This window comes from Pleurodeles waltl, chromosome 10 (assembly GCF_031143425.1).
Source record: "Pleurodeles waltl isolate 20211129_DDA chromosome 10, aPleWal1.hap1.20221129, whole genome shotgun sequence".
Taxonomy (NCBI): domain Eukaryota; kingdom Metazoa; phylum Chordata; class Amphibia; order Caudata; family Salamandridae; genus Pleurodeles; species Pleurodeles waltl.
This window is the reverse complement of record NC_090449.1, coordinates 946,011,015-946,299,372: the sequence shown is the minus strand read 5'-3', so window position 1 is coordinate 946,299,372 and position 288,358 is coordinate 946,011,015. Positions and strand designations below refer to the sequence as shown.

The 288,358-nt window shown below is 44.7% G+C and overlaps 1 protein-coding gene across 1 annotated transcript; it reads right to left on the bottom strand.

Moving 5' to 3' along the window:
* Positions 1-63,012: 63,012 nt before the first annotated feature.
* Positions 63,013-260,785, bottom strand: LOC138262057 (serum paraoxonase/arylesterase 2-like). Its single transcript, XM_069211746.1, has 9 exons — positions 260,413-260,785; positions 221,479-221,549; positions 186,409-186,464; positions 170,117-170,285; positions 147,581-147,707; positions 122,141-122,341; positions 113,073-113,154; positions 103,463-103,591; positions 63,013-63,950 (listed from the first exon to the last, which is right to left on the bottom strand). The coding sequence occupies exons 1-9, from the start codon at positions 260,484-260,486 to the stop codon at positions 63,789-63,791; spliced, it is 1,071 nt and encodes a 356-aa protein (XP_069067847.1). The 5' UTR covers positions 260,487-260,785; the 3' UTR covers positions 63,013-63,788.
* Positions 260,786-288,358: the final 27,573 nt, after the last annotated feature.

The following is a 288,358-nucleotide window of genomic DNA, read 5'->3' as shown; positions in this document are numbered from 1 at the left end:
AACGCCTCTGTCATGATTAAAAACAATAATTCAGGGGAAAATAGGATAATGTCTGTTCTACTCTATTCACATACGGTGTCTAGTATAGTACAAACCCTATCTTCTGGGGAAATGGGGAAGGCAGGATCGGGAATCCCTATACTGTTGCAAAGTAGATCAATATGTTTCTCTACATGTTTTGACTATTTGAGCGAGAAACATATCTGACTTATTGTTTTTAATCATGACAGAGGCTTTTCCTTTTTTCAATAAATTGTTCCATTGTGATGATTCCCTCCAGTCATTTTTAACAGCATCTGCTTTTACCAATCCCGCATAGGGTGTGTGGTTTGAAGAATGTTGTCTTTCTTTTAAATATATATGGGAAGTGTTTACATATTGTTTGCGATGAGCACGTGTGGCAATTTGTTGAATGAAGAACTGTGAAAGAAAAATACACAGTTTTGTGGTCTCTTTCGGCTGATAGCTTTGAAAACCTTGGAGGTCCCTTTATAGTATTCCATATGATATAGTCTACTTAGCAGGTTCATGTGCTGAGTTGTCTAATCTGAGATTTTGTGTATTGTTGTAGTCTTGAGCTGGGATGGGTGGAGGGAGAGCTATGTGGTAGGATGAGCATTTTTATTATCATCCCATATCTGAGCGTCTTTGTGAGATATCAAGAAGTGGTTGGATTGTAAAGATAGTTGGGACCTACATTAGTGGACTATATTAAAATCATCAGAATTGTCTAGCAATGTGTGAATAAGCTCTTCAGTTATTCCATGCCTGTTTATTTTGGGATGGCTGTTTTTTAGGCTCTACAGTACTGGTGATGGACAACTCTCATCGCTGATATTTCTTATGTGAATTTAACAGCTATAGGTTATAATTTGTTGCTCACCAATGTATATTATGGTTTAAGTATTATTGTGGGCATAACTGTTATACATTCAAGTACAAGAATATATAATGCAAGAGCGAACCATAGTTAGCCCTTGTTCACTTCCATCCATATCCAAAGCTGCTGTTGAATTTGGCTAGCAACACTGCACAATTCTATCATGACATTTCTATGGCCTAAAATCTCTGTCATTCCACCCCCATCTCCATGATAGAGGAGGGTACTATTTAGCCTAGGCACACCCTCACAAAGCTGTCGGTTCAAGATCAATAAAGCCCTGTGTAGTGCTTGGTGTGAGGCGGCTGTTCAGTCATGAGGAGCATGTGTGGGGCAAGATACAGTCCCACCCTCACACAGTAGTAGGTGGGGATGGAGGCACATTCCAGTTCTGTGAAGAGCTTAAGGCTGTCACTCTTGACATGATGTATCCATCCTCTTTTGATTTCAGACCTTGCTTTGCAATGCTTTGAAGGGACTATGGGCCAGATGTAGCAAAGGTTTTTACCCATTCTGTGTCTATGGGAAAAAGTGTTCGTACATATGGCCCTATTTTCTCTTCTTATCTCTCTCTGCTTTCCTTCCTTCTTTTGTCCCCCATTTCCCAGTCCAGCAGCTTCTTGCCCCTGATATCCCTTGTTTTTTTGCTTCCTTCACACATTTGAACACTTGCTGCACTATCCATGGGCAGCCATTTTAAAATGTATTTTTTGCCATTTCTAGATGGCAATACTCAAGTATGTATGTGTAAACAGACATGGAAGGCTCGCATGAATGGTGTTATTTAAACAAATCTCATTCAAAGGCAGCTATCGCAGATGCACTCGCATTTGTGTTGCCTATATTTTAACAGGACTTGTTAAAATAAACAAAAATGCATTCAAAGATGGCTGCTGCCTGTGTGCTTTTATCCGCAGTGGCTACATTAGAACAGCATTTGTTAAAACATTACAAATGCACTGCTTTGGATGCATGCGCCTATGTAGTTGTCATCATTGAATGTATTTTCCTGTATTTCAATAAATTCTATTCAAAGATGGCCAACACAAATGTATATGCATAGCAATGTTAAGACTTTCTCAGGGCACAATTGTGCATGCTGATAAATTTTTAATTTGTCATGTGAAAAGGGATATATATATAGCAATAGCTTTCAAATTTAAAATGTGTGCAGATTGCTTCTGCACTTATTGCACATGAACAACATTTGAATTTTCACTTATCTTGTGGACTGAAAGACATTTTGCAAGGCCTCATCTACTTAACATCTATATTATAACTTTGCAACTATGTCCCTGGGCCAGACTGAGGGATCACTGGACCTCATGACCACCTTATGAGTTTTGATGATGGCATTCTCAGTCTCCTGAGTGTTCTCCATTATTTCCTAAAGATCTTCTCTAGGCATTTGTGAAGTTTGAGTCCTTCTGACCCTTCTTTTGGACTACACACCTGAATGTTATCCCTCTGAAATCTATTCTTGAGATCTTCAAATTTGTTTTTGAGCAGTTTTTTCAGCTCTTCCAGTGTGTAATGGAACTGTGAAAAACTTGCTTTGTTGCCATATTGGATTTACTGGACCTGGCCTTTCCGCAGGGTCATCCCAAAACTTTCTGAGATCCTCCTCCAACTTTCTGCTTAATATGCTTTTGTTGGCTTTAGGACACAGTGCACTCTACCACTACTAACCAGGGCTCCTTAAAACATTGTAGAATTGGCTTTTACCCAAATAGCATATTTAGTTTACTCGAAAGTCCCTATTAATGTGGCACTACATATGCCCAGGGTCTCTAAATTAAATGCTACTAGTGGGCCTGCAGCTCTGATTGTGGCACCCACTTAAGTAGCCCTTTAAACATGCCTCAGGCCTGCCATTGCAGAGCCTGTGTGTACAGTTTTAAACTACCAATTCAACCTGGCAAAAAAACCTTTTGCCAGGCCCATCCTTCCTTTTAATACATAGAAGTCACCCCAAGGTAGTCCCTGGACAGCTCAAAGGGCAAGATGCAGTGTATTTAAAAAGTTGGACGTGTACTTTTAAGTTTTACATGCCCTGGTAGTGACAAACTCCTAAATGTGTTTTTCCCTACTGCAAGGCCTATTTCCCCCACAGAATAACATTGGAGTTGTTTAGGAGGCTATCCTGGTGTGTGGTGGGTACCTATGGTACTTATACTTTATACCAGGTCCAGGTATCCCTCATTAGTGTAGTGTAGTCAGTGTCTAAAAGCCAGGCTTTCTATAGTGAGCTGTGGATGAGCAGCCAAACTAGGAGACATGCAAGGCTCATGCAATACCACTGTAGTCACACTTAGTACTTATACACATGAAAGAAAACACTCAGGCCCATATTTATACTTTTTGACGCAAAACTGCGCCGGCGCAGTTTTGCGTCAAAAATATTACCGCCGGCTAAAGCCATTTTGGTGCGCTGTGCGGGCGACATATTTATACTTTGACGCACGGCGGCGCAAACAACAGGTGGGAGTCATTATTTTTGACGCACACCGCGCCATCAAGTCGTAAAGGAAAACAACGTTAACGCGGCCGAAATGACTGTGGGTCGATTTACGACACTACAAACCGGATATGCGCCGTTTTTTTTTACGCAATAGCGTCAAAAAACACAGCGAACACAGCCATTTCACCAGAGGAGAGCCAAAATGGATGACAGTAGACCAGGAACCAGCCAGGAGGACCCACACACGAATCAGGACACTTTTAAGAAGAAAAGAAAGTGTCGCTTTAGTGCAGAGGAACAGGAAATCCTGGTTAAAGAGGTGACGGAACACCAGCACTAACTGTTTGTCACATCAAAGTTGCCAATCAGTAGGAGAGAGGCTATATGGCAACAAATTGTCGACAAGATTAACAGTGTGGCTGAAGTACACAGAACAGTCATCGAGTGCAAGAAACGCTGGCATGACTGCAAACGTAGGACAAAGGAAAAGATGGCCAGGAACAGGAAGGCAGCACTACAGACTGGAGTGGGAGTCCAGCACAACAGGAGGCCCTGGACCACATGGAGGAGATGGTCGCAGCCGTCATCCCTGAGGAGATCGTCACAGGGATTCAAGGACAGGACAGCGCAGACTACCAGGAGGCAACGCACATGCAGGGTAAGTCGCATGGGGAATTAAAATGCACTAATGTTAACTGCAAGCGGGGGGGATACCGACCACAAAATGCATGGAAGTCAACATATACATGGAGTGGCATGGGTAAAGGGGCAGGGCATTTGGGTATGGCCTGCACAGACAGAAGCTGGGGCACACCATTACACTACACCAACAACAGTCCCATGGGGGCAAGCTGTCATGCCAACGATGGAGCAAAGGGAAAGCCACGACAGGAGGGAAGGCCACTACGTCAAACTTACATCCTGGCACTCGTCAGCCAACATACCTCCTACATTAACTAGGGCCCTATTAGCAATCCTCTAGCCAAACCGACAACTGCAATGTAACTGCGACAACAGTTGCCACTACCACCTCTGATCTGTGTGCAGCTCAAGTAGTCAATGGCAGTAACCTCCCCATGGATCATACACACCTAAATTAGGGGGTGAGGATGACATCTGCAACAATCCCCAGAAACAAGACAAAGGCCCCAGTACACTCAAATGTCAATGCCCATAGTTCTCACAAACATCAGCCAAAGTAAACAACAATAGGAACGACACAGCACTAAGGACACACCCATGCTGCATATGTCAGGGTCCATCCTGCGCCTGGGTAACAAGGCAACATCCCAAATGTCATACTGCTCAGACAACAGCATAGAGGAGGGGACACATGTAACTGGTCACTGAAATACACCTGCACAGTCAGAGGAGGAAATAGGACACTGATACGACTATCAGGGCAATCCAATGTAACACACATTACCCAACATCAGCAGGACCCATTAACAATGTCAACATCCATATCAGATCATAACATTGCCATGCATAGGATATGCCACATGTCAATTACATTTAAGTCGATGTGAACGATCAGGGATTGGGGCACATCCAGATTGGGGCAGGTCCAGATTGTTAAGTGTGCTGCCAGGCCCATCAGAACACCCACAGCCAGTGAAATGTCTCACCATGAGAATGGATGTACACGGAGGGTCGAGTAGGAAAAGAAGGTGGCAATTCTCTATTTGGCTAAAATCAACACCTAGAGGATGTGATCCTGACAAGTCTAATAACTCAATAAAATACATGTTACACACAGGTGGGCCATAGGCCTGAAACAATGCCCATCTGAAGGACTGCAGATATTAACACAAAAGAAGATCACAAAGTGAATTCATCAAAAGGCAGGCATGTCACATCAAAATTGCCACAACACAGACACACTAATTGTACCCTGTTTCATTGCAGAGGAAGATTGATCTCCTGCCAATATGCCTGTCCCAGATTTCCCTGATGACATGGATGACGAGCCGATAAACATTCCCCAGGAGACTATCCAAAAGGTCCTTGAAACCCTCCAGACCCCACCTTCTGTCACAAGGAGGAGCACAGAACAAGCAGCCATCGCAGAGGAACCACCCACCACCCCAATTGTAAGACCTGCCAGCTCCAATACAGCTGAGGACTCAGACGACACTGGCACCAGCTTTGAGAGAACTGTAGTTGGAGTACAGCTGGAGCTGGCCAAGGAGGTGCGGGTGGGGATGCAAAATATGGCAGCCAGCTTTGAGGGGGTACGTTCGTGCATGATGTCATTTGCAGATCACGCAGCAGCTATGCAAGCCCTAACATCTATCTTGCAGGAACTGCAGAAAACCCAGAAGGAAATCAGCACAGCTGTAATACAGTTGACCCAACACCTACAACAGCAATCCTGTCAACGCGTGCACGAATGCAACATTGAACCCCTCAGGGCTGACCTGGTTGCCTACCATCGTGATGTGGCTGCTATTCTCAAGAACCAGCAGGCGCTCCTTGCTGCAGTACTGCCCTTAAGACCTTCACAGGGAGCAGCGACCGGGATCTCTGACTCCACGTCTTCTAACACTGAGGTGTGTGTTGCCCCTTCACAACCACCACCACCAAGAACAGAGGAGGCAACACACACATCAGAAGAAGAAGACATGGAACAGATCACTTTCACACTGAAAAGTACCCGGAAGCACTAGTCCCTGCCACATGGCCAACTATTACCAAAGTCCTGCATTTTGAAACATGACAGTCTTACAACAACTGTACTCAAGCACTGTTCTGCTAACCACTGTATATCTTGTCACCCAGCCCAGTGATTGTCTCTCTCCTACTCATTGGCTAAGTCTGTCCCTCTGCACTGTCTGAAACACCAACCCCAGCATGACAAAAGCATTTTGGTAAACCCTTGTGTTGGATCACATTGGAAGATATCACTATAATGGACTCACAATCATGGACAATGTACATATAGCACTACAGCACTTTTCAATAAATAGCACTTACACAACAAATCTGTCTCTGGGTATGTGACATATCAACTGTGCAGTAGATAACTGAAATGTGCCTACTGTCAAATTACGTAGCTTGTCAAAACAACTGTCCACATATAATGTAGTTAGAGAAATCTGCACTGTGACCATGATTGCATCATACTCTGCCCATCCTGAGGGAATAATCTGATGAAGTGAGAAACCATACACCACCATGCTGTGTAGGACAGAAGAATGCTTCCTCTGGGGATAAGTAAGTCATCAAATAGTGCCCGCTAAATGTTGTCAACATGCACAAATAACACAATAAACATGCCACACTAATCTAAGTAAATAAAATAAAACTTCACAAATGAAGGTGTCTGAGTTAACATACAAATAGGTAATCATGCCAAACTGTGTCACAAATGATGTATGAGGGTCATGAAGACAAGAATACAAGATTGCCAATGAGAACTCATCTTATAAGGGTGTGCATGATCATCACACTGCAGTCAGACCTAAAACTGTTTCCCCAATATCAAGTCTGGAAGCACTGTTAATGACTTTGAAAACAAACTTATCAACAGAAACACATTGGGAACCATATTAACTGTGATTGGTGGTTGCAACAAAGGGTAGGCACTTTGCAAGGTAGCTCTGGGATAGCTGCCAATCGTACAGCTCAGTTGGGATTTGTTTGTAGCATAGGACACAGATGTTATAGTACAAAATTGATGTACACTGAATCCAAACCCACGATCAAGTATCATTCAACACATACTATTAAGGGGTAACCAAATATTTATTAAAAGCTAACCATAGATGAGGAAACTGAAGGAAAAATCTTACCTAGCCTAATCTACCCTGACAACTCATTACCCACAACTGTCCCTAACTAACCTCAGCTACACTTACTAATCACATGTAATGAAACGTTCTAAACATCTACTCCCCACCCCCATTATGAGACGGGACACATTGAGGACAACACATACTAACCTAAACACATACTATACTATCCTAAACAAATCTATATATATATATTTTTTTTTTTTGGGGTATTTGTTTTTTTTTTAACACACAAGAACCCCAACATAGCAATACACATGCACCCACCCACACATGTAATAAGTAAAAAAAGAAACAAGCATCACCCCCCACCCCCGCCCACTAACACTTACTAAACTAACAGCCTATACTAACCTAAAACTAAGCCCCCTAAGCCCACTAACTGTAAGAATAAGGAAAGAGGAGGGAGGCGAGGGTATCATGTCCATCAAATCAACTGTCTAGAGGTTGGCCCTCCGGAGGGTCCTCTTTATATCCTTGACCTGCCGTTTAATGTGCTGCACGTCCCGGCTCAGGTGGCTCACCTTGCGCAGCACTTTGTCCATCTTATGTTCAAGTCTATTGAAGGCTGCAGGGTCAACAGCTGGAGCAGTGGCAGTCTGGGTACCGGTGGAGGAGGTCTGTGTGGGCTGTCCTGCACCGGTGGCAATGCTGGGGCCAGGAAGTCCAGCAGATGTTGGATCAACAGTGACAGCTGTGGGTGGGGCCAACTGGCTCTGATTGGTGGTTGTTTCTGTGGTGGCTGTGGTGGGCAAAGTAGGCCCACCCTTTGGGAAGGCTCGCCATGCCCCGGAGGCACGTTCATGGCGATATCGCCGGGCCATCCTCCGGAACCCCGACTCCACCAGCAGGATGTGCTGGTATCGCATGGCCCGACGCTAAAATTCACGGACCTGGTCTGGAGTCATGTTAGCTGCTGTGAAGACAAATGCAGATATGCTACATTAGTAACTGCATTGTGTGAAACGGCACAGTAAGTTAATCAGACATTACATCTACTGTACTTGTAGCAGGTCATATCACGATACAGAGCATTGAATGTCCCTGAGGAAGTATATGGCAGGCCAGACAACAAAGGTGACATCACACAAAGCACATCCATAACCCACAAGATGAGTAACAACTGGCTTTGACTTGCAATCTGAGTTCTGCCAGTTAACATCTAAGAATCATGCTGCATATCCTCCACCAAGAGCTGGCCTACAAATGTCAGTGTACGGAAAGCAAAACTAAAGCCACATGGTCTGCAAGTTGTAACTGGACTTTCCAGTATGGTACCAAGTGCCAAACCTGATTGTGTATACTAGTATGCAACCAAACCGTCACTTTTTCACAGGTATGTGTAACATACTGGTAGCATCAATACTAGGTACCCCATTCACAAACCCATGGCCATGTTTGAGGGGGGGCGGTGGATAAACAACTATAATTTGCCAACAACATGTACACCGAGGAGTGTATAGGCAACTCCACACATGTTTGTCTCTACAGACACACCACAGGTAAGGTCTATCTACAATTTGGAGTCAGCAAACCCTAGAGCACTCATAGGGTCAGACATGTCAGGAAATTCAGAACTTAGTACACAACATATACTTCCAGTGAGGCCTGACTTACATCAGACACAAAGTTGCTAGAACACCCATGATCATGAATTGCATGCACACCTAGGCCATTACACTCAGGTTCCACATACTTGATGCACTACATGTGGAAGTACATGCTGCTGGGAGGTTCTACCTACTGTTTCAAACTTACGTAGGTAAATAGTGAAGCAGATGTCTATTGTAAAGCTATTAGCTCTACCAATCTTAGAGAATGTGGGTCTGACAGGCTGACTAAATTGGGGCTGACTTCCATTGCGACTCTTGGTGATACAAGTGTCATATACATTACTATCCCCTGTACTCACAGTGGGGCCTACAGGGATGTCCTACAATCCCTACATGATACCATTGGATACGCACTGGCAAACTCAAAACATGTGAGAACTGCATTCCCACTCATGGAACAAGTGAAAAGCTTGGCCAACGCATCACACCTTGCTATGCGTCTAACTCACACGAGTCCATAACCAGCAAACACAACACATAACAGATATATCAACACTTACTGGAGTGGTTGGGGTCCTCAAATGTCGCCACCTCTCCCACAGTGTAGGGTGCCGGTCCACCTGTAAGGTATGGAAGGAAGAAATGTGCTCAAAATCTGTGCACAGTGCAACAATTTCATAATCATTTACAATGTGCAGGCTGAATAAGGACATGGCAGCCATTCAGACATGATGGTACTGCATCTGATATTTCACGGCCAACTTGTACATAGCATGGGTCTCCTGTGACAGTTACACACATATCTGCACACATACATTGGCCCTAACTATCATGTGGTTGCAAACTTGCCCCATAATTGGCGAGTACTAAAAAATATGGAGTGTAATTGTCTCATCATGTGCATCCAAGAGAAACATCCAACGTCTGGTTACTTGAGGACTGCATTACCAGTCAAACATGCCTTGTGGCCATTACACATTTATTGCACATAGGCCCAATGTACAGAGGGAGGGGCAGGGACTCCTGTAAGCCATCCTGTTGTTACAGTATAGTCAATTGATGTGGCCCAGCTCGGGTGATTTGCACCAACCATGGAGATGTGAAGCCATGTGCATACACTTGGACTGCCATCCATATTTGGATTGTGGCTCAACTAATTCCAACAAACATCTTAAGATGTTAGCTGAGGGCACCTTACACCTTTTCACGATGTTTTCAAATCATGAACTGACATGTATCCAAAAAGATCAAGAAACCAAATAATCCCACACATTCATATTACTTCTGTGAACGCTTTCCTTCCACACTCACCAGACTAACATGAGACCAATGTTTGAGCCACTTTGCTATTATCAATTGACGTGAAGGCAGCACTCATTTTCAGCATCATGTAGTGATTCTAAAGTCAGTCTAGCAATTGCGTCAACATAGTTGGCCTAAATGTTGGTACATCTGTACTTCTCTGTCAATAATACCCTATATAGACATGATTGGCTCCTATTTTATTAGCTGTGCTGACAAAAAGGCCGCACCAATTTCCTTCATGGCAAAGTAACCTGTAAGTTTGCTGAGCACGTGCTACCTGACAGCTAGCAATTGTGATCCTTGCTATAGTGCATCAATGATCCACTTATATTTCCCCAGCATTACACACAGTCATCAAGTTAGCTGGCAGACATTGCACTAATCCCCTGATGTCACTACAGAGCATTTAATTGTGCACATTAACAATAGTCGTACTCACCAACAGTGCCACCAATCATGATTTCCAGGTGGTTCAAGAGATCCTGCTCCCTGGTGATGAGGTCAGCCCACCAGTGCTTCAGCTGGTGGTCACTCCTCTGGCTGGCATACACATGCTGCAGGTGATGCAGCACCTTTCCCCACCGGATTCTGCGCGCCTCTGTCGGGTACCCCTGTATGACCCTGCCCCCTGCCTGGATCATGAGCGGCAAGAAATGTGTCACCAGCCAGATGAAGCCCCCCAACTCCTCTTCCCCCATCCTGCCAAGACGTGGCCTACCAGACATACTTATAGTTGCAGATAAGGAATAGGGGTAAAAGAAATAGAAAGGGGAAATGGGTGAAAGTAGGGGTAAAAAGACAGAAAAAGTAAACCTAAACACTAAAAGAGCCCAACTATCCCCAAACTAACACTACCCACAACAGACTCCCACAAACAAGAAATACACAAGATAAATGGACAAATGTAGACAAAACACAGTACTACAGTATACACAAACAATATTTATTTCACAAAAGGACTTTACAGATAGCACACAGGACAAATACAGCACAAAATCTCAGGACAACACTCTCTACACAGCCAAACAGTCTAGAAGGATCATAGACTGCAAAGTGAAAGGGAAAGTACACCCACTGTACATGATCTGTAAACAGGATATCCTATTACATCACTTCCTGTATGAAAAGTCCCGCCTTTTTCGCATTATGCGTCATTTTTTGTTGCACAAAACTGTATTTGCGTCATTTTTTTGGACGCACAGACGTGAATATTAACCCGCATCCACATAATGATACATGGACTGTACAAATATCTGGATGCGGGCTAAATTTCACTCCTGTGCGTCAAAAAAAATGATGCAAATACAGTTTTGGTAAACAAACAATGACGCACACCGCTAGGGATGTCAAAATTACAGTGCATTAACTGGTTTGCGGCATTTTTACTTGTTTGTTGGTTATTTTACATTTGGAACACATCAGAGATTGGCTAATTGAAGACAGTATGATGTTGATGGTGTATGTTCACATGTGTGACATCATACTGCAGCGGAACATCATCCACTACACCTTTCAAAGTATGTTTACAGTTGGCTGACGTCATAGATGGTCATAGGTGTGGCCTACATATATGTGTGGCACAAATTGTGCATGTTTGTCATAAGGAGAGGATAGCAATGTGGCGCACATATGTACAATACCTAAATGCCTTTGGCTCATAGTGTGTGCTTTGACAACTAATGTGTTGGTTGACCAAGTGTGTGTGTATATCACATGAAGCATTATTGTACATACGGTTGTATGAATGTGACGTCCATGTGTCCAAACCTAAGATGCAAGCCAAATTTGGAATGAGCAAGGGCATGTGTTAGTCATACATGTAACAACATCCGTAAAGTATACTTCCAAGTTTTAGGGTCACGTAGACACCACATGTGACATAGCATGCACCAGATGGATGGCAGACGCATGTTCATGTCGATGGTCCACATTTTCTACATCCTATGTCCTAGAGTATTGGTAAGAGCTTCCTAGGCACTAGTTGATGAATCCCACAGTGAGTCATACACATGCATTGAGGAAGTGGGTGCCATGTTGTTTGCACAGACAGACAAGGGTCAATCTCATATGTATGATGACACCACAGTTGAGGCCATAGAAGTAAGCCCCAACTATCAAGTGGCTGTGGTGGACCAGCATACAAGACAGCACATGTCCACATATTTCCAGTGATCAATTGCACATAGGTGTCTTGTTCATGTGTGGTCCAATGATGATCCTGTAGATTGTTTGGGGTGTAATTTGTCACAGTTCGGACCAGGACTCATCATGAGTCAGTGGCAGCTATTCCTGTAACTACTGAGTATCTTTTGTTGATCAATGTGAGTAAAGTAGATGTGGACATGTGAACCAACATGTGGATGGTCCCACCCTGTCACTAAAGACGTGAAATGAGACAGTCAACAGGGCAACCGTGGTGTGCTGTGTGAGATAATGTCTCTATTGTCATGTTCCGGCAGGTGTCATTACATTTGTACACAGGTTGGCCTCTGCACTTCCCACTGCATCTGGGAACATCATAGCCTCTGTGCTGTTTATTCTCGCAGCTATTCACCACACACGGCCCATCACTATGTTGTGCGCACTGTGATGCTGTGTGTGAACTGTCATGGTTCTGACATTTGTGTATTATTCATGTACATTATCAGAGGTTGCTGGTTGTGCTGAAAGCCCTGTACCCAATCCCTGCCTATGACCCTGGGACACTGTCACACTTTGTCATTCATGCATATATGCAACCCAGACAAGGGATGGGCCATGAATTTTGCATTTCCAAGAGGATGTAACTCAAATGTTACAGTTAAAAGGTAGATGATGCTACACAATGTATTTGGGTATGCATGGAAGAAGCCCATGCCCAATGCCCCCTGATGAATGGGAGGTTTTCTTAAGCACGTGTGGTACATATGTAGACACAGGGATACTTTAGTGTGACGCACAGACAGTTGCCAGTCAGGCTGACAGAATGCAAGGTGATTCAGGAGCCAGCTACTGGACAAGTTACATAATCAGTGGTCTGACTGAGACTGTTTGGAGGACAAACTAGACAGTTGACATGTCAAACTGTGTATGTCCTGTGTTTTTGAAGGTGACAAATTAACCCAAGGGTTGTGTTACATGGCTTAATTAGTATCAATGGTTGACGGTGTATTTGACAAAATGGCAACTCCTATGCTGTTCCAGGCATCATCAGGGGCAGTGCTTTTTTAAATGGGTGGTGTGCATGGAGGTGATCACAGGTGTGGGCTGCATCTGTTTCTCACCAGTCCTGTAGGTGAGACTTGCATTCTAAGGGCAAACAGACATTTTCACAAGGGGAAGCAATCTACATGTGCTAACAGGGCTTTGAAACTAGAAGACAGTGTATAAATTGACCTGATGTCTATAGCAGTCAGATGTTATATGACAATGTAGATGTTAGGAAAGGGTGTAGCACACTGGTTTGCTAATGTTGGTCTGTGTGTGTAGAGGAGGTATTATCAGGGTACACATCTTAGTATTCCAGGGACCTCTTCCGACAGGTGGGTTGTGACCAGGTGCATGGGTGTGTCATGAGTTAGGAAATGGCCTGACATGTGCATGGAATGTCATGTGCGCAATGCATGTCATATGTGTGGCACTTGTGCTGTCTAAGTTCTGCTTCTATGGAACTCTGGTCACAGATATTCCTTGCAAATATTGGATGTAGTTGGACTAACTGGTGTCAAGGGTCTTGTCAGACATTCCTGTTAGTTATGCCAAAGCACATTGACTGCCTCATGTATGAGGCTTGTTTTCCCCTTATTGAGTGAACGTGTTGTTGTGTGCCATATGCTGCGTTGGACCTTGATTTCAACATGTATGTGTGAAATAGTTGTGGTCCTCTGCTATTGGCCTTCAAAGGAGATATGTACATGATATATGTCATTAACAGTGTGTGTGTATGTGACCATTGTATGTTAGGCATCACATTAGCTCTGGGATGTTCCGTGTCCTACTCAGTATCTCAGCAATGCTCCATGAGGCAACACTCTTATTCTGATAAGTAGAGATGAAGGTGTGCAAAAAGGAATAGCCAGACCATGATATGGTGATTAGAATAGGTGTTTATTTAAATTCGTTAACTAAAGTGGTGAAGGTGATCATATTCAGAAGAAATTATTTACAATCTGTTGCCGCCTGTGTATACCAGCGGCTGTGTTCTGTAGTTCCCCCTCCTGTTGCAGGCCAGCATCCTCATCTTCCTCCTCTTCAGGCATGTGTGGCTCTGGTTCCAGGAGGGGAATGTTTCTTCTGATACAAATGTTGTGCAATATTGCACATTTGAGGATGATCCTACAGACCATCTCGGGGGAATATAGGAGGCTACCACCAGTGATGTCGAGGCAGCGGAACCTTGACTTGAGGATGCCGAAGGTCCGCTCGACAATGCTGCGTGTCCTCCTATGGGCCTCGTTGTATGCACGCTCTGCAGCTGTACTCGGGTTGCCGAATGGTGTCATAATCCATGGCTGGATGCCATACCCCTGATCAGCTGCAAGAGAAAATGAATGGGATCATGTTGATGTAGCTGGCACTATTGAAAAGACCTTTCATGGCAGTAGTTGTCTTTTTTTTTCTTCTTTTTTGTCCTCATCTCACTAACCCGTGCCAATAGTGAGAGGATCCATTACTGTTTGCCCCACGTATCTAGCCCCCTAATATCAACGGGCCATTCCACCTGGCGTTTTATTTCCATGGATCCCCTTATAACCTTGGCAAATCCTTCCCATCTCCGCCCAATATCCTAGATGGACAGTAGGACTAGATGTACCAAAGGTGGGATCAGATATAATCATCGGACTTCGTGACCAAACTAAACACCAATCAAGTAAAAATTTTACAAATATTTTCCCATCCCACCCAAAAAACATCTCTTTTACTAATAGGCCCGGCTCTGTCCAATTTATATAATTGATCTATCGAGTTCAGCCACTCCTGCACTGTAGGGGGTTGTGAACATATCCAGTTATGACAAATTTGCCGCCGGGCAATAAGCATCAAAACAAACAAAAGTCGTTGCTGTGATTGGTCTCTCAGCTCACAGACTCCAAATAACACTAAAGCAGAATTCAATGTTATTTCTTCACCAAATATCCTATTTAAGACATTCTGCACAGCTTCCCAAAAATTTGCTAAACCAGAATAATCCCAAAACATATGAATATCGTCCGCATTAGTGCCTTCACATCGTGGACATTTTTTCTGGATTCTACTTATACGGGATAGCCTTACTGGAGTCCAATACACTGTGCAATGTAAACAAATGATTCCTCCTCATTGCCCCTGATTTAACCGTGGTCCAAAGAATTGACCATGATTTTTGCCACATCGATATTATATCCATATTTGGGAACACCTCTCCCCATTTCTGGAGGGGGGATCCTCCTCAACTGCCTCCATCAAGGCTTGATACCAGAACGCAATTTCCTTAGGTAGAGGTCTCTGAATTAATTTCTCTTCCCAACAAGATCTACCAATTTCTCCTTCTTGTAACGATTTAATCCAGCTGGCCAACTGATAGTACTTAAATTTAGAGATGGACCCCCCCGCTCTCTCCAGAAATGTGGCCCATGGTATCAAGTTCGCACCCTCTATAATCTGTCCCCATCGTAGTACCCCACTCACTTTCAGTGGATTTGATAGTTTATCATTAAGACATACCGGGGTACCAGGTGAATCCCAAATTGGAGCTGAACCAGAATAGTAAGCTATCCGCAGTAGGTTGCGAATCTGTAGCCAGATCTTACAGGCCTGCCGTAAAATCTTAAGTCTGACTTTTTTGAAAAACCTTGGGTGGCCAAATTTATTTTAAAAAAAACTCATCCCCTTCCTCCACATATGCAGTCAACGCTTCCCACATTGGGGTATATTCTGACTTATTATTTAAAATAATTCTACTATTCTTAAATTGAAGAGCCAAATAATACTTATAAAAATCAGGTGTTGCTAACCCCCCACATTCCTTCCTGTTACATAACTTTTTCCAGGATATCCTTATTCCCTTTTGTGCCCAGACAAACGAAGACAAGTCTCCCTGCAATTTTGTGAACCAATTGCCCTTAAATTCCAACGGGATGGTATTAAATAAGAAGGTGAATTTTGGCAAAATTATAATTTTCAAAATGTTGGATCTGCCTATTAAAGACAGCGGAAGAGCAGCCCATGTTCTAAGGAGTTTCTTGGTCTCAAAATATATTTTCTCAAAATTTGTCCTTGACAAGTCCCCCAAATCTTTTGTGATCTGAACTCCTAAATATCTAATTTCCTGTTTAACTAGGGGGGATTCATATGACATATTCCAACACATAATCTCTGTCTTCTCAATATTAACGTTATAACCTGACATTCTACAAAAACCTTCTATCACCAACTTTATTGAGGGAAGTGAAAAAGAAAGATCCCTAGTGTAAATCATGAGATCGTCTGCATACAATGCAACCTTCTTCTCCCAGCTCTTACTCTGAAAGGGAAGAATTTCCCTGTTATTTCTAAGCAGTATTGCTAGCGGCTCAATATATAAATCGAATAACAAAGGGGACAAGTGACAACCCTGACGCGTCCCTCTAAAAATGGCTACTTCTTGTGAAAGCACATCATTAATCAGAATTCTCGCTGTTGGTGACCTATATAGTTCATTAACTGCTCTAATAAAAGTGGTCCCTAATCCAAACCTTTCCATAACAAGCTGCAAAAATAGCCAGTTTACCTGATCAAATGCCTTGGGTGCGTCAAAAGTTATTATTGCCAGAGGGAGCCTCTCTGCTAAGGACAAATCCATTGCCGCCAACAAATCATGAACTAATTCCTGTAGCTGTCTACCTTTAATGAACCCTTTCTGATCTGGATGGACTGATCCCGGGATAACCTTCCCCAGCCTTTTAGATAACAGACTTGTATAGATTTTATAATCTGAGTTCAGTAGTGCAATAGGCCGATAAGAAGAGCACTGTGTTGGATCCTTACGGGGCTTCAAAATCAAACAGATTACCGCCTCCGTCCAAGAGCTCGGTGCATGCCCCCCTTCCAAGAGCATATGGTTAAACAATTTCAATAAAACCGGAATTAATTCTTCCCTCAGTACCAAGTACAACTCGTTCGGGAGGTCATCTGGGCCTGATGCCTTTCCTCTCTTCAAACCATTAAAAACTTCAATTAATTCAGACCCGGTTAGCTCTCCTTCTAAGAGATGTAATGCTGAGCTCTCCAGACACGGCAACCTAACCGTAGCCAAGAAATCCCTAACCTGCTCTTCAGAATTCCGCAACTCATCTGAGTACAATTTTGAAAAAAAGAAACAAAAGCAGCCTCTCTTTCTGATCTTTCTACGCAAATCTGCCCGGTAACCTTAGACCTAATTGAAGAGATATGTTTCTTTGAATGGTCAGATTTTACTTTCCAAGCTAGTAATTTACTGCACCCTTCCCCGTATTCATAATGCACATACTGACTAGCTTTCCATTTCTTTCTTTCTTGAGCTTCTAATAAACACTCTAAATTCAAGTAGGCTTTCTCATATTGTTGTTCAAGTGACATTAATTGGTCCTTATTCTCCATTTCCTGTGCGGCCTGTATAGAATCCTGCAAAATCGCTATTCTGGTCTCAACATTACATAATTTCTCTCTTTCCTTCCTGCGCCTAAATGCAGCCAAGCTAATCAACCTCCCCCTTATATAGGCTTTATATGCATCCCTAACTATTTGCAAACTGGCAGACCCCTGATTCACCTCAAAAAACTCTCTAGTATCTTTTCTTAATGTCTCGATGATCAGGTCATCCAATAATAGTGAACGGCTTATTGTACATCGGAGCCTAGGAACTTGCGCTGTGAAGGAGAGGCACAACTTAACAGCCGCATGATCTGATAGATGTGCCAGGGCATGCGCAAAAGAGGAAACATTCCCTATCAGGCTATTTTGCAATAAAAAAAGTATATTCTGGACTTATGCCCATATTTCATATTATGAAAAGTAAATCTGGGTCCTACAAACCCCCTTAACCTGCCACACATCCACCAGTCCCAGGTCGATTATCGCCTGTTTAACCAATAACCTACATCTAGGGGAATTAGCCGTCGCCCGGGTAGTGGATTTGTCCAAAACCGGATTCAACAATATATTAAAGTCCCCGCCTAATACAACCGGGTACTTAGTTTTCAAAAGAAGGTTATACAGTTCTATAAATGAAGTAGAATCGTCCGTATTGGGACCATAATAACCTGCAATCGTAAGCCATAAACCAAAAAAACGAACCTCAGCCACCACCCATCTACCCTTTGAGTCAACGTGCACATCACCTATGCATAATCCCTTTGTTATTTTCTCCTTAAAAAGAATAGCGACACCTTTGATCGTAGCACGACTGATTGGTCACTATCCCCCGCGATATCTACCGTGTATTTTTAAACACATTTTCCCATTCTTCTCGTGAGAGATGCGTCTCTTGTAATATAATCACATCTTCATACGCCTGCCTGAGAAACTCCAAAATCTTCCTTCTTCTACGCTCGACCCTTAGCCCGTTGATATTCCACGAGCTTATTTTTAATAGTAAGACCTCCTGCTTACCCATCCCCTAAAAAGAAAAAAAAGAAAGTTTCTTGGATCCTCCCCTTCTTTATTCGTGAAAAAACAATTTTGAGGACTTTTTTTTTTTTTTTTTACTTTTTCCCCCCATGCTCCCACACCCAAAACACCACATTCCCCAAGCCCCACCAGATCCCCTTATACTCCTACCCCTGCCACCCATGGGAACCCTCCCTACTTTTAATAGGACAACCATAGTTATCCCATAGAGCCCTCCGCACACCGGGCAATCTTCAATCATACCAATACAATAACATTATTGCGACAACTTTATCCGTTCTATAAAGGCCCTAACCTCCTCTGGCTCTCTTATGTTATGAGTTTTATTCTGACACATAATCCGCAGGGCCGCGGGAAACCTCAACTGCACCGTTGCCCCCAAAGAGCGAAGCTCTTGCATTCATTTCCCCAGCTCCCACTGTCTGTCCAAAGTCGCTCTGGAGACATCTGACTGTATTCTGAAGGACCAGTCATCCTTAACAACATTTCCCACCTTCAAAGCCTTAGACAAAATCTTCTCTTTTATTGAATAAGTGGCAAAATTCACTAGGATTCTTCTAGGGGATTTCCTACCCGCGTTCTTTGTATCCTTTGAATATCATCCTCCAATTTCAGGTGTGCTAAACCCGGCATTGTATCTTTTATCAGTGAAACCAAATATCCCTTGAGGTCCGCTCCTTCCGCCCCCTCCGGTACTCCAAGAACTCTAATATTGTTTCTTCTCATGTTGTTCTCCAAAAACTCTAGTTTATCCTGTAGAGCCTTCTCCCTACGCTTAAGATACAAAATATCTTGAGAGTTGGCCAGCACCTGGTTTTTCTGCTGCTCCATGGCCTCCTCCACCTTGCCAACCCGATCTGTTAACTGATTAATCTTAGTCTCCAAAACCATACACGTTTCTTGTATCTTAGCCTGATTGCTTTCAGAAATCTCAAACTTCTCCCGAATCTCCTTCGTGAGGGAAAGAAAAAGCTCATACACTCCCCCATCACTGGGCTCCACAAGGGCTGAGGCATTAAACTCAGAAAGGGGGCCCTGTACGGACAAGGATTCTTCCTTGCCCCTTAAAGAGCTACCCCCTATTGTGGATAGCTGGGCCATCTGTGCCTCCCACTTCTCCAGGGAGTCCCGTTCCAGTACCGCCGACCCCCCTGAGGCCGATTGTGCTTCCATAGGGGCAGGAGAAATCTCACTTACTTCCTCCACGCCTGGCTGGAAGTATTTAGTTATTGACCCTGGGGCACTTTTTCCCCCAGAGTCACCTCCCGTATAGTTCTCCAACTCCCCCAGACTCCCCTTTACCCGAGATTGACCTCTCCTTTTAGTTAGGCATACATTGTCCGTGGTTATATTACACTCCGGCCCCCGGGATCCAGGCCTCCCTTTCTGTATTGCCCCAAGCTTACCAGTACCAACCTGAGAACCTTTCAAATAATGCTTGACCAGTGACATTAATGCTGGAGCAGTTGTCTCTCCTCCTTGCTTCTTTACTTCTGTTAAGTCCACTCCAGAGAGTGTTCTCGGACCTCGAAGACTGCACCTAGAGGTGTAGCGTCTCCCCTGACGCATGCCCCTTACCGCCTCACTCCACACACCTGAGGTAGAATAAGACCTCCTACGCCTCTCTCCACAGAAGCCATCATTTACGCCTTTTCCTGCCGCGACCACGGCCCGAACAAAGGTATGCCCGGCAAGCCCCTCCTCTTCCTCCGTTCGTCGCGTCAGCTCTCCCGGTGCGGAGGACTCGCGGCTCAGCTACCAAGCTGGCCGCCATGTTCCCAGCTGCCTGATCGGCAGTAGTTGTCTTGTGTTGTCTGTGACTCTTTTGTGTACTAATGTGACATCCTATGCTTGTAGGCTGTACCATCTGCATTGTGTTGTTTCCTTGGCTGAACGAGTGTTTGTCTGTTAACCGTTTGTCAGCAGTATGTTTTGGGATTTGCAGTACAGTGTGCCCTCCCTAACATTGTGACTTGTGATACAGGTATCTGTGTGTCTTCACTGGGGGTGAGATGATAGTTCCATGCACAGTTAAAATTGAAAGTGTTGTTAACACGTTCATATCAAATTACCCTGGACATCCCATACATTGACACTTATGCAATGTATTAATGTAAAGGTCATTGGGACACTTACAATTTGCAAGGTGACATTTAGGCAACCACACTCATTGACGTCTTCACATTAGGCTGTACAGTAATTTCCTATGTGTGACAGGTTTAATGGTGACTTAAGAAACATGATTAGTGATGTCACGACCTCAGTGTGTTCCTGTTGACATGTTGCTGTTGTGGTGTATGTGTTGTGTGTCCTAGAGGGTTGCTGTGCAGTGTGTATATAAGTAGGTTTTTGTACTTACCAACAAGTAGTCCATTGCCATACTGTCCATCCTGGAAGTGTTAATTTATGGTGCAGTGACGGAAGATGTATGAGTCATGTACACTCCCAGGATATTTAGCCACGATGTTGGTGATCAATCCCTGGTGATCGACAATGGCCTGCACGTTGATGGAATGTGTGTGCTTCCTGTTGCGGTAGAGGTGTTCAGTTGCAGCAGGTGGCCCAAGGCGTACATGTGTGCAGTCGATTGCACCAAGGACGTGTGGGAAGCCACTGATTGCGTAAAACCCCTGTTTTGTTTCCTGCTGCTTCTGCAGTGTGTTAGGGAAGCAGATGTGGTGGGGTGTCAGTCGAATGATGGCGTCCAGTACTTTGGGCAAAAAGGCGGAGAATGATGGTTGTGATATTCCGCCAACCAGGGCACCAGTTGTTTGGAAAGAGCCACTTGCCAGCATGTGAAGTACGGCAAGCAGCTTTGTTTCTGTTGGGATGGTGCGGGGTGTCACCAAAGTGGGGGCCAACTGCTGTTCAATGTTTCGCAGCGGTTGCTGAATGGCATGCCAGTTCAACCGGTACCTCTGTATGATGTCGTGTTCCCTGAGGCCCTGAAGGGTTGTTCTTGGGCGGTATATCCTCTCCTGCCTTCTGCGCTGAATATGGGGACCCTGCTGGTGTTGTTGTAGCTGCTGTTGTTGCTGCTGGGCTCTGCGTCTGCGTGCACGCTGGATTAGAATCACCTCCATGGCTCCCTGTTGCTGCTCTGCTGCTCTGCTGTTTGTTCTGTGTGTTCTGATTAAATACAGGTGTGTTTGCCCCATTTTAACGCCTGCCCTGACCCGGGCGTTAATTTTTGACGCAAATCGGGCTGTGCGTCATTTTCTAGGCGTGTTGACGCATCCAAAAAATGATGCAGACGGTGGAATTTTGTCATCCGCGGGCGTCAAAGTTTAAATACGGGGCAACGTTTGCGCTGATTGTGCGTCAAAAGCTTTGACGCACAATCGGCGCAGACGGAGTATAAATATGCCCCTCAGTGTTACAAAAATAAAGGTATTTTATTTTGGTGACACAAATACCAAAAATACCATAGAGGCTATACTCCCTTAGGAGATAAGTAATACACAAATTATATACAATAGTATGCAGAAATAGGTATACAAACAGTTAAAAAACTGTGCAATTAGTGAAAATCACAATACAGAAATAGACCTGGGATGGCACAAACCATATACTAAACAAGTGGAATGCGAAAGTCGGTCCCCCACCTAGGTAAGTGTAGTGTGTGGAGGGGAGCTGGGAGTACTAGGAAAGCTCAAAGGTACGTGCCACAACCCACACAAGCGACCAGGAAAGCAGGAATAAATCACTGTAAATTCCCCAGAATACCCACTTGGAAGAAAAGAAGAAGAATGCAAAGCCCAGAAGAAACTGCAAGACACCAACAGTGGATTCCTGGACAAGAGGACCTGTGGAAGAAGGGGAACAAGTCCATAAAGCACAGCAGAGTCCAGGAAGGGCAGGAGCCCCTACCCACCAGACAGAAGGTGCAAGAAGTGAGTCGATGGTGAAGAAGGAGAGTCAGCACTGCACCCAAGAAGACGAAGTTGAGTTCCTAGAGGATGCAGGTGATGTCCCATGCCAGAAGGAGAATTGCAGTCAGGTTTGCGTCTTTGGGTTCCGCCAACAAGCCTTGGTACACACAAAACTCATGGTTAGCGGTAAGTGGAGCTGCTGGGGACGAGGAAGGACCAGGTGGAATCTACCCAGAAGGGGTCCTCAGCAACACAGAGAGCCCAGGCAGCACCAACAGGAGTCCCACTGGACAGGGACACGAAATCGAGGAAGAGGCCCACGCAGCACTAGGAAAAAGGCTCCCATGCTGCAGGGGAACCACTCAGGGAGCTGTGCATCGCAGGATGGAGTGCTGGGGGCTGGAGCTTCAAGATGCCTTAAGATCCCATGGAAAAAATGGCAACAAGATTTGGCAGCTGCAAAGGACACAGAGCATGGGGGTACTGTCCTACGTGGCCAGGCAAGGGCTTACCTCCACCCAAGTTAGACAGCTGAAAGAGAGAACGGTTGGGACCACTTCAGTCCACCATCCGTGATGAAGGATCAATGCAGCTCAGCAGGAGAGGGGAACCATGCAGCCGGTCATTCTTGCAGTTGGTGCCTGCAGAAGCAGGGGAGTGACTCCTTTACTCCTTCTGGTCCAGGCTGAAGATGGGCTGTCCTCAAAGGAGGCACTACCGGGGAAATGTTGCAGTTGCTGGAAGGAGCCATGGATACAATGTGGCAGGAGGCATCTTGCTTCTTCGTAGCAGCTTGTCGGGTCCTGGAGCATCCAGATACAGTTTTTTCGATCAGAAGTCGAAGTGGAGGTTGCAGAGGAATCCTGTTGGAGTCGTGCAATTCGAATCTGAGGAACCACCAAAGAGAGAAACCCTAAATAGTCCTGAAAGGGGAATTAGTCACCTAAATGGGTGACCACCAATCAGGAGGGGCTCTGACGTCAACTGCTGGCACTGGGCACTCAGATGCTCCCAGAGTTCCCTGCCAACCTCGAATCCAAGATGGCAAAACCCAGGGACCCTCTGGAGGAGCTCTGAGCACCACCACTGGGGTGGTGATAAATATGGTAGTGGCCACTGCCCTTTCCTTTGTCCAGTTTCGTTCCAGAGAAGGGACTGTGGGTGCCTGAACTGGTGTGGACTGGTTTCTGCAAGGAGGACACCAAATGTGTCCTTCAAAGAATTGCCAGTGGCCTTGGGAGGCTACCCCTCCCAAGCATGTAACACCTATTTCCAAAGGGAGAGGGTGTAACACCCCTCTCCCAAAGGAAATGCTTTGTTCTGCCTTCCTGGGCTTGAGCTTCTCAAGCAGCAGGAGGGCAGAAACCTATCTGGGAGGCGGCAGCAGCTTGTGCTGCCCGGAAATCCTCAGAAGGCTGTAATGGCAATACTGGGGGTCCTCTAAGGAACACCAGGGTGCATGGGATCATACAACCAATGCTTGCAAAAGCATTGGGGTATGATTCCAGCCTTTTGATACCAAACATGCCTATGTTCGGAGTTAAAATTATGTAGCTGGACATAGGTATTGACCTATGTCCAGCACACGCATAAAATGGTATCCCAGCACTTACAAAGTCTGGGTAAATGGGCCTGGAGTTCATGGGGGCACCTCTGCTAGTGTAGGGGTGCCCTCACATACAGGTACTTTGCACCCTGCCCTCTGGACTAGAAGGCCTGCCATAGGGGTGACTTATCAGTGACCTGGTGCAGTGAAAAGTGGCAGTGAAAAAGTGCTTGCACCCTTTCACGCAGGCTGCAATGGCAGTCCTGCAGAACCCTTTGCTTGGGCTCCCTATGGATGGAAAATATGTGCTGCAGCCCATAGGGATCCCCCAGAACCCCAATGCCCTGGGTACCTAGGTACCATATACTAGGGACTTATAATGGGGCACCAGTGTGCCAATTGTGGGATGAAATCGTTTTTGGAGAGAGAGCATAATCACTGGGGTCCTGGTTAGCAGGATCCCAGTGAACAGTCAAACACACTGACATCAGGCAGAAAAAGGGGGTAACTATGCCACGAAAGAGGGTACTTTCCTACAAGCTGCCTTATTACGTGCTATAAGTCTAATTTCTAAATGGGATAAGGGAAGATGGAGATCCTCATATTCAGCTCCATCTGCTCTGTCTGGGATGGCTCCTGGTGGCCAGCCACCCTGGGAAATGCCCCAACACCCACCAACCATGCTCGCAACCTAGGCATCATCCTAGACTCAACACTTTCCATGACCCGTAAAATCAATGTCGCCTCCTCAGCCTGCTTCCACACCTTGTGGCTCCTTTGAAAGATCTTCAAGTGGATCCCCACTGAGACTAGAAGGGCGGTCATCCACACCTTGGTCAGCAGCAAAGATGACTATGGCAACGCACTCTACACTGGCATCACAAAGAAGCTACAAGCAAGACTACAGAGAATCCAAAACGCAGCAGCCAGGCTCATTCTGGACATCCCCGCCACAACCACATCGCTGTCCACCTCAGAGACCTCCACTGGCTCCCTGTCGACACTAGCATCACCCTCAAGCTTCTGACTCACACTTAAAAGGCACTTCACAACATCAGACCAGACTACCTCAACCACCGTCTGACATTCTACACCCCCCACCAGGCAACTCTGAACCTCCCATCTCACCCTCACCACCATCCCCAGAATGAAAAAAAGCACAGCTGGAGGCAGAACCTTCTCCCACCTCGCTAACCGGACATAGAACACACTCCCTCTAAAAGTCAGACAGGCCATATCACTGAATCAATTCAGTAGAAATCTCAAGAACTGGCTTTGAATGATCAGCATGGCCACTACAGCACCTTGATTGATTGATTGATGAGATAACTGGTTAATGTCTGCTATTTTTGGAATCCTAATTTAAAATCCTAACCTATGGTGAAGTTGAATTTTAAATTACAATTCTGAAATGGCATTTAAAGAAAGGTGACATTTTCTTGCCCTAGCCACTTGGTGCCTATGGCCTGTCTCTAGTTACATGATTGGGTGTTCTTGGCATTTGGGCCTTGCGTATTCCTCATAGACAGCCACACACAATGATAGCTTAGGTGTGACTGAATGGACTATCACTGACAGGATGGAAGTGGAGGAGCTGGGGCCAGCCCCACTTACACCTGAATAGAATGTGTCCTTCTCCACACAAAGGGCTTAACGATCCTGCATTGTCACTTCAGCCAGTTCCAAGCCAGGGGAGGTAGGGAATTCCATGCACTTCAAAGACACTGTCTAGAAGCTTCTCCCAACTTCCAGAACCAGATCACCAGTGCATAAAAGAAGGACCTCAGACACAGCCACTTCAATGCACTTCTGGGCCTATGGATACTATGCCAGTAAGGATTGCTGTGCTGCTACAAGGACTGTTGCTTTGCTGGACTGCTACTCTGAAGGAGATGCCACCTTGCTGTGCTGACCTGTTTCCTGCTGTCCTCTTGCCAGGGAAAGAAGAACTGGACCTGCAACCCCATCTTGAATCTAGGGCCCCAGAGTGACTCAAAGGGCTAGACTGCTGGCCTCCTGATTTGAGGCTCAGGGACATAACAGGCTCCCCAACAGCTCATGGACCCATCTTCACTGAGTTCCTGACCCCAAGAAAAGCCCCTCAGGTCCCATACCCTTAGTGCGGCTCTTGAAATCAAGCTTTTGGTCTCTGCAAAAGAGCCAGTGTGCACCAGAACCACACTGCTTGCACCAACAATCAGTGCAAGCCACTGCTAGCCCATCTCTTTCCACAGCAGCATCGACTGCTGACAGGGGACCACCAGCGCAAAGCACCAGCCTGCCCATCTGTGATACCTAGCCTGCTACACACACCACACTGAACACCACCTGCAATGCTAACTTTGCATCTCATGCCCACATCCAACAGGAATGGGACTCTAGGCACAAAACTTCAGAAGGTAAAACTTTAGCATAACTAATCTAGGACTGTATCCAAACTGCGCTCCATCGCAGTCGGCTTAAACTTTTGACTTTGACCCTGACCCAGTGTGACCAGATAGCCTTGGTTGCTGCTTTATGCTTGTAGGCACTATACTGAAGTTTAAAATTTCATAAGCCCGGTTCTACTGATAGGATTTTTGTCAATTTGGTCTTGTTTGATTAATTAAGGTTTGCTCTATTTTTCTAACCCATTGAATCCTTTTGGGTGGAGTTTTCACTGTTTTACTGTTTGAAGCGTTGCACAAATTCTTTACACATTGCCTGTAAGTTAAGACTGGCTGCTGTATCCCAAGCTATGAGGGGTTAAGCACAGGTTAATTTGGGGTTTGCTTGTGCTTTACCCTGACTAGGAGTGTGGTTGCTGCTTGACCAGGTCTCACACCCCAGTAAACCAGTAACCCAATTTCTAACAGGATTTTAGTTCCCTCACCACTGAGTCAAGTTACTTGTATATTAAATGCATGTCTAGTATCATGTCCGTCTCGTCTTTCTCCAGTTTACCTCTTACTGGCACTACCACAAACTGTGAGAATAATGGAGCAAAAGAAGGAAAACTGTTTTTCTCTAAGGAGTAGTTAGGAAGTAATGGATCAATGCCAATCGCGTTGACCTTTCCATATTAAAAATAACCACTGGCAAATACAATTGGTCTTTCTGATTCCAGTGCTTGTGCACAGGTGCTCAACATAGGGGTGCTGCAGCATCCTCAAAAGAATTTGGATTTCCGAAAGTGAATGAACAATAAAGATGCTTTTAAATTGCTTTTTTTATCTTTGTCACATTTGTTGGGCATTCAAAGACGGAGGTTAAATGTCAGGCTTTGTCTTCTGACAAATTGCTGCTTATTATTGTAACATACTTTTGTGTTTACTTTTTTTCTCAGACAGCAAAGTTCGAGGATTTTGTAAAGTGAACTGTCTGACAATCGTGCTGGGACGGAGACAGTGTAGGATGTCTGTTTTTTCTTACAACAAAATGTAAACATCTAAATTAACTGTACAAACATTTCAAAATATATCAGCAGTTGGAAAAGCACAAATGAAGCCCATTTTGTTTTTAATTCTGAAGTGTGGTGGAAACAAAGATTTTAATAGGATCACAACAAATTAAGACACTTTGCTTGGCGTTGTGCAAATGATAACTATTTACTGAAACCCGGTTTCCACATATTTTCATTTGTGAGCTATTTTATCAGTATAACTGCATGTCAGTGTGAATTTTGTGGCCATTTTATTGGAGAATCTGCTGTCTGTAAATGATTGTGCACTATCACATCATCCTTTATTAATATATTTGTGACAGTGTGCTCCAAAATGCACCACGCCTTCATACCACATCCTTACCACTCTCCTGCTGAACTAGGGTGCGGCTCATTTGCTATACTTATTCTTCTTGGGACTCTTGGCTTTTATTACAGTTGCTATGAATTTATTGATGTATATGATGGCAGCACCCCCAGTCTAAAAATTGTTTCATCACCACAATGCTTATATGTACCTGTTTTACTGATACACTTAGGAAGATGGCTCAATTCATCGCATGCCTGAAAAATCAATAGGAGACAGCGTCAATGCAACCAGAGTTGCACAATGTTAAAACACCGTCAGGAAAAGGCAAGGTTAGGGACACGTTTTCCAGTAGAATAATGGAAATGTGCCAGACTTCATACCTCAATACCACCTATTTGAATTTCACATAGAATATACAAAGCTTCTTTAATTTTACATATTCATATCACATGGAATTTTAGAACAGAGAGACTTTTTGTTTCAGAAAATGCAAACTAGAACCTGTATTACATATATGGCGCACTTTCCCTATTTTCAGCATGTCGCTTCTTTATGTAAGTGTGCCTTGTGGAATCAGGGAAAGTGTGCAGTATTTACATGAATGCTTTACCCCAAGGGCAGCCTTGAACTTGTGCTGCCCTGGATGCAATGGATTCAGGGAAAATACAGAGGAACTGCTTCAATGCTGCCCCGTGTTTCACTGTACAGGCGGCACCTGCCTGCACTTTAAAAAAGGGGAGAGCGGTATCCTTGCAGGTAGTGGAGTGAGTGACTGCACCTGCCTGCAAGTGGATGTCTGGGGGGTCCATAGGAACTCCCTTTCTCCCCTCCAGAGGCCCACTGAAAGTGCACCACCTTTTCGTGGCACACTTTCAGTATACCTGCTAAAGACATGTTTACCTCTCCGATTGCGTCCATAATACAGCGCAAGAGCAGAGGCAAAGTGATTCCCTCATTTGCATGGGACCACACCACCATACAAACGAGGAAACATCCTCTAATGAAAGCGCTGGAACTGTGCTCTAGTGCTATCTATATTACAGAAAGGGCCGCACAAGTGTCTGTGGCCCCTTCTGTAATACCAAAGTGCCCTGTGCCCGCACAAAGCGGGGCCACATGCCCATCACACCCCCGGGGCACTCTTTGTAATACAGCCCCTGGAGTTACATATCATCTGACAGTGAATGTAGCATGAGAGAGACTGGTGGAAGGTAGAGAAGTGAGCAAAAGAGAAGTTGGGCCGGAGGAGGGAAAGAGAAAGCGGAGGGAATCAAGGTGAAACAGAGGAGAGGAAAAGCGAGAGAAAAATCAACAAAGGGCGAGTCCAAAAGAAACACAGAGAGAAGTGGGGGGTTGAGGGAGCAGAAGGGGAGAGAAGGTGGGACAGACAGGCAGGGGCGTAGCTCGGTCACTAAGTTTAGGGGGTGCTGACTTCTCATGGTAAAATACATCGCTAGAGAAGCAGGGCAGAAGGGGAGTTTAAGGGGCAGTGTAAAAGAGGAGGCGTGCAGGTGCAAAGGGGTACCTAAAAACGATCTTTTGTAAAATAACCAACATTTGTAAGACCTATAAAACATAAAAGAGAGACAGAGAGAGTGAGAGAGAGAAACAGAGAGAGAGGGGGTGAGAGAGAGAAAGTGTGTGTGTGTGTGTGTAAAAATCATAGGTGAAATGCGACAGACTCCCCACCACACCGACTGGAAACACCTGTACCCAACCACTATGCCCCTGCAGACAGGAAGACTACGGAGAGGAGAAGGGGAGACGGGGGCGGAGAAAGGTAGTGGGAGGGAGAGAAACAGATAGAAAGAGAATGGAAGGGAGAAAGAGTCAAGGTAAAGAAAAAATAGGAAGGAGAGAAAAAGCTGTACTGACCTAGATATATACCTATGGCTACGTTTTTTTTGTAGAAGGCAGGCATTTTTAAGTTGTTTCCGGTTTCACTTTATTTTGCAGTTTCTCTTGCATGTTAAATCCGAGTGCTTTGAAATGTGATTGTCCCTGACCGTTTGTGGAGCAGCTGGCCTTGTAAATTCTGTGAATGCAGCCTCTTGTTTGAAAACGTCGGAATAAAACTACTTGTATATTACCTTCGGAGAAGGGGTCACTAACCTGGTAGCTGAAACCGTTTTGAGTGGCGACAGAAACCAATGTGTTAAAGAGACTGGCCAGCAGATGGAGGCAGAGGACGTTTCATAAATATAATAATAATATATGAGAAATGCATTAAATGTCCTCCGGCCCTCCGTATTTCAGCAATGGAGGTTCTCCTTTTGTACTGTACAGCATACTACTATCGGCTGCTGTCATTTAATAATGCTTATTAATGTCCCTTAATGCACCGAGGTTCATAATGCACTGCTAACAGGACACAATACATGACACACGCAAAACATGTAAAACTAAAGGAACTACTAGACAAGAGCAAAAATCCATCCAAGCCCCTTTCTGTATATTGTATGGTATACTAGATGTTGCATAGTCTGTGATGTGCTGTTTGCAGTTGTGTTCTCTGTGTAATGGTGACATCTCCGATGCATTCGGTCCATGTCCGCGCTATATCAAATTGAAAACAAATAATTAAATCTTGGCCTCGCCACACAGCCAAAGCAGTCTGAAGCCAGACCCTACAAGGGTGTCTGCAATATAAACAGGATTGTTTTTGTGCATGAAGGGACAATTTCTTGCACAAAAACAATCCTCTGAGGGATTTCTCTTTCTATGTGTGCTGCAGAATGCCTTGTTGTCCCCTTCCATCCCTGAAGCCCCCACCCCCATCTAATGACGTCAGCATGCAATTGTATGCTGACATCATTAGAGACCGCCCGACGTGCTGGAAGCCATTTGCTTCCAGCACATCGAGGGAGAAAGAGAAAAGTTTCTCTTCCGGCCGGGGGTGGGATTGCAATAAAATAGGCATCAGGGGAAAGGAAAGGGTTTTCCTTTCCCTCTATGTCTCTTTCAGCATTCTTGCTGCCCGTTCGCAATGCGAACGGGCAGCAGGAATGCCCACTAGACACCAGGGATTATTGTTTATTTTTCTGTTTTGTGTGTCGGGGAGTGGCCGCTTAGGCAAGGGTCGCTCCCCTAAGGGAGCCTGATGTTTTTCACCTTATTTTTAGACCGAAGGGGGGCAGAAGCCACCATGACGCCAGGGTTTTATTTTTCTCCTTGGTGTTATTTTTGTGTTGGGGGTGCCCCCTTTGGAAAGGATCACCCCCCCCACCCCAAAGGGGGCAAAGAGCTGTTGGGCAGTTCTGCCCCCCTTGGGGGCAGATCGGCCTATTTTTTTTTAGGCCGGGCAGAATCCATTTAGCGCCAGGGATCTTGTGTGTGTGCTTTGTGTGGAGTGTGGCCCTTTGGGCAAGGTTCGCTCCATAAGGGGGGGGGGCAATATTATTTACAGATCGGCATATTATTTTTAGGCCTATCTGCCCCCAAGGCAGAAGCCACTATGGCGCCAGGGACAGTTTTTTTTTTTTTTGTTTTGTGTTGGGAACGCCTCCTTTGGCATGGGTCACCCCCCCAAAGGGGACAAAGCACTGTTGAGCAGTTCTCCTCCCCTTGGGGGCAGATCGGCCTATTTTTTTTTTCAGTCCCCTCTGCCCCCAAGGGGGACGGAATCCACTTAGCGGCAGGGATTTTGTGCGTGTGTGTGCACTTTGTGGGGGTGGGGTGGCCCCTTGGGCAAGGGTCACTCTGCAAGGGTGGGCAATATTATTTACACCATTTCTGCCTCCCTTGGGGCAGATTGGCCTATTATTTTTAGGATCATCTGCCCCAAGGGGGGCAGAAGCCACTAAGGCACCAGGGATTTTTTTTTTTTTTTTTTTTTTGTGTGGGGGTGCCCCTTGCGCAAGGGATTCAGCACAGTACTGGTGGCCATTTCTGCCCCCCTTGGTGGCCGATTGGCTTAGTTTTTTAGGCCCATTTGGTGGCGGGTGTTTGTCAACTGGCGAAGTATTTGCATTTGTGATTATAACAGTTTATTTCTTCTTTTTGTTCTAGTTCAAAGCTTTTGCTTCCTTTGCTGTGGCTCGTTGCGGTTTTGGCAGTGGTTGACCTCCGGTTTGCGCAGTTGCATGTTTTAGGTAAGTAAAAAGAATTTACTCCAAAAGAGTATTGTTCCATGCATGAATGACATGTTTGTAGGTGGTGTACTAAATGCAGGATTGTGTGTGAAATTGTCCTTAAATTTGTGCAGAATGATATTTGTGTTGTCATGTCTAATTTGCTTTTCTTTTTAGTGGGATATCATTGATGATTGCTGTGCAGAGTAGTTGCTGGTGAGTCTAGCTTTTTCAGGCAAGTGAGTGGTATAGTTTTTTGAGTACATAACTCTCTGTAATAAAGCCACACTTTGTTTATTACTTATTTTAGACAGTGCTGGTTGTTGTTGGTGCATTTGTCAAGTTATACTTCTTAGAAAGGATCATGGCTAGCCGCAGAATGACCGCTCAGCAGGTTGTTAGCATGTTTTTTTAGTTGTCTTCTGACCATGATTATGAGACTGACTCTGCATCTGAGGCAGAGGAGGAAGTGACAGATTCTGGCAGTGAGTTTTCTGTCCGAGAGGAATCTTCTGATGAGGAAGCCACACTCAGTGCATATAAAAGGCCTGTTTTAGAGGAGGACACTGATGTGCCAATAGTGCAGCAGCCTGTGGCTGAAAGGTTTCCCATTGGAAGACCGGACACCTGGGTTGCTCCAACATGGAGCAGCCACAGTTGCCTGCCTTTACTGGTCTCCCAGGGTGTAGAGTGAATATGGACGATGTATTTTTGGAAGAGATTGTTGAGCCGACTAATTTGTATGCAGACCAGTATTTGAGGGACAACATTGCCAGACTTAGGCCTCAGTCAAGAGCTACCCAGTGGATTCCCACAAATCTGGAAGAGATGAAAAAGTTCTTGGGCTTGACTTTTTTGATGGGGTTGATAAGGAAGCCGTCACTGGCTTCTTATTGGTCTACTAGTCTCTTGATGGCAATGGCTATATTTCCTGCAACCATGACTCGTAATCTGTGTTTGCTTCTCCTTCGGATGCTGTATTTTGTTGACAATGCTTTAGACTTGCCACAAGATCACTCTGATTGTGACTGTCTTTCTAAGATTAGGCCTATCCTTGATCACTTTGTAGATCGGTTTTCAGAGGTCTATGTTCCAGGCTAAGAAATGTGTGGACAAGTCTTTGGTCCTCTTTAAGGGTTGTTTGGTTTTTAGGCAGTACATTCCTAGAAAGAGGGCAGTGTATGGAAATAAATTGTATATGCTGCCTGAAAGTAGTAGAGGATATGTTTATAATTTCTGGATCTACACTGGTAGGGATTCCAGTATTGACCCCCCTGGTTGTCGGTCCACTTTTGGAGTTAGTGAGAAAATGGTGTGGGTACTTGGTAGATGAGTGTTTAACAAAGGTCACCATTTGTATGTAGATAACTTCTACACTGGAGTGCAGTTGGTCAAGGAATTGTTCAGAGTGGACACAGTTGCTTGTGGCACAATCCGCTCTAACCGGAAAGGCTGTCCAAGGGAGCTTGTCTGTAAAAAAAAAAAAAAAAACGTGTGAGGGGACAGTGCAGTGCCTTGCGGAATGATGAGCTGCTAGCTCTGACATTTGCAGACAGGAGGGATGTATACATGCTAACTACCATCCATGATGAGAGTACTTCACCTGTGACTGTTTGGGGTCAAGTTGCTGAAGTGCGCTATTGTGTGCATTTTTGGCTACAATAAGCACATGGGTGGTGTTGATAGAGTAGATCAGAGGTTGGAACCTTACACGGCTGTTCAAAAGTCTTTCGTTTGTTAAAAAAAGTTGGTGATTCATTTGTTTTATCTAGCAACTTTTAATGCTGTTATTGCGATCAAGGATTGTTCCCCTGAGTCAAGGATGAAATTTGTACATTTCAGGAGTCAGTGATAGAAAGCCTTGTTGAGGTGGATCATGCAGGAGTTCCTAGAGTAGCAGTGGTGGGGGATGTGGCTAGATTGAAAGATCGCCACTTTCCTGATCAGATTCCTCCCACTCGCAAATAAGACTTTCCGGCTAAGAAATGCAGAGTCTGTGCCCGAAGAGGTATCCGGAGGGAGACCTGGATGTACTACCCCAAGAAAATGTTGGGGGATCTACGCAAGTCACACCTCCCTGGACTCCTCCAGGTGTCTAGTTTTAAAAAATGTCTGGGTTTGGTAGGATTCCCTAGATGACCACCGCACCTGGGACCAAAGACACAGGTGCCCCCTTCCCCCTGCAAAAACCGGTTGTTTTGTAATAGATTATTTTGATGTGTCCACGTTGTGTTTTGGGGCATTTCCTGTAGATGGCACTAGGCCTACCCACACAAGTGAGGTACCATTTTTATCGGGAGTCTTGGGGGAATGCTGGGTGGCAGGAAATTTGTGGCTCCTCTCAGATTCCAGAACTTTCCATCACCGAAATGTGAGGAAAAAGTGTTTTTTTTGCCAAATTTTGAGATTTGCAAAGGATTCTGGGTAACAGAACCTGGCGAGAGCCCCACAAGTGACCCCATTCTGAATTCCCCTAGGTGTCTAGCTTTTTAGAAATGTCCATGTTTGATAGGTTTTCCTAGGTGCCGGCTGAGCTAGAGGACAAAATCCACAGCTATGCACTTTGCAAAAAACAGATCAGTTTTCTTTAGGAAAATGTGATGTGTCCACGTTGTGTTTTGTGACATTTCCTGTCTCGGGCACTAGGCCTACCCACACAGGCGAGAAACCATTTTTATCGGGAGACTTGAGGGAACGTTGGGTGGAAGGAATTTGTGGCTCCTTTTAGATTCCAGAACTTTCCATCACCGAAATGTGAAGTAAAAGTGTTTTTTTGGTAGAATTTTGAGGTTTGCAAGTGATTCTGGGTAATAGAACCTGGAGAGAGACCCACAAGTCACCCCTCCCATTCTGAATTTCCCTAGGTGTCTAGTTTGAAAAAAATGCACAGGTTTGGTAGGTTTCCCTAGGTGAGCTAGACACCAAAATCCACAGCTAGGCACTTTGCAAAAAACAGGTCAGTTTTCTTTGGGAAAATGTGATGTGTCCATGTTGCGTTTCCTGTCGCGGGCATTAGGCCTACCCATAAAAGTGAGGTGCCATTTTTATTGGGAGATCTGTGGAACACAGAATAAAAGAACAAGTTTTATTGCCCCATGTCTTTCTCTACATTTGTTCCTTCCAAATGTAAGACAGTGTGTAAAAAATACATCTGTTTGAGAAATGCCCTGTAATTCACATGCTAGTATGGGGACCCTGTAAATCAGAGATGTGCAAATAACCACTGCTTCTCAACACCTTATCAAGTGCCCATTTTAGAAATACAAAGGTTTCTTTGATACTTATTTTTGACTCTCTAACCTTTACCAAATAAATTGCTGTATACCCAGTATAAAATGAAAACCCATTGCAATGTGCACCTCATTTATTGGCTCTGGGTACCTAGGGATTTGGATGAACCTATAAGCCCTATATATCCCTGCAACCAGAAGAGTCCAGCAGATGTAATGGTATATTGCTTTTGAAAAATCTGGCATGACAGGATAAAGTTACAGAGTAAAACGTGGAGAGAAATGGCTGTTTTTTGGCATCAATTTTAATATTTTTGTATTTCAGCTGTTATTTTCTGGAGGAAAACCTTGTAGGATCTACACAAATGACCTCTTGCTACATTCGCAATTTTGTCTACTTTTCAGAAATGTTTAGCTGTCCGGGATTCAGCATTGGTTTCACACCCATTTCTGTCACTAACTGGAAGGAGACTGAAAGCACAAAAAATAGTAAACATTGGGTATTTCCCAGTAAAATACCAAAATTGTGTTGAAAAATTTGGTTTTCTGATCCAAGTCTGCCTGTTCCGGAAAGCTGGGAAGATGGTGATTTTAGCACCACAAACCCTTTGTTGATGCCATTTTCAGGGAAAAAAACACAAGCTTTCTTCTGCAACCCTTTTTTCTTATTTTCTTTTTTTTTTAATAAATGAAATGTTTGCTGTATTTTGGCTAATTTCTTGGTCTCCTTCAAGGGAACCCACAAACTCTGGGCACCTCTAGAATCCCTAGGATGCTGGGAAAATAAAGATAAAAATTTGCAGTAGGTAGCTTATGTGGAAAAAAAGTTATGAGGGCTTAACCGTGAACTCCCCTAAATAGCCAAAAAAAAGGCCTGGCACCTGAGGGGGAAAAGGCCTGTCAGCGAAGGAGTTAAAGGAAGTTGTTACACGCACACAACCTGAAAAGAGCAAGCTTGCCAAGCTACCCCACCTTCATGCTTTGGAGCGCAGTTTCTGAGATGATGCCGACCACTTTCTCACATTAAAATAAATCACAGACAAGTGTTGTTTCTAAGTGAGATTGCCAATAAACTGTCTGGGCATCGCCTTCAGTAGCTCTGACACATAAGGAGGAAATGCAGTGGACACATTGTTGGCCTTGCATAGACATAAAAGAAGTGCTACCTTTGAGCATTCAGATGTTTTGGCAGCTGGGAGCATGAGAAACTTAAAAAGAGGGGAGAGGACAGCAAGGGAGGAATGGGAGAAGAATACATTCATATTTAATGGGCTAAGACATCACTAATTGCAAAGGAGAGACATGTGGATGCCCCATTACAATAAGCTGGCCCACTATCAGTTACAGACTGATGTCATTGAATTGTGAGGGATATCTCAACATGTAAAATGGCAGTTAAGTCTCTACTTTCAAATGGCAGCAACTTTAGCTCAAGGGGTTCTCACCAAGACCCAATGTGATAAGCCTGCTGGGCCACTTCTGCAATCAGTGGTCTAGGTTTTTTCCCCTCTTTTCTCTTAACAGACTGACACGTGGATTGGTGGCAAGAGAAGGATTCACAACCTTGACAGATACCCAGCTTCTTGGAGAGCAGAGAACTATGTTCGCAGATTAACTCACCTAAATACTCCTCTGTCTGGATCCACAATGCAAATGGCTGTTTCTTCAAGCAATGGCTAAAGGACGATGACACAATCAAGGCATTGACTGAAGCTGTCTGTCAAAATACCTTCTCAGTATATATACTGATAACATACGTTCTTGCAAGCGGTAATTGCTGTCAAAGGCTTGACCTAAAAAGTAGTGGTTGATTTGTAACCATACAAAGAGCAAGCTATACAGTACTGAACTTCCTCAACTGTGATGACCTGAGAAGGAATGGCCTTCAGACTGTGACTTCCACATGGTGGACATGTGCAGAAAAACAACTTAGATCAGTGGTTCTTATGGTGTGGTCTGGGGGCCTATGGAGTCCTCGAAGCCTACTGAGGGGTTCTGTAACTGCTTAAATAGTTAAATAATGTTAACAGTGTAATAAAGGGTATATAACTGAAGAACCTAAATTTAAAGTTGACAATTTAAAACATTCCATAAATGTGAAAGAATTTACAATTGGAGACTAAAAATGAAGTTAGTGTCCTTAGGTTAATTTGTGGGAGCAGAGCAAGTACATCAAACCGTATATAGTATATTATACAGTATATACTATATACATTATGTAATATAGCATGGGCGTTGACTGGCCTAAATTGAATTCAGAATATCTCAAACCTTCTCATTAAAATTATGATTTGTTATAACATTTATCGAGAATTAAATAAAATATTTATGTATTTGGTTAATTAATGCATGTTTCTGTATTTTTTGTGCATTTGTATGCGATTGAAATATTAAAAAATGCGTATGCTGCAGTCCCTGGCTTTCAGTAGTGAAACAGTGGGGGTCCACAGATTCCAAGAGAGATTCAATGGGGTCCAGTAATTATAGGGGTTAATAGGAGTAAAAGATTAAGGACCACTGATCTAGATGATTTGAATTAAAGAGGTGGAAAAAAGGCATCATCAGTCCCAGGACTGACCTGACGAAGAATTTTGTGCACTGCATAGAATGTCCAAAGCATAATATAATAGTTCCAAGCAGCAAGTGTAGAGATTGCAAGGAAGATGAAAATTAATTTTTTCAGATCATCATTTGAGACGCGCTGGGATAGGTCGGCTAGTGAGAAGGGTCGCGCACGGATTTGGCAGCCGTCCGTGAGAGGCAATTGGTTGTGAAACGCAGGTGAAAAGAATCTTGGGAGTAAAAGTCATTTCCTGATTTGATTTTTTAAAATAAAATAAAAGTAGAAAGATGAAGTTTTTCAAGGCCTTGAAGAGTTTCCTAAGGTGAGATACATGCATTAGGGTGAATGTAGGGGAGCCTACGCCACCGGAGAATTCACCGGCTTATATTGTAATGGAAGAGCAAGGTGTCGCGCCATGTCTTTGGATGAAGCAATGGTGCAAGTTAACAAAGAAAATGGGAACTAAGCATTTCCTGAGAATGGGACGTTCAATTTGAGAATTTTGGAGCAAATGAGGATAGCGTTATATGATTCAAAACCCCTTCTGAGACCAGCACAGTTTGAGGCTTTAGCAGTTTGGGAGTTGGTAGCAAGACAATAACAGCAAATGAAATTCAAGAGAAGAGTGAGAAAGGTAGAAAAGATAGTGGAAGCTAAATGGGACTGGGAAAAGAAAAGGTGGAGATCATAAACTTTGCAGGGAGTTAAGTTGTTTCCTGCTATTACCAAAGAAGATGAATTGGAGGGAAGGAAGGTGACCAGGAAAACTTATAGAAGTTCGTCCGAAAGTGAGGGAGATAAAAGAATTTCCATAGTGGAGGAAGAGTCAGATATGGAGGATCTCATTACACAGATATTGAGAGACCGACCCCCACTATTTGCGGTGCATGAGGGTGGTCCAAGTACGAGCGCAGTTCCAATAGCCCCAGTACAGGTGACAAGAACAGTGAATCCGGTACGGATTAATAGTGACCAGGCACAGGGTGTGGTGCAAGGTAATCCAACTGAATTGTCTACTGCGATGGTTCAGGCACAGATGCATCCACCACTGATACAGAGAATTTACACCGAGGTGCCTATTATGGAGACATCATCTAACCAAACGATACAGACGGAGCAAGTGGTACAGCTGCAGGGAATGCCAAACCTTACATCAATGATCGGGGTGCAGTCAGATATGACACTAATAATGAATCAGAGTATGGGAATGACTCTCCCACAATGTACAGGTGATAGAACAGCTCCAAATGCGATATCGCTACCAATTAGTATTGGTCCAGCGGTACCATTATTTGCGCAGACGAAATCAATACCGAACGAACAAGGAACAACGAATCAGAGTTTAATGAGGAGAGGGCTAAATGAGAAAGTCCAAGTAGTCTTGTCTATGGGTCAGACCTTTGATGGCTCAAGGTCATTGTTAGATCTCAGTCCACTTGTTGCAATTCCATAAGCTGTGAACGGGCCTAGTGTAGGACAGAATTTGAGGTTATTGACATCGCAGTCACCAAATACAGTGATACAACAGGGGCCACCAGTGCATGCAAATAATATTTCATTGCAGGAATTGACAGCACAGCAGTTAACTGAGTGGTTAGACAAATTGAATACCCCACAGAATGCTTCTAAAGGTGAGGAACAGATCAATTGTGTTAGATTAAGCATGGAAACGAGTGAATTAGTTGAAGGGATATTGGGGGTAAATAGGTTAGAATCCTACACAGAGGTGGAATTGAGGTACCTATGTCCAAGAATTACAAAAGAAGTGAGCAAAGTGCATCAGAGATTGGCAGAAAAACATGATAAAGAAATCAAGAAAACTAGCCTTTCAAGAGAAGTTACAGATTAGATTTTGATACAAAAGATTGTGAACACATGAGGTCAACCGGAATGAAGGTGCACCTTACGGAAATACTGCAGAGTGCTCAGTTTTGGGGAGCATTAGACAAATGGGAAGGCAGATGGGCAAAGAAAAGAGACAAAAGGAAACAAGATTCACTAGAAGCGACTGAAGTTGTTCGACAGGATAAGGATCCGGTAAATATTTTGCCAATGAGAGAAATCTCAGGGGGAAATTTTATTCATGTACCCTGTAATAGGCGTGATATTATTTCATTTACAAATGAGTATCAAAAACTGAGAGAAAAACCAGTAGAACGACGGTACCAGCAGACAGACAGGTTTGTGACACTTGCAAAGTGTTTGTGGGAAGACTTGAATACTCTATTGGAGATAGTGGTTCCAGCTGATTTGTGGGTTGAATGCAAGAGGGCAGTTGATTGGCCGACAAGTGAACCTGCAAGGGATAGAGTTACAGGTGCACCATCACCCAAGTTATGAAACATTATTATAAAGTGATTGAGTTCCTGAAGATGAGAATTTCACCCAAAAACATCGATTGGCAGAGGATTGATAAAACAGTACAGGAAGTAAAGGAGTCGATACATGCGTACTATGAGAGGATGTTGAAGGCGTTCAAGGAGTACAGTGGTAAGAAAGCAAATGAGCCGAAGGACATGCTGCATCTTGTATTTAGATTCGTGGAAAGACTGAGACCTGAGATAGGTCAGATGATTAAGAGCCATTTGATTTTCAGGCAGGCAAAGCCGATTGATGAGGTGTTGCAGTATGCAAAATACTGAAGTGATGTGATTGAGTCGAAGCAGAAAAAGTTGAAGGAAAAGGCGATGGTAATGCAGATTAAGGCAGCCCAGACAGGGGTTCAGGGAAAATTTGTGTCACAAATGCTGCAGCAGCAGGGAAATGTTATGTTTCAGCCTAACATGTTTCAGTCCCAGATGAGAGGTAGAGGTCGTGGAGGTTACATGAATTGTGGTCCAGATCTGAATACTGTTGTGGTTCAGAATGATGTGAATAGAGCAAAGAAGCTGTTACCGTGTCACATTTGCAGAGCCATGGGACACTGGAAGCGGGACTGCCCGATGATGGTGCAGGAGGGTGTCGTTCAGCAAAGTAGTGATATCAACACCTTTCAAGGCATGAGAGGACTGAGATTGAGGGGTCCTAATCCAAATTTGCACAAGTGCTACAATTGCAGCCAATGCAGCAGCAGGTTCCCATGGTACCTAGACAGCAAATGCAGATACCTCAAGCCCCGATGGAGCAGCAGCAGATGATGCTTCCTCAACAGGTCAAAGACAAAATAAAAGTGGCAAGACAGTGCACCAATTCCCCTTACACAGTGAGAATGAAATAAATGATGAATGGATGAGTAACAATGTGGTTAAAGAGCAATATATGCTTGCTGTATCTTTAGAAGTAGATCAGACAGGACCATATGTGAAGGGGAAGGTAATGGGCCAACAAGTCTCATTTTTGGTGGACATCGGAGCTACACGGTCTACTGTAAGGAGTGCAGAGGTTCCGAATCTGCCCCTTTCAGGCAGAACAGTTCAGGTTGTGGGGGTAGCAAACAGACAGTTGACAAATCAGATCACTGATACAGTACAGGTTGAGACTGACAACTTCCAGGGACTGCATAAGTTTGTAGTCTGTGACTCAAGTCCAGTATCTCTACTGGGAAGGGATTTGTTGTGCAAGACAAAATGTTGTTCGAATTCAGGAACAGAGTTCCAAACTAATAGCGATGATGAGGAAGAACAGACATCTGAAACTGTAAACGAAACTGTTAATGAAGAATATCCATTGATTGAATTTTTCCTGATGTTCAAAGTGAAAGAGCTTCATCTGATTTGCAGGGAACCGTACAGGAGAACATGTGGGATCTGACAGGGAAGAGTGGGTTTGATTAAGGGAGTGGAACCAATTAAGGTTACTCTGAAACCGAATGCATTTTTGCCACAGCTTCCCCAGTACAACATGCCACAAGATGTCCTGATGAAAGTGGCTCAGATAATTGCAGATATTGTGAAGCAGGGAGTTCTGAAAGAGGTGCTGAGCAGCCAATGTAATTCACCAATAATGGGACTGAAGAAACCATGTGGGAAGGTCCAAATTGTTCAGGATTTGAGAAAAGTAAATGGCAGTGTGGTTAAGTGTTGTCCCATAGTGCCCAACCCAGCTGTAATATTGTTCCAGATTCCATGTGATGCAGAATGGTTCATGGTGGTTGATTTGTCTCAAGCATTCTTTTCTGTGCCCCAACATAAGGATAGCCAATTTCTCTTCTGTTTCAAATTCCTGGATTGAGTTTATTGCAGGTGTAGACTTCCTCAAGGATACACCGAGTCACCATCCTTGTTTACTCAGATCTTGAAAAAGAATCTAGAGTCATTGGAGTTGCCTTACCAATCGACTTTGGTACAATACATTGATTGATTTATTGATTGCTTCCAAAATACAGGACGAGTGTAAGTATGACTCGATTGCCCTGTTGAATCATTTGGGAAAATTTGGCCATAAAGTGTCACCACTGACATTGCAGTACTGTCAAAAAGTGGTGAAATATTTGGGTCACCAGATTGAAAATGGATCAAGGAAAATAACTAGGGAGAGGATCACGATGATACTGCAGATAAATCCCCCGACTACACAGAGAGTTGTTAGGATGTTCCTGGGTATGGTGGGATATTGTCACCAATGGATTCAAAATTTTTCTGAAATTTCAAAACCTTTGCAGAAGCTGACACATAAAGATGTTACTAGTCCCATAGTGTTAGATCAGGATGAAATGAAAGCGTTCACTGAGTTGAGAGAGAGCTTGTGTAGAGCTCCAGCTTTGGGTATGCCTGACTACACGGATCCCTTCATATTGTTTTGTCTTGAGCATGATGCATGTTTATTGTCTGTCTTGACTAAGGTCCATGGAGGTGCTTGTCGCCCAGTAGCATATTTTCCAGCTACTTTGGACCCAGTTGCAGCAGCCTTACCAGGTTGTTTGTGTGCAGTTGCCACAGTTGGTCAGTGTCTTTCACAGTGCGAAGGAATGGTGATGGGATATTCCCTGACTGTAATGGTCCCCCACTCAATTGAGATACTACTGACAAGAACAAAGACGCAATACATGACTGGTGAGAGGTTACAGAGATACAAAACAAGCATTTTGGGGTCACCTAATGTGACAATGAAAAGATATACAGTGCTGAACCCGGAAAGTTTGCTTCCAAGTGATACTACTGGAATTGAGAAAGAGGAAGACGTCAAGCATGATTGTCTTGAAGTAACTGAGTTGTGCATAAAACCGAGACCTGACATTAGAGATACCAGATTGGAAGAAAATTATAAAATTGTTTTTGTTGATGGCTCTTGTCTAAGAGATAATACAGGGACACTGAGAGTGGGATATGCTGTGTGCACAATTACAGGTACCTTAGAAGCTTCCTGGCTTCCAGGAGTATATTCTGCTCAAGTAGCTGAATTGGTTGTGCTTAATAGGAATGCTGTGTTTCTGCACAATTGAGAGTCACTATCTACACAGATAGTAAATATGGATTTGGAATAGTCCTTAGATTTGGTCAATTGTGGTCGCAGAGAGCTTTCCTGACCTCTTCTGGATCACCAGTGAGAAATGGAGAACGAAAAAGAGAATTGTTATATGCAAGTCAATTACCTGAAGAAATTGCCGTGGTGAGATGCAGTGCACATCTAAAGTCACAGGACTATGTGTCCTTGGGAAATGGATATGCGGATCAAGTCGCACGATTTTGCCCATTGAACTGTATATCATTCAAAGCAAGTGGGAATTATTACTAGAAGAAGACACAACATGTACAAGTTTTGCATTAAGAGTTGTTGACACTTTGATAGAGCTGAAATCATTGCAGAATAATGTGGACAGGGAGGAAAAGAGTCTATGGAATAAGATGAAATGTGTACAGAGAAGATGAGTTGTGGGTATCTGAGCAGGGTCAAATGGTCTTACCAGAAAGCCTATTATCTCAGATGGCAAGGTACTACCATCGCCAGGCACACATTGGGAGGGATGCCATGGTACGCCTTAACAAAATAGACTGGTTCAATCCCAAGTTGAGACAAGCAGCTGAAGCCGTATGTCATCGCTGTATCATCTGTCAGCAGTTAAACACGGGGAAAAGGACTGTGGTTAATTTGAGCCACATTGGAAGAGCAGGAGGTCCATTCAGTAGAATGCAATTGGATTTTATTGAAATGCCTGTGTGTGGAGGTTTGAGATATGTGTTGGTGATTGTGTGTATTTTTAGTCATTTGATTGAAGCGTACCCTACAAGGAGAAATTATAGCCTTACTGTGGCAAAGTTGTTTCTTAGAGAACTGATACCACGTTTCGTATTTCCGATCTCTTTAGAATCAGATAGCGGAATGCACTTCATTAATAAAGTGATTAAATTGTTGTGTGCAGCATTGAACATTGAGCAGAAATTGCATTGTAGTTGCCACCCTGAAGCATCAGGACTGGTGGAACAGATGAACGGTACCCTGAAATCATACATTGCAAAAATGTGTGCAGCTACAAATTTGAAATGGCCTGATGTATTGCCTTTAGTGTTGATGTCAATGAGAAATACACCTGACAGGAAGACAGGATTATCACCCCATGAGATCCTCATGGGCAGAGCAATGAGTTTGCCAGCAGTTCCAGCGAATGCACCTGTCAACATTACAGATGATATGGTGTTGGATTACTGCAAGGGTCTGGCTGATGTAGTCCGCTCTTACTCTCAGCAGGTGGAGGCCACCACACTGCCACCAATCCACAATCCAGGGCACAACTTGAGAGCTGGTGACTGGGTTGTTGTCAAGAAACACGTGAGCAAGATGTGTTTGGAGCCTTGTTGGAAGGGACCGTATCAAGTGGTCCTAACGACTACGACAGCTGTTAAGTGTGCTGGGACTCCGAACTGGATTCACGCCAGTCACACGAAGAAAGTGGCACAACCACTGGATCATGAAGAAGCGTTGCTGAAAGAACCAACAGCAATGAAACAAATCACAGCACCAGAAAAAGAGCAAAGGAGAACTGGGATTAGTTCTGAGCTTGTCGATGACCGACCTGTCACTCCTGTGAGAAACGAAGTAGAAGACCTCCAGGAAAGTGATATTTCAATTGAAACGGCAGGAGAGCCTAGTCAGAGGAGGGATTTCCCAGAAGCAGACGATTACGAGAGTCAAAAGGAGCAAGTGCCAGACCTAGAAGGTGAAGGAATTGGGTTGGATCAAAGTCAAAGCGATCTGACCTGTTGCAGGTCCATCAAGAGAAGACACCACAGAAAAAGAAAGGGATTCCAACCAAAAATCTCAAGAAGAACACCATGATCTGTATTGATGCTTTAGAACAGTAGTTGTGATTTCCAGTTTTGATTGATTCATGTATCTTACCTTTATGCGATTAATATATATCTAATATATGTGGTTTTGGATTATGAAGTTCAAGGACTAATTGAGTGACTTAGTATTGTAACTCTTAGGGAAATAAAATTACTAATAATAAAATAAAAGGTGCGGTCATTCATGGCTGTAAGGTCATGGTGTGTGATAATCTATTGACTATATTGATTTATGATTCTGATTACTAATTTACTTTGTGGTTTTGAATATAATATTAATGTGTTCCATAGTTGCGGCAATAACATCTAAAATGTGAGTCAAAAGGTTCATCAACCTCATAGTGCATACCTTTGGAGAAACTAATTATTAGGGTTTTCGCTAGGGAAATTTTGAGCTGACAGGAACACTCCCTGTTTTCATTGCAATTTATGTTTCTGTCTGCACAAGTGCATTTGGCTCTCTGTCCTGATGTCACTGCATTCCCTGTCTAGGACTGAAGGGGGTATTTACAGGTTGGCAGAGCGGAGGCACTACTTTCAATTGGCAGTGCTCTTACTCCAACAAACCTACAGTTCCTCCTTGTAGTTGTTGAAAAGTGCAATGTTTACAGTGGAAGAGCATCTGCTGGCTCTGCCGCATAAACCTTTGATCTGGTGGCACATTTGGCACAGATCTGCATGGCCACAGTGTCACTCACCAACCATATTTAGGACTCCCAGGAGATGAATGGTGGTCCGAGGACGGGCCCACATGCAATGGCCATGACACTTGAGTAGCAAACTCCCTGTGCATCAACACCATGGTTACTTTTGTTTTCTAAAAAAGCTCCTGCTTTGAGAGTTTGTGGTCAGAAAAAAAAAACATTGCAGAGTGGACGCAGCAAACAAATAGTAGCGCTGAGCGAAGGGCCAAAGTCTTCAACGGAATAGCTGCACTGAAACCTCCACCTACATGGTGATGGGGATCTCCAAATAATGCCGTCACATGACTTCTGCTGACATGGTGGGTCAGTCTCCAGACTAAATGAACCTGTGGGAGCATGCCCTGTTCTTTAGACAGTGTGTTGACTATTGGAGAGTATGTTTGAAACTGAGAATGTGCCTTTCCTTCACAATATGATTGTCTTCATGTGCTAGCGCAGGTGCCTGAATAAAAATATTAATTAGTGTTTATGTATTTTGAATAATACATTTGTGTAGAAGATAAAATAATGTAGAAAGAAATACACGCATTTGAAAATGTGATTACGAAGAATGGTCACCGATGTTAACAAAATGCCCTAATCAATGATTTAATAATATGAAATGTTGAATATATGTTATATTAATGCAGTAATATGTCATATTAAGGGTTACAAATTAAGAATTAGCTTTATAAATTGTAGGCCTTAACTTAGCGAGTATCTTGGCCTACTTGAAAGGCCTCATATAAAAGCTGCATTTCTTAGCATCTAATAAAAATGCTGACCAAGTGAGTTAAACTGTGAATTTCTATTGTATTGCTTAAATGTACTCATAATGGAAGCTTCTCATGAGAACCGACTGCTAGGAGATGATGTTCTTGCTAATGCAACATTTTATGTGTAATGTGTGAGAGACTAACTTTCCCAGGACAAGAACAATGAAGACACTGACTAGAGTAGAAATTGCAACAATATTGTTACCCGACAAGCCGGATGATGAGGACATCGCAGGAGGGACCAATCAACAACATGAGAAAGGAGAAATAATAGAATTCATAGATTTGGAGTTTTAATTTTATTGGACAGAGTGTGAACATACGATTAACTGACCAATAGGGATTTGGGGGGTAGTTTAGGTGATTTTGACTTAATGATATTGCACAGATGAAAGAGAGCCATTTTCTATTCTTTTCATTCTGAGAGAAGACAGCCCAATATTACCCATTTTCCTTGCTGATCAACTGATTTCCTGAGGGCGAAGACTGACTCTGCTTTGCTGAGCCACCCGAGGATAGGTACATTCTGAAATGTGATTACTATGCATATTTGCTTTTTCTTTCTAGGTACCAAGTGTGTTGTTTTGTCTATAGCTCTACCATAGTTAGATGTTTTCCAAATTTGTGTTACTAAATTGTTTTGCATGAAGCCCAACATGTTAGCCCACTAATTTGATGTTAGTTAAGGATTCTCACTAATGACTTATGATAACAGGGACAAAATTCTTGGTGAATTTCTCTGCTACACTTCATGTATTTGACTTTGTTGATGCAACTGACTTTGCTAATGATTTGCACCGTAACCATAAAATGTGTTGTAGTTCAAGCTTTGATTAGATTGAGTTTTCCGCTGCTTTGGACAACCAGTATAGTTTCTGTATGTGTTTGATTTGATATTGAGATTAATCTACAGGATCTTAGCATTGTTAATAGAGGGAAATAAATATTCTCACTTCTACTAACAGGTGTGGTTATTCATGACTGAAAGGTCATGGTGCGTGACAATGACTGACTCCAATGATTATTGATATTGATTATTGACTACTGTGCATTGATTATTATGTACTGGAGCTATGGTAAGAACATCTTAATTGCGAGTCAAAAGGTTCATCCACCTGTACACGTCCCCTTGTAAGTATACTTATTAAGGTCAGACGCGCTAACAGAAGATGGTAGCAGAGAATGGTTCGTCACCTTAAGAGCTTACCATGGACGTCCGGTATAACAAACAAATTTGGTAAGAGAGGTGAAGGTTTGTCTCCCTAAGAGCTTGGCACGAGTGGTCCCAGAGATGGTAGTAGCATGAGGAGGTTGTCCTTTGAGAGTTTATTATTATTGAGATTTGGATTTTATTTTTCAATGATAATTGGAGAGAAAATGACGTTCCCTTAAGTCCAGAAATGACTTTCCCAGATCCTGGATCCTGCGAATGTTTGTTTGAGCATATTCCCGGCATTCTAGTGATAATGTGAGTGAAATAGATTGCGCTTGCACAGCTTATGCAAATCGCAGATGAATTGTGAGGTTTGTGAGGGTTTTAGGGAGTTTACGTACTCCAAATGAAAAGGTAGAAGGAGTGTGCGTACTCCGCAGTATGAGAGTAGAGAAGAAGTCGAACTTCATATGTGTGTGGCGCTTCGTGCTCAAAAATTGTCCCATGGTTGTTGATGTACGGACCCTGCGTGGTCTAATACTCCGGAGTATATTGAAAAGTGTATGAGACACTTAGTTTTATGTTGTAATTTATCTGGTTCAGTAGGCGCATCGGCGTGGTCAATAGGTCGGAGTGTGAGTTAAAGTGAGTGAGAGGAAATTTCGACTGAGATTTGGCGAGTCCTATGTGCAACCAGGACAGACCCATTGATCAGTTGAGAGTAAAATTTGCAGGTCAAATTTTGCTTGTGAAACTGGGAGACCGAGAAAGAAGAAGTAGCTATAAGTGCGGGAAGAGCGATCAGTAAAAAATCCATAAGGTTTCTGAAGCGATTGTGTTACCTTTTCCTGTAGTAAACCAGCAGATTTGTTTTGGGTTTTTGTTTTTTGATTAGTGCTCGCAACATTTGCATTAGTTTTGTGTGAATTGAAGTGAAGGGAGGGCAAACTGCAAGACTTTGTCAGCCGCAGTACGTGTGAGTAGAACGTCATATGCGCTGTGCTGGGATACGACGGTTAGTGAGAAGGGTCGCGCACGGATTGGCAGCCGTGCGTGAGAGGCAATTGGTTGAGAACATAGGTGAAAATTAAAAGTCACTTCCTGATTTGATTTTGAATAATAAAAAGGTCAAAAAGATGAAATTTTTCAAATCATTAAAAAGTGCCCTAAGGGGAGATACGTATATTACAAGGAGTATTTGAATTATACTAGGCTAGGCATGGAGGCGGGTGAACTCATTGAAGGAACTATGGGGATGAGGCAAGGCTACACCGCCAGAATGTACACCGGCTTACATTGTGATGGAAGAGAAGGGTGTCGCGCCATGTCTTTGGCTAAAGCAATGGTGCAAAGTGACAGAGAAAGATGGGAACTTAGCGTTTCCTACAAATGGGATGTATAATAGAGAGTTTTGGAGCATTTACCGATGGTGCTACATGAATCGAAGCCCCTTCCGAGACCAGCACAGTGTGAGGTATTAGCGATTTGGGAGCTAGTAGCCAGACAGCAACAGCAACAGAAATTTGAGAGGAGAATGACAAAGGCAGAAAAAATTCTAGTGGAGGCTAGATGGGATTGTGATCAGAGAGCGTGGAGAATGGAGACTTTGCAGGGAATTAAGTTTTTTCCGGCAATTACACAGGACAATGAGAAGGAAGAAAGGAAAGCTATCAGGAAGACTAACAAGTCCATCCGAAAGTAGGGAGGTTAGAAATTCTTCGACAGTGGAGGCGGAATCAGACGGTGATGGGTTTATTACTCAGTTGTTGAGAGAACGACCACCACCATATGCAGTACATGAGAGTGGTCCAAGTACAAGTGCTGATCCAACAGCCCCAACACAGGTTAATGGGACAGTGAGTCCAATGCAGGTTAATGCTAATCTGACACAGAATGCGGTTCAAAGTGGTCTTAATGTGCTTACCACTCCTGTAGTGCCGACACTGATGCAACCACCACAGGTTGAGAGAATTTATCCTGATGTGCCCCTTATGGAAACGACTTCAAACTTAAGGGTGCCAACGGAGCAGGTGAATCCGAGACTGATATTGGCTCAGACTGAACTGACTCAGATTTTATTGCCCCAAGTGCAGCCGCAGGTAATGCCAAGATTTACGCCAGTGACAGGGACACAGTCAGATATGACTCCCATGATGAATCAGAATATGGGAGTTTTTTTCCCACAGAGCGTAGGAGCCAGAGCAGCCCCGGATGCTATATTGCTACCTATTACTGTTGGTCCAGCGGTACCACTAGCTGCACAAAAGAAACCAACTGTGGGTGAACAGGGAGCAATGTCCCAGACCCTAATGAGGGGAGGACATAATGAACATGTACAGGTAGTCTCTCCTTTGGGACAGCATTTTGATGGATCGAGATCATTGTTAGACCTTAGTCCATTTGTTGCCCTTCGAGATACGGTGACAGGGCCAAACGGTAGCCAGAGTTTGAAATTATTGAAACCGCAGACCCGAATGCTGATGCACAGCAGGTGACCACAGTCCAAGTAAGTAACATTTAGTTACAAGGTTTGACAGCTCAGCAATTAACTGAATGTTTAGACAAGCTGAATACCCCACAGAGTGCCCCTAAAGGAGACGAGTATTTGAATTATACTAGGCTAGGCATGGAAGCAGGTGAACTCATTGAAGGAACTATGGGGGTGAATATGTTGGATTTCTAAACAGAGGCATAATTGAGATATCTGTGCCCAAAGATTATGAGAGAGGTGAACAATGTACATCAGAGAATAGCAGACTTGGCAGAGAAGTACAGCATAGACAAAGAGAAAATTGTCAACACCAGAGCAGTACGCGCTCTTTTGGCGACTAGAATGCAAAAACCCAGCACTCTCAAAACAACGTAATTTATGCATTGTGCTGATATGTTGTGGTTTAAGCTTTTGCATTGCAGAGCTCAATCCTGAAAACTTATTTTTAATATGCTTACAAATACTGTTCCTTTGCAATGTATTGCTACAGGTTTTCAGAGTGAGCTAGGGTGTGGCCCCTTTCCAGGGCCTTCCAGAGACCTTCCCTGCAACATGCCTGGGCGTGGTTGTGAGCTGGGCCAAGACTCTATAAAAGAGAGCCAGTCCAACTCCCAGTGCTCACTATTCAGAGGTCCCGGTGCAGAGCAGCAGCTTCTTCCTGAGCTCCTGTCCTGGTGGCCTATTGGATCTTCCAGGCTTCTGCCCTTCATCCTTCATTGGTGATCATAGTTCCAGGCAGTAAGACGGTGGTTGGAGTGTTCCGACACCGTTATCGAGAATTTTCATATTCTTGGTTTAATTTTTTTAATGATTAACAGATTACGTGCGCTACCATTTCTTGACATTTATATGGTGGTTTACAAATCGGCAAGATGCGCAATTTGTTTCATAAAGGTTTGACTTTGTTATTCATTGCGCGCTACCATTTCTTGACATTTGTATGATGGCTTACGAATCGGCAAGACGCGCGATTCGTTTCATTGTACTTTGATCTTGTTATTCATTGTGAGCTGTCATTTCTTGGCATTTACATTGTGGTTTACGAATCGGCAAGATGCGCGATTCGTTTAATGATGATTTGACTTTTATATTCATTGCGTGCTACCATTTCTTGCCATTTTACATGGTGACACTCGAATCGGCAAAACGCACGAATCTCTCCTCGAGTTTAATTCATGTTGTTTATTGTATGCCACTATTCTAAGATATTTATTATGTAATATTCGAGTTGACAAGTTATGTGATTTGTTTCCCGAATCCATATTGTGTAATTCATGGTGCACAATCCTTTTATGGTGTTTACTATATATATATATATATCTGCAATATGCGCAATTTGTGTTGAAACATTTTAGTTTCTAGATGCAATATTGTATGGTCCTAGTATGCATTCTCAAAAAAGGATTTATATGACTGGTTTAAAATTTAGTCAGAATGTTTTTCTGATTCTCATGTAAAGGAAAGTACTTGAATAAGAAAGTTTTCATTTAATCCATCTTGATTCCCTTACAGGTATCCGGCCATCTTGAAACTTGGTCATTTTAAGCTTAATTCTTAGATTGCTCATGTTTTCAGAATGACTAGGCTTAGAATCAGTCTAGTATTGAATTCAGGAGATATACTTTTCATATTGTGTATTCTAACCTTTTTCTTACTACAGGTCTCCTTCCCAGCTGTTCCATTCCTAATCCCCTCTTCCCCTCTCTTAGCCTCTGTGATTTATCTATCAGAGTCTTGGAGCTGTTCAGTGGTGGACGTGTTGGGAACGTGCGCAGACCCTGAGGATATGGTGACTGACAAAAATGAAGCATTTGAAAAGGAGTTACAGATTAGATTGTGAGACCAAAGATTTTGAACACATGAGATCTGCCGGAATGAAGGCACACCTGAAGGAATTGCTTCAAAGTGCTCAAACCTGGGGAGCATTAGACAAATGGGAAGGCAGATGGGTGAAGAAAAGTGACAAGAGAAAAAGAGATTCCATAGAGCTGACTGTAAATGTGCAGCAGGATAAAGATCCAGTTAAAGTTTTACCAATGAGAGAATTTTGTCCACGTCCCATGGAGTAGAAGTGACATTCTGTCCTTTACAAACGTTTATCCAAAGTCGAGAGAAAAACCAGTAGAGTGGTATTAGCAGACAAACAGGTTTGTGAAACTCGCAAAATGGCTGTGGGAAGACTTGAACACGTTACTAGAGATAGTAGTTCCAGCTGATCTGTGGATCAAGTGTAAAAGGAGTGTAGATTGGCCAACACGTAAACCGGAGAGAGACAGAAATACAGGTGCATCGTCTCCTGAAGTAATGAAATATTATTATAAGGTGGTTGAATTTCTGAAATCTAGAATTTTGCCCAAGAATATTGATTGGCAGAGGACTGACAGGACAGCTCAGGAAGTAAAGGAGTCCATACATGCGTATTATGAGAGATTGTTTCAGGCGTTCAAACATTACAGTGGTACCGAAACAATTGAGGCAAAAGACATGTTGCATTTTGTATTCAGATTTGTGGAAGAATTGAGACCGGAAATTAGCCAGAAGATTAATAGCTATTTGACTTGCTGGCAAGCAAAGCCAATTGATGAGGTGTTGCTGTAGAGAATGAGATTGAGTTGAAGCAGAAAAAGTTGAAAAAGAAGGCGATGGTGATGCAGATTAAAGCAGCTCACACAGGAGTGCAAGGGACTTTTTCGCAGCAGTTACCGCAGCAACAGCATGGAAACATCATGTTTCAGCCACAGATGAGAGGTAGAGGTCATGGAGGAAATATGAATGGCGGTCCAGACTTGAATACTGTAGTGGTTCAGAATGATGTGCAGGGAATGAAGAAGCTATTGCCATGTCACATTTGCGGAGCCGTTGGACATTGGAAACAGGAGTGTCAAATGATGGTGCAGGAAAGTGTTGTTCGGCAGAGTAATGACATCAATTCATTCCAGAATGTGAGAGGAGGGAGAGATTCCAATACAAATCTTCAGAAAAATGTGAATCAAGTGCAAAATTTTATGTCCATGCAGCAGGTGCAAATGCCCCATGCACAAATGTCACAGTTGCAGCCAATGCAAATGTAGGTTCTCATGGAACCTAGACAGCAAATTCAAATACCTCAAGCCCCGATGGAACAGCAACAGATGATGCTTTCTCAACAGGTCAAAGGCATAATGGAAATAGTAACAGTGCACCAACTCCCGTTACACAGTGAGAATGGAATAAATGATGAATGGATGAGTGAGAGTTCAGATGAAGAGCCATGTGTGTGCTTCCGACTTCCTTAGAAGTAGATCAAACGGGTCCCTATGTGAAGGTAAAGGTTATGGGTCACAAGGTTTCATTCTTGGTTGACACAGGAGCTACACGTTCTACAGTGAGAAGTGCAGAAGTACCAAATTTGCCCCTTTCAGGAAGAACAGTTCAAGATGTGGGAGTAGCAAACTAGTATTTGAAAACCCGATTACAAATCCAGTTCAAGTTGAGATCGGCAGTTTCCAGGGATTGCATAAATTTGTAGTCTGCGATTCAAGTCTGGTATCCCTACTGTGAGGAGACGTGTTGTTTAAAACTAGGTGTTCGATTACTTGTTCAAATGATGGAATTGAGATTCAGACGAATAGTGATGATGAAGAAGAACAAGCCCCAGAGATAGAGTGTGAAACTACAAATGAGGAGTACCCTTTGATTGATTTTTTCTCGATGTTCACAGGGAAAGTGCTCCATCCTGATTTGCAGGAAACGGTTAAGGAGAAAGTGTGGGATTTGAAAGGAAAAGAAGTAGGTTTGATAAAGGGAGTTCAGCCAATCAAAGTTACTGTGAAGCTGAATGCAGTTTTTCCTCAACTTCTGCAGTACCATATGCCACAAGATGTCCTGATGAAAGTGGCTCAGATAATTGCAGACTTTGAAAAGCAAGGTGTTTTGAAAGAAGTATTGAGCAGTCCATGTAATTCACAGATAATGGGTTTGAAACAGCTCTGTGGGAAAGTTCGAACTGTTCAGGATTTGAGAAAAATAAATGAGACTGTGGTCAAATGTTGTCCCGTGGTGCCAAATCCAGCTGTGATAATGTTCCAGATTCCATGTAATGCAGAGTGGTTCACTGTCATCGATTTGTCACAAGCATTCTTTTCAGTGCCTCTTCATGAGGATAGTCAATTTCTCTTTTGTTTCGAATTCCTAGATCGAGTTTATTGCTGGTGCACAATTTCTCAAGAGTTTTCAGAGTCACCATCTATATTCAATCAGATCTTGAATAAGAATTTGGAGTTCTTGGAATGGCCTTTCCAATCGACCTTGGTGCAGTACATTGATGACTTGCTGATTGCGTCCAAAACAAGAGACGAGTGTAAGTATGATACGATTGCCCTGTTGAAACATTTGGGAAAAAGTGGTCACAACGTTTCTCTGCTGAAATTGCAGTACTGTCAGAAAGTAGTGAAATATTTGGGCCACCAGATTGAGAAAGGCTCAAAAAAAGATATCCAGAGAAAGGATTGCAACCATATTGCAGATAAATCCCCGACTACACAGTGAGATGTCAGGATGTTTCTAGGGATGGTAGGTTATTGTCACCAATGGATTCCAAATTTTTCGGTCATTTTAAACCATTGCAGAAGCTGACTCATAAGGAAGTCACTGATCCCATAGTGTTAGACCGTGATGAAATAAAACCGTTCACTGAATTGAGAGAGAGTTTGTGCACAGCTCCAGCGTTGGGTATGCCTGACTACACAAAACCTTCCACATTGTTTTGTCATGACCGTGATGCATGTTCTTTGTCTTGACACAGGTCCATAGTGGTGTAAACCGCCCAGCAGCATATTTTTCAGCTATTCTAGACCCAGTTGCCGCAGTTGGTCAAAGCCTTACACAGTGTGAGGGCATTGTGATGGGCCATCCCGACTGTAACGGTCCCTCACTCTATCGAGATTCTACTGACAAGGATGAAAATACAATATTTGACTGGTGCGAGGTTGACTAGATATGAAACAAGTATTCTAGGGTCACCAAATGTATCATTGAAAAGATGTACAGTGCTGAACCCGGCAACCTTACTTCCAAGTGAAAATGTTGAAATTGAAAAAGATGTTGAGCATGATTGTCCTGAAGTAATTGATTTGTGCACAAAACGGAGACCTGACATTAGAGGTACCCAATTGGGAGAAAATTACCAAATTATTTTTGTCGATGGTTCTTGTCTGAGGCACAATACAGGGACACTGAGAGCAGGATATGCCATGTGCACAATATCTGGTACCTTGGAAGCTTCTTGGCTTCGAGGAGTGTATTCTGCTCAGGTAGCTGAACTGGTAGCCCTTACTAGAGCATGCCATGTTTCTGCACAGCTGAAAGTTACAATCTATACGGATAGCCAGTATGGATTTGGAATAGTTCATGATTTTGGTAAGTTGTGGTCCCAGAGAGGTTTCCTGACCTTTTCTGGTTCACCAGTGAGAAATGGTGAAAGAATTATAGAACTGTCACATGCTATTGAAATACCTAAAAAGATTGCTGTGGTGAAATGCACTGCACATCTGAAGTCACAGGACTTTGTGTCATTGGGAAATGGATATGCAGATCAAGTCGCAAGGTTTTGCGCAGTGAACTGTATATCGTTCAAAGTCAAGTGGGAACTGTTACCTGAGGAAGATGAAACTTGTACAAGCTATTATAATTGAAAGTAATTGATACTTGGAGGAATTGAAAATGTTGCAGAATAATGTTGACAGGGAGGAAAAGCGTTCATTGAGCAAAATGAAATGTGCGCAAAGACAAGATGACTTGTGGTTTTCAGAAGAAGTTCAGTTGGTTTTGCCAAATAGTCCGTTGCCTCAAATGGCGAAGTACTATCATGCCCAAGCACATACTGGGAGGGATGCAATGATTTGACTGTTCAAACATGATTGGTTTAACCCAAAGTTTAGACAAGTTGCTGAAGCAGTTTGCCCTCGATGTGTCATTTGCCAACAATTAAACGCAGGAAAATGGACATTGGTTAATTTGAGCCACATTGGAAGAGTGGGAAGTCCATTCAGCAGAATGCAGATGGATTTTGAGAAGCTTGTGTGTGGAGGTTTGAGATATGTGTTGGTGATTGTTTGCATCTTTAGTCAATGGATTGAAGCTTACCCTACACGTAGAAATGATACTCACAGTAGTAAAATTAATGCTCATGGAACTGATACCATGTTTCGGATTTCTGATCTCTTTAGAATCAGATAGGGGAAGTCACCTCAACAATAAAGTAAATAAATTACTGTGTGCAGCATTGAACATTGAGCAGAAGATGCATTGAAGTTACCGCCCTGAAGCATCAGGACTAGTTGAAAAGAAAAAGAGTAGAAAGTTGAAGATACGCAGGTCCTGAATGGGCGTATGCATCTACGAATGAATGGTAGCAAGAATGTATGTCTTTTTGTTTTGATAGAGAAGTTACGGGTCAGTATTTTGGCACTTGAAGGAAGCTAATGAACTGAACTGTTAGAAACAATTTGAGAGACATTTTTAAGAAAAGAGACTATTGAAAGTAACCGGAAGAGACATTGATAACCTGATTTGACTTTTAGAAACCTGATTTTGACGAAGCTGCTAACCGATTTTGACAAAGGGATCCTGGAAGTGAAACTAAAATGCCGACAGAAGAGTTGTTTATTTTTTATTTTTGCTGCAAGTTTTTCTAAACTTATTCTGCTTTCTGATTCTTTACAGATCATTAGTAACATTAGTCAACAAGGTAGACATGCTAGGCGCTGTAAATACATGAGCATTTATTTTGGTGTGATGTGTGGGATATTGTTTGTGGTGTTGAGTGTGGGTATGTCTGTTCTTGATATGAGAAAAGCCAACCATACTTCTGCTTTTGAGATGTCTACCTCACTAACGGCATCAGAGACATTTAGGTTAGATGAGAAATATTTGCACCAGGATACTAATGCGCAGGGAGAACTTTCTTCTAATGTTTTCCATTGCTTATTGAGTGAGTATGTTGAGATGATGGATGCGAAGAATTGCTTTGTGTGTACGCAGATACCTTCATCAGTCGAGGAAGGAGTCACTTATCATAGCTTGCCTTTAAACTACGGCATAAGTTGTAGTCTGCTACTAACAAGGTTTTATAACCAGGAGTACATACAGTATTTCAGTATTTCTATTCTAACTATGATGTTGTGTTTTCATTTGTTCCTATAATTAAATATTGGAGTAGAGTAGCTAAGGATAATGACATAGTAATTGTTAGAGGATTCCTTGAGCCTATATTGATGTTTGGCACAGCTTATGCGCACAGGAATAATTTGACATGTTTGCTTACACTTTTAGAGAAAAGCTTCTTAGATCACACAGATGACAGGAGGAAGGCATAAAAGGAGAAGTTAGAAAAAGGCTTAGAGAAAAGAACTTACAGTAATGACTATGCTTATAGTGCAATTAAAACGCAAGGGAAATTAGTTTTAGATGCGCAACACGTAGGAAAACATAGTCTATATAGGCCTAAATCACGTACTGACACTATTTGTGGGAACGAGTGAATGTAGACGTGTTTTTGTTTCAGAGTAAATGGAGGTTTATGTTCAATGGTCAGGACCTTGTGATTCCTGGGACTTACTATATTTATGGGCTGAATGCTTATTACCGTCTTCCAAGAGGATGGTATGGGACATGTTATTTGGGGAAAGTTTTCCCAAAGATTTATCAAATGGAGGATCTGAAAAAAAGTTTCCGAAAGTGACTGAATAACATGCTGACAATTTTTTCAGGAGCCTGATTAGATACTGAATTACCTGCTGATAGAGCTAGGACTCTACACAATTGTCTTGCTTTAGACATTTTTAGCAAAGGATGGCAGAGTCTGTAGAATGATTAGTTCTAGGCATTGTTGTTCGTATATACCAGATAATAGTTAAGAGATAAGAGACTTACTTACTAATCTGACTAATGCAAGTGATGATTTGAAAGAACCAGGTGTCTGGGAAAAGGTTGGTAGGGGATTTACTTCAGTGGGGAATTGGCTCAGCAACAATTCGAATGGGATACTATTGAAAATATTTCAAGGGATGCTAATTGCTGTGATTTGTCCAACTCGAATATGGAGATTATGTAAATTATGCAAAGGATTAAAATGAAAAGGTCAAAGAATAATCAGAGGAGGGAAGAAAGGAAAAGAGAAAAATTGCATAGGGAAAATTCAAAGGGAAACAAAAAGTATGAACTGATTGAATTGATAGAATTTGAGCTGACGTGAAAACTTGTAGGTGGTAGTTAGTGTGATGACATATTTAGTCATCAGAGGAGGGATTGCTAGCACAGGTATCTTAATAAAAAAATAATGTGTTTATGTATTTTGAATAAGTTTGAGTGGAAAATAAAATAATGTAGAAAAGTAATGCACGCATTTGAAAATGTGATTACGAAGAATGATCACCAATGTTAACAAAATGTACTAATCAACGATTTAATAGTATTAATTGTTAAATACATGTTCGATTAATGCAGTAATATGTCATATTAAGGGTTATGAATTAAGAATTAGCTTTATAAATTGTAGGCCTTAATTTAGCGAGTGTCTTGACCTACTTGGCAGGCCTAATGCAAAAGCTGTATTTCTTAGCATCTAATAAAAATGCTGACCAAGTGAGTTAAACTGTGAATTTCTATTGTATTGTTTGAATGTGCTCATAATGGAAGCTGCTCATGAGAACCGACAGATGATGTTCTTGCTAATGCAACATTTTATGTGTAATGTGTGTGAGACTAAATTTCCCAGGACAAGAACAATGAAGACACTGACTAGAGTAGAAGCTGCAGCAATATTGTTACTTGACAAGCCGGATGATGAGGACATCGCAAGACAGACCAATCAATGACATGAGAAAGGAGAAATATTAGAATTCATAGATTTAGGGTTTTATTTTTAATTGGACAGAATACGAACATATGATTAACTGACCAATAGGGACTTGGGGGGGGGGGTAGTTTAGGTGATTTTGACTTAATGATATTGCACAGAGGAAAGGGAGGCATTTTCCATTATTGCACATTTTCCTTGCTGATCGACTGATGTCCTGAGGACGCCGGACTGACTCTGCTTTGCTGATCCACCTAAGGATAGGTATATTCTGAAATGTGATTACTATGCATATTTGCTTTTTCTTTCTAGGTACCAAGTGCGTTGTTTTGCCTATAGCTATACCATAGATAGATGTTTTCCAAATTTGTGTTACTAAATTGTTTTGCTTGAAGCCCAACATGCTGATACTAATTTGATGTTAGTTAAGGATTCTCACTAATGACTTATGATAACAGGGACAAAATGCTTGGTGAATTTCTCTGCTAAACTTCATGTATTTGACTTTGTCAACGCAATTGACTTTGCTAATGATTTGCACCCTAACCATAATATGTGTTGTAGTTCAAGCTTTGATTAGATTGAGTTTTCCGCTGCTTTGGACAACCAGTATTGTTTCTGTATGTGTTTGATTTGATATTGAGATTAATCTACATGACCTTAACATTGTTAATATAGGGAAATAAATATTCTAACTTTTACTAAAAGGTGTGGTTATTCATGACTGAAAGGTCATGGTGCATGACAATTACTGACTTCATTAATTATTGATATTGATTATTGGTGATTGACTATTGTGCATTGATTATGTACTGGAGCTATGGTAAGAACATCTTAATTGCAAGTCAAAAGGTTAATCAACCTATACACGCCCCCTTGTAAGTATACTTATTAAGGTCAGACACGCTAACACATGTCCTAGTGGGCATGTTTCACTGTTCCGTGTCACAGTCTCAGTAGACAAAAGCAGAGTCTACCTAACACAATATCAATGTATTCTTTGTCCTCGTGTCAATGTATTCCCTCCATGTTCCACTGTTTTCTGTCCTCATGTGAATGTAATGTGAATGTAATCCCTGCCAAAAGTATATGTCTCCATGTACCAGTAGGAGCACATTGAATAACTGCTCTAGTGCCGCTATAGTAATTGTGTATACTATATCAAACCTCTCGCTGTGGCAGTGTATTGCCTGCCTCAGTGTTGTATATCATGTGCCTGTGTGCATGTATCCCTACACAAGATACACGTCTTCATGTGCCAGTAACCGTGCCTCCATGTTTCATGGTCCTTGACTATCTGACCCAGTTTCAGCTTGTTCCCTATTTCGGTGTACAAGTCCCCTCGGTATGTGTCACCCTGTTTCAGTGAGGAGGTCTACCTGTCCCCATTGTTAGTATTTCCTGCTCCCCATATGCATCTCCCCATTTTAAGGTATCGAACTCCATGCTCAGTGTCACTGCCTCCTTGTCCCAGTTACCCTGCCATCATATTTCACAACTGTAACGCTCTGATTGTATTCCAGGGCATGTATTCCTGTGCTCTAGTGTACACCACTACTTCTCCTGATGTTAATGCGTTCCCTTGCCATGGTATTTGCTTCTTTTCTTTAATCCTATATTTCTCCATTCCCCAGATGTGACACTCACTGCCTGAGAGTTGCCGGTAATTGTGTCGGTGTATCACCACCCTAAGTGCCAACATACTACCCATCCTACGTCAGCATATTTCTTGTATCTGTATGTATTTCTGTCCCTATGGATGTGCGTTTCCGTCGCCAATATACATCTCCTGAAAAGTGTCCCATTTACTGTAATAGCTATGTTTGTTTTAGAACAGATACATGCTGGTGTTTTCCCATGACCCAGTACACCGGCCACCGTCATCCATTGTCTGTATCTCTCTGTCTCGGGGTTTGTTTCTTTTTGCACCGAAAGCATACCAGTCCTTGCCTCAGTGTTCATCTATTCTCCATCCCGGTATCGGTGCGTTCTCTGTCTTTTGCGGTGTATTCGCAGATGTGTTTTATTGTCTCCACTCAGGCGTCATTGTATTCCCTGTCTCAGCGTCAGTATAATCCCAGACTAGGGAAACCGGTCTTTGTCTCAGTTTATGCGTCTTCCTGTTCTCCTGAGTCCTGCCCGACTGTCAGTGTCAGTATAAACCTTGACCAACAGCACCTGGCTTTCGTACCTGCTTTTATGGGCCCCTTTGCTACTGTGAGTGTATTGCTGTTCCAGTGTAGACGTCCAAGTGAAGGTTTCTCACTGCACACATTACAGTCATGTCAGAATTAATTTCAGAATCCTATTGGATCTTAAAGTTGCTCGTGCATATTTGTCATTCCCCAGCCTACGTGTCTTCTCTTCCCAATGCACGTGATTAGATCTTCGATGCTGTGCAGACCCCCTCCTAGGAACGGAGCACCCTTGACTCTTGTCAGAGCATTAACTGACCAGGAGTAGGCGTCACCCTATTCCGTAGTCCAAGTCTCTCCTGTCCCTATGTAGATGGAGCCCTATCCAAGCGTCAGGGGATTCCCTCGCCTAGTCTATGTGTCGGTGTCCTAGCATCAGGCACCCCTTCCTAGGTGCAAATGCTTAGCCGTGACCATTATAGAGATGCACATTTGTGTTTCCTAAAGTTAGATATGCTTGTCATGTTCTTGTGTTTGCATCACCCTGTCATTAACCAGAAACGTCAGTGTACTCCGTGCCCCTGGAAATGTGTTTTCTCTGCCACAGTATACAGTTACCTCACGAACTGATTGCATCAGGCATCAAGGTCAAAAACTGCTGGTGCTGTTATAAAAGGAGACAGTTGACAAGGTTGTCCAACTGATCTCACATGGTCTCCCTCTCTGTGGATGTACAGGAGTGCCTTGTCCCCCTGGTGCAACGGGTGTATGCCACACTGCTGTTTCCTTGGGAAGAGTGGGTAGCCATTTCTATCAATGGGCATGGATAAGGGTCGCCAGTGGCATTGTTCTCTCACGCCTATCAAGCCTTGCCACCCGAGACACGTGCTCCGTTACACTGAAAAACATAGCTTCCCCTGTCCAAATGTAATGTTTTCTTTACCGGCGTCACTGTCCCTTCATCCCAGGTCCACTCTCCTGCCAGTGCTAATGAGTAGGTGCCCAGGTTTTAATGTGTGTCTGTTCCACAGTCCGGGCGTTCTAGTAGATTTATCAGTGTGCTCTTGTTCCAGTGACAGAATGCCTCCACCCTAGTGTCAGAGTGCCTCTGCCCTACTCCCAGCCTTGCTCTGTCATAATGCCAGCATCTGCGATTCCGCATCACTCCCAGTAGCAGCATTCCAATCTCTCCCACCCCAGTGTCAGGGACCATTCCTACACGAGTGCGTCCATTTCACAGTAAGTTGCCCTGTCTGAGTACCAGTATCTACACGCCACGTGTTAATTGTCGGTGGCAATGCTAATAGATGTTTCCTATTGATCACTGAAACTAAACGTCTTATGCAGAAAACAGAAGACGCATTGTATTCTATGGGCGCTAATCTAAAAGTGGTCCTACTCTTACCGATCGGAAAGGGGATGCCTATGCATACCCGTCATACATCCCTGGAGGTGCCCGCCAAGGTGTTAGGGCTATCTGTTGCATGGTAGTAGTTGCTCTTTTCTGAATTGCTGTCTCAGGGATACTGTTGTCTGACTGTTTCTTTTTTCACTCCTTCTGTGACCGAGGAGATAGGGAGAAGGTGAATGCAGGTACAACGGTGGGCACAAACACCGCTCACTATGATGCTAATGAATATACATTAAGGAGGAGCTGGGGAAGTAAGAATGTAAGGGGCTGACCAGTGTGATGGTGTGGCACATGGTGAGGCCCAGGGGAGATAAGCACGTGTGGGGGTGGGCTACAGGTTCGAGGAATAGAGTTGCTTGAGAAGGGTTTGTGTTACAAAGTGCATGTGGCGAGGACAAGTGTGGTCTACCGGACATATAAGCATTTATCTCCGGGTACACGGGCAGAGGCTTGGGACAGGGGTCTTTCCAGGGTTACATATGGGTCGGTCCAGCAGTCACCCTAAACCTTCTTGTCTCTTTGCTTGACCACCAAGGCAGAGGCCTACATGATAACGAGTCAATGACCAACCAAATGATGCCCCACCGTCCAATTCCAAGAACACTCTCATCAAAGGTCGGGGCAAAAGCCTGCTGAAGAGTCAGGTAACATTAATTCCCTTTCCTACCCTAAAAATAGACCGCCAGCAGCAAAAATACAGCTCACACTTAAAGCCACTTTTTAATCGATTTTTTACAACAGAAACGCCACCATTTGCTTCTATACAGGACATAAAATCCACACTTCTCCAGCAGCATCTCATTTCGCAGCCCAGGCCATGGAGGTACATATTTTCATTAAATGACAGTGCACTACAATGCATACAGAAGTAAGTTAGAAGAAATAATTCACTTTTTACGTGTGTCAGTTTCATTGATAAAGCAATTTTCACTTAAAACACAATCGCTGTATTTAAAAGATACACCCCTACTAAGAAGGGATTCAAAAAGTCTTGAAACATTTCAAAATCACACCAAAATCTCAATTTCTATTTCATCAATAATGGGTTACAATCAAATGAGTTCAACAGATGTGTTTCTTCTCGCACAAAGTACCTTCGTAAAAGCTGCAACATGAAGTTAAGAAAATATATATATATATATATATATATATATTTTACTAAGCAAGCATTTCTGAAAAAGCAGTGCACTATAAACTTAAGTCGTAATTGTGGTTGACATGTGGTTGGCTCAATTCACATCAGCAGTATGCCCGATTCCCAGGAGTGGTCTTGGTCCAATTCACCTCAGTAGTATGGTCGACTTCACTTCAGTTGTCTCGTTCAAGTCACAGCAGGAATCTGCTACTGTTCACCTCAAAGATCCAACACAGTTCACAGCAGAGTCCAAATCACAGTTAAGGCCTAATCCAGGTGACACCAAACGTATCATTCCATTCACAGTAGAGGTCTACTGTACGTTACAGTTGTGATCTAGTCCAGATCACAATAAACAGCTTTGTGAAACACTGTGCCCACAAGAAACCTACCATAATGGACACAGGCCACTGAAGATGCTTGCAGTACAGAACCATTGTTGATATACACCCGGGTTAGAAGCGGATTTTCAGAAAGAATGTTCTGCACACGAATAACCTAAAAAATAACCAAATATGAAAGTCAGCAACTTGTTGAGTCATGTAATAATTACTTATATTTCCTTTTGAACTATAAGACGTTTATTGCAGCTAAAATACCTACATATTTTTAATAACTCAACTAATCATGATGCATTAGGCACTATACAGTTCCAAAATTGTGTATACTTTTTCCAACCTGTAGCAGATTATATATCATGTTTTGGCAGGAAAATTGTGAAGCCAAATCCAATGGGTCTCTATCTCCTAATTTCCCAAATCCCTTTCATGCCTCACCTTCAATAAAATAAAGCACTTAGCCAATTATGGAATTAGAAATGGCCAAATGTGAGTAAGCATGTAAAATGGACATTTTTGACTGAGAGTATCATAAGCTTCCATTATTAACTGTAAAAGCTTTGAATAGAATAAGCTACATAATGTACGGTGCCGTTGAGCCAAATGTCAACGTTGTGTTATACATGATTGTTTAGGGCATGGTTGTCCAACTTGGACTGCTAGTTTCCGGAATATCCCATCGGTGTACCTATAGCAAAATCTAAATGGAGCACATAAATATTCACACGTCATCCGCAATATCTGGCATAAGGCTGGGTTACCCAGCATGGATTACTTCTGGACATATTTTGCACAATCCATCTGTAAGAGGAATGAAGAAGTTTCGAGTCCTTTTATAGTGGCTTGTAAATTTAACACTAGACAGTGTAGAAAGACCAGACACGAGGCACAATTTAACACTGTTTAGAGTTGAATGTTACAGAAGTGGAGTTTAGGGTTAGCATGAGAGTGAACTATGGAATAGGAAGTATATGCTGATACTTTTAAAAGTGTAGTTAATAAAGGGGACTCTCCTAGGTGCCCCATTATCTTTCTTTCAGACCCAAATAACCAGTACAAAACACATACACCCCTCATGGGTCCACACAATGTCACTCGTCTTATCCCCCCCGATTGTAACTGTTGTTTTCATACAGCCAAACTCATCCATATTATCTCATGGAATGTGGCCGGTCTTAGCAGCAAGTTATCATCCCCTGTCTGACAGTGTAGTTACATCAGCCCCATTAGTATAGGCCGTAAATTACATCAACATTGAGGGATTCCATTGCTAAAGCAGGTGTTTTAATAAAAATATTAATGAGTATTCTTGTATTCTGAGTAATGGATTTGCGTAGAAAATGTAATATAGAGAAAAATAATGCACGCATTTAACAATGTGTCCATGTGAGTGTCCGCCAATGTTCATGAAGTATACTTATTAATGACTTATTAACCCCTTCACTGCCAGGCCTTTTCCCCCCTCAGGTGGCAGGCCTTTTTTTGTCTATTTGGGGCAGTTCGCGCTTAGGACTCATAACTTTTTGTCCACTTAAGCTACTGTTAGAAATGGGGTTTTTGGTTGGCAGTCAGGTTACCCTCTGTACAAGCAAGAACCCTCACTCTAGTCAGGGTAAGTCACACACAATCCAAATTATCCTGTGCCCACCCTCTGGTAGCTTGGCACGAGCAGTCAGGCTTAACTTAGAAGGCAATGTGTAAAGTATTTGAGCAATAAATCATACAATAACACCATATAGCACCACAAAAATACACCACACAGTGTTTAGAAAAATATAGAATATTTATCTGGATATTTGTAGATCAACACAATAAAAGATGCAATAAGAATTTGTAGAAATATCACTGAAAAGTGATATAAAGAGTCTTTAGTCTTTAGAAAGTAAACAAAGTCTCTTTCAAGCACAAAGTACCTGGTTTGGAGTGGAAAATCTCTGCAGAGGGCCACAGAAGAGGAGATGCGTGGAAAAATGGTGTGTACGTCGGTTACGCTCCTTCACACACGGATTTGCGTCGTTATTTTTCACGCGGGGAGACGTGCGTTGTTCTATGGGAGGAAAAATTGTGTGCGTCGGTTGCACCCCTTCACACACAGACTTGCGCCATTTTTCACTCTGGAAAGACGTGCGTTGTTTTCCGGCACGCGGACCGTCTCCTTCTATGGGTCGCGGGATTACCAGATGTTTTAGTGTCTGTGCGTGGATTCTTTGGCTTGTTTTCTGGCTGCGCGTCGTTCCGGGAGGCTGTGCGTGGAATTTTCTTTCTCACTGCAGGCGTCGAGACGATTTCCCCTCTGGCAGTTGGGCGGCGCTGTCCATGCGAAGCCGTGCGTCGAAGTTCCGGTCGCCCCGTAGACGTCGCGTCGAGCAGCGTCGGCGTGCGGCGATTTTCTCGCCGCAGAGCAAGCTGTGCGTCAAAAGTTTTGCCGCACAAAGAGTCCAAATGAAAAAGAGAAGTCTTTTAGGTCCTGAGACTTCAGGGAACAGGAGGCAAGTTCTATCCAAGCCCTTGGAGAGCACTTTTACAGCCAGACAAGAGTTCAGCAAGGTAGCAGGCCAACAGCAAGGCAGCAGTCCTTTGTAGAAAGCAGACAGGTGAGTCCTTTGAGCAGCCAGGCAGTTCTTCTTGGCAGGATATAGTTTCTGGTTCAGGTTTCTTCTCCAGCAAGTGTCTGATGAGGTAGGGCAGAGGCCCCGTTTTATACTAAATTGTGCCTTTGAAGTGGGGGGTGACTTCAAAGAGTGGCTAAGAAATGCACCAGGTCCCCTTTCAGTTCAATCCTGGGGTGTGGCAGTCCTTTGTGTGAGGGCAGGCCCTCCACCCTCCCAGCCCAGGAAGACCCATTCAAAATGCAGATTTATGCAAATGAGGCCGAGTCCCCTGGGTTTGGGGTGTGTCTGAGTGAATTCACAAGGAGCTGTCAACTAAACCTAGCCAGACGTGGATTGTAAGGCACAGAAAGATTTAAGTGCAAAGAAATGCTCACTTTCTAAAAGTGGCATTTCTAGAATAGTAATATTAAATCCGACTTCACCAGTCAGCAGGATTTTGTATTACCATTCTGGCCATACTAAATAGGACCTTCCTGCTCCTTTCAGATCAGCAGCTGCCACTTCAACAATGTATGAGGGCAGCCCCAATGTTAGCCTATGAAGGGAGCAGGCCTCACAGTAGTGTAAAAACGAATTTAGGAGTTTTACACTACCAGGACATATAAACTACACAGGTACATGTCCTGCCTTTTACCCACACAGCACCCTGCTCTAGGGGTTACCTAGAGCACACATTAGGGGTGACTTATATGTAGAAAAAGGGGAGTTTTAGGCTTGGCAAGTACATTTAAATGCCAAGTTGAAGTGGCAGTGAAACTGCACACACAGGCCTTGCAATGGCAGGCCTGAGACAAGGTTAAGGGGCTACTGAAGTGGGTGGCACAACCAGTGCTGCAGGCCCACTAGTAGCATTTAATCTACAGGCCCTAGGCACATGTAGTGCACTCTACTAGGGTCTTACAAGTAAATTAAATAGCCAATCATGGATAAACCAATCAACAATACAATTTACACAGAGAGCATATGCACTTCAGCACTGGTTAGCAGTGGTAAAGTGCCCAAATCAAATCAAATCAAATCAAATCATTAGCATTTATAAAGCGCGCTACTCACCCGTGCGGGTCTCAAGGCGCTAGGGACAAAGGGGGTGGTTATCGCTGCTCGAACAGCCAGGTCTTTAGGAGTCTCCGGAAAGCGGAGTGGTCCTGGGTGGTCCTGAGGCTGGTGGGGAGGGAGTTCCAGGTCTTGGCCGCCAGGAAGGAGAAAGATCTTCCACCCGCCGTGGAGCGTCGGATGCGAGGGACGGCGGCGAGTGCGGGGCCAGAGGAGCGGAGGGGGCGGGTGGGGACGTAGAAGTTGAGCCGTCTGTTGAGGTATTCCGGTCCCTTGTCGTGGAGGGCTTTGTGTGCGTGGGTGAGAAGTCGGAAGGTGATCCTTTTGCTGACTGGGAGCCAATGCAGGTGTCTCAGGTGTGCGGAGATGTGGCTGTTGCGGGGTACGTCGAGGATGAGGCGGGCTGAGGCGTTTTGAATGCGTTGCAGGCGATTTTGGAGTTTGGCGGTGGTCCCAGCGTAGAGGGTGTTGCCGTAGTCCAGGCGGCTCGTGACGAGGGCGTGGGTCACGGTTTTTCTGGTGTCGGCGGGGATCCAGCGGAAGATCTTGCGGAGCATGCGGAGGGTGAGGAAGCAGGCGGAGGACACGGCGTTGACTTGCTTGGTCATGGTGAGAAGGGGGTCCAAGATGAAGCCGAGGTTGCGGGCGTGGTCTGCGGGGGTCGGTGCGGTGCCGAGGGCCGTGGGCCACCAGGAGTCGTCCCAGGCGGACGGGGTGTTGCCGAGGATGAGGACTTCAGTTTTTTCAGAGTTCAGCTTTAGGCGGCTGAGCCTCATCCAATCTGCGACGTCCTTCATACCCTCTTGTAGGTTGGTCTTGGCGCTGGCGGGGTCCTTGGTGAGGGAGAGTATAAGTTGGGTGTCGTCGGCGTAGGAGGTGATGATGATGTCGTGCTTGCGTACGATGTTAGCGAGGGGGCTCATGTAGACATTGAAGAGTGTCGGGCTGAGTGATGAGCCTTGAGGTACGCCGCAGATGATCTCAGTGGGTTCTGAGCGAAACGGAGGGAGGTAGACTCTTTGGGAGCGGTTTACGAGGAAGGAGGCGATCCAGTCCAGGGCCTGGTCTTGGATCCCGGTGGAGGGGAGGCGGGTGATTAGGGTGCGGTGACAGACGGTGTCAAAGGCAGCCGAGAGGTCGAGAAGAATGAGGGCGACTGTTTCACCGTTGTCCATCAGGGTTCTGATGTCGTCTGTGACTGAGATGAGGGCAGTTTCAGTGCTGTGGTTGGTTCGGAATCCGGTCTGTGAGGGGTCGAGCAGGTTGTTGTGTTCCAGGAAGGTGGTCAGCTGTTTGTTGACTGTCTTCTCTATTACTTTGGCTGGGAAAGGCAGAAGGGAGATGGGGCGGAAGTTTTTCAGGTCGCTCGGGTCAGCCGTAGGTTTCTTTAGTAGGGCGTTGACTTCGGCGTGTTTCCAGCATTCGGGGAAGGTAGCAGAAGAAAAAGAAGAGTTGATGACGGTCTGGAGGTGCGGGGCGATGATGTTGTCGGCTTTGTTAAAGATGAAGTGCGGGCAGGGGTCCGAAGGGGCGCCGGAGTGGATAGAGTTCATGATGGATTTGGTTTCTTCCGTGCTGATGTGGGTCCAGTTGTTCAGGGTGATGGTCGGGGATGTGGGTTCGGTGGTGTTAGGTTGGGTCTGGTGTCCGAAGCTGTCGTGGAGGTCGCTGATCTTGCGATGGAAGAAAGTGGCGAGGGATTCGCATAGATCCTGTGAGGGCGTGACGGCGTTGGCGCTGGGGTTGGAGAACTCCTTGACGATGCTGAAGAGTTCTCTGCTGTTGTGGCTGTTTTTGTCCAGTCTGTCGGTGAAAAAATTCCTTTTGGCAGTGCGGATCAGGTGGTGGTGTTTGCGGGTAGCGTTCTTGAGGGCGGCCATGTTGTCAGCGGTGCGGTCCTTGCGCCAGGCTTTCTCAAGTGCGCGACAAGTTTTCTTTGATTGTTTGAGGGTGTCAGAGAACCAGAGGGGTTTCTTGGTGTTGTTCTGTCGCTGCGAGCGTTTGAGGGGAGCAAGGTTGTCTGCGCAGTTGGAGATCCAGTTTGTGAGGTTGAGGGCTGCGACGTTGGGGTCGGTGGTGAGGGTGGGTTGGTTGGCGGCGAGTGCGGCGAAGAGTTGCTCTTCAGGGATCTTGTTCCACTGTCGGCGAGGGATGGGTTGAGTGCGGAGGTGGCGGGTCTCGCGTCGGAATGTGAAGTGGACGCAGCTGTGGTTGGTCCAATGAAGGGCGGAGGCCATGGCTGAAGAAGACGTGTTTGCTGGCGGAGAAGATAGGGTCGAGTGTGTGTCCGGCGATGTGGGTGGCAGTGTTCACCAGATGTTTATGGCCGAGGTTGGCGAGGTTGTCGAGCAGGGTGGTGGTGTTGGGGTCGTTGTTTTGTTCCAGATGGAAGTTGAGGTCGCCTAGGAGGATGTAGTCCGGTGAGGCGAGGGCGTGCGGGGAGATGAAGTCGGCGATGGTGTCGCTGAAAGGGGCGCGAGGTCCGGGAGGACGGTAGACGAGGGATCCTCTGAGGGTGGTCCTCGGGTCGGTGCGAATCTGAAAATGCAGGTGTTCAGCGGCAAGAGGGGAGTCTTCAGTGGAGGTGGTGACGCTGATGGAGTCTTTGAAGACGATGGCGATGCCTCCTCCTACTTGGTTGGTGCGGTCTTTCCTGGAGATCTTGTAGCCTTCGGGGATGGCGGTGGCGATGTCTGGAGCAGAGGAGGCGTTCATCCAGGTCTCCGTGATGAAGGCGACGTCCGGTGCTGTGGAGTCTAGGAGGTCCCAGAGTTCAACGGCGTGTTTGTGAACGGAGCGAGCGTGGACTAGGATGCACTTGAGGTGGTTGATGGCACGTGGGCTTGTGGTCGTAGTTGTTGCGTGGTGGAAGATGTGTTTGCAGGAGTTGCAGGCGAAGGGTCCATGGGTGCGTTTGGGGTGAGCTTGGAAGCAGGTGTTGGAGCGTCCTGGGTTGAGGGCATGGAGGGTGGTGGGGTCATAGCGGATCATCGGGGCTTGGGAGCGCTGGGGACCAGGGGTCATGGCGCTGGGCGCCAGAGTTCAAAAGCCAACAACAACAGGTCAGAAAAAATAGGAGGAAGGAGGCAAAAAGTTTGGGGATGACCCTGTCAAAAAGCCAGGTCCAACAGCTACCCACGCCAAATTTGTGTCCTTCCCCCCCCCAACATCCTAGGGCTTCTAGAGGTACCCAGAGTTTTGGGGTTCCCCTGAAGGAGACCAAGAAATTAGCCAAAATACTGTGAAAATTTTGTTTTTTCCAAAGAAAATGGGAAAAAGGGCTGCCGAAGAAGGCTAGTGGTTTTTTCCCTGAAAATTGCATCAACAAAGGCTTTCCAGTGCTAAAATCATCATCTTCCCAGCTTTCAGGAACAGGCAGATTTGAATCAGAAAACCACATTTTTCAAAACTATTTTGGCATTTTACTGGGACATACCCCATTTTTACGATTTTTTGTGCTTTTAGCCTCCTTCCAGTTAGTGACAGAAATGGGTCTGAAACCAATGCTGGATCCCGGAAAGCCAAACATTTCTGAAAAGTATACAAAATTCTGAATTCATGGAGGGGTCATTTGTGTAGATCCTATAAGGTTTTCTTACAGAAAATAACATCTGAAATAAAACAATATTGAAATTGAGGTAAAAAAACAGCAATTTTTCTCCACGTTTTACTCTAACATTTTCCTGCAATGTCAGATTTTTAAAAACAATATACCGTTACGTCTACTGGACTCTTCCGGTTGCGGTGATAGGTTCATCAAGAACCCTAGGTACCCAGAGCAAATAATTGAGCTGCACCTTGCAATGGGTTTTCATTCTATATCGGGAATACAGCAATTCATTTGCTGAAATATAAAGAGTGAAAAATAGGTATCAAGAAAACCTTTGTATTTCCAAAATTGGCACAAGATAAGGTGTTGAGAAGCAGTGGCTATTTGCACATCTCTGAATTCCGGGGTCCCCATACTAGCATGTGAATTACAGGGCATTTCTCAGATAGACTTCTTTTTTACACACTGTCTTGCATTTGGAAGGAAAAATGTAGAGAAAGCAAGGGGCAATAACACTTGTTCTTCTATTCTGTTTCCCCCCCTAAGTCTCCAGATAAAAATGGTACCTCACTTGTGTAGGTAGGCCTAGTGCCTGCGACAGGAAATGCAACATGGACACATCAAATTTTTACATTGAAATCTGACATGCTTTTTACAAAGTGCCTAGCTGTGGATTTTGGCCTCTAGCTCAGGCGGCACCTAGGGAAACCTACCAAACATGCATTTTTTTAAACTAGACACCTAGGGGAATCCAGGATGGGGTGACTTGTGGGGCTCTCACCAGGTTCTGTTACCCAGAATCCTTTGGAAACCTCAAAAGTTGGCCCAAAAAAGCACCTTCTCCACACATTTCGGTGACAGAAAGTTCTGGAATCTGAGAGGAGCCACAAATTTACTATCAACCAGCATTCCCGCAAATCTCCTGATAAAAATGGTACCTCACTTGTGTGGGAAGGCCTAGTGCCCGCAACAGGAAACACCACAAAACACAACATGGACACATCACATTTTCCCAAAGAAAACAGAGCTGTTTTTTGCAAAGTGCCTAGCTGTGGATTTTGGCCTCTAGCTCAGTAGGCAGCTAGGGAAACCTACCAAACTTGTGCATTTTTGTAAACTAGACACCTAGGGGAATGCAAGATGGGGTGACTTGTGGGGCTCTCACCAGGTTCTGTTACCTAAAATCTTTTGCAAACCTCAACATTTGGCCAAAAAAAAAAAAAAAAAAAACTTTTTCCTCACATTTTGGTGACAGAAAGTTCTGGAATCTGAGAGGAGCCACAAATTTCCTTCCACCAAGTGTTCCCCCAAGTCTCCAGATAAAGATGGTATCTCACTTCTCTGGGTAGGCCAAGTGCCCGCGACAGGAAATGCTCCAAAACACTATCTGGACACATCACAGTGATCAAATACAAAACTATCTGTTTTTGCGCGGGTGCACCTGCGTTTTTGGTCCTGGGCTCAGCAGCCATCTAGGGAAACCTACCAAAAACACAAACATTTCTGAAAGCTAGACACCCGAGGGAATCCAGGAAAGTGTGACTTGCATGGACCCCTTAGTGTTTTCTTACCCGGAATCCTCAGCAAACCTCAATTTCAGCAAAAAAATTACATTTTTCCCACATTTCTGTGTGGGATCACCGCACCAGCACACATTTCCTACCACTCAAAGTTCCCTTCAGTCTCCTGATAAAAATGATACCCCACTTGTGTAGGTGGGCCAAGTGCCTGTGACAGGGAAGAGCCAAAAACATGTCAAAAATGAGGGGGAACCAAAGCGGGTTCAAATGGGCAGTTTGAAAAAAAAAAAAAAAAAAAAAGGCTGACAAGTGGGGTAGATTTTTTATCAGTATAGATGTGACAATGCTGGGTGGTAGGAATTTTGTGGGTTCCTGCAGATTCCAGAAGGTTCCATCACAAAACTGTAGGAAAAATGTGTGATTTCCAGCAAAGTCGGAGGTTTGCATGGCATTGTGGGTAAGAAAATATGTGCGGGGTGCATGTGAAGCACACCACCCTGGACACACCCAGATATTTAGTTTTCAGATGTGTCTAGGTTTTGTGGATTTTTCTTGATGGCAGCGTCCCAAAGTCCAAAAAGCACAGCCCTCACCATTCAACGTGGGATGATTTTGAGAGTTAGGCAACCTCTCATGGCCCAAATGTAAAACCAAAACCCAAAATAGTCAAACGTCTTGCTTGCCGTGGGACAAGATGTTTTAGTGTGTGGGGAAAAGCTGAAAGACTGTTACCCCATTCAGTTAGGGTGGGGGCATAACCATGCCCATACTAGTTGGCAGCAACCACCCCACCCTTTTATTTTTAATTCCCTGGCATTTAGTAGGCTTTCTGTCCCTCTCCAGCCCCAGGAGTGGATCCAGGGTAATTGCCCCATCTGCCCACCGGTGGGCAAAACAACTTTGGCCCTATTTATTTGAGGTGGGGGTTTTGTGGTGGGATTACTGCCCCCTTTGGGGGCAGATGGGCCTTCTAAAAAATAGGCCCATCTGCCCCCAAAGGGGGCAGATATGGCCAACAGTAATGTGCCCTCATGGGGAGCGACTAGTGCCCAAGGGGCTGCCCCCTCCCAAACAAAACACACACATACACAAACACCAATCCCTGGTGCTTAAGTGGTTTCTGCTTCCCCTGGGGGCAGATCGACCTAATAAGAATAGGCTGATCTGCCCCCAAGGGGGGGGGGGGGCAGAAATGGCCTAAATTAAAATTTGCCTCCTAGGTGAGCGACCCTTGCCTAAGGGGTCATTCGCCTTGCGTGAAATTAGCGCAAAAAAAATAATCTCTGGTGCCTAGTGCTTTCAGATCGGTCAAAAAATAAATAAATAGGCCGATCTGCCCCCAAGGGGGGAAGAAATGACCTAAAGCTAATTTTGCCCCCAGGGGAGTGACCCTTGCCTAAGGGGTCACTCCCCAGATATAAAAAATAAAGCAACAAAAAAAAAATCCCTTGTGTCTAGCGGTTTCTGAAATGGCCTTAAAATAAATTGTCCCCCAGGGAGCAGCCATTGCCCAAGGGGCCGCTCCCCTTATGTGTAAATACAAAAAATAAAAATACCTGCTTTCTAGTATGCATTTCTGCTGCCTTTAATGCCTCTCTCGCCCCCTCCACGTGATCAGTGGAGAAATGCTTTTGCATTTCTCCTCCACACTGGAAGCTCAGGGCAGCCTCTGATGAGGTCAGCGCAATCGCGTGCTGACCTCATCAGACGCCACAGGGGGCTCTGGGGGTGAAAGGAGAAGTGATTCCCTTTCCATCCCTGCCCATGGGAGGGGGGTGCGAGGCCCTCGGGGGAGCGCTAGCGCTTCCCCCAAGGACCCATACCAGGACGCAACGTTTACGTCCTTGGCACCCGAGTGGTGCAAAAGAGGACGTAACCATTATGTCCCGGGCACCCGAGGGGTTAATATGAAACATGGAACCTATGTTTGATTAATGTAGTAGTACATCATATTAAGGGTTATGCATTATGTATTAGCTTTATTAATTGTAGGCCTTAACTTAGCGGAGATCTTGGCCTCATGCCAAGCTGTATTTCTAAACAGATTAATAAAACATTTGCTTAGAGAATTAAGTTGTGATTTTCCACTGTGCTGACCAAATGTGCTCGTAGCTAAAAGTCTTTTCTCATGAGAACCAATTGCTAGAAGATGCTGTTCTAGCTAAATGTAACAATACGAGTGTAATGTGTGTAAGACTGACTTTCTCAGGAGAAGAACAATGGAGACACTGACTGGAGTATAAGCTGCAACAATATTGTTACCTGACGAGCCGAATGAGGAGGACATAAGAGGAGCCAATAAGCGACATGTGAAGCGGGACTAGCAGAAATTATAGATTTGATGTTTTAGTTTTACTGGACAAAGTATGAACATGCAATCTTGGGAAGTAGTTTTAGGAAATCTAACTTAGTCGGACTACACTGAGAAGAAGTTACCATTGCGCTTTTGCCACTGCAGTTACTTTCTTGAACGTCTTGACAAGAGACGTGCTTAACTTTACAGCTTAAAGACTTTGCGTTTTCTGAACTTTGATGCTGAATTCTGATGCCTTGCTGACTGAACTGAGGTCCTGATGACGAACACTATTTTAGCTTGCTGATCGATTTGAGGAGAGGTACATTACTACCAATGTATTTCTTAAGACTATTTGCTTTTTCTTTCTAGGTACCAACCGCACTATTTTGATACAGCCATAGTCAGATGTTTTCCAAATTTGTGTTTACTAATTGTTTTGCATGAAGCACAACATGAAGATGCTAATCTGGTGTTAGAAAAGGATTCCCCACTAATGAAGTTCACTAAATGGAGAAACTTTTGATGTCTTTTATTTGCTGAAAACAAATGTATGCAATATCAGAATGTAATGGGGGGAGGACAACGAAAACACTGGAGTAGTTTCTCCTGTGGGACAGACCTTTGACGGATCGAGATCATTGCTGGACCTTAGTCCATTCAGAGTACTTCCAGATACTTTGATAAGGTCAAACATTAGTCGGAGCTTGAAATTGTTGACACTGCATACCACAAATACAGTTGCACAGCAGCTAACACCGGTCCAAGCCAGCAACATCTCATTGCTAGGTTTGACTAATCAGAATTTGACTGAATGGTTCGACAAGCTGAACACCCCACAGAGTGCTCCGAAAGGAGAGGCTTATTTGAGTTACGCTAGGCTAAGCATGGAAGCGGTTGAGCTTATTGAGGGAACAACGGGTATGAATAGGTTAGAATCCTACACAGAAGCTGAATTGAGATATTTGTGCCCGAAAATTACAAGGGAAGTGAGCAATGTGCATCAGAAGCTAACAGACCGGGCAGAGAAGTACAGCATAGAAATAGAGAAAACAAAGCATTTGGAAAGGAGTTACAGATTGGATTTTGAGACTGAAGATTTTGAACACATGAGATCTGCCAGAATGAAGGCACACCTTAGGGAATTACTTCAAAGTGCCCAGACTTGGGGAGCATTAGACAAATGGGAAGGCAGTTGGGTAAAGAAAAGAGACAAAAGAAAAAGGGATTCTGTGGAGCTGACTGCAAATGTGCAGCAAGGTCAAGATTCAGTGAAGATTTTACCAATGTGAGAGATTCCAGGAAAAAATGTTGTTCATGTCCCTTGGAGCAGAAGTGATATTCGATCATTTACAAATGATTATCCAAAATTGAGGGAGAAGCCAGTAGAGTGGTACCCACAGACAGATCGGTTTGTAAAACTTGCAAAGTACCTGTGAGAGGATTTAAACACCTTATTAGAGATGGTGGTCCCAGCTCATCTGTGGATAGAGTGTAAGAAGAGTAAAGAGGAGTAAAGACTGGCCAACAAGAGAACCAGAGAGAGCTAAAATTACAGGTGTACCGTCAACCGAGGAAATTACATTTTACTGTAAGGTGATTGAATTTTTGAAAATGAGAATTTTGCCGAAGGACACTGATTGACAGAGAATTGATAGGACAGCTAAACAAAGGATTCAATACATGCGTATTATGAGAGGTTGTTATAGGCGTTCAAGCATTACAGTGGTACAGAGACCATTGAGGCGAAGGGCATGATTCATTTTGTGTTCAGATTTGTGGAAGGATTTAGATCTGAAATTAGCAAGATGATTACGAGTCATTTGATTTGCTGGCAAGCAAAGGCGATTGATGAGGTGTTGCAGTATGCAAAGTACTGTAGTTTTGCAAATGAGTTGAAGCAGAGAACCCTGAAAGAAAAGGCGATGGTGATGTAGATTAAAGCTGCTCAGACAGGCATGCAAGGGAATTTTCCACAACAGCTACCACAGAAGCAGCAGGGAAACATGGTGTTTCAGCCCCAGGTGAGAGGTAGGGGTCGCGGAGGTAATATGAATCGTGGTCCTGATTTGCGTACTGTAGTGGTTCAGAATGATGTGCAGGGGATGAAGAAGTTGTTGCCTTGTCACGCTTGCGGAGCCGTCGGACATTGGAAATGGGAGTGTCTGATGTTGGTGTAGGAGGGTGTTTTTCAGCAAAATAATTATGCCAATTCATTCCAGAACATGAGAGGACTGAGAATGAGAGGTCCTAATCCAAATATTCAAAATAATATGAATTAAGTGCAGAATTTTCAACCCACGCAGCAGGTGCAAATGCCACGTGTACAAATGACACAGTTGCAGCCAATGCAGCAGCAGGTTCCCATGGTACCTAGACAGCAAATTCAAATACCTCAAGCCCCAATGGAACAGCAGAAAATGATGTTTTCTCAACAGGTCAGAAGCTTAACCAAAGCAATAACACAGTACACCAATTCCCCCTACAAAGTGAGAATGGAATAAACGATGATTGGATGAGCGAATGTTCAGACCAGGAGCCATGTGTGCTTGCAACCTCCTTAGAAGTAGATCAGATAGGTCCCTATGTGAAGGGAAAAGTCATGGATCACAGAGCTTCATTCTTGGTTGACACGGGAGCTACACCTTCTACAGTAAGATCAGTTGAGGTTCCAAACTTGCCCCTTTCAGGTAAAACATTTCAGATTTTAGGGTAGCGAATCAGTATTTGACTAACCAGATTACAGAACCAGTTCAGGTTAAAATTGGCAACTTCCAGGGATTGCATAAATTCGTAGTCTTTGATTCAAGTCCAGTATCCCTACTGGGAAGGGACTTGCTGTGTAAAAAAAAAAAAAAAAAAAGAAAAAGCTTGTTTACTTGCTCAAATTATGGAATCAAGATACAGACGAATAGTCATGATGAAGATGACCCAGCTCCAGAGACAGAATGTGAAACCACAAGTGAGGAATACTTGCTGATTGATTTCTTTCCGGTGTTCACAGTGAAGGAGCTTCATGCTGACTTGTGGGGAACGGTTAAGGAGAAGGTGTGGGATCTGATAGGAAAAGAGGTAGGTCTGATAAAGGGAGTTGAGCCAGTTAAAGTCCCTGTAAAGCTGAATACTGTTTTCCCTCAAATTCCCCAGAACCACATGCTACAGGATGTTCTTATAAAGGTCACCCAAATAATTGCAGAATTTGTAAAACAAGGGGTTTTGAAGGAAGTGTCGAGCAGCCCATGTAATTCACCAATAATGGGTTTGAAAAAGCCCTCTGGGAATGTTCGAATTGTCCAGGATTTGAGAAAAGTAAATGACACTGTGGTCAAATGTTGTACTGTGCTGCCAAATCCAGTTGTGATAATGTTTCAGATTCGATGTGATGCTGAATGTTTCACTGCAATTGATTTGTCGCAAGCCTTCTTTTCTATGCCTCTTCATAAGGACAGCCAATTTATCTTTTGGACCGAGTTTACTGTTGGTGTCAAATTCCTCAAGGGTTTTCAGAGTCACCTTCCATATTCAATCAGATCATGAAAAAGAATTGGGAGTCGCTGGAACTGCCTTTCCAACGGACCTTGGCACAGTACATTGATGACTTGCTGATTACGCCCAAAACAAGGGACGAGTGCAAGCATGCCACAATTGCTTTGCTGAACCATTTGGGGAAGAATGGTCATAGTGTGTCCCGCTCAAATTGCAATACTGTCAGAAAGAAGTGAGATACTTGGGTCATCAGATTTAGAAGGGATCAAGAAAGATATCCAGAGAAAGGGTTACGACCATATTGCAGATGAATCCCCTGACCACACAAAGATGTCAGGATGTTTCTAGGGATGGTGGGCTACTGCGGTCAATGGATTCCCAATTTTTCAGTCATTTCAAGACCATTGCAGAAGCTGACTCATATGGAAGTCACTTATCTCATAGTGTTAGACCAAGCTGAAATGAAAGCGTTCACTGAATTGAGAGGGAGTCTGTGCAAGGCTCCTGCTTTGGGTATGCCTGACTACACGAAACCTTTCACATTGTTTTTTTCATGAGCATCATGCATGTTCTTGGTCTGTCTTGACGCAGGTTCATGGAGGTATAAACCGCCCAGTAGCATTTTTTCAGCTACTCTAGACCCAGTGGCAGCAGCCTTACCAGGTTGTTTGTGTGCATTTGCAGCGGTTGGACAAAGCCACACAGTGTGAGGGCATTGCGATGGAATATCCCTTGACTATAATGATTCCTCACTCTATTGAGATCCTACTTACAAAGACGAAAAGACAATATTTGACTGGTGCAAGATTGACCAGATATGAAACGAGTATCCTAGGATCACCAAATGGGTCATTGAAAAGATGTACAGTGCTGAACCTAGCAACCTTACTTCCTAATGAAAATTTTGAAATTAAAAAATTGGAAGACGTTGAGCATGATTGTCTTGAAGTAACTGACTTGTGCATAAAACCAAGACCTGACACTAGCGACAATCGATTGGAAGAGAATGACCAAATTATCTTTGTTGATTGCTCTTGTCTAAGAGACAATACAGGGACACTGAGAGCAGGCAATGCCGTGTGCACAACTACTGGCATTCTGGAATCTTCTTGGCTCCGAGGAGTGTATTCTGCCCAAGTAACGGAACTGGTAGCCCTTACTAGAGCGTGCCATGTTTCCACTCAAATGAAAGTTACAATCTATATGGATAGCCAGTATAGATTTGGAACAGTCCATGATTTTGGCCTGTTGTGGTAACAGAGAGGTTTCATGACCTCTTCTAGTTCACCAATGGTGAGAGAATTAAAGATCTGTTGCATGCTATTCAAATGCCTGAAAATATTGCAGTGGTGAAATGCAGTGCACATCTGAAGTCGCAGGACTTAGTGTCAATGGGAAATGGATATGCGGATTAAGTCGGAAGGTTTTGTGCACTGAACTGTATATCATTCAAAGATAAGTGGGAACTGTTACCTGAAGAGGATGAAACGCCCAAGTTTTGCACTGAAAGTAGGTGACATCTTGGAGGAATTGAAAATGTTACAGAATAATGTTGACAGTGAGGAGAAACGATCATGGAGCAAAATGAAATGTGTACAGCGACCAGATTAATTTTGGGTTTCAGAAGAGGGTCAATTAGTTTTGCCTGACAGTCTGTTGTTTCAAAAGGCTAGGCATTATCATGGTGAAGCACATGTTGGGAGGGATGCCATGATTCATTTGTTCAAGCACGATTGGCTCAACCCAAGGTTTAGACAGGCTGCTGAAGCAGTTTTCCATTGCAGCAAAATTTGCCAACAAATTAACGCGAGGAAAGGGACAGTGGTTAATTCAAGCCACACTGGAAGAGCAGGAAGTCCATTCAGCAGAATGCAAATGGATTTTATTGAGATGCCTGTGTGTGGGGGTTTGAGATATGTGTTGGTGATTATGTGCGTTTTTAGTCACTGGATTGATAAATAAATGACAGTCTCACAGTAGCAAAATAACTGATTAGGGAATTGATACCACGTTTTGGGTTTCCGATCTCTTTAGAATCAGATAAGGGAAGTCACTTCAACAATGAAGTAATTAAATTACTGAGTGCAGCATTGAACATTGAGCAGAAGTTGCATTGTAGTTACCGCCCTGAAGAATCACGACTAGTGGAACAAATGAATGGTACCTTGAAGTCTAGAGTTGCAAAGATGTGTGCGTCCACGAATCTGAAATGGCCCGATGCACTGCCTTTAGTTCTGATGACAATGACAAACACACGCGACAGGAAGACAGGATTGTCGCCACGTGAGATCCTTATGGACCGAGCCATAAGGTTGCCAGCGGTGCCTGAAAATGCACTTGTCAACATTACAGATGATATGGTGTTGGACCACTGCAAAGGTCTGGCTAATGTAGTTTGCTCTTTCTCTCAGCAGGTAGAAGCTACCACACTGCCACCGATCCATGACCCAGGGCACAATCTGAGGGCAGGTGACTGGGTTGTGGTCCGTAAACACTTGAGGAAAACATGTTTGGAGCGTCATTGGAAGGGTCCTTTCCAGGGAGTTTTGACAACTAACACAGCTGTAAAGTGCGCTGAAGTTCCAAACAGGATCCGTGCTAGTCACACAAAGAAAGTGATATGCCTGAATGATGAGGAAGCCAAGTTGTTGAAAGTACCAACAACAACAAAACAAGTCTCAGGGCCGGAAGGAGAACAAAGGGAAGCCGAGACCAGATCTGAGCCCGTTGAGGATGGTTCAGTAACTCCGGTGAGAGATAAAGGAGAAGACCTCCAGGAGGGTGGCAGAGATACACAGGTCCTGAATGGGCGTATACAACTACAAGCGAATGGCAGAAATAATTTTGTCTTTTTGTTTTGATAGAGACATTCCAGGTCAATATTTTGGCACCTGAAGGAAGCTGGACTGTTGAAACAATCTTAGAATATTTTGAGAAAGAGACTGTTGAAAGTAACCGGAAAAGACTTTGATAACCTGATTTGACTTTTTGAAACCTGATTTTGACAGGCTGCTTACCGATTTTGACAAGGGATCCTGGAAGAAAGACTGAGAGCTGTAAATGACTGCTGAAAGAAGATTTAGTTTTTTGATTTTTGCCACTTTTTCTAAATTTCTCTTCTGCTCTCTTATTCTTTACAGGTCATGAGTAACATCAGCCAGCAGGGTAGGAAAAATAGGTGCTGTAAATATATAAGTATTGGTTTGGCGATTGTATGTGGCAGATTGTTTGTGGTATTGATTGTGGGAATGACTGTTCATAAGAGTGAAGCCAACCATACTTCTGCTTTTGAAACGACTACTGCACTAACAGCAATAGAGAAGTTTTGGTTAGATGAGAAGTATTTGCATGAGGGTATTAATGCCCAATAAGAACTTTCTTCCAATGTCTTCTATCCCTTGCTGAGTGAGTACATTGAGACAATGGATGCGAAGAATTATTATGTTTGTACGCAGATTTCTTCATCAATCAAAGAAGGAGCTGCTTATTAGTTTGCCATTAACGTATTGGGTACATTGTAGTCTGTTACTAACAAGATTCTATAATCAAGAGTACATCCAGTATTTCTACTCCAACTAGGACACTGTGTTTTCATTTGTCCCTATAATTAGGTATTTGAGTGGAGTAGCTAAGGATAATGACATAGTATTAGAGGTTTCTTTGAACCTACATTAACCTTTGGTACAGCTTATGCTCTCAGGAACATTCTAACATGCTTGCTTACACCTGAAGAGCTTCTTAGATCACACAGATGATAGAAAAAGGTACTGAAGAAGAAGTTAGAAGAAGGCTTAGAGTAGAGGACTTACAAGAATGATTATGCTTATAGTACTATTGAAACACAAGGGAAATTAGCTCTAGATGTGCAACACCTAGGTAAACTTTGTGTGTATATATATATATATGCCTAAATCATGCACTGACACTATTTGTGGGAACGAGTGAATGCAGACATGTGTTTTCGTTTCAGAGTAAATGGACATTTATGTTGAATGGACAGGATCAGGCAATTCCGGGGATATTTTACATCTGTGTTCCTAATGCCTATTACCGTCTTCCAAGAGGATTGTATGGGACATGTTATTTGGGAATAGTTTTCCCAAAGATTTTTCAAATGGATGTCTTGAAGAAGTTTCCAAAAGCGATTGAATTACATCATATGAGACAGAGGAGAGAATCTCCTTCTGGTATAAGTGGGAGATATATTTGGAGCAATATTTCCTTCAGTGGTAGTTGTTCTGAATTCGATAAAGATGAAAAAGTTGTCTACTATTGTGGATAACATGCTGACAAATTTTTCAGGAGCCATACTCCTGATGGATACTGAACTAGCTGCTGAAAGAGCTAGGACTCTTCAAAATCGCCTTGCATTAGACATTCTTTTAGCAAAGGATGACGGAGTTTGTAGGATCCTTAATTCTAGGCATTGTTGTTCGTTTTTGCCTGATAATAGTAAATAAATTAGAAGCTTACTTACTAACTTGACTAATGAAAGTGCTGATTTGAAAGAATTAAAAGAAGCAGATGTTTGGGAGAAAGTTGGTAAAGGTTTTGCTTCAGTGGGAAACTGGCTCAGCAGCATTGGGAAAGGAATATTATTGAAAATTATACAGAGGATATTAATGATTGTGGTTTGCCTATTTGGAATATGGGGAGTATGTAAATTGTGTAAAATAATACAATTGGAAAAGACAAAGAATAATCAGAGGAGGGAAGAAAAGAAAAGGGAAAAATTGTTTAGGGATAATTCGAAAAGGGAAGAAGGATTTGAAGGGACTGAAATGACAGAATTTTAGCTGATGCAAAATTTGTGAGTGGCAGTTTAGTGTTATGACACATTTAGTCATCAGAGGAGGGACTGCTAAAGCAGGTGTTTTCATAAAAATATTAATGAGTATTCATGTATTCCAAATAATGGATTTGATGATGAGGACATTACAAGAGGAGCCAATCAACGACATGTGAACCAGGTACTAGCAGAAATTATAGATCTGGACAGCCAGTGATATTTCTGTATGTGTATTATTTGATTTGAGATTATCTTACGTGACATTAGCATTGTTAATATAAGGAAATAAATATTCTAACTTTTACAAAAGGTGTGGTTATTCATGACTGAAAGGTCATGGTGTGTGATAATTACTGACTCCAAATGATTACTAATTGTATTGATTATCACGGATTATTGCTGTTATTGATTATTGATCTACATCTACTGGAGTTATGGTGGTAACATCTTAAATGCGAGTCGAAAGGTTCCTCGACCTATTTGCGTCCCCTTGTAAGTTTACTTATTAAGGCCAGACGCGCTAACACCATTCAGTAGCTACTGCAGCCACACCCTCCAGTTCAGGCAGAGCAAAAGAGAGCTTAGTTTTATTATTGTTTATTACTGCAACCCTCTCCGTAGAAAACATTTTAAGATGTTTACCAGTACTCCACACTACCATTCTGTTCTGATAATGCCTTTGAAAGGCCATTATCTGTTAATTATTAATATTTCTAACAATATTTTTGAATTCCTTCAATAAGTATTTATTTGTTGCTTGTTTTCCCCAGGTCATTTGTATTGGCTTCAATGGCCTTCTATGGCCGAATAAAGTACCGTAAGTCCAAATCATTTCTGCAGTCGGGGACGGCCTGTTTCTGACAACAAAAATGCTTTTAAATATGTTCAAACACACAAATTGCGATTCAGTAAAACGTTACTGAATCGCAGTTTGTGCTTGCAATTTGGTATTTGGAATTGGCATATTTAGGCCGTCCCTTCCAAATACTGAATCTGAATGGGATGTATGAATGTTTTACGACCGAATTACAGTCACAAACATTTATATTTTACCAACTCCTTCGAGGCGGTGATAACCCATTCGCAAAGGGACCCATTCCCCTTTGAGAATAGGAAACAAATATTTTTTTTTAAGAGCAGGCAGTTTTGCCATGAACCACTGCCAACTCATTAAAAATGAAAATTCAAAGTTTAACTTTTCTCTTTTTAAATTCATCCAATTTTACTTTAAGGAAAACGGGATGCATTAAAAAAAAATATTGCTTCATTTAAAAGCAATCACAGACATAGTGGTCTGCTGACCCCGGCAAGCCACTATCCCTGTGATGCCTGTAATTCCTAAAAGGTTGTAAATAGAGACCTACCTCATTCATATTCATGAGGTAAGTCTATCTGCAACACACTAGGAATCACAAGTGAAACTCAAAAAAGTTTCATACATTTGAAACAGCAATTTCTTAATTGTGATTCAAAGGAAATCATTATATAAAATCTTAATACACGTAGCCCAAAATTATTTCAATTGAATTACATGGAACATTTTTACGATAACCAAAGTATACAGTTAAAAACAGGTCTTTAAGTATGTCCAAGCTTCCTCTCATTGGATGGTTACTCATGGTCATCAAAGGCGGACTATTTGCAAACTTGGCATGGCGGCTGAATGAAGGGTATACGAATAGTCAGCTTTTGATGGCCATTAGTAACCATCCAATGGGAGAAAGCTTGGACATACATAAAGACCTGTTTGCTAACATTCTGCATGTGACCCGCATTGAGAAAGGCGACTTATGACGAAATGCATCTACCTGGGGAATACACTGATTTGTGAAACCCACTGAGTGCTCCTGCAGGTTCCTTTTATATAGGATTTCTAAAGTGTAGCCACTTTTGAGGTCAGGAGCCACCCGTTCTGATAAGTGTTCCGCAGTTATTAAGTGGCAACTGGATTCCTGGGTCCCGTCTCTTGGAGTGGTGGTGTATATACACACATATACATATATACACACACACACACACAAATTCACTTAAAAAACAAAGGTTACAGGCTCACATTTTGAACGTAAATTCACTAGTTATACTTAGAGTTACCTCAAGTAACTATAACTTGTGCGCTAAGGTAACTATAACTTGTGCTCCCTCTCTGATCTCCACCTCTCCAACAAGGCCCCCCCCATCCCAGGAGTGATGCATCCGTCACCACTGCGAGATCTGGTTGGGGAGGAGAGGGTTCTGCCACCGACCGAATCGCTGTTTGTTAGCCACTGCTGCAGGTATTTTCCTGTTCCCTCTCAGAGCTGGACCATGTTAAGGAGATTACCCTGATGCCATGCCCACTGGAACTTGAGGTTCCCTGCAAAGACCACATATGTCATCACCCATGTGTTACCAGCAGGATGCAAGGTGCCACGGGTCCCAAAAGTCTCAGAGTCTGTCCCACCAAAACCCAGGATCGAGGCTGAAATATCAATATCACGGCCTGAATATCCTGGACTCACCATTCAGGAGGATACGTCTGAAACTGAAGACATCCAGAACAGCTCCGATGAAGGGGAGCCGCTGAGAGGGAGTCAGGTGTGACTTTAGCATGCTTAAAGTGAAACCCAGCAAATGCAGGAGGTCCACCTTAGTCTGGAGGTGGGAGACAGTCTGGGGCGAGCCTGCCTTCAACAGTAAGTCATCGAGATAAGGGAAGATTGCCACCCCTGATCTCCACAGATGAGTTGCAACCACCACCATCTCCTTGGTGAACACCCAAGGGGCACTGGAGAGGACAAAAGAGGGAGCACTTCAAACTGAAAATGCTTGTGTCCTACTGTGAACCACAGGTGATGCCAGTGAGCAGGCAGGACGGGAATGCAGAATTATGCTCCCTGCAAGTCCAATGCTAGCATCCAGTTTCCTGGATCCAGGGAACACAGGACCTGAGCTAACATGAGTGTATTGAACTTTACTATCCTGGGGTTGTAGTTGAGGGGCTACAGGTCCAGGATAGGACAAAGGCCTGCATTATTGTTTGGCACCAGAAAGTAGCAAGAATAGTAACTACAACCTACTTCTGGCATCAGCACCCTCTGTATGGCTTCCTTGGCCAAGAGGACAATGACCTCTTGGCAGAAAAGTGAGAGATGATCCTCTGTCAGCCTGTTGTAAGATAGTGGCATAGAACAGGGGTGGTCATTCATGGAAGGGAGTAGTCCCTTCAGATGATCTGCAAAACCCATCTGTCCGAAGTTATGAATGGCCAGTCGTGTAGGGGATGGCGAATACTGACACTAACTGGATGTCCATGATGGTAAAAGGTCAGATTATGGGGGCTTAGAGGCTGCGGCTGCTGGGGAGGTGGTGGATTGACTTGACCACTAGCTACTCAACCCACGGGTTCTGTGAGTAACACGCCCTCAGCCATGCAGAGACTGTGGAGCGTGTGCTGCAGGGTGGCTGGTAGGGTAATTGCTTGACTGGAAGCTTTATCGTAGACATGAAAGGAGTCAAAGGCAGAATGTGGGGGACCGGGCATAGAAAGGCCCAAGGACCGTTAAGCTATGGGTCCTCAAAGCGCTCCAATGCTGAACCTGCCCTGTCTCTGAAGAGACTGGAGCCATCAAAGGGCAGGTCTATCAGGGATCACTGGAGAAGACCTGAAGAGCCAGTCGTCCTCAAAAAGGTGTGGCACCTCAAAGCCACCATCGACAAAAATGCTCTGCCCAGTGGATGGTGCACTTTGCTTCATCTCTCCCATTGGCAACAGCCTGAGAGAGCACAACCCTGACCTCCTCCGGGACTGTTGGCAGCATCTGTGCAACTGCATTCTACAGAGTGAGGGAACAGTAGCCCAAAAGGCATGGGGTGTTCATAGACAGCAGCGTTAGTCTGGCAGAACAAAACATGTTCTTCCCCAAAGTGTCCAGCCTCTTGGATTCCCTGCCTAGGGGGTGCAGTAGGGAATGCTCCATGATTTATGTGGGAAGTAGAAGCCTGGACCACCAAGCTGGTGCAGAATCAAAGGAGCCCCTGCTGACCCCTTGGTCCCCAAGGTACAAAGGGATTGGACTACCCAAATATAAGGCGCATAGCCCCATAAAAGTCTATTAAGTGGGTAGGGGTCACTACGACTCCTGGAAATTCAGGGAGGTACGGAGTCAGCCAAGATGCAGGCTCTGCTGCCTTGGATGCTGATGCTTCCTTGTCTTGTCAGCCAATGGAGGAGGAGAAGTTGAAGACCGCTTTGACTTCTTTTTGTTCTTGTGTTGAGACTTACCCGAATGGCCAGACAACATGGAATGTGGCGACAACCACCGACTCAGCAACTGCTCTCAGGACCTTCCCCTCGTCCATGACCTCAAACGTTGCAGCATCACATGTTGAGTCGCCATGAGCTTGAGGGATTGATCCACCAAGGCCTTCGGTATCATGGCACAGCAGTGGGAAAATGATTTTGGATTGTGGTCGTGCTTGAGGCACCAAAGGCAAACATCAGTCGATGACAGGTGCCACAGGGCTTGAAGCCGGCCTTCTTGTGATATTCCTGCCACACCAGGAGGAAAACATCAAAAAGATTTTGACAAAAAATTAAATCCAAAAGTGACTGATGGGTTGCTCTTCTACGGATCTGCATGGGCAGGCACGGAAAGAAAAGAACTAACTTCTGTGTGCCTGGGTGGCACCTATATAGGTGCTGCAGATGTAATTTCTGGCATGGACGGCACAAGCAGAGCTCATCAATGCCATCTATCAGTGCTCAAAAGTACTGCTCATGAAAAATCTTACAGATCCAGTCTGACCCCTGGGGAAATTTCAAGGTAAGGAATCTGCAGCTAAAACTCACTATTAGATAATTTGTTTATAATTTGCACTACTTAGAGAAAAGCTAGAATTTATGTTTGCTTCTACACGTTCTGAGGTACTGCAGCTTTCTTTTTTTCTTAGTAATATTTGTATTGCAAATAAACCAACAGAGAAGATGCAAATTGACAGAAACATCAGACATGTAAAGACCATGGTACCGCCTACAGTGTTGCTTAAACCCAACAAATGTGGAAAAAGAAAAGAACCCCCTCCTCCCATCTCCCTCTTACCATTATAGTACAGCAGGCGTTTATGTGGGAGGGCTCTCCAAATGCAGAAACGTACACACTGTACCCACATGGGGGCTCAAAGTCCTCCTCTACTTTCAATCCACTTCCCCTAGATTTTAGCCAAGTTGTGGGGGCAACCCCTTCCTTCATATATGGATCTTTCGGCCAACATGGACCAGTGCTATCATTCTTCCAATCCTACAACAAGCACCGGTTTGGCCTTCCACATTCATACAGTGTTACGCTTAGCAATTATTAATCCGAGGATCGCCGACAGTTGGTCCATCCTGGAAAAATCATGTGCATCCCACACATTTAGGGGACATCACTTTGCAGAGGCCATCTGGTTGCTGCTGCACACCAAGTTTATGCAGGTGACAACTGCTTCCCAGTACTGATGCATAACGAGGCAGCTCCTCAGCCAACATAGCAGGGAGGCGTTCCTACCCATTTTGACCAGGGTATAACACCCTTCTGTGTAGAAGCTCCAATTGGATGAGACGGAATCAGGAATGAATAGCCACCTCCTAGGGGGAGGCCAGGGCCTCAAGCCCTTCATAATTTTTTCAGTCCCTCCAGATCCCGATCCTATTGTGCTCTCATGTGAATGAGTGTGTCGGGGGCTGATTCATCAGCTTGCAATAAGTGAGGGAGATCACTTTCCTGGGCATGCCTTTTTTCGAGTAGCCTGTCCTTGAGAGGTGAGGATGCAGGGAGTTGCCCTTGGGCAGTGCTTGTTGTACTGCATGTCATATTTGCAGGTAGCAAAAGACCTCAGTGGTTGCCAGCTGATACTCGTGTTGGAGGTCTGTTAATGGAATTGCCCAATTTTCAGTCCACAGAGCTCCCACCCTAGAGAGGTCTAATTGAGCAGCACCCCAGAGGAGTGTAGCCTGTGTGATCTTTCCCCGCCATCCCAAGGCCCTAAGTGCTGTGTGCCAGAGTGAAAGTGTGACTGATGTCAGAGTAGGCAAAGCAGCAAAGCGTGACCCTCCATATATGACCGAAAGGTAGCCCCAAGTCTCATGACCATTCTATCCATACGATAGGCAGGCTCCCCCTCCGGTGCATGAGCCCAGTGATTGACAACCATGAGTTGTGCCACCCAGTAATAGTTTTGTATGTCAAGGAGCGCAATGTCCCCATCATACCAGCTCCTCATCAACTTCCTAAGGGCTCTCTGGGGTGGACCCGCATCCCAGAGTTGTGTCCGGAGTTGGAAGTAGGAGTGTGAAACCACATATGGCGTGTCCTCTAATGCATAGAGGAATCAGGGCAGAGCCATCATTTTGAATAGGGCCGCCTTCCCAAGCAAGGATAGAGGCAGCTCTCTCCAGTGGCAGATATCTATTCAGATGTGTCCGAGTGGATGTTCAAAATTATGTGTATGGAAGTGTTTAGCGTCAGTGGTGATTTATACCCCTTGGTGATGCAAGACCACCTCCACCACCCTTGTTGCACTGGGTAGGCACAGTACCTGCCCATGCAGGGGGTAGATGAGGGACCTGTCCCACTTATTAGTGTATCCTAAGTGCTGGCAGTACATATCCAGGATATGCATTACTCTATCAAGGGTATGTGCAGGGTCAGAAATGCAGAGTAAAATATCGTCAGCATAGCAAGAGACTCTGTCCTCCCAGTCTTACATCCATCTCCAGAACTCTAACCAGGTGATCACCTCCAAAACAGGCTGCCAGGGATTCGAGAACAAGGGCAAATATTAAGGAGGAAAGCGAGCATCCCTGCCCCATTCACGTCATAGATTAAGGAAGGGGCCCGTTCACCATCACCTGGGCCAGTGGATCAGTCTCACCCGTGATATGGAATATGGGCCAGGGCCCAGTTTGGCTAGGACTTCAGACAGGAATGGCTATCCAACAGTGTTAAAGGCCATTCACATGTCTAAAGGGTAAAAGCGCATCCTCTCAGAGGCACAATGCATCTCCTGGGACCCCATAGACGCACTGCAGGTTGAGGGAGATCCTCCTGCCAGGCATCAAGCTGGATTGATCTGGATTACCAGGGTACCAACGACTTGGATCAACCTGGTGGCTTGTAGCTTGGCCAAGAATTTCGTCTCTATGTCTAATAGTGAGAGAGGCCTATATGGGGCACAATGCTCTGGTGGTTTGCCCTCTTTATGTAGCTTGCCTCCGACCTCTGGGCAGGAAGCCCCTTTCACGGGATTCAGTGAACATTCGCAGGAGATAAGGTGCGATCTTGGGTGCAGAGACTTTGTATAGTTCTATATGTAGGCCACTGGGGCCCACCACTTTGCCAGCGGCAAAGGCTTGGCTCCCCTGTATTACCTCAGGTTCTGTGATCTCCTGTTAGAGGACGTATCTAATGGGGTTCCAAGAGTTTTGGGAGCGGTCTGTTAGTCAATAACTCACAACACTCACCGGCAGTCGCAGTACGTATCAGCAAGTGAAGAGTCCTGTAATAGGTTTCAAAGGGTGTTTGCACTCCCCGGTCAGTCCCTCACTTGTTCCCCTTTTCATGTGAGATTTCCAGGACGCATTGATTTGCTGCATTTCTCTTATCTAGCTAAGCCAGGAGTTTCCCTTCTTTGTCCCCCACCTTGTAAAAGCAGTGTTGAGTTGTGCGGTAGCTGGCCCTAGCCATGCCCATTACCACCCCCCCTATATTCAGTCTGTTTAGATGTCAATAGGTGTGTTAGATTCTCCTGCCCCTCATCAGAGAACATAGCCTCTATCTCAAGAATTTCTTGCGCCAATGTCTCCAGCTTAGCTCTCTTTTCCTCCTTGTGCCCTACTATTAGTGAGTCTGTGGCCCTTTGACTGCCTTGTATGCTCTGGGATGATCTTACAGAATTTTCATTCTCCTCAAAGTATCTTGCCGTGGCTTCAAGGTGGCTCTCGTGAATGTGGGGTATTTTTAGGTAGCAGGGGTTGAACACTATGCATTTTAGGCCATGCTCATCCATTAGGCGTAGACCGCCCAAATCAGAGAGTGATCAGATTCCTCTGGCAAGATGTTGAAACTCTCTAAAGCATGGGATCTGAGTGGGCAGCGTATGGATGTTATCTATGCGTGAGAAGCTGCTAAGAGCCCCTGAGTGGTGTGGGTCTTTCAGTAACGTGGTGCTAATGGTACGTCATGCATCTGCAAGGATCAGAGTCCACCAGGGGAGAATGAGTGGGTCACATTCCCCTAGGGGGGAGTCAGTCTCTATAGTCACACAAGGCACAGTTAAAAACACCCCCCATCACTATCCCGCCTTTAGGGAGATGAAGTAGGAGGGCGCTGAGCTCTGGGAGCACTGTGTCGTGAAGTCTAGGAGGGATGCAGACCGAGATTATATTGAGTACCTAGCCCTCCCAACTTCCTAAAACCGCTACGTACCTCCTGTGTCAGATGAAATATTGTGTACAATGAGGGGTTAGGATCTGCTTAGGAGAATACCTAACCTCCGCAGCCTGAGGTGTAACCCAGGTGGGCTGTTATCTGGTAGCCAGATCTATCCAGTGCCCTAAAAGTGCTGCCCTGGAGGTGTGTCTCCTGTAATAAAACCATATCTACTGAATGTCTCTTAAGGTACTGTACAACCACCCCTCATTTTATTTTGTCTCCAAATCTGTTGGCATTCCATGATAGCACCCTAAAGCTACTAGCAATTAGTGCGTTTGTCATTAATTCCTATGTGAGAGGAGCAATATATGAGAGAAGAGGATTTTTTCTAGCACAATGCTTGATCTTGGCTGTGACATGGTAGTGGAGCCCGCAAGGTGCATCAAGGACAAAGTCAACAAAAGGTACAAACATCCCCATCCCTGCCACCCTTCACAGTGGACCAGAAAATACCTGCATCCCCAACTCTGCGGAGTGCCCATCGCCCCAACACACAACAGTAAACAGTAGGAGGCTACGGCCAAAAACAAAGGGGTTCTCTGCCCTAATCCCCCTGAAATAGGATGAAGAGAGTTTACCAATTATGTTCAGATTGTTGCAGAGTTCTGCAATCTCTTAGAGGAGCAGTTCTCACATAATGGAGTACACATGTAGAGTTCAGTCTCCACAGCACCTGCGAGTAGTGGACTTCAAAGTTGTCATGGTCCTCAGGTTGACTGCCGCCACCACCACCACGGAAAGACTAATCATTGGCGATTACAGTTTCTGCGGTCATGTTACCAACTCGCAAAATACAGACTGCAACTAGCAATTAGGAAGGGCGTTCCAAGGGCGTCCCTGCCTAATTGCAACTCGCAGGCCCATGTATGATTGTTGTGTGACCGTGAATGTAGTCGCCAAACTACTGCAGTTACCACCAATTTCAAATTGGTGGTAACCCTTTCTTAAACAGGGAGGGGTCGCTAAGGGACCACTTCCCTTTTCTGAACGTGGGTGCCAACATTTTTCCATGCACCACTGCCTACTTTCAAAAAATGAAAAGGTAACTTTTGATCTTTGTTTTTTAAATGCATCCTGTATTCCTTTAAGGAAAACGGGCTGCGTTTTAAAAAATTGCTTTATTGACTATGTAGTCACTGACATGGTGGTCTGCGATTGTTGCCATTCACAAATGGGTTGCAATTTGTGACCTGCCTCATGAATATTAATAAGGCAGATCCCTTGTGACCCATTTGCGAAACATAAACAGTGTCGTTGAGACTGTTGTACATTTATTTTGCGACTTCCAATTTGCGACTCACCAAAACCAAACAAACATATTTTTTTTTTTAAATCGCAAAGCAAAATGGTTGTGCATCTGGCCCAAAGTCCTCTTCAAATAGGTCATCATATGGGCCCTCTGCCCGTTTGGGCACCCCAATTATTCAAATGTTAGTGCTCCATCATCAGCCTTCACAGCCTTCCAGTCTGGCATCCAGTGTCCTTGTAGTAGCTTGCAATGTGTTGACCTCTGCCTTTAGTGCCACAGTATCTACCTTGAAGGAGGCCATGGAGTCCTCTATTTCTTTGATACGGGCTCCCATATTTCTCAGGTCTGCTCTAACTTGTGTTACTTACATTATTACAGAGTCAATTCTGGCCTCCAGAGAGACACGCACTCCCTGAATTGTCGTCATTATGTCTTGCAGTGTGAGGGATTCCTTTTCTGGGGACAATGAGCCTGCAGGGACTTGTGTATCTGAGCCCTCGCTATGCATGGGCGCCAACCTATCTGGGGAGTGCAAAGCTGCTGAGCTTAGTCTGATGAACGACTTCCACTTGGGCTCCTGTGCCACCTGTCACACTCACAGCTCGCAAACAGGTTTTCAAAGCAAACAATTCAGGCCGCTTAAACAAGGGGAAAAGAAAGGAGGGGGTCCACAGCCTACCTAGAGGCACTTTAGAGGCACGCATTGGCCTGTCAGTTACCTCACTGTGTTCTCCAGAACCTCGTCCGAGAGGAGTTCCACGGCAGCAGTCTGGGTGTATATAGCGTGACTATTTGATGGTGGGCTTGCTTCGTGGGCTCAGTATCCTGAACTCTGCCACTCACCGAGCACACTTCACTGTTGGTTGCGCTCAGCTGCTCTAATTCACCTGTGGGTTGTTTCCTGTGGGCCCCTCAGTAGCTCAAGCCATGCTAGCTGCCAGCCTCTTTTGGCACTGTTCTCACTTACACCGCCCTACAGTGCCAGTCAGTCGGAGATTAAACTTGGCTCCCAATTGATGGTGTGGGAACTCTATGTTGTTTCAATAGGGCACCCCCGCCATGCTTGGAGCCAAGCCCAGCACATCTGCCCCTTTCTAGTTGCCCCCGAGTGCGGACATCTGCTTTCTTATTTTTAAATGACTTGTATTGAACTGTTTTTAACGTCTGTTTGCAACAAATATCTACAAGGCTTTCGATGTATTTACTGTCGCACATGAGATTTTATTTTTATCCTCCATGTTTGCAAACATGCTTGCCCTTTTATATGAAAGAGCTATGCACCAAGGTATTAAGTGGTTTGAGGAAAAGGTGATGGTGAGCACATATTATATGGGATAAAGTACCCATTTACATACATGATAAGGAGACTGCAAGTCACCTCTGAGTTCCAGAACCTTTTAAAGGATTTCAGCCTTCTGCCTTGTTCCTTTACATGTTTATGGAACTCCTTGGTGACTTGTAACATCCTTATAATGTATGGCAGGAGATACTGTATGCATTATATAGCTTAAATTACCTTGGACTTTGAATGACTTACACAAATGAGGATACCTAGAGTCAGATCACTAATTAAAGAAGTACTAGAATATCGGTATTAGGTAGATATTAATCTTGATTTTGTTTATGATAGTTGGGACCATCATGTATTGATGAGTTTAGATGCCACAAGGACATTTCATAACATAGATGGGAGAAACGTTTAGGAAGTGTTGAGAAAATATATTTAGATGATTTATTATCTATTTATGGGGATTGCAGAGACTTGTGATAACACCAAAGGCCTGCTCTCAAATGATGCAGCCAGTATTTAACCCTGAACCAGAGTCTTTGAGCTGTCACAGATATTAAAGTAGTTCGTACAGGTTCTATTATAAGTAAAATAACACTGTTTGCAGATAATATGCTGTTAACCAATTGAAAAACTGAATCTTAGTTTCCAGCTAACTGCATTGCTTGGCTCTATTTCAGTATATGTCATTAATTGGGCCAAATCCAGTCTGAAACTCATAATAAAAATGGTTAATAAAATAGATAATGAACATCTTCAGTTTTATTGAGGGTCACAGGAAATTATACATAAAGGAATATTAGTTACAAAAAATAAACAAATCAGATTTACTTTAAATATGAACTTGACAATGGAAAATTGGACAAATTATGCATCAGTCAATGAGCTAGACCTAAAAGATTAAAGGTAAACCTTTGGTCGAAGATTCTTTAAAACCTTAGCATTATTTGTACAGGCAGTTTAACAAAATTAGGGGACAGTTATTTCTTAACACTCTCTTGGACCCAATTTTTAGGCCAACTCTATCTTGACAAAACTTAACATTCACACTTCTATTGATGATTTTGGGCCTGATTTTGAACTCGACAGATGGGTTACGCCACCACAACGGCGATGGATACCCTGTCCACCGAAATCTATATCCCATTTAAATTTCAGCACATGGGATATCAGTCACTGTTGTGACAGAGTAACCCATCCACCTAGTCCTAAATCAGGCCGTTTAAATTACATGTGGTAATGTTTATTATCTGGGAATACAAATTGTTTAATGCTAGGCACTTGTTGAACCCAGATGTCCCAGAAACGCCTAATTGGGTCTTTCTCAAGAAGGAAGCCTTTTCACATTAGTTCACATTGGTTCTTGTCAGAGCTGTGATGGTCAAAATCCAGTTAAAACTGCATGTTTGATGTTCCCCCACCTTAGCTCAAATTTAAAATTAAATTGAAGATTATTCTCAATATTATCACTTGGGGATACTTTTAAAAAATCATTATTTTGGTAAAAGATTCCATTACAATTTGACAATTAAGAACAACAGTTTATTTAAAGATAAGGTCAGTGGGAAAATAAGGTTGCCTCTTTCAATAATCTGCAGAGTCAATTTCCCTTTCTATACAAGTATTATGTAGTTCGCTTAATCTAATATCTACCCTATCTGACTTGTTTATGAATCCTTCCTGTTGTAAAGTCCAACTCTGTGAAATATATATACTTTGGATAACAATATATATCCCTTAAAAGCACAGGTATGACTGGGGATAAAGAGCTAGATATTAAAACCCCTCTCACAATTGGCCTAAATATTTGGGAAAGATCCCAAAATGTAATCTATGTGGTGAAACAATTTTCACGCACAATGAGATGTCATTGGTTTCCTCTAAAGATACAGAAACTGAATTTAAACTACAGCTCATGTGACAGAAACAAGGCTACTTGTGCTAATCTTTTTCACATGAATGTTGGATGTCAGGAAGCAGATTCACTTTCCAAAATGTTTCCTTGGTTTTGAGACAGGAAATCAAATTGATTCTGGCAATGCCAATTTTCATCAACCTTTCTACAGTTTCCCCCCCCCCCCCGACTCCTTTTAGGAAAAATGACTTGTTAGAGCTAATATGGGCAGTAAACCCCTCTACTTAGAAACTCTAAATCGTCATCAAATATGTAAATTAAAAATTGGATGAATGAAATGTCCTCACTTGCCCCATTATTGAGAATGTTTCATTGCCTAACTGAAGAGAACTGTGCAATATATACGGGACAATTATCTGAAAATGTCAATTAGTATAATATTGACTGTTTCATAATTATTCTATACATTAAAGCAATGAAATATACCAATAATTGTGAGGGACAATGAAACCTAATTTTACTACAAAAAAAAGAGTGAGTAGCAACCATCAAATCTAATGAATGAATATCCAGGAAGTGGATTTTTTGTTTTAAGACATTAAGTGGGTAATACTTACAGCATACTATAATTTGTTGTTCCTGCATCGCACTCACACTGCCTGATATCATTCTAGACTTTGTATATGTGAATGGCAGCAACAAATCGCTGAGATTTATAGACCAAGCCAAAAAACTGCTTCAAGTATGTGACAAGCCATATTTTTTAATCCGATGAGGACTACATAGATCACCATCTTTTCCCCCAATAAAAATAATCCTACACCCACTGACCTGGGATTATCACATGATGAATATCACCTAAGAAAGTGGACTCAAATTGACGAAATGTCTTGATCTGAATTCCACATTTTGTAAAACATTTACTGGATCCATCACAAATTACTTTGAATTAAAATGATTAAAATGCCTGACAAGTTTGTTAAGACATCGTTTCACGTAATGGACTATGGAGGCACGGAAGACATGGGCATTTTTTCCGAAAAATATGTATTTCAATGAAAGGTGTTATGTGTGCACATTTATGGAGAGTGAGGGGAGAAATGAAAGATCACAGATCACAATTTGTGGTGATAGCAAATATGCTTCCATGTCTTGATTATAATTGTCTCACCGCTGCCACTTATTTGAAAAGGAGGTGCTGCTCAGCACTTGTTATACAAAAGGTGAGGGATCAGACAATACAGTGTGAAGAGGGGGTTTCTGGGAAAAGTGACCATTCCAAACCCTCACAATTTTCATCTCCATAAACATCATGCCCCAGAGCGAAGACAATGGGGGTGAGGAGGTAAGACACTAACCAACACATCTTCACACACTGGCCATCCTTCTCAAGCAATATAGCAAAGTCAAGATGGTTATCATATGGTGAGTTGCTGGTAATTTGTTCACTTCTTTCAGCACCTCTTCTTCCAGCTTTCCCTCGCATTGTAATCCCCTTCCTATCTGACCTATGCTCCGCTGTCAAAAACAACAAATCAAAAGGTGGTGATTAAAAAAAAAAGAGGGATGTGCTTTAGCAGGCCGGCTCTGCTTGAGAGCTCAATTGATGTAGCCTCGCTCACAAATATCAGAAAAAGGCTAATCTTCCCTAGTCAAGCATACTGCTAACAATAAGATTTGAGCACCTTGGGTCCCTCATCCTCTGGTGTACTGCTGGGGTCGGTGGGGGTGTTCCTGCGGCCTGAGGAGGGCACAGGTGGACCCATTCAATGGTGTTTAACCATGGAAATAGGCCCACAGGTCCCCTAACGCCTGGTCTGACCCAGGTGTTAAATAATGTTGCAAAGCAAGCTTTGCACAATTTTTTAGCCCCTCCTCTCACCCATGCGTCATTTTAGCACAGGGGATAAATATGGGGCTATGGGGTTAGCACCATCTATTAGATGGGAACGCTTACCTTTCATCTCATTGACGCAAGGTAGGTTTGTGCACCTAAAAAAAATTGTGCAAACTCCAATATGTTGACGTTAGACGTGTCTAACGTCAAAATGTTTTTGAAGTTGATTGTACAAAATTGGGAATTAAATATTGGGAGCGGTAATTCATTTGCGCTCCCATGGACTTCTAAATAATGTGTCTTTAAATCTTTCCAGTGCTGGCTTTTTCTTTTTGTATTTAATTATATTGGCCTAGCCACACTGGTTTATAGTCCACTGCCCTTCTCTTCGTATACATAAACATTTAGGAATTTGTCATTCTTCTGCTCTTAAGCCCTGCATGTCTGCTGCCTGTCTCCAATACATGTCTGGGTTGGGAGACAGCTCGGCTTTGTGCATTTACTCGAGGCAGTCACACACAAACGTAGCTGAAGTGTGCCATTTACATTCTGTTGGCCTATCACCAGGCTGATGGGCCATCCGGAGTTAGATCAGCGTGAGGAGCTGACACTTGCACCTGAATAGGGCTCTGCCTGTCCCTACACAAAGAGCTGCATAACCCCCTGCAGTGTGTTTGGAGCCAGGGCAGTAAAGGGAGGACGGGTGTGTACTTGAAAGTCCCACTTTGAAGTCATCCTCACTTCAAAGGCACCACTGGGTATAAGAACTTGACTTCCAACTCCACTAAACAAGTACACTTCTGAACCAGAGGATACTCTGCCATGAAGAAGGACGGCTGCGCTGAAGGGACTGTCACTTTGCTGGAACTCTGTGGGCTTTGCTGGACTCCTACTTTGCTCTGCCTGTCTTGCTACCTGCTGCCTCCTTGCCTGGGAGGGATACACCGACTCATGAATTGGAGGTTTAGCACCACCCCTAACCCATACACCTATAGGCGTGAAATTGAGGTGTCTTTTCGAGGTTTAAGAATTCAACCTTCCAGTGTTTGACAATCTCTTATTCCTCACTTTAATGCAATATCCAAATGAGAAACCTTATATCTACGTTCTCTAGAAACCAAAATGACAATTGAAAATTCATGCTCATGCTCTATTCGTCTCACTACAGATTATGGCAATGCAGTTCTTGTTGGTTCCCCCTCCAACCTCAAAACGGCCCCTGCAAGGCAGTCCTTCTTTCAATGACCAGTCTATTAATATCTTTAAAAATGACTGACTACATTTCACTGGTGCTTAAAGAAATAGCTCATTATCACACCAATAATTACATTCAAGATCTGCTGCTTTGCATATATAGCCATCCACTTAAAATGAACTCCTTAACTGTACAACATGCTCACTAAATGTAGGTGGCCCAAGAGCTCTTAAGAGCAAAATCTCTCCTTAACTTGAGACACCCAAATTTACAACTTCTTAAGCACTGCACCACATTTTCTCTGGAGCAGCAAATACCTCCTGGTGCTCCCCCTCCGAACAACCTTAACCAAACCCATGCCACTTCTCCTTTAAAAATGTCTAAAAACTCCCATCTTTCATCTGAGTCAAAAAGCTCCCTGCCTTTATTTGCTAAAAATGCACTAATGTCTTTTGGCACAACAATGTTATATAACACTACTAAATAAATACTGTGTGAAGGTGCCCATTTTTAACATTGTCACTCTCACTTTTTGCTTAGTGGATTGGATGTTGATAGGTAGTGCTCTGGGCCCCTGCTAACAGTGCCAGTGCACTTTTCTTAAAAAGTAACAAATATTCAATTGTAACCAAATTAGCAAGGACATTAGCACCCCTGTAAGTCGACAGTAAATGGTACCTAGGACATGGGTATTGAAGAAGGTCCCTAAAGACTGCAGCATGTATCATGCCATCCTAAGGGACCCACACTCAAACACATACAGGCGGCCATTGCAGGATGAGTGAAATGATCCAAACTATTTTGGAAACACAAAATTGCACACACTCCCTATGTGAAATGCCCACTACCACTGCATGTACTATGTGTAAATCAACCCTACAGCAGGCCTTCGAGCCCTAAAGCAGGGTGCAATATACTACATGTGATGGCACCTGTACATGAGCAGATGTACCCCTGTGATGCCTAGTTCTATTTCTAGACATTTCAAGTGATTGGAAAGCCATTTTGAGGCCATGTATCGGGCCCTGGTGATTACGGGTTACCCACTACATAATGGCTTCACTGAAAATACTTGTGTCTGGTATCAAACACCTGATCTTAAGGAATCCGTACTGATGACAGTCCCAAATGTATCATGACATGCACCCAGAGGGCACCTTAGAGGTGCCCCCTGAAAAAGTACTAGGCTCCTTAGGGTGCTGGCTGACTGGTATTGATCAGTCTGCCACCACAGAGGAGTTTGACCCCTTGAAGGTAAGAGCATGTGCTCTCAGAGGCCAGAAAAAATGCTTGCTCCAGCGGAAGGTGATCACACCTCCTCCAACAGGATGGCTGGTGGTTTAGCCTATCAAGGCCAAAGGTTTCAAAGCCTTTGATATGCAACCATGGCTTCTCCCTAGACCTGGAGAACGCCACCCCCTGCTCCGAGGCCCATTTGGCACCAGAACAGGTGGAAAATGATGTACTTAGGTGTTTTAAAAGTCCAGCCCAGATACCACCGCAGCAAAAGCTAACCTGCCATTCAGGGACTTCAGAACCGACAAGGCCAACACCGAGAGTGTCACTGCTGTCTCGTTTTCGCTCCTCCTTCAGGTTGACCCAAGAACCATGACAGCTTCCAACGCCAGTGACCACCTAGCCAAGCTCCTCGGCACCTGAGCCCCACAGCCCGGGTTCATGACTTGGGGTTCTGTCAAACTTGTCCCCAAGTCCCCTTATGCAGTATGGTTGATTTGACTGATCTGTTTAAATTTCTACCACTGTAGCGCTTGAGGCTACCAGGGCAACTGGCACCTCTTTACCCGGCCACACCAGGGAAGGTAAACCCAAACTGCTGGTATATCTTTGGATCTTCTAAAAGGACCCTTTGACAAAAACTTGCAAGTATTTGTATGCAGGAAATGTGTTTTTCTCCATGAGAAACCATTACCGCGTTTGAGGCGTATGCTTCAAGAACTGTCATTTTTAATGGTTTCTTTTACAATTGTTAATGCTGAAAGTTCTTACCTGATTTTGGTGATCTTGGTGTCTACATTTATATATAAATCTGTGTTATTTTTATAAATTGGTCTGACATGCCTTTTTGAGTGTGTGTGTACCATTTCTTGATTCTGTGTGTGAAACAAATGAGTAACACTGCCCTCTGATAAGCCTAAACTGCTTGACCACACTACCACAAATCGAGCACCTGGGATTATTAAAGTAAGCCCTGTAAACCAAATTGGAGTTGTCAGGACTTTTTGCACGGCGTGCCCTTACAATGGAACACTATGTAAAAAGCCAGCATCCTACAAATACATATATAAAAATGCAACAAACAGTAATTCTTAGCATTACCTCTCTGCAACACGGAATATTCCATAGCAAACTAAAACAGTGCAGAGATCCCAACTGCTCAAAATGCCACTGCTGACCATGATGAGCTGAGCTCTCCTCGCCTCTTCACTCCCTCTCCCCTCAATCTGGGTTTACCAGTCAGTTCTGTTTAAAGCTGCAATTCTACACTGCTCACCTACTGCATCACAAGCAGCAATCTACTGTGCAGTTTATCAAATAAATTACCGTCTTGGACACAGGAAAGGAAACAAAACCACAAGATAGCAGGTGAAAGAGCTTGTATAAAGTGGAGGCCTATTGTATCTCCTAACTCTGAGAATGTTTCAGTTATATCATCTGGAGAAAACTGCTAACAATCTTCTATATTGCCTTATTTCGCCAATTTAGTTATTTTAACTTTTCAATTATTTATTCCAAAAATTAAACAAAGTTCCACCTTAATGTGCAGATACCACACATCAAGCTTAAATCAAATTTAGAATTCAATAACAACACACATTCAATTCTAGACTCAATCATGCTCTGAAATACCATCATCAAACCATCACCATGCACTAATTGGAGATGTTGATTCCAGAAACCACCGATATTTGAACATCAGATTGCAAGTCACTTTTAAGCAAGACATCACCTACCTAACGAAAAAACATTCTGTGGTTGCCCAACACTCAATAAAAACAGCCTCCTATAAAACAACTGTTCCTCCAGGTAAAATCTTGTGAGCAGGCGACAGCTTCCTATTGACAGAATAAAGAATGCACCTAACAGCAGTGTACCACACAGAATGCCACTAAGAAAAGCGCAACATATCCGACAATATTCCAACAATATTCCAGTCTTAACTGAAGAATTGTCAAGGCTGCCTTGCCTGAAATAAAGGTAACGTACTTTGTATACACTGAAAAAACAGTTGCTGTGTGTTTTTGCAAGTAAGGGTATGTAAACATTGCTGTTTGAAGGTTACATAAACCACAAAAAAAAAAAAATAACAGAAAACCCTAAGAAAAGTTAAAAGGATTCCCGTCACTGAAACCTAGGGCCATAAGTACGAACATATTTTACCATAGACACAGAATGGGCAAAACTGCTTGCTACATCTGGCCCCTAGTGCGGTAGTTTTTGAATCATGGTGTGCAAACCAAATAGTTTGTGCGCAACAGTGGATATATTGTATGCATCAAATGGATTTCAGGGCAATGAACACAATACAACTGATAGAGATAGTCAAAAAATAAAAATGCATTAAACAATAATTTGTAAGAGTCGATTATAGTTCTAAATAATCGCTGCATATTAAACAAAATGTTTTCTTCTAAAAACTGCATAACATGCACATGGGTATCTTGCTAATGCTTGCAAATTCAATACAGCTTAAGGGCCAGATGTATCTAAGGGTTTTTCCCATTCTGTGTCAAAGGGAAAATGGCTTCGTACATATAGCCCTAAATGTTTACTTCCTGACTATTCGCAAAACTTCTCATGACGCAAAACTTCCTATGCTATCAAAGAAAGCTATATTTTCTTTTCAATAGCTTGACCTGCATTGGAAGTTCTTATTTGCCTAAAAAATCTTAACACCTTTTCTTTATGAATAAGCTTCCAGTGTGAAGACGTGTGAGAGAAAGACAGAATGATTTCATACCTAAAATGTACGATTGTTCTTTCAGAGATTTAGATGCAAGGGAACATCACTTAATGTTGCAGTGTACTTAAAATTTTTGTTGAATGCATAATGTATTTAGAACACACTTTGTCAGAACCATCTCAATGGAAACGGTCCCTGTATCACGGAGCCTTCATCTTCCGAATGGCTGAGAAAATAGTTTTAACTTATTCTGTATAAAAATGTCCCAAGGAAAGAACAGGTTTACACGCTACCCCATATGCCAACAGGCCAGCCCCAACCAGCTGTCATTCTTGTATATTTGAAAAATCTAACTCAGGCAGCTGAAGGACTCAATGTTATGGGAGGAATGGTGTACATTTACCACGTTTGCTTTCTTAAGGTGCTGCTCGGAAGAAGTGCAGATTTTAAATGAATTGCTTTGACCAATAAGATATGCAGTTTCACTTACACACAGTCATTCCCACATTTTTAAAAACATGCTTGCTTTATGGTACACACACAATTTTAATACTGTATTCTTTTTATACTTACCTCTGATCCAGGAGGGTTCTCAGGATCGTAATTCATTATTTTGTTGGCATCCATATGACATCCTGACCAAATATCTCCTGTTATTGGATCCAAGCATAAATTATCTAAATATGTATTCACTTGCAGCACCTAGTTTGAAAAGATAAAAATAATTGCTATAATTCTTCAATATCTTTTGATAATGTGAATGACCTCTTTACTCCAGAATAGCATTGCTACACTGGAGCAAATCTACTTGCCCCTTTCTGGACCATCACATACCTGATGGTAATCTTTATAGCATTCCATGCAACCACTGGAATGGTGGTTTAGCCTACTCCGAAAATATTTTTTTCTAAAAACTAATTCTATATCAGGACCGGAGGCAAGCATTATGCTTTTCTTTCTTTCATTTAATCAACAGCAAAAGTTAGAAGCAAAAAACAACACTTCCCAGAACACCCTGGGGTGTAACTACAAATTTCAGCCGCCAATCCACTTCGTTTACAGTCCTGCTGCGGAAGAAAATAAGTGCCTTTTTAGGGTCGACCCTGAGTCGCTTGTGCATGCGTTTCGCTAAGCGAGACGCTTTAGGAATTAAAAAGGGCTCGGAGCCCCGTCCACGTGACGTCAGTGTCTTTCATTGGTTCGTGCGCTTGCCTGTTAGAATCTGCTTGATTTCATTAGTGGAAGGCACGCATACGTCATGCCTTTTCCAGTGGATAGCCCTCCTCGAGCGCAGCGACCAAGTATAGAAAACATGCGAGGCTCGCTGTTTCACGTCATGTTTGTGGACTACTTTTTCTCTATTTTCCTTTGGGAACCCGCGTTTTCATTCAATAGCAGCAGTTTGTTCATGTGGTATCTACACATGAACATGGCTGTTTCATTGTGCTTTTAAATGGAGTTTAAAGGCAAACGGTGCTTAAAAAGTAGCCAGTTTGTGACCAAAGTCAGGCAATCTGAAAGATATGCTCCGTTAACTGTCGAATCCTTCAGAACCTCCCGCTTACTAAATATTGGCATCTTTTGTACCAAGGACTCCCGTCCGTTTAAAGGCGGAGTTGAACGATATCGTATTTACCTGTGGATGAAACTGTTAGGCTGGCGTAATTTTGTGTTATGTCTGTTAAGCGATTTTAATTACATTATGCCACATGATGTAATCTCGAAGCGTTTGTGGCACAATTTACGTGCACGAGTAGGGTAAGAATGCGAATGGCAAAACTTTGCGCTGTTTTTTAAAGCAACATGCGCCTGTGTCGAAAACATATGCGGGGATGCATTTCTCACTAACATACAGCATGAATACTCGTTTTTCACTTTATTTGTGGAATTTTGCACAGCCCTGGATTTGTTTACTGTGTCGAGATATATCGATACACTGTTTACTTAATAGTTTACAGGTATATTGTACTTCTGCAACATTTTGCAGCAAATAGCTCAGATTACTAACCGCATTGTTTCTTTCGAGCATATACGATCTTGGAGGATGGAATAAGTGATTGGTAATTGGTGGCTTCCGTCTAGCTAGGATAATGGTCAGGGGCCTTGGTATGCAATACCGTTAGTTGAAAGTTGTCTCTAGTAGTTTACTGCGATACCGAGCCTCATTTGAGGCTGCATGAGCTGCTCCAGTCCAGGAATGATTTATTATCAAAAACAAGCCTTTGATCAGTGGTTCTACAGCCAGCCTCGAAATGCGCAACATGTTGAGTTCTGTAGAGTTCGGTCTTACATCCTTTACTATTTTACCGATTAACTCAATCCTCTAGGCTACAATTTAAATAGTCTAGCAAATGGCGTACAGAAAAATCACGTTTCTCTGTATTTACAAGGCTTCTAATAATGCTTTAAAAAAAAAAAAACTTAATAGGTGCGTATGATTTTACAGCAGTGATATTTTCATTTGTGAATTGAATAAGTACTGATTAGCCATCAGTTATTGAAGTGTGTTTTTTTAAAATCCTAAACAAATGTGGAAATATCCATTGTAGCATAATGTTTTATTAAATTGCTTTGTAGAAACAAATTGGGGAAAAATAAATATGGGTAAATAAAGAACGGAATGCAGAAAATTAAAGTGACTTGTACAAAACCGGGGTGCCTTGTAATGAGCTTAACACTAGTAATGTTCAGACTGTATGTTTGGGAAAATTTGTTGGCTGTAGAATCTTGGAAGGGTGCCACCTTACTGTGGCCTGCCAGCAGTAGGCTTTCCAAGTGGTTGGCTTTGCTGGGTGGTGGATTCTTTAACCTGTGTGTTTGTGATCTAGGGTGACCAGGCTGCCTGGATTTGCCAGTATTCCACCAGCTGTCCCGGTAGATTACGGGGAATTTTGGTTATATCTTAGTTTTCAGAGAAGGTAGATGAAAACGGGGGATGGTGTCTTTTGTATGTTTTCTAAAGCAGGTATAGTTAAAATCTGTTATGAGCAAGCTATTTTATTAACTGGCATTAAAACTGCATTTTATTGGGGCTGAGCCTGCTTCGCAAACACTCGCGCATGCGTATTGCTAGCGAGACGCTTTAGGTATTAGAAAAGGGCTCGGAGCCCTGTCTACGTCACGTCAGTCTCTTTCATTGGCACGTTGGCTTGACTGTTAGAATCCACTTTCTATGATTAGTGGAAGGCACACATGCGTCATGCCTTTTCTGGTGGTTAGCCCTCCTCGAGCGCAGTGACCAAGTACAGAAATCATGCGAGGCTTGCTGTTTCCCATCTGGTTTGTGGACTACTTTTTCTCTATTTTCGCAGCGCGATCTCGCTGGGCAGAAGTCGAGCGCTTTGCATACTATCGACCTTGTTACTCAGTTAATTGCACTTTTACCGGTTACGTTCATAATTGCACTTTTGCCAGTAGGTATTATTACGTGTGAACTGTAGCAGTGCGATTGTACTGTTTTTTTCTTTTAATGCAAGAAAAATCCGGTTGGGAGTTTACAACTGGGAATAGCTGTAACTCTGACAAATGTGAGACCTTAGTGCATTGCAAATGCTTGTTTCTTTACTTGTGTCAAACCGGTTCCGATTTCACTGTTAACCGCATGTGCAATCCTTGAACAACGCACTCATTGTTTTTCTCCTCATGGGGAGCCGTGGGGGCGTTTTCTCGACCCCACTCGTGGCTCAGTCACCCGGCAGGCACTGCGGTGTCCCCGTGCGCCGGCAGAGCAGTGCTCCGACGCACACCGCGCGTCTATGTGATCGTGTGGGCATGGCTCTGTTTTGACAGAAGTGTGAGCCCGCAATAGCGAGTTTTCAAGCACTGCAAGCCTCGGAAGCCGAAGCCCTATATGGGTCTTTATTAGGCACATCGCTGTGCCTCTCAAATTTGCAGCAGCAGACGTTCGGCTGTTCTGGGTCTGTATCGAGCCACAAGGCTCCTGCGAACATGCCCTTTATGCGCAAGCAAGTGCTTTCACCACTGCCTAGGGGTCGGGCGTTTTTTCCCTCTTGTCTCCTATAGAACCAAAGGGAGGTTGGCCCCAGGTGGTTACCCCAAATCGCCTATCAAAGGTTCTAAACAGGGAAATGCTGTAGGTTTTTTTTCCCCTATTCAATTGCTCACTGTGCCTGATTTTATTGGACTCTGTCCAGCAGGAAACTCTGAGCGATTCTCAGGCATTTCTCCAGTTTTTCCACCGGAATATTTTCAGTGACCCCAGTGGGCTGTATTTTTGCACCCATCTTACGCCGCCAGTATGCAGGGTGAGGAGTATGTTGAGGAAGAGACCATCTTGGTCCTTCCTATTGATAATGAATTCTGCGACACGCGGTGGATGTGTCCACCCAGCTGGCGGTGGCAGCCGCAATTGAGCCGTTGGAGAGGCGGGTACTTCAACTGGCGTATTCATACACAGCACCACTTAACCTGTCTCTCCTGGCAAAGGGATCGTCAGATTGGGGGCAATCGGTGCACTGTCCCCTTAAGCGCAAAATGAAGGGCGGGCTATATATGGCAGCCTTTGATAAGGTGAAGCAGGCTTTTGCTGAGCACCCCTCTCCAGATAGCGATCCTCTCTCTCTGTTGCCATCAGCGGACCCTGAAGAGGCCCCTCTAGGCCTTGGAGACCAGCCCAAACTTCATCGGAGCTCCCACTGCCAACGGGATCATCAGACATGTTAGACCCTGAGGTCTTAGTCCATCCTTGCTCCTCTGAATGGGTCCCCTGTGACAAGGTCACGGCATACGTTGCCACCAGGCTGTGCAGGCCCTAGAAAAAGAGGTTTGAGCACGGTTGAGGGCGTAATGCCCTCATCCATCTCTTCCAGGGAAGGTCTACTATATCCCAGACAGACACCTGAATGGCCACCTTTCTGCAAAAGTTCATCAAGGACCCCAAAAAGGGATCACCAGGTCATGGCTGGCCTGTTAGGACGAGCTGCTAGATATTTCTGGGCCCCTTACGAAGATATTAGAGCTAGAGGAGCAGGCCAAGGTGACGGATACACCCTTGTCCCCGGAGGTGGTTTCCGGTTGGGCCCAGAGGGCTATAATCTTTGTGGGGAATGCCAACTGTGGCCTCTCAGCAGAGAGGTGCAGGTCGTTCCGGATTAAGGTGGATCCAAAGTTTCTACATCCAAGGACCCGCCAGAGGTCAAGACCCACGCAGGTCAGCCGAGCAACCTCGGGCACAGAGAAATCTTCCCCCACCAGAAGGGGTCAACGTGGCAGAGGAGTCAAAGGGTTCCTCCGGGGGCAACTACAAGGATCCCAATCCGGTGAGTATAATGTCAGGAGTTTTCATACCGGATGGGGGAGGCTTGGTCTTTTTCGCACAACATTGCGAGTCCTTTATCTCAGACCCTTGGGTTCTTCAGACCATCAGAGGATTTCAACTAGAATTCTTCGGGTCTCCTGTTCAGGTCTCTCACTCGCACCCCCTAGTGTTCACAAGAAATGTTGGTCGACAAGGAGGAGAAGGAGTTGTGCCAGAAAGCGGCTATAGTCCCAACCAGTCTTCACCCTTGGGGTTTCTTAAGCAACATCTTTTTGGTGGACAAACAGGATGGGAGCCAGTGTCCGGTGATCAACTTGAGAGAGTTCAAGGGCTGGCTATTCTACCAGCACTTCAAGATGGAAGGCATCCATCTATTGTGAGATCTTCTGCACCCAACGATTGGATGGTGTGCCTGGATCTTCAAGACGCATACCTTGCGGTGCCAATCTTTCCCCCCCCATCATCATTTTGTTCAGTTTCAGTGGAATGGGCAGGTCTACGAATTCATGACTGCTGTTCGGCCGGTCCTCGGCCTCTGGTGTTTCACCAAGTTTCTGAGGCCGGCAATGGAACATCTCAGGGCGAGGGGAATGCGCCTGATCATCTACCTAGACAACTTCTTGCTGATGGATCAGTGCCCCCACAGGTTGCCAGAGCAGCTACAGTACACCATTTCTCTTCTAGAGATTTTGGGTTTCTTGATCAACGCCAAGAAGTCTGCTTTGACTCCCTTCAGACAGACAACCTTTCTGGATTTTGTCGTAGACTTGGTAGACAAGACTCTCAGCCTGCCATCTCACAAGGTTGCGCAGATTCGCAGGGAGTTAAGGAAGACAATTTCAAGGCCCTAGAAATGCCTGCGCCAGATTGCTTGGATTGTGGGGCTCCTGGCTTCTTCCATACAGGCAATTTTCCCAGGGCCCCTACACTACAGGGCTCTACAACGCCTTAAAGCCTCTCACTTGCACAGAGGCCTCTCCAACTTGGATCAGGTGTTTCTGACCGAGGACGCAAGGAACGAGATGAGATGGTGACTTTCTCATATGGAGGCCTGGAACGGATCCTGACATTCATAGAATCCAAAGCCAGCGGCTCTGGTTGGGGAGCTCGCTGCAGGGAGTCCTTCACCGGAGGATGGTGGTCTTCTGCCAACAAACTCTCCACATCAATTGTCTGGAACTTCTGGCAGGTTCCGTTGCCATTCAATGCTTGACCAAGGACAGGGCAAATTGTTCGGTTTTACTCAAGATTGACCATTGCTCAGCGGTCCACTACATCAATCACCTAGGGGGCCCCAGGTCCAAAGTCCTGGCAGATCTGGCCAAGGATCTTTGGACATATTGACTGACATACAATATATCCGTTACAGTGGAATATCTTCCAGGGTCCTCGAATCAGAGAGCGGATTGGTGTTCAAGGGAGGGGCCAGACACGAGTTTGTGGTGCTTAGATCCAGGAGTTTTTGTGAATCTCAATGCACTGTGGGGTCCTTTCACGAGAGACCTTTTTGTGTCAAGGCTGGACCACAAAGTTCCCCGCTATTTCAGCTGAAAGCCGGACCCACAGGCCGTGGCGATGGACGCATTTCTCCAAGATTGGTCCAGGGAGAAGGGTTACACCTTTACCCCCTTCAACAAAACGCGCCTGGCAGCACAGTTGCACAGACAGGAGACGCAGGTGGGAGTGATCACTCTGGTTTGGAGATCTCAAGTGTGGTTTCCGGTTCTTCTGGAACTTTCTTGGGATTTTCCAATCCCTCTTCCCCAGGATCAGGATATTCTGAAAGATCCACTGGGTCAAAGTCACCCAGTGATTCTCCAAGGCCGTCTTCCTCTCATGGCCTGTAGGATTACAGGGAAAGATGGAGTCCCAGGCCTTTCATCAGAGGCTGAAAGACTGCTGGCTGCAGCCTGGGCCGACAGCACTTTTAAGAGATATAAATCTGCATGGACAAAGTGGATACGTTGGTGTCTTCAACACAAAAAAGATCCCATGGGGGCGATGTTATCCCAGTCTTGAATTTCTTGGCTTCTTTGGCATCCAGGGGCATGGCTTATCACACCGTTAATACATAACGCTCGGCTATTTCGGCAGGTCATCATCCTATTCAGGGTTTGCCGATAGAACATCCTTTAGTGTGCAAAATGCTAAGGGGTATTCGCCTTGCTCTCCCTCCGCAACCCAAATACTCAAACTTATGGGATGTCAATTTAGTCCTTAATCTCTTCCAATCAATAGAATACCTTTCAAGGAAGGAAATATTGGCCAAGTTAGCGATGCTACTGTGCCTTGTTTCCTGCAGAAGGGTCTCGGATGTTTGAGCCCTGGACCTTTCCAGTAGGGTTTTTATGCCACAAGGGGTTACTTTTCATGTATCCAGGCAGATAAAAACGGATATAAAACCGATTTCTTACCCTGCTTTTGATAACTTGCCTAAGTTGTATGTGGTACGATGCCTCAAGGTATACGAGAATGGAACGGAGGACATTTGCCCCCTAGGGGAGAGACAGTTACTTATTTCCATTTGAAAGCCTTTTAAAGCTGTCTCATCACCAACTATAGCCAGATGGGTAAGATGGGTTACGCAGGAGGCAAGTATCAACATGGCTCGTTTTGGGGCGCATTCGGTCAGAGGTGCGCCATGGCATCGAAAGCTTTTTCTCTGGGTGCTAGACTGGAAGATATTATCAATGCCGCCGACTGGTCATCAGATTCCATGTTCAAGAGGTTTTATTTTAAACCAGTGTTGGACATGGCATCATTGGTGGATAAGCTTTGAACAAGCATAATCCTCGCCTCCGGTCCTGACATAGAATGAAAAATTTCCTAGCTATCGTAACAGAAAGTTTCAATTCTATTAAGGACACGGAGGTGAGGATTATTCCCACCCGGATACGGCTTGTCTTATCCCCACCCGGTGGATGGTATTCCTACAGGAGGTCTGGTTAAGACTAAGTAGAGTATTCAGACTTTATAATGGTACATAACATGTCAACTGAGTACTATGTTTGTTACTGATGTTAACGTTTTTTTTTCTTGCAGCAAATATTAGGATGCCTATAGTTTTGATTTCTGATCAGATGTTGTGTTTCCTTTTCTGGTAGGTATTGAGGCAAGCAAAGGTGAATGACTCGTCCATTACCTTCATCTTGCGACAAGAAGGAGGAAGGGCCTGAGGAGGTGCATCAGGATATTGACTGCACACAATGTTGATTGGCTGTTGAAATTTGTAGTTCCATCCCAGGGTGTTCTGGGAAGTGTTTTTTGCTTCTAACTTCTGCTGTTGATTAAAGGAAAGAAAGAAAACCATAATCCTCACCTCCACGTCCTTAATAGAATTGACATTTTGCATTGGCCTTGCCTTGTAGAATGCTTTCTCCCCATGCACTGGGGCCAAAATCTAATTTCTCTGTGACTCCCATGGTGCTTCTGGGGAAATAAAGTGACCAAGGCGCAATGGGGCAAGGCGACCATCCCTGGAACCTGGGCGGCCTTGTAGCAGATGAGCCTTGAGGTTAAAGGTTTCTGACAATGGAGCATGCTGAGGCACTGTTTTTGAAAGCCTCTAAATGAGGTAGAGGAACCATGAGTTTGGCTGATGAGTCACCCAGCAAACCTTCAATGCACCACCACATGTTTATTTCTAAAGAATAACTTATTTTTCTAAGACTCTTTTGTGTAAACAGCAGCAACAATAACTCAATTGAAAGGCACTCAAATTAGGGCCCTTGGAAGGATGTCAACCAAGTAACCATGTTTCCTAGGGACTCTATTAGACCTTCTTAAACGGTTACCTAAATGTGCTATGTCACAATGGCTCCCATCGATTCCCAAATAATCCTCATCACAGGCAAGAAAGCTTGTATGGCACCATCCTCACCATCATCACCTCTCTCCAATACAAACCCTTTAATTTGTATTGGACCCCGGTCACTACCAAAGCCGGCAACATCCCCTTCTATCACTGATAACATATCTTGAGTCAAACAGTCCAAAGCTGAGGACTCCCCTTGATAACTTACATTCAAGACAATACAAATCTGCCATCAACCAGCCACCAGCCACCTTCTTATCAGCAACACGCACTCCATACAACCAGAACACTCTACTTCTGGTCTACCAGCAGCCATCTGGAATCATACCTGATCCACTACTTGCCTCCATCACTGCCTTTCAAATTGTTGCCAGGACGACGGATGCTAGCCAGATCACAAATCTTGAATTCCACCCTTTAAACATTCTTGTCACAACAGGCACAATTCATGCCCGCCTGTAAACACAACGTGCCTAAAATGCTGTACACGTACTGTTTACAGGAGCTGAATCGACAACATTGTCGGCCTGCCGTTCAGTTGCTGTAAAGCTCTACAGTTCTCCCATAAACAACGTCAGACAGCGGATACCAGCAGCTAAAAGCCAGATCATTTCCCACCACTCATTGTCAAGTACTACATGGCAAAAAGACACAAAATCACTGGTGAAGACTAACAGTGGTTTTATGGGTAAGTGTCTGTCACATTAACAATGGCAGCCGTGCCAGTGACAAGATCGCAAATGAAAGACTGACACAGATCAAGGAATCATTACACTGCCACAAAAAGACATCTAATAATACAAAGAATTTCTACCTTAGACGAGCGAAATTGCAAAACACCTTATTTAACAGGAACTCCCCTTTCCAGAGAAATTTGATGTCCCAGCATACTATTTTATTTGTTACAGCTCATTACATTTTTACTCACAGGTTGTATGAGCCCAGAGTTCTTGGTTTAGAAAGAGGCAGCACAAAATATTTCAATTCATTTAAACCATTTCCGAGATTAACTTTTCATTTGATTCCTGAACAGTAAAGGGAGACGTTCTGATTTTTAAAATAATAAATAGAATGATAAAATCAATTCCTACCTTCACTGGAGATAAAGACCAGTTGGCATATTTTTCGAAAACATGGATAGATTGATCAAGAACATCCGCTACATAAACATACCTAAAAATATATATTTTTGTTATACATTACAAGAAATCAAAGATTTTCACAAATAAGTATGGTCCAATTCACAAACCTTTAAATACACTTAAGTCAGTTAATAGAAAGAATACTGCATTTAATGACGATTCTGATTCACAAAAGAAACGTTGTGATCCTGTGAGTTGGACACCCAACGAGTAGGTATTCACAAAGTTTGTAATCTTATCGCTTATCTAAACTGAGGCTGTGTATAACGCTAATTTGTTTCCAGGAAACATGACTGTGAGAGGATATGGCAATATTTGAGGGGTTTATTCAAGTAATCGCATATGTAAACGAAAACTGAATGGATGAACCATGGGAGGCCTATAAAGTCTTATATCTACTATGGCAGCTAGAAGTGTAACCTTGTTGAATAGCAAATGTGATTGGATACAGATGCCTAAAATTATTCTATATATATCAAAATAAACAAATCCCAGAATACCTAGGCATAGCCAGTGGCGGCCGACCGTGGAACCGGGAAGTCTAAATATAACAATAGCGTGTCCTTGCACAATAGAAGGAAGACTTCGGAAAGTTGCAAATTACTCTTTACTGTCAACAGATTGCTCCGTGTATGTGTATGTGTGTGTGTATATATATATATATATATATATATATACACATACACACAAAATTTACAGGGACATTATGATCGGAAATAGAATTTTAAAAAACCTTAGAAATTCATTAAATAACTAAAAGGTAGGTTTACAGGGGCGTTATAGTTATGTTCAGATTTTACACGCACAAAACCATAAAAATTCAGCTATTAAAGTTAGAGATTTTTCATATAACTATAGCTCATGCCCTAAGGTAACTATAACATGCTCCTTCTCCATGCAGTTTTCTCATCAATAATTTTATTGCAAGTGTTAGTGATATTGTCAATGATGTAATAGAGGATGTCATGAGTGATGTAGTATCTTGTAAAATTAGAAGTGCATGGCAAGGGTGGGAGTTCTAGTTACCTTAGGGCATGAATTATAGTTACGTGAAATATCTCTAACTATAGAAGCTGAACTTCTGTGGTTGTGTGCCTGTAAATTCTGAACCTAACTAGAACGTCCCTGTAGCCTTTAGTTTTTTGGTGAATTTCTAAGTTTAAAAAACATTCTTTTTCCTAACTATAACATCCTTATAACCTTTAGTTTTTCCAGTGAATTTCTTAGTTTTTTAACATTAAGTAAGATACCCATCGCAATGCACGGGTGAGAAGGGGGGTCATGGGGGTGGATTGGATGCAGCGCCTGGTCTGGCATTGTGTTGTCTCCACCCAAGCTTCCTGCCTCCCCCTCCTTGCCATCCCTCATTACAGTCCTGTGCAGCTGTTGTTCTGCCACTGCCCTTCCCGCCAGCCCTGAACAGTTAGCTTGCTGCCTCATCCACCTCCTTCCTAACCTCTGTTGTCCGAGTCCATGCACCAGACCCCTATTTCCTTTCTCCTGCCTTGTGTGGTCTGCTGCCGTGCCCCTGCCATATCCCTTCTGCCCTTCTTGGTCTGTTATTCTGCAACTGCCCCTCCTGTCTGTCCCGTATTGGTCAGCTTGCTGCCCTCGCCTATTTCTCCTCTGTTGTCCATGTGCATGGCCCTATCCCTGCGTTCTATGGTCCGTTATGCTGCACTGCAGTCCCGCTTGCCCTGTATGGTGTATTGTACTGCTGCAAGCCCTGATGCCTGACCTGTAAGGTCAAGCTTGTGTCCCTGCCCATCTCCCTTCTGCCCTCTGTTATCCAAATCCATGTCCCTACCCCATTCCCCCTGCCCTCCATGATCCAATGCACTATAAGAGCCAACATTTTGAACTTGGTAAGAGATATTTTGGAGAAAAAATCGTTTTGGGCTTAAAACACCAGAAGTCGTCTGCCAAAATTGGGTCTGTTGGCGTGTAGGATTGTTCAACGCTTCTCCCTTCAGCCCTCAATTGTCTGTTATATTGCCACAGCCTCTCTTGCTTGTCCTGCATGGTTGGTTTGTTGACCCTGCTCCCTTTTCTCTGCCCTCCATGGTCCGTTGTGCTGCGACTGTCCCTCCCGTCGGACCAGCATGGTCAATCTGTTGTCTCTTCATCCTCCTCCCTGCCCTTAATTATCCAAGCCTGTGCACCTGACCACTGCCTCCCCACGGTATTCTAATGAACAACTATATTGTTAACATTCTATATTTATTACAAAAGTGCGGCATGCCTGACATCATCTTGATGTAATCAAAACTAATACCTGAAGCATTTCCATTAGAAATTCTAAACATGAGGGTCTTATTTCCCTAGAAATTATGGTTAGTGCTCTAAAAATCTAAAATGATTACATATTATCTGAGTTCTCAAATAGTGGCAAAGCACTTTTAAACTATTTGCTATCTTTATGTATTTTTATCCAGTTGATCACTTGATTATATGTTTCACTTAGGGGAAAGGATGTGGTATTATGGCCAGAGCTGCAGACTTGTAACTGGGGAACCAGCTTCGAGTTTCAGCTCGAAATCCTGTGATTCTAGGCATATCACTTAATCGCTCCATGCCTAAAACCAAAATGAATGTGTCCTTGTGTAATGTAACTGATGCTCATGAAAAGCACTACAATACCTTCAGATCAAGTCTGTGCTATATAAAACTGCAAGATAACAAAGAAATTAAGTGTTTTGCACACTTCTGTCATTGGGCTGTACTTAGGCTACATTTGGCCAATATTTGTGCTACATTTGGGCTCTTTTTTCTCTGACCGCCATCTTGAAAGACTTATCTGCTATGAAACTTCCAAATTTCCTCATTTACTGCAGTATCCTCAGTAGAAAGTGCTTTCAGTTCTCATCGTTGATTCCATTAAGATGGCTTTCAGATATGTCATACATTTACCATAAATTTATAATGTTAGCACTTTAGCTGCTCATTAGAACATTGTATTAGAACATTGGAAGTTGGCAGCTCCATTGAAAACAATGGAGTGCTGCGGGCTTTTACTGGCCGGTAAAAGCCCGCAGCGCCAACATTCCAATGGGCTTTGTTCACAGCAGCAGCTGTGAACAAAGCCTCATGGAGCCCGAGGGGATTCTAATCCCCTCGGGCTCCGTGAGCAATTTGTTTTTTTTAAGAGAACATTCTGCCCTGAGTGGCAGAATGTTCTAATAGCCTTAGAACCCGCCGTAGCGGGCTCTACCGGCTATTAAAGGCCCTTTCCCTTGTTAAATGCCCTCGCCTTCGGCTCGGGCATTTAACTCGGGAGCGGGCCTTTAATAGCCGGTAGAGCCCGCTACGGCGGGTTCTAAGGCTACAGTAAAGCGGCTGATCATAAGGGAGTTAACTGGCAGTCTGCTGCTGGTGTTGAAAGTGCATGTTTCAGTCTGCATGTCAGAATGTTTTAATGAAATAGAACAGAAAGTTTGAGAACTCACTTAAAAACGATTCCTAATTTTTATTCTACAGCACTAAACATAATTTCTATGACAAAATGACCCCCTCATTTTAATTCCTTTCTAAATTGAATGACTGCAGTAGAACACAAGGGGATCCACTGACAGGCTCTTCCTGTTGGAAGTTCATATTTTACGGAGAGTGTCCGACTTCATTCTCATATAGCTGAAAAAGATAGTGTGAATTTACAGAAAATATGCTCTCATTTTGGCTTCTGGAGCACCTTCCATAACCTACATAGGAAAACAGTTTTCTCTAAAGCATGATTCATGAAATCCCAGCAGGGCAAAATCACCTTAGGACACACCACAATTCCTAAAATGATCATGGTACCATCGACAAATGATTTATATTGTAACTAAAATTTGCTATCACCCTTTGTACGTTCTTTTTTTGTGACCCTCAAAACCTGCCATTCTCTACAATGCATTTCAACAGGGGGCTATCGTGTATATTGGTCCCAAGATGGCTGTTAGCACTTCCTTGTTGAAGTGCTCACAGCCAATCAGATCTCGCCATGAGATCTGTGCTTACACTCCACCCAGATATACACATTTCTTTTTTTTTTTAATATCTCCAAAATTACTGAGCAGATTTACACCAAATAACAAAAAGGGCACTTTCTGGACCAATACCTACCTTTCTGCCAAAATTAGTGTAATTCTGTTCAGTGGTTCGGACTTTACTCGTGTCTAAATTCTCTTTGGGAATTACCATGGGAAAAACACTCTTTTGTGACCCCATTCCCTTTTTTCTCTGCCCCCGATTGACAGATCACCCTGAAACCTTCCAGGCACAACAAGACCCTAGAGGACACATTTTAAAGAAAAGTTTCATGAAGATTCAAACGGAGCCAAAGATATACCCAAGTCAAAAAACGCTTTTCCTATGGAAACTAGGTCCTAACTATAACTACCTACTAGGGACCGCTAGTAGGTAATACACACACCCACACACATATATGTATATTTCAGCCACTATAGATTTAGTAATAGTAGTGAATGTATATGTGACAATATGTGTCAAACTCAATATCATGCAAGACAATTAAATTTGTTAGGTGATTTGAGTAGTATAATGAACAGGTTCCCCATCGGTTTAATTGTACTCACGTGTGATTTAATCATCTGAAATTGAATTCACAAAGTATTTACACCTGAATGAGATATCATTAGCTTATTGTATCCCTGAGTGTGTACTGTCCAAGCTCGCTGGTAATATGCAATTAATTCTGGAGAACCAGGGGTTGTAAAGTTAAAATGGTCGCTTTTCAACCAGGTCACATTTTCCAAAACATTCAGTCTGGAATACAATGAGGTCCAATTGATTAAGACTTTATAACTACTTGGTATTTTAGATTAATCGCTGAATCTGAAGTTTTTAAATTGTACGATAACAACCATCTTCCATTAAGTATGTTGTGATAGTTTGAGGTACGTGGGCAAAACCAAAAGGTACTTTTGCTAGATGTAGAGTATCCAAGATGGCTAAGAGCCCGTAAAAGTGAGGAATAGTTTGAAGCTTTGCAAAATTTCACATGAATATAAAGGTTAGTAAGTTTGAAAGTATTCACACCCATAAAAAAAAGATGGTATAAGGAAGGGGGGGTGGAGGCGGTAAAGGTTTGAAAACTGAAGTTTAGAAGGATGATAATGCTTTTTTGAAAATAAACAATGGACACAGAGGTGGTTTAATTCTCATTGTCAATCCCTAAAAAGCCAGTTAAGGAGGTTAAAGAATAGAGAGGAGAAGGGTAGAGAAGATATTATGAAAAAGGGAGTAATGTGGTAGATGTCAGAAAGTAAGTCAGTAGTAAAAAGTAAAAAGAAAGCACATAATAAATAAATATTAGGATCACATGATGTGTAATTCCATTTAAAGATTCAATTACATTTTGGAAGTTAGTTCATGCTGCTATGAACAGGAGGTGAATAATCTGACTCTCTTCCAAAGGAATTTGAGAAAGATGAAGACCTGCTAAGTGGAATTTCTGAAAAAATGTGTAAACATGTCATTATGCTTCTTTCTTTCCAGATCAGCAGGAACCTAACAGCAATAATAATTAAGACAACTGGTGGTCACCTTTTTTGTTTTAGTATTCATACATAAATTACTTTCTGAAGACATCTTAGAAAGCAGATAATCCGATTTATAAAAAAGGGAACTGTTCACATCCGAATGAAGATAGACTTATAAATATATGGATATTGGTGCCAAAGTATATGGAGAATTTATCCTTCACCTTTTAATGGAATGAATTGTGAAAAAAGATCACGTTCCAATTGAAGAAGGTGGTTTTAAGGGTAGTCAGTTTAAGTTGCACCATTCTTTCAGGATAGGAGCTCAAAAGTCGATAGAAACGAAGCACAACTTATTGTGCTGTTTCTACAATGTTTAGGCAGCTTTTGACCTGGTTAAGTGGGAGATCCTTTGGAGAAATTAAGGGAACTGGAAATCCCGAAAGGGTTATCATCAACAATAAAAGCTCTTCACAGGGGTTTGGGGAGAAGCGGAATCTGATCATAGAAGTACGCTATCCAAAAAAAGACTCCTATTAAGGATGGATTACCGTAGGCTGTGATTGTGCCCCTTATTGTTAGCACTTTATGTAGAAGCCCTTCCCTGAGTTTTGTAGATCACTGCCTCCTTTTCATAACAATAGGAAGCTGTTATGTGTCTTGTCTCTTTTACGCAGATGATTTAGCAATTATGGACATGATCCAAATAGGATTCAAAGAAAATTAGGAGCATTTTAGATACAATATAAATATAAAGGTTTAACATTTAACAAATATAAAACACAAATAGTAGCATTTAGGCCAAAGAAGAAACTATTTATGTTATGTAGGTAAAACTACAGATGAAGAAGTTACATCCTATAGATATTTAGCTATTCATTTCAATGTTAATTTAAGGTGGAAAGTACATTTAGATATGCTAAATTCTTGTGTATTATCAGCTATTGAGGAGCTCCGCAATTTTACATAGATTATGGTGGCCTGAATCTATCATCAGTGCTGACAGCATTTAAAAATAAAGTAGTTTAAACTAAATTGTTGTATGGTGCAGATATTTTTATGAGTTGGGCACAGGACTGGATTAGAAAAGGGGGCGAGTGTCTGAAGTCACTGCTGAATTAACCTAAATCGTCAATGGCGCAGATTATTGCAGTTTTTGAATAGATTACTAAATTCAGAAGAAGATAGAATTGCATATTTTTGTAGAAAGGAAGTGGTGGTCAGTGTCTTAAAATGAGCATTGAGGTTGCGAGAACAATTGGATAGAATTACAGAGGTTATCTAAATCAAAAATGCAGCTAAAGATAGAAATGGTTTCTGAAGCACGATTTTAACTATTTATTAATGAAGGATTAGTTTAATAAGGAAGAACGTATCCTTCTGGGAATCATGGCATAGTAATATTGTTTTTATTTATACCTTTACCTTGCTAAACCCAGAAATCAAATAGGACATCTAAACATTTAGAATTGGTTAAATTCCTCTTATGCCGGGGAAGGCTAAGCATTTAGCAGAAACAGGGAGGGTATTCAAATGTGGGTCAGGTATGACATGTTCTAACACACAGGGTCTTATTACAACCTTAGCTGATGCAATACTCAGTCACAAACGTGACAGATATCCCGCCCGCCATTTTACAAGTTCCATAGGATATGATGGAATTTGTAAAACGGTGGGCAAGATATCTGTCATATTTGTGACAGAGTATCCCATCTGCCAAGGTGATAATCAGGCCCATAGTTTATTAGTATGTTTCTTTTATAAAAAGAAAGGCAGAGGTTTTTCAAATCAGTTTTAATTAAATACAGTGTAAATTCACTGTTAGACACAAGGCAATTTGTATTTACAACACAGTTTTTAGACAGTAATTGTGAACTCGAAAGATTTTTTAACAGTGGTAAAGATAAGTGTAATTTCCATGGATTTATTTTATTTTGGTAGAGTACAATAGGATAAGTTGTAATAATGCTATTGTTGGGCTTGGCACTCCCTGCAGGGTCACCACCAAACGTTTTGACTTCACCCCTCTTAAGTTGTTCTGAAATAATTTTAGTTGGCCTAAGGGCTCTTTGCTCTTTACCACTGCTACCCAATGCTAAAGTGCCTGTGATCTCTCCCCTAAACATAGTAGAATTGGCGTGTACCCAGTTGGCACATTTAACTTACCTTTACATTCCCAGTAAAGTGGTATCCAACGCATGTGAATAACATGCTACTACTGGACCTGCAGCACTGACAGTAATACCCACTTAGGCATTCAATAAACTTGTCTTAGGCCTGCTACTGGAGCATGTGTGTACAGTTTTAAACTGCCATTTTGACATAGCAAAATAAACCTTTTGCCAGGCCTAACCCTTCTGAATACATATGTAACCCCTAGAGTAGGCTGTTAATAGTCAAAGGGCAGGGTGCAGTGTAACTGGAAAGTGGTACGTGCATCAAAAATTATATTTATGAGAAGAAAGAACTTATAGAAGAATGTACGCTAATTAAATGTATGAAATTGAGGGAAGGAGCAAGAGGTATCACAATGAATTAAATTACGAACCCACATTATATCATTTTGCCTCCAAGATTTCCAATAAAGGGGATTGTTATTGATAGTAATAAAATGATTATACCATAAGGGAGAATGTAAAAAAGAATCTCAAGAAACAGGTATGTTTAAAAAGCGGTGAGGATGCAATAATGTTCCTTGCAGTAAAAGAAAGAACCTTTGTAGGAGAAAAAGATGCAGGTAGGAAGTATTCAATATTAAAACATATGGGAGTTGAATGACGAAGGTGAAATGGGGAGCCAGTTAGAGGCTTTTCTCACACAATAAGCTTTATGATAACAACGAAAGTACAGAAAATTTGTGCAGTCTTCTGACAGCCATTTTAGGTAGTGACAAGGAGAGTCTCGATTTTGTTTATCATGCCATAGAAATTTACAAACTATAGAATCCAATTTATAAAAAAATGAAAAGGGGATATATATACTGGTACTATAGACAAGATGTAATCGGAATAGACGTTATCATTTTGATAGAATCAAGACAATCCCACCAAGACAGAAATAATGGATTCCAAGAAGACAGGTCTTTGTCCATTCTGTTAGCCTTGAATAGATCTAGTGAATCAAATACCAAAAATGTTTCATTTTAGAGGTATTCCAGTGAAAAACAGTAGAATCAAAGGAATGTTTAAGATAAAATTTGGTTAAAGGCAAAATTTATTTTTTTCCTAATTAATCTCATTACCTGATACAAAAGATGCGTATTCTTGAACAGCTGCAATGGCTTTCACCCCTGTTCTCTGTCCAGTGCAGGTGCAAACCCCAAGAGTTCACACGTGGAATAGAAAGAACATGGATTCTTGTATTCAGGCACAAGGCTTCATCCAGACTCTACCAGTTGTACCCAAGAAGGATGTGCACAGCATAGACTTGGAATAAGCGCCAACATGTAACTAGGCACACGGTGTGATCTCTTTGAAAATAATCCTAAAAATAGCTATTCTTCAAGAATTTTTGAAAAGTTTTAAATATCTGTACCTGTTGTCAAGTGACATGGTAATTCCATTGGCCATAAGAAATCCAGCAGCGACTTCTTTCACTTCCTTTGGACTGTAATAAACAACGTTTGTCCATGCCAAACCAAGAAATAGCTCTGCATTTTTACCAATCTTATTCAGAAAATAATAATCATTGGTGGCATAAAAACTATCCGGTCCCACAGCAACTATATCGTTCACACTAAAACAAGAACATTTAAAAAATGGTTAGAAATATTCAACTTTCCCCTCATCACAACTTGATTTAGAACAGTGCATTTTAATGTTTGAATATGCTATTTATTACTCTATAAATTTCGTGATAACTTTACATAATGCCTCATATGGAAAAGTTTACATAAATCAAGTATTTCATTAGTAAATATATTTAATGTTAACTTAAACCAGTAATTTACCAAAGCCAGTTGTATTAATGTTCTTCAACCATACTCTCATTTGGGTGAGCTAATACAAGGTAAATCAAGTTATTTATATTATATAAAGAATTATAGATGGATAACAGAGAATAATTGGGATGCTTTTTACCAAGGGGTTCAGAGGTAAGTAAAATAGACAACAAGAGTGAAGCTCGAGTTATCTATGATGTCATACAGTAACCAGATGTGAAAAACACGTTATTCACTTTTTAGTTTATGTGTCTCCCCCAAAATCAACTGCCCCTGCTTTCAGCTGACACATACCATAACCTCGCCCCCTCTTCCTGAATGTAAAAAAAAATAAAATAAAATAAAAAAAAAAAAACCTGGCCTCTTGCCACCCACCCCCACCACACTGTAAAACTTCGTACTTGTATAGCGCACTACTCACCCGTTAGGGTCTCAAGGCGCTGTACGCATACTGCTGTGGAACCCCTCCTGGCTTTTCCCTGTGAGGTGCCCACTCCTGGGCAACCTCCAAGGTGAAGCCAGGCATCCCAGCGCTGTTGGGGCCGTTGTGGAGATTAAGCAAGCTATTGCCCAGAGTTACAGAGTGGGACCCATGAATTAGATTAGGCACCGATGCAAGAATTATCAGGTCCAAGGAAATTGAGCCCAAGACCCGCTGAGGCGGGAATTGAACTCTGGTCCCGGGCCAGATTTCTGCATCAGGGTCTGCCGCTCTAACCATTGAGCCACACTTCTCCACTGACACACTGTGCCGTCCCTTCCCTGTCCTCCTGAAGCCTGGTTTCCAGCTCCACTCTGACAGACTCCAGGAAAGAACAGACAGAGCATCCAAGAATTCCTCAACAGAGGATAACAAGTTCTGTTACCCATTGTTGTTACATAACAGCAGTGAATTATTGGAATTAGAATCCATTTATTCACAATGATGGCTCTTTATTAGAGCTAAACATAATAAGTAGTTATTAACGGAATGCATTGCATTCCTTGCATACACAATTTTGGAGTATGGTAGTACTATAAGTAACAATCATGTCAGGGGGTCAGAAAGCAGGAGCAATTGCCTTTGTTGCTCTAGCAGTATTTAAGAAAAGAAGGATTATGCCGTGGGCAGAGGTATGAAGCTCCTTTTGGTTGCATCAGTGAGAAAGCAGATTCACTACTGGAAAACAAAATCAATATAAATTAGCTGGAGTAGTGCAGAATGATTTTCAGCATACATATTCGGTGGTGTAGTCCTTCAGCCAGTCTGAACATAGCATCCTCCCTAGAGTCCACCTGATAGGTAGACTCAGGACTGACCACCAGCACCGAACCTTAAACAGGTTCTTTAAACGGGAAGAAATGCCTCCAGAAACTTTGTTAACATGGAAAAATCTTCCATGTACGTTAACATTAGTACATTAGAAAGATTGGGAATAACTGTGACATCAAAGTGAAGGTGACATAAATAAAAAGGTATATGACCAATGTTTTCTTCATACGTGTGGCAAAAATAGAGTATTCAAGTTTCTGAAATTGTGAAAGAGTTTGCGCGTCTGACCTTAAGTAAACTAACAAGGGGAAGCGTATAGGTCAATGATTCTTTTGACTCGCTATTAAGATGTTCTTACCATAGCTCCAACACAATCAATACACAATAGTCAATAATCATCACTAACAAATATCAATAATCAATTGAGTCAGTCATTATCACACACCTTGACCTTTCAGTCATGAATAACCACACCTTTTAGTAAAAGTTAGAATATTTATTTCCCTAACACCATGTAGATTAATCTCAAAATCAAATGAACACATACAGAAACATTAATGTTTGTCTAAAGCAGCGAAAGACTCAATCTAATCAAAGCTTGAACTACAACACATTTTGTGGCGCAAATTAATAGCAAAATCAATCATGTCGACAAAGTCAAATACCTGAAGTTTAGCAGAGAAATCCACCAAGCATTAGTCCCTGTTATCGTAAGTCATTAGTGAGAATCCCTAACTAACATCAAATTAGCATCAGCATGTTGGGCTTCATGCAAAACAATTTAGTAACACAAATTTAGAAAAACATCTTACTAGGGCTCTATCAAAACAGTGCAGTTGGACCCTAGAAAGAAAAGGCAAATATGCGTAATAATCACATTTCAATGTATACCTATCCTCGGGTGGATCAGCAAAGCAGAATCAGTCCTCGTCCTCAGGACATCAGTCGATCAGTAAGGCATCAAGATTTATCAGCAAAGTTCAGTACGCAAAGGCTTTAAGCATTAAAGTTAAGCACATCTCTTGTCAAGGTTCACCAGAAAATAACGACCTTTCAGTCGGCAAGAAAATGGGCAAAAGCAGTCTTAGCAAGATTCATGGGCAGAGTGTCTGAAAGAATGGGTGTCTTCTCACCGTGCAGTGTCATTAAGTCAAAATCACCTAAACTCTCCCTTAATTCCCTATTGGTTAGTTAATCGCATGTTCACACTTTATGTAATTACATTTACATTTCAAATCTATGAATCCTACTATTACTCCTTTCACACGTTGATTGGTTGTCCTTCAATGTCCTCATCATCTGGCTTGTCAGTTAACAGTATTGTTGCATCTTATACTCCAGTCAGTGTCTTCATTGTTCTCGTCCTGAGAAAGTCAGTCTCACGCGCATTACACATAAAATGTTACATTAGCAGGAACAACAGCTTCTAGCGATCGGTTCTCATGAGAAAGCTTCAGTTATGAGCACACTTAATGTAAAATCACAGTTTAACTCACTTGGTCAGCATTTTTATTAAACTCTAAGAAATACAGCTTTTAGATGAGGCCTGGCAAGTAGGCCAAGGCACTCGCTAAGTTAAGGCCTACAATTAATAAAACACATACTTGATACATAACCCTAATTATGACGCATTACTGAATTAGTCAAACATATGCTCATTATTTCATGTTAAAACTCATTAATTAATACACTTTGTTAACACTGGCGGCCACTCATGATAATCACATTTTCAAATGCGTGCATCATTATGTCTACGTTATTACATTTTCTACACTAATTCATTATACTGAATACATGAACTCATTAATATTTTTATTATTACACCTGTGCTAGCAAAAGAATTAGCAATAATAACGCAAAAAATGAATAACTTGCATAGATAGATATATAGATGTTGAGAATCATTCTGAAGTTTGGTGTGTACTGAAAGCATTTAGGCCTTTGTTACTAGCAGGGCCGTGTTACCAGCTCCATTTGGATGACAAGTCCTGCAGGCTCACTGCAGATCAGGAATATTTCGCCCAGACACTGACAATTGAAAGCGGATAATTACCCTTTCAATTTTGATTTCTCTGAGAAACTTCAGAGACCAACTTGTTATGCCACAGGAATTAAATCAAATAATAGATTAAACTACAAAAAAGAAAGCGGAACCACATATAATATTTAGTATTTAAGTGTGGGGCAATGCATGGAAGCTTAATTTTCGCATTTTCTCCTTTAATTGTTAAGCCAGCTGCAAAGACAAATTGCAGTTAGAGTGCAAAAAATATTTAAATGATTTTAAAACAACCAAATTCAGAAGCAAGGATGAATTATTCAATACGGTCTAACCAATCAGGATACGCAAGGTTAGTTTATAACTCGTTAGCCTCGCAACTGTATGAAGTGAGGTCTGAATGCAAGAGTTCAAGTGTCTTCGCATTAGATTGCACTATCTTGAAATGTGTTTTGGGAAAATAATTATGTACCATTCAGTTCTAGTTGTTGCCTATGTTGAGGCAACTGTCATTTGCTGTGTGCCTATCCGCAGCTTACTAATGAAAGAACATTTTATGTAAAACCAGTGTTTAGGTCATGTCATTTGTACCGTGCAAGCAGCATATAGGCACTGATTAAATGGAATAACAATTACGGACTGTGCGAGAGCTGTAAAATATACATGGACGTCATTTAGGGGTCACCAGGGGCTGTAGTAAGTAAATATATATTTTTAATGTATGGTGTGTGTGTGTGTGTGTGTTAGAGTGTTATACGAGATAAGAATGCGTGTGTGAGCATGTCTGTATGCATAAGCAGGTGTGGGAGCGAAAGTGAGTGAGTCAGTGAAAGGTAATGAAAGACTGAAATTGAGGCCCACATGCACTATTCTTTGACATACAAGCAATGCTGCCCCAAAGATGCTGTGCTGTGTTATGTGTAAGGGAGAGAAACAAAGGTACAATATCTACTGAGATATGGGGCATTGTTTCTCTCCTTGTGCACTGGTGCACTTTTAGCTGCAACGCACCAATGCGCACACCCTTGCACCACAGTGAAAGGGTGTGTGCGTTCTCTGGAGCATAGATTTTGTACTGGAAGGGGTACATTATAGTACAAAAACTATGCGTTGGCTTTTCCCACTTTGTATGTGTGCTGTACAATGCAGCACAACACATGCAAAGTTGAAAAAAGAGGAGAAATTAAAACAATTTTGCTTGTTATGCCTGCTTCAAGCAGTCATAAGATTTTGGTGCATATTCCTCTCTACCGGTATTTGTAGATAAGGATTTGTGCAAAATAATGCAAAGAAGGGCTTAGCACAATTTTGTTTTGCTTTTGGATATTCACCAACACAAGTAACGATTTGTGTTGGATAGTAAATTTCACCCTAACACTATTCACCTGGTCTGTGTCACAAAAAGGGTGGATACAAGGTGTAAAGTGTTAGTAAACCTGGGCCTTAGTGTCACAAAAGTATGATTGAGATTAAGAATGAATGCAAGTGAATGAGAGTGAATAAGAATGAGTGTAAGGGGGTGTAAAAGAGTGTGAGTGTGGTGTTGATGTCATGTGAAGTGGCTTTCTGAAAACAAAATGAGTTAAGGGTCACATGATGTCACTTCCTGTGATGTCATTATTGTCAAAGGGTATGTGATGTCACTTCTGCTACCACTGGCATTTCAGTGAATCAACGCCCATGAAAATGTATGACTGTTTAAAGGAATATTTTAAAGGGATCATACTGAGATTGGGATTAATTTAAATGTGCATTTTAACTACCAATGGGCCCCATTCACTTTTGAAGTTGTTTATGTAATTTTAATGTTTTGTTTATACATAATTGTATTATATACCTGATATGCAATAAAGATTTTACTTTCTTACTTACTAGTACTTGTTGTGGGTGCTTTGTTTTGTAGATAGGTCTCCCTCCATGCTGATCTACGCTTTCCCAGATACGCAAGTTTATCGCATTGCCTTCACAGGGGGTTTCCTTCATTTTACAATACCCACAGCCATTTCTGAGGAGGTATTCCCCATTGTTTGCCACATTCCCCCTTTAGACACCCACATCACCCCTTGGTGGTCATTTGTGCATAGCAAACATTTCCCAATTGACAAACTCACTGTATGTCCACCTATTTAACAATAATACATAGTAAATGGGGAGCATAGACCCCTACAAAGGTATTACCGGAATATCAACCTTGCATAAATTCCTCCGGACACAAATCTCGGCATGCAACTCATGTGAAACACTAATGTGAAGTAGGTGCCCCTACATATACCAAGACTGCAGTTGGAATGTTAAATTAACCCAGTCCTGATATAAATTGGAATTGACTTTGGGTACATTTAGGAATTAAATAAAGGTGAAAATATTTGCACACAGATGCAACATCTTGGTTTTAAGTCAAAGTGGCCAGCTGAGCTGAAGGTTTCTGGTACACCAGGCTTAATGGACCTGCCTAAACCAGAAATTGTACCAAGTTTTTTTTTTTTTTTTCTGATGACATAACGTTTTATATTCTGTTGGCAACAGTAATAAACAAAATAATCTACCTCCCAGTCCGTTTGGTCCCAACCTGCCGGTTGGTATCAGTTATGTAAAGAAAAGATGAAAGGTGCACAAAGTTCACTTTAAAGATGCAAGTTGCTTTATGGATAGAGTGAAGACTAAAATAGAAAGCCTAAAGATTAAAACGGATAGAGTGGAGATTAAAATGCTATGGTGACATCTCAAAACTTTGCAATGAAATCTATTTCAAAGGCAAACTAAACAAACATGTTAACAGCTGAGGAATTGCTTAAGCGATATGTCCAGGACAAAGGACTGAGGAAAAGCTATCCCAATTCTATGTACCTTCATCTGAAGCATTGTGACCAGCCTGCGGTCACATGGATAGGTTCCAGGACTCCAAAATCTTTCTTTGTGTAGGCTCTCCTGATGAAGCATGGTGTGGATACTCATGACATCGTTGGTTGGTGGGCTTTGTTTTACAGATAAATATAACCCCCTCTGACAGTAGAGACCAAAATCGGGTGCACTTCCTGAATGCAGTGACGTGTGTCAAAGACAAGCAGTTCACTGGTGCGAGCTAGGCAGATTACTCCCGAATAGATTGACGGATATTGAGGTAGGAGGTTTGTAGTGTGGGTCCCAAAGTGTCAAGTTGTTGGTGTATTACCCCTCTAAAAGCCATACACTGTTTGTAAGCCTGCCCTTGATTCTAGTTGTTGTGTGATAGTTAGTTGTAAGAGGAAATCATCTCCACCAACAGTCCAGGGTCATGTTGAATTGAGCAGTTTATTGGAGCTAGAAGAGGTGGTGCTGGACAGTAGGAAACGGTTACCAGCGGAGTGAGTCTGATGTGAGGGTAGTAAGTACAGGACCTCAGGTGGAGTTACACTCAGACAGCCTTTGGGGAAAAAATCTTTTAAGCATTTGTCAGATGTATGGAAACAAGGCAATGATTAACCTATTGTACAGCAGTGGATGTAGGAACATTCTGCAAGCAGAGATAAAACTAGGTTATTTTAATCTCTGGCTGAGAAAGTCACTGCAATACTTAAACAAAACTGGACCATAAATCAGGTTTGAGCACAGATGTCGAAGCTGTTGCATCTTAGTGATGTGTGGTGTTAAGTGTCCTTTCTGCACATGTTCTGTGTTGGTATGACTTAGAATGATAGTAAACCTGCTAGAAATACAATCAGATGCACAAACATTTGTTCAATAGTGGTGTGTGCAGCTAGAGACAGTTTCAATTGTTTTTCAAGTCGCAAAGTGCTCAGCATGAATCTATAATCACCATATTAAGTTAGAAGGAAGAGCCAACTGGCTCTTTGAGAGGCCAGGTGGTCAGTGAATTTCAGGAAGCAATCGTCCTCATTTTGAGAAAAAGAGAAAAGCCAAGATTGGATTTTGATATTTTAGGTAATCAATTTTCAGCATGTTTTTTCATTGCCGACTCTGTGTTGGTTTGTACATGCAAACAGGAAAAGAAGGTCAAAGCCACAGGTGGCCCTGTGCTTTGTGCAGAGTCATGAAAAATATTTGATAAGAAACTGGCAGGCAGCGAAGATCTTGTAAAGCTGATGTGAAATGCACACAAGGGGTCTGATATATTAAAATTGTATAAAAAAATAACAAAGTGCATCAAATAACGATTTGCAATTTGAGATTTCTTATTAGGAATATCCTAAAATGGATTTAGTAGAAGTGAGTGCAATATGCACAACAACTTCTATCAAATGCATTGGTATTTTGTGACCCAACCTGTTGTGTAGCCATTTTAGTTATATCTCCATGCACGTTATTTTAACACACTAGGCTGCTGTGCACTTTAACCTAGATATATTTTATTCGGCTTCGCATTGTTATTTTTACAATAACCATTTTTAAGGTCTTGTTTTATTTTCATCTATCTAACTGTTTTTGCATAGCCCAGCACTCTGTTCTCAAACAAGACATTCTTGATCACTCTGTGGTTCATTCAAAGCTACAGTTTGGTACATTGCCGGTGAATGTGGTAGAAGTTTAGTCTCCAATATTCGTAGAAAATACACATCCTTACGTAGGGACATATAAACACTTCCTTGTCCCTTACATGTTAGAGGGAGATTCCAGCCAGGGAACCACGACTGTATGCTGACTGCTTCGCTACAGATGCTAACGCAGACCACAGGCCTTTGCTCAGGTATGAGGGTTGATGTCTTCCCGGGGGAACCTGAAAGGCAGAACTAGAGCTTAATATGCTGTGCTCAAATTTTAGCTTAAATGGGAAATAGTCCACCGATCATAGTGACAATATGATAGCGTTTTTATGCTTCACTCTTCTCGTCACAATTTTAATACTGTCGCGTTGCGTCGTCCTGGTAATTGCAGCTCATGCTTTGCTATCTAAGATGCAGTCATTTTATTAAACTCATTATTGAAATATATACTGCCTCTGTTCGTTGTTTATATATGAGACTGAATTGTAAGTGAGAGAACCGGATGCGACCTGAGTGACCACAATTTCCCTGAGAAGCCTAGTCTGTCACGCGCTCGGCTGCCCAATCATCACTATCCTCTAGTAGAGATGAGGCACTGCTAGTTAGCCAGAGCAAAACCCAGATTTAGAGCGACAGGTGTCACCCGCAGTAGGTTAGACTCAGTCTCCCACACCGTGGACAATTCTGCTGCTCAAAATCCAGTAGTCTCATTAGAAAAATGAGAGCCTACACGACATGGCGCCGCCAACGTTTGGTCAGGCTCTAATTTTTGGGTCCTCCGGAGTACCTCAGTCTCATTATATATAATGACGCCTCAATACCGTATGCAGAGACGTCCGTGGTACTGAGAATTTCCACCACAGCTGCGTAGGCTATCCTACTGCAGCTGGAGGTTGTTCAAGCTTGAACTTTAAAAGGAAAGCCCTATTTGGTGTGCCTTCTCTGAACTCATAGTGTCACTACAATGGCGAATCCACAGCAGGTACAAATAGTGGTTAATATGAGACAACATCTAACTGCACATTTATTAGCGAATGGCCTAACGGCCCGGAGGGGGGGGGGGGGGTCCAGTCACATTTGTGGTGGATGCCCATGCAGCTTATAGAACAGAACTTTTCTATTCTTGGGTAACATTTCCAGCAGTTGATGGGATCACGAACACATTTCACCAATATACACATGCAAATGCGCCTGGACAATACAGAGCGTCCGCATATTTAGAAATACCTCTATCTTATCAAGAACATAATAATTGGATTGATGGCGCCCTACCCCACACAATATTACCAGTAAGGTTAGGTCCGCTAAGTAATGACGGTCCTACCTGGCCTTTATTGGCCACTTATACACCACATCCTGCAGTTGCAAATTTAGCGGTAGCTGAGGTTCGTCGTTTATATAACGAACTAACAGTCATATACAGACGATTAGTACAATTTGCGATGCAAACAATAAATACAAACCCAGCAGGTGCTGCTCCAGCGCATCTACTTGCAGCAACGCCAGGTATAAATCCTGCGACTGTACATTTGATTATGGGTAAAGTACCCACCAAACAAGAGGAAACTCCGTTTTGGTTAGCACAAAAAATTAATGCGCTGGAGGCAGTATTTCCCCAATACAGGACCTCAGGATAAACATGGACTATTAACAATGTGCTTGCCCTTTGCGATGGTCCCTACAGTAGATAACTGTAATACCTGGATCAAAGTGTTTGCCGTGCTCTATACAACCGCACATGGAACACGGACACTTGCCAATTTACCGGAGGTGTTGAAACAAATTCAAGATGAATACAGGGCTGCTCCGGCCCTATATTTAGGGATGCAATTGGTGGGCAATTTTGCCACAGTATCCTCAATCATTTCAAGTAATCTTAAAGGTGAAGCGGTGGCGCTTGCAGTGCGCATGTAGCTCCGTGACGTTCCACAACAGGATCAGGAACGCGAGCTGCCTAAAATAATAGCAGAGACCTATTCAAGTATTGGTCAAGATAGTCTAAGGGCCAGACCACAAGAAACACAATTTCAGGGTAAATTGAATAAAGATTCCCCTAAGCAAGCACCTGAGGGTAATAAACGCTGGGATAAAAAGCAACAAACTCCTAAAAAAAAGAGAGGGGAGAATCTCTGCGTATGGAGACCGCGCAGAATAGGTATAATCTCAGGAATAGAGATAACATAAAAACGCCTGATAGATATCAATATACTGATACATGCCAATCTCGTTCCTTTCAGGACTCATCGGAAAAACGAAATGAGAGAGGTGGGCGATCAGAGCGAAGGACAGAGTATGTGAAACCAAGACAGGAATCACAACGCTCTACGGAGGTTTCTGTTAAAAAGGAAGAGAAACCTGCCAAACAAAAACCACAATTCAAAAAGAAAAAAGTGGCAGCAGTCGCAGTCCGACATGCCACTCAGGAAGAGGGTCCTCTTGAAGAACAAGAATTGGGCTCTAGCATTGCTAGACAGTGCTGCAGAGGTCACAGTAGTTTGCCGGAATCTTCTAGAGCATCTTGAGGTAAAAGTAACTGATGACTTTATACAAGTAGAAACTGGGGACATGCGTGTCTCCACGCCTGATAGAGTGTATAAAGTAACGCTACAGTTAGGAGACATTGAGCACATAATAAACGCAACCTTTTGGGATCGCGTGGTAAACATATATGATGTTTTGCTGGCCGAACAAGATTGGCCACCGGAATTTGTCCGTACCTGCCCATATGGAGATCATGTCATTAAGCCTTCCTTCTCACCCCTTGTTCCAGAGGAACTTGCCGAATCCTATTCCATAGAATGGGCTTTAGCACAAGCACCCGCATTATACAGAAAGCATGTAGGATGGGATAAAGAATCCCCCTACCATGTAATTCCAATTAAAAGTGAACCTCAACTGCAGTATCCTATAAAACATGAAGCAAAAGCACTGGTGAGAGAAATACCCACGCAATTAGAGTACCAGGGCGTAGTTGAACCCCGTGTCTCACCAATGAATAATCCATTATTCCCAGTAGCTGAGCCAGACCATTCATACAGAATAGTCTTCGACTATAGACATTTTAACAGTCATACATGCACTTATGCTATCCAAAACTCGTATAGCACAGCACTAATGAATAACAGTGTGAAAAAAATACAAAACAACACTGGACATTTCCAATGGTTTTTTATGCCAGAATATAACGCCTGAGAGTAGAGACTTAACAAGTTTCAGTATACTAGGCTCCCAGAAAAAATTCTGTTGTTTACCTCAGGGGTATAAGAACAGCCCAGGACTGTTCGCAGCTTGTGTTACTGCAATTTTGACCCTGAAGCATTATCCTATATAGATGATATCTATTTTACGGATGATGAATTACTACAACATTTGAGACGGGCAGCCCGCATTGTTGTCGGATTTGCAGAATTTGGCTACAAATTCAACTTCAAAAAAACAAAAAATAGCCTTCCTCAGCATCCTGTTCCTAGGATATGAGCTGTGAAGTGAAGGAGAGAACCTAGCGCCACAATTCTTAGAGAAATGCGCACAGTTACAACCACCAAATACAATTAAAAAACTCCAAACACTATTGGGTTTCCTAAATTTTGGCAGAGTTTACATTCCAGATTATGCTACACGTATAAAACCTTTATATGATCTAATACGTCATGATTTTTCAAGTAAATTCTGGACAACTGAACATACACGCATTCTTCGAGAGTTGCAGACAGATATGCTTGCTGCACAACACTTACACAAGAGGGAAAACAAAACACATTTGGTCATCATAGCAATAGCTGGGGCCATCGGTTTCACTTATGTGACATTCAATGAAGGTGAGACAGTCCCGATTGCATACAAATCACACTTATATTCAGCGGTAGAACAACGCTTTGCTCCCACTGAGAAAATTCTCACTGCTGTGCAGATGCCTGTCATTAAAGACCTCATCCCCAAGGAAAATGCATTATTGTCGTTTCTCCGATCCCAGCCCTAGAGGCGGTTACAAAAGCCAGCGTTCCAAACGCAAAAGCATTACATCCACGTCGGATACAATGGGCTACGTCTCTGACAGCCACTGATGTAGACTATATTTTTGACCCATAATTAAAAACAAGAATTTTTGCAATACGAAATAGAATACCCAGTTCCAGCAAATACATTGCCTTTTGAACAATATCAGTAATTTTTTTTTTAAATATTTTTTATTAACATTTTGTTATTGTACATTTGTGTGTCGGTTCAGAGTAATCACTTGCATCAGTTATACATGAACATATAAGCTGGACACAGTTGTAGCATACATTACTCGTGTTACACTGTTAGTTCTTGCGGCACCCCTAGTTTTGTTTGTGCAGTTATCGGGACCTGACTCTAGTGCTTTAAGCCCCTTGACCCACTGCGCCGAGTTCATCGTTGGTCTTAATGTATTGGTTTTATGCCATTTTTGTATGTAACAAATATGTGGATAAAAAACCCATTCCTATTTGCAACTTGGAGAGGGGATCATAGGAAGTGAATATCGGAGATAATGGGAGGGAAAGGGAAAAGAAGGGAGGAAAGGGAAACCAGGAGGGGATAGGAAGGGTAGTCAAACTAAACAAAGGGTCAACTTTACAGCATTGTGTGGGTGATACTTGTGGTTAATGTTCTTTTAGGAGCTGGCGTGCTATGTCAGCCTTATGGGGGGCCATGTCCGGGGCGCACCAGTGTGTGAGTGGGGCAGGAGTCTGCTCTATCTGCCTCTTCCACCCCCTTGCTCCTGAGGCATTGTGAATGGTGGCGGTTCGTGTGGCTTTTTTATCGTTTCTACATGTGGTCCTATTGTCAGTACAGGGACCTCAGGGCACCAACTGGGCAACCTCCTGTTCAGGACCACCCCCTGAGGCATGCCGCTCCCCGGCTGCCCCTACATCGATGTTTGTTGTTCTCTTAGTTAGTGCGTCCCATGTTGTCACCAGTTCTTCCCAGGTCGGGGCGGAAGGAACAAGTCGGACGCCCTTGGCTTCCTCGGCTTTCAGGACCTGTAGTTCAGCCCTGGACCATTTTGTAACATCCCTTTTCCAATCGGTAAGTGACGGGCAGACCGGGGCCATCCAGCCCTTTGAGATCAGCTTTTTATAGAGGGCCAGTGTTAGGTCTAGAAAACGCCCTCTTACTTTCCCCTTTAACTCAGTCGGCCTGAGTCCCAGCAAGCACAGGTCCGGGGTGGGCCTTAACTCCACTCCAGTAGCAGGGATAGGGCAGCCAGTGCCTCCCTCCAGCCGGTCTGGAGCACCGGGCACCCCCACACCATATGGTCAAAATCTGCCTCGCCCCCCTGGCATCTTGGGCATGTCCTGGGGGTACCTCTGTATATTCGGAATAGTCGGTGCGGTGTGAGGTACGTTCTGTGTAGGTAATTATATTGGATGTAACGTAGTCGCATGTTACGTGAGACCACCCGGGGGTATGCTAGTACTTTGCTCCATTCTGATTCAGTCAATTCCCTCCCAATGGTGCCTCCCCATCGCTCCCTCAGGGATTGCAAGGGGTCCAATACTGCGTGGGCCTGGGCCCGGTAAATTTTAGATATCAGGTGGGGTTCATCCCCCGATGTCAGCAAACGGTGCAGTACCCCGTGGACTGCGGGCTCTGCGTTTATCGTGCACCAGTGATCTTTCAGGGTGTGAACCAGCCTCCCGAAGAGTAGGAACTGGCCCTGGGGAACACCCGCTTCTGTTAGGGCAGAGAAATCCCTCAGTACCCCCCGTTAAAGAGGCCGCTCACGGACTCGATCCCTGCTCTTGTCCATGGCCCAAGTCCAAGGCTTCCCGGGCACAGTCCCCCAGCTCCCAGGACCAGTGCCGAAATCGGCAGAGCCGGAGAATAGGGGGGGCCCACTCCCACTCTTTTCATGCACCTCTCCCAGCATTCTAATGCAACACTCGTCATTATGTTGCTACCAGGTAGGGCTATCTTCCTACCTATCATGCGTGCCACAATCCATGTTGCATCTATTGTCCCCTGAGGTGTGCACAAATCCAGTGGTCCTCTGCCCGACAACCAACCAGATACCCATTGTAGCTGGGAAGCCAAGTAATAAGCCTCAAAGTCGGGGGCGCCCAGTCCTCCCATTTGAGTCGGTCTGCAGAGGGTTGTAAATGCGGTGCGCCTACGACCATCATCCCATATTAGTTCCCTTAGCAGCATATTCAGGTCGCGGAACCATGATGGGGGGAAGGGGGGGGGGGGGCGGGGAAATCAGCAGCGGTAGGTTTGCGAAGTAATAGAGGAGTCGGGGAAGCATAATCATTTTGGACAGTGCCACTCTAGCCATTACTGTGAGTTTCAAAGAACGCCAGAATCCCACCGAGGACCTCAGCGATTGCAGTGCCCTGCTCAGATTACCCTCCCTGAGATCTCCCAGCTCGTGGAATATCTGGATACCCAGATACTTGAAGGTTCGGGGGGCACAGTTCACGTCTATCTGGCATGAAGCAGGACGCACGCCATCAGGAGACAGAGGGAACACGTACGTTTTGCCGCGGTTTAGGCAAAGTCCGGAGACCTTGCCAAAGTTCTCTAAGACACTGAGGGCCCAGGGGAGGATGCTGTTGCCGTCCCCAAGGTATATTAGTATGTCGTCAGCATACAGGGAGACAATGTGTTCAGTTGGTCCGCACATTACCCCCAGTCCTGCTCCCTCCTTCCGCAGTCGGCTCGCGAGAGGCTCAATCGCTAGGGCAAACAGAAGCGGGGAGAGGGGGCATCCCTGTCTGGTTTCACGAAACACTGGGTATGCTCTGGATATAATTCTACCCGTCTTCACTCTTGCTAGTGGGGACGAATATAGTAGGTCAACCCATCTCACCCAGTTCTCACCTAGGCCCATCCTCATGTAGTCCCACCTAACTGAATCGAAAGCCTTTTCGAAGTCCACCGCCAACAGGAGCCCGGTCGGTGGAATCGATTCTCGGGGCATGTGCATGATAGAAAAAAGACGCCTAAGGTTTAGGGAGGTGCTGCGGCCGGAATGAAGCCGTTTTGATCAGTGTGAATCAGCGTGGGCATATGAGGGAGCAGGCGGTCGGCCAAGATCCTGCTAAGGATCTTAAAGTCACTGTTCAGCATTGATAGTGGGCGGAAATCTGTCACCGAGGCCTCACTGTTGGTGGACTTAGGGAGTGGCACTACTAGTGCTTCGTGCATCGTGTCTGGTAACTCTCTGCACCGTAACGCCTCCGCGTACATTTCCGCCAAGCTTCGGGTTAACAAGGATCTATATTTTTTGTAGAAGTCCATGGGGAGACCGTCTGTTCCGGGGGTCCTCCCAGGAGCCAGATGCGCTATTGCGTAGTTGATCTCTTCTATAGTCACCGCCCCCCGAGCTGTCTCTGTCCTCTGGTCTCAGTTCCCAGAGCGGGGTCTGTCGCAGATAATTGTCAAAGGTCACTGGCTCCAGGTTGCTAGGTCTACCATACAGGTGCATGTAATAATCTCTGAATGCATCATTGATGGGGCCTGGGCTAAGTCTACGGTTTCCCTCTTTGTCTGTTACGCTAGTGATGGGTTCGCTGCTCCCGCCCGGGCGCACCAGCCACGCCAGAAGCCTGCCTGACCTCACCTCCTCCGATTGCAGGGATGCCAGGTATTTCTGCATGCTATGACATCTGAGCTTTTCTTCAGCTTGGGAGTGCTCTCTGCGGGCACGGTTATATTCTTCCTCCTCGTGTGCTGCAAGGCTCAGATTTAGCTTGCACTCGTGTATGATCTTCTCTAATGCAGTGAGCTCCTTTTCTAGTGTTTTCCTCACCCCTACTGACTGCCCCAGGCAAAAATCCCTCGTCCCCACCTTAAGTGTCTCCCACTCCACTGCCCTGGAGGAGGTGGATCCTTTATTGATCTCAATGTGTTCTGATAGGTAGTCTCGTAGTGCCTCTCTATACGCTTGATCCTCGAGCGCCGCGGGGGCAAGCCGCCATGACGGTATGGGGGGGGTCTGTCCTGCGATGCCCTCAGTGTTAATAATAGTGGGTTGTGGTCTGAGATTGTTCGGGCTAGGTATTCAGAACGTGTCATCCCACGGGCCAAGCCCAGGGTGCAGATCACCCTGTCAATTCTGGTGTGGACGTGGTGGAGGCCCGAGTAGAACGAGTAGTCCCTGTCGGTTGGGTGATGCACCCGCCATATGTCCACTAACCCCCATGAGTCAACCCATTTGACCAAGCTTTGTGCTATTTTAATTGATATAGCTCCCTGCAGCGGTAGGGTGGATCTATCCATGTTTATGTCTAGTACTGCGTTAAAGTCCCCACCTATTAGTACCTCCCCTGTATGCTGGCGGGTAAGGTGTCGCAATAGGCTCGTCATGAATGAAACCTGATCTTGGTTAGGGGCGTAGATGCAACTCAAAACTAATGGGGTCCCATGTAGTTTACCTTCCAATATCACAAACCTGCCCTCCTTGTCTATGTTTGCGGTTTCAATTGTCAGAGGGATACCTGCTCTGATCCATATCATTGCACCCCTTGCATAGGCTGAGTCTCCGTAGCGAACACTCGCCCTCTCCATCTTCGTCTGAGTTTCTCTCCCTCCCCTGGGGCTATGTGGGTCTCTTGTAGCATTGCTATCTGCACTCCCCTTCTCTTTAGGAATGACAATATTCTGTGTATTTTGGCAGGGGTACCCATCCCCCTGACATTCCAGGTTATGATATTGTAATCTGCCATCCTGTTCTTGGGATCTGATAATTGGAGGACCAGTGCGCCTGGCATTTCAATCTACCCACTGTTGCGCTCGTTCCTACATTGTGATAACATTCAATTGCCCATGCTGTTGGATTAACTCGGAACTGTGAACCCCAACTCCCCCTCCCCAGGGCACCCTCGGAACTATGGGTAGCCCAAAAAAACGTGCAACGGTGCAACTTTACCAAACACATAGTTACAGTACTCGCCAGCCAAGCCAGACAGGCGAGTGGTATAGTCAGGGGGGAAGCGGCCAGGTCCGGAGGGGCCAATCATTCGTTCGGTTCGTTATGACTTTAGGCCCAGACGCGCAGCCAGGTCAGCCAAGCTCGTCAGCTGTTTGCGGAGTCACCTTTGGTGCCCGGGACGGGCTCCCCGAGCCCCCGGCGGATGACACGATCATGTCATTTGAGTCCACTTCCGAGCCCTCACGGGAGGACACCTCGCAACCGACCCGGGCCGCCGCCTCCAGGGCCGCTCTTCTGCCTGTTTCCCTCTGTGTTTTCGTCAGGGCCAGGCGCGGACGATCCCCAGGCCTCTTCCTCCTAGTTGCTCGGCGGGTCCCACTAGCTCCAACATCAGTCAGCGCTGGTCGTAGTGTTTGGGCCCCCGCCTCTCGAGCCAGTCCCATGCCTCCTCCGGGGATTGGAAGAAAGTAGTCTTTCCAGCCACGATCACTCTCAGCCTTGCTGGGTATAAGAGCGAGTATTGGATCCCTTCGGTTCGTAATGCTCTTTTGACCGCTAAGAATGAGGCTCGCCTGTTCTGGACCTCCAGTGTGAAGTCTGGGAATAGTGTTACTTCTCTGTTTGCTACCTTGAACGGGCCCTTTTCTCTGGCTTTCCGTAGGAGAATATCCCTGTCCTTGTAATGCAGTAGTTTAGCTATTACGGCACGGGGGTCTGCCAGGAGCCAGCGGTCTTGATGGCACGCGGTGAGCGCGTTCTAACGTGTAGTAGGGAGTCAGGCATCCCGGCACAACCTTCGTGCTCAACCATTTCTTCGGCGCGTTGTTCAAGTCTTGCTACTCTGTCAGCCAGTGAGGTTACTTCCGCCGCCATGTCTTTCTGCCTTGGGGTGATGTCGGCCAGCGTAGCCTCCGTGTCTTTGACTCTGTCAGCCAGCTTGTGATGTTCGGCTCTCAGGAGACCCACCTCAATCGCGACTTGGTTGATGTCTCGTTGCAGTGTTGACTTTGTGTCCTCTATGGCCCCCAATATTTTGTCTACAGTGTCTTGAACTTTGAAGTGTGGCTGGCTCAACAGTTCCGCTGCGCCGTCCCCAGGGGGTGTTGGGGGGTCCATGGTTCTGCCCTTATGTCAGCCTTTGGGGGGCATCGGTCCGACCAGGAGGTTTGTCCTGGGGAGGGGGCCGGATGCCGACCTGGGCGCTGTCGTGGGAGTCGCCGCCGAGATTTACCCCGCGTTTTAGGCTCCGCAGCCTTGGTGCTGTTCGTGGTCGTCGTTGGGTGGGCCCTGGGCGCACGTGTTCTGCTTCAGGGGGGGCTCCGGCGTGGCCAGTCGCAAGTATTCGCTGCCCCAGGCAGTGTCAACCCCCTCGCCTGCCCCCGCTGGTAGGGCCCACCGTGCCAGTTGGTGTCAGGCGCGCGGTGCCGTCAGGGCGAAGTCGATCCCCGCTCAGTGTACCCACTTTTCCGCCGGTAGCGCCAGTGTGCTCACTCGCCTGCGCAATATGTGCGCACAATGGCCGGTGGTGTACCAGGATACCACGATGGCCCCCAAATGGCGGTGCGAAGTTGCCTGCGCCTCCTCAAAGGGGGAGATAGGGGGTGTCACTCACCCTTCCGGCTATCCTCATGCTGGTTGCTGTCAGGGAGGGCTGTCTGCCGCTTACTGCCGCCGCTCAGGGCGTCCATATGGCGCATGTGACTGTGCTCACGGGGCGGCCCCATTGGAAACAGGGCCACACCCGTTTTACCAGTTTTGGGCGAGGCGCCCCTTCAGGGGGGGCACCAGCAGGTCCAACGGAGCGTCGCTGGGTCCCGCCTCCAAAATCCGGGGCTCGGGCGATTTTGCCGTCACCTGCCGGCAGCTCCCCCCGCACACACCGCGGCCCGCTACTCACGCGAGGCCGTGGCTTCGGGGGGGAGGAAAGGCCGCAGGTCTCCTCGCGGTCCGGGCCGCAACGTTCACCGGGCCCAACCCGGGGGTCCCGCCGCTCCGCCCACTTTCTGGCAGCTCGGCCGGACGATTTAGCGCTCAGGCGGTTTGTGCCGGTGCACTGGGCCGGGGTTCTTGGGTTGGCCCCTCCGGAGCAGAGATCTCAAGGGACTGCCATTGTCTGAGTCCTGGCCACGCCCCAACAATATCATAGAGTCATGTACACCGATGGCTCAGCACAACCTGCAATTAGAACTAAACACCAATATTCTGCTGCATGCGCAGTCATAAGTGGCTACATGGAGGGCAATAAAGTGTGTCCTCTACATACCTTTATGCAAACCCTAGGGGATTGCACAGCACAATTGGCAGAACTAAAAGCTCTGCTGATGGCACTGGAACACACAGATCCTGCACAGCTTACGCTGATTGTTTGGGATTCATATTATTGTGTCCAGTCCTTCAATGAATACCTGCATTACTGGTGCCAGAATGGGTTCAGAGATTCCAAAGGCAACACCATTAAACACAGACTACTGTGGGGGAAAGTAGCAGATCTGAAAGAGACGCTACCAAATGTCCATGTTGTACACACACTTGGCCACCAGCGCGTTGGAATACATGTTGCTGGAAATACATTGGCTGATGAAGCCACAAAGTCAGCAGTGGCAGTGGCCACTGTAGCTGCAGTGACTTGCTCGAGTTCCAAACCGGACACACACATTTGGGCTGCTGTGACAGCTACGGCTGATGGTAAGCCCTGTTCTAAAGGAATTCCAAATAAATACACCTATTGAATGGGGGATCGCCTGAAAACTGAAGTTAGAATACCAGGTGTAGGCGTAAGGGACATCCCCAACAAAGAAATAAGATCAGGATTGATTAAAGCAGCGCATGAGGGGGTAGCATCTGCCCATGCCGGTGTGGCAGCTACAATTTCGATCTTGCAGGTACCTTACTGGTGGCCAAGTCTCTACAAAGAGACCAAGCTGTATTTCCTTTGTTGTGACATATGTCAACAAATTAAAGTTTCAACTGCCAAGCGCCCGCCACAGACACCCCTCTTAATTTCTAACAAACCATTGCAATGTGTATAATTGGACCATTGTGGTCCCCTAACACCTGATAATGCATACAGGTATATTTTAGTCGCGGTCTATTCATGCTCCAGATTTTTATGGGTGTGGCCACAACACTCGGCTGACGCTCGGACTGCTATTGAAGATTTGAGAGTCTATCGGTACACTTGCAGTTGCGGCTTTCCATTCGGACCAGGGCCCTGCTTTTGCCTCAAAGGCATTCAGGGTCATCATGGCTTAGTTGGGGGTCTATCTCCAGTACTCGTCTACATTTCATCCCGAGGGAAATAGTGTTGTGGAGCGATTAAACCGTGACTTAAAACAATCCTTAACAGCCAGAGTCTTCGGTACGGGTCGTAGTTGGCTTAATCACCTATATGGAGTTCAGAGAGCACTAAATCTGCCTAGAAGGTCCCTGGGGGGGGTGGGGGGGGGGGGGGGAAGTGGTCGTACTTCATATGAGTGCCTGTTCAGAACTCAAATCTATGTTCCGGATCTTGATGGTCCTAGCGTGGAGACAGCAGAAACACCTTTTGACATGAACAAACGTGTCACAGTCTTACAGGAATTGCAACAGTTCCGTGATGATAATTCTTTTAACAGTGCCACCTCCACAAGAATCAAGGATGTGCCTGTAACATCTACCGGCTGGATTCCCAAAGCTAGGGATCTTGTACGTGAGAAAGTCACTTTGAAAAAGGAATTTGGCCCTTCTTATCAAGCACCAGTCACAGTTTTAGGGATACACGGTACCAGAACTGTAATTCTACCACCGTTGGCAGGTGCCGAAGAAAATCATTTTGTCTTCATCGACAATGTCAAATTACACCATGTGGCCGATCCTGCACAGCAGAACAAGATGAACATCCAGTAGTTCCCGAATCCCTCTCACTACTGGTTAAGACGTTCATCTACAAGTTGTATATACCAACACGGACACCTCTCCGAGCTTGGGGAGGGTGGAAGATGATCTTGCATTAGTTCCACTAACATCAACTAATTTAGAAACATTTGACCAAGTTAACTCATATCCAACACAAACAGATGGTGCTGTCTATAGTGAGCCACCACAGGAAACACCACTGGCAACAGCTCTGCCATTTGCACGAACTGCCTCTGGATATACTGCCGACTTCAACAATGACTTCTCAGATTAATTCGCAGCTGATTTGTCAAGTACACGTATGCTAAAAAACTGGCTTAAAGAAACGTCTTTTATTTTTCCATGGAACTATCTATGGCTGTCTTTGACTATCTTAACCTTTTTACTTTAGATTGATTTTGTCATCACCTTTTTCTTATTAATATATGGTCACTTTCTCCCTGAAACATCAACAGTTGAACTGGTGGAGGAGGTTTTAAAGCCACATTTTTCATCACATAAAGACCGAAGAGACTTATCCTTTGTGAACATTTCCGCTGTGCCAATTCCTGATGGGATTGTTTGGGACAAAGTAATGTGTGATATATACGGTCCCACGGAAGCTATTCAAATACTGTATGTGTTCAAATTATCAATGAATGATATAGTAATACCAGGCATTGTTTCTGATGATTGGGATGTAAAGACAGTTGATTCTATGATGAATAAAATTGCAATATTATACTGTCTTTGAAAACGAAGATGTTTACAAATTTAAAGAAAATGATGGTGATATATTTTGCTATAATTATTATGGGCACCATTTCATACATGGAGCGAGCAGCCCCAGAACTGTTTTTAAATTACACGCAATAGGAACATTGCCCGACTCCGCCACAGGGGAGTTCCAAAACATATTCTAAAAAGTTTGCATATTTTTCTGGGCACAATGTGAAAAATGTGAAAAATTATTTTAAAGTACCACCTACTAAGGATATACATATATTAATGACCAATACGAAATGTATATATTTGGAATCCTTTGTTTCCCGGTTATCAATAGAAGGCTATGAATACTGGATTAAAACAACTGATCTGAAAAGTGTGTGGGGAACAAGAAATTGGCAAATTAAGGGAAAGGAAGCATTGTTCAGAGAAGCCTTATTTCTTAACAAATGATCTTTTTAAACTAAACAGTACAACAGACAAGTTGTTTAGGCTTAGCTAAAATTGGGGAATTAAACATACCCAGTATACCTGCCCCCGCAAAGTTTTATAAATGGCAAAAATATACAAATGCAGCTGAAAATCAGCTCGATGAATGGGTCCAGAATGGTACATTTAATGCATCACTGACACGTCCTGGTGGGCGGTCATTGTGGCCAAGATACTAATGGGAATCAATGTTTTATTAACTCCTCGGGGGGGGTTTAAGACGAGTAGGCCAGACCCTCGCTATATATCATCAGAGCATGCAGGTATAATTACAACATATAGTGTGGTAAAATTGTGCCAGCAATGGTCAAAATCACCCTTACTAGATGCCGTTAGAGAACACCTCAGTCTCCTGTCTAACACCACTGATTTACAAGATTTCCTGTTAGGCCCCAGAATACCACGTAGGAAGCGTTTCTTATATGCAGTATATAATGAAATTTGGAAACTTTCCCAACAAGATGCTGCTGCCCGGTTAAGGCAAATAGATCAGGAAAATCTAAAAAAAGGCATCAGCTGTTGTGGATAATGGGATTAACACCTTGTCCGACTGGATATAAAGCATAAATATTATCTTCTTTTCTGCTATAGACATTACACAATCAGATATGTCTTCTTAACACCATGGAGAGAGTCAGATCAGGTCCATTATGCAGTTGGGTTGGACACTTTAAACATTGAAGGCAGGTCGCGTTCCATGGCAGCATGTCAGTGCAAGGGAGATATTTTCTTCCTTTAATCTAATGCGAAAACAATAACTAATGGCTAAGAAGGAAGTGACTTATGTCATGCTTAACATCGGGAAATTAGAAAAGTTGCCTTTTGAGTGACCACGACTTCCCTGAGAAGCCTAGTATGTCATGCGCTCGGCTGCCCAATCATCATTACCCTCTGGTAGAGATAAGGCACTGCTAGTTAGCCAGAGAAAAATCCGGATTTAGAGCGACAGGTGTCACCCACAGTGGGTTAGACTCGGTCTCCCACACAGTGGACGATTCTGCTGCTCAAAATCCAGTAGTCTCATTAGAATAATGAGAGCCTACGCGACAAACCTATGTATTAATATGTTGGTTAACAAAATATCGACTCGTAGCGAGATGCAATTTGACCTTCCTCATTAATATGCATGAGGTAGGTCGCAAATTGTGACCACTACAATTGGTCAGCAGATCACCATTGCTTTTAAATAAACCAAACGTATTTGTTTAATTTTCTTTTAATTTAGCCCGTTTCTCTAATGGGAAGACATTTTTTATGAGCAGGCAGTGGTTCCAGGGGCCACTGGCTGGTCTTACAAATATTTTTGTATCAACATTCACAAAAGGTGTAGGAGTCCCTTAGGGGCCCCTACTTATTTGGGAATGCTTACCACAAAACATGAACTCTTTCAAAAATATTTATGTTTTGGGACCAGATTTCAGTCGCAAAATATTAATAAATAAGCTAGAGAATATGTATTGGGAAGGAATGCCCTTTACACACCTCTACTAAATATCGATTCTTATTAAAACCGGAACTACAGTTCAGTAACATGTTACTGAATTGCAGTTTGGGTTTGTACATTTCAAAAAGCCATTTTGTAATCACAAACACTTAAATTTGATCTTTGCAACTGAAAAATTGCTCTATTCATGAGACCTAGGATTTCATATATAGCAGCAGCCTTGCCAGTTATAACACAGTGCTACTTTACTTTTTGGCAAAATGGGTCCTGCTGTCCACCTGTAGGATTTAATTTACAGACCCTGGGTAAATGGAGTACCATTGACAAGGGACTTACAAGTAAACTAAATATGCCAATTACATGTAGGCCAGTACATACAAGATGTTTAAAAAAAAAAAACCCAAGCAGGAGTTGCGTCATTTGCTTCTTTCTTCAATCCTTTGTACGACTGTAGGCATTTGTCAGTAAGGCAAAAGGAATATTGTCCAGCCCCTCCAGCACTACACCACATACCGACTCTGTATCCTTATCCGTCCATGTATTCTTTCCCAAAGAGGCCTTTGAGTACTGCAATTATCTGTGGATCTAAAAAAGTTTCAGCAAGAGTTTGGAGTTGGCTGGCATCAACTGTGCATCAACTGGATGCATGAACCACTGGATGATGAAGCATATCCATCTTTGCCTCTGAGAAGAAAGTCTCCCATTTACTTAATTAAAACAAACATGTTCAAAGTAAACAGTTATGGCATTTGCTGCCAGCTTTTTGGCATTGTCAATTCCTGTTTAGTTTTTTCATAGCTTTTGTAAAACGTCATTGTTGGCTAAAGCAAAGATCTTTTTTATTTAAAAAAGCACACATTTCAATCGTAAGGAGTCAGTTCTCTTCTGACACTGCTTCGTGGACACCACTCACATTTTGAAGATACTCTCCTTTAGTCATCCAGTGCTAGAACCGTCAGTGATGACATAAGGTAAGTATCATCCAATCATTTCACTAACCAGAGCAATATTATGAGTCTGCAGAGAGGCCTACCAACAGTTTAAGTTCTCAGTTAGCTAATCAAAGGCAGGATCACCATAGTTCTCATGCAGAGCTACTAGTACCGAGCCATAGGAGACAGCCCTCATACTTGGGTAAAGGTGTGCTTACTTTCTGCTCATGACACCCATGAGGAAACTGTTCACAATACTACTGGCAGGCTGATTACCTACTGTTCATTTCAGAAAAGCTTCTAATCCCATCAGCACTAACTATTTTATTGACTAAACCATGTAATATTGTTACAGTGGAAATATTTACAATGATTACCCATGATAGGTTGACCACGTTGAACAGATTTTGGCATCCTTTACAACATATGTAAAGAGAGACCCCACAACTGGAATGATGGGATTGTTCATACCAGAGGTGATCAGACATTCGGGAGTTGCTAGAATGTGCCTGATTTACTATAATTGAGACCAATGAAAATATGTACACTATTGTCTTCTAAAACCTTTCATTTCATTGCAAGACATTAGAGATAATTTTCATAGTGCCAAGTTGGCCTGTTATTTGTGCATTTGAGGTAAATCACACTGAATGCTTTAGATTAGACTGCTTCTACTCCACCATTGCTAATCAAAAAAGGAGAAAATATGAGTACTGTTTTGCTCCACATCACTGTCCCTCTAAACAACAAATAAAATATAAGTAAAATGTATTATGCCATGCAAAGTAGCTCGAGACCTGGATCAACAAACAGGATGTGGACAACTGTTCATGTGAACAAGTACAGCACCATAATTGTTGTAGTGGGACCCATAGGGACTCAAACCGTGGTTGGACAAGTGCCAGTAAATTGCAATAATAACATTTTATCTTTGCATACCTGTGCAGAAGTTCATGTTGTATAGTTTTGAGATGTAAAAGAGCATTTTCCTTTTCTTGAAACTTAAATAGCTCCACTGTTGTAATTGAGTGTGGGTGATTCACTACAAATAAATAGACAGTATCATCTGGAAGACAAAAAGCAGATAAATAGTGCCACAGTTTCAAAAACTATTAAGGAAGTGCTACACTCCTCTTAAGAGCTCAAAAATAGAGACAAAACATAAACAGGAGTTGCAGTGAAGAAAAACGTAAATAAATGAATGATGTCAAAAACCTACATAAAAGCAACGTGCAATATATCACAGTATGAGCAAGTACAGCTACCATAAAGCTTTGTTACTTCACAATACATGTGATTAAGACAAAGACTTGATGATTAACTGAAAATATATATTTCACAGATCTACAATTTGATGGGAGACCAGAAAGGGAGAAGGTGCTACTGAAAGCAAGAGATACATTTGACATCGAATTTTAAGGCTGGTTTGAGGGGTAGTGCTCCATTATGTGTCTTAAATCACAATGTAGGTATGTACAATTAAACTAAGCTGTCCAACTTTCCAAACAGTTCTACAGGACATTCGTCTAAAGTCAACCATTTGTTCAACAAATTGTCTTCACCTTGAAGACAACCAACGTTATATTCCATCTATATCTCCCATACGTTAACAATACCTACAGCCAAAATCACCTTGATGACAATCAAATAACTTGTATAACAATTCTTATGTTTTGTACCATTGACTAATTAAGGAGATCCCTAACATCACCAAATGATCTTGTTATGTTGTATTGATTTACATAGCACACAAATCACTCAAGAGGGTATCTAGACGCTTGGGCAGGTGTGTAGGTTTGTGGTCCAAGGTGATTATAGGAAAAGCCAGGTTGTCAGCGTCTTGTGGAACTCAAGAAGTGAGGAGGAGGCTCTGATGTGTTGAGGGATGCTGTTTCATGTCTTGGGAGAGAATGAATGAGAGACCAAGTTTCACGTCTGTGGATGCGGTGAGTGTGTGTGTGTGTGTGTGTGTGTGTGTGTGTGTGAGAGACAGTGAGGCAGAGCGTAAGTGTCAGGTAAGTTGATTAAAGTGTAGGCAACTATTTAGGTATTTGGTCCTGTGATGTGTAGGGCTTAGAATATGTGCATCAGAACTTTGAATTGGCAGCGCTTGTGAATAGGGAGCCAGTGAAGCTTCCTGAGGAGTGATATGATGTAGGTGAGGCATGGGAGGTAGAGTAGGAGTCTTGCAGTGGCATTATATATGGCCTAGAGTCTGTGTAGGAGTTGTTTGGAAAGTCCAGCATAGATAGTGTTGCTGTAGTTCAGTCTGTTGTTGATGAGTGGCCGTGTGATGGTCCATTTGGTGTTCTGATGCAACCATTTGAAGATTTTTTCGCAACACGCATTAGATGTGGAATTAGAAGGTGCACACTGCATTGACTTGAGCTGTCATGTTAAGCTTGTCATTTTGAATGATCCAAAGATTTCTTCCACGATCTGTGGTTGTTGGTCCTACGTCTGATGGCTACCAGGTGGAGACCCATGGGGAAGTCTTGTTGCCGAAGACCAGAAATTCAGTCTTGTTGGAGTTGATCTGCAGACAGTTGGTTTTCATCCAGTCTGCTAGCATGGTCATGCATTGGTGACGCTGGCTCTGGTTATTTTGCCCATCAAGGAGAGGATGAGTTGGGTGTCATCGATGTAGGAGATGACTGATGTGCTGTGATTGGATGATGTTGGAGAGTGGTGTCATGTATATGTTGAAAGGTGGGAGGAGGGCTGAGGGCTAATCCTTGTGGGACTTCACTTAATGAGTGTGAGGGCCTCCGCGCAGTTCTTGATACAGTTGTAGAAGTTTCTGATATCCTTGTCAAGGCTGTCTGCAGGGCTAGGTTGATCCATTCGAAGGGCACAGTCTTCTTCTGTGATTTGTTTTACCCAGCGGCAGCTTGGAATGCTGAATGCTGGTAGGGAGGTTGACTTAATGTGTGTTGATTTGGAAGTGGGTGATGAAGTGTCTCCATGTGAGCAGTATAGTGCAGCTGCATTTGATGCTGTCGCTTGTGGTGAAGATAAGGTCCATTGTGTGTCCTATGGTGTGTGTTTGTTTTGGGACGAGCTGTGTGGGTCCCATGTTTCTCAAACCTTTAAGGAGTGCTGTAGAGCAGGGTCTCTTTGGTCTTCCAGGTGAGAGTTGAGGTCATCAAGGAGAATGTAGGTTCTGAAGTCAATGGTTAGCAGAGCGAGGAAGTTGGTGGTGAAGTTGGTAAAGGTGGCTTGTGGTCCGGGTGGTCCGTAGGCGAGGATTCTCTTCAGGGTGAAGATTTCAGACATTTGCAGCTTGAACTGCAAGTGTTCCATGAATGGGGTGGGGTTCTCTGTGGATTTTGTGGAAGTTGTGCATTTGATAGATTCCTTGTAGATTATAGCGAGTCCTCCTCCTGGTTTGTGAAAGCAGCCCCTTCAAATGATCTTGCAGCCCACTGGGTTTGCAGTGGCGATGTCAGGAGCCAAAGAAGGTTTGAGTCTGGTCTCTGTGATAAAGAGGATGTCGGGTACATTGATATTCAGTAGGTCCCATGCTTCGGTTGTGTGTTTGCTTAGTGATCGTGTGTGAGAAGCATGCATGTGAGTGGGTGTTGACGTGTTGGTTTGCTGTGGCTCATGGTGCAGTGTGGGGGTGTAGGCGTTATTGGTGCTTGTATGGGGTGTGTGCTGGCAGGTGGTGTTGAGGGTGTTGTTAATATTTGCGTGTGGTGGGTGGTTTGGCTGATGGAGAACTGGCAGTGAATGCAGGTGAAGCTTGTACCGTGGTGTAAGGCGTGGCACTGCAGCAGTTGGGGGAATGGCATCCAGGGTATAGCAACCTAAAGAGTGCTGCAAAGTATACCTGGGCGGTGACCAGATCTGGGTTCCTGGTGCTGGACGCGGTCCAGATGAAGACAGGTGCGGGGGCGGATTTCCCTTTGGCTTGCCCGCTTTGGCTCTGTATTGCAGCTGCCATTAAACAGGTCTTGGGAAGGAGGAGAAGTGCAAGGTTCTGTTATGTCACCTTCTTTGCTAATGGGAGGTAGGAAATGAAGGGCCAGATGTATCAAAATCAGTTTTTGCGACTTGCAAATTGCGAGTCTGAGCGACTCGCAATGTGCAAGTCGCAAAAACGGATGCAGAATGGTGTCTCAGACACCTTCTGCGAATCGCTATGCGGTCGCAAAGACCCACCTCATCAATATTTATGAGGTGGGTCACATTTTGCGACCCCATAGCGAGTCCCTGAACTCACAGGGATGGTGGCCTGCTGTAGTCAGCAGACCTCCATGTCTGTGACTGCTTTTTAAATAAAGCAGTTTTTTTTTTTTTTTCATTTTGCAGCCCGTTTTCCTTAAAGGAAAACGAGTTGCAAAATGAAAAAAAATCTGAAACCATTTGGTTTCGTTTTTTTCAGAGTAGGCAGTGGTCCACAGGACCACTGCCTGCTCTGAAAAAATATTTATGTCGACATTCACAAAGGGGAAGGGGTCCCATGGGGACCCCTTCCCTTTTGAGAATGTGTTACCACTAGTGTGACACTGGTGGTAACTGCGAGTTGGTTTGAGACCGCATTTGCGGTCACAAAGCAACTCTGAATTGTGATGCGAGTCGCAAATAGGAAGGGAACACCCCTTCCTATTGGCGAGACGCATTCCCAAATTGCGAGACGGTACCGACTCACAATTTGGGAATGAGCATCGCGTGAGGCCGCTTGCATGGCGCAAACTACGTTTTTCGCAGTTTGCGCCATGCAAACGGCTTGCTACATCTGGCCCAAAGTTCTCTTACTTGGCTTCTACTTTTACAAACAGTTTTGATAAGATAACCAGTAATGTCGCTTCCTGTCCAGAAAGGATGATGGGAAAGTCAGTGATGTCAGTTCATGTGCTGATGAGTGATGGAAAATGAAGTCCTCTTGTATAGCTTCTTTTAAAGATCGTTTTGGTGGGAAAACCAGTGATGGCTCTTCCTGTTGATATGGATGATGGGAAAGTCAGTGATGTCACTTCCTGTGTAAGTGGATGATAGGAGTTCCAATGGTGTCACTTCCTTTGCTTATGGATGATGGGAAATGATGGGAAAATGATGGGAAACCTTAAAGCTTTCATCCTGGCATCAAAGGGATCTTCATTGCTTAAATTCAAATCACACACAAAACGATTGAGAGCAAGTGATGCCACAATTATTGCAATCCCCACAAAACTGTGACAAGCATATTACTTGGGCAATCAAGAGACCAACTGGAAACAAAGAGCCTGAAAACTTTTCATGGTAAAAAATGTTCACATGCTCAAACGAGCTGGTTTGGCGAGACAAGAACGTTAAACCCAGTAGGTTTACAGCGGCCTAATGAATTCTTTTAATAAATCCCCGTCAGCATCAGACTACTACTGCAAACCTGAATACCATGTTTCTTGTGTAACCACCTAGTTAAAGCAGCACAGACATTGAGGATGGAAGTGAGCTCATTCAAACTGTCCTTTATTGTGACTAGTGATTGACTGAACATGAATTAAGAATATACTTTCTCACAGATAAAGAACATACACTCTAGTAAGTCTGGTAAGTCAGACAGAAATAAGTAAAGGTCTCGAAATTACATTTACAACATTGCCATGTTAAAAACAGAGGCAAGAAAAGCATGAAGTTTATGACAAAAAATATATTACTTTCAGTTCCTCAAAATTTCAGTCCATGCCTACAAAATGGCATCATTAACAGTTTATTTGGGATCAATCTTACCATAAAGAAAAGGCCACGATAATGAGTGATGGCAACAAGCCCACAAACTAATGCACATACCTGACCTCCTACGCTATAAGGCACCACAATGGTGAAATGGAATTTCAGAATAGGTGGGGAGGAAGTTAGCTGGCCCCTCTGGACCCAAGATAAGTTATATTGATGACCTATTCAATGAAGGTTTGATACATTTTTCCCTGAGTTATGAAAGAAATATGATTTACCAATGCCAGGATACTGGAGGTTTACTCAAATAGTGTGTGCTCTACAGGCCAAACTGGGACACGCTGTACACTTCGACAAATTATCCCACTCTTCAAGACCTACTTACATGGAAATAAATTAGGAGTACTGTTAGAAACGGGGTCTTTGGTTGGCAGACAGGTTACCCCCGTCCAAGCAAGGACCCTCACTCTAGTCAGGGTAAAATAGAATCACCCTCATCTAACCCCTTCTTACCCCCTTGGTAGCTTGGCACGAGCAGTAGGCTTAACTTCAGAGTGCTAGGTGTAAAGTATTTGTACCAACACACAGTAACTTAATGAAAACACTACAAAATGACATCACAGCTTTATAAAAATAGAGAATATTTGTTAGACCTGACAGCCTTAGGGTGGTCACCCCTAACTTTTTGCCTGCCTCCCTCCCTCCACTTTTGAGATACTGTTTTTGCTGTTTTTTAGACTGCTAACCAGTGCTAAAGTGCCTATGCTCTCTCCCTTTAAACATGGTAACATTGGATCATACCCAATTGGACTATTTAATTTACTTATAAGTCCCTAGTAGAAGGCACTATATGTGCCCAGGGCTTGTAGATTAAATGCTACTAGTGGGCCTACAGCACTGATTGTGCCACCCACTTAAGTATCCCCTTAACCTTGTCTCAGGCCTGCCATTGCAAGGCCTGTGTGTTTAGTTTCACTGTCAATTAGACTTGGCATTTAAAAGTACTTGCCAAGCCTAAAACTCCCCTTTTTCTACATATAAGTCACCCCTAAGGTGTGCCCTAGATAACCCATGGGGCAGGGTGCTGTGTGGTTAAAAGTCAGGACATGTACCTGTGTAGTTTACATGTCCTGGTAGTGTAAAACCCCTAAATTAGTTTTTACACTACTGTGAGGCCTGATCCCTTCATAGGCTAACATTGGGTCTGCCCTCATACATTGCTGAAGTGGTAGCTGCTGATCTGAAAAAAGTAGGGTCATATTTAGTATAGCCAGAATGGGAATACAAAATCCTGCTGACTGGTGAAGTTGGATTTAATATTACTATTTTAGAAACGCCACTTTTAGAAAGTGAGCATTTACCTGCACTTAAATCTTTCTGTGCCTTACAATCCACATCAGGCTGGGTTTAGTTGACAGCTCCTTGTGCATTCACTCAGACACACCCCAAACACAGGATACTCAGTCTCACTTGCATACATCTGCATTTTGAAAGGGTCTTCCTGGGCTGGGCTGGGCTGGGAGGGTGGAGGACCTGCTCTCACACAAAGGACTGTCACACCCCCTACTGGGACCCTGGCAGACAGGACTGAACTGAAAGGTGCACTTCTAAGACACTCTTTGAAGTCTCCCCCACTTCAAAGGCACATTTGGTTATAAAATCAGGGCCTCTGCCCTACCACCTCAGACACTTCCTGGAGAAGAAACTTGTAACCAGAACCTGCATCCTGCCAAGAAAAACTGCCTGGCTGCCCAAATGACTCACCTGACTGCTTTCTCTGAAGGACTGCTGCCTTGCTGTTGCCCTGCTGCCTTGCTGCTCCCTGGCTGTGGTGAAGAAGTGCTCTACAAGGGCTTGATGGAGCTTGCCTCCTGTTCCCTGAAGTCTCAGGACCAAAAAGGCTTCTCTCTTGCACCTGGACTCCTTATGCGGCGAAAATTCCCTGCATGGAAACTAAACAACGCATCCACCGTGTGTGGCCCGAGAAATCGACGCACACCCCTTTGTTTCCCCGCTTCTCCTCCTCTGAGGCCCTTTGCGGAGATTGTTCACGCAAACCAGGTACTTTGTGCTTGAAAGAGACTTTGTTTGCTTTTAAAAGACTTAAGACACTTTATATCACTCTTCAGTGACATCTTTACATTTTCTTATTGCATCCTTTATCGTTTTGACCTGCAAATATCCAGATAAATATTATATATTTTTCTAAACACTGTGTGGTGTATTTTTGTGGTGCTATATTGTGTTATTGTATGATTTATTGCACAAATACTTTACACATTGCCTTCTAAGTTAAGCCTGACTGCTCAGTGCCAAGCTACCAGAGGGTGGGCACAGGATAATTTGGATTGTGTGTTACTTACCCTGACTAGAGTGAGGGTCCTTGCTTGGACAGGGGGTAACCTGACTGCCAACCAAAGACCCAATTTCTAACAACATTTATCTAAACAAACAAGACCAAAATGACAAAAATCCACAATACACAAGTCAAGTTATCACAAAAAATGCAAAAGAGTCTTCATTTTTAAACACAACGCGAACGCGGTTAGCGTGAAAATGTAACTTGGGTGCATCTAAAATACCTCCGCACAGGCGAGTGTGTGTCAAAAAGGGCTTGCGATGCGTCGATATCACTCACAAGCGAGACCTTACGTCATTTCTCTTTTAGTCGGGTCGGCGGGCATCATTTTTTCTCTCTCCGCAGGAGAGCGATGTGTCGTTCCGGTCAGCACTCTCGGGTCCAGGCAGGTCTTCTGTCATTTTTACACACCCAGCGGTGTTTGCGTCAGAAATCCAGCTGCACGATGATCCGAAAACCACACGACACAGGTTGCGATCTCACCAGCCTCAGTCAGCGAAGCTGTGCGTCATTTCTCCAGCCGCGGGTATCGGTCTTCCGGCCGCGTTGCAGGCGAATGTCGATTTTCAACCGCCAAGCCGGCAGCACGTTGATCTTTTCCCCGCATGGCGGTCTGTGCGTGGATTTCTCTCTTGGGCTGCCAGCTTCTCCTTTTAGGGTCCCAGGAACTGGATTGGCATCACTTGGCAGGGTAGGAGTCTCAGCAGAGGCTCCAGGTGCTGGCAGAGAGAAGTATTTGCTGTCCCTGAGACTTCAATAACAGGAGGCAAGTTCTAATTCAAGCCCTTGGAGAGTTCTTCTCAAGCAGGAATATACCACAAAGTCTAGTCTTTGTCCCCTTGCACAGGCAAAAGCAGCAACTGCAGGATAGCTCCACAAAGCACAGTCACAGGCAGGGCAGCTCTTCTTCCTCAGCTCTTCTCCAGGCAGAGGTTCCTCTTGATTTCCAGAAGTGCTCTAAAGTATGTGGTTCTGGGTGCCCTTCTTATACCCAATTTGCCCTTTGAAGTAGGCTTACTTAAAAAAAAAAAAGTCTCTCTTGTTTGTGAAATGCTGCCTTGCCCAGGCCAGGTCCCAGACACACCAGGGGGTTGGAGACTGCATTGTGTGAGGGCAGGAACAGCCCTTTCAGGTGTAAGTGACCACTCATCTCCTTCCTCCAAGCACAGATGGCTCATCAAGAAATGCAGACTACACCCCTGCTCCCATTGTCTCACTGTCTAGTGAGAGGTACAACCAGCCCAACTGTCAAACTGACCCAGACAGGGAATCCACAAACCGGCAGAGTCACAGAAATGGTTTAAGCAAGAAAATGCTCACTTTCTAAAAGTGGCATTTTCAAACACACAATCTTAAAATCAACTTTACTAAAAGATGTATTTTTAAATTGTGAGCTCAGAGACCCCAAACTTCACATCTATCCGCTCCCAAAGGGAATCTACACGTTAATCGTATTTAAAGGTAGCCCCCATGTTAGCCTGTGAGAGGGACAGGCCTTGCAACAGTGAAAAACAAATTTAACAATATTTCACGGTCAGGACATTTAAAACACATTACTATATGTCCTACCTTAACCATACACTGCACCCTGCCCTTCGGGCTACCTAGGGCCTACCTTAGGGGTGTCTGACACGTAAGAAAAGGGAAGGTTTAGGCCTGGCAAGTGGGTACACATGCCAAGTCGAATTTACAGTTTAAAACTGCACACACAGACACTGCAGTGGCAGGTCTGAGACATGATTACAGAGCTACTGATGTGGGTGGCACAGCCCGTGCAGCAGGCCCACTAGTAGCATTTGATTTACAGAGCCTGGGCACCTCTAGTGCACTTTACTAGGAGCTTACTAATAAATCAAATATGGCAATCATGCGTCAACCATTGCATACACATTTTGTTTAGCACTGGTTAGCAGTGGTAAAGTGCCCAGAGTAGGGGTCCAGCACACATCAACGACCTGGGAAACAGAGGCAAAAAGTAAAGTGAGACCACGCCAAGAATGAAAAGTAACAGGTACAATATCAGGAATGTACTTGATTCTCATCAACTTGACCTTTTCATACGAGAATTCCAGTTCCCTCTGAAATTGGAGGAATAGTTGATTACACATACAATTCACAGACAAAGGTTGGACATTGCTGGAGGAACATAACAAGGGGTGAGAGAAGCACGTTAAAAGTATAGCTATTTTAACATATTATCATTTTGGCACTGGACCCCTACATGACTATGTGAAGCTAAACTTCTCCTGCATTCACGTTGTTAGAGATGCGGAATGGAGGGGACCAACACTGTACACATTCTTTAAGAATGTCCCAAAATACAGATCTACTGGCATCAAATTTGGAACACCATGAAGGGGTGCTGGACAGGCCATTGGCCCTCACAGAGGAAATGGCACATCTGCATGACACCACAGATACCAAATCTCTAGCATACCATAGATAGGTCACCACAACACTGGCAATTGCTAAGATGAGGATATTAAGTTACTGGAATACCATAACAATACCTATACTGTGTGGCTATTTGGAAGATATGCCTGCGATGGGTGCCTATGAAAGGGTAATTTACAAACTCATAGACAAGTTGTCTCAATATAAAGAAGTGTGAAGATGTTTTCAGTAAATGGGGGACATATAAACAGGGGCCACACCACCAGTTAGAAATCAATGAGAAGAAATTAGAATTGATCAGGCAAAGCAGCTTATCAAGTAACCCACTTGTTAAACACTTTTTGAAGAAATTATTTGATGGCTCAAGGAACGTAATCCAAAATATTTACAAGCCTGCAAGCAGGATTTTGACAGCTGTCTTCTAATTGGTTTAGGCTGTTGAGTCAAAACACCTGAGCAAGGCTAACACACTTAAAACCTAATTTATTTGTCTTTTAGATTCAACTTAAAACTTCTGTAACTATTGTGGTATTGAAGTTGGTCCAGTGTTGATACTGGGGAATGAAACATCAACTCTGCTTCCACGTCTTTCTTATAAATGGATCATCATCCTTGAATCAACTGTTCTATGAAATGGACTAGTTCCATAATCATAAAGAGTGGAATTTTAATACATTAATCAATGGTCTAGAAATATCAACTTTATATACGATATGCACATGATTAATGTATTTAGATTTATTTTTTCTTGTATCATTTGTTCAACACAATCAGTTTTATAAACAAGATATTTTCAATACATTTGTTTTGTGTACACATGAATCCTATATGATTCAGTCAGATGTTTATTCATTTCATACTTTACCTTAGAATTAATTCTATTTGTCACCATTTGAGACAGACAATTCATTTTTACTTAGAGTGTATACCTTTAAATGATTCCCTAGCTGGCATATTAACTTCCTAAAAGTGGCATTTTCAGAATTGTGACTTAAAATCTGACTTTACTGGTAAAGAGGTCTTTAAATTACAATTTAATTGAGTCCAAACTTGATATTCCTATTTGTTTCCAATCAAATGTTCGCAGTTAGGGCCAGGTGTGTTCCATTACGAGGCAAGGCGAATCGTAGTAGAAGGTGACCCCAGACACATCCACTCTGCTTCACATGGTGTCTGTTCTGTGGGGGTTCTCTTCAGGCTCAGGCTAATGAAGGGCAAAAACAACAAGTGATGGACGGAATGCTGAACATTGTCAAACATTCACCCCCAGTACAGTGATCTGGGCCTAAATCCATCGTTTTTTTGCTGCCCATGCCATTCCAGTTTGGACCCAGCCATATGCAACTCAGTCTTGACCCTGATCCCCATGGGAACAGTCCAGCCCGAACTGCTAGGCCAGGTCTTCCCTGGACTGGAAACAAGCATCCTGGGACCGGTTTCGGGGTTTCACCCCTCATCAGCCAGGCTAGCTTGAATCCAGTGGCATGGGAAGCACGGGACCCACGTCTGGGCATACCCTTCCCACTTAGGGCGACAAAGCAAAAACAACAAGTGATGGACGGAATGCTGAACATTGTCAAACATTCACCCCCAGTACAGGGATCTGGGCCTAAATCCATCGTTTTTTTGCTGCCCATGCCATTCCAGTTTGGACCCAGCCATATGCAAATCAGTCTTGACCCTGTTCCCCATGGGAACAGTCCAGCCCGAACTGCTAGGCCAGGTCTTCCCTTGACTGGAAACAAGCATCCTGGGACCGGTTTCCGTCCATCACTTGTTGTTTTTGCTTTGTCGCCCTAAGTGGGAAGGGTATGCCCAGACGTGGGTCCCGTGCTTCCCATGCCACTGGATTCAAGCTAGCCTGGCTGATGAGGGGTGAAACCCTGAAATCGGTCCCAGGATGCTTGTTTCCGGTCCAGTGAGGACCTGGCTTAGCAGTTCGGGCTGGACTGTTCCCATGAGGAACAGGGTCAAGACTGATTTGCATATGGCTGGGTCCAAACTGGGGTGGCATGGTGAGCAAAAAAACAATGGATTAAACCCAGATCTATGACTGGGGGTGAGTGTTTGACAATGTTCAGCATTCCGTCCATCACTTGTTGTTTTTGCTTTGTCGCCCTAAGTGGGAAGGGTATGCCCAGACGTGGGTCCCGTGCTTCCCATGCCACTGGATTCAAGCTAGCCTGGCTGATGAGGGGTGAAACCCTGAAACCGGTCCCAGGATGCTTGTTTCCGGTCCAGTGAGGACCTGGCTTAGCAGTTCGGGCTGGACTGTTCCCATGAGGAACAGGGTCAAGACTGATTTGCATATGGCTGGGTCCAAACTGGGGTGGCATGGTGAGCAAAAAAACGATGGATTAAACCCAGATCTATGACTGGGGGTGAGTGTTTGACAATGTTCAGCATTCCATCCATCACTTGTTGTTCAGGCTAATGAAGGGGGCGGCACCTTCCAAACCAGATATTGAATGGGTGACAAACATGGCACTGAATATACTAATGGTTACTGCAAAGTGTCTATATTAATTGCCTTGTTAGATTTTTAAGTTGGTGGATGTTTACAAACATCGTTTATAATATATTGTTTATGGTGTATATCATTTGCATAAACTCCTATACTTTAAAGTATAGTAATAAATATGGTGTAGTGCTTATGTAAAAAGAGGCTCTTATTTGTCACACTGTGCTTCTTTTTTTACTGTTAGAAGTGTCTTTGAATGAAATTGATTCTTTCAAAAGGTTTACATTCACAATATGCAAGTAAAACTTAACTTGTTATAACCCTTAAAATCCTGCATGAAAAACTGACATTCCATCACTTTTCAATCAACCTCTGCTTCTTTCTACCTTCTGCCTTCCTCCCTCATATGTATAAAGGTTACTCAAAAAATATCATGCCTATCTGCCTTTGAAGCTCGTTGGAAGCCATAACAATATTAATTCCAGCCAGTAATTGTGCCTCCCGTAGCCCCCTCTAATAAACACATGAAATGAATCAAGCGCCCGCACAGCATGCAAAACTAACCCCAATAACCAATTGACTGACCACTAACTAGGCTCTGGGTAGCGTGCTACATACCGTAAAGCAATTCAATGCCTCATCAGGGGTAGTAAGCGCTATACAAATACAATTTATAACAATTTATTATAACATATTGAGTGTAATAAGGTAACCAATGCCATCTAATTAGAGATATAGGTCCTACAGTAGTGAAAAACGAATATAGGAGTTTTTCATTACCAGGACATGAAAAACTTAAAAACACATGCCCTACATTTTAAGTACAATGCACCCTGCCCTATGGGCTGTTTAGGGCACTCCTTAGGGGTGACATATGTTGTAAGCAGGATGGTTTAGGTTGGACAAAATGTTTATTTTGCTAGGTTAAATTGGAACTTTAAAACTGCAAACAGGCTGCAAAAGCATGTCTAAGGCCTGTGTTAAAGGGCCCTTACATGGGTGGCACAATGGTTTCTGCGGGCCCACTGGTAGCTTTTAATTTACAGACCCTAGGTACATGTATCACCAATTTACTAGGGACTTACAAATATATTATATGTGCCATTCTTGGGTAGGCTGAGTGTACCATATTTCAAGGAGAGCGTACCTTAGCACTGGTTTGCTGTGGCAAAGGGCACAGAGTGCTAGCGCCAACACAAAGGAGATTCAGAAAACAGGAAAGATGAAGGCAAAAGGTATGGGGGAAGACCACATCAAGGATGACAGGTCTAATAATATATGTGGCCTCTTATTACACAAGGTCAACTGCTTTCTCAGCATCAAGCATAACTACTGCAGCCTTGATTTTATTTGTGGGAAAATAGTCTATGGCCTGGAGCAGAAAGTTAGTATTGGTGGAGATAGTCCCTCTGGAAAAAACCCAGACTGGTCTTTAAGAACGAGGCCCTGAACCAGCAGAGTGATTCAGGCAGCCCACATTTTCATAAGTAACTTGTAATCATCATTAAGGAGGCTAACTGGTCTGCCCTTCTTGAGAAATTTGACTATCACCGCCCTAGCAAAGGAACTGGGAACTTCTTGGCCCTCGAGCATTGCACTGAATAGGGAAACTAGGGTCTCAGCAATCTGTTCTGTAACAGCTTTATTTAATTCTGCAGGGAGTCCATCTTCATCACAAGCCTTTCCATTAGGAGAATGGCCTCAATTACTTCCTGTACCCTAACTGGGAGTAATAGAGGTGCCTGAAGCTCATCACTAAGACTGGGTGTAGTTACTAGATTTAAACATCCTTTTACGTGGTGCACATGAACCACTATTGTTGGAGTATAAAGTATGGTATAACGTGCTACGAAAACATTCCGTATTTCATCGAATTGGTTGACAATAAGCCTCTGGGCCTCATCAAATATGACTTTGATGATTGATGCATTTTGTCTCTTTTTCATGGACCAAGCCAAGAACCTCCCCACACGATTGTTTTCTTTACAATATTGTTGAAAGCATGTACTTTCGTTAACTACCTCCTAGGATAAAAAAAAATGGTCTCGTAGGTTGGACCTGGCTTCCTTGATTCTGGCCCCTGAGGTTTGATCATATAAAAACTGGTGGGCATGCATGTCTTGATCGAGCTCTTGCTGGAGCATAGCGGTCTTTTCTTTCCTTAACTTATTTAGTTCTGCTCTATAGAAAACGGCTTTCCCTCTAATGAACACTTTACATGACTCCCATATTGCAAAGATTGAAATGGATCCAGCATTTCTGTCCAGAAACTCTGTAACCAATAGTCTTAACGCTGCAATCCAGTCCTCATCCATCTATAAGGACTAAGCTAGAGACCACCTGGGCCTCTCGATCTGTTGCGTTGGCAAAGTCAATTGGACCAATGGAACCAAATCTTCTGAAAAGGGGTTAGATAGTATGCTTGAGTCACTCCTATTCCACTGGTGAGAAACTAGGAAAAAGTAAATCCTTGAGGCCGAATTAAACCTTTTAGAAAAAACAAGTAAATTCTTGGGCCTGCAAGGGATTGAGTCTCCAAGGGTCCTGAAAAGCCAAATCACAAATATATTTTAATCAGAAAGCATGAGGCCATTGGCTTGTTTTGAGACGTATTTTTACGAGATGTGTCAAGCTTTATATCTTGTACTATATTAAAATCACCTCCAACATCAGAAGGCCCAGAAGCGTGATCAAAAGATCATAAAGTCCCTGCAAGGCGGTAATCTGATCTTCTCATCACTCCCCCAAACCCTAAGCTGGAGTGCACTGACCTAGCACTTCTGGAACCTGCATCCCAGAGGAATAGCAAATAGGCTGGGGGGAAAAAACAAACGAAATTCACAAAAAAGCATTGTGTTGAGCACACTGTAACCGTCCGTCCGCCCCCCCACAGTCAACACTAAGTGGCGATTATGCATGCAACATTTTTCATAGGCCTTAAGACTTATTTCAACAATCCCTGTTTACATTATTACTCTTGAGCGACAACAGGAAGTCCCTCACCTACTAAACACCTTGGAAGATGTGGGCCTGTCGTTTATAGAGCACCCTGAGTTTTGAGAGCTGGACTACGGAGCCCCGAACCTTTTAAAGTCATCTATAAGGCTAATGAACTGTCTCCGATGCCACACAGCTACTATAGACATATCGGGAAAGACCTGAAAGGAGGAATTGTCCCCAGAGTTGAAAGTTTTAGTTCTTATGGCCTTGAAAAAGATCTGCTCCTTGATCCTAAAATCCTCAAAATTCACTAGTATAATACGTCGGAATTTTGAGTTTGAAGATCTTGCTGCTGGAACCATGTGAGCCAGCATGATGCTAAGGTCAGTACTTGCTGTTGCCTTATTATTTATAAGGATGTGCTTATAAATAAGATCTGAGATCACCTTAGTCACCGTAGATGTTGCTTCATAATCTTCAGGTATTTCTACAAACCTTAGGTTCAAGTCTCTAGATCGGTTTTCTGATTCGTCTGGTTTTAGGTGAAGCTCCTCAAGCTCAGCTTGTATCTGTGATATCTCGGTTTCCTGCTTGTTGTTCGCATCCTCCAGATCAGAAACCGTCTGCTTTGCCTGAGAAACAAAAGAAGAAAGATGTAACATGCTAGTGTTAATCTGTGCCTGCTGTTCGTTGGTCCTTCTGTGGGCCTCTTCCTCTGAGATTTTTAAATCACATACCTCTTTGAGAAACTGATTGATGTTATTTTCAACCAATGGCTTTTCCAGTAGATTGTCCAGTGTCTTAGATGAAGTAGAAATCACAGGTTCACTACTCGAGCAATAGACAAGTCGGCGGAGGCCTGCATAGGGTTAAATTAGCTATCAAACGTTAAGCCCGGGGAAGAATGCGACAGATCCCTCTCTGAAGGGTCGCCTGATATTGCACTTGTGTGGACAAATTGCTTGATAACCCATTGGATACGGGTATAATCCTCTCTTTCTCAGCCCCATTAGATTTGCTGATTGAAAACAAGGGATATGGGGGCTTCTCTTTTGAATGGTCAGCAGCATGAACGGAATGCAAAAGGAGATCAGTAGTAGCACCAGAGAATCTTGCCTGACTGTTAAGGATGGAGCTTCTCTGCTCCATAGCCGTCAATGGTACTAATGCTCCTAAAGTCTGTGGCATCACGGAGTCTTGTAGTCTTGAAATTCTGGGGCTGGCAGGAACAGATGCCAAATGGGTTGCTTGAAGATTAACATTTTCATATAGCCCCTCTGATTTCCTTGAAGAGGCCTCTAGGTGAACTTCCTTTATGAGAACTTCCCTTTGCCTTCCTGTCACATGGGTCAGATTCTTCAATTTTGTGGCTTTTAGAGCCTTTCCAGTCGCGTGAGGCTTTGATAAGGCATTGTGAGTAATTTGCTTCATAGTTTACTTTGGAAGCTATTCAGGGGGAGGCTGGAGGAGTGCAACAGGCCGCAACAAGACTGAATGGCAAGGCTATATAGACATTCTTCTCTTGAAACGTCAGACTTTTGAAAAACGGCAAAATACAAGACTCTAAAGTGTTCTGAACCATCTTGGCATGTGTGCTTTAATTGCCGTTTGATAGTAACACACCCTTCTCGCTATCTGAGAGACACTAAGCACTGGATGCATACTGATAGATGGAATGTAGTGCAATAGTCTCCCTGGCTCCTCAGCTGCCAATAACTTGTTGGATGGGGCTTACATGATTGAGCGGCTTGGATTGAATCCCCCACAGAAGCGCATAAACATACTCCCCTGCGTGTGAGTTTTATGGTAAGTGTAAGACCTGGCAGACTTAGGGTGGTCACTTCTAACGTTTTGCCTGCCTCCCTCCACTTTTTGACACGGTTTGTGCTGGTTTTAGGACTCTGTGCACTTTATCACTGCTAACCAGTGCTAAAGTGCATATGCTCTCTCCCTTAAAACATGGTAACATTGGCTCATACCCAACTGGCATATCTAATTTACTTGTAAGTCCCTAGAACAGTGCACTACATCCTCTGATCCTTTTTGAGAGGCCATAATTCCTTTGTATGGCACTTCAAAAGCATGGTAAGTAAAGGTAACACAAGGGCTTGATGTGCATTCTGACATCCATTTCTTAATTAGCACACTGTAAGGAGCTGTAGCCTCCCTGATAGATCCCCCAGTTATTGTACTTGTTGAGTGTTGACATCTTCTGTGATCTAGGCACCTGAACTTGCCTTAGCCTCAGTATGCCAGATAAAATGCCATTTGCAACAATGGAGCCTGGGCACTAGACAGGAAATGAGATGCGAGAAATATTAATAATTGCAGAAGAACAGTCTGTTCTGTAAGTAAGTCAGTTATTGGTTTGCGAGATGTGATTTTTAATAGTCACATTCCAAAAACCTCTGTTTGTGAACTGGAATTGCACATGGCATGTCCGTTAAGTTGGAGGTCCACCAAGTAAGTGGCCTCCCCTTTCCACTCCTTGATCTCGAATGGGCCAGTCCAGCGGTCCTGGAGATCTCTAGACTCTACTGGTTCCACTATCCATTCTTTGTCTCCAGGTGAGAATTCTATCAGGGTGGGATTCTGGTCATAACATTGCTTCATCACCTCTTGACTGGCATCGAGGTTGCTCTTGGCCTGTTTCCAGAAGCGTTGCATCTTGTTGCAGAGGGCCAACATGTAACTGACCACATCCTGGAGGGATTTCCTGGGAGTTTTCTCCCACCCCTCTTTCACTATGTTTAGCGGGTCCCCTAACAGGGTACCCATCGAGAAGTTCAAAGGGGCTGAACCCCACCCTTTTCTGGGGCACCTCTCTGTAAGCAAAGAGAAGGCATGGCAAAAGGACGGCCCACTTACACCTCATGGCCTCGGGTAGACCTGTGATCATGCCTTTTAGGGCCTTGCTGAACCTTTCCACAAGCCCACTGGATTGAGGATAAGGGGTGGAAACCGGTAGGTCACTCCACATGCATCCACATGGCCTTCATGTACGAAGACATGAGGTTTGTGCCTCTGTCAGACACAATCTCTTTTGGGAATCCCACGCGGGTAAATATCCCCATAAGAGCTCTGTTCACCTCCGGTGCAGTCACTGTCCTTAGGGGGATCGCCTCTGGATAGTGGGAGGCACGGTGAACCAAAACCAGGATAAACTTGTTGCACAGGGCAGTTTTGGGGTCCAAGGAACCAAAGACGTTGATGCCCACCCTTTCAAAGGGGGTGCCAATGCTGGGGAGTCGGACCAAGGGGGCCTTGAGCCTTTTCCCATTAGCCTGGCAGGTTGGGCAGGACCTACAGAAACCATCTGAGGCTTCCCGCACTCGGGACCAATAAAAGTGGGTGATAAGCCTGGAGAATGTCTTGTCTTAACCCAAATGTCCCACCAGGGGGATGTTGTGAGCCAAACCCAGTAGGAAGGCCCAGCAGCACTGGGGGACCACCAGCACAAATGCTGCTCCAACTTACGGCACCTTAGGCCCACTGTAAAGGAGATTTTTCTCCCAATAGATTTGGTAGTCGCCTAAGGCTTCACCTGCTGCCTGGGCCGCAGCCTGTCACCTCAAACCCTCAAGAGTGGGGCACTCTTTCTGCACATTGCAGAATTCCTCCCTGGTTGGCCTACCCTCAACTAGCCAGCCAGCAAGCTCAGGCAGGTTACCCGGGGTGGCAATGTTCTCCCCAGTTGGCTCAGGAGCCCCCTCCTCTGGGACCCCATCAACCAATGCAGGAACTTCTGGGATCGGTTTCCCGCACCCCTTGCCCCTTCCCTTTGCAGCTGTCTGGGCCATTGTTCCAGGCTCCAGACGCCCCTGACTCCCTTCCCAAGCAGCCATGGACCTTGTGGTCATGCAGACCCACTCAGGCAAACCTAACATCTCCAGGTGAGACCTGAGCTCCACCTCCTTCCAGGTAGTATGCTCAAGGTCGTTGCCTAACAGACAATTTACAGGCATGGCAGGACTCACAGCTACTTTCAGGAGTACCACTGCCCCCCGCCCCCCCCCACTCAAAGGGAACGAGAGCCACCAGTAGGTGACTCTTAAGATTGTCAGTGACTATGACCGGGTGGAATGTATTGGGGATGACCTGCTCTGCTGACACCAGCTGACCCCTGACAGTAGCCATGCTGGCTCCTGTGTCACACAGAGGCTCCACCCTTTGCCCATTAATGGTGACCCACTGCCTATACTTGGAAGTATTGGTAGGCACGTGGGCTTTTGGCACCATTTGCTCATCTCCCAAGGACACTAGGGTTACCTCTATCTGTTCCCCAAAGCTATCTGGGACTACCTCCTCCCTGAGCGCTACGCTAGCCAACCCCCGTGTCTGCCATCCAGTGGGGGGCTGGGCCCTCAGTGGACACTTGGAGTCACCCTTGCAGTGACCATTCTTCATGCACTCTAAGCATTTGGGTACAAACATCCCTTTCTTCTTGTCAAAGAACCCTGGCTTCTTTTCAGAATCAGGCTGGGACTGGTTACCACCAGCCCCTCGGGAATAATTTTGAGGGCCTTTTGAGAACTCCATATTTTTACGTTTTTCTCCCCCCTCTTTCTTCTAATGGGAACTCTGACCACACCTTTGTGGGTTTCCCCCCATATACCTTTTTGGACACTCTGGTGCTAACCCAGAGGTTCGCCTCCTCAGCAAGCTTCCTAGGATCAGTCAGCTTACTGTCAACTAGGTGCTGCGCAACTCTGTAAAGCAAATATTGAGCATATGCTCCCTCGGGATCAGATTTTACAACCCCACTTAATCATTTACTTTACTGCCCTGCACCCATCCATTCAGTGTATTACTGTAATAATCAAAGAAGTCTACCCAAGTTTGTGTGGAGAGTTTGATGCTGTCCCTGAACCTCTGACGGTATCTCTCAGGGGTCAGCCCAAAGTTGGAAACTAAAATGGCCTTCATGAGTGTGTATGTGTTGCGGTCCTGTGGTGATAATGTGAGGAGTGTCCCACCTCCCAATGACTGGAACATGTTTCCACAGACCCGCTCCCCATTGATCTTCAGAAACCCCATGGGCCCTTAGTGCAACCTCACACACATCAAACCATTTGTCAATGTCATCTTCCACCATATGTTTGGGCATACAAACCTTTTTGTCTCCAGCAGGTCCTGTATGTATGCTGCCACCATACCTGCTAGACTCATACTGCTTAGACTTGAGGTCCAGCTCTTTGAGACTCAGTTTGTGAGCCAGAAGAACGTTCTTTTCAGCCAAGGCTCTCAGATGTAGCCTCAGCTCTCCTCTCCTTCTCTCTGAGCTTTCCTTTCCTCTGCCTCCATGTTTAACCTTGCCATTTGCAGTTGAAATTCTCTCCTCCCTCCTTTCCTCTGTGGTCAGGCCATGACTACAGACACTGCTCAGTGGTTTAGCAGGGGGCACAATTCCAGGGGTAACTTCCCCCACTGCTGGTGGCAAATCCTTTGACGGGCCCTCCTCTGGCTCCTCCACCTCAAATCCTCTTGTAAACGGGCTTCTGACCAGGTCCTCAGCGTCTTTTAGTTCTCCTCCTTCATGAGGCACCCCAGGTAGGTAATCCTATCCACTTGCAGAACCCTTTCAGCTGGCTGATAGTGTATGTCTCCAGCTTGGCTAGGTCAAACTCTCCAGCTCCTAATTGAGACCCAGCCACATACATGTTGTTTGAGGATTCCTTTCGACACATCAAGGGCTTTGCATCGAATTCCAGGAAGCAGGCTTGAACCCTCTTTGCGATGTGGGGTCTTTGGATGCCCAGGGATGAGGTGTGGAAATCCTGGGCGTGCAGGACGAAGCCACAGGTGCTGCGTCGATCCGGTGGGCACTGCATTGGAGTTTCTGTTGCACGGCAGGCACTAAGTCGATTCCGCCCACAGAAAGTCTGGCTGCGTTGTTCCGGCTTGGCTATGCGTCGATCCAGTGGGCTGTGTGTCGAAGATCCGGTCGCAACGCAGGCGCTGCATCGTCTCCACTCGGGGAGCCGGGCTGCGTGGTTCAGGTTCAGCGATGCAGTGATTCTTTCACCTCTGGGCAGGTTGTGCATTGAGTCCGGCAGGCTGCACGTCGATTTTCACAGCACAGGAGTTTCCTTGCAGAGAAGAAGTCTTTTTGGCCCTGAGACTTCAGGAACAGGAGGCAAGCCTAATCCAAGCCCTTGGAGAGCACTTCTCAGTTGAACCAGAGGCCAGCAAGGCAGCAGGGCAACAGCAATGCAGTAGTCGTTCACAGCAAAGCAGTCCAGGTGAGTCCTTTGGGCAGTCAGGCAGCTCCTCTTGGCAGGCTGCAGGATCTGGTTCAGAGTGTCTGTCCCAGGAAGTGTCTAAGTTGGTGGGGTCAGGGACCCAGGATATATACCCAAATGCGTCTTTGAAGTGGGGAAGACTTCAAAGAGTGGTTTTGAAGTGCACAAGGTCCCCTTTCAATACAACCCTGTCTGCCAGGGTCCCTGTAGGGGGGTTTGGCAGTCCATTGTGTGAGGGCAGGCCACTGTCCTTTGAAATGTGTCAGGCCCTCCACCTTTCCAGCCCAGGAAGACCCATTCAGTATGCAGGTGTGACTAAGCATCCTGTGTTTGTGGTTGTCTGGATGAAATGCACTAGGGAGCCGTCAACCAGCCCAGACGTGGATTGGATACAGGCTGTAAGGCACAGAAGGATTTAAGTGCAGAGAAATGCTCACTTTCTAAAAGTAGAATTTCTAAAATAGTAATATAAAATCCAACTTCACCAATAAGCAGGATTTTGTATTACCATTCTGGCTATACTTAATATGACCTGTTTACCCCTTTCTGATCGGAATCTACCACTCAAACAGTATATGAGAATAGCTCTACTATTAGCCCATGAAAGGAACAGGCCTCACGGCAGTGGATAATGAATTTAGAAGTTTTCCCCTACCAGGGGTATGTCCTGCTTTTACCTACAAAGCAGCAGCAATGCAAGGCAGTGTGGCACTAGGAAAACACAAGCGGTTCTTGTATTATCTGTTCCCATAAAAGTCTCCAACGCAGGCCATGATGCCTCCTAAGGCCTATGCTCAATAGGAGACATCATGGAGTCTTTCACCAATACTATAATTCAGGAAGCAACCTATCTTTCAACTAGGACTTGACCTATTCTATTATACCCCCCCCCCCCTATGAAGTAGCCTGATGCAATGTGTTGTGTTAAAAAAAATCATACAAATATATCTTGTGATAGCACTGTTATCCTTACATTTGCCTGTAAATCATAGATAATGGATGCTGAAATGCTCGATAAGGTGGAATAGGGGTGTTATGTACTTAATAAACTGGAGCAGAAAGAAGGAAGACCCCTGAGGAAAAATGCATTTTATTAAATTTCTTAGGTGAGAAGATAGTGATTAATAAGTATTGCAATCTTTATAGTGACAATTGTTTTTGCTTAAGGTCGAAGCCAAAGGCATCACTTACAGTCAGGTTCAGTAGAATCACCAGAGTTGGAGTACAAAATCTGTCAGTCATTCCTCCATAACAATTAGTAGCACTTCCTGATGTTACTGCATTCCTTTACCCATATATACAAAAAGCATTGTGAAGCATAAAAGTTGTTGCCGGAGTCATATTTGTAACAAATAGAGGCTCAATTATTTATTTTCATGACATACAAAACATTTGTTTTTTGATTTATGCTAGCCTACCTTTTTCATCGATGTACTTGCTGATTCCATGAGGATTGAAAGACTCCAAATCGAATCCACGACTAATTCTAAGTGCAATTGGTTTGGGGACTTCTTCATTTACATCTACAAGCAGTATCTCACCATGTTTATCTGGAGCAAAGGATACCATTCCGGGATATCGTAAGCCCTAAACAAAAGGGAAAAGAACATAAGCGTTCTATCGTCCAGTCAACATTACACATAGTTTGCGCCACCTAGAACACGATTTTAAGCTTTTTTTAGGGAGGTGTTTATGCTTACAGACATTTATCTCTATATTTGTTGTTGAATGCTTGGATATGAAAACAAGGACTTTAAGAATGTGAATGGAGGTTTTTCCAAATATGATACTTACAAACGTTTGTTTGATAAGGGTGTTTGCTTTGTTGTTGGTCCTAGAGGTTCTGTGTCCCAGCGTGCATACAACAGCAGCACCACAATGTAGCTTAAGATTCATCAACACACAGGATAATTTTCTGGAAAAAACTGAAGTATTTTTGTGCAAGATTTTTCTCCACACTAAAGAGGGGCTGGTTATATGGGCCTGGCACATGGCACCTTCCCAATATACCCTTTAACTCAATTGGAATACAAAGATTTACTTAGAGGTAACACTTTGTGGGTGTTCACCTTATTACCAGTGGTAAAACCGAATGGAACACTCATGCTCTCAACCCTAACCTTGAACTTGGAAATGTGTAAAATCTGCAATGTTGGTAATTTTCTAAAGTTCTAAAGGAGGATTTAGATTCATAGGAGCCCACAAATCCAGACTTTCCTTAATAATTGAACACTTGGAACCCAATACATGCCTGTAGCAAATTTGTACTGTGTCTCTTAACAAGGTATGAAATAACCTCATTTTCTCTGGCTTCAGATAGGCTGTGGGATAGCTGCCACTACAGATTCAGATGACCTCTTCTCCAAAAAGACTCTGGATCCTTCTACCCACCAATCAGGAAATGGCTGGGAGGGAGCTGAGAAACAAGCTCATTGAAGATCAGAGCATATCATAATTATTAGCAAGTGAAGACCAAAAAGTGATTACATTTCTATTTAATGCCCTGGTTTTGTGCAGGTCACAAGAACTACCTGGCATCTCTTAGATCTGTCTGTGGACAAACATTAGGACCTGCTGCTTGCTCTAGATTGATTCCTAGAGTCAGGCAGCCACTTGTACTCATGGAATTCTTCTAAAACAGTTGAGATTACCAGGCTTCAGAATAATGAAGTCTGCTGCCCTCACGTTGTCTTCAATAAAGGAGAAAGGATCACAAGTCTGGTGCTAAATGTTATTGGATTGTAGAGTCTTCCCTTTCTAGTCCAGTCTGGGAAGAGAAATGTATCTGAAAACTCTTACCAAGGTTTCCCCTCTTTACGTTTTAGTATATGTATAATTAAGTCATGTCCACACAGCACACATCTCTGCACAGTCCAGTGGCTCGAACCCACAAATCAACAACTTTGTTTTTTCACAACGAAGACCATCCTTATTTGCTAACCTGACATTATTGCAATATAGATCTACTGCTGGGATCATCTGTACAAGTAATGTCTATCTTTCCCCTGATCATAACATAGTGAGACATCATCTCAGAAACTTACTAAGTAATTCCCCAGTCCCTATGACTCTTAGGCACCTGTCCCCTCTGTAGTATAACCTTTGCTCACACGCTCAGACGGTTTGTGTTCCGTTCGAGACCCATGATGGAAGAGTTCCCTTCTCATTCAACTCAAGGTATGCAGCACTCATTAGAAACCAAGGTATACACCTTGAACCATCTCAGCAACTTAACCAGTATGACTTGACAACTTCATTATTTTCATACTTTTATTTTTAGCTGGAGACCATGAGGATCCTCTCACTCTTCTCAGCCTTCTACAGACTGAGGTGCACATTTTGACATCGGCGGTCTTTTGCGAAGACCACCGTGGAAGCGGGTGCAAAAAGACCGCAGACCTCCATATTACGAGTCACCTACGGATTTCTGCCCATAAACAAGCAGAAATACGACACTGTCGGCCAGACCAACAGTAGATGAGATAGCACCGCCACACAGCAAGGACTCTGCCCGCCATGTAATGAGAAGTAATATGGTATGGCTGTGCAGCATTGGAACCGCCGACATCCACCCCCTCCCAGACGACCACCTCGACGTGGGCTGCTGTGTAGCCCAGAAAGATAGGTGGACCAACCGGAAGGGGGGGGGGGGAATTGGTAAGTGCATGTGTGTGGTGTGTGCATGTATGTGTGCGAGCATGTGTGTGTGTCTTGGAATGGGTGTGTGTGTGTGAGACTGTATGCATGCGTGGGGGGTTGTGTGCATGTATGTGGAGGTTGGGGGGTTGTGTGAATGTATGTGGAGGGTGGGGGTGTGTATATATGCGGAGGGGTGTGTGTGTGTGTATGAATGCGGAGGGGGTGCATGTGCAAGCGGGGTGCATGTGTTTGTGCGTGAGCGAGTGGGCGTGTTTGGATGTATGCGCACAGTCGGATGGGGTGGTGTGTCTGAAAGTGTGTGGACATGTGGGGGTGTGCGTGCCGGTGACAGGAATGGGGATTCCTGTCGCAGGGTGCATTACCACCAGGGTTTTCGTGCTAGGGCGACCACCGCGAAAACCCTGGCGGCTTGCACCTTCGTAATACGGCCGGCAGTGTGAGGCATGCCGCCAGCCCGTGGAAGGCTCCCGCCAGCCGTGGTGGTCAGCCCACACTGGCGGGACTGGCGGGACTGGCGGCACTGTGGCGGTTTCCAGTCAGCCACACTGCCATGCTCATTATGTGGCAGTCCTCACCGCCGGGCCCAAAGCAGTGAGACCACCACCTCCACGACGGCGGTCCTCAGACTGCTGCGGTCATAATGAGGGTCTGAGTGTTTACAGCTGAAATCTGTATACCTCACTTGCCTCTAATATCCTCATGCTTTTGTCCAGGGGTCACAGTAGTTATCGCAAACATGACAAAACATTGAGGAAGTCACGCTGTGATCCTCTGGATTGGAACTCAATATTTTCCAGAGCCGTTACATTAACCTTTACCTCCCCACAGGTGGGGACAATAAATCCTGTTTGCCTAATACTTGCTTTCTCGATTCAGTTTGCCCTATATCCCTTCCACAGATTCATATCATGAGACAGGCTGTCTTTCATTCAGTTCAGCTGACGCATTTAGGCCCATCTACTCTTTCTCCCTGTAGAAACAGTTGCGTTGGTATTTTTATGTTATATTTTCTCACTTCCTACATCCAAAACTAGTGAACAAAACAAAAATGTCTTGATAGCACAGTTTTTGGTTCCTTTTCATTGGTTCAGAATGCCCATAACTAGATCATACCACACCACTCCTAAGACGGCAGCATAGCAGTAATTCCCCTTTCTTCATGAGTGCCAAGGAACCGTCAAATGTTTCGTACAATGTGACTCAGGATTTGGGTAGTTCTATTCTAAAAAGGGTTTGTGAGTTAGTGTGTATCAGTCTATAATATTTCTTTACACACAATACTCAGCAAGTCTTTGTAAGACAAAGCTAGAATGCTTATGCTGGAAGTTGAAGCCTGAAACACTTCTGTTTAGTTAATAAAATAGCCATTGTCGTAGAATGTGTGGAACGTGTTCCGAAGAAGCTTCAGTGTATGCCTATGCATTGTTCAGCAATAATTGGGGGAGGGGACAGCAGACCCCTCCCCAGACGCAAGAAGACACAGCAGGCCAGTGAGGGACAGCAAGGCAAGCTGCAGAGCTGCTAGCAACAGGGCATTCAGCTTAAGTATAAGCAAGGTTCCTTGTTTTCAGTTTTTACTGATTTTTAGACAAATAAAGAAGTACCTGTGCAGATTGACAGAGGAGTTAAAAAATTAAAACAATTTCCTAAAGAAACTTAAATAACAACTTCAGAGGAACAGGCATAGGGCTAAATGCCTAGAACGAAGACCGACCCAGAAGAAGAATATTCAGATGATCAGCCAAATGTACTGGGAACAGGTAAAACATTAATATATTCTGGTCAAAACCGGAGAGGAACCCCAGACATTTAGAGGGAAGCTGCTGAAGATTGTTGCATGCTACAATGTTACTGGGCTCAAATTAATTAATTGCTGGGAGTCTGAATCTCCACTGAGGTCTGCGTAAGACATGGCATACTGACCACTGCAGCCCCCCAGAGACGAAGACTTGCTGGCTACCACCAGAGATACAATGCATAATACAATAATTTAGGCGTGCCCAGATAAAACAGAGTGAATGAAAAGACTTAATTGTTAGCAGAAGGGGGAATTGACGGCTGACCATTTGAACTAAAATTTAAAATGTTTTTGACCATCTTCTGGTACTGTAAGTGCAACGGAAACTACTTAAGAGACTGGGGGACAGTGTTCATTCAAGGTCTACGGCCAAAGGTGTGAAATATTTGTGTGGGTTGGAAAAACTAAGAACATCGTTTTTTGAGGCTAAGCAAAGAAAGAATCAAACCACAAACACAAAATGAATGTCTCTTTAGATGCAATATTTCTAACACATTGTCAGATGCAGGGGCAGAGATAGACAAGGAACTGAAAGAATCTGGAGGAATCGGGAGTGGGGAAGCCAAGAAGTTGCCCTACCTGGGAATACATTCTATTTTATTTATGGTCATTTTAATCTCTGCCCTCTGATATACCGCTGTAAAAAAAAAATGTTGTCCAGAGACTTTCATTTTTTATTTGTGTTTTTGCATCATTAGAGAAGTAATTTAGCTTGGGTAGACATCGCTGATCCAGGCTACATTTTTTGGACAACATTTTTAAAAATTGTGGATGTGTTGCAGTGATGATGTAATATTTCAGTAACCATGAGACCTACATACTGCATTTTGGTGTCAAAACATAGGTTTTGGGGGTCAAGTAGTCTTATAGAGACAGAAAATAACTCCTCAGAGCAACCCTTTTTCCATTTTCCAAAATGGCAGCTATAATACAGGACGAAGAGACATATATAGAAACAAAACAAATAATAATGTTTTTAATCCTTTTATATATACAAACAATGTTTATGATCTGAATATGAAAACAAAATACTGTTTATCACTTCTGTCAGACACATTTTCATAGTTCACTTTATTTGTTAACAATCACTCATGATACATTTGCAGAACGTTGAACACTTGAGAAGAGCATATCAACAGGACATCTTTCTGTAGCACAGGTTTTGCAAGTGCAGGTATTGGAAATTCTGTGGGTAGAGGCTTTAGAAATGTCATAGGCTTTAGCACCCTATCAATAACTTCTCAATCAAATTCACATAGATCTTTCTCTACATATGCATGATCCAAAACATTTACACATCGTTTGATCAAGTAGAACACTCTTTTAATGTGTTCACACACAGAATATGACATCGGTTAAAAGTCATTTAGCAGGACTGATCTCTTGAACTCACTGTATCGAAGATCGTCAAATGTGTAACAGTCAGAACTTGTTTTCCACACACGCACAAGGTATTTTTCTATATCTCTAAAGTCACATTCTTCTTCGGTCTCAGCAAATAATTTTAGAAACTTCAGCAGTTAAAGCTTCAGGCTTTGTTCCAATTTTGATCATAGTTGTATTGTCTGTAGGAATATGTGCCTTGATGAGAACACTGGGCATCTCTAGGCCACGTTTCTTGCACAGAATATGAAGTGGGATTAAGTGTCTTTTCTCGCCTGTTCCATAACATATCCATAACTCTGGCAATCCTTGGCTTATGAACATTGCAACAAATCTAAGTAGAACAATAATTACATCTGTGTCATTTGACAGTACAATGACTCAATTGGAACAATTTCAAACAGCCAACTCAAAATGTGGCACAACACAAGGGTCGGTTTCGTCCAATTTGCTGTTAAGTTCTTGAACAATATGGCCCGTATCTTTTGAATATATCTCGGCAGGCATCAACTCCTCATTGACAATCATTTCACTCAAGATAACTGGACATTTTGTGTTCACTTAAGCATCAGCAATGTTTTGGCGAGTTAACATCTCCAAGTTCATCTTGTCTGATGTTGATGACTAGAATTTATCAAGTTGCACAGGTATAGGTGTCGAATTTTTGATGCAGGCATTTGTCTGATTCTCTCACATTCTTCGACAGATAGTTCAAGATATCTGTTGAAGACAACGTGCAGTTTTTGCAAGGTGCACACTGACTTTGATATCTGTAGAACAGTCTGAACGTCCTCTCCGAATTTTTGCATTAAAGAAATCTTGAGCATTCGCAATTGTGACATATGGTCCACAACAGCAGTTTTCAATGAGGACACATTTTCAAGCTGAAATTCTTCTGATGAAAGGTTTTTATTTTTATTTTTTTAGCTCTTGTACAAGTTTGTGCATCATTGGTTTGGTTGCAGCATCTACATTAAATAATGTGTTTGTTGGAAGAAGATCATGCACCAGAATGTCCTTGATAAAGTCACCCCTTTCTTTGTCTACATCCATCTCTCTATGTACTTGCGAAAGTTGTTTTTTTGTAACTTGGTTTATATTGGCTGGTTGGACGAAACTCTTACTATGGCAATTAAATCATGGAAGTTTAGCTTTAGTAATTATGTGAAACAAATTTTTCTCTTTCAGTACAAAACTTCCCTGGTTCAGTTATCCATATCCATGTTCCAAGACATCTAGCAGACATGCATTTATATAATTAACGACATTGTTTGGTCACAAAGTTGCACAGTGGCGCAGGCCCAGTCATTTCAAAGGGATTTCCTTGCTGCTGCATGAAATGAAGAAGGCTGTTGGCATATTTATCAAAATGTTCCCCTCTTTTACCCACAAGTTTGTGTTGAGTAACAGTTTCAGAATGGTCCAATAATTTTGAATTTGTCATCTCTCTGAAAACACTGCAAATAGAAAAGACTTCATGGTAAACCAGCTGCCATTGAGCAACATATTCACTTTACATGTCTGACCAACAATTTCCTTGGAACATTTCTGTGATCTCCGGATTGTCTGTTCCAGTTTTATATCTGGAGCCACAACATTGAATCTTCCCCCTATGTTTGTCACCACAAAATGTCTTTGGAGGAAGCTGAAAAACCGTTCTCATCAAGTATGAAGAGGTCCAAGGTTCCCTTCCCAATTGATTGCCCAATTGAAGAAAGTTTTGAGTGGACCAAGACCCCTTTGTAAATAGATCCAAGGCGTATGAATGAATGAGAACCCACATTAATACATTTTATGTACAATAAGTCTTTATTTATAAATTCATAGATCCATTCTTGTGCGGTAGGTAGAGGTTAAACCAAGAAGAAACAGTCATTGATGCATAGATATATCCAAGGATTTAGATGAATGTAAGACAGTTGCAGCAGCCAACACATGTTTCGCCCCCTACGGTAATTCCACCTGGGGCTTTCTCAAGGCTACAAAATAATTCAGAACAAACAGATTAAGGTCGCTAAGAGACCTATTAAGAATAGTTTGATGATAGATAGGGTTTGAGCATGCAATATGACATGCATAGCTGTGACCATCCCATTCTTGTCATCAATGAACTAGGTGTAGAGAAAAAAGTCGTTAAGATAAAGAGTGAATAAAGATCCCTATTAAACCGATGTGTAAAAGTGAGATAATTTTATGGTTTCCGTGAGATGACAAAAAATGTTATAGATAAGTAATACTAGTCCATAGTTAACAGCCTCCAATCAGCAAGTACCAAGTTTTTCACTAAAGCTATCATGTGTTAAACATTTCTCCAGTACTGTTCTGACTTTTCTTCATATTCTTTGACAAACTCTACAAACTTGCTGTTCAGTTTTGCTGATTATGAACTGAATGTATTGAACGTTGCCTGGCTTTTCATTATGGCCTCATTACAACATGGGCAGGCGGTGGAGGCTGCCCGCCAATGTTACTCAGCTGTCAGGCCGCTTAAGCGGCCTGAATCCCGCCGGCTCTATTATGACATCCTCGGTGGGTGGAAACAGAGTTTCCACCCGCTGGCCCAGCGGGGAGCAGGGCCCTAACATTGCAGCTGGCTCATAATGGACCGGGCAGCAATGTGGCGGTGCGGTGGGTGCAGCAGCACCAGACCAGCATTCCACTGCCCATAATTCGGGCAGTGGATTGTGCGATGGGGCCCCCAGATCCCCCCAGTCACCCTTACCGCCAGCCTTTCCATGGTGGTTTTTACCGCCATGGACAGGCTGGCGGATGGGGACTCGTAATCCCTAGGGCAGCGCTGCTTGCAGCGCTGCCCTAGCAGATTACAACCGCTGGGACTGCCAGGCTGCAGGTAGCCTGGCGGTATGACCATGGCGGCTCTGCCATGGTCATATTATGGCAGTCGCACTGCCGGCCTGTTAGCAGTGCGACTGCCGCCGCCAGACTTGTAATGAGGGCCTATGTCTTTTGAATGAAGTGCAAAACCTAATTTGCCATTCTTGTTCCAGAAAGCATTCCAACGCAATATTTCTATAGCCTCAGATATGATGAGCATACCTTGTAACTAACAAACATGATACTGACTGGACTGTTTTGCTTTAAAGATTTCAACCTGATTTTGAACTGAGTGTATTGAACACTGCATGGCTTTGCATTATGTCTTTGGAAAGAAGTGTTCCAGAAAACATTCCAGCCCAATGTTTCTATACCCTCAGATATGATGAGCATACCTTGTAACAAACAACATAATGAGTTCTGCGCAATACTGACTAGACTGTTTTGCTTCCAAAGATTTCAGTCTGATTTTGAACTGAGTGTACTGAACATTGCTTTGCATTACATCTTTTGAATGAAGTGCACGCTGTGCCTTGTTCACTTCTGAGATAAGGTCTACAAAACCTAATTTGTCATTCTTCCTCCAGAAAGCATTCCAATGCAAGGTTTCTATAGCCTCAGATATGATGAGCATACCTTGTAACAAACAAACATAATAAGTTCTGCTCAATACTGACTGGACTGTTTTGCTTCCAAAGATTTCAGTCTCAATAAGTGCATCGTCTATGCCACATCCACTGAGAACTTCCTGCACACCACAACACAAATTTGTCATATGGAAAACACCCATCATTGGATAAAGATCATCAATTTTTTCTGGATTGCTCATAAAAATGTCAACTACAATACAGAAAACACCTTCATCGCACATACTTAGCAGAATGGGCTGGTCTTCAAGCTGAGCACATATATTTTGGAATTTGTTTTAGATCGGTGTATACTGTTGCGTATTTTGTGACTGGAGATGGTATTTGGACCTTCAGTGGGACAATATTCCATAACAGACCATAAATTACAGCCCACAGAGGAAATGGCTTTTCTTCATCCTTCAGTCCGCACCAAATAAGCGATATGATAAATTCAGTAGAATCAGCTTTGCGAACCGCATGATCAGGTAGAAAGAGATCCATGTCCTCAGCAACTTTGAAACTTTTTTTACACACACTAAAAAAGGCAGTTGGGTCATAAGTTTGCAGCTTTGTTTGTTTATGCTTACCGCTGCCACAGCTTGTTTTCTAGCAGCAACTTCACTGGTACAGTCTTGAAGAAGCACCATGGCAGTATCATATGTGCTGGATGTTCCAGACAAATAAGAGCTGACTTCAAAATCAAAATTATCAAGAGCAACAATTGTAAATCTTTTCCTGGTAAAGTGACTAACAAGTTTCTGCTCTGTACTATGTCATTTTAACTTGTTGATACACCAATACTATTCTTTGAAGTGATTAGCTCTCTACTTTTGAACTGTGTAGCTGAGTTTTCATTTTACTGTGATGTAATTCATTATACATGATCTGGAAAAGATAGTACATTTGCACAGCCTAAGCCTGTCCCTTCAAGGGACTGTCTTCCACTTCTTCGCTTGTCTCTTCAAAGACATCATCAATGTTGTCGGCTTCTGTTCTAAACTCAGGAACTTTAGTTTGTAACAGTTTTGCTTTTCTTATATTAAACAATGATGTAAAAATGTTGACAGCATCAGGCTTTCTTGTTGGCTCCCACAACTTGCAGAGCTCTGGGGCATTACAAAATTTCTCATCAAGTCCAAAATCGAAATCTTTCGGGACGTTTCTTAAAATGGCTCCGCTGATTGTACTGCTTCCTGTGATCTTATTTTGGCAGCAAGAACTTCAGGTGTCAAATCACCACCATAAGTGCTCATTCTTTTTGCTAGACTGACAATAACAAATGATGTCATTGTACATTCTCAGTAGAAAAATCTTAATTTCATTATGAAGAATCAATACACTTTAATCAATGTTGACCATTATTTCTCTGATCTGACGGAGTGTCAACCCATAGCCAGCACTCAAGAGTGGCTTAAAAACTCCATTTGCTTTTTCAAAAAGTGCAAAATTAACTGAAGGTTGGTGGTTATGCTGCTGCTGGGAGCTCATTGTACATTCATATTTTCGAACTTACGCATATATGTATTTTGGTGGGCATACAATTCCATTGCAAATACATTCACCTCACTATTTAGATCAGCTACTCCGCTGAAACAGTCATCTTGAAAGAAACTAGCTGCAGGTAAATACATGTCTGTCCTTTGAGACTCACATACTCTGTTCCTTCATCAATCTTGATCTGGCCAAACCACAGATAGCACATTGAAGATCTTCTGCTTTCTGATCAGATATTAGAGGTGGACAAGGGGTAGTCATCGATCTTCTAAGTGGATGGGCATTGGTTTGGTTGCTGTTGCTTTCTCAGAAGACTTGGATTCTTGTGATTCATTGGTTTCTGCTGTTTTTAACAATTTTTGCCATGTTTTTTTCCACTGTATTCGACTTGTAGCCCTTGTTGTTACAATCATAAAATATCTGATACTCTTCACCCATTAGTTTCAATCTTTTGTGAACTTCATCTTGACGTATTTCTGCAACATCTCAAACTCTTCTGTCCACACACGTTTCTTTCAGATTAGTAGGGCATATGACACATTTTTCTTTGTTGTAAGAGTCCTCACATTTTGTAGTTAGCAACACTGTCAGGAGCTAAAGATTCTCTGCTACCACCTGCATCACTCATGTTTACAAATTTGAATTAACGCAAGACCTGAAACAAAAACAATATTTAAAAAAGTACCAGTATGATGGCTAATACACGTCATTATAGAGCTGCCATTTTGGAAAATGATGGCAGAAGGGTTGCTCTGAGGAGTTATTTTCTCCTCTATAAGACTACTTGACCCCCAAACCTATGTTTTGAGACCAAAATGAAGTCTATAGGTCTCATGGTTCCTGAAATATTACATCACTACTGCAACACATCCACCATTTTTAAAAGTGCTGTCCAAAAAAAATAAACAAAAAAAAAAACAAAAAAAAAAACAAAAAAAAAACGGCCAGGATTAGCAATGTTTACCCAAGCTAAATTACTTCTCTAATGATACAAAAACACAAATCAAAATAAAAATGTCTGAACAACTTTTTTTTTTTTTTTTTTACACGGTGGTCTATCAAGGGGCCAGGTCAATTTCGGGAAATGGAAATGAGTGTCGAAACCCACCTGTGGTAACCCACGGTTGGCATGAACAGACAACTGTATCTATTCCTTCCCCTCCACAACACCGTTACCACCATTTTAGGAGAGCCCTAGAAGAGCCGACAACCCCATGCATGTCTTAATGCATAAAGTTGTCTACAGGGATTATTAACACTGGCACCTGCTGATCCATCTTGCAAACATCTGATTTCCTTCCCCTTGATTTCACTTCCTCTATGAGATAAAATGATTGATGCAAGTTGACATTATGAATTTGCATCCTGATTTCTAGTCCTTTGTTTTTTATTTGGGTCAATTACAGACCAACACATCTTCTGGTTTCTGAGCCACAACTCCCCTAGCAATCCGTTGGTGAGGAATCTATTGTTTAAATTGAATTGTACAGTGTACTTCACTAATGGTGTGTTTTTTTTTTTTTTTTAATTCATCAGGTCGTGTAAAAACTATATATTATTGTGGATACTTTCTGAAGGTCATCTGCTCTTGCTCCTATTAATTAATCTCTGCACCTGCTCATCAGTAATGAAACTTCTTAAATATGTGACTGATTCTAAAAGCTTCTGAATTGGCATGTACACGTGCATCTCTCATGTCCTCATGACTTGACTCTGCTGTTGATGCAGGTGGTCCTCCTGCTCCATGATTTTGTAATTTCTAGATACTTTTCAGACTCAATTGAAACTTCAAGCAAAGTTTGTTCTGCAACAGAGAATACCTGTGTGAGAAGATAAAACAAGATCTAAGCTGTAGTTAAAAGCTTCCAAAGCACCACTGTCAGTGGTTCCGAGAATCAAAGTAAGGTAGCAGTTTTAAGACCAGAAGTGCATGAAGGAAAATATTTTGCCTTTGAAGTCCGATGAAGTCAGAGACTTTGCCTTGCTGAAGGTGTGTGATGCTTCAAGATTTCACCGACATGAAGAATTCCCACCCACGACTTGAACAAATAAGCTGTTTTCCAGTTACAGGATCTGTAGCCCATTTAGGGAGGGCAAGTTCTGCAACTAGTAAAAGCATGACAGAGGTATGATATGGGTGCGGGATGGGACAGGGTATGGGCCTTTTGTAAGTTCTCCAGGGAGATGTGCACAGGTAGGAGAGTTTCAATACAGCACCTCAGCAAAGTGGGTGTGCTGATTTGGCAAGGTAAATGTGTGGGCGTTTGGGTCAGGTCAGGGGATGAGGCCCCGAAAGAGTATATAATGGTGGATAAATGTCAAGTGGCTACAGTAGCCCTCTCGGCCTCGCAAGATCCCTGAAATCAACATGGTATCCCTCTGCTCTGAACAGCAGCTGCCGTCTTTAGTAACATCTTTGCATGATTTTCGCACCATGAAGATTGAAAAGATAATAAAAGACTACATGAAGTTGTGAAGAAGGTGGTGGCAAATATCCTTAAAATTGACCAATTTTATTTTGAATTGCATATCGTTGATGACTGACAAATAGAATTATGCATGTGCAAAACTTGCTTTGTAAGATGAACGGAGTAAAAAAAAAAAAAAAAAAGAAAAAAAAAAAAAAAAATAGGAACTTAACGAGCAGAATCACCCCTAAGTTTGGCCATAGGTAGCCCGTAAGGCAGGGTCACTGTAAATGTAAGGGTGGACATGTACACCTTTAAGTTTTACATATTCTGATAGCGAAAAAACCCTACATTTGTTTTTCACTACTGTGAGGCTTTCCTGTCCCATAGGTGAACATTTCTTGTCTTATTACATTCAGTAGGTACTCATTTTTAATGGGGGCCAGGTAAGCATTTCAAGTCTGGTATGTATGAAATTGTAATGAAAAATCCTTCTTAATAGTAAAATCAGATTTTAAACTGCAATTTTGAAAATTCGACTTTTTAGAAAGTTGGCTCCCACCATCTTTAACCCACACCTGGTCCCAGACTGAGTGAGTCCTTAACCCCAAAGTAGGGTTCCACCAGCCTTGGACTCTTAGTTGTAGTGCTAAAGGTACCCAGATAACCAAAATCCAAAACTAAGGACTTAGACCATTTTTGGCTAAAAACTGCTCTGCAGCAGCAAATCCTGGTCAGCAGTCCTTCATCAAAGGGGTATCCGAGCCCCTCAAATTGTCTTCCGTTACTGCCTCACGCTTCCTTCCCCTGTAGATTTTCAATCAATCAATCAATTAATCAGTATTTGTACAGCGCATCTCTACCACCCCTGAGGGTATCTTTGTGCTGAGGTTACAAAGGTCTCAGTCGAAGAGCCAGGTCTTAAGTCTCTTTCTGACGTCTGCCAGGGAGGGTAATAATCAAAGGTGGAGGGGTAGATCGTTCCAGGTCTTGGCGGTGATCATCTTCCGAAAAAGAGTTCGCATGTAGAAATCTTCACCTCAGCTTTGACCCTAGGGCCCCCAACAACGACACTGCCTGCAACCTTGCCCCACTGAACTTTACCTCCTCTGAACATTTTTTTTTAAATTCTTGTAAGTCAGAATGTAAGCGCTGACCGGGGCCAATTCACTTTTTGCATCTGACCTGCTCTCCATCGCAGTCCGGCTGTTTTACCGTGGTCTTGCGTGACTAGATGTCCACGGTTAGTGCTTTCATCTTTTAGGTGCTAGATTTACTAAAAGCTTCAAAAATGCATAACACCAGTTCCAATGATTGGATTTTTGTTACTTTGGTGTCAACAAAATAAACATTTACTCATGTGGGATTATTCTTGTGTTGTGTTTTCACTTTATTGCTGTTTGTATGAGATGCAGAAATACTTTACACATTGCCTCTAAGTTAATCTACCCAGGGTTAATCACAGGTGAATTTAGTGACTTTTTGTGGTTCATCCTGCCAGGGATTGTGGCTGTTGCTTAACAAGTGCTCACGCCAACAACCCAATTTCCCATACAGGGAATAAAGAACTCTTCATGAGCTGGCTATATTTGCATAAATTGTCTAAGACAACTTCCTCATTTTTGTAAGTTATATTTGTGTGGCGGATGGAGAGTTGTGACAGCATTATGAGATGATAATGAGCACTTAAAGTCACACACTGTATTTAGAAGCACCGATTCACGTGAGCACCATTGCTTGAGAATGCTGTGATTCTAAAGTTGGGTTGCTTAGCCATCTGATGGTAAAACTAATTACTAGGTAAACGTTATCAGTAGGTTATGCTTGATTCAATTATCCTTGTTAAAGAAAAAAATGTTCCTGACAAAGACAAAGATGCTGATGGGCGCCCAATCTGCCCTTGTGGCACAGGCCCAATAGAGACTTAGGTGGTCATTTTGATCCTGGCGGGATAGCCCACAGCCAACCATGCTGACAGTCGACGGACGACCGCCAGTGGCGGCGGCAGTCATCCCGCCAGATAATGACGCCTGGAGCCTCACCGCCATTGATGTCAGCGAGGGCCGGCAGGCCTCATGCTGGCGGTGGGTGGCAGGGGTGGATGCTGCTCTACCCGCACCGCCACGTCAGTCCAGACCCCGCCACGCCTAAAATGATGCACTCATAGGCGTGGCGGTGGATGGAGACGCAGCGACGCTGGCAGAGCAGCATCCTAGGAGCTTGTTCCCTCCCGGAGCAGCGCCACAGAACAGGTAAGTGCTGGCCGAGAGGGAAGGGGGGGGGGGGGGGGGGGAGGAGGGTCTGGGTTGAGTGAGTGCGTGTGTGCATGGGGGTGTGCATGTGTGTTTGTGAAGAGGGGATGTGGGTCTACGTGTGTGTATGTCGGTATATAGGTGCATGTGTATGTGGGTGTTGGGCGGGCCCTGAACGGAGGTAGGGGAGTGGGGGATGGTGAGGGGGCTGTGGAGGGCCAACAGGGAGAATGAAGGGAGATGGGATGGGGGGGGTCGATTTTCAGGGTTCGGGGGTGGGGGAGAGTCTAGGGCCTAGCAGGGTGGGTGGGGGTTGTGGCGGTGGGGGGGGCCTAACATGTCACATAATGGTGATAGAAATGAGAATTCCTGTCACCTGTATGCTTTCCGCAAGGGATGCAGGAAATCCCTGGTGGAAATGGGATCCTTATCCCACCAACGGTTTGGCCTCCACCGCCGGGTTGAAAGCGGCTACCATCGGCCCGGCGGCCGATTCCGGCCTGGCGGTGGGTAGTAGTGATCTGGCTGCTTTGCAGCCAGTTCACTACTGTTATCTTTATATGGCAGTCTTAACTGCCATGCCATCGGCAGTAATTACCACCACCACCAGCGGTGCCGTCATTACCGCCAACATTGTAATGACCACCTAAATCTCATTATCATCTTTTTAGGTCTTGTGTTAGACAAGACCTTTTGATTTTAGTTAAATTAACTACATAATATACTCAATAATATGGGCTTTCAGTCAACCCTCTTCCTCCATTGGTCTGTTGTTGTGTCATTTACATTTTTCTACCTTCTACTCCAGCACAGAGGTGTGGTGCAATTGGTCAGCCCACTTCAGCCGTTGGCTAACTTCAGTGTGAATGAAAGCATTCTGCTTTTTCACAAGGTTCACATATGCACACTATGTAGTTACCTTCAGTGACAGGTACTACTGTGTGTGCTTTTTGGGGCCAACAAAATATTTTAGCTTTTAACCACATACACCAAACATAAAAATGGGAGTACAAACTAGCCGGTTTGGGAAGATGTGAAAACAGCATATTACTAAGGAGGCAGTCCATTACAGTATAAAACAGGATGCAAACGTGTTAACTTCATTCTTTTATTAAATTTTTATTGCACCTTTTAACTGATGGAAAGTGTATTTTATGCATTCTCAGCTCAACAGCTAACCTGTAGACTTAATAGTCCATAGTTTTATTATTCCAGAATAGCAAGAATGGGGAAGATCAATGTAATACTTACTGTACTAATGAAAGCCAATCCATTAGGAAGAATGTCAATATCTTCAGAGCCAGTCTCTGCAATTAAAATAAAGTACAGTTTATTATATAAAACTGGGGTAGATACATTTTATTGATAGTGCTAAACGAGAAGGCAATTTACTGCACAATTTCACACACGTTTGCTAAAAGCCTCAGGTTTTTGCGAACCTTTTTGATGAGGCTCTTAATATTTATTCCACTACTATCATAGTGTACCAAGCAGGTCCAACCCTCCACAGCAGTTAAGAAAGAGGAGGGGAGCAGCCGCACAAATGACCTCTAAAACATAGGAGCAAAATAGTGTACTTGTTTGTTAGTTTTCCTTCAACATTCGCTTGAAAAACCATAGATGTTACTGCAAACTCTTTGGTTACGCAATTTGATTTGCTTTTCAAAATGTAGGTAGCAGAGTGCTTCACTTCTGCCTTGAGCTTTCCACCCTGCCTCCTCCGAAGACATTAGCTTTCATGCGTTATGACGGAAAATCGTCTTGGCTGGGGAAGGCTTGTAGAAGGCCACAGAAAATATCTCAACATAAGCGATGAAATGCATTTACATACGTCATGAAACGAGCATCAAAGCAGAAATTGTCCATTGCCTCCAAGTAAATATTGTCAAAAACGAGCTTTCCGAAGTTCAGTACGAACTAGGGACAATTTGTTCAAAACCATTTTTGCGGTCAGAAAGCAGTTTCCAACCGTAAAAATTATTTTACATATATATAAAACACAAATTGAGATTCAGTAACACGTTATGGAATTGCAATTTGTTTACACTTCTGTATTTGGATGGGGTGTATTTAGGGCGCCCCTTTCCAAATGCTAAATCTGAATGGGATGTATGAATGTTTTGCGACTGTACTATAGTCGCAAAACATTAATATTTTACTGGCTCCTTGAAGGAGGTGGTAACCCATTCGCAAATGGGAAGTGGTCCCCAAGGGACTGCTTCCCCTTTGAAAATGGAAAAACAAATATTTTTTAAGAGCAGGCAGTGGTCCCACGGACCACTGCCCACTCTTCAAAAAGTAAACTTCAAAGCTTAATTTACTTTTTTAAATTGCATCCCATTTTTCTTTAAGGAAAAAGGGCTCCATTTAAAAAAAAGATGGCTTTATTAAAAACCAAGCACAGACATGGTGGTCTGCTGACCCTAGCACGACACCATCTCTAAGATAGCTATTATTCCTAATAGGTTGCAAATTGGGACCTACCTCATTAGTATTCATGAGGTAGGTTGATTTGCGACCTGTTAGGAATAGTTATTGAAAACTTTTAGGTTTTCTTACATTATAAATTGTGATTTCCTAATTGTGGTTCAGTAAGAATTGCATTTAGGAGATTGCTATTCCTAAATTCTGTACATGTGGCCCTAGGCCGCCCATATGTAAGAAGCATTTATGCCATCACAAATGGCCCAATTTGCAAAATCGGGCCATTTGCAACTGCAAAAAAGCTTTTCCTGATTTACAAAAATCCGAACTGTGATTCTTCAGAATTGCAGTTTTAGTGTAGAATTACGGCGTCCAAATGACGATTTCGAGTGTTATGTCAATGTTTAGTGACCAAAATCAAATTGCAAAACCTTGCTATTTTACCACCAACTGAAAGTTGTTGGTTATGCATTCGCCCTTCTGCTTTGTGTATGTTGGAAAAAATATTTTTAAGTGGGTGGGTGGACACGTTAGGAGCTATGCAGTTACTCATGGCAGCAGTTTTAATAAGTTGGGATCCATTGACAGTCTGTAATATTAGTTTGACTCTTTAATGCGGAGTTGGATGTGAACTCTTATTACTTATTAGACATTTGGTAATAAATGTTGCTAACAGTAACAGAGATTTAACAACAACAACGTTCTTGAGGATAATAGTGTTTTAAAGGGAAGTCGTCACTCTCAACGGGAGGGAGTATTTGTGCCAACTGCTGTCGCATCGGCGGTGATAGGCACACCTGTGCTTGTTGCGTTAAACATTCCAAATTGATTACTATTACACTGTTGCTTGTGGCTGTGATAGGCACACCATATTGTTTATTAGTGCCTGCGCTGCTGTGATAAGCACGCCTGTAAGTGCCAGCATATTTTTGCCCACAGAATGCTGCAGGTGTATGTAAAATGTGGCATGGTGACACTGACAGATACACATTTGCACCCCCAAAAAAAAGAAAATGGACAGAGTTTTCTCTCTCTCTCTATATATATATATATATATATATATATATATATACACATACACACATACATATATGTAATTCTTACTTGTCTGCTCATCTAGGGGCAATTTGGCACAGCTATAGTTTGCAGAAAGTGATGGAATAGTGAATAAGCAATGATAATGTACTTTTTAGGTGTGTTACAAAATTGAAAAAGAATGAAAGTTTGAGTTGGCACTGGAGTGATTCAAAATATCACCCTGCAGGATGCATGCAGATCTTTGGAATGCGTGCACAACCTACTGATCTTTCTCCCCGGAATTACAATAACCCTTAGATTAGGCACAAGAAATTTCCGAGCCAAAGGGCCACTCTTAGACCCCCATCACATGTTTTCTCAGTGACTGAATTACAAGCAGTGTAATAATGATCGCACCCTGCATTTTTCCGCAACAGATATCGCTGGCAAGACCCTGCTGAAAATTATCCAGCGGAAATATTCGTAAGCATAACTAAAATACAATTAGTTCCATGATAATCGCTGATGCCAAGTGTACTGCCCCATGCCACCTCAAAACCCTTCCTGTTATACAGAGTTTTCGTTGTGTTAAAGCAGCAGTTGAATTATGCTCTGTGGTCTGCCTTTCACCCTGGCTGCTGGCTCTGGCATTTGGCAATAAGATTTCACAACACAACTGTGTTAGCGCATCTGACCTTAATAAGTAAACTTACAAGGGGAAGCAAATAGGTCGATGAACTTTTTGACTCGCAATTAAGATGTTCCCACCATAACTCCAGTACATGCAGATCCATAATCACTCAACAACATCAATAATCAGTGATGATCATTAGCATTAGTAATCAATGGTGTCGGTAATTGTCACACACCATGAGCTTTCAGTCAGGAATAAACCTTTAGTAAAAGCTAGAATATTCATTTCCCTATATTAACAATGCTAATGTCATGAAGATAATCTCAAAATCAAATACACATACAGAAACATCACTGGCTGTCCATAGCAGCGGAAGAAGCGTAATCTAATCAAAGCTTGAGCCACTTCACTATTTAAAGTTAGTGTAATTTGATTAACAATAACTATGTGCATACGATATCACATACATGTTTTCAGCAAATAAAAGACATACATACTTACTCCATATAGTGGACTTCATTAGTGAGGAATCCTTATCTAACACCAGATTAGCATCAGCATGTTGGGCTTCATGCAAAACAAATTTAGTAAACACAAATTTGGAAAACACCTAGCTATGGCTCTATCAAAATAGTGTGGTTGGTGTCAACACGAGGACAGTGCGTGCTCTACGGGCAGCATAATGCAAAACGACAAACCTTATGCAATCTAATAATTCATGCATTATGTGTTGATATTGTATATTAACGTTTTGCAGTGCAGGTATTTATCTTGAAATGTCATTAATGCTGTTTGTAATGTATTGTTCATTTTCAAGGCTTTGCTGCAGAAATACAGGGTGTGGTCCCTATTCTGAGCCTTTCTAGACACCTTTCCTGCAGCCTGGCTGGGTGTGGCATGTGGGCGGGGCTTGGGTCTATTTAAGGGACCCAGCCCAGCTCCACATGCTCACTATTCAGAGGTCCGGGTGCAGAGGAGCAGCATTTCCCTGAACTCCTGTTCCGGAGGACTACTTAAGCATTTACCTGGCTCTGTCCTCATTATTTTGCTGATCTTCAAGCAGGGCGGTAAGGCGGAGGTCGGGGTAGGCCCGACTCAGTTTCCAGAAGCTTTTGGGTTTTGACCTTGTGATTTACAGTGTGCGCGATTCATTCTTGGCGATTAACCCTTGCAGTTCGGATCGGCGTAGTGCACGATCATTCCAGGTATTTGAGTCTTGATGCGCAGTCTGGCAATAAGGTGCACAATCATTTCTGGGCAATTGAATCTTGAAACTCAGACCAAACAGAGTGTGATCCTTCTAGATAAAACAAGTTTAATCAGTTTACCTCTTCTACAGTATCATTCATGAATCCTATAGCAGTTAATTCTTTGGGAACGAATGTACTCATTGATTCTTGTTATGACGTAATTGCTATTCTATTACTAACTTGAGAGAGTTCAATGTTTAGAGTATATGATTATAAGGAGATGTTATTTTGAAAACGCTCATATGAAAGTCTGAGTAATCCTCCTTTTATTTCTAGGTATCGAGAGTTAAAAAGGTCAGGTTATTGAAAAGTTCTTGCTCTCTCATGTTATTAGAGTATAGATAATTAAAACAAAATTCATGAAGATTCATGTGAATAACCTTGCTATTGTGTTCTTAACTCCTGCTTCCACAGGTTTCCTTCCCTGCTGTTCCCAACCTAAAACCCCATCCCCCACTTGGTAATTCTTTAACTCTGTGCTATGATAGCTAGTAGAGTTTGGAGCTGCCAAGAGGTGGACATATTGGGAACAGGTGCAAACGCCTAGGATCCGGTCTCGCTGACAGAATAGTGAGCCCACAAATTTTAATATTCCTGGTTTGCGCTAGGTTTTCAATATGGCCACACTGGATGAGTTACTTAAGGTAATTACGCAGCTCCAATTGGATGTAGTTGAATCTAAAGACGTAGCAGCCAATCTAGCAGAAAGGGTGGACCAGTTACAAGACAGAGTGGGAAAGGAGGCGCAAAGTCCTCTGGGTGCGGGTTGGCTTAATCCTCCTCCTCAAGGTTCAGGAGGGAATCCTCCAACTAACATTTCACTCACAGTTCCCACACCCATTCCTTTGGCTCCCCCAGAAAGGTTTTCAGGTGTTTCTCAGAAGGTATAATCCTTTTTGACTCAAGCAGAATTGCATTTCACCTGTCGACCAAACACCTTCCCTGATCCCCAATCCAGGGTGGCCTTCTAGATTTCCTATTTGGCTGGAGACACAGCCACCTGGGCAATCCCTCTCGTGCGTCAAGATAGTCCCTTGCTTTATAACTGGAGAGACTTTGTCCGAGATTTTGAAAGTGTTTTTGATCGAAGAGCAGTTACTCTGTCCGCAGACCGAGAACTGTTAGAATTGCAACAAGGAAATAAGGATCTTGTCTCTTATTTGGCTAACTTTAATCAGCTGGTAGCAGAAACGGCCTGGCCTGAGGAAAAGAGATCAGCCCTGTTCTATCAAGGACTCAAAGATGAGTTAAGACATTCTTGCACAGATTGATCCTCAACCCACGGATTGTCAAGATCTGATAAATCTTGTTTTGAGATTAGACCATCGTCTTGCAGAACGTCAGGGAACACGCAAAAAGACTGAGAAAAAATCCTGGCGTGTTCATGAGCATAGAGAATCACAAGTTCACGGAGACAACAATCATGAGCCAATGGAAATAGGAACCATCAGGCCGCCCTTAATGAAAGAAGAGAAAGATCTACGTAGAAAGAACGGACAATGCCTGTACTGTGGTCGAAAGGGCCATTTCGCCAAAGAATGTCTAGCAAAACCGAAAAGTAAACAAACTCCTACCGAGAAGGTTGTAGCAAATGCACATATCAAGCAGGAAAACTAAAACACCTAAGGTGTAAGGAAGGGTTGCTCTTGGGTGTAACCGTGGACCCTTCACAAGATTGTAGAAAAGTTTTACTTGAGTCAAGACATTTAAAGTTAGATCTAGAAGTACTAGTAAAACAAAAGACTTATCTACAGAAAGCCTTAGTAGATTCCGGGGCTACTGGTAATTTTATCGATGCACAATTTTATCGATGCACAATCCCATGTAAGAAGAAGAAAACACCAGAAATAATACAAGCCGTAGATGGAAAACTCCTAGCTGGAGGTCCGGTGACTCTGCAGAGCTTCCCCATGTCTGTGATCTGTAAAGGGGGAAATCAAGACACCAAACATGTAGAAAAAAATAATCTTTGATGTAATCCATGCTCCTCAGTATGGAATTATCCTAGGAATGCCGTGGTTAAGCTACCATAATCCTTTAATAAATTGGCAAGAAAGGAAAATCACGTTTTCTTCACTTCTGTGTAAAGAAAAATGTCTCCAAACATCAAGTGTCACAGATTCTCACAAATCCCACATAGCCACATCCGCTGAAAAAGATGTAACGCTGCCTTTGCAGTATTCATCCTTCCTTGATGTTTTTGATGAAAAAGAAGCAGGACCTTGCCACCTCACAGACCATATGACTGTCAAATTGATCTGACTTCTGGTGCTATACTCCCTAGTTGGCGTGTTTATGCCCTGTCTGAACACGAAAATCAATATCTAAGAAACTATTTAGATCAATTTCTAGCTAATGGATTTATCCGCCCTTTCAAGTCTCCTGCAGCATCTCCTCTTTTTTTTTCCCCCTAAGGCTAATGGGGATCTTAGGACTTGTATAGACTATAGAGGATTAAATAAAATCACAGTAAAGAACAAATACCCATTACCCTTGATTCCTGTCCTCTTGGACCAAGTTAAAAAAAGCCAAAATCTACATCAAGTTAGAACTAAGAGGAGCTGATCACCTAGTCGGGATGAGAAAAGGTGACGGGTGGAAAACTGCCTTTAAAACTCGATATGGTCTATTTGAATACACAGTCATGCCCTTTGGACTTTGTAATGCTCCAGCAGCGTTCCAATTCTTTCTTGTAACTTTGATGGAGTCTCCTCAATAATACCTAGTAACATTAAAGGGGAAGCGGTAGCACTGGCTATACGGCAGCGCCTCAGAGAGATTCCACACTTGGACCAGGAGAAACAGCTACCGAAAATTATTTCCGACACCTATACCAGTATAGGACGGTGTTAGAAATTGGGTCTTTGGTTGGCAGTCAGGTTACCCCCTGTCCAAGCAAGGACCCTCACTCTAGTCAGGGTAAGTCACACACAATCCAAATTATGCTGTGCCCACCCTCTGGTAGCTTGGCACTGAGCAGTCAGGCTTAACTTAGAAGGCAATGTGTAAAGTATTTGTGCAATAATTCATACAATAACACAATACAGCACCACAAAAACACACCACACAGTGTTTAGAAAAATATATAATATTTATCTGGATATTTGCAGGTCAAAACAATAAAAGATGCAATATTAAAATTTAAAGATATCACTGGAAAGTGACAAAGTGTCTTAAGTCTTTAAAAAGCAAACAAAGGTGGTCATTCTGACCCTGGCGGTCTTTGACCGCCAGGGCGGAGGACCGCGGGAGCACCGCCGACAGGCCGGCGGTGCTCCAATGGGGATTCCGACCGCGGCGGTAAAGCCGCGGTCGGACCGGCACCACTGGCGGGGTCCCGCCAGTGTACCGCGGCCCCATTGAATCCTCCGCGGCGGCGCAGCTTGCTGCACCGCCGCGGGGATTCCGACCCCCCCTACCGCCATCCAGATCCCGGCGGTCGGACCGCCGAGATCCGGATGGCGGTAGGGGGGGTCGCGGGGCCCCTGCAGTGCCCATGCCACTGGCATGGGCATTGCAGGGGCCCCCGTAAGAGGGCCCCTACATGTATTTCACTGTCTGCTGCGCAGACAGTGAAATACGCGACGGGTGCAACTGCACCCGTCGCACAGCTTCCACTCCGCCGGCTCGATTCCGAGCCGGCTTCATCGTGGAAGCCTCTTTCCCGCTGGGCTGGCTGGCGGTCTGAAGGCGACCGCCCGCCAGCCCAGCGGGAAAGTCAGAATTACCGCCGCGGTCTTTCGACCGCGGAACGGTAACCTGACGGCGGGACTTTGGCGGGCGGCCTCCGCCGCCCGCCAAGGTCAGAATGAGGGCCAAAGTCTCTTTCAAGCACAAAGTACCTGGTCTGGGGTGAAAAATCTCCGCAGAGGGCCGCAGATGAGGAGATGCGTGGAAAATGGTGTGTGCGTCGGTTTCGCCCCTTCACACACGGACTTGCATAGTTATTTTTCACGCGGGGAAGACGTTGCAGTGATTTTCTGCACGTGGACAGGTCTCCTCTGTGGGTCACGGGGTTTTCAGACGCCCCGGGGTCTGTGGGTGGAATCCTGGGCTTGTAGTCCGGCTGCGCGTCGTTCCGGTGGCTGTGCGTGGAATTTTCTCCCTCACGCCCGACAGTCTGTTTCCTCTCTGGAAGTCGGGCAGCGTTGTCAAGGCGGGCCGTACATCAAAGTTCCGGTCGCACCGCAGGTGCCGCGCCGATTTTTTCCTTGCGAAGTCGAGCTGCTTCTTTCCAGTTCGGCGTGCGGTGAATTTTTCGCCGCACAAGAAGTCCAGGGGCAAGAGAGAAGTCTTTTTGGTCCTGAGACTTTAGGGAACAGGAGGCAAGCTCTATCCAAGCCCTTGGAGAGCACTTCTGCAGCAAAGCAAGGGAGCAGCAAGATAGCAGGGCAACAGCAAGGCAGCAGTCCTTTGTAGAAAGCAGTCAGGTGAGTCCTTTAGGCAGCCAGGCAGTTCTTCTTGTTAGGGGTGCAGGTTCTGGTTTCTTCTCCAGGAAATCAAGACACCAAACATGTAGAAAAAATAATCTTTGATGGAATCCATGCTCCTCAGTATGGAATTATCCTAGGAATGCCGTGGTTAAGCTACCATAATCCTTTAATAAATTGGCAAGAAAGGAAAATCACGTTTTCTTCACTTCTGTGTAAAGAAACGTCTCCAAACGTCAAGTGTCCCCGGGGCCGTACGTCAAAGTTCCGGTCGCACCGCAGGTGCCGCGCCGATCTTTTCCTTGCGAAGTCGAGCTGCGTCTTTCCGGTTCGGCGTGCGGTGAATTTTTCGCCGCACAAAGAGTCAAGGTGCAAGAAGAAGTCTTTTTGGTCCTGAGACTTCAGGGAACAGGAGGCAAGCTCTATCAAAGCCCTTGGAGAGCACTTCTGCAGCAAAGCAGGGGAGCAGCAAGACAGCAGGGCAACCGCAAGGCAGCAGTCCTTTGTAGAAAGCAGTCAGGTGAGTCCTTTAGGCAGCCAGGCAGTTCTTCTTGTCAGGGTGCAGGTTCTGGTTTCTTCTCCAGGAAGTGTCTGAGGTGGTACGGCAGAGGCCCTGTTTTACACCCAAATGTGCCTTTGAAGTGGGGGAGACTTCAAAGAGTGGCTTAGAAGTGTACCAGGTCCCCTTTCAGTTCACTCCTGTCTGCCAGGGTCCTAGTAGGGGGTGTGGCAGTCCTTTGTGTGAGAGCAGGCCCTCCACCCTCCCAGCCCAGGAAGACCCATTCAAAATGCAGATGTATGCAAGGGAGGCTGAGTACCCTGTGTTTGGGGTGTGTCTGAGTGAATGCACAAGGAGCTGTCAACTAAACCCAGACAGACGTGGATTGTAAGGCACAGAAAGATTTAAGTGCAGAGAAATGCTCACTTTCTAAAAGTGGCATTTCTAAAATAGTAATATTAAATCCAACTTCACCAGTCAGCAGGATTTTATATTACCATCCTGGCCATACTAAATATGACCTTCCTACTCCTTTCAGATCAGCAGCTACCACTTCAACAATGTATGAGGGCAGCCCCAATGTTAGCCTATGAAGGGAGCAGGCCTCACGGTAGTGTAAAACCGAATTTAGGAGTTTTACACTACCAGGACATGTAAACGACACAGGTACATGTCCTGCCTTTTACCCACACAGCACCCTGCTCTAGGGGTTACCTAAGGCACACATTAGAGGTGACTTATATGTAGAAAAAGGGGAGTTTTAGGCTTGGCAAGTACTTTTAAATGCCAAGTCGAGGTGACGGTGAAACTGTACACACAGGCCTTGCAATGGCAGGCCTGAGACAAGGTAAAGGGGCTGCTAAAGTGGGTGGCACAACCAGTGCTGCAGGCCTACTAGTAGCATTTAATATACAGGCCCAGGGCACATATAGTGAGTGCACTTTACTAGGGACTTACAAGTAAATCAAATAGTCCAATTTGGGGTGATCCGAGGTTACCATGTTTGAAGGGAGAGAGCATATGCACGTTAGCACTGGTTAGCAGTGGTGAAGTGTGCAGAGTCTAAAAGCCAGCAAAAACAGTGTCCAAAAAGTGGAGGGAGGCAGGCAAAAGTTAGGGGTGACCACCCTAAGGCTGTCAGGTCTAACAGACGGGATAGTTTGGGAGCCAAGCCAAAGAAGCGAGAAATTCAGAGAACCACTCCTAAGGAAGGTACTAAACAGGCACAAGAGGGATTCAAGAAGCGCTGGGCTAAACAAAAACTATTTAAAGATTGACGAAATAAGACAGCAGATTCTCCACATCCAGAGACTCTGACAGGAGATATACTCTCAGAAACTGGGAAAATATAAAAGCTCCTGACAGATATACTGATTCACATCCCTCTCGTTCCTTTCAGGACACACCAGATCGACGTTCTGAATACGTGAAACAGAAGAAAGACTCACCACAGTCTTCAGACAAAAAAAGAAGATAAGTCCCCCCCAACAAAAGCCACAGTTTAAAAAGAAAAAGGTGGTAGCACTGTCAGTTAAAAAGGCCAGCACACTTGAGAACATTGCTGAAGAACAAGACGTGGGCAGGGACACAGACAGCGCAGCATAGGTCACAATATGTCGCCAGAGTCTAAAAAAATCATCTGGATGCGACCGCAACTAGCGATTTCATTGCAGTTCAGACTGCAGATAGTGGCGTTCTCCCACCCGACAAGGTTTACGATTTAAATATCCAAATTGAGGGAGACGCAGAGCGCACCATTGGTGTGATATTCTGGGATAAACTTAGTAGTAATATCCTACTGGTCGAAAGGGACTGGCCTCCTGAGCACGTCCGTAAGCTCCCACATGGGGAAGATGACATTTTGCCTTCTTTCTCTGATCTTGTTCCAGAAGCGGTAAAACAAGCCTATGCTGTCAACTGGGCTTTAGCGCAGGCACCTGCGTTGTACCACAATCATGTAGGTTGGGACAAAGACTCTCCATGTCATGTGATACCTATCAGGTCTACATCCCAGGCTCAGCCACAATATCCTGTTAAACATTAAGCATAAGCTCCAATGAGGGAGCTCCTCACTCATCTCGAGTATGAGGGAGTAATTGAACCCTGCGTTTCCGCAATTAATAATTCCCCGTTGCAAAACCAGCCAATGCCTACAGAATAGTCTTAGATAACAGACATTTAAACAGTCATACACGTACGTATGCTATAAAAATTCACATAGCACAGCACTAATTAGTAACATAGTGCACAAAAAATACAAAACAAACTTGGATATCTCCAACGGTTTTTTCTGCCAGAACTTAGCACATGAAAGCCGGGACCTGAGTGCATTCTCATTTGGCTGACAAAAATGCTTCTGCCATTTGCCCCAAAGCTACAAGTACAGCCAAGTCATTCCATCAGCCATCCATTCACTCTTTTCAAGTGTGTTTGGCGGCTTTCCTATAATTTTGGAATTGATTGGCGGAATACTGCTGCTATTTCTTTTGATTCGCGGTGGTTGTCTCTTTCCAGTTACGCAAAGCAATGGAGCCACTGCCACCAGCTCAACTGTGGCGTGAACGCATGGGTCAGGTCTTTAATGTTTGGTTGCTGGAGGAATTGGAGTGCGATTGGTCATTGTCATTCCGACCACTCTTATAGTGCGTGCAACTAGTCTTTCGCTGCGTATGGTGCCTCTTCAAACACTTCCCTACAGTGTGTCTTGCTGTTACGCCAGTGCCTCCCTTGGACCAAGCACTGCTGATGTCCCCAATGAGGGTTCATTCATGGTCGAGCCCCTTGAGACTAAGGCTGATTCTCGAGGCCACTTATAAGCCACCCTTCGTGAACGATTTGGCTCTTTTTGGCGCTGTGGAGAGTGACACTCCTGCAGCTGGACCTGCACAAGAGAATACAACGCACTACTGCTCCGCCGATCTGTCTGCCTATCCAGTGATCGATCTAACATCTGACGATGTGGCCTTTTTCTTGAGGTCCTTTCCTTTCGATCGATTCAAAGATGCTCTTCAAGATCATGACTACTGTTAGAAAGATTTGAGGATTGGCTTTTAATACCAAATTCAAAGTTTGCATTTTTGCCCTTACTTTGGCCTGCTGTGCTTGTCATGGTCGACATTATGGTGGTCATTACAATCCTGGCGATCGGTGTTAAAGCGGCGGTAAACAAAATGGAATAACGACTGTGGTGGAAACCGCCAACATAGACAGCCACTTTAACACTCCGACCGCCACAGCGGTACAATCAAACAGCGCGGCGGTCACCTCCAACAGACAGGCGGAGGACAATGTACCGCCCACAGAATTACAACCTACCAATCTGCCACCTTTTCCGGGGCAGATTCACCGCAAACAAAAAACGGCAGAAAGAGGACTTCGTAGGGAAAACGCTCACCTCTGCACACCCCACGAGGAACCAGGACGCCATGGAACCAGAGCTCCACATTTTTCCAGCCTTTATCTTCTTGCTCCTCTACCAGGAGCACGAACGCCGGCGGCGAAGACCACGGTGAGTACTGCACCTACGACACAGGGGAGGGAAGAAACAGGGACACACACACGCAGCAAGCAACACCCCCACCCTCACCCACGACAACACACACACACACACAAATACAGCATGATACATTACAGTTACACCCCCCAAACACCCTGGAAGAATGCAAAGATAAAAGGAAAGGAGGTGAACGAATGTAAAATAATCAAATTCAGTATTCAAAAAATATACATACACTATTTACAAATATATACACCAATAATATTAGTCCAAGGTATTCCACCATTAAAGTCAGTGGACCACTGGGCCCCAAATGCATGGGTGAGGCCCAAACAAGATACCCGAACAAGGCGGAGAGAACACTGCAGGGGCATCAGATAGAAATGAAACAGGCACCTCAGGGGGAAGGGAAAGGGGGGGGGGCACCTCAGCCGGTTGAGTGGACAACGCCAAATCCACGAGGGGGCCCCATGCCCACTGTTCAATCCTGGGGAGTGCAAAGCCACAGTCTCTCAAGTGGATAACATTCTCCACTGATTCTGGAGGGGGCCTTGTGCCCAGAGTGCTTCATCCTGCCAAGGACTGAGGTAGTGGACGTAACTCTCCACGGGATCTGGAAGGGGCCTTGTACCCAGAGTGCTTCATCCTGCCAAGGTCTGAAGTAGTGGATGTCTTTCTCCACGGGTTCTGGAGGGGGCCTTGTGCCCAGAGTGCTTCATCCTTCCAAGGACAGGTAGTGGATGTAACTCTCCACTGGTTCTGGAGGGGGGCCTTGTGCCCAGAGTGCTTCATCCTGCTCGTGGCGGCCTCAGTATCGTCAGAGCTTTTGGCGCTCATGGGCCTGCGGTGCTTGTTGCGGCGGTGTCTGTGGCAGCGGTGCTTGTGGCGGCGGTGTCCTTGGCAGCGGGGCTGCTGCTAGCGGTCCTGTCTGGGGCAGCGGGACTGCTGCTGGCTGGCTCCTTGGCAGCGGGGCTGCTGCTGGCGGTCCTGTCTTAGGCAGTGGGGCTGCTGGCGGTCGGCTCCTGGGGAGCGGGGCTGATGGTGGTCTTCTCCGCAGTGCTGATCTTCCCAGACTTGTCGGCTTTCTTGTGCCCCTTCCCCACCTTGGAAGGTGTTGCAGCTGACTCCACACTCCCACCTGTACCCCTGGGAGCGGCTTTGGTGGCTGGTGTCTTCCCCTTCTCCCACCGGGCACTGGCCAACTTTTGATGCTTCACAGGTGGGGGGACTGTCCGTGCTGTGGCTCCTTGCCACACTGCCTGCCCTGCTGCCTGGTGCAATCCATAATCCGGTGACTACTGGCATCACTGGTCCCGCCGATGCTGTGGCTGAGGTGCTAGGTTAGGACCTGGAGAATCGGGCCCTAGAAGACTGAGTGGGTGGGGGAGGTGAGGGAAAGAGGTAAAGGGTGGACAGGAAACATTTCTTAGGAACACTGAGACGGGTAGATGGAGGGGGTTTGGGAGTGGAGGAGGAGGTAGTGGTCGTAGGAGGTGTACGTTTGGTGACTTTGGGTGAAGGTGCATGGGCTGGAGGCTGTCTTGAGGTGGATGGCTGCGTTTGTGTACCTTGGGAGGTGTGCTCACAGACACACTGGGAGAGGACACAGGGGATGTGTGAATGGTAGTGGGGGTGGTGACTGCACGTGAGCGGGGTGTGGTGGTGGGTGTGCTGGTGATGGACATAGTGGCTGAAGATGTAGTGCATGCAGGTGTGAGTGGTGACGAGACTGGGAGGAAGGAGGGAGACGAGGAGGAGGGGGACACAGTGGAGGCAGTGGATGTTGGTATGTCTGCATGTGTGTGATGCTTGCGTGAGTGCCTGTGGGATGTGTGGTGCTTATGTTGCCTGAGCTTCCTTTGTGTGTTGAGGTGTGCATGCTGGTCTGATGGTGAGCTTGGGATAGACTGAGGTACAGGGGTGTGGGTCTGGGAAGTTTGAGGGGGGAGGCTAGAGACAGGGACAATGGCTGCCATCAGTGCTGAGGCCAGAGTCTGAAAAGCTCGCTGAAGGGCTGCCTGACCAGAATGAATGCCCTCCAGGAATGCATTGGTTTATTGCAACTGCCTCTACACCCTGGATGGCATTCAAAATGGTAGACTGCCCAACAGTGAGGGACCTGTGGAGGTCAATGGCCTCCTCACTGAGGGCAGCAGGGGTGACTGGGGCAGGGCCTGAGCTGCCTGGGGCGAAGGTGATGCCCACCCTCCAGGGTGAGCAGGCACAGGGCAAAGCCTGAGGGGCTGCTGTAAAAGCGGTGCTTGAGGGGGTGGCGGCAGCTGTACCTGTAGATGCGGGGGGGCACAGATGGGCCCACCACCGCAGGGGAGCTCCCATCAGAGGACGAGTCCGTATTACTGGTGTCAGCTCCTGTCTCCGCCGTGGAGCTCCCCTTGCCCTCCGTCCCACTGGTGAAATCGGAGTCCATAGTCTCGCCCTCCAGGGTCATGTGGGATGCAGCTCCCTCCTGCTCCGGTGCCACTGCTCCTCTGATGATGCTAATGCACAAAAGTACAGGGAGACCACAAAAAAGGGGGGGGGGGGGGGAGAGAGAAGAAAGACATGTTGAGTGCATGCATTACCGCTACCGTTGGCGGACACAACAGACACAGAAGCCCCCTGCACTACGCCGCGCACTTGGGGTCCACAATTCAATCCCTGGGACATGGCCTACAAGGCTATGGGCGATATCTGCACACATGGATGTCACAGGAGCCTGACTAGGTGTAGTTGGCACTGTACCCAGGTGGGGTGGTGTACCTCAGGGTCTGCCTGAAAAAGGGGACTTAACTAGCACACTCGCCCTGGCCTAGGGGAACCCACAGCCCACCTCCGCCACCCAGACACCTCCACTGCGCGCTGAATTAGCAGAATGAGAGTGTACTCACCCCCTCATTGCTACTGAGATGCCCTCAAGCGCCCTGCCAACTCAAGATACGCCACCGCCAGGATCCTGAACATCAGGGGGTCATGGTGCGACGGGCACCCCTCCCACGTTGGGAGGCCATCCCCAGGTGGGCCTCTGCCGTCTTCTTGCCCCAGCGGCGAATGTCCTCCCATCTTTTCCGGCAGTGGATGCTCCATCTGTGGTAGACCCCCAGGGTCCGGATGTGCTTGGCGATGGCACGCCAAATATCCTTCTTCTGGTGGCCGCTGACCTACAGGAATTGTACAGAGGAAAAAGATAAGTTATTACCAACTGCACCGTCAGTCATTGGCCCGCATCCTTACCCTTGCCATGACACACATGCACACAGTCGTTTCATGCACGCCTCATTCTCCCCCCCCCCCCCCATCTATCATCCACACCACTCCACACAGGCATTGCCCATACAGCATGCTCCCAGTCTACTTACCTGTTTGTCTGGAGGACCGTAGAGTAGCGTGTACTGGGGGAGAACCCCATCCACGAGTTTCTCCAACTCCTCCGATGTAAAGGCAAGGGCCCTTTCCCCAGACGCACGAGCATTGTCTCTTCCAGACTGAGGTCACAGCAGCACTTGCAGTGTAGGTCCTCTCCTGTCGAAGATCAGGTATCGAGTGATTGAACAGATAGAAAATGGCGGTCACGTCCGCGGCGGTGTGTACCGTCACCGCTGGCGTACATCGTCATTGGCTCCTGGGACCCATAGGGTCCAATGTTAACCAATGCAGAATTGCGCCGCGGTCTTCGACCGCCTACCATGACAGTGTACAATGCCAGCGCAGTTACCTCACATCCCATTCTCCCACTCTACAGGTCAGGCAGCCGCCATTTCAGGGGCCCACATGGCTTTATTTTAACTGTGTCACACATACCTAGGCCTTGGCTCAACACTCATACAGGCAAATTTCGGGTTATGAATAGTTTTCTGAGTAAGCTGTGTTTACATACCTCTGAGTTGGTTGACTCTGTGCTCGCTGTTGTCCTCCATAGGCTCCGTCTGCTGGGACATGTGAGGAGATGCCGGCATCCTCCGGTGTACAGACCGCTGGTGGACCTGTCGACAATGAAGGAAAGACATGTAATCATCACCTACAGGCTTGATCGTGCCACAATCCTGGAACTGTGTGCCCAGTTGGAGCCAGACCTGATGTCAGCTATCCGCCATCCCTCAGGTATCCCCCTCAAGTGCAGGCGCTGTCAGTACTCCATTTCCTTGCAAGTGGGTCATTTCAAACTACAGTGGCCATAGCATCAGGGATGTCCCAGCCTATGTTTTCCAACATGTTGTCCAGAGTGTTGTCTGCCCTGCTGAAACTCATGCAGAGCTACATCATTTTCCCTCAGGTGGAGGATTTGCCTACAGTTAAAGGTGACTTCTATGCCCTGGGACATATCCCCAACATCATAGGTGCCATTGATGGGACACATGTGGCCTTGGTCCCCCCGCAGGAGTGAACAGGTGTACAGAAACAAGAAGAGTTACCATTCGATGAATGTGCAGATGGTGTGTTTGGCAGACCAGTACATCTCCCATGTTAATGCCAAATTCCCTAGCTCAGTGCATGACGCTTACATCCTGTGGAATAGCATCATCCCTTATGTGATGGGCCAACTCCAGAGGCACTGTGTGTGGCTACAAGGTGAGCAACTGGAACCAATTCAGTGGGAATAGTTGTCTGGGTCTGGGGATATCCCTAAGAGTTAGTGTGTGTCTAACAGTTGTCCCTCGCCATGTGCAGGTGACTCTGGTTACCCCAACCTGTCATGGCTACTGACTCCAGTGAGGAATCCCAGGACAAGGGCAGAGGAACGCTACAATGAGGCCCATGGGTGAACTAGGAGGATTATGGAGTGGACCTTCGGCCTCCTGAAGGCCAGGTTCAGGTGCCTCCATATGACAGGTGGTTCCCTTTTCTACTCACCAAAGAAGGTGTGCCAGATCATCGTGGCCTGCTGTATGCTTCACAACTTGGATTTGCGATGACAGGTGCCTTTTCTGCAGGAGGATGGTCCAGATGGCGGTGTTGTGGCAGCTGTGGAGCCTGTGAACAGTGAAGACGAGGAAGCAGAAGGACAGACAACAGGAACTCTGTGATCCTGCAATACTTCCAGCGAGACACAGGTAAGAAGACAAACCTGCCTACTACATGTACTTTAACACTACTACCTCTCTTCTGTCTGTCGTTTTCACCCAGTGTATGGTCACTGAGTCGTCACTTTCTCTTACGATTTCACAGATGCGGGTCCCACTGTGTGACATCTGCTTTGTTTCCTCATGGACTAGAGCTGTGTGACATAGGTATGTTGACATTACCATTGAAAGAACATTTTATCACTGTAATTGCTAATACACTAATTCGAAATCACAGACAGACTCCAGATTGTTTTGTGCTTTAAGGGTGTTTAAGTGCTCAATATTGGAGGGGGTTGTTAAATGGTGAGGGGTGATGGTGGAGGAATGTCCATCGCAGAGTCCAAGCTATTAGTCTCACAGGTGCATTGTCCAAAGGGGCATAGGAAGTGGAGCTGGGGCAGTTTAAGTATGGACAGGGTGACAAAGTGGGACAGAAGGATGGCAATCAGGGTGGACTCTTTCGGGGGGGGGGGGGGGGGAATCTTGGCATCGTTCTCTGTCTTTGTCCTGGATCTCAGGGACCGTTTGCGGGTGGTTCATTATGGGGGGGGTGGGGTGCTGGTGTGGTGGTCCTGTGGCGGTGCCACCTGTCCACTGGCGCCGGCAGAGGTGGTGGGCAGTTCATCTTCCAGGCTAGTGTCAGGGGCCCCTTGTTGTGCCACAGTGTCTCTCCTGGTGTTGAGGACTTCCTTCAGCACCCCTACAATGGTGCCCAGGGTGGAATTGATGGATCTTAATTCCTCCCTGAAGCCCAAATACTGTTCCTCCTGTAGCCACTGGGTCTCCTGAAACTTGGCCAGTACCGTTGCCATCGTCTCCTGGGAATGGTGGTAGGCTCCCATGATGTTGGAGGGCCTCGTGGAGAGTGGGTTCCCTTGGCCTGTCCGCACCCTGTCGCACAGCAGCCCTCCCAGTTCCCCTGTTTCCCTGGGCTCTGTCCCCTGAACTGTGTGCCCACTGCCACTGCCCCCAGGTCCCTGTTGTTGTTGGGGTGGTGGGTTATCCTGTGTTCCCTGTAGTGGTGGACACACTGCTGATTGACGTGTCCTGGGGACGGAGGTATGGGCCCACTGGGTGGGTGCTGTGCTAGTGTTTCCAGAGGGGGGAAGCTTTGTAGTGGCCTGTGACTGTGAGGGGAACCGACTTTCCCGAGGTCCCAGATGGGCCGGGCTGGTCGTCTAGATCCAGTTGGACAGAGCTGCTGTCATCACTGTGGGCCTCTTCTGTTGGTGGAGTGGACATGTCTGGACCCTCCTGTCCGGTGACGTTGGTTAGGGGTCCTGTAGGGGGTTTAAAGGCATAGTTTTAGTATCTGTGTGTGCAATGGGTGGGTGACCGTGTACCCCAGTGCTTGCATTCCTGTGTAGGACCTTGTGTGATAATGGTTTAGGGGGGTGTATGGTTATGTGCAGTGGCCATGCATTGGTGATGGGTGTCCATGCTTTGGTGTTGCATGCAGGGCTTGGTGTTGGGATGGGTGGTTTGTGATATTGGGACATTTGTGGGGAGTTGGAGGGATGGGGGTGGGGGTATGTGATAGCATGCAGGTAGGGTGGGGGATGTAATAGTTAAGATTTTACTTACCAGAGTCCATTCCTCCAGCTACTCCTGCGAGGCCTCAGGATGCAGAATAGCCAAGACTTGCTCCTCCCATGTTAGTTGTGGGGGAGGAGGTGGGGGTCCGCCGCCAGTCCTCTGAACCGCAAGGTGGTGTCTTGAGACCACAGAACGCACCTTCCCCCGTAGGTCATTCCACCTCTTCCTGATGTCATCTCCATTTCTTGGGTGTTGTCCCACTGCGTTGACCCTGTCGACGATTCTTCGCAATAGCTCCATCTTCCTAGCTATGGAGGTGTGCTGCACCTGTGGTCCGAATAGCTGTGGCTCTACCCGGATGATTTCCTCCACCATGACCCTGAGCTCCTCCTCAGAGAACCTGGGGTGTCTTTGCCGTGCCATGGGGTGGTGTGGGTGATGTGTGGGGTGGTATGTTTTATGATGTGTGGGGTGATATTTAGTGGTGTGTTGTGTGAGGTGCGTGGATGTTGTGTGAGTGATGGTGTTGTGTGCCTGAGGATGCTCGTTTGTAGATGGTGGTGTCTCTCTGGCCTTCTGTCGCAATTGTGGTCGTAAGCGTTTGTGGGTGATGTGGGTGTGTGTTTTTCGAATTGTCCAATGTGGTAGTGTTTTGTAAATGTGTGTGTATTTTGAGCGTGGCTGTGTGTACCGCCAATGGAATACTGCAGTTGAAAGACCGATGCGTGGATTCGTGGGTCGTGATAGTGTGGGCGTATTCCTGCTGGCGTGATGTGTCGGTTTTGTTTTTGCCAGTTTATCACTGACACATTTGGTGTGGCGGACTTGTGTGGGTGTCTCACTTTTGGAGGATTCCGAGCAGTGGGTCATAATGACCGTGGCGGAATTCCGCTGCCGCCGCGGTGTGTTGGCGGTCTTCTGCACGGCGGTAAGTGGCTTTTACCGCCAATGTTGTAATGACCCCCTATATCTCTTTATATGTTTTATGCTTTTAGCTTTTAGTCCAGAGCACCTTTTAGCATTGGATTCATTTAACCTTCAGTGGAGTCAGTACTATGGCGCCATACTTGTTACGGCAATTGGGAGGATGTAGTGGATCCTAGTTGGTTTTAATGGGAAACAAAAGTTAACTTAACCTTTGGCTTGCAGACTCGTGCCCCCGTCACCTAGTGACTTTTCCCCTACTTAGCTCGCTCTGTTTTAGCACATTTATTTAATTATATCTTTTAAGTTAGCTGTCTTGTTTCTAGTTAGGCCAATGTTTTAGTTTCACATTATCAGTGCCACAGCGCTAAGGCGTCAATATCAAGCGACAAAGATAAACAAACTGTAGGTGTTCACATTAGGTACTTTCCCTCTTCACGCCTTCGAGGGAATTGTTTAAATAAATTACCATCCCAAGCATGTCTTGTTATCTATTGTTTGGGAATAGACCTATGTCAGGGGTCCGAGCAGATCTATATAACTGCACCTGACTTAGAAAGATAGTCAGAGGGATTCCGACAAGAAGCCATCGCTGCTGCACGTCGCCTTGACGCTGACGCAGTCTTCATCTCCCTACGGAGTCTGAGCTAGAGACCTCATTCCAAGGTAACAAGAGTTGGGGGGGGGGGGGGGAGGCTTTTCTCATGGACATAGCATTGGCAGATTAGGTTTAACACAACTAGCTCTCTTTTAGGTTAGAGATTAGGTACATAACATTAGGATGTTAGGACATGTTTCACATCTTGTGTCATTTCATGTCAGTGCAAGACGGTGGGGGTCTTTGTATTAATGACTCTTGTCTTCGCCATTCTGTTTCTTGCATTATTCATTATCCTAATCATTGCAGCCCATGCAACTTATCGTAGATTGCAGTTTTGTTAAATAAAACCTATTGAAACTTTACTGCATCTCTTTCATTGCCTGTGTTTTATTGAGACATGTTGTTGATGTAGGAAAGAGGTAATCTACGTTTAACCACAACACTCCCTGAGATGTCACACTCGAGTCCATGCGTAAAGGCTGCCACAAATCACCTTTTACTGTTTGGGTTTTTGGTGAGGTGCCGCTTAAGAGCCAGGAGGGTTGGGACGAGAATTGCGACTTGTTGTAGGACTGGCATAGTGGCCTACAAACTTAAGTACTGTGATCCTTAAACCAGCAGTCTTGCCTGGAGCAAGAGTCAAACTACGACCGTAATCCCTTGCGCCACATTATGCTTGTGCCAGGCATAATGTATGCAAGGATGGTGGTCCGGCGCTAGGAGGCCCGCAAAGATGATACAGTGAAATTTAACAGATTTCACAGTGCCACATTTGGTGTCATTTTCAATGCCTGCTGAGAGCAGGCATTATAATGATGCACCCATAGAAACCTGTAGGCCTCCTTGCACTTTACTACACTAGCGTCAAAATGTTTGACGCTAGTGTAGCAAAGCACCACAATAGCATCCAAAATTTTGATGCTATTGTGCTAATGACCGCCATGGTGCACCGTATTATAAGTACAGCGCAACCATGGTGTCGTTTGGTGCCACAGGGGTGGGGGGGGGGGGGGTGCGGGGAGCAGATAAAGTGGCAATCAGCTCTGATGGGCTACTTTTCATAAATATGGGCCTTAATGTTAGACAGAAGGACTCTGACTTAGCTCAGGCCTAACTATATAACCATATTGACCTAGGGCCCGATTACAATCTTGGCAGATGGCATACTTTAGGAGGCTGGCCATCTATGTAGTGTGCAAAACCAGGCACACCATCTAGAGGGTCCAGGCAATCACACACTGGATTGATGAGGTAAAAACAGGACCACCTAATGCTTTAAATTTTAGGGCAGTTTGGTCGAGCAGTTAGACTAACTTGGAGAAGTGCCAAGCATTTGTTGTACTCACAGTATCAATAAAGCAAGATACACACTCAGAAGAATAACTCAAGACCAATTTACAAAAATACTTCAGATTTTTATAACATTTTTAAGATTAAGATCATCAAAATCGGGTAAGTACTTTTTAAGCTATGAATTTTCAAACTTTAGAAAATGTTTCAGTTCTGTGCGTAATTATGCACCATAGTAATCAATGGAGAAAAACTTTAAAAAGCATATAAAATCAGGCAATGCGTTTACCAACCAATGTCTCCTTTTGCCGACAGGTCGATGTCGTCGGTGGGCCCTGTGGACCAGCTGGAGAAGTTCAGACAGCTCCCAATTTCAACGGGAGCAGCTGCAGAAAGTCTTTGGAGATAGTACAGAGCCACTGCGGGGACCACTTGGCAAAGTACTGCACAGGTGGACTTTTAGGTGAGTCTGGTGGGCCTCCTTGGAGTTTTGTGGTCGCAAGGGGTGGAGGCCCTTTGGCACAAGATGAATCTTCACTGCAGGGCAAAGGGCGACCAGATGCAGAGCGAATCGGTGAGCCAGGAGCTGTGCGCAAAGATGCCCTTGAAAGCAGAAGTAGGTCGCTTACAGTTCAGCAGGGGCACTCTGGTGGGAGGTCCTGGTGATTTTTGAAGTCCCTCGACTGGAGCTTCTTTTCCTGGTCCTTTTTCAGTCTGGAGTGGACTGTCCTTCTGGGTATCCGACATGGGGTGACCAGTACCTGGGGCTATTGCATGGTTCGGCCACTGGGGGTTGCAGTGCCACCAATCTTGACACACTGGTAGGATTCATCTTTGCGGTCCATAGAGTTACATTTGGTCTGGCTGTGGCATCTGGTTCCTTGGTCAGCAACAAGTCCGTGAACTAGACTTCACTGGTCCTTTGGTCTTTGCTGAAAGGGAGTGATGTTTTCACTCTGAAGGGAGTTCTTTGGCAATTTTCGTGAGTGTGGAGGTCCTCTGGGGGTTTGTAGAGTCAGCCTGATGTCTAAGAAACCCCTCAGTGTTGATTGTCGAGTCCTGGTGGCAGGAGGCAGGGTTTGGCGCCTTCTTCTTGGTACAGCAGGACTTCAATTCTCAAGCCTTGGGTCTTCTCTTTTGCTGATCTTTTTGTGTCCTTGGAATCTGAATCTCTGGCCTAGGGGTGCCCACTAAATACTGTATTTAGGAGCGTTTAGGGGAGTACAAAGTAGTGACCAATGAATCATCTACCTTAGGGTGGCTACACCCATTAAATGGACACTTCCTGTGGGCAGAGGTCACTTCCCTACACCAGATTGTTTTCCTTCCATGCAAGATGGATGAAAATGAAATGGAGGGAGTCACCCCACATGCAGCACCTTAGGGATGGTGCAAGGCGTGAGATGACCACTCCTTCTGTCCTTTGTGTATTTTCCCGCCTTTGCTCCCTCCAAAAGTGGGAGTTTGCAATAGGGGTGGCCATCTGCTGCTAGCAGCAGGCTTGGGGTCGAGTTTCAAAGACGATAAGCCATTTGAAGCTCACCAGCAGGACAGTGCACATTCCTAGGAGGGAGGTGTGACTCCTCTTCCCAGGAATGGCTTTGTTCTGGGACCCAGAGAGCAGGAGCTCTCACCCCAGTGTTCCAGAATCTTGTCTGGTGGTGACAGGCTGGTTGTGACCGACCAGCAACCATGCCAGTGTTAGTTAGCTTTGTACAGGTCACCTCTAAAGTGGTCACTGGGTACATTTTGCAATAAATCAAATACTGGTACCAGTTTGGACTTCTCATTTTGAGTTGTTTGATACCAAACAACCCATGGTTTAGAGTGGCCATCAGGTAGCAGTGAATCTCGTACTGACCAGTGTCCAACCATGCATTTAAAATGGTTGCTCTGCTCACTTTCTATGTCCCAGGTTTGGCAAGGACACCGCAGGGGTATATTGCTCATGCATCTATGCCCACACATACATGTGCACCCTGCCTTAGGGCTGAAAGGCCTGCCAGGGGGGTGACTTACCTATACTGCATGCAGTGTATAGTAGACAGGGCACACAGGCTGTGTGCCATGTCGAGTTTGCATTTTAGGATTGGACCAGGCCACTCAGCTTGCAATGACTGTGCTGGGTGCATCTGGATGCATGGCCTTAGAGGGTGTCACAATCTGTGCTGCTGCCCTCAGGGGCCTACCCTTAGTACCCCATGCCCTGGGTACTTGAGTACCATTTACTAGGGACTTAAGCTGGCAGCTAAGAGTGTTGCCAATTGTTCCAGTGCAACACAACAGTTTTGGGGAAGAGATCTGACCCAGGGAACCTGGTTATCAGGGGCCCTAGGCAATAAAAACTTTGAGACCACATCAAATGCCAGGCAAAAGTGGCGGCTAACCATGACAAAAGAAGCCTTTTCTCACAGATACTCTGGACATAATGGAACTTGTAATTCGGCAGACAGGATATCTGTCACGTTTGTGACGGAGCATCCCATCTGCCATGATTATAATCAGGCCCTTAGTCTTAAACACTTTTTTCTTGGTAAGCCAAGAGTATCTTGGGTCAAACTTCCCAGGGTATGTTAAAATGAAATTCCTAAGGTTCAGATTGTTTTATATTCCGATTTCTGAATTTGAGGGGAAATGGAACCCAGTACTGAAAGATAAAAGTGTTAACCAACTTTCTGGACTCACAATCAAATCCCTTCTTCATGTTTTGTGCATTTGTCCCAGACTCTTGTATTTTAGAAAAAAAGTACTTGCGACCCATTTTTAACAAGGCAAATCTAAGATCAACTGTGGATGCTGTTAGCTAATGTTTTAGTGAAGATAGTGGCATATTAACATGAAATACATTTTTACATCAGGCATAGAAAGCATTATCTTCTTGATTTAAGCACTTGATTCAATATTCTGATGCAGCTTTTCTCTGTATCCATATTTAAGTAAGTCACTCATGCTAGCGCAGATGTATTAATAAAAATAGCAGTAAGAGTTAATGTATTCAGAATAATGGATTTGCAAAGAAAATGTAATGATGTAGAAATAATAATGCACGCATTTGAAAATGTGATTACGATGAGTGCCCGCCAATGTTAACGAAGTGTATTAATTAATGAGTTTAAACATGAAATACTGAGCATATGTTGGACTAATGTAGTAATATGTCATTATTAGGGTTATGTATTAGGTACGTGTTTATTTTTTGTAGGCCTTAACTTAGCGAGTGTCTTGGCCTAGCTTGCCAGGCCTCATGCAGAAGCTGTATTTCTTAGCAGTTAATAAAAAATGCTGAACAAATGGTTTAAACTGTGAAACGTCTATTATACTGTTAAATGTGCTCATAGCTGAAGCTTTCTCATGAGAACCGATCACTAGAAGATGTTCTTTCTAATGCAACTTTTTATGAGTAATGCGTGCGAGACTGTTCTCGTCCTGAGAAAGTCAATGAAGACACTGACTGGAGTATAAGATGCAACATTATTGTTACCTGACAAGCCGGATGATGAGGACATTGACGGACGACCAATCAACAACGTGTGAAAGGAGAAATAGTAGAATTTATAGATTTGACAAAGAAATGTAATTGGATAAAGTGTGAACATACGATTAGCTGACCAATAGGGAATTAGGGGAGAATTTAGGTGGTTTTGACTTAATGCTACCACACAGTGAGGGGACAGGCATTATTAGGCATTCTTCTTGTGAATAGTCCGACAGTTACTATTGCCCATATTTTCTTATGCATCTTGAGACATGCTTAACGCTAATGCTTAAAGATTTTGCGCTTACCGAACTTTGCCGATGAATCCTGATGACTTGTTGATCGACTGATGTCCTGAGGACGAAGACTAATTCTGCTTTGCTGATCCACCCGAGGATAGTTATATAACGCAATGTGATTGGTATGCATATTTTCTTTTTCTTTCTAGGAGCCAACTGCACTGTTTTGAAAGAGCCCTAGCTAGATGTTTTTTTCCTAAATTTGTGTTACTAAATTGTTTTGCATGAAGCCCCACATGCCGACGCTAATTTGATGTTAGTTAAGGATTCACACTAATTACTTTTGATAACAGGGACTAATGCTTGGTTAAATTACTCTGCTAAACTTCATGTGTTTGACTGTTGGTGTGACAGCCTTTGCTATTAATCTGCGTAATAAAATGTGTTGTAGTTCAAACTGATTAGACTGACTTTCCGCCGCTTTAGATAACCAGTATTGATTCTGTATGTGTTTTGATTTGATATTGAGAATAATCTTCATGACATTACTATTGTTAATCTAAGGAATTAAATATTCTAACTTTTACTAAAAGGTGTGGTTATTCATGACTGATACTGATGTTGATTATTGTGTCTTGATTATTGATCGTGTACTGGGGCTATAATAAGAACATCTTAATTGCGAGTCAAAAGGTTAATCGACCAATTTGCGCTCCCTTGTAAGTTTACTTATTAGGGTCAGACACACTAACACTCATAACCGATCTTAAATTACGGTTTTATTTGTTCGTTTTTTTTTTACAAACTTTGCGCATTTTGAATCAAATATTTCTTGTGTTTATGAACTTCTATAGCTTCTCAGAATGTTAACTAAGTTCTATTGAAGAAGCTGCCAGAGAATGGGACCGCGTTAGAGATATTAGTCCAATAGTCCATTACTGGATAGTTGTTTGATGCTGTGATAGTGTCCAACGGATTAGTATAATAACAATGCCAAATAAGTTTTTAGACAAGGTTTATAAAGCACCAATTTTGTAACTCGTATTTTTAATTAACTTATTTCCATTTACATCCGCGTCAACTGTTATTTCAGCTTTGATTTTAATAAGTTATGGCTCTATAACTTATTACTGACACTTGATATTTGTGTTGGTTCAGGTGTTTCATGTTTGCTGTTATTGTAATCTTTGATTAATACAATACATTTATTGTAAATAATAATAAAAAATAACAATAAAAACATATCCAACATTTATTTCACCCTGGCGAAATAGCAGAGGTATAATGTATTAAATGAGAGGGACTTCACGAGTTGTCTTTTGGTTTTTTTTAGCAAGAAAAAACGTGACCTTTTATGTAGGATATGCTATCATGGAACGTAGGCAATTCCACAGTAAAAGCTAAATAGAATTAAAACCAACAAATATCATACGAAAGCCTTCATAAAGCCTGTACCGAAAACTTACGAACTCTTCCAAAACCATATGAATATGTGTGGTATATATGTATTTATGAAGTGCGATACTTATGGAGCAACAAAAGGGCGGGGCCACTTAAAAAATGTTCTCATGCACTGAAATAGGTAGCTTTGATGTTTAAAATCCCCCCCCCCCCCCCCCCCCTCTCTGCTCCCATGCAAGTGCCAGAGGCTATTCAGGCGGCGAGTAGGCACGCCTCCTAAAATGGCTAAGAAGGAGAATTTGTCCAGCCATAGAATGCCTCTAAATGTAGCCCCTCTCGTTGTCATCATTTTTCACCCTTTAGGGTGTGACTAGCTTTACGGGACAAGCCCTACTGCTGTGACAATCTCCTTTCTTGCTGACGCACAGGAATGCTGTTTTACTGCATGTGCTGATTGGATCTTGGAGAAGGCATCCTGCTGCTCCAGTAGCTCGCCCACACCACGGTCACCAACAAAAGAACAGCCACGAAACTATTATTGCCGCAGGCAAAGAGCACATTGCTACACCGAGCAGTATGTGTATTTCCCAAAACATGTCCTGTGCAATAATATTGTAGACTCTCACATCACTGTAAGAAGCATCTATACTCTGCATAATCGACCTAGAAAAACCCTGTAAAATGTGCACCTGCTGTGGGTCTACTACCCACTGTGCAAGCAATGAGAAAACGTACGGGCCCCAGCACACAAAGGGCAATTGCAGCAAAGCCACCAGATACTCACAGCAGCGTATGTACAAAAGGCACAGAAGCAGCTGGAGAGTACATAGTTTTGGCAAATTTAACTCCTTGGCTGCTGTGGCTTCCACCCCCTTATCCCCTGGCTAACCCCTTCTGCCTCTACGTGTTTTGGGTTGTTTGGGGACACGCTACACTAACTTTTCATCCTCAAAAGGTATGGAGGCTATATGTGCATATTTTTCTGCTCACATGTTGGGTATTTTAAAAGTATAGAGTTAGTGGATTCCCCTCAAGGTAACCAAGAAAACCACCAAAATGTAGTACAACCTTTTTTTAGTGGGGTAATGAGGAAAAAGTGCAATCAAAAAAAGGTTTGTTGTGCTAACATCACTAGCTTTTAGCAAAAGGAGCATTGTAACCGAATCATTTTTTTTACCAGTTTTTGCCTTTTTTAAGTGGTAGTTGTTCTTTATTGTTTGTGGTCTCTACTTACTTGCATTTTGTGTTGGGAAAATGTGTGAAACCTGTAGGTAAACAGGAAGGAAAAGCTATATATTTTTGAAAAGTAGATAAAATACAAAATTCGGCAAAGGGTCATGTATAGAGCGCTCATGGTTCTCCAATAAGAACTAATAATTGAGACCAAAACAACGGAAAAAATGACAACTGTATTTTTTCCTCCAATGGTCGATTTACAACAGTAATATACTGTTATGTTCACCAGAAAAATCTGGTCGATAAGATATAGGCCCTCATTCTGACCCTGGCGGTCGGCGGAGAGACGGCGGTCGGACCGCGAACAGACCGGCGGTATTAAAAATGGCATTCTGACCGCGGCGGTCCCCGCCGCGACCGACCGCTACTTCTCCACTCCGACCGCCACGGCGGTCATGACCGCGGGGCTGGAGTTTGCGCACTCCGGCCCGGCGGTCGTCCCAAGACCGCCAAGGGTATTATGACCCTGCCTACCGCCGCGGTTTCTTGCGGGCGGGAACCGCCGTGCGAACCATGGCGGTAAGCACTATCGGGGCCAGGGAATTCCTTCCCTGGCACTGATAGGGGTCTCCTCCACCCCCCACTACCCACCCGAGTCCTCCCCCCACACCCTCCACCCCCCTGCCACCCCCCAGAGGTGGTACGAACCCCCTCCCCACCCCCACCCCGACATGCACATACATGTACCCCGACATGCACACACCCCCAACATGCACATATACACACCCCCTACACACACACACACAACGGGGACACATACCCGCACACATACATGCCGACATGCGCACCTGCCGAACAGCACACATTACCCATAGACACAGCAGCACCCCCCGCCCGCATACACGCACTCACACACCCCCTCTACACACTCACACGCACACCCCCATGCACGCCCACATCACACAACACCCCCCCACCCCCTCCCCTCACGGACGATCAACTTACCTTGTGCGTTGGTCCTCCGGGAGGCGACGGGAGCCATAGGGACGTGACCGCCAACAGAAGACCGCCAACAGAAGACCGCCACACAGAAATGTGGGTCGTAATTCTGTGGGCGGTGTTCTGCTGGCGTGGCGGTGGAGGTTGACCAGTCTCCACTTTCCCGCCGACCGCCAGTGTGGCTGCTGGCGGTTTTCCGGCAGAACGCTCCCAGCGGTCAGAATGCGCACAGCGGCACACCGCCGCGGTCGGCGGTCTTCACCGCAGCGGTAACTCAGCGGTCTTGCGAAAAGACCGCCAAGGTCAGAATGAGGGCCATAGTGTTTCTTGGTTGTTTAAAACATGTGATAGCCAGAACTAACAACTGAAGAAGTGCACCATATAAGAGATTTCATTGGGTACAGACTATGCAGCAATTCACATGGTAAAATCTAATGTATGAAAAAATGTGCAAGAAACAAACCTATGCCTCTCTGAAATGTGCTCAAGCGACAAAGCTTATGAATAGTGGCTATTTACACAACTTTGAATTTTGGGTTAACCATACTATCGTAATTTAGAGGGCATTTTGCAAAATCTGCTTGTTCTTGCAAATTGGTTTACAAGTATAAACCAAAAATGAAGAGAAATTAAATTGATAAGTTTGTTTACTAGTCTGTATTTCTGTAATTCTCCCAGTAGAAATGATACCCCACATGTATGACTGGACCTATCACTCATGACAGGCAAGGCCCCAAAACACAATGTAGAGATAACAGATTTTGGCCTTCGAAACTGACCCATTTTGGCTCTGTAACTAGCTGCAAGTATTTGGGCCCGGCTCGGCATCCACCCAGGAAAACCTACTAAAGCCAGATATTTCCGAAAACTGCAAACCCATGGAAGTCCAGAGTGATGTTACAGGTAAGTAACCCAGCAAACTTCACATTTTGACTAAAATCACACTTTTTTCCACCTTTCTGTGAGGGAAAGTTCTGGAATCCTCAGCGATCCACAATCTTCCTAGCAACCAGCCCTTTCAGACTCCTTCCAATAAAAATGGCATCATACTTATGTGGGTAGGTCTATGGTCCAGGAGAGGAAAAGGTGCTAAAATTCAATGTGGGGACATTACGTTTTCACCTTGAAAATGGACCAATTTTCACTATGAGGGCCGCCGGAGTATTTGGGTCTGGTCTCCAGCGCTTCTCATGGAAACATATTAAACTGAGATATTTCTGAAAACTAGACACCCATGGAAGACCAAGATGGTATGACTTGAGTGTATCCCACAATGTTCTCCTATTCAGAAAAACCTAAAACCTCAAACATTGGCTAAAATTAAGGATTTTCTTCCTTTGTGAGGGAAAGTCTGGAACCTGCAGGATCCCCTCCCCAAAATTCTTCCACCCAGTGTTTCCACCCTTCCCTCAATAAAAATTGTAACCCACAAGCACATTTAATCATGTCAATAATACATGAATTATGCCTAGTGTGAATGAGACCGCAGATTGATTTCAATATGTGTAAGTCTCCCTTTAAATGAAGCTTGGGACATGATTTACTAAAAGTTGGGCAAAGTAACATTGTGTGAAAATCTGCAGCTTTGCATTACAAAAACTGTAAAAACAAAACAAAAAAAAAAACAAAAAAAAAAAAAAAAAATGGTACCCCACCATATTTGCTAAGAGTCACATACTGATATCATCATCGGCCACACAAAAGAAATGGCATTTTAGTGCTGTAGCTAAGCTTTGTACAAGGTGCAAAGGTAAGACATTGGTGCCGTGCATGATATTTTCACTTGAGATACACCCTCAAAAACAAATTTTGAAAAATGTTATGTATGTGAATATTATGCAATATTCTCCATACCCATTGGTTACATCCAGATTTATATGGCACTAAAATTTCACAAAAAGCCAGTTCATGATTCTTTAGTAGATTTGGCTTTGCAAGTAATCATATGGATATATGCACTGTTCTACCACAATTATGCCTCTTTGCCATGGATTTGGCACTATATGACACAAAGACATTTGACATTGCATAAGTGCCAACATTTCGGAGCAAAATAGGGTTTGCTCAGCAAATCTGATCAATGTTGTCCATGACAGTTTTGCAACTTTGGGTCTTTATATCTGCAGTGAATAAATACAAAACCCTGAACATGCTATTAGCTACATGTGTGAGTCAACAAACAACTGCACTTTCCCAGCTGAAAGCTCATCAAAATCCAAAATAAGAGGGAGACCAAAATTCTCTGTCCACAGCCTGTGTTTTTGTGCAACCGTCATCACCACATTCCAGAAGCAGACACAGAGCCCCTTCATCATTAATTTACGTTCAATATTTCACACAAAACAGTGGAGAAAACAGAAACATTTTGCCCAACAACTGTTGCTGGCAATGGGAACTTGTATTCCCATCCAGTGATGGGTCCAAAGGTTTAGTGGTGTGTTCTGGAATTTTATTTTAAACATCTGCCATCAAAACCCCATTCACATCTGACTCACATTTTTCAGTAGATAAGGAAAGGGTGAGCAGACTTTGGATGCTGCACTGCTTTTTATGCAACAGACACCTCTTCCTGTAAGTATTCAGGAATCTGAATTCAAAATATTGGCCTTGATACAAACTACCCCATCTGATTCAGCCTTTCACAGTAGCATGTTCACCAGTGCCATCCCAGGAGATCCTGGTCCTGCAGTCTCAGCAACTCTACCACACCTAAGGCTTTTGAGCTCTCACCTGTCATTTCACCCTTACAACACCAAAAAAACCTGCTTTCATCCGATATACAAACCATGTGGAACAAAAGAAATGAAGTCCATCTGCCTCAAACTCAGTTCAGACAAGACCGAGGTAGTACGCTTTGGGAAAGACCCTGGTCCTCAGCCTGGTGGCCATCAGAACTTGGTCCCACTCCAACCCCTTCCAGCCAAGCTAGGGACCTGGAAAATGAGGTCAACAACAAACTACTGATGGCCAGCCAGTCAACTCCATCACCTTCTCCTGCTTCCACACCTTCAAGATTCTCAAGAAAATCTTCAGGTATCTTCCTCTGGACACCTGCCGAATTATCACCCAAGCTCTCATCACCAACAAGCAAGAGTATGGAAACACACTATATGTCGGATTCTCTACCCAACTCAGTAAGCTGCTCCAGACCATTCAGAATGCAGCAGCTAGACTTGCACTCAACCTTAGTCCACTGACACATATCTCCCCACCTCAGAAACCTTCACTGGTAAATGTCGCTTTGAGATTTTAGGCACTATACTCACCTAAAACTTAAAAACTGCTTATCTTTGGCTCTATTAATCAGATTTGTCATTTTGGTCTCATTTTATTTATTAACATTTTCTCTATTTTTATAAATGTGTCCTATGCTGTATTTACACTTTATTACTGTGTGCTGCATAAATACTTTACACATTGCCTCTAATTTAAGCCTGACTGCTTTTGTGCCAAGGTACCAGGGAGTTACGCACAGGTTAATTTTAGTGACTTTTGTGGCTGGTTACCCTCACAAGTATTGTGGTTGTTGCTTGAGTAGGGCTTTCAACCCCTCATCGAATAACCCAAATCCTTACAACTCCTGAGGCATGTGATCATTGGTGAGCTCTTTTAACCCTGTTTCTTTCAGTCTAGTGCAAGTTATAGAATCAGTGTTCCTGTTTCACTGAACCTTTTTCCCCACCCAAAGTTCCTGAATATGGAGTTGTTGTTAATCTGTATTTGCAGGGTTTTCTAACTCCTGACTCATAGTTGAATCCTAGTTCCTTGAACTAGCACAGTCCTACAGTGCATGTTTCATAGTTTAATGCACGCCTGTTGGTAAAGCTTCCACTATTTCAGACATTACTCTTTTCCCAATTCCTAACTTGTTTCCATCTTCCTTAGTTCCAATTTCAAGGGTGCTTTCTTCTTCTTCTCCCATTTTGCCTTAGATTCCAGTTTCCTAGTGTGTTTGTTTACTTGCTTTCTACCAAGTCCTGTAATGCTTGTTAGGCACTACTCTTCTCTAGTTACTTGTCCACCATGGTTGGGTATTTAGCTTTCATCCTTTGCTGTTACCACCTTATATTTTCCTGTTTGATCACCAGAACTTGTTGTCAAAGCTAATATGGGTAGTCTTTCTCGTTCACCTGGAGTGTTATCTCCATGTTACTTTAATAACATAAGTAAGGGTATCTTCTCCACAGACCCTGCCTTTGAAGGTATCCAGCATGTGGATATTTGCAGCAAGTAACTGTAAAAGCAATTGTGGGCAATCCACGTACTGAGCTTCAGTCTTACTGTGTGGAGATCCTTTGTGCCCTACTTCACATTTCCTGTATAGTTCATGTTAAATGTATATTTTGCACATTTTGGATGTTATTCTGAATGCTGAATTGCCTCTTAAGTATCTGTTCCTTCTGAGCTTTACCATTCTTGCCAGAGCTTTCCCACTTGATCCCTTCCTTTCCCCCTTTTGTGATCTTGAGAAGCTATCCTATAAATATTCTGTTAATTTAGTCTATGCTGCCACCAGTATGTACAAGACTCTTGACACTACTATTTCTGTCCCCCTATTTCAGTCGACAAATATAACACTAACAACCTCTTCTTCACTGAGAACAACAACAAACTCAGACCCAACATCCTTACCACTTCCGTCATTAAACTGCTTAAAGGAAAGGTTTTCACACCCATTTTGCACCTTGTCCAAGCCTTACTAAGCTAACTTTCAATCCCAGAAGCCCTTGCAATATGTGAGGTGAGAGTAAAGAAACCATCACTGAACTGAGGTGACCTCACTATTATTCACCTTTGGTTCATAGAGAAACATCACTGATAACGCAGTTATCACCCAACCACTGGAGCATATCAGCAAGTATAACAGGACTACCAAGCAGGCTTCAGACCAAGGTGGGGCACTGAGACAGTCAGATTCCAAAAAGACAGCGACACCCCCCCTTCTAAATGATGTAATTAACCCCAGCTTCTTGCAACGGTTTGTTCTCTCTCAATATTTAGACACAGTTGGCCATCCATCTCTAATCAATACCTTGAAAACATGCATGATATTTGTATGCACTAGATTGAAATGGTTCATACCTTATCAATTGGTGCCAGCTCATGCAAATAGGTTCCACAAGATCAGCGACAGTCCCCATTTCCTGTGAAGTACCCCAAAGATCCATCCTATTACCCACCATGTATAACGATTTGCGGACATTTCACCATGGGCACTTCTGTGATTGCTGTTTTTGTTAGTTTTTTTTGGGGTTGTGCCTCTCCGTGACCCCGTTTCCATCCCCACCATGCCCACTGGCATTTTGCCACTGCCAACGGTAGTGCTGTTTACTTAGGAGCTGCAGTTCACAGTGAAATATCCATCTGCAAAAAAACACAGTACAAAGTCTGCATACCATCTGCAACCAATAACTTGACTCGTCTCCCTCAGATCCACTCTTCAAGTTCCATCAATATGCAACTCCACCTGGAATTATCCTCAACAAATGGCATACCAAGAACAATATATCAAGAGCCTGGTTATTGTCAGACTGCAAGGAAAAAAAAAAAACATAAGGCAAGCCTTCTATATTCATGATCCTAAAATTAGGAACAGTGTCCCTATCAACATCACATCTGCACCAACTCTCTTATAATTCAGAAAAAAACTGAAGACACATCTTCGAGGTGCACTACCCCTGACCTGCCAGTCTACCCTTGACATTCCCCAAGGGATTTTGTCTTTCTGGGGGCCATATCCCCTGTTCAGCACTCCATTGTTCTTAAGCTAGAGTCAACTTTACAAATCACATCAGTGGTAATAAAGTTAACAGTAAATAAAATGTTGTTGCTTGTTGGTGTCTTTCATGAAGCTGCTCAATCATACATACCAATTCCTTCAATGAGGTGACAGTTCGCAGGTTGGATTTGCTTGCGTTCTTGAGACGTGTATAATTTGTGCCTGCAATTAAACAATATATATATATATAAATATTGTGACATCTAAGTGCCAGTGAACAGAAATGACACTGTACCATACTGGGTTAAATGAGTTTCCATCCAAGATATTTTTCAGAATCTCCATGAAGACTCCAGATTCTGACATTTCCCAGTAATATTGTTAAGGTCATGCATTTTGAAAAGCAGACGTAAGCCACCTTCAGCTATACTGTCCCAGCCTCCTGCCTGGACTTCAGCAAATACAGACTTATTGTAAAGGTCAGTTCTACATTAGGGCCTTCATCACGATGGGCCAGGAAATTCCATTTTGGGGGCAAAGTGCCATTTGCACCCAAAACAAGATTATACATTATGCTCAAAATGCAGGTGTGTGAGCTAGTGATTTGCAGCAGGAAAACCAGATGCAAAGCGTTGGTGCAGATTGTTCAAATCCATTGTTTGCACATGCAGGAATGGACAACAACATACACAGATTGATATCTCTGGTCAGTCCTTGGTCTGCCGAGAATAGCGCTGATAGGCAAAACTGTTTAGTGGCGCCTCAGCCACACCAGTATTCAGCAGCACCCATTGAATCTGTGGAGGTCCAAGAGAGACATAAGAAGTGGAGTGAAACTGCAGACTAATATATGCTACTCCACTGCCTCCCTCAAAACCATGGAAAACTACTAAGATGGCAGTTGTCAGCCCAAGCACAGCAGTCAAACATTTTCGCTGCTCTGAAATAAGGTTGTGTGTCACAATATTGAGTTCAATTACACTGGCCTTTACTGAACCCTCCCTTAGAAGTTCTGCAATAGCCTCCGACTATTAGTATACAGAACGAAAACCTTTTGCCCTGCTTCGCATGAAACATTATCTATCTGGGAGTTGTCATTAACAAACGACCTATGTATTTTTATATTAAATACCTTGCTTCATGTTCGAGGAAGTTGTATTGATCAGTAAACCTGGGCTAAATTTCTATTACGCAGCATATTTATGTAAATTTGTGATTTTCACCCCATGCTTGTTATGCGAAATTCCGCTATCTTGCCACACTGTGGAATTACACTGCTTTTGCAGTGAATTTATCACTCTGATAGAAAGACCATCACCAACGAACATAATGCGAGCAGCCGTTTTCTTGTGCCATTTGCGCTTTGGACACTATTTTGCATGAAATGGGCTCTTGCCTCCAAAATGAACACGACATTCCATTTTGTACTTAAATATATAACTCGATGCTGGATTTCATTTCACGTAATTTCCCCAAAAGTCTGCGAAACGGAGTACACGCAAATTAAACAAATTTTGCACACACCAAGGGGCATATTTTCAAACCCCTTGCACAGCTGGTGTGTCACTTTTTAATGACACTCCAGTGGTACAGAGTGCAGCCCCATAACTACTAAGCAACGCAAAGCCACTTTGCGTGGGTTTTCATGGCCTCGTAGATATGGTGAAAGGCAATGCAGCGTTGCGCTGCATTGTTTTTTTTACACTGCGTCAGTGAGGCGTTCCATGGGCGTTGCGGTGTATATTCCCATGCAAAACACATGGGTTCTGATGCATTCCCAGATTTGCAAGGATGTGTAAACCCGGGAATGCGTTAAAGCTGTACACCTCCCCAGAGCAGGCATAAAGAAAAGAAATATCTTTATTTCTCCTCGTTGGATCCTCTTTTTATGTGTCCCGTCTCCTGCAGAAAAAGGAAAATGCCTTTCTCTATTGTTTTTGTGCAGGAAGGTGTCCCTTCCAGCACATAAACAATCCTGCCAACAATGCAGGCACCCTTGCACCTTGCATTGGTGCTAGGCTGCAAATGGTGTGGCAGGATGGGGGAAAAGGACAGAAATGCACCATATTTTGTAAAAACAGTGAATTCCTGCCCTCTTGAATTGGCCTAGGGCAGTGCGGCAAACACACTTACGACGTTGCCCTTCGCCAATTCCTTGAAAATATGCCCCGTAGTGAATAGTAGCTCCGAGCCTAAACGTGAAAATAAACCACTGGTAATTATGAATAAGGCATAAATGCAGGTTGACTGGGCAATGGATCAAATACATATTTAGCAGTATATCCATCTACTTAGGTGTAATAAGTATCAGCTAAGTAATCACTTATTTAATCATGGCATGACAAAATGGCAAAAAGGATACATGATTGAGGCTGCCCAGTTACACTGCGGTATGTGACGCGAGGACTCGATGATGAAGCAGGCCATTGAAATGAAGCTACAGCAGGTGAGAGTCCAATAGGGTTGTCTAAGTGGGTTCCATGAAGACAAATGTCCCTACTAAAGTGTGGTCACTCCCCTTTGATGTGAGCCCAAATATCATGAGCCCCATGACACGTTTTTAAGTTTGCCAAAGACCACTTTATCTTATGGAACTCATTTCATCTACATACAAAAACAAGCAGAGAAAGTGGTCTTTGGGTCAGCCGTCTTCAGCCATTGGCGTGTTTTCTGCTGTCAACAGCCGCTGGTTATTTGAGTTATGATACACTTCGTGGATCATACCATAACAGTATTGTGCAAGCTTAAAAGTGTCAGTGTTTAATGAACAAGGAGTCCATCAATGAACTGGGAAAAGAAAGGATCTCTAATGAATAAAATCCTTCTAGGCAAACATATGGGCTGTTTGATGCATGAAATAAAGGCAGTTCCTAAGTACCAGCGATGAGTAATAGCCATAAATATCACAATATTTCTAACTGCTTCCTCCAGACAGTAGAGGAGGTACAGTGGCATTACGAAACCTGAGGGGGCCCCTGCAAAGTAATGGAGGGTGTCCCCCACGCTCTGGACCCAGTCAGGAGCTCTAAGGCTTGCCGGCCATGCAGTGACGGACTGGCCCCTTGGAATTTGGGCCCTCTCTCAACACGGAGGCTGCGGGGGCTATTGTTATGTCACTGAGAAGGTAAACGCAGAACTGCTGTAACGACTATGACCATTATAACCCAGCAATGGCTTATTAATTTAGCCCATAGCTAAATGAAGCAAAAATCATTAGACTGACAAAATGAATCGGAAAATGTCCATTTTGAAGCTGTATATTATGATCTGCTGTGCGAAACAGCAGAGTTAATTATTTTTGCCATTGTTCTGGTTCAGTTTCATTAAAAGGAAATGTTTTGGCTCTTTTCAGTATCACTGGTATCTTGGGATTGAAGAGGCATTGGTGTTAGTTTAAACTGATGAACACTATGTGACTGCTACCTCTAGTAATGACCTCAGTCCTAAATACTGCATTAAAGGCTCTGCCTTAAGAGGGACATCTATACTGCATTAATGACTCTGCTTCAAGAGGGACATCTATTAACAGCTTGTGGAATTACGTCTTTGTGAAAGAATCTCCTATCATTAGGTAAATTGGTGATATGGTCAATGTAATTTCGAGAATTCAAAACCCCGATCAGTCACAAAAGCAAACTGATTGAAAACCTGCAATTCGAACATATTTTTTAATAAAATCAATCAATCAATCAATGCATTTATAGAGCGCGCTACTCACCCGAGAGGGTCTCAAGGTGCTGGGGGGGGGGGGGGGGGGGGGTTACTGCTGCTCGAAAAGCCATGTCTTGAGCCACTTCCTGAAGGCGAGATGGTCCTGGGTAGTTCTTAGGTGTGCAGGGAGGGAGTTCCATGCTTTGGCTGCCAGGTAGGTGAAGGATTTTCCTCCTGCGGTGGTTCTGCGGATACGTGGGACGGTGGCGAGGGCAAGGCTGGCTGAGTGAAGCTGACGGGTTGGCGTGTAGAACGAGAGGCGGCTGTTGAGGTATTCGGGGCCCATGTTGTGGAGAGCTTTGTGTGCGTGGGTGAGGAGCCTGAAGGTAATCCTCTTGTTGACGGGGAGCCAGTGCAGGTGTTTAAGGTGGGCGGATATGTGGCTGTGGATGTCGAGGCTGAGGCGTGCGGAGGCGTTCTGTATGCGTTGAAGACGTTTCTGTAGCTTTGCAGTGGTCCCTGCATATAGGGTGTTTCCGTAGTCCAGACGGCTTGTGACGAGGGCATGGGTAACTGTCTTTCTGGTTTCGGCGGGGATCCATCGGAAGATTTTTCCGAGCATGCGTAGGGTGTTGAAGCATGATGACAAAACGGCGTGGACTTGCTTGGTCATAGTGAGGAGGGGTCCAGGATGAATCCGAGGTTGCTTGCGTGGTCTGAGGGGGTTGGTGCGGTGCCCAGATCCGTGGGCCACCAGGAGTCATCCCAGGCGGAAGGGGATTGTCCGAGGATGAGGACCTCCGTCTTGTCTGAGTTCAGCTTTAGGCAGCTGAGCTTCATCCATTCTGCAACGTCTTTCATTCCTTCCTGTAGGTTGATTTTGGCGGTGGTTGGGTCATTGGTGTGGGAGAGTATCAGCTGGGTGTCGTCGGCGTAGGAGATGATGTTGATGTGTTTGCGTGCGATGTCGGCGAGGGGGCTCATGTAGATATTGAAGAGGGTTGGGCTGAGCGAGGAACCTTGGGGTACGCCGCAGATGATCTCGGTGGGTTCTGAGCGGAAGGGCGGGAGGTAGACTCTTTGGGTTCTGTCGGAGAGGAACGAGATGATCCAGTCAAGGGCCTGTCCTAGGATTCCAGTGGAGCGGAGGCGGGTTATTAGGGTGCGATGGCACACGTGTCAAAGGCAGCCGAGAGGTCCAGGAGGATGAGGGCGGTTGTTTCTCTGTTATCCATCAATGTTCTGATGTTGTCGGTGACTGCGATGAGGGCGGTTTCTGTGCTGTGGTTGGCCCGAAATCCTGATTGGGAAGGGTCGAGCGAGTTGTTAGCTTTAAGAAAATTGGTCAGCTGCTTGTTGACGGTCTTCTCGATGACCTTGGCCGGGAAGGGGAGAAGAGAGATGGGGCAGAAGTTCTTCAGGTCATTGGGGTCAGCTGTGGGTTTTTTCAGGAGGGCATGGACTTCGGCGTGTTTCCAGCTCTCGGGGAAGGTGGCAGATGAGAACGAGCTGTTGATGGTGCTCCGGAGATAGGGAGCGATGATGGAGTCTGCTTTGTTGAAGATGTGATGGGGGCATGGGTCAGAGGGGGAGCCGGAGTGGATGGTGTTCATGGGGATTCTGGTCTCCTCAGAGCTGATGGGGGTCCAGGCGTTGAGTGTAGTGTGGGGGCTATTGGTTCGGTGGTGGGCGGCGGAGTCTGGGGTCCGAAGCTGTAGTGTAGGTCTTCGATCTTTCCGTGGAAGAACGTAGCAAGGGAGTTGCAGAGTTCTTGTGAGGGCGTGATGACGTTGGAGCTGGCGCTGGGGTTGGAGAGCTCTTTGACGATGTTGAAGAGTTCTTTGCTGTTGTGGGTGTGGTTGTCTAGTTGCTCTTTGAATGATGTCCTTTTGGTGGAGCGGATCAGCTGGTGGTGTTCACGGGTGGCGATCTTGAGGGCTGACATGTTTTCTGTGGTGCGTTCTCTGCGCCAGGTTTTTTCGAGGGTACGGCAGGATTTCTTGGATTCTTTGAGGGCGTCCGTGAACCACTGGGGTTTCCTGATGCTGGTCCCGCTTGGGTGGCTTTTAAGTGGAGCGAGGTTTTCGGCACAGTTGGTGATCCACTGTGTGAGGCTGAGGGCTGCGTTGTTGGAGTCAGTGGTGATGGCTGGTGGGTTTTGGTTCAGTGTTGAGGAGCTGCTTTGTGGAGATTTTGCTCCAGTGTCTGCGGGGGATTTGTTGTGTGCGATGGTGGTGGGTCTCCCATTTGAAGGTGAAGTGGACGCATCTGTGGTCAGTCCAGTGTAGTTCAGAGGAGTGGCTGAAGGATATGTGGTTGCTGGCGGAGAAGATGGGGTCGAGCGTGTGGCCAGCGGTGTGGGTGGGGGTAGTCACCAGTTGCTTGAGTCCGAGGCTGGCAAGGTTGTCGAGCAGGGTGGCGGTGTTGTTGTCGTTGCTTTTCTCCAGGTGGAAGTTCAGGTCCCCGAGGAGGATGTAGTCTGGTGGGGCTAGGGCGTGCGGGCTGATGAAATCTGTGATGGTTTAGCTGAATTGGGCGCGTGGGCCCGGGGGCCTGTAGACAAGAGTTCCTCTGAGGGTGGTTCTGGGGTCGGTGTGGATCTGGAAGTGTACGTGATCAGCGGCGAGGGGGGTGTCTTCGGTGGTGGTCGTGATGTTGATGGAGTTCCTGTAGATGATGGCAATTCCTCCACCGGTTTGGTTGATGCGGTCCTTCTGGGCAATCTTGTAGCCGTCGGGGATGGCTATGGCGATGTCAGGAGCCGAGGAGGCGTTCATCCAGGTTTCTGTGATGAAGGCGACGTCTGGTGCTGTTGTGTCCAGGAGGTCCCATAGTTCGATGGCGTGCTTGTGGACGGAGCGTGTGTTGAGGAGGATGCACTTGAGGTGGTTGTTGGTGCGAGGGCCGGTGGGAGGTCTGCAGGCTCGGTGGAATGTGTACTTGCAGGCTTGACAGGTGAAGGGTCCATGAGTACGTTTAGGGCTGGCTTGGTAGCAGGTGGCTGTTCGTCCGGGGTTGAGGGCGTTGAGGGATGCGGCATCGTATCTTAGTCGGGTGTTTTGAGCGCGGTGGGGGCCAGGGGTTCTGGCGCTGGGCGCGGTCGAGGCGCAGACGGGCTTGCCTTTGGCGCGGCCGACATAAGAGGGAAGGGGGAGGGGTCAGCTGGGAGGCGGGAGGGAGGACAGCGAATGGGAGCGGGGGTGGGGCTGCACGGGTGGCAGCGGCGGGAAAAGCAGGAAAAAGCGGGAAAGCGCACAGCAAGAGAAAAAGAAACAGTGGAAAGCAAAGAGCAAAATATAAATGGCAGGAAACAGTGGAAAGCAAAGAGCAAAAGAGAAATGGCAGGAAACAGTGGAAAGCAAAGAGCAAAAGAGAAATGGCAGGAAACAGTGGAAAGCAAAGAGCAAAAGAGAAATGGCAGGAAACAGTGGAAAGCAAAGAGCAAAAGAGAAAAGGCAAGAAACAGTCGAAGGTCAAGAGAAGAACCTGAAATACCTGAACACCCTAGCAAAGCGTGGCAGGGTCCTGGGCAGGTGGAGCTGCAGCGGCGGGGAAGCGACCTACCTGAGGTGGCTTATTAGGTCAGGCATTTAATTATTCACCACAAGTAATAAAGTCACTGTTAGGTTCAATCAAAGGTGTCAAGAATTTAAACTGGAGTTCAACTCCTGGTAGCTATGGTAGGGAGCAGACAGGCTTAACTTAATAAAAAGGTGTAAAGCATTAAGAAGTTCCAGAACAATCAAAAACAAACCACAATAAAAAAAAGCCCACTCCGACTTATGAAAAATAGAGAAAGGTGTAATAACCAAAATGACACCAAAAAGACAAAACTCTTATAAGAGGAACCAAAGATACGAACTGTTAAATATTTAGGTGAAAATAGTGCAAATAAGAGCAAAGCACTAATAGTTGTCAATTGTTACGGTTGAGCAGGGCCTAAGTGCACTTTGAGGCGGACCACACTGATTGGATACACAAAGTATATATTGGCCACTGCTAGGTCCTGAAAGTAGAGACGTTCTAAAAAGTTTCCAAGTCCCATTCTGAACATCTAATTCAATCTAATGCTGAGGAACTACCAGTCGGATACTTTTCATGGTTGGTCGTCTTGACATTTTGAAGCAATTGTTTTGAAAGATTTCCCAGACTTCTTTTGGTGCCCAAACCACCGCAGGAGTACACTTGCAATGCCCCGGAATCTGATGGAGAGTAGTTAGAGATGCCCAGGGTGGCAGGCAGAGGGCAATTGTAATGATCATTTAAGGTTCAGTTTCATCTCCCCAGCTGGGGTTCTTCACAGGAATGTCCTCTTTCGCTTTTTTATGTTTCTGGTGCCACCAATGGGTCAGCCTTATGGTCCTTGGAGATCTTTCAGTGCCTGGATTTCAAAGGAAGGGAGTCAAACATCCACAGTTCCTTCTCACAGGTCATAAATGCCAGGTGCAGTTCACCTGGTATCCTTCTGCAAATCCTGAAGTGTTCTGAGGAAGGATGGGCATGTGTCCAGCTTTGAAAGGTTCACGTATCTGTGACTGGGGGACACCATAAGACATCCCTAGTTCCGCTCTGACCAATGAAGTAAAGGTTCTGTGGCAACAACACGCATAGATGCTTGTGAGAAATAAACATAACTTTAATTGTTACAGAAACCACCCCAGGCCGCGTCAACAACACAGCTTCCACTCAGAATTGTGGGGCTGAGTGGCTGTTTAACGATCACACAGTGTCTTGGGGATCTGTATACGGACATTCCATTTAGAATGTCGCGAGCCACTCACAAGACCAAAGCGGGTTCATTGGCAGACTTGAGTCCCAGAGCACTACATTAGTTTTCCTCTTCAAATTAAACAACAACAAAAACTATGATTCTATAATACGTTATATATACCTAGACAGTATTACCATCATGCATGAGTAGAAAAAACTATATTCTACTTATTTGAAACATAAATTACAAAATATCCCTTAGCATATTAGAAACTGCAATATTATTGAGTATATCACCAAAAGATGGGAACACACAGTAAAATTACATCACCGATACCTGAGTGGTAAATTACATTTTTCTCATGCTCCCGCATACAGGTAAAGATTTTTTGTAATCACCTTGAAAACTATCAGGTACAAAATGTCTATGTTTGTCGGTTTGATTGACATCAATACTTTTATCCACCTCCGAGTCTGTGTACAGCAGTACTAATCTCACACTTGTTCTGCAGAGCCCATCGTACACAATGTCCTAGCACTTTATTAAAGCACTCAAGACCATTCGTTGGGGGTGATACGAGCTCTTGAGGTATTTTATGCTGCTAGATTTAGGAACTTCCTCCCCTTTGTTTGAAACAAATTGTATGTCATTATCAGAAACTATTTACTCTGGGAAACCTTCCCTCATACAAACACCTCTAGGGAATTTTATCACCATTCAGGAATCCGGTAACAGTACTCTAATGAACCTCAATTCTGCCCATTTTCCATAATAATTTATGAGAACCAATGCAAACTTTGTAAGACTTGGTAGTGAATTAAATGGATCTATCAACTCAATACCAACTTCAACCATGGTCCCACTGGGAGTTTAATGGGGACTAAAGGTGGTGTGAAAGTTTTCAAAACTTTCTCACTTGTTGAACATACTACACATTATTTAACTAAAGCAGCTACTTCCTCGTACATTTGTGGCCACCGGGATGTGGGCTGCACCCTAGGTTTCATGAAAATAGCTCCTAAAAGCCCCTTATGAGCTTCTTCAATAATTATAGGTCAAATATTTACTGGAGGAATAAGCTTGTCTAATCTCATGAGCAACCCATCTTCCAAAGACAATTCTTCAGATATTTTGACAAATGGTTGCACACTCTGCTCCAACATCTTCTCTTTAGTCCACCCTTCTTTGATGTATTTAGTCACCTCTTTTAATAAAGGATCATCAGATTCAATTTCAGACACTGGACCTGCATCAACCAATTCAAGTGAAGCTACTAAACAACTCTCATGTTCCTGATAATATACCTCCATGTCTAGTGAACTCAATTCCATTGGAAAATGAGAAAATCTGCACACCCAATTTTCCCTCCTGGTATGTATTCAATCTCAAAATGAAGCATGTTAAAAATCTGGAAAATCTAGTTGTGTTAATTCGGACATTGTTTCCACTAAGGATGCCAAGGACTTATGACCGGTTTGAAGAGCAAACTGTTGCCCACAAAGGTACTTAATATTTCTACAGCCCACCGACAAGCTTTTTCAATCACAGAGTAGTGACACTCTTGGTCGCGGAGAACCCTGTAAGCAAAACCAGTAGTGTTTTCCATTGAGCCTGCTCTTTGTGTAAGAACAGCTCCAAATCCCACATTGCTCTCATGGACTGTCAATACACACTTTAATATAGGATCAAATGGTTTGTGTGTTTTAACATTAGTCAACTGGTGCTTGACCCACTCAAACGCCGACACACACTCTTGATTCCAACAAAATTCTGTATCTTTCCTTAAGAGATTAGAAATGGGTCTGACCATGGTTGAAAAATCTTTGATGAAACATGAGTAAAACTCACAGAAACCTAAAAAATGTTTCACACCACTTTTGTCTACAGGTGGGGAAGCTTTGACGATGACATGACTAGCCCAGGTGTAGGACTAATGCCCGTACTAGATAATGCATGGCCCAAGTACTCAACACTTTTTCATAAACTGACATTTTTATCTTTTTAACACCATTCCCTGTTTTTGAAAGACAAAGTACTTTCTTGAGTGTGTCATCATGAACATGACAATCCTTGGCAAATAACACATCATCCTGAAAAATGGCTAACTTTTTTATATTTTTGAGAAGTTCTTCCATAACCCTTTGGAACACTGAGGCTTCCGATGCTAACCCAAAAGGCAATCAACAGTATTGATATGTTCAGCATGGCAACACAAATGCGGTATAATGACGGGAGTCTATTTCCAACTCTATTTGATGGTATGCTGAAACCAAATCTAATTTAGTGAAAAACTTTGCTCCAGCATCTGAAGGCAACAATTCATTCATTTTTGGGAGAGTATGGGAGCCAATCCAAATGTCTTTGTTTAGGGGACAAAGGTCCATACAAACCCTCGATTTTCCATTCTGCCACTACCAAAGGGGACAGCCACAGTGAAGACCCAACCTGTTCAATTATACCCGTCTTAGTTAACATTTCCAACTCTTTCTTAAGATCTTCAAGTACAATAAAAGGCACTCCTCTCAGTGTGTTCTTTACAGGTAAAGCACTTTCTTTAACCTTTATCTTGTGCCCCTGAAAAAAACTCTTGGATATGGATTTAGTAAATTCTCAACCACATCTGTGTCCCTTAAAAATATAACTTGTTGTGGTATACCAGGTCTTAACACCATCCCAAACAAACCCTGCTGAAACCACACAAGGATGTTTAGACCTTTTAAAGCTATGTAAGTTTTGCCCTGGATGCACCATCCTTTGACACTTAAACCCAGCGCCTTGAGGCCCTCACAGGTGAAATAGCTATATTAATCCTGATTGAATATATCTTCAAAATACCCTGCTAGATCTATGTTACATCCTTCGTAAGCACGAGTGAGCGATCAGGAGGTAAAGAGGTTTTGTCTCCCCAGGTTTGATGGAAAAATTTAGTGATCACAGTAATACATACGCCCGAATCAACCAGTAAACATATTGTTTTGTCCCCTACTATTATGTCAACACAGGGGTCTACACAATCCGAGGGATCACCTCTCTTTAGTTCATTTTGTCAGATAGCTAACACCATAACCTGCATGTCAGATACAATATCTTCATGCTCCTCCCCACTCTCTTCTGGCACTGCTGCAACCTTGGCTTTACTACGATTGATGCTTTGGCAAACATTTGCAAAGTGACCTACTTTGTTGCACAACCTGTAAGGTACAATTTTCGCAGGACAAGGTATCCCTCCTTTTTTGTGAAAAGGTTTACCACATCTAAAAATCATATTGTGTTGACTAAAGAAAAAGATTGCGCACCCCCCAGTTTGGACTCCTTTCTTATGTGGAGATTTGTCTTCTTTACATCTGACTGGATTTACATGCTCAGCGGATTTATCTTCAGGCTCTTTTACTGACTTGAAAGAGGTTTCAATGCTCTTAACAATCCTAATACACTCATTAAGTGTTGGGTTGCCTAAATATAGTAGTTTATGGTGTATAGTTTTGTCTACACACTGGCATATAAACTTATCCCTAATCAATTGATCACTGAAGCTTTCAAATTCTGCCACTAGTTTTCTCAAAGCAGACGTTTATGTGTTGATATTTTCATGTGCTTTCTGCATTCTCTTGAAAAATGTATGCCTTGAGACTACTTAACTGAGAGGTACATCAAAACTGTACACACTTTTTTTCTGGCTCCTTGAAAATCTTCCAACTTTTCACCCTCTGTGATTCGAAAGTCAGGAAGGTGTTTAACTGTGTATATATCTTCAAATCCCAGAGAATTAAGTAGTAAAAACATCTCCCAGGTCTGAATCTGGTTGCATCAATGGCTCCTATATAGGTTTCAAAGGCATCAAACCAATTGTTTTCATTGTGTTTTTGGATCTCCTGGGGTGCCTAAAAATGGCAGTGGTGGGGACGCAGACTGCATATCTGTATAGAAAAAGAAAAAAAACATTCAACGAGAAAACTTCTATTAGAATTAAGGTACAATCTAGTTGAAATATTTAATAAGTACAGAGACACTTGGGGGTCATTAGGAGTTTGGCGGACGGAAAAGGCCTCCTTTTTTGCAGGCCCCATTAGGAGTTTCCCGCTGGCTCAGTGGGTGGAAACGGTGTTTCCACCCGCTGCCCAGCGGGAAACAGCCTACAACATTGAAGCTGGCTCATAAATGAGCCGGCGGCAATGCTGCAGTGCATAGGGTGCACCAGCACCTGTTGCGATGTACACTGTCTGCCAAGCAAACAGTGAACAGCTTGACTGGGCTGGCCATGGGGGCCCCTACACTGCCCATGCCAAGTGCATGGGCAGTGCAGGGGCCCCACTACACCCCATCTCCACCAGTCTTTACATGATGGTGCTACCGCCATGTAAGGGATGGTGGAGAGTGGGGTCGTAATACCAAGGGTGGCGCTGCTTGCAGCACCGCCCTGTTGGATTAGGATGGCCAGCACCACCAGTCCCTCCTGGGGAGGAAAACTGGCAGTCCGAGGTAATGTGGCAGTCAGACCTGGGCTGCACTTAGGCTGGGAGACTGCATAGGCTAATGTAAATTTAAAATAACGTATATTCCACAAATCCAAAGCAAATTATGTTGACAAAAATGTTTCAAATTGGGGGCATGGCCCGCCAAGATAGTAGTGGAAGTAATCCACGGAGGCTCCGCTGCCACTTGGAAAGTTACAGAAAATCAACACCAGATTTGACAAACAAGACAGAAGCTGCAAGCCAAACATTGAGAGGCAGTGGGCATCCAACAAGCGTAATTAAGCCCAAATGCGAGCTGTATGGAGGCTGATGGGACAGCAGAGAGCATGGGGCAAGATCACGCTGTAGGCCTCTGATGCCAGCTGTATGAGTGGCGAGGAGGCTGGGGACTCCGGTGGTGCAGTGCCTACACTCCTGACACTGGGTCTCCTGGGCAGGGAGCAAACTTACTTGCAGAAGCCTGGAAAGGGCAGATAACATCGGAGGACGGGATGATGAGTTAGGTGTGTGGGCCCGGTCAGCCAATAGGAGGCAGGGCTTTGTGGCAGACCATTCAGAAAGGGTTGGGGGGGGGGGCGGCAGAGCGCTAGACAACCCTGGGGGGGGGGAGGGGGGGCATTGTTTGATTGGAACGGAGTGGTCCTGCATCGGATAGAGGAGATGGAGACGACTGGAGTAGCGGCCTGCCTGACTCCAAAATTGCGGCTCTGCAGCCAACACAGATGCAGTGAAAAGACGAGGAGAGGCACTCATATTTGCAGAAGGGGGAAGAAGGGGCCACACACAAAGCAGCATAAATTGGAAGCTCCAGCAGTCTGGATGCATATTTGGAAGCACACAAAGTAAAAAATGCACCGACCAGTGCCTGACCCCAAGATGGTGGCCGCAATGAATCCCACACCATGAACAGGTTGCATATGGACACAGCATAATCGCTCCATGGGTGCGCCACCTCTCTTGTGAGCCTAGTTCATAGCAACACCAATCTCTGCTGTGAGGTTACCTTGGGTGTTGCCTCGGGCTGCCCACATTCCACAACGATGGAGGGAACTGCAAATCTGATGCGGAGTCCTTAAGGAGATAAGCGGGGAGTCTAGTTTAGGACAATGGTGGTAGGAGACAGAGGTGATTGACACTGCTGACTATGACTTCCCCATGAGGTTGAGGAGAAATACAGGATCTACTCCCTAGACAATATTCATGGACACAGCAAGTGCCAAGGTCAGCGCCACTGGGCTACCCCGCTGAAACCTGGCTGCAGGACGCCCTTGTTGATACCACAACTCTACTACACAATAGCCCCACATGAGCTACACCGCTAGCTACAAAACTGCCTTTCTCTGCTAGAAAGGGCTCTGGGACCATTATAGGAGAGACTGAGCATATCATACACCTGTCAGAGCTACCTTTATGCTGTAGAAAAAGCTGCAGAGCAACAAAGTGTCCAGATATTTCACTCCAGCAAAGGGACAATGCGGCAGCCCAACTGCAGACAGAGGTGACACAATGTCCCTGATGAAGGAAGACTGCCTCTCATCACTACGTGAGTTCAAGATGGAGCTGCGTGAGGAGCTTAAAGTGGACTTGGCCTCATCCCTAGAGATGCCAGACAGTCACTATACCCTACTACCAGAGACTACACATTTTTTTTCACATGTACACTGTACATACTTTCCCCTAGATTACATCTTCCTTAGTCAGATCCTTGCCCAGGGAGGCGTCTGTTCATTCACCTGCATTATCTTATCATGCTCCAGTCATGGTGCCCTTGTACTGAGATGGCCCACCACCAAAACACAATTGCTCGTTCTTCCCTAGCACTGTGAGTCGTGATAGATTGCTACGTGATGACTTGCGGAAGGCCATTATGGATTTTGTTTAAACTAAACCGCCCTTTAACAACTAGGAGACATTTAAGGCAGTAATAAGGGATAAATGTGTGGTATTGACTTCAGCACTGAATAAACAGGAGGAAAAGGGAACAATTGGCACTGGAGGAGGAATTGAAACGGCTGGAACAGGCACACATGGCCACCCAAAATCTTGACTCTCCAGCATATGGTTACGGCACTATGAGGAAAGCTCAACACCATTTTTTTACTAACAGGGCTGAACTGACGATTCTGCGTTCAAAACAAACATCCTACATACATGGCAATATAGTGGGAACACAATTGGCAGGCAACTACAGGTAAAAAAGGAAAAGGAATGCATTCGCGGAATACTTAAATATTCAGGGAAACTAGCAACCCTGGAGGTAGAGAAAGCACAGGTGTTTGGTACATTTTAGAGACACTATATAAGGCTAACCACACTGACACACTCTCAGCTTAACTATCTCTAAAACAGTGGATCTCCCGCAGGTCACACCAGGCCAAAATGAGCAACTGAAAGAGCCAATGAGTGAAAAGGAAGTACAAAGTGTGATTGGAGCCCTGAAACTTCATAAATCCCCTGGACAGGCTGGGCTCACTGCCCATTTGTAAAAGACCTTTAGCTCTGACATAGTCCCCCACTTGACATCCCTTTTCAACTATATTGCAGAGGGAGGACAGGCCACACCCACCAGGAGTGAAGCCATTATCAGTCTCGCCTAAACCAGGGAACGATCTCCACTCTTGTGCCTCATATAGGCTCACAGCCCTCTTTAGCCTAAACACTAAAATATACTCACAAATTCTGACCTCAAAATTGGAAGATCTGATGCTAGGCTTGATAAACTCGGATCAGTTAGGCTTTATTAAGGGCAGACAAACGCATGATAATGTGAGGAGGGTGGTCCACCTGATTGAGAAAGTTACCAGGAAACACATCTGGGTTGTTTTACTGGGCTTCGATGCCAAGAAAGCATTCAATTGGGTTGAATGCCCTTCTGTGAGGCCTTTATTGCCATGATTAAATCCAATTATGCCATACCCAAGTCTAGAGTCATGGTTAACCACGTCAGCTCAGAGGTGTTCCATCTGGGACGAGGGATGACAGAGGGATGTCTCCTTTCCCCACTGCTGTTTGAGCTAAGTATAGAGCCCCTAGCAGCAAAGGCATGAGCACTGCCTTCTATCAGTGGCATCATGTTCATTTCAGTGGAACAAAACAAATTCACTGTTTGTGGATGATATCTTATCGAAATTGACCTCACCTCAACAGTCCCTGAAGGTACTGCAAGAGGAGTTTCATCTTTTTGAGGGTGTGGCAGGCCTATGTATCAATATGACTAAATCCTTCATACTTAACATAACATTATCTGATACGGACAGGACGGCTCTAGTGGATTTGACTCCCTTCCATCGGGCAAAAAAAAAATGAACTTGCATATTTAGGCATCAAAATCACCCCAAAACTTTTGAGCCTGGTCCAGGCCAAGTACCCTCCATTTCTACGGCAATTAAAAAATGATCTCAAGCGATGGGCTCCTTTTTACATGTCCTGGCTAGGTACAATACATACCATTTAGATGATGGTTCTGCTGAAATTGTTATATCTTTTTCAAAGCCTACCCATTACTCTTGATTGAGAATTCTTACCAATGCTACGTACCACACACACATGCTTTATGTGGCAAAACAAATGAGCTTGATTACCCTTTAAATTACTTTGATGGACAAAAGACGAGGGGGGCCTAGCTCTACCAGACTTCAACCTACATTACAAAGCGGCCCAGTTACGGGTCCTCTCCGAGTGGTTGCAGCATGAGTCAGACAACGACTGGCTCCACATGGATAGGGCAGCGGTGAGGAGGGTCATTTGGGGTGTATTATGGAAACCGAAATTGGCCCAACCCCAAAACGCTTACTTAAGCACCCCCATAAGAACAACGATTATGATCTGGGATCCGGTGAATAGGTCAGCTACCTGGACAACTTTCCTGTCCCCCTTTACCCAGATTAATTTTAACTCAGCATTCTCCATGGCTGTTAAGCCAGGCCCCTTGGACGCTTGAAGGGAGGGAGAATGTCTTACCCTGTCTGATCTTTTCCATACCTTGTATATATTGACCTTTGAACACTGTTAACAGGACTATCACCCCCCCCCCCCCCCCCCAAAGTTCTGAACACTTTCACTACATACAATTGAAACATTGGGCACTACAAGCAGAGGTTCACGAAGCAGCCACTAGAGAACTTAAACCAACTGAATGCTTTGCGAGAGGCACTGGGGCCTCTAAGGCAGGGGTCTTCAAACTGGGGAGCAGGCCCCCCTAGCGGGCCCCAGAGTATCCCGGGGTGCCAGGCTTTGGCCAAAAGAAGCATTATTACAACAGGGCTTTGTTTTACGTTGAAAAAAATTATCAGCACCAAACCGCTCTGTAATGGGCCATCACTAACATGTTTTATCCTTCATATCCAAGCTGGAAGTATGTGTCAAAAGGGAAGGGGCTCTAAATACTCATCAAAACCCTAACCCCAATTATCACACTGTGGATACTTTTAGCCGTTAGTAAGGCCTGCCTGACCAGAATAGAATGTTTGGCAGCATTTTTAAAACAATAACATAACTTAACTGCATTGTTTAACTAAGTTTAGACATATTTAAACATAGCCAATTTAATAGAATAATTGGAGGGGGCCCATTTATTTTATTATTTCTACGGGGGGCATTAAAAAGTTTGAAGACCACTGCTCTAAGGGCTCCATTTCTTTTCTACACTATTAATACATACACAGCTCACCCCACAGCCCTGCCACGTTGCTTTCTGGGAGCATCCATTATTTTCTGCCCTAATGTAAGAGTAGTGGAAAACACTTTGGAAAGACAAACCAAAACCAAACCATTGATTAGGCATGAGAGAGGTTCACTATTAGTTTAGGATTGGTATGTATATCCCACTAAACTGAAAAAGATTTGTCACGCTACCTCAGACTGTTGTTGGAGGAGATGTGGGCTGCTGGGGGAGTTTTCACATTTGGTGGGTTTATCCTGTGATTCGACCCTTTTGGTCCAATATTTTAGCTCAAATTGAAGATATATGGAGTTACCCAAATCCAGATACTCTGGAGTTTGTACTCTTCAGCCTCAGAGATGACTCCCTGAAATATCAAACTAGAAGTGACAAAGCTATAATGTGGTTGCGCCTGGGGTGGCAAAAATAGAAGTTGCTACTGTATGGAAAAAGAAAGTGACACTGGTCTTGACGCAATGGCATACAGGATTATGGCAAGCGCTTACATTGGAAAGGTTGGCAGACATACTCTTGGGGTCACTTAGTACGCTACATTTCTACACCTGAGGCCTGTTACTCATGTGTAAGGGGACTGCACTTGTTCCAGTTTTGAAATGTGAGATTGCACTCAAGCCTACCTGCAAGATGAGCAACATGTTTCTGTCGGAGTATTTACTTTCTTTTTTGTTTGATTTGCATATAGATTATTGCATTGCCATAGCATTCTCCAATGTACAATTCAGAGCCTAAGGACATGGCCTATTTACAGAACGCTGAGTTATTTTACGCTAGCCTGATGATGTACTGTGTAACCTCCTTTTTGAAGGCCTTGCTATGCTTTGTTAGTGGTAAAATCTAATAAAAAGAAGTTTGACAAAAACATATTTCAAATTCATATAATACAACCAGGGAAAAGTTAAATATCAATAACTCCCTAAACGTTCTGATTTCCTTGAGGATAGGATTAGTGGCATCTTTTCCTCAGCAGAACAGCATCTCCTACCTCCAACTGAACTCTCAGACCACACTAGAACAGTCTCCTTTCACTTCCTGCTAGACATCCTGTGGTCATACATGCTCTCCTGAAACTTAGTAATTTCTCCACCTTATCTGCTACTGTTCATGCAACCTGGAAGAAAGCTTTGAACATAATGCTGTTAAAAAAATAAAAGCCCTGAGCCTCTCTCTTAGTTCTGTGTATTTTAGATCAGTCTCTCAGTACTATTTCACATAAGGATCCTAGGAGAATCTCAATTATCCAACTATATGGAATCAAAGGATATTATGGATAGAGTAGAGTTGGGTTTTAAACCTGGGCATAGCACTAAAATTGCTTTCAGTCTTAGATGACCTAAGAATGCTTGCTTGACTGGAAAGGAATCTGCCCTGGTTCAACAAGACATTTCTGCTGCATTCAATAAACTTCCTCATGATCTATTGTTCAAACGTCTCTGGGATGTAGAGATTCAAGGTAAGGCCCTGGATTGAATAAAACGCTACCTGATTAAATGTTCTCAAGCAGTTTATCTGGCCCCTTACGGTTCTATATTTCAGCCTCTTCGCTTTGGTGTTCCCAGGGGTCATCCCTTATCCCTACTCTTTTTAGTTTATATGTACTCCCTTTGGCCATCCAGATCTGATCTTTGGACTGAAATTAATGTGTTAAGATGGGTTGATGTGTAAATGCTGATCTTATTTGAGAAGAATCCCCAACAGTACTTCACCAAAATTCTGCATTCATGATCCATTTGCAGTACTGAATTGATAAAAATGTCGAAGTTCAATACAGATAAGACAGAGATCTAATTAATTGCTGTAATTATCCTAAAATGCTACCAAAGTCTCTCAGCCTACTTAACTAAACCCGCCTCTTCCAGCATTTGTGGTTCAAAATCTTTGGTTTGTGATAAACTGAGACCTTTCTCTTTCTACCCAAATAAGTATTTTAATGGTTCAGGCATTTATCACTAACCACTTTTATTACAGCAATGTGCTCTTTTGGCTTGAAAGGCTATATACTTCAGCATCCATGGTGGATTCAGTATGTTGCTCCATGTCTTGCACTTAAGTTACCATTCACAGCCTCTACCTCTAAAGCTCTTGAAACACTTTACTGGCTCCCAATCACCCACAGAGTAGCTTTCAAATATTTATGCTTGTTTGTAGGGCTTACTATCATCAGGGCCCTACTTACCTGCAACAGAAAAGTCAACACTACTTTTTTCATTGAACTCCCAGGTCTTTCTCTTCTCACGTGTTGCTCATCCCTAACCTTGTCGCAGCCAGGTCTCGAGGAAGTGCTTTTTCAGTACCAACTTCAGAATTGTGGAATACTTTGTCCAAATGCCTGCATCAACAAGAGTCAGCTTATCATCTTGCGTACAAGCTTAAAATCATGGCTTTTACCTTGTACCTAAGTCTGTTCAGTTATTGGACTCCATTTTATCCTCTTGGTCTCAGTGCCGCAATACAACTTTAAGGTAACAGTGCACTCCACCAAACCTCATGCATACATACATGTGAAACCCCCAAATAAAGAGGCATGGATGGCTCGTCACAAGGCCAACCATTACGCTATTCTTGAAAAAAGTTATTTGACAATAGAATCAGATCCTCCACATATTTTATCCAAGTACTTCTGTGTGGTAAAAGTAAATGGCATAATACTATTATTATTTAGCTTGTCCCCAACTCTCACAGTGAGGATCAAACAGTATGTTCAAGTGTGAAAGCCCATAATTGAACTCTGATCTCTGTGTTCCAACGCTGACAGAATTACATTTTATCCCTTCTCACAGAGTTAATGAAATACCCTGGCCTGAAGACAAGCCTAATCATGCTGTCCAAGGACACTACAATGTAATTTACTGGTGGAATCCCAAACTGAAATCTAAAATAACCCGATTGTGCACAAGTTAGACATCCATATTTTCACAATCCACACTTGTCATCTAATATGTACTGATGAGAGACGGAGAACCATTCCATGCAAGAGGCAGTAAAACTGCCATATGAACTGAACCTCAGCACTCTCACTAGCCTAAATCATGTCTTCTGCACAGATTACCAAATTACTCGCAAACTCTTGCATATTAGAATAAAACTTGTCTTAAGGTATAAAGGGTCAAGTCAATATACATCCTGTTGCCTATTAGTGGTTAACCCATCTCCAACATCCACTTCCTCATTTAAGTCAATAAATGCATGGTAGACAAAACAATATTTACAAACATCGGTGCAGGTTTCTCCTATATTTGCTTCATTATTTTCCTGGATGCATCTGTCAAGTAACCAGCCTCCTCAAACACGATGTCCGATCAATGTACATGGTACTAAAAAGGATACTTCTGGGGGATCAAACATATCTGCCATATTCTCATTTGCCAAGCAGGAAAATCATAGTTGTCATTCCCTACTGGAGAGGCAACATTAATCATAAATAAGCATTGGCAAATCCAATACACCTGGCTTTAAAGTGAAAGTGTTTCTTATTGATTGGATGAGGTTGTGTGTGGTGTTATACTGAAAGAGAGGTTGAAATCAAGATTGATTCAATGGATGTAAGAATGGTTGCAAGAATGACTGCCCAAGTTCAAGCAAGAAGAGTGAGTCAGTGAATAACTGCGAGCATCCATTTATCCATTCATTTACTCATTCAACCATCCATAATGGGCATCAACCTGGACTCCTCTCTGCCCATGACCCACCACCAAGTCAACGCAGTCTCGTCATCATGCTTCCACACCCTTTGACTCCTCTGAAAGATCCTCAAGTGGATCCCCACAAACATGAGGTGGATAGTCACACACCCATTCGGCAGTAGCAAACTGGACTACGGCAACGCACCCCATGCCGGCATCACCAAGAACCTACAATCAAGAATACAAAGATTTCAGAATGCAGCAGCAAGGCTCATCCTGGACATCCCCTGACACAGCCACATCTAACTCCCACCTCAGAGACCTACACTGACTCCCAGTCAACAAGCGCATCACATACAAACTTCTGATTCACATCTACAAGGCACTGCACAACATAGGACTGGCCTACCTCAACCACCGCTTCACCTTCTATATACCCAACACACAACTCCGTTCTTCTCAGCTCACCCTTGCAGCCATTCCTAAGATCAGAAAAAGCACAGCAGGAGGAAGATCCTCCTCCTACCTCGCAGCCCGGACATGGAACACGCTACCTCTTAAGCTCAGACAGACCGCATCACTGAAGCAGTTCAGGAAGGACCTCAAAATCTGGCTTTTCGATTGAGCAGCACGTCCGCAAACAGTGCCTTGAGACCCCACGGGTGATTAGCCACGCTATAGAAGTACTGTTTGATTGATTGAATACACCACACTCATAAACTCACCAATCAATTGTGAAGATACACCTTCAGTTAGAAAGCAGAGCTACTGGCTTAGCCAGTGCTTATCTAAGGTCACCTTCATTTGTGCATTATCAAAGCATGACAGGTTTATAAATTTCACAGGTTTATACTATCTGAAAGAACACAGTTAGGAAACTATCAAGCTTGATGAACAATCTCTGTAAGATGATGCAAGTGAGCAGCATTTTCAACAAAAAATGTTAATTTCCTTCTGTGTTCCTACACACTATCCCTTCAGCATTCAGGGTCTGCAATTTACTCAAATACGTGGGGATGCTGAATAAACCTTGTACCCTACACAATAAATACCTTTTTGATTTGCATTTGCGCATGTGTGGGTCTACTCATTCATGGAGTGGCTAATATTTGAAGGGTATACTTAGCAATTTTTGCTGAAAAACAACAAAACTTAAAGTCTGCACAATCAAGATCAATAACTCAGGGGTATTCGAAATTTCTCAGAAGCAACCCTCGCTTTGGAGTTTTGGTTCTGAAAAAGAAAATCAAAGGCAAATGTTGACCTGGATGCCATGACACAGTGGCCCGACTGTTATGACCTTTTTGCCAAGAGTGCTCCCTCCTTGTCTGGAGAAGCACTTGAAAAAACATTCTCTGCCCAAGTAGCGAGAAGCCCTAAATGAGGACATTTGTGTGTTCCGTCATTCTGCAAATTTCTGTTTTTTTATAGTGTTAGGTTGTGAGGGACAGGCATGTACCTCAATTCTGACATGTCGCATTCTCTGCTATTTCATTTCCCTGGCATGTATAGCTCTGGCAATGTACCTCAATTCTGACACTTCAAGCCCTCTGCTATTTCAGTACGGGGATGTACACATACCCACTCCCATTTCAGTTCCGGGGTACTCATAAGTTTGTCACTGTACCTCAGTCCTGAACTGTTGCCCCATCTGCTACTTTTGTACTGAGGTGCATGCAGCCGCATCTCAATGCGGACACGCTGCACCCTTGGCTCCTACCGTACCAGAACGCCACAGCTCTGCCAATGTATCTCAATGTGCACCCTCTGCTATGAAAGTACCTGGGCATGCACAGCTCTGCCAATGTACCTCAACCCAGATCGCTTCTGCAACCTCTGTTTTACATTACTTCAGTCAATGTACCCCAGGCGGGACTAGCACACCATGTGTTGTTACAGAACCAGGACACGCACAGCTTCGCCAATATGCCTAAATCCTGACCTTCTACACCCTCTGCTATTACACTAATAGGGCACACTCAGCACTTCCAATGTACGTCAATCCTGACCTACCACACCGGAAGCTATTGCAGTACTGTGGCATACTTGGCTCTGGCAATGTCGACCTGTACACTTGGCTCTCACAAACACACACACACACACACACACACACACTCCCCTCAACTCTGCCCTGCTTGTTTTCCGTGATCTGGCCTCTGCGCTGCAGCAGACACGATACACCCACCCTCCCGTTCACCACCCCCACTGCACTCCTGTTCACCGCCCCCACCACCCCTGCTCTATTGCCAAAGACAATAGGTCGGCCCTTGCAGAGACCTAGTGTCTTTGACAATGCTTGTTAAGTACTGTCGGGGTCTTTGCAAACAAAAAGGTCAGTATTTTTCCCCTGGAAAGAGGACAAATCTAAGTGTGAACTGTCTCCTTCCCTTGTAGCTGTGTTTTTTTTTTATTTTCCCCTTTCCTACTGAAAGTCTGAGTTGCCACCTTTCCAAGAGGACAAAAAAACAGCCCTTTGATCAGGTTTTAGGAGAACACAAAGGCCTAAATGTAATACCTAAAGAGGACTTTAGTTTTTTTTTTTTTTTTAAAGCCTGTAATCATTTGTAACATGACTTTTCTGTCTTTGTGTTCTTTAATTATTCAGGCAATTCCACTGCAAATGCCCAGCCTTTTGCCAGCTGTGTGCTGCACTCACATGAATTACCAGTTTCTTGGTGCATCTACCCTTGGGTGCAGCATATACCGACCTTATACTTTTGCACACAGTGGAATAAAATTAGAGGGAAGATTGACCACAACCTTTGTTCAAAGTGAACCCTCAAAGTTACTAAATTACCCTTAACCCAACCCCTTGGTAGCTATGAAATAGAGCAGACAGGTTTAACATAGGGCAATATTGAAAGTGTTTATGCAGCAATAAAACAATAACTAACTATGTCAAAATACAAAACAATAAAAAAAAATCCAAAACTGAATTAGGAAAATAAAGTCCAGTGTGTTAAACAAAATTATGGCAAAATGACAACTCCAATAAGGGGATATGGTGATATTAATTTTTAAAGAATTAACACCAAGAAGCACAAAGCACCAATGATAGTCAGTGGTCGCAGTAGACTGGGACTTGAGCACAATTTGAAGCTGACCGCAATGGGGCCAGGTTTGTCCTGCACAAAGATTTTACCGTCTGACATAGGGCCTCATTACGAGTCTGCCACATTACCACCCTGGCGGTCGGACCGCCATCCCCACCAAGAACATTGTTCCTGGCGGCATGACGGCAGTTGGAGTCGTGGTCAGTCATGGTGGAGCTGAGCTCGGCGCTGCCGTGCTGATCATGAGTCCAAATTCCGCCAGCCTTTCCATGCGGAAAGGCTGGGCGGAAACACAGTACAGGTGGTCGCTTGGGGGGGGGGGAAAGGGAGGGGGGGGGCCTGCACTATCAACGACCATGCTGTGGGCAGTGCAGGCCCCCCCCTGCCCAGCATCCTCAGAGCGACAGCATTGGCCTTGGCTCCATGAGGATGTCAAGCAGGATTTGATACTCCAACAGAATTGGACACTGTAGTGTCAAGAAATATGACCCCTTTCCCCCGCTGCATTTCTGGGAGGTTCAGGTTAGCATACTGTTTGCTCCTGGGAGGCATTTCACACCTTTTCAAATGTTAATCATTGGCTGGGAGAAGCTGGCCAGCAAACGCAAATTAGCTTCCAGGAACTTCAGACAGGGAAAAGGTAATTTACTAAAAGTTATGTTTCCTCACTGTTTATTAAAAATCTGACTTTGCATTGATATTGATTATTAAAAATAACTGTTTATTTTTATAAGTAGTCCAATTTCAGAGTTACATTATTAGGATTTTAATCTGTACTCTGGTTTTGTACATAGGATAGCTAAGCCTGCCACTGTGAAAAAAAAGCATTTGGGTGCTACTAAATGTAAGGGCATGTTAACAATAAATTTTAACATGTCCTACTTTTAAGCACCATGCACACTGCCTTGTGAGGACAAAACCTACATGGGGTGACTTGTTAATACTTAAAAGGGAGGTTTTGACCTGTGAAAAAGGTTTATTTTGACAGGTTGTATTGCAGTGTTTACTGCCAGGCTACAATGACAAGCTTAAAGCCATGTTTGCAATTCCTCAGTGGTGAATGGCAGAATCACTGGCGTAATGAAACTTGGAGGGGGGGCTGCAAAGTGCTAGAGCTCAGGGGACCCCCGCACTGGGGCCTTTGTTGCGCCACTGGGCACAATATGTGGTACAGTCCACAAGTTCCAGGACTTGGGTAAATTTTGCATCCTATATTAGGGTCTTATAGGCAAGTTAAATATGATAATGAGGAGTATTCTAATTCAACCCTGTTAAAAGAGGGAGTACAGGCACTTTACTACAGGTTAACAGAGGTAAAGTACACAGAGTTCTAAAGCCAGCAAATATATAGGGCCCAGCATGAGGCGCAGATAATGAACATCCTACAAAACACCTAATGTAGAAGGAATCTGAACGCACTAAGTGCATGAATTCTACATGTGTTCTGCCACATGGCACAAAAGAAAAACAGATTTTTTCCATGATCCACCACGTCTGCAGGGCTCGGAGACTGTGATGGTGTGTGTGGGGGTTTGTGTGTGCACGTTTCTGCTCTGGGAACATAACAAGGGTGTTTTTAGCCTTTGCTAGTGTTTCTCACTTATTTTGTATGCCTTCTACTAATCACTATTTACATGCTGAAGCTTTGAGTTTTTTAAAACAAGTATTGAGTGAAATGGCTATATGATCTCAAATCCTGTGATGTCAAAGGGCATATGATTTAACTTCCAATAAAGCCTTCAGCACCTGTCACAATTTCCCAACACAGCAAAGACATACAGTGGCACACTAAAGTGATAAATGTGCAGGGCTGCTGCAACGTGAATTAGAAGGTCCCTTTGCACACACAATTCCACTAGAGACAAACTAGAAAATCCAACAAAACAATTTAGACAGAATACCATACATGCAGTCAACCCAGCTCAGAGACACCAAGGGCCATCGCATGATCAGGCGCACTGGCTCAGCACCAAGCTGAACACCAGACTTTTTTTTTTGCATGTGAGGAGTCCAAAGTTCATACATATTACTCAACATTCTTCTAAGTTAATGTCTGTACACCGTTTCAGACTTGTTCTTTCTAGAGAAATAATGTAGTTATATATGAAGATTAGATGCTGACACAAAAAACAGTGCACCTGATCATGTTCAGGCAGCTTCAGAGAGTTGGAACTCACTGAGTTGACAACAGCACCCTATTCTGCTACCAAATCTATACTAGACCTCAACAGCATATAACACTGTAAACCAACACAACAAGGATAACTCTTACAAATCAGAGCTTCATGCACTAATGGCAGATGCTGCCTGCTTTCAGTTAAGAACTTGAATGATTTTAGGAGGATTAGAATATGTAGAACGTGCATGGGAAAGGTGTAAAAAAACTGAAATTAGGGACATCCTTTCAATTCATACACATACTTATCCAGTTTCGAGCACCAGCCCAGCTGCCATTCTGTCAATGAGGGTGCATTTGGAGAGCTACATAACCTTATGTTTTTTTTAAAAATTACATTTTTAAGTGTGATATCAATCTCACTTCTGTGTTGTTTTTCTGTAGCACTTGAACAGTAAAAAAAAAAAAAAAAAACTGTTTCAGAGGAATAAAAACAGCGCATCATCAGAAGCCTCTACTATACCTGGACGGAAATCTGCACACACGCCCAGTGACACACTGTATTTAGTGTACCACAAACAAATGCAGTTGACTGGATGCATCATGATTAATATTCATTTCAGTTACCTTAGGGCACGAGTTATATTTTCTTGAGAGAACTATAACTGAATTTCAATGGTTTCATGTGTATAAAATCTGAATCAAAGTATAATGTCCCTGCAACCTTTGTTTTTTAGAGAACATATATCATGGCAGTAGTCAAAATGCATCTTAATAGGACGACAAGACATTATTTAGAGAATCTATACTAATAAAAGCAATTTCAGACATTTATGATAAATATGCAAAGGTCAAATTCCAGTTTATCACAGTCCAGCAAAACTATTGTGAAAATATGGTATGTCGTTTGTAGGTGTACGAATCACCGTGAGGCACTTGAGAAGTGTGAGAGACTGGCACCTCGTTGCAGTCCCCCCCACTTTTTGCCTGGTTTCTGAATGTAATGTGGACTGGAGTGCACTGGATCCTGCTAACCAGGTTCCCAGTGGCAGTATTATTTCCCTAAAACATTGTAAAAGTAATTGGATACACCTTTAGCTACCACTATAAGTCCTTAATAAAAAGGTACTTAGGTACCCAGGTAATGGGGTACTATGGGTAAGCCCCTGAGGGCAGCAGCACTGATTGTGCCACCCTCAAGGGCCATGCAGCCAGATGCACCCAGCACTGCCATAGCAGGCTGAGTGTCCTGGTGGAAACCTAAAATACAAACTTGACACGCCACACTGCCTATGTGCCCTGTCCACCATACACTGTATTTACTATGGGTAAGACACCCCTCTAGCAGGCCTTACAGCCTTAAGGCAGGGGGCACCATATAATATGTGAGGGCATAACTGCATGAGCAATATGCCCCCACTGTGTCCTTGCCAAACCTAGGACACAGTGAGTGAACAGAGCAGCCATTTTAATATATATGTACTGGACACTGGTCAACACAAGTTTCCCAGCTGCATAATGGCTACTCTGAACCCTGGGTTGTTTGGTATGAAACAACTCAGAATGATAAATGCAAGCTGGTACCAGTACTGGATTTATTATTAAATGTACCCAGGAGTCACCTTAGAGGTCCTTCCTGCAAAGGCTAACTATCCTGGCATGGTTGCCGACTGGTTCCAGACAGCTAATATACAAGCCTTGGGGGAAGAGCCCTGTCTTTCTGGTTTGTAAAACAATGCCCTTCCTGGGTGGAGGAACTAACACCGCATCCGTCAGGAATGTGCACTGCCCTGGCAGTGAGCTTCAAAGGGCTACTGCCTTTGAAACTCGATCCCCAGACCGGCTGCTAGCAGCAGATGACCTCCCCCTTTGCAAACCCCCACTTTTGGAGGGAGCAAAGACAGGGAAACCACACAAAGGGTAGAAGGAGTGGCCTCACCAAGCATGCAACACCCCTAAGGTGTTGCCTGCGAAATGGGCCCTCAAATTCAGTTTCCTCCATCTTGGAATGGAGGAAAATAGCCATGAGGTTTAGGGGAGTGACGCTTCCAAGAGGAAGTGGTCACTGTAGTGGGTGTAGCTACCCAAGGGTAAGTGTCCCATTGGACACTACCATGTTCCCCCTAAAACGCCCACTAAATTCAGTTTTTAGTGGGCTCCCCTAGACCAAGAAGGCCAGCACCAAAGAAGATCCAAAGCAAGAGAACTGTGGACCTGCTACACAAGAAAAGGTGCCAAACCCTGCATGCTGCACCCAGGACCTGAAAATCGCTGCTGCGGAGGAGCTGGACACTGGACCGACCCCCAAGAAACCCAGGGAACTTCCAGGCTTCAAGAAACACCCCAGATCTCCCTTCTGAGTGGAGGCACCACTCAACAACCAAGCAAGAACCAACAAACTGGGGAGGGTCACTTCACCGACCGGCCGATATTTCTGTAACTGGAAGTCGCAGCTGGACCCGACGACACACCAATGACCGCCTAGATGTGACCTACAAGTGTGCCAAGTTTGGTGGCACTGCGCCCTCCAGTGGCCGAGTTACACCAATACCCTAGGTCAGCTGACATCAGACAACCAGAAAACCAGCTCCCTCAGAGCTGAAAAAGGATCAGGAGGAAGCCCAAGTCGAGGGACTTCAGGAACACCCTGGACCTCCCGCCAGAGTGCCCCCGTTGTCCTGCAAGCAGCCCTCCAAGAGACTCACCTCCACCTCCAAAGGACTCCGTTGCCCACAGCTCCTGGATCTCCAACTCACCCTACATTCGGCCGGCCTACAACAATGAACCAGCTGTGCTCCATGGGTCCCCAACCCCTTGTGAAGTTGGCAGACCAAGGGGACCCCAAAGCACCATCTTTTAATTTGCAAACCAGCTCCTTTTCCAGGTGGTCCTTCCAAGTGGCTTTCCTGCTCTGCTCCCACCAGAACCGGAGGCCGCCCGAGGCTCTCCAGCTGGCACAGCATGCCCCACCCCACTGCGTCGACCATCATGCAAAAGAAGAGACTGGCAACCCAACTGAACGGTGTTTAAAAGTGACTGCCTATGGATTCCTGTGGTGCGTAATTACGTACAGAAAGACTAACTTTATTAAAACTTTGAAAAGTCATATCGCAAAAAGTGCTTAACGTATCTTCTTAAAAGCTATATAAAATTCTGAAGTATTTTTATAAATTCTGGTCTCAAGTTATTCATTGAGTGCATGTGGTGCATGACTGGATTTGTGAGTACAACAAATGCTTAGCACATCTCCTGAATTAGCCCGACACGCTACCTTAAAAATTGAAGCAATAGGTGGTCTAATTTTTATCTCTGGAAACCAACATGGGCCAGGCTCCTACAAGAAGGTGGGTAGGTGTGTGGTCCCCACAGATTTATTTGAAGAGCCAGGTCTTGAGCTACTGGCGGAACTCGGGAATTGAAAAGGAGGCTCTGGTGTGTTGTGGGAGGTCTTTCCATGTCTCTGGTGAGATGTAGGAGAATGAGCGACCTCCTGATCTGCTTTTGTGGATGTGGGCTGTGTGTGTAGGGAGAGTGAGGCTGAACATAGGTGTCTAGTAGGCTGGTGAAAGTGTGTGCTGGTCCAGTGTTGTGCAGAACACTGCTAACTGCAGCACAGGCAATTACTTTACACTACGAAACGGCTCTCCTTATAATCATGTAATCTCTTCAATGTGGTTTTACCTTATTGCACAAATTTAACTCCTTGCATATTCTATTTGTTTAAAAAAAAAAAAAAAATACACATGGCAAAATGCCACGGTATATTTCCACGTCAGCAGGTTCGCACAATCTGATATGCTGTAGATAGCAATTGTTGAGGAGGGCAGGGGCGTCATGATCCACTTGAAGCTTTGACTCTCGTTATCATATTAGGGGCTCATGGGTCAGGGCTTCATGTGGGCTACATAAGGGAGCATGTACTGATGTAGCTTAGACGTCGCGGCATGAGCCCCACCATTAATCTGGTGAACTTTGCCCCCATTGTGGCTATCCAACTCATACCACTAGAAATCATTCTGAAGCCTCTGACAGAATCCTCGAGACCTGGGTGTGACAGTAAATGAACTTCGACATCATTAGGAGGCCGCAAAAACATGCAGACGTGCCCGACAGCAGTTCGCTATTGTGCCAGAACCATTGCAACATTCACCGAATGATGGTCTCTTCTAAATCAACAAAAGATAAAACTCAATATAAAAAGTGCCCTTTGGACTCTTATGTGTTTATTCTAAGTAACCTTGGTCCCAAGGTTGAAAATTTGCCGGTGACTGATTTTGAAAATGCACTGCAATGCAAAACATAAATAAAATTAATTGCTGAATGTACAATTACATACATCGCAAAAGAGAGCAACATTGAAATACTAAAAGCACAAGCATTCAGTTGTATTCTTAACTGAAGTAAAATACGGTAATCAGTTCTATAATGTTAAAAGACATACTATTTCAAGTAAAAGCACTTAAACACATCACCCACCTTCTGGTGTCCATTACCTGCATTCTGTTTAGAGCAGAAATATGACCCAGCACAGAAAGGGAATCACTAGCCTGTTCAGATAATTGCTTGAGTATGGTGTTTGGCCCACTAAGGCACACTGAAGGAAGGCCCACAATAATATCAACTGGTAAAGAAGTCCTCCAGTCAGCTATAAATTATTTAATTAACAGAATGGCGCCTGGACATAAATGTGGTGCTCGTATATCATTATTTATTGATTACTTCTTTATATTGTAGCATGTCTAACTTATATACAACACACTGACTATAGAACCAACACTACTTTATACTGTTTCTATTGAACATTTTTGTGAACCTCAAAAATGGGTAATTAAAACACTTGAGGCCATATTTTTTTTTTTAACAAACCAGGGGGTTCGTAAATGCTCATAACTATATTTCACATTATTAAAAATATATATCGGCTTTAATATAAATAACACGCCTTAACCATTGTTATTCCCAAAGAGGGCAGGGAAATCAGGGATATATTTCCCACTCCTACTACAATATAATTTGCCGTCCCCTGGTTCCCCTATTTCAACAGTTCGGAAAAATATTACTAGCTGCTCTTCAGGTCCGTGAGTGGATGACTTTCGATCTTCATTTGGGACCATAGTACGAGGATCCTCCTCAGGACGATAAAAATGTTTTTCGGCAAGATGGGCTAATTTTTTAGATAAAGAAGAAAACATGTTTTAACCTTCAGGAATTGCTAAATGCCCATTCAACCACTTATTGTATTATGATTGTTTGATATGTGCCCGTTTCTTGTATCTAATGATTCATCTGCATCAAGCAAATATACAGAAAGATATATTTGTTTTTTATTGCAATGTTTATTTCTGCGATAATGGCCCCTGTAAAATACAGATTTATGGTCAACTCTGTATCCAGTATAATATTTCGAGCTTTTTTAGGATTTTCTCAAAATGCAATTAAAAAACGGACTTTGTTGTCCCTTCAATGGCCTACCTTCGTTGGACCTCACAATGCTGATATTGCATTGTTGTTTTTTCATGCGGTGCAATGAGTATAACTTATCAACTTTTGTTAGAGCTGTCAGGCTTATGGTGGTCTTCCCCTAAACTTAATGCCTTCACCCCGCTTATTTTTGCTGATCTCGTTTTTGCTAGCCTTAGGACTGTGCACACTTTACCACTGCTAACCAGTGCTAAAGAGCATGTGCTCATTGCTTCAACATGGTGACATTGGCTTATCGTCAATTAGCATATTTAATTTACTTATAGATCCCTAGTAAAGAATCACTACATGTGCCATCCTGTAGATTAAATGTTATTAGTGGGCCTGAAACACTAATAGTGCAAACCACTTTAGCTCTTTAAACATGTCTCAGGTCTGCCATTGCAGCCTGTGTGCAGTTTTAAACTGCCACATTGACCTGGCAAAAAAAGCCTTTTCCCGGGCCCAAACCTTACTCTTTAATGCATATGAGCCACCGACAGGGTAGGCCATGGATAGCCTATGAGCGCAGGGTGTAATGTAAAAGGTGGACATGTGATTTTAAGTTTATATGTCCTGGTGGTGAAAAACTCTTAAATTCCTTTTTTCACTATTGAAAGCCTGTCTCTCCCATAGTATAACAGAGTTACCTGGTTACATTTAATAAGCTGTAACTTCCAAATGGAAACAGGTCACGAGTTCTTGTTTGGCATCATTAGAATTGTAATGAAAAATTGCCTTTCATGGTAAAGTTGAATTTTGAATCACAATTTTGAAAATGCCACTTTTAGTAAGTTGGCATTTTCCTGTCTTAGCTGTTTAGTATCTGCAGCCTGTCTCTGTGACACATATCTGGGAGGAGCTGAAAGTTGGGCTTTGTGTATTTCTCCTACACAGCCACAAACAATAGGGAGCTTAGGTGTACCTGAATGGCCCATCCCTGGCAGAATCGGAGGGGGGAGCTGTGCTCAGCCCTACTTACCATTGAATAGGCTGTCCCCTGTCTCCACACAAAGAAAGGGCTGCATACCCCCTGTAATTAGTCTGGAGACAGGGCAGGGAAGGCATTGAGCCTATGGACTTCAAGAGAAATCTCTAGAAGCTTCTCCCATTTCAAAAGAAAGCCCAGGTATACATAGGACTGCCACTCTGCTGGACTGCTGCCCTGCTGAGTTGACCTGCTGTTCTCTTCTGGCCTGGGAGAGAAGGTCTGGACCTGCATCTGTTGAACCAAGGACCTAAGAGTAACTCCAAGGGCTAGTTGGTTAGCCTCCTGAGTAGGGCCTCAGGACAGAAGGCTCCAACAACCTTGAACCCAGCACCTGGACTCTATTTTCTTAAAGTTCTGTCCTACCAAGTGGTGACATCTCAGTCCTGGATCTTTGGAAGGGAGCCTGAAGGTGCTCTGCCAGCCCACCTGTGGACCCAGCAGAACTGACACATCCACTCTGCAGTGCAGCACAATCAACGCATTGCCTCTGCTGCGAGGTTTCTGTCACTGCACACAAGGACTCCGTATCGACTTTTCAGCCTGCAAAAGAAACACCACTGTGCGGAGTTTCCTCAACACAGGCCCTCCCACGGCAACTACAATGCAGATTCTCTCACTGCAGCCTCACAGCTTCTCAGAACCAACGCATCACCTCGATTGCCTGACTCATCCCTGACTGCGGACTTTGCATCGCAAGCCCTCCTCAATGTAATTCTCAGCACTAACGCAGGACCTTGCATCACAGCTTTGCAACTCCTCTGAAAAGACACATCCTCCACTCGGGACATCGCAATGCTACACAACCTGGATTTAAGGAACTCTTGTTAAGCAGGCCTAATTGGGTCTCTGTAGTTAGCCTGTGCGCCATCATGGTCTTTCGGAACTTGTGACTTTGTCCTAGTCCAAGGCAACCAGATATCCACAGTTGGCATTTTGTACTTTCTGGTACTATTTTCACTGATTATTTTTTTTTAATTGCATGTGTAAAGGTTCTACTAATTGGATTTTAGTTGTTTTGGTCTTGTTTTATTTATTACAGATCATTCAATTTTTCTCCATCTCTTGTGTGGGGATCATTCTGTATTGTGTTTTCACTATTTTACTGATTGAAGTGTTGCACAAAAGCTTTACACATTTATTCTAAAATAAGCCTAACTGCTCTGTGCCAAGCAACCAGGGATTGAGCACATGTTAATTGGGGGGGTGGGGGGGGCAGGTTTATATTGCCCTTGCAAGGACTGCGTTCCCTGCTTGAGTTGGGTATTAACCCCCTCAACTAGTAACCACATTTCTTACAATATCCCTTTGTGCAGGTACTTGGGCTTGTAGTGCTTGCCTGCTTGCATGACCCTTACAGGTCATGTCTTCATAATGGCAGTCCCAAAAGCTAAACTTTAGCTGCGAGTGCCTTTAACATGGTTGGTGTTTTTACTTTGTAGTGTGCTCAATATTAATAGAGGGTACAAATTACCAAGTACATCTTCAATGTGTCCAGTAGCAACACATCATATTCTCTACATACGGACAGGGGCACCAAAGCACCAACTTTACATCATAAAACGACTCCTGGAATTTCTAAGAACACAAGAGTTGTAGTGCTTTCCCATTTTTGCGACTCAATACCTGGCTCAGATGTGTGGCCAAACCAGCACTATACAGCTTGAGAAACCTGAGAAGAGGAATGTTCGGTGCCAAAGAGAGAGCAGATTTAAAATTTTAAAATTGATCTCCGTCACCAACATGCCTCTTTCTAGCATCATATGCAAGGTGCTGATGGAGCTCTTACTTAACACCCCTTCACCCTCCTTTCACCTTCAATTACGGTAGGAAAATGGTGGAAGGATTTAAAGTTACAGCCCCTTCCAGCACCATGTATTTCATCCTGCTCATTGTGTATGTTTGCCGGAGGGAGGGGACCTGGGGGGGGGGGGGGGGGGGGTGAGAAAGAGGGAGACTGGTTGCAGAGGGGAACTAGGGTGAGGGGCCAGAGGCTGGGGAGGGAGGTTCCATTTAGGGAGACAGCCTGGGATAGGTGTGGAGGGTGATACGAATTAGAGGTGGAGGTCATCAAGATGATAAGTGTCACAGGTGGGGGCGAAATGGGCCAGGAGACTGCCAATGGAAGCTGGGACATTGACACACCTGTTTAGTCCTGGTCTTCTGCACTCTTTTGCTCCTGGCTGTGTGTTTACAGGAGGTGGGTGCTGCACCATAATGAGGTATGCAGCAGGGAGGGAGTAAGAAATACCTCTCTCCTTCTCTTAATAGTCGAGCACACAGAGCACAGACAATAAAAGGAGGGTTGCACAAACGGTATGTTTAAGATTTTGTGGGGGGGTTTTGAAAAAGTAGCAGGGATTTTACAAAAGTTATAATTCTGTGATTTTTTGCAAACCATAAAATCATGGAGGGTCTGTTCAATTATATCCCACTTTGTATAACCAAAATATCTTTTAATCTATAAACGATGGGATTTGGCAGTTTTCGAATAAATGTATTCACTGCACAAACAAGCATAGGCAGAGCCAAACGGTCAGACTTTGAGAAGAGAAGGAGATTAGTTAATTGTAATGTAATAGATAAGGAAATGAAAAAATATGTACTTGAAAAGCGATTTACTAGTAAGGGTGAAGTTTTATATGGAGTACTAATAGATACAAATGTGCATAAATGTGTTTTAGTGGTTCGAATGTTATTTGGTTTACATCAAAAATTCTGTTAGCAGTAAAATTGTAATGTTAATGTTTTTTTAACTACAATATTATTAAGTTTGGGAAGCGTAGATATGGAAGCTGTTTCAAAGACACTAAGGCCAAATAAAAATGCACAATGGGTAAACTAAGCCCATGCAATGCTAAATAAAAGGGCAACGTCTGGACTCCTAGAAATCAAAATATATAGACAGTGTCTGCAGACCGCACACACAGGAAACAGACCACTTCCAGCTAAACATTAGAACAGTTGCCTGTTTTCTTTTGTTATGTTTACATGTACTTCCAAATGCTGCCTGCAGGCCATTTCATCCATTTGTATGCTTAGCCTTCTCTTGATAATTCAGTTAAACACCTACTGAGAAGATGGCTTAGTAAAGGATTGTACTTAGTGCCAATCAAAAACAGAGTAAAAATACAGTATTATCCCTGTCAGTGTTCCTTCTTCGTCAAGGTAGGAACGTTAAAACTGTGAGTCTACTCTCGTGGGATTTGAGTACAAGGCAAGGGATTACATCTAAATTCGAGCAGCTGGCTCTTGACAGCCTGAGCCATTTTACAGAATAAAAAGTCCATGTTTGGGTGTCAACCTCTTCATTTGCAGCATGTGCCCATTTGGGCGACATCCATTCAAAGTGTGTCTACTCTGTCGAACATGGAGGTATTTTTCCTCGCCAGCAGCCTCACCAACTCTATCAGACCCCACATTGCTAACTCCTGCAGTCACATTTGCTTCACTTCCAGGAAGGCATTCAAGCAGATTTTGCATCTGATATTTGAAAGCCCACACGATTGTGCATCCACACAATGATCAGACTATTGCCGCCTGTGAAGCGACACTCCACAGAGCAGCCCTAGTCTGGTTTGTACAAATGGTGCCACACAACCAAGAATATCTGTTTTCATTTCTACCCCAGACTGAAAAGTAAACGGATGACTTCAATTTAAAAAGCAATCTAAATGTATGTGATCCAAAAACATACATCCCCCTTGCTAGTGATATTGCTGTGTCAACTGTGCAGAACCAGTAGTGTCCTACTGCAGTCTAGACACAGCCTTTGTTAAAGTGATGCTTTTAACAGTAGCTAGCTAGCTCCAAGCAGAAGCTCCCATAACATAGGCACCACAAAGTGGAAGATCTCTGTACCTGGTTGTCACCAACCTTCTTGAAGCTGTGATCAGGCACAGACAAAAAAGGACAGGCCTGGCCTAGAAACTTCCTCATCGTGATCAACATAAATGGCATCCCACCCTCACACTTACCATTCAAATGACAGTGTTCATGAAGATACAATGAGCAGCCCCTTGCTTAGAAAGTATTCATGGAACTACGAAGGGCAGCCATGTCTCCATTCTACTCATTTTGGTGTCTGGGTATCCATCCTCCCACAAAATGCAGACATTACACTTCCGCTACCTGAAAAAGCTATACTCAACCCCATCTTGTGTCATGCTAAACCAGGAGCACCCAAAATGAATCCCATTGTAATCAATATTGTATACCAAACTTTCAGGGTGGGCATTAGAAGATACCTGTTCCAGCTTTTGCAGAGTTTTCTTTTCCATGTTTGTATTCTTTACCTGTATATTTCACCATAACGCTATGATTGTGTTTTACTGCTTCCTTCAAGCGCTGCCCAAAGCCTACAAGATTTCCCTATGCATCCAGCCATTGTTTTATGCTTTCAGCTCCTGAGCAGATCAGCTGTCCTTTCTAAGGCGGTGTAGCGATACCCTCTGAGTGGACAGAGTGCTAGACTGATTGTTGGCTATCAAAGTACCTAATATAGTGCTATCTCAAATGCAAATAATGTATTTTCATTGTACAGGTTTGGAACTTCAGATTGCATGCTATTTTAGAATGACTCCTCCATATTTCCAAAACCCTGCAAGAAACACCGACCTCGATTCAAAACATCTGATGGTCGTCACACCTTTTCCTTTTGAATAACCATCTCCATACCTACCATCCTTGGCATGCCTCTTCTCTCTGACCATAGCCTACACCAAGGTGGGAAGGTGATGTTGTCTATTGGCTAGCACTGTTGAATTTGGAGCTGGGAAAACAGGTTTGAGTCACAGTGTTGATACAACATCCTCTGAGTCTGAGCAAACCACTTAATCACCCTGTGCCTAAAAAAAAAAAAAAAAAAAAAAAAGAATCTGATCTATTGCAATGTAATCTGGTGCACATGTGAAGCGCTCTGATGCCCTTGGCCAAAGTATTTAAGAACTGTGATACTAGTTAAGGAACACTGTTTTTGTCTTAAAGTCTAATATTTTATTTCTTCTGCAAATAGCTCACAACACATTTCAAAGATCCAAACTTCTATTATGAAAGTCACACACCTACAACCTGACAATACCTAATCCTCTAGCTCATCTTTATTACTCCCAACAGCCATCCGCGTGAAGTCACGTACTCTACCTCGCCCAATGATTGCACCCAATTCCTAACAATTTTATCCACCACAAATAAACTGTAGTCAATGCATGGAATGGTTTCCTTGGGTGTGCTAGACTAATCGCATTTCGCAGAGTTAGAGCTGTTAGCGTTGTAAACGCCTAACCAGACTCTTCTTGCCACATTAAATGGGGGGGGGGAAAACGAGCGCGATCGCGCTGTTAAATGAAGAGAAAAAGTAGTCCAGAAACCATACGGAAAACATGGAGCCTCGTATTTTTCCAGTAGTTGGTCAGTGCGCTCGACGAGGGCTAAACACGGAAAAGATATACCATGCCTTTCACAAATGAAAGCAAGAGGATTTTAAAAGGCAAACCCAAGAACCAATGTGGTTAGAAGCCCAAAGAGAGATTACATCAAGCGACAGAGCGCTTTGTGCTCGCCCCTAAAGAAACGCTAACCTTGGGCTACGGAAAAGAGCGCCATCAAGTGTAAAGTGCTTCAATGTATTGTAAGGGGCAGACAGCGCTACATCAATCCAATTACAGTACCAACCAGTAATTCGGTTTGGGAATGAGAATGTGTAAACGTTCGGTAGTAACTCTCAGCAGCGTGCTTATACGTGCCTATCCTGTAGTACGAAATCACATTTGCTAAAAAAAGTACTTTATATGTTCCAGTTTAGAGATATAGTTGAGCGTGGCGCAGGGCAAACGCAATAGTTCAATGTTTGTAGCGGGCAATACAACTTTATTCACAGCACAACCCGTATGCCGATTTAGCCTGTTCACAGTGACACACGCGAAGTCAGCTATAATCCACTATCTTTGGTGAGTTAATGTTTTATTTATCAGTACTTTACAAATGAAAACGTGCAGGCCTAGTTCATACTGTTTACATTTTTTTGCGTGTAATGTTATGGCATGTTCTTAGTTCATATGTGTAGGTCTCAGTGCATTTGAAGAAAACATGCGTTTTTATTTGTATTCAGTAGACAGCTATTATATCTGATGTTCTGCTCGTTTTTATGAAGGAACTATTCAGTTTGAAAACCAATACAGCAATTTAAATGAGGTATCGCTTTTCCAGGGACAAGACTGCTATTGTGCGCTGTGCACACAGAAAATTTCCCTCATGTCAGATATCCTTAGCATTTTAGACTTCGCATTAATCGCTCAATAAATCATCGCGCTAAGAAGCCCTCCGCTTTACCTGATGCGAACGACCCTTTCCACAAACAAGGCAGCCAGAATTCCAATTATAGCGAGCACGAGCAACTTCCCCATGGTGGCGGCACACGGCAGCTCTGTCTCCTAGCCCAGCAGAACACACACCTACACAGGTGAGAGGGAGGTGCCGCGAGAGGTGAGACCCAGGAGGCCGAGAATAGGCGGGGACGGCTCTCAAGTAACCCAGCTGCCACTGACTAATGGACTTAACGGGGGCCCTCCGTCAGCCCTTTCGTAGCCTGGGCTGCTGAATCTTCAAGGACACAAACAGGGGCATAATTATAAGCCCCTAGCGCTACCTTGCGTCACATTTCTGGGATGTATTGTGTGGCGTTAATAGCTGCTGGGCCTTTTAATTCAGCCCCCCCCCATGCTGAGCCCTTTTTATGGGGGAGCACAAAGCGCTCGTCCATTCTGTAATCTCTCTTTGGGCTTCAAACCACGCCCCTGTCACGTCAGTCACATTGGTTTTTGGGTTTGCCTTTTAAAATCCGCTTGCTTTCATTTGAGCAAGGCATTCATAGGTCATGCTTTTTCTGGTGTTTAGCTCAGCTACAAAGCACCGATAAACTACTTAAAATATACAAGGCTCCATGTTTCCAGCCTGGGGTCCGGACTACTCTACCTGTTTATTTTCGACGCATCGCGATTGCGGTGCATTTTACACAGCGCAATCGTGCTATGTTTTTTTTCTTTTAATTTGTGTGGCAAGAAAAGTCCGGTTAGGAGTTTACAACGCTAATAGCTCTAACATTGATCAAATGCGAGACCTGTTGCATTGAAAATGTGTGTTGCTTTTTGTGGTCTCGCTAAATGCATCTTCGGTTTCAAATTGCTCTTTACATATAACTGGATAGCTGTCTTGTCGATTTAAGTTCATACGAGTGTTAACCAATGCTTAATTTGAACAGGTGGTTGTCGGTGGGAGCTACTAGCACTTATTTTTGGTGACCAGCAATCATTTTTTTGCATCAGATTTTGACACAGATCAAGTAACAGAAATCAGAAAAATGGAAAAAGAAAAAAGCGTAAAACCGTCACAAAGATAGAAAGCAGGGGCCTGCAAGAGTGGGACAAAGGGTTAGGGAGTGCCTGATAGTGTAATAACGAGACTTGGAGTGAATTAAAGACTACACAGCTTTGATATGTGGCACGCTGACATTTACTTGCCCCGGCTACGGGCGCCTGACCAGGCTTTGGCATGACAGTCATTTTTTTCTCAAATAAAGTATTGATATTAACAATCCGTCTGTGTGATATTGCAGTATGACAAAGTGTACCACAACCGTGACAATGGGCATGCGGAAGTATTTACGAATCAAATGATAGCTGTGGATGACAAATCGTATTTGCTTATACAGGATGCCATTTCTAATGTTCTAAACATCCCACGGAGCAGCTTGCTACCTATCGGCAAGGAGGTCCCGGGGGACCGCCAAAGAATGAGGTCTCCCCCCCGGGAGGTTTGGGGAAGTGCTATAGCCCACAGGTGCCATTGGGCGCTTTTGGACTATCGGGGGAGTATATTTTACGGCCATTTTAAGTGTCGCCACCATTTTGTCGGTGCGGCACGGTGGCCGGTAGCCGGTAGTGTAGGGCGTTTTTTGTAGGTAGTTGGGTGGTTATATATTAAAAAAAAAAAAGAAAAAGAAAACCAAATGCGGAAGCTGCTTTTGAGCCTTACCTGATGCAGCACGGTTTGGTGGCTATGTCGGCTGAAGAGAAGGTACAGGCGGCGCGCCGGCTCTTGATGGAGGCAGGCCACCTGGATATTTTGAAGGAGGGCGTCTTAGGCCCATCGTGTCCACCGCGGCGGGCCTCCAGTGGAGTGGCGGCGGCGGTTCTCGCCTGCTCCCCTCCGAGGACTTCTGATGGCAGGCAGGCGGTAAGTGGGAGGGGTGGAGGGAGGTGCAGAGGAGGTGTTGGGGGCACTACCGCAGGAGAACGCAGGAGGGCCTCACCGACCTGTCGGTCTGCCCCCCCCTGCAGTTTTGAAGATGCGCGGGGCTGGCCTGCACGTCCGAGGGAGCAGCCCCGGTCGCGCGTACCCCCCCGGAATAAGCTGTGGGAGCGGTTTGGGCCCGGCTGCATGGCGGCCTAGGATCCCGACGGGCCCATCTGTTTCTGGGCGTGGCTCCCCACGGTGGAGGCAGCAAACAGCGGGGCAGCGCCGCCTGGGAGCGGTAGTTGGTCGGTGGGTGGGCAAGAGTCGTACGGCAGCCTTAAAGGCGGTACGGAGGAAAGAGTCCAGGGGCCCCAGGCAGCTCAGGGCCCCACAGGGACAGACAGGGGAAGAGTTGCTGCCGGTAGGAAACAGCGAGGTGAAGGATACTGAGGGCAGGTGTCAAATTGGGGAGGATGTGGAGTCTTTATGTCTGTCAGAAGGGGCAGGTGAAGGACTGGTTCAAGAAGGGCCCTCTAGTTGGGAGTGGAGTGATGGGGAGGAAGGGAGGGAGTGGGGGTATAAGAGGATGGGATTACCTTACGGGTGCTCCCTCCTCGGCGCACCTACGCATGGGTGGGGTACAGGGAGATGTCAGAGAACGGGGGGGAGCTGCACAGGTGAGGGATGGGTGGGAGAGGAGGAGTTTGAGGAAGTAAGAGGTGGGGGGTTAGGATATTGGGAGAGTTTTAGGGAGTCTGGGGGCTCTTTGAATGTAGGTTTCACCGGCACTCCGGGCTTCTCATGGCAGGATGGTGAGCGGTTGCGTCAGGACCTTGGCGGGTCCGGGGCAGCCCGAGGACCCCAGGACGAAGTGATGGCGGGACCCAGTGTGGCCGGCCGGATGGCGAGAAGAGATGTATCTGCAGGTACGTCCATTGCTAAGGCGTGGCAGAATGGGTTTTGCGCCCCCGTCGCAGCATTCCGGCGTGAGAGTCAACCTAGTAAGGCCTTTCCAGGACCTGCGCAGGGTACAGCGGTTGAGTCACAGGTGCAGGCAAGGGTATCAGGGGCGCCCTGCCTGACGATGATGTGGTTGAGACGATGGAGGAATTGGATTAGTATGAGGACAATATGGAAGAAGGGGAGCTGAGAGAGGAGGGGGAGGATGACTGGTGGAGCGCCAGGGGGTGTCTAACCCTGTTCTTAAGTTGTTTCAGACCCCCTCGCAGGACAGCGGACATCAGGGACAAGTACGGAGGAGGACACCGGAGCGGCCCCCGTGTTGAAAGCAGGTAAGAAGCGCAGTGCGTTGCGCACTGGGGCTATCTCGGTGGCGGTGGAGGCGAAGGTAGGCGCTACACAGGACCGGCTATATAAAGGGGTTTACGTCGCGGACGTAGGGGTTGGGCCAGAACAGGGGGAGGGGAGTTTGGAACAAACAGGATCGAAGCAAAATAAGGTTGCATCTCCGGAGGGTGGGGAGACGAAGAGGGAGAAGGCAACGGACTCTGGGACGGACAAGGCATCTTCTGGGCAAGACAAAGCCAAAAAGTTGCCATACATGGGCACAGCGAAACCACTGGGGGCCCATTTAATGTTGGCCCCTAAAGAGAAAATATGGAAAGGGGAATACGTGGAGATGCTAAAATTGTTGCATCGCAAAATCAGGGCAAAAGAGGGATCGAAGGAGGAGGAGCACGAGCTCGCTAAGCGCCCAAAGGTGCCGGTCAGTATAGAAAATTGGATGGGTGTGTTTTTGATTTATTCCAGTGTATATTGCAAGCGCTTTCCTGAAAGGGCAGTGGCGCTTTTTAAATATATGGACGTCATTAGGAAGGCTTATCTGAATTACGGCGGTTACGCCTGGGTCCAATACGACGAAGAATTCAGGGCAAGAATGGCAGCAGATGAGGTGGTCAAATGGGGCGAGATTGACGCGGATCTCTGGCAGCACACCATGGGGCCAACAAAATTCGGTAAGACCGTATTTACGGCAAGTGGGTTGCCCATTAATTACCCGGCCCTTTTGAGAGCGCCCCACTCAGGGTGGGGTGGGCAGTAATAAGAAGGGAGCGTCGGGGTTTGGGAGCGGTCCCGTCAAGACAGGGGCTTGCTGGGACAACAACAAGGGTTTGTGCACCCGGGAGTACTGTAAATTTCGCCACAAGTGCTCTCGATGCGCGGGACGACATGCGCTTCTGCACTGCTATGCCCCGGCAGCACAAGGGGTTTCAGGCACAGGGCAAGGGCAACAGTCAGGTGGAGTCACCCCAGGGAGTCAGCAGACAGGACACTATAGGGACGGACAGGGGCCTTTGGGAAAAAGCTTGTACGCCGGTTAGTCTGGACAAGTTGGGCCCGTGGTTGGACGCTTACGAAGACAGGCAGGCTGCCCAACTTTTGTTCAAGGGTTTCGCAGAGGGGTTTTCTTTGGGATACGAAGGTCCACGGGTGCAGCGGTGGGCGGATAATTTGCGATCGGTGATGGGAAAGAAGGACATTGTGCAAGAGAAATTACACAAAGAAATAGCCGAAGGTCATATGGAAAGGCCCTTCATGGAGTGGCCGTTAGAACACCTCATAGTGTCCCCTATTGGTGTCGTTCCCAAAAAAGAACCGGGACAGTTTAGACTCATACATCATTTGTCGCGGCCGGAAGTGTCCTCTGTTAATGATTTTATACCAGACTAATGGACTAAGGTGTCATATGCGTCGGTGGACATGGCTATTGAATTGGTGCAGACCTTTGGACCAGGGGCTTTGATGGCCAAGACAGATATTAAGTCTGCTTTTCGACTGTTGCCAGTGCATCCCAGTGATTTTAAACTGGTATGTGGATAAGCCGCTGCCCATGGGCTGTTCCATATCATGTTCCTTGTTTGAATGATTCAGTACCTTTTTACAGTGGATATTTTCAGCAGCAACACGGCATGCTGCTGTGATGCTCTACTTGGATGATTTCTTTTTTGTGGTGCTGCCAGGGTCGGACCATTGTGCGGTCGTCCTCCGGCAATTCCAGGTTATTATGGGGGACCTGGGTGTGCCCCTGTCCCCCGATAAAACGGTTGGGCCCTGCACGGCTCTGACATTTTTAGGTATTGAACTGGATACTGACATGATGGTGGCGAGGTTGCCGCAAGAAAAGAAAGAGGATATGGTGGGAACGCTCAAGGACCTTTTAAGGAGACATAAGGTGACAGCACGAGACATTCAGGTGCTGCTGGGTCATCTTAATTTTGCGTGTCGGGTAGTGAGAGCAGGGCGGACTTTCTGTAGGAGACTGGGGATGGCATTGGCGGGGCTACAGTTACCACACCATCATGTGCGTCTTCGCGCTGGTGTAAAGGCGGACTTGAGGATGTGGGATGTCTTTTTGGAACATTTCAATGGTATTCCATTGCAGACATGGCAGGTGGTGGACTGGGATGTGCACATTTTTATAGATGCGGCTGGCGGATCTGGGTTTGGCGTGTATTGGGACAGTAAGTATTGTGCCGAGACGTGGCCGGCGTCGTGGACCAAGGGTAGACGGAGCATTGCATTCCTAGAGTTATTTCCGCTCATAGTTGCGGTATGCATCTGGGGACATTTACTGGGGCATCAGAAGGTACTGTTTCAGGTGGACAACTTAGCAGTTGTGCAATTAGTCAATAGGCAGTCAGCAAGGGAGGTGCAGGTGCTGCAGTTACTGCGAGTTTTTGTGCTTCACTGCTTACGCTGCGATATTCACTTTACAGCCAGACATGCGCCGGGAGTGAACAATGACATTGCGGATGCGTTGTCTCGTTCACAGTGGGAGAGATTCCATGGGCTGGTTGCGTGCGAAATCTTGTGCAGGACTCGGAATGCCGGCGGCGTTGTGGTCCGCAGGAGAGACAGAATGCTACGATTGCTGTTGAACTCGTTGGCGCCATCTACTCAGCATGCGTATGTGCGGGCTTGGTGGGAATTCAAACGGTCCAGAGCTTGTCGCAGGGACGATGAGTGAGATAGATTGGAGGATGTGGTACGTTTTATCATGGAGTTGGTAGAGAGACGACAGTTCAGGATTACCATCTCTGGGAAGTTAGCAGGCATCGCATTTATGGGCAAATTGTTATGGGGATACTCCCCATCTGCGGGGGAGTTGGGGCAGTGTATTCTGGACGGTTGGGCGAAGGAGGAAGGGAGAAAGGGGTCAAGGAGGCAGCCGCTGACTTTGGCCTTGTTGAAGAGGGTGACGCAGGTTTTGGATAGCATTTGTTATAAGGCGTTCGAATGACTGCTTTTCTGTACTTTGATGACATGGATGTTTTTTGGAGCTTTCAGAGTATCGGAGCTCCTGGGGGCAAGGAGACAGAGAGAGGTGACGGGGGACGACATAGATTTTGGGCGTGACCATTTCGTCGTGAAATTTGGGAGTTCCAAGACTGACCAACAAGGTTTCAGGGCGTGGGTTATATTGGCAGCTTATCTGGACTCTGAGGTGTGTCCCATTCGTTGGGGTCGTGAGTTGAAAAAGACGTTTTGGGAAAGGTGACAGGGGTTTTTTAGGCATCAGAAGGGGGCAAGAGTGTCAGCCCATCAGTTGTTAGATTTCTTGCGTGCAGGCTTGCAGTTCATTGGTCAAGACGGGGATCAATTTGGCACACATTCGTTTCGGATTGGGATGGCGACGGAAGCAGGGTGTAGGGGATGGACGTACAGTCGAATAATGACTTTGGGATGGTGGAAGTCAGACGTGTATAGGCGTTATGTGAGGAAGGGGGGTTCTGGTTTGTTTGACTAGTGGAGTGACATGTCTTTTTTCCTTTACTACAGGTTCTGTACCGGTACTGGAGGTGCAGTTCCTGCATATATGGGTCGTCGGACACTCCTTTGTTAAGTGGGCACAACATCAAGCTCTGAGCACGGCAATGGGGGACAATTTAGGAATGGACCGGGACAGATATAGGGTGAGATGGACAGGAAGGGGAGGGATGAATGGCGACAATTGTTAGTGACATTGAGGGATATGAAGGGTCAGGGGTTTTGTTCAGATGTATTACTCATTCACTTAGGGGAGAATGACTTGGTGCAGAGAACTGGGCTAGATGTGCTTAAGGACATGAAAAGGGACTTAATGGAGATTAAACGACTGTGACATAGGTGCCATTTGGTATGGACAGCGTTTGTGCCTCGCAGGTTTTGGAGAGGGGCACGAAAGCCAGGGGCCATAGAGAAGGCACGGAGAAAGATTAATAAGGAGATTAAATTATTTTGTGTCATGCAGAATGTCAAAGTGTGTGCCTACGTCGGGCCTTCTTACTGCATCAATTATATCCTCACGAATTACAGAGTAACAGCCTCTTACGTGGCGAATCCAATGAATTGCCTTATTTCTAATGGAATCTCCCCCTTCTCTTTGTGCCAGTGGGTGTAGCTTAGGAACATTGACCATTAGAACAGTCCTTGTAGATTGGAGTTGGTCAATGATGGGTTTTACAGTGTATTTAGGGACAGTATTGCTTATAGATTTTGTAGTTTGATAGTAGGCATCAAATGCATTCCCTGCGCCTAAGCTATTGGGTGGGGGGAGCTGATTGGATTTCTTGATCTTAGCGTCAGCTAGAGATTGTTCAGCACAACTATTTGCTAGCGTTGTGGGCAATTTCATCATGGTACCTGAATGGTTTGGCATTGGGTTGCGATAATGATTTATGGAAGTCGTTGTGTCTGGAGAAATTAGCTGCTTGACTATTGCAATTAAGGAGTTAACCATAGACTTAAGTTCTGACACCTTCCTCTTTAAATCTTGTATGCATAACACATGCTGTGCATTTGACTGGCCTGAGTGCTCATTTACATCTACATCTACTGACCCATCCTCCCTGATGCATGGGTCGGGGTCGTCCTGTGAGTATGAGATATTTATTAAAGGGGTAAAGCGGTTGATACACTGAATAGGGTTGCTGGGATCAGTTGGAGGCTTGTCCGCTGCTAATGGGGAAGCGTGGATGATGACATCCCTACCCTTCCCCTGCCCTGTGGAGGCTATAGCCTATTGGCTGTGTTTTACAAATATGTCAGCAATTTTCTTGTGACCAGCGCCCTGTCTGACAGGGGAGCAATCTCCTGCAATTCCGTTGTGGCCGCTGTCCGGGGAAGAAGTTAAGATTCCTTCACATCCGTCAAGAAGGTTGTCGATTCTGTACATAACACAGTTATTGGCTACATGCTTATGTCTCTTCCGCTTAGTTTTTAACACCGCCCCAGCCCCACCCTCTATTGCTTTCCTTTTGCCCATTGAACTATAATTGATGGATAAGTGTTTGTATAAAAAGTTAGTTCAGAGATGCACCTATAAGAAGATACAATAGTGGCAAGAGTCGACAGTGCCTGCTTAGAATAAAATGTTAAGGGGGTGGCCCAGCCCAGCCTCCTCTGTGCTACGACGGGCATGGATGGGCCCGGGCTTGGGTATACGAACCTTCTTTTCTCCAGCAGGTCCTGTCTGTATGCTGCCACCATTACTGCTGGACTCAAACTGCTTCGCTTTAAGATCCAGCTCCTTGAGACTCAGTTCATGAGCCAACAAAAGTTTATTTTCTGCCAAGGCTCTCTCAGCTGCTTGCGCTTCTCTCTCTGCCCTTCTTTCCTCCTGTTGAGCCTCAATTTTCAGTCTTGCCATTTGCAATTGGAACTCCCTCTCATCTCTCCTTTCCTCTGCGCTCAGGCCTTGATCAGAGACACTGCTCCCTGGTCTGGCAGGGGGCGCAATCGCAGTGGTAACTTCATCCACTGATGGCAAGAAATCTTCTGAGGGGCCATCTTCTGGCTCCTCATCCTCAGCATCATCCTCTAAATGGGCTTCTGCCCAGGCCCTCAGCGCCACTTGAAAGTCCTCCTTTCTGGAGGCCCCTTGGGTGGGTACACTCATCTCCTTGCAGAACCCTTTTAGTTTTTTGACAGTATATGTCTCCAACAGGGCTAGGTCAAAATCTCCTGCTTGAGACCCAGCCTGAGACATGTTGAGTGAGGATTTAGGTTTAGAAAATTGTCAGTAAAAATGAATTTACAAAAAGAGATAAAAATCAAGTTGACCTTCAACTGTGGGTAGGTAGTGAAATACTTAGCTACTGTATGTCACTGCACAAATACAAGTCCTATCGTCACTGCTGATCACCAGTGTTAGAAATGGGGTCTTTGGTTGGCAGTCAGATTACCCCCTGTCCAAGCAAGGACCCTCACTCTAGTCAGGGTAAGTCACACACAATCCAAATTATCCTGTACCCACCCTCTGGTAGCTTGGCACTGAGCAGTCAAGCTTAACTTAGAAGGCAATGTGTAAAGTATTTGGGCAATAAATCATACAATACCACAATATAACACCACCAAAATACACCACACAGTGTTTAGAAAAATATATAATATTTATCTGAATAAATGCAGGTCAAAACGATTAAAGATGAAATAAGCAAATGTAGGGATATCAGTGAAAGTGATATCAAGTGTCTTTAGAATAAAAGATTACTGTAAAAGCAATAAAAAGTGCCTTAAGTTCTCCTAGAAACAACAAGTGTCTCTTGCAGGGCAAAGTACCTGTTTTGCGTTGAAAAATCCTTGCAAGGGACCGCAGAGGAGGAGATGCGTGGAAAACGGTGAGTGTGCGTCGATTTTGCCCCTACGCACACAGGCTTGCATCGTTATTCTCCACGTGGGGAAGACGTTGCGTCGATTTCCGGCACGCAGACTTGGATCCTCTTTGGGTTGCGGGGTTTTCAGATGCCCCGGGGGTGATGCGGGGAATCCTGGGCTTGCAGAGCAAAGTCACAGCGGCTGTGTTGATTCCGGTAGGCGATGCGTGGAATTTTCTTCCTCACAGCAGGCGCTACGTCGATTCCTCTCAGGAAGTCGGCCGTTGTCGTTCTGAGTCAGCTTTTGTCGATCCAGTAGGGCTGTGCGTTGAAGTTCTGATCGCATCACTGTCGCTACGTCGATCTTCTGTTGTGAAGTCGGGCTGCGTCGTTCCGGACTCAGCGTGCGGTGAAAATTTCACCGTGAGCAGACTGTGTGTCGTTCTTGGCAGGTGGTGCATCGAATTTTCGCCACACGGGGATTTCAGCTGCAGGAGAGAAGTCTTTATGGTCCTGAGACGTCAGGGAACAGGAGGCAAGCTCTATCCAAGCCCTTGGAGAGCACTTCTGCAGCAAGGCAAGAGAGCAGCAAGACAGCAGGGCAACAGCATGGCAGCAGTCCTCTTCAGAAAGCAGTCAGGTGAGTCCTTTAGGCAGCCAGCAGTTCTTCTTGTCAGGGTGCAGGTTCTGGTTCAGGTGTCCTCTCCAGGAAGTGTCTGAGGTGCTAGGGCAGAGCCCTTTTTTATACCCAAATGTGCCTTTGAAGTGGGGGAGACGTCAAAGACTGGCTTAGATGTGCACCAGGTCCCCTTTCTGTTCAATCCTGTCTGCCAGGGTCCCAGTAGGGGATGTGTCAGTCCTTTGTGTGAGAGCAGGCCGTCCACCCTCCCAGCCCAGGAAGACCCATTCAAAATACAGATGTATGCAAGTGAGGCTGAGTATCCTGTGTTTGGGGTGTGTCTGAGTGAATGCACAAGGAGCTGTCAACTAGACCCAGCCAGACGTGGATTGTAAGGCACAGAAAGATTTAAGTGCAGAGAAATACTCACTTTCTAAAAGTGGCATTTCTAAAATAGTAATATTAAATCCAACTTCACCAGTCAGTAGGATTTTGTATTACCATTCTGGCCATACTAAATATGACCTTCCTACTCCTTTCAGATCAGCAGCTACCACTCAAACAATGTATGAGGGCAGCCCCAATGTTAGCCTATGAAAGGAGCAGGCCTCACAGTAGTGTAAAAACAAATCTAGGAGTTTTACACTACCAGGACATGTAAACTACACAGGTACATGTCCTGCCTTTTACCTACACAGTACCCTACCCCAGGGGTTACCTAGGGCACACCGTAGGGGTGACTTATATGTAGAAAAAGGGCGGTTTTAGGATTGACAAGTACTTTTAAATGCCAAGTCGAATTGGCAGTGAAACTGCACACACAGGCCATGCAATGGCAGGCCTGAGACAAGGTTAAGGGGCTACTTAAGTGGGTGGCACAATCAGTGCTGCAGGCTCACTAGTAGCTTTTAATCTACAGGCCCTGGGCACATATAGTGCCCTCTACCCGGGACTTATAAGTAAATTAAATAGCCCAATTGGGTGTGATCCAATGTTACCATGTTTAAAGGGAGAGCATATGCACTTTAGCAATGGTTACCAGTGGTAAAGTGCGCAGAGTCTAAAAACCAGCAAAAACAGTAGAGTGGAGGCAAAAGTGGAGGGAGGCAGGAAAAAAGTTAGGGGTGACCACCCTAAGGCTGTCAGGTCTAACAACATTAGCCTATCATAGCACACCATAAATCATATCTCTCTCTGCAGAGCAGCAAAATCCCTCTTCTGTGGTTCTCTAGCAAATGAGTACAATGTTCACTTTTTTCTCCTCTTTGTTAACTGTTTAGAAATATTGATTTCATTATATGTGGCTTATTTACTTCTATGATATATTTCTTAATGATTTCATGGCTTATTATATTTGACTTTCATTTTGCATTACAGAAAAGCTATTTATAGCATACAGGGGCATCCTTGGCTCCCTGTCAAGCCCTCAGTCTTCCCTTGACTGTTCTGAGGAGCATTACAGAAGAGTCTTGCAGGGCACCTCTCCTACCCCCAGGTTTAGTCAGGAGACAGTTGCTCTTTTTTTTTCAAAGTCATTAGAAAGTTTTCTCATTTACTCTGTACATGACACATTTTTGGAAAAAGCAAAAATAAATAGCAAATTCCCTCCCAGTCAGCAGGCAGTCTGCAATAAGCATCCTCTCAGCAGATAAAATAGACTCAAGGTATAGTTGGATCATCTTCCTGAACATTTTGCCACAGTCCCCCTGATTGCTATTTCCTACAAGTCCTTTTCCACTTTGAATTCTTTTAAACACACATACCTTTTCTTTGTGTTGTATTTCTAACTGTAGTCTAGGAATAGACATTTTAATTCTATACTCATCTCATTTTCTCCATACATTCTTCAAAGCATCTTCATTTTTGTTAGCAGTACGTGCAAAATGTGTTTTTCACTCCCCTAACATCATAATACATGTTTTCTTTAATGAATTCATTAAGCACATTAGGTTGTTTTTGTAAGCCTTAACAGTGATTATAGGAAGAAAAGGTCTGAAATAATGCCAGGCTGTCTCCATTTCTCTTGAAAGAATCATCTCATGTTAGAGCAATAGTATTTAAAGTGTCACTATCCATAAACTTAGCTAAGTAAAGTACTGCATGATGTAGCATAAGAAAGACGAATGTGATGCTATACCATCTCCTCATCAGCCAACAAAGGTAACTATGCACACACATGCCACTCCTTTACATCAATAGCTTGCGTATACTCTTGAACTAATCTAGAATAAACTTGTGTTGAATAATCTTCTTTCATATATTCTACAAATGAGGCTTTTAACTAATCCTCCTCTCTCTCAGGGTTAGATGTCATGTTAGTGAAGGTAAATACAGATTTCTCTGTCTCTGATGTAAAGCGTATTAGTAACAATATTGATATGGCTAACAAAGCTATCAAATAAAATGTAATTCCCATAATAATCTTGCATCTAGCTCTGGTAACAATACACATATTTGTCCAAAGTGGGATCCTTTAATATAAGAATTGTGGATGCAAATGTTAATTCTTTGCTTGCAGATACTTGGTTCGAGTCAGTTGTAATTCAGTTAGTTTCTTGCAGCTTTATTTAAAGCAATCTTTGTATAGTCTTCCTTAACCCCACTCCGTGTTCTTCTAAGATGCCACCTCTACTCTTCTTTTGCTGCACAGGGCCTAGGTAATCTTCTTAAATCTTTTTGATAATTTCCAGTTTTTTTCTCAGTCTATTAGCACAGTTCATTTAATGAGTTTTCACAATTGAGCTTTGCTTCTACTAGTTTCAAGGAGTTTCAACAAGTTCTTTACTTCATTCGAGCAAATATGATATTGGGATGTTTAGCACTTGCCTCATGTAATAACTCCATTCAGGCACTGAATATCTTCAACAAGGCACTCTGGCTCTTTTAGATCTTCTCAGCGTTTGTTGAGCTCCTCCACTTGTACCACTTGATTCTGTTTCTTCTGCAATTGTCTGTGGTATTGAATCAACTGACACACCCGATTTCAATTTCTTTTGAATGTAAGCCTTTGGCCATCTAGCACTGTGAATGTCTCTTTTTGTCCTTGATTCTGTGCTTGTTCATTCTCCTGGATCTTAATGTTTCTCTGAAGGTGTCTCAACTGAGACTCCAGCTTGAGTTCTTGCTTCTCCACCTTCTACACCAAGAGCTCCAGTGCCACTCTGTGAGATATCCAACAATTAGATTTCTCCACCTGTCTTCAGTTCTTCACCCTTTTCCTCTTCTTGCTGCTGTACACCACAAACCTGTGTAACTTGTACAACTTGTGGTGGTACATTCACCAGTGTTCTTGGTTATGGCTCACAGAACACTTTTTCTTCATACTGATCTCTGGTTCTCTGGGTATGCGAAGCATGCACCCAGTTTGAAACTTCAGCACATTTAAGAGCAGTGTTCTTGATAAAAATCACCTGGTAGGGACCTTTCCACCTTGGCTCCAGGCACAACTTTCTCACATGTTTCTTGGTAAGTACCCAGTTTCCTGGGTTTAGATTGTGGCACTGCTCTTGATGCCGGATAGCAGTGACAGGTCCAACCAGTCGAGAGACAGAAGGCACTACATCAGCCAATCCTTTGTAGTAATCGAGTACAATGTCATCTGCTATGTTCACAAGTGCATTTGCAGGTATAGCAAGCTGTGTCATGGCTCTCCCTATAACTGTTTCATGTAGGGATAAACCTGTCTTTCTGCAAGGTGTCCTTCGAAGACTCATCAGTACCAGGGACAAAGCATCAGGCCATTTAAATAATGTAGATATAAATACTTTTGCCCATCATGATTTAGTTGTACCGTTATCTGCTCCACAATGCCATAAGCTTCAGGTCGATAGCTGCAGTGTAGCTTCTGCTATACTTGTAATGCTGCACAGAATATCTTGATGATCTCACTGTTAAAGTGAGTTGCTCGATCTGACTGTAGAAAAACTGGTGTGCTGTACCTTGTTATTAGTTCCCTTAACAGCAGTTTAGCTACAGTGAGACTGTCATCTCTTCTTGTTTGGTAGGCTTTCACCCACAGAGAGAAAATGCTATAACTATAACCAGGCCACATCACCATGTCACACAACAATGGCACAATTCTTCTGCATGAGCCCTAGATCTGCGATTGAACCTCTATATAAAGGACCTGATCATCGCATCCCTGCCTAAATGTGTAAGACTGTGGAAATGTCGTGTCATAGGGGATAGTAAACTGTCTGATAACACTGGTTTTCCATCTGATGAAACCCAAATGTCATTAACATTTTCTCCACATCCTGCTCTGATCCAACCCTGCTGTTCTGCTACTGTGGCATTTTTTTTGCGAAGCTTTTAATTCTTCTCATGTATCAGCTATAGACATCAACATTGAAAAGACAGTGACGGTCATTACTACATTGGCGGTAAAAGCCGCTTATCGCCGTGCAGAAGACCGCCAACACACCGCCGCGGCCGCAGAATTCCGCCACAGCTATTATGATCCAAATGTCGGAATCCGCCAAAATTCAGACACCCACATAAGTCCGCCACACCAAAGGTCAGTGATAAGCCACAGCTATTCGGAGCACAGGTGCAGCACACCTCAATTGCAAGGAAGATGGAGAAGAATAGTGGACAGGGTCAACGCAGTGGGACAGCACCCAAGAAATCGGGAGGACATCAGGAAGAGGTGGAACGACCTACAGGGGTAGGTGCGTTCCGTGGTCTCAAGACACCACTTGGCGGTTCAGAGGACTGGCGGGGGACCCCCACCTCTTCACCCACAACTAACAACATGGGAGGAGCAGGTCTTGGCGATTCTTCATCCTGAGGGCCTCGCAGGAGTAGGTGGAGGAATGGACTCTGGTAAGACAAATCTTAATTATTACATCCCCCACCCTACCTGCATGCCATCACATACCCCCACCCTCACCCTCACCCCCAGCACCCTAACTCCTCACATATGTTCCCAACATCACAAACCACCCATACCAACACCAAGCCCTGCATGCAACAACAAAGCATGGACACCCATCACTAAAGCATGCCCACTGCACATACCCATACAACCCCCTAAACCATCCTCACACAACGTCCCACACAGGAATGCAAGCACTGGGGTACACGGTCACCCACCCATTGCACACCATGACACACACAGATGTAATAACCATCCTTTTATACCCCTGCAGGACCCCTACCCAACGTCACCGGACAGGAGGGTCCACACATGTCCACACCACCAACAGAAGAGGCCCACAGTGATGACAGCACCTCTGTCCAACTGGACCTAGATGACCAACCCGGCCCATCTGGGACCTCTGGACAGTCGGCTCCCCTCACCCAGTCACAGGCCACCACAGACCTTACCCCCTCTGGAAACACCAGCACAGCACCCATCCAGCGGGCCCATTCCTCCGTCCCCAGGACACGTCAATCAGCAGTGTGTCCACCACTACAGGGAACCCAGGATAACCCACCACCCAAACAGCAACAGGGACCTGGGGGCAGTGGTAGTGGGCACATGGTCCAGGGGACGGAGGCCCAGGAACACAGGGGAACTGGGAGGGCTGACAGGCCAAGGGAACCCACTCTCCACGAGGCCCTCTCCTCCATCATGGGAGCATACCACCACTCCCAGGAGACGATGGCAACGGTACTGGCCAAGTTTCAGGTGACCCAGCGCCTGCAGGAGGAACAGTATATGGGTTTCAGGGAGGAACTCAGAACCATCGGCTCCACCCTGGGCACCATCGGAGGGGTGCTGAAGGAAGTACTTAACACCAGGAGAGACACTGTGGCACTACAAGGGGCCCCTGACACTAGCATGTACGATGAACTGCCCACCACCTCCGCCGGCTCTAGTGGACAGGACGCCCTGCCACAGGACCACCACACCAGCACCCCACCCCCTGCAGAGGGAGAACCACCCCGCAAACGGTCCCTGAGATCCAGGACAAAGACAGAGCACGATGCCAAGACCCCGGCCAAGAAATGAGACCACCCTGATTGTCATCCTACTGTCCCACTTTGTCACCCTGTCCATACTTTAACTGCCCCAGCTCCACTTCCTATGCCCATTTGGGCAATGCACCTGTGAGACTAATAGACTGGACTCTGCCATGGACATTCCTCCGCCATCACCCCTCACCATGTCACTACCCCCTCCAATATTGAGCACTTAAATAAACACACTTAAAGCACAAAACAATCTGGAGTCTGTCTGTGATTTCGAAATAGTGTATTAGCAATTACAGTGACAAAATGCTATTTCAATTGTAATGTCAACATACCTATGTCACACAGCTCTAGTCCATGAGGAATCTAAGCAGATGTCACACAGTGTGACCCACATCTGTGAAATCGTAAGGGAAAGTGACAACTCAGTGACCATACACTGGGTGAAAACGACACACAGTAGAGAGGTAGTAGTGTTAAAGTACATGTAGTAGGCAGGTCTGTACTCTTACCTGTGTCTCACTGGAAATATTGCTGGATCACTGAGTCCCTGTTGTTCATGTCTTCTTCCTCTGCTTCCTCCTCTTCACTGTCCACAGGCTCCACAGCTGCAACAACACCACCATCTGGACCATCCTCCTGCAGAAAAGACACCTGTTGTCGCAAAGCCAAGTTATGAAGCATACAGCAGGCCACAATGATCTGGCACACCTTCTTTGGTGAGTAGAATAGGGATCCACCTGTCATAGGGAGGCACCTGAACCTGGCCTTAAGGAGGCCGAAGCTCCACTCGATCACCCTCCTAGTTCACCCATGGGCCTCATTGTAGCGTTCCTCTGCCCTTGTCCTGGGATTCTGCAAATGGTGAGGGACAACTGTTAGACACACACTAACCTGGAGGGATATCCCCAGACCCAGACAACCATTCCCACTGACTTGCCTCCAGGTGCTCACCTAATAGCCACACACGGTGCCTCTGGAGTTGACCCATCACATAAGCGATGCTGCTATTCCGCAGGATGTAGGCGTCATGCACTGAGCCAGGGAACTTGGCATTCACATGGGAGATGTACTGGTCTGCCAAACATACCATCTGTGCATTCATAGAATGATAACTCTTTCTGTACACCTGTTCACTCCTATGGGGTGGGGGGACCAAAGCCACATGGGTCCCATCAATGGCACCTATGATGTTGGGTATGTGTCCCAGGGCATAGAAATCACCTTTCACTGTAGGCAAATCCTCCACCTGAGGGTAAACGATGTAGCTCCGCATGTGTTTCAGAAGGGCAGACAACAATCTGGACAATACGTTGGAAAACATAGGCTGGGACATCCCTGATGCTATGGCCACTGTTGTTTGAAAAGACCCACTTGCAAGGAAATGGAGCACTGACAGCACCTGCACTTGAGGGGGGATTCCTGTGAGATGGCGGATTGCTGACATCAGGTCTGGCTCCAACTGGGTACACAGTTCCTGGATTGTGGCACGGTCAAGCCTGTATGTGATAATCAAATGTCGCTCCTCCATTGTCGACAGGTCCACCAATGGTCGGTACACTGGAGGATGCCGCCATCTCCTCACATGTCCCAGCGGACGGTGCCTATGAAGGACAACAGCGATCACAGAGTCAAACAACTCAGAGGTACGTACCCACAGTTCACCCAGAACACCAAACATACACAAAATGTGGCCTGTATGTGTAATGAGTCTAGGCCTAGGTATGTGTGACGCAGTTGGAAATGAAGCCATGTGGGCCCCTGAAATGGCGGCTGCCTGACCTCTAAAGTGGGACAATGGGATGTGAGGTAACTGCGCTGGCGTTGTACACTGTCGTGGTAGGCGGTCGAAGACCGTGGCGCAATTCTGCATTGGTTAACATTGGACCCTATGGGTCCCAGGAGCCAATGATGATGTACGCCGGCGGTGACGTTATGCACCGCCGCGGACGTGACCGCCATTTTCTATCTGTTCAATCACTCGATACCTGATCTTCGACAGGAGAGGACCTACACTGCAAGTGCTGCTGTGACCTCGGTCTGGAAGAGACAATGGCTCGAGTGTCTGGGGAAAGGGCCCCTACCTTCACATCGGAGGAGTTGGAGAAGCTCGTGGATGGGTTCCTCCCCCAGTACACGCTACTCTACGGTCCTCCAGACAAACAGGTAAGTACACAGGGAGCATGTTGTATGGGCTATGCCTGTGTGGAGAGGGCTGGATGTAGAAGGAAGGGGGGAGAGTGCTGCGTGCATGAAAGACGGTGAATGCATGTGCCACATGGCAAGGGTAGGGATGGGGGCCAATCACTTTGATGGTGCAGTTGGTAATAACTTCTCTTTTTCCCCTGTACATTTCATGTAGGTCAGCGCCCACCAGAAAAAAGATATTTGGCGTGCCATCGCCAAGGACGTCCGGACCCTGGGGGTCTACCACAGACGGAGCACCCACTGCCGGAAAAGATGGGAGGACATTCGCCGCTGGAGCAAGAAGACGCCAGAGGCTCAGCTGGGGATGGCCTCCCAACGTGGGAGGGGTGCCCGTCGCACCATGACCCCCCTGATGTTCAGGATCCTGGCGGTGGCCTACCCGGAGTTGGATGAGCATTTGAGGGCATCACAGCAGCCACAAGGGGGTGAGTACACTCTCATTCTGCTGACTTTTCGCGCAGTGGAGGTGTCTGGGTGGGGGAGGTGGGCTGTGGGTTTCCCTAGGCCAGGGCGAGTTCCGTAGGCAAGGCCCCTCCGTAAGGCAGGCCATGTGGCACCCCACCCCACCTCTGTAGAGTGCCAAGTACACCTTGTCATACCCCTGTGTCATCTATGTGTGCAGATGTCATCCATAGTCTTGTAGGCCATTTCCCAGGAATTGAACAGTGGAGCCCAAGAGCGCGGTGTAGTGCAGGGGGCTTCTGTGTCTGTCGTGCCCGCCAACGGTAGCGGTAATGCATGTAATCAACATGTCTTTCTTCTGTCTCCCCCCCATTTTGTGGTCTCCCTGTTCTTGTGTGCATTAGCATCATCAGGCGGAGGAGCAGTGGCACCGGAGCATGAGGGAGCTGCATCCCACATGGCCCTGGAGGACGACACTACGGAGTCTGAATTCACCAGTGGGACGGAGGCCGAGGGGAGCTCCTCAGCAGGGACAGGAGCTGACACCAGTGATACGGACTCGTCCTCTGATGGGAGCTCCCTTGTTGTGGTGGCAACATCTGTGCCCCCCGCATCTACAGGTACAGCCGCCACCCCCCCTACCAGCACTGCCCTCCCAGCAGCCCCTCAGCCTTTGCCCCGTGCCCATTCACCCAGGAGGGTGGGCATCACCTTCGCCCCAGGCACCTCAGGCCCTGACCCAGTCACCCCTGCTGCCCTCAGTGAGGAGGCCATTGACCTCTTCAGGTCCCTCACTGTTGGGCAGTCTACCATTTTGAATGCCATCCAGGGTGTAGAGAGGCAGTTGCAACAGACGAATGCATTCCTGGAGGGCATTCATTCTGGTCAGGCGGCCCTTCAGCGAGCTTTTCAGACTCTGGCCACAGTACTGATGGCAGCCATTGTCCCCATCTCTAGCCTCCCCCCTCCAACTTCCTCCACCCCGACCCAATCCCCTGTACCTCAGCCTATCCCAAGCACACCTACAGACCAACATGCACACACCTCATCACCCAAGGAAAGCTCAGGCAAACATAAGCAGCACACATCCCACAGGCACTCACGCAAGCATCACACACATGCAGACACACCAACATCCACTGCCTCCACTATGCCCCCCTCCTCCTCGTCTCCGTCCTCCCTCCCAGTATCGTCTACACTCACACCTGCATGCACTACCTCTACAGCCACTACGTCCCTCTCCAGCACACCCACCCCCACACCCCGCTCACGTGCAGTCACCACCCCCACTACCATTCACACGTCCTCTGTGTCCTCTCCCAGTGTGTCTGTGACGCCCCCTCCCAAGATACACAAACGCAGGCACACACCCACCCAACAGTCATCCACCTCACGACAGCCTCCAGCGCATGCACCTTCACCCAAAGTCACCAAAAGTACACCTCCTACAACCACCACCTCTTCCTCCACTCCCAAACCCCCTCCAGCTACCCGTCCCAGTGTCTTCAAACAACTTTTCCTGTCCACCCTTAACCTATTTCCCACCATCCCCGTCCAAATCATAGGTCCCGTACTAGCACCTCAGCCACAAAATCACCGGGACCAGTGGTGCCTGTTGTCACAGGTATGTGGAGTGCACCGGCCACCAGGCCTGCCAGTAAATCACGGAGCCAGAGCACAGCCAGTCCCCCCCCTGTGAAGCACCAGAAGTTGGCCAGTGCCCGGCGGGAGAGGGGGAAGACTCCAGCCACCCAAGCCGCTCACAGGGGTCCCGGGGGCAGTGTGGACTCAGCTGTGACTCCTCCCAAGGTGGGGAAGGGGCACAAGAAACCCAGCAAGTCTGGGAAGAGCAGCACGGCGGAGAAGACCGCCATCATCCCCGATGCCCAGGAGGCCACCGCCAGCATCAGCCCAGCTGCCCAGGAGGCCACCGCCAGCATCAGCCCAGCTGCCCAGGAGGCCACTGCCAGCATCAGCCCAGCTGCCCAGGAGGCCACCGCCAGCATCAGCCCAGCTGCCCAGGAGGCCACTGCCAGCATCAGCCCACCTGGCCAGGAGGCCACCACCAGCACCAGCCCACCTGGCCAGGAGGCCAACGCCAGCACCAGCCCACTTGGCCAGGAGGCCACCGCCAGCACCAGCCCCGCTGGGCCATGAAGGACCGCCAGCAAAAGCCCCGCTGGGCCATGAAGGACTGCCAGCACCAGCCCCGCTGGGCCATGAAGGACTGCCAGCAAAAGCCCCGTTGGGCCATGAAGGACCGCCAGCAAAAGCCCCGCTGGGTCATGAAGGACCGCCATCTCAAGCACCGCTGAACAGGGCACCGCCGTCTCAAGCACCGCTGCACAGGGCACCGCCATCTCAAGCACCGCTAAACAGGGCACCGCCATCTCAAGCACCGCTGAACAGGGCACCGCCATCTCAAGCACCGCTGCACAGGGCACCACCATCTCAAGCACCGCTGAACAGGGCGCTGAACAGAGCACCGCCATCTCAAGCACCGCTGAACAGGGCACCGCCGTCTCAAGCACCTCTAGCCCAAGAGCGACAGGGGACTGACGCAACTGAGTCTGTCACGGGGTGAATGATGCACTCTGGGCACCATGCCCCCTTCAGAACCAGTGGAGACTGTCATCCACTACCTCTGTCCTTAGCAGGATGAAGCACTCTGGGCACCATGCCCCCTCCAGAACCAGTGGAGACTGTCATCCACTACCTCTGTCCTTAGCAGGATGAAGCACTCTGGGCACCATGCCCCCTCCAGAACCAGTGGAGACTGTCATCCACTTGTGAGACTGTGGCTTTGCACTCCCCAGGATTGAACAGTGGGCAACCCACCCACTGTAGAGACTTGAGAGACTGTGGCTTTGCACTCCCCAGGATTGAACAGTGAGCAACCCACCCACTGTAAAGACTTGAGAGACTGTGGCTTTGCATTCCCCAGGATATGGCAGTCGGCATGTGGCCCCCTCGTGGATTTGGCGTTGTGCACTTAAGCGGCTGAGGTGCCCCCCCCTTTCCCTCCCCCTGAGGTGCCTGTTAAGTTGCTCTCTGATGCCCCTGCAGTGTTCTCTCCATCATGGTCGGGGATCTTGTGTGGGCCTCGCCCATACCGTGTGGTCCCAGTGTTCCACGGACTTTCTTAGTGCACTACCTGGACTACTATTCTTGGTATATATTTTGTACATGGTGTATATATATATTTCTGCCTACTTGCTTTTAATATATTACAATGGTTACACTCATTTTCTATTGTCTTTGCATTCTTCCGTGGGGTTTGGGGGGTGTAACTGTGATGTATTGATATGCATTAGTGTGTGTGTTGTAGTGGGTGAGGGTGGGGGTGTTGCATGTGTGTGTCCCTGTTTTTTGCCTTCCCCCTCCCCTGTGTCATAGGTGCAGTACTCACCGTGGCCTTCGCCGCCGGCATTGGTGCTCCTGGTAGAGGAGCAGGAAGACTATTGCAGGTAGAATTTGGAGTTCCGGGTCCATGGCGTCCTCGTTCTTCGTGGGGTGTGTAGAGGTGAGCGTTTTCCCTTTGGGATTCCTGTTTCCGCCGTGTTTTTATCTGCGGTGAATCCGCCCCGGAAAAGGTGGCGGATTGGCCTGTCATAATAGTGTGGGCGGTACATTGTCTGTTGGCGGTGACCGCCGCGCTGTTTGTTTGTACCGCCTTGGCGGTTGGAGTGTTAAAGTGGCTGTCTTTGTTGGTGGTTTCCGCCGCGGTCGTAATTGCAATTTGTTTACCGCCGGCCTGTTGGCGGTCTTACCGCCGCTTTAACACTCAGGTAAATGAAGCAGAGTGCTTGGATTCAAAACCTGACATCTTTTGGGCGTCACGTTTTCAGACACCAATATCTGCTGCTCATACTTAGTTGGCCTTGAACTTGTCAAATACTGGTTCTGCTAAGGAAAACCTTCAATGAGTGAGGGACCATAACAATTAAAGGGTATCCTATCACTATGCTTTCACAGTTATTGAGGCTCATGCTAACCGCAGCTACTAGACAACCAGGCAGCCCTGCAGTGACAGGATCTAGGGTAATTGAGAAATAGGCTATAGGTCTTCTTGCATCTTTGGGTAACTTTGTAAGCACTGAGAGCGTGCAGTCCTCCCTTTCACTGCAAAACAATGTAAAATGTTTTGAATAGTCAGGAATTGACAATGCCGGAGCATGCAAGAGACTTTCTCTTAGCTCTAGGAAAGCTTACGTGCATTTGTTGTCCGATGGAATAGAATCCGGCACCTCTATGTATGTCAGCCTCAGTTAAGACTTTGCCCCCAAGAAAAAGTATGGTATCCACTGTCTACAGTTGCCGTCCATTCCTAAAGATATTCTGACTTCTTATTGTGTTTTCAGAATACCCATTCGTAGAATGGCCTCTACTCTTTCTTGTGACACTTTTCTCATTCCCTTTTCACTGATATGTCCCAACTATTGGACTTCTGTGAGTAGTTTTTTTTTTCATTGTTTTACTAATCCGATGATCCTTCACAATTTCACACTGAGGATTGTGCTGAGCTTTGCAGTGGATCTGCCAATCCACGGATCAGCCCACAGGGACTTCTCCATGTGTCCTATGGGGTCAGGATACCTGTGTCTTCACTCCTTATATTTTTTCGCACATTATTTTTTCCTCCCCCAGGCCAACCGACAAGCAAAATGGCGGCTGCAACTTTCCTGTTAGGTTGCAGCCAGCCAATCAGGGCCTTGCTTCTTGTCCAGATCCATGGATCCCCACAGGAGGATCCACAGTGAATCTGCATCCCTAGGTATCTATATTTTGATTTATTTAATAACTCTAAAACTAGTGAACAGATTTGCACCAAAGAACAAAAGTAGATCTTTCTTGACCAAGATCTAGCTTTATGCCAAATTTGGTGTAAATCTGTTCAACGGTTCGGACTGTAGTTGTGTTAAAAAAATGCAAAATCCCCATAGACATTACTCACGCCCTATGCTGACTATAACTCGTGCCCTCACCTTGTACTGCTAATTACCCTAGATATTACAGCACTTATGGCAACTTCTTTAATGTTATTAAAAATATAAATGAAGCATTAGCAGTCAAATTAATGAACAAAAAAATGTGCACGGGGTGCGCAAGGTATAGTTACCTTAGGGCGCGAGTTATAGTTACTTGAAATAACTCTTGCTGCTGAAGTGCTATGGTTTTGTACAAGTAAATTCAGAACCTATCACATCCCTGTAACCTTTGTTTTTTTAAGTGAATGTGTATATATATATATATATATATATACCCCGCAACACCAGCAACACTTTAGATTTGCTCACCTCAAATGTCTGTTTATCTAGCAAAGTTTTTAAGCAGAGAATCAGCACAGTGCTATCCACGCCGAGCTAGATAGGGACAAAGGCCTTCATTACAACCCTGGCGGTCGGTGATAAAGAGGTGGTAATACCACCAAAAGGTCAGAGGTAAAAAAAAAACTGTAAAAATAATTTGAATTATGACCACGGCGGAACCGCTCACACAGACAGCCACTTTAACACACCGACCGCCACGGCGGTAGCAACAAGCACCACAGCGGTAACTGCCAACAGCCAGGCGGAAGACAATGTACCACCCACACTATTACAACAGGCCTATCCGCCACCTTTTCCGGGGCGGTACCAATGACATCAAAAGCACGGTGGAAACAGTGCACAGAAGGGAAACGCCTCACCCCTGGAGACTTAAGGAAGAACCACGCCTCCATGGAGCCCGAGTTGCAGGTGTTCCCCATGCTCGTCTATCTCCTTCTTCACCATGAATACCAACGCCAGCAAAGACGACCACGGTGAGTACTGCCGCCTAGCACACAGGGGAGGGGGGAGGAAAAAGAGAGTGACACACACATGCAACACCCTCACCCCCAACACCATACCCACAAACAGATGCAGTAACATTACATATCCACTTTGTACCCCTCAGGAATAATGCAAGGACAAAAGGAATTGATTAAAGTGAGTGTAATAAGATAAAATAGTAGAAATACGTCCTTCAAAATCAAAACAGAATATATATATATATATACAAATGGAGGGACATTGCCCAGTCCACAATGTCCGTGGGCCACAGGGCCACATCACATAGGCCAAGGCCCCACTTGACTCCTGCCACAACACAGAGAGAACACTGCAGGGGCATCAGGTCGAAAATACCCAGGCACCTCAAGGAGACGGGGAATGGGAGGGCACCTCAGCCGGAAGATGGAACAACACGATTGCTCCTGGAGGGGGCAACATGCCCTGTGCGATGTCCTGGGGAGTGCAAAGCCACAGTCTCTCAAGTGGGTGGTCTGCCCACTGCTTGGTCCTGGGGAGTGCAAGACCACAGTCTCTCAAGTGGATGGCTTCTCCACTGGTTCTGGAGGGGGCTTTGTGCCCAGTGTGCTTCATTCTGGCAAGGAGGGGGTGAGTGGATGCCTTCTTCCAATGGTTCTGGAGGGTGCTTTGTGCCCAGTGTGTGTGCTTCATCCTGGCAAGGAGGGGGTGAGTGGATGCCTTCTTCCACTGGTTCTGGAGGGGGCTTTGTGCCCAGTGTGCTTCATCCTGGCAAGGAAGGGTTGAGTGGATGCCTTCTTCCACTGGTTCTGGAGGGGGCTTTGTGCCCAGTGTGCTTCATCCTGGCAAAGATGGGGTGAGTGGATGCCTTCTTCCACTGGTTCTGGAGGGGGCTTTGTGCCGAGTGCATCATCCTGGCAAGGAAGGGGTGAGTGGATGCCTTCTTCTACTGGTTCTGGAGGGGGCTTTGTGCCCAGTGTGCTTCATCCTGGCAAGGATGGGGTGAGTGGATGGCTTCTTACACTGGTTCTGGAGGGGGCTTTGTGCCCTGTGATGCAGCACATGGGGAGTGCAAGGTCACAGTCTCTCACCTGGGTGTCACACCCACAGGATTTGCATGGGCCAGGATGCCCTACAGTCCATGGATGCAGGACTACACACTGCCCGCTGGCAGTGACGGCTGCTCAGTGGTGGCAGTGATGGGGCTGGTGTCGGAGATGCCGGTGGTGGGGGAAGTCTCTAGCCCTTCCCCTGCAGCGTCAGACGGCTGCCCACTGGGGCTGCTGCTGGCACTGCTGCAGGCAGTGATGCTGGTGGTGGTGCTAGTGGTGGTGCCGGTGGCGGGAATGCCCGTGGTGGGGGAGGCTCCAGCGCGTCCCCTGCAGCCTCAGATGGCTGAACAGCCATGGTTGGTAGTGGGGGCTCTGATTCAGTCCCTGTACCAGGCCTCCTGACCTTCCTGCCTGCAGGGGCAGGCCCCTTGCCCTTCACAGCTGGTGGTGCTTCCTTGCCCTTCACAGCTGGTTGTGCCTCCTTTTCCTTCACAGCTGGTGGTGCCTCCTTGTCCTTCCCTTTGGCAACTGGTAAAGCCACACTGTAAGTGGTCATGGCTGGTTCCCTGGAGCCTCTCCTACCTGCAGTAGCTGCCGACACTTCTGTGGCCGTGGACTGGGTTGCTGAGGTGCTAGCCTGGGTTCTGACCACCCTGGCCCAATGTGAAAGACGGGGGGAAGGGTAGGGAAGAGGTCAACGGCGGAGAGGAAAAGTTTCTTAGGGACACTGGGGCGGGAAGAGGGTGAAAGTCTAGGAGTGGAGGAAGAGGGACTGGTTGTAGGAGGCGTTGGTCTGTTGCGTTTAGGTGCAGGTGCATGGGCTGGATGCTGTTGTGAAGTGGACAGCTGTTGGGTGTCTGAGTGCCTGCGTTTGTGTACTTTGGGAGGAGGGGGCACAGACACAGTGGGAGAGGACACAGGGAACGTGTGCATGGATGTGGGGGTGATGACTGCCAGTGAGGGGTGTGTAGTGATAGGCGTGATGGTGATGGAGGTAGTGGATGAGGATGTAGTGCATGCAGGTGTGAGTGGAGACACTACTGGGAGGGTGGTGAATGACAAGGAGGAGGGGGACACAGTGGAGGCAGTGGATGTTGGTGTGTCTGATTCTTGATGGTGGTTGTGTGAGTGCCTGTGGGATGATGTGTGGTGCTTGTGTTTGCCTGAGCCACTCCTGTGTATTGTCTTGAGTGCATGCTGGTCTGAATGTGTGCTTGGGATAGGCTGGGGTTCAGGGGAATGGGACTGGGTAGAGGAAGTTGGAGGGGGTAGGCTAAAGACAGGGACAATGGCTGCCATCAGGGAGGAGGCCAGAGCCTGGATTGATCTCTGTTTGGCAGCCATGCCAGAGTGAATGTCCTACAGGAATGCATTTGTTTGTTGCAAATGGCCTGCCAGCCCCTGGATGGCATTCACTATGGTTGACTTCCCAACAGAGATGGATCGCAGGAGGTCAATAGCCACCTCACTCAGGGCAGCAGGGCTAACTGGGGCAGGGCCTGAGGTGCCTGGGGCGAAGGAGATGCCCACCCTCCTGGGTGAGCTGGCATGGGAAACTTGCTGAGGGGCTGCTGGGAGGGTGGTGCTGGTACGGGGTTGGTGGCTGTACCTGTAGTTTGGGTGGGCACAGAGGCGTCTGCCACCACCAGGGAGCTTCCATCAGAGGAGGTATCACTGTCAGAACTGTCCCCTCCTGTCTCCGCCGTGGTGCTCCCCTCGCCCTCCGTCCCACTGGTTCCCTCACCGTCTGTGGATTCGGCCTCCTGGGCCATGTGGGATGCAGCTCTCTCTGTCGCCGGTGCCTCTGCTCCTCCGCCAGATGATGCTAAAGCACACAAGGACTGGGTGACAAAACAAAGAGGGGGGGAAACCAAGGATACACTTGGTCAATGGCTGCCCCAACACCACCGTTGGCGTACAAAGCACACTCACACAACAGGCCTACGCACTATGCAATGCACTACAAGTCACAATGCTAGTCACCAGCCCTAGGACAGGCATACTTAAGGCCAATAGCAGCATACCTGAGATCCACAGACCCCTGCCCAGTTGTGGAGGCCTACTAGCTTGGTTGGAGGACTTTCACATCAGAACCCTGCCCAACATGGAACCTACCATGCAATGTCCTGCCTGGCCTAGGGGCCCCCACAGGCCCACATCCCCCACGTGCTATTTGCAGATTTTGAAACTGTACTCACCCCCTTGTGGCTGCTGTGATGGCCTCAAGCGCCCATCCAGCTCCAGATAGGCCGCCGCCAGTATGCGGAACATCAGAGGGGTCAGGGTTCGACGGGCACCCCTTCCTCGTTGGGAGGCCATCCCCAGCTGGGCCTCTGCTGTCTTCCGTGCCCAGCATCTCAGGTCCTCCCACTGTTTGCGACAGTGGGTGCTCCGCCTGCCGTAGATCCCCAGGGTCTGCACGTCCTTGGAGATGGCACGCCATATACCCTTTTTCTGATGGGA

Coding starts and splice junctions, on each gene's coding strand:
- LOC138262057 (XM_069211746.1), bottom strand. CDS start 260,486: ATGGGGAAGTTGCTCGTGCTCGCTATAATTGGAATTCTGGCTGCCTTG. Junction 113,155..122,140: donor ACCATGTCACTTGACAACAG/GTACAGATATTT, acceptor ATATATTTTTAG/GTATGTTTATGTAGCGGATG. Junction 63,951..103,462: donor AGAACCCTCCTGGATCAGAG/GTAAGTATAAAA, acceptor GTTATTTTTTAG/GTTATTCGTGTGCAGAACAT.